The sequence below is a fragment of the Mauremys mutica genome, chromosome 21 (genome assembly GCF_020497125.1).
Source record: "Mauremys mutica isolate MM-2020 ecotype Southern chromosome 21, ASM2049712v1, whole genome shotgun sequence".
Lineage (NCBI taxonomy): Eukaryota > Metazoa > Chordata > Testudines > Geoemydidae > Mauremys > Mauremys mutica.
This window is the reverse complement of record NC_059092.1, coordinates 22,392,015-22,674,478: the sequence shown is the minus strand read 5'-3', so window position 1 is coordinate 22,674,478 and position 282,464 is coordinate 22,392,015. Positions and strand designations below refer to the sequence as shown.

Genomic DNA, 282,464 nt, shown 5'->3' with positions numbered 1-282,464 from the left:
TTAAACCCTCCTTCTGCCACTTCCCATACAGATATAGCCCCTCTTTTCTACCTGACATATGGAAAATACAAATGTGCTTACTATATGAGATTATCAATGGTAGATCTGTTGTTTATATATTAGAAGTGGGCAGTTTACAGATCAGGCTCAAATTGATTGTGAGGCTGGGGAGAGAAATCCAAAGGTGCATCTATAAAGGCAACTGGTGGGAGGCCAGAGCTCAGCACTAGAATCAGCCAATATGCAGGCACAAGTGCACTGGAACAGTATCATCAGAAGCCAAGAGATCTCACAGTAAACATGGGCTAATGTGTCGCACTGAGTAGAGCTAGAAAGAGAGTTTTCCTGCCCCCATCACCAGTAGCACCAGGATACCCAGGATGGGATTTGAAGTGGAGCCCTGACATTTCATGCTGATGTTTTTGTTGCCATTATTTTGTATTGCAGGCAGCAGGTTGTTTTAAAACATTTTGCTGACTCACAAAAGTAACCCCACATCTTTGCACATAGCCCCAGCTCTTTTATATGCATTTTCCACAAACTTCTCAACACCTTCACCCCACCATCAGCCCCCAACACTAAGAAATAGCAGCAAAGTGTGTTGTGAGCCTGACAGGAGATCCCACTCCACAGCAGGCCACGGGACTGCTGCTAATATTGCACCAATAACACCACCTCTTGTTGAGGGCTCAGCTTCTTTACTCTGCCCACCGGTAATGGGCAGTGATCCACTGGAGTCCTAGAAGCCCACAGGGATATCCTGTGAAGCACTGAGTGGGGTAAGACTAGGAGAAATACTGTCTCCCTGCAGAGGGGAGACATCCCAAGACACCGTTACGAGAAGCACAATAGAGACACTAGATCATTCCATCTCTATGGCCATTTTTCTTGGTACATAACAGAGCATCCAGTTGGTTTAGAATCTCACACAGAAGGTGAAATGCTCTAAACTACAGCTGTCTGGACTGAAGTGGGGTTTTCTCTGGCCTGCATTAAGTGTATCTTTCCTTGACACAGAAACACCTCTGTCATGAAGGACAATTGCTGTATCAGTTATTTTCACTTCTGCAGAAGAACAGCTGCTAAAGTTTACACTACACAAAGAAGTCGTCTTGAGCCACTAACTCGGTATGCTATAGTCGAAGAGATCACATGACTTAGAGAGAGGAAAGACTGGTTTTACTGATGTTTTTATGTCTTTATGGTTTCTCAAACATCACCACATGCAAAGCTAGTCATTCTGGTGTAGTAGTTTCTGGACGTGGAGTCTAATTTGTGTATGTGAAGCCCATTATCTAATCAAAAACTTAAACTGAGCTGACTTGTCTTCTGGATTCACTCAGCATGGCTTCTTTCACAACTATGAAGTATTTAGTACTACAGGAATGTTTCCGTGCCTCCTTAACTTTGCCTCTGCAATACAACTAATGGTAGATGAGATCCATTTGCCTAAGTATTTGAACAAGATTATTCAATTTAAGCTGCGGCCTCTGATATTAATTTGGGAATGGTGAATAGTCAACAATCAGAAAATCAATTTGGACTGCGCTTAAGTGTTTACACGTATAGTGCTCCTTACTAGAGGAATCTGTACTATTGTTCTGCTACAGTTTAAATATCCTGAGACCCACGTGAAACGTGTTTTTTTTTTTTACTCTACTACTAAAATAAAGCCAGTAGGAAAGTTATCTATTGATCCTGCCATCAAACTGTCAACTCTCCGCTTTATGGCACATTCAACTCACAGGAAAAAAAAGTTTCAAACTGTGGAATTCTCAGAAATGCTAGAACAAGAAGATACAAATTTTACAGAAGATACCTGAACCAATTAATGTAAAAAATGCTTTATGCAATACATTAAAATACGAGAAGATAGACCATGTGTATGCACTTTAATAAGGCTTCAACAGCTCAAATGACAATTTTAGTCCAATATGTTTGCAAATACAGACAAAACGGTTAATGTGCCTTTGAACACATCTTGTACCTGTTTCCCCTGCACAGCTGTAAGATACAGCAATACCAAGGCCATTAGGTACATCTATACATTACCTCTGTAATTGTGTCTACTTATACATCATGGTTTACAGTTCTTCCCTGTGAAGTTTAAGAGACTTAGTTTTGGAACATTATAATCTCAAGGAAGAGACTCTAGTAACAAAAAAACAAAATTAAAAAACAAAATGACCCCCCACCCTCCCAAAAAACCAGCAAATTGAAAAAAATATCAAATTTCCAGGGGCTATGTACATGAGTGAGTGCTTCAGTCTAAAAAGAATAAAATCTCTTTCAGGCAAACAAGCCTGTTTTCAAGGGAAGTAGAGTTGCTTAATCAAGCACTAACAATAGCATATTGAACTTTTACTGAAGTCTTTACCTTGGGAAAGAATAAATTGCTCAGCTGCACTGTTTCATCTCTCTAAGATCCAGCCCTTTTATTGGATCCAAACCCTGTATCTTGAAGTAGAAAATCAAGATACATTAGAAATAATCTCAGTTTTAAGTCCCCTTTTCTGAATCATTTCCAAGCCATTATTTATGGCTTTACAACTGCTCCAAATAGGATACTTTATATCAATTGTTTTGCCACTCTCACTGGTCCAGACCTGCTGCCTGAATTCCCTACCACCTTCCCTAAATGGTTTCGGAGGGAGGGAGGAAAAAGATGGATTAAAACAGTACAGAGAAAAAGAACAAAGGTTAATCATTGTCTGAAGGAGCGCTATAACTAGTCTGATAAAAGGTAAATGTTAAAAAGAACACTATCCAGGTTACCGGGCCCAGGTTTTTAATATACCCTCCACGCCCGACCCCTTAAATCTGCCTGCAATGCTCATGGGATTGTTAAATACAGTAGTTTTGCTCTAAACAGCCAATTTAAAAACAGTAATAAAACACTGCCAAATCCCAAACTCAGCAAGAGGCTATTTTGCTAAGGGAGCACAGTTGAGCATGAAACTACCAGGAAATGTTTAACTTTATTATTAAAGATACCTTGACAGCGTCCTTTTAAATATTTGAGTGGTAAGCTATTTCCAGCTAATATTTAATAGGGTCAGGAAGAGATCCTTTCTGGGAATTACAGATGGTAAAAAAAAAAAATTAGCACATTCCTGAAAGCAAAAGGAAAATCTCTTCACATGAAAAATGTGCCCCAAGTATGACACCTCACCCCCTTCAGTATCTCTGATTCTGATGTTCTAGTGAAGATTAATTCAACATTCCTGAATTGATCAGTAGAGCGGAAATGGATTTCTGGCTCTTGGCAGTAGCATACTGGAGAAGATGTTATCAAAAGTTGTTAAAATATCCAACATTTCTAAAAACACATTTCACAGAGAAAGACCATGTGATTATTAAAGTTAGGATCATCTTCAAGTTTGAAAGTGAAACTGCAAAAGGATGGGCGTGTGATAGAGCCTCCAGAGACAGCAGAGAAGGCAGTTCCTTATCCCCCTTATCTCTGTGCTGAAGAGCCATTGATGGAAGGCTTTCACAGGCAAGCCACAGTTTACATTTTGGGGTACATATATGAAGTCTGAAAAAGCTAGTCATTCTTCACAATTAACAAATTATTTACTTCCATGCTGTACTGAAAGAGTAAGAGTGGATCAAAGACAGGATATCTGTAAGCAGGTTTATCTCTAAAGAGTTACTTTAGGACAGATCAAGATGTTTTTGATCTACTGTAATACTATTTCTTTATGGACAGATGACTGTGGTATGAAATCAGAGCAAGGAAACAATAGAATGCCTCTCCCTTCCTCAGCTAGAAATTTGTCTGTAAACATGATATATTGTTACTGCTACTATACTTTTACTTCTGTTTTATTAAATAAAATCTGAAACGCTCTCTTGAAGTCAGGATGTCTCTTCAGTGCAATCTGCTTTGACATAAGGCATTTGGGGCAGTCATTTCAGAATGGGTTTCTGCCTTCTGGAAGAGTCAAGCAACTGTTTAGTCCTATATCCACCTTTGCTTTTAATGCCCTACCATGTCAAAATCCTCTTCCTTTCTGGTCATTTCTCTGCTGCCAGAGGTTATAAAAAAACATTAGTGTCCAAGAAGACCAGTCCCTGTAAGTGAGAAAGCAAGAAAGAAGATTACACACATTCAAGATGAAATTAAGGTACGTTCAAATAAATGGAGAAGAAATAAGTCTTACCTTTAAATCCTTCTTCAGGCATACAAACTGAAAAGGAAAGATACCACATCAGAAACCTCTAATGACAACATGACTTCTAAAAGAAGAATCAGGTGTCTGAATTATAGCATATTGCAAGCTTCAACAACTTTCAGGGGCTGGCTACAGGGAAAGAATACTTCTGTCTTTTGCTAATTTCTCCTACCTTTCTACACGGTGACTTCAACTCCACAAATAAGCCTCTCTTATGCTTAACATTTTCTGTCCCAAATGCAGTACTACATGACCATAAATAATTTTTGTCAAAGCAACCAACCAGGAAAGAGTACAGTGGTAATAATGTGTTTTCACAAAGAAGAATGTTTCTAGAGTTACCTTGCATAACATCATCCATTGCTGCATAATCTGCAATTGGTTCATCAGCCTGTAAAACAAACCAAACACAGAACTGTAAAACAACACAAATACTAGAAGTTTAACAGTCCTATTAGCTAAGCAAGAGACTCTGGCAGATGTGCATTTAAACAGACCGGAGAAGAAAATAAATATCTGCTGCCAAAGAAGTTTTTCCAGTGGGGTTGGGGGGACAGTAAAAAGAGGACTGGTAGCACTTCTGAGGCTTTAGGATCCCCAGTTCAGTAATGTCTCTCTGTTTAGGAAGGGCTGTTTAAGCCTGTGCTTTAGTCCCACTGAAGTCAACTAAGCATATCCCAACTGGGGCCATTGTATTTTGTAGTGCTGCATGCTTACGAAGGCATGTACGTGCCCAGATATGGAAGCACCTACTGTCCTTTGCCCAACTGGCACCTGTTAAACTTACAAGTGCACAGGTTACTAGTGACACTAGTTAAGGCATTAGTTAGCCTTCACCATCAACAGCTCTTTATAGAATTTAAGATTTTTCTTCCCTCAAAAAGGAGGACAGGAAATTAAGTATGAAGAACTATACTGAGATTACACAGTTTAGTGCTCAAAAATCTAAGTGTGAAAATTAATTCTGATGGCCTTGTGCTTATGCGCTACAGCAGCTTTCACATTCATTACACACGTATACCTTCAGCTGTAGAAAAAATATTAACTTCTCAGATACCAATTAAAGACAATGCATGCATCCTAGGTGTTTTCAAATTGCAATATTTCCTGACTCAAATGCTTTACTGTGTAATCTCAATATTGTATTAGTGTAATTCTAAATTGATATAATTTCTGTTGCCAGTCAGTATTTCCTTTCAGCAGACCACCACAATTCTCATTACCTTTAATAAAATGACTGACTCTGGAATGACTCCAAGGGCGCCAAGTGTTGCAGTGTCATCATTTAGTATCTTCCCATCGATTGACAAATTCTGGTCAAACGGAGCAACTGAAAATGCATGCATGATCTGTGCCAACACAATAAAACACACCGATTTTGTGCAAAAGCAAAATATATAAGTCCTACACACACCAAATACTGTCCAAAAACATGTGTCTTAGGACATCATACAAAACGGAGTCACTGATTAGTATATCATTGTGGATGCCACTGCCCCACCCCTTCTACGTCGTCACAGAGAACCAATGAGCAGTGCTTTGCAAAAGCCCCCTTGTGCACTGCCGCCATCTGGTGCAGAAATGTGACAGTTCTGTATTTAGAGCCTTCCTCATCCGTGAAGTGGGAAACAAGATTTGGCTGTGAGTTACTATGACAGATCTTGGAGTATTTTTATACCTTCTTACACAGGAAAATCTAAAATAATGGCAACAGCTAGGAGTACAAGACGTCTAGATTTACTTCCTTGTCACCAGTGTGCATGCACACACGACAGCAGAGGAGAACACTATTTTTAGGAACAAAGGAAGTTCCTCACTTGTATTTTCAGCTCTTTCAATGTCTGGTTCGCAGAAACAAGTAGTGCCTTTTCCCCTCTGACTTTTCTGTGTCGCGTGCTCCGTCTGATGCCTTGCTTTTGATAAACAATGTAGTTCTGGTGGGATATCTTCTGTCGTTTTGCACCACCATTAGTCTAGGAACAAGAGTCAGAAACAGGAAGTTTGCTTACTGAATTTATGCATAATGCAAATTTTTCAATCTGCCTCTTGCCCAGGTGGCCTTGTAAATAAGCTATTTAAGCAAGAGACGCCACAAAAAATTAAAGTACATCTGTGATAATCAACTGACGCACACAGGCATCAGAGAGGTTGCAAGTACTGAAGGACTTGCTCAAAGATATCCACATTTCCATTTTTAACTCGAAAACAGAATGGAGTACTGAACCACTTTTCAACGTGTGTTAAATATTTAATGTCGTAGTAACCACTTCTCTCCAAAAAAAGTACAGGAAGGAAGGCTCTGCCAAAGTCAGGGGTTACCACCACTGGAAGGTAATACCTCAGTATTTCTATGGGTACCAGGAAGAGCATGCATCACTGTTAGGACAGATAGACTAGGAAAGTTTAAGAATTCTAAGCCCAAATTTTTATAGGTTCCAAACCTATGAAGTCCTCTAGGTTCTACGTTTCTTTTCAAGAAGGTAAGTTAAGTGAAGTAATATCTTTTATTGGATCAACTTCTGTTGGTTAAAGGTACAAACTTTCAAATTACACAGAATTCTTCTTCACTTACCTCGTGACTGATATACTGGGACAACATGGCTACAATGCTTTTAAAGAAGATGACTTAATATCCACCATTTTTGTGGGGTTCACAAAAACTACATGTTCAGTAATTTAATAAAACCTTGAACTTGGAGAGCACCTTCTAACAGAGCTTTAAAATGTGCTTTACATTTAATGCATTTTCACAATATCCTGTAAGATGTACTAACAAGGAAACTAATCAAAACAATATTAGCTCCACAACCATATTAGACACACAGGAGCAAAGAGCAATTGGTTTGTCAAATGGAACAAAAGGGTACGGAAATTTTAATTTTAAGACGGTATTACAACAATAAGCTTAAAATAAAGAAGCTGATATATTTCTGGTTTCAACTGCTAACAGTAAATATAAGAAGATTCCTGTATTGTCAGAGCTGGACACTTTGCTAGAGGGAAACTCAAAATTGCAGCTTTTTAGATCTTTACCTGGTTAAAATCTGGATCCTGTTCCCCTTCTGGTTTGGCTTCCTCCCTTTCCTCTTCAGCTTCTGAACTGCTCACATTCAGTTCTGGAGCAGCTTCCTTCATTACCTGAAGTTACACAAATCACATACTGCGCAACTCTGTTTCAACAGCACAAACTCAGGTTGTCCCAGGCCTTTTAGCAGGTTGCTTTTAGAGCATTTTTAAGGGTGCTACCTTAATAAAATTAGCTTAAATAGGGCACAAGGTCAAGTGACCATAGTGGATAAAACATCAACGGCGCCGTCAAGCCCTAACCCAGGCAGATATTTGGAGTGCATCAACCTAGGACATAAACTAGAGTTTTGTCTCTTACAGCTTGGTAACACAAATATAGCTTGTAAATGATCTTTTAATGGATTCTGGCTAAAATGGGACAAACTATCTGCTGCTTCCTGTAGCTCTTTCTCTGACCTGACCTCAGTGTGTTGAGAGAGCTGTAACAAAGAGAAACTAATATTCTCCATAAATGACACATACACAACTGACGTGTGGTTGCATTTAGCAGATTGACAGAAGTGCGCATTAGTTATTTATTGGTCTGTCTGCAGTTAATTTGTAAGTAAGCTACAGATAAATAATTTATACATATCCATCCCTACATTACTTCATGATAAATGTACCTACCCTACACTAATGTACGTATTTACACTTGTGCTAGGCTCCTCAAATAGTGTCGGAGGCTGGAATTTTCAAGGGAAAATATGGAAGTTACGCATACTCCCACCTGAATGCCTCAGAGCACGTTAACCCATCTAGGTGTATGCTTCTCCATACATGTATTTTGCAATTAAAGAAACCAGCACATCTTCTAAACCAGGGGTCGGCAACCTTTCAGAAGTGGTGTGCCGAGTCTTCATTTATTCACTCTAATTTAAGGTTTTGCATGCCGGTAATACATTTTAACATTTTTAGAAGGTCTCTTTCTATAAGTCTAAAATATATAACTAAACTATTGTTGTATGTAAAATAAATAAGGTTTTTAAAATGTTTAAGAAACTTCATTTAAAATTAAATTAAAATGCAGAGCCCCCCGGACCGGTGGCCAGAACCTAGGCAGTGTGAGTGCCACTGAAAATCAGCTTGCCTTCGGCATGCATGCCATAGGTTGCCTACCCCTGTTCTAAACATTGAGCATGAATTGCAGCATTCTCAAAGTTATTAGCAGTTTATCAAAGTTCTCACGTTTACAGAATATACAACCGTGGCTGCAAGGTGAAGAGACAAACTGCCCATCTTCCACCCTAAATTTACATATATATCTTAATATACATCTTTAACTAGATTTATACTAGTTACTGCTAAGTACCTATATCTGCCCTGAACTGAAGGCGAGTGTAGTGACAAATAAAGCTTAACTGATTTACGAAGCCAAATAAATTTATGTTGCAGAAAGTTATTAGTTAAAATACCCACTGTTTAGTGAGCAGTCACTCCCAGGAACACCATAAACCTTGGTGCGATGACACCAGATGTTAATGGGCAGTAACAACATTTTGGTACTAATGATTTTTCTCATCAATTTAAAACTTTTTTAAATGCCCTTGTACATGATCACATATACAAAACTTTCTTAAGTAGAGATCCAGTTGATTAAAAATCTCATCTAGAAATAATTTGCAAGGTCCCACCAGTTCTACCTACATGCAGATTCTACGCTAGTACTCAAAATCTGCTCACCTCTGCAGAGACCGAGCAAATTTCTGTGCCTGAAAATATGACTTTCAGCAACTCGAAAGCCATCAGAGCCCTAGCTGCTTCTGTTAACTCATACTCATTATTTAAAGCTAGATTTAAACATGCAAGGACCTGAGCCACTCAACTATTATTGACTTCACTGGGCCCTGAGGGTGCTCAGCACCCTTCAGAAGGCAGAGCCTCTCCCAGGATCTGGCCCTGACCCAAAAAGAAAAACAATTCTTACTGTTCCATTTATTTTCCTCTGAAACTGATAGCAGATGAGATAAAATGAACAACAGCTATTTCAACTTCTTCACCCACACGGGCTAGCTTGTACACTTACAGCTACTAGTGTAACCCCCACACGGCCAGTGGAACAGTGGACTGAGCCTCTCAGTGCTTCTCAATGACCGGTTCGCGGACTGGCGCCAGTCCCTGAGATCTCCCTGACACAGTTTAGGAAGGCAGCAAGCCAGTGCCTGGTATCAAAAAGGTTGAGAAACACTGCTTTAGAGGGTCCTACCCTATGGACTACATACAACAATAATGGCTACCAGAGCCTTATGACACCATTTCCAGCATGCCTGCAGTCAGGCATGGAGACAGAATGCACTAGAAACGCCTACTGAGGCCAAAAGGGAGGCTTCCACGTGGGGTGATCTGGACAGGCAATTTACTGGGGCTGCTCAGGGAGTCTCTGATTAACACCCGCTCCCCGAAGGGAGCCTTTGATCTGCTGTGGGATTCAGTGCATAGGTCAGGCAGTTCCAGCCCTACAGAGACCAGTGTCCAAAGTGGCAGAAATACGACCTGACACCACTGACTGAGGCAACTCCACAGGACTCCAGATCAGGGAGCCAGCAGAGGACCCTGCCCCACAATAAGACGATACAATAAAAGGGCCCACTCTTAAGCTGGCCAAAGCTCACAGCACTTCTCTCTGGACTCATTCCCAGCATACATTCTACCCGGGCAGGTTCCACGGAAGGAGCTGGGGGTTAGGAAGAGTCAAGAGGGTTGGGGGTGGGAAGTGGTTGGTTCTGGTCAGTAATTTTTAATTAACCCTTTCCCTTCCCCAGATCCAATTTTCCTATTCTCAGCGAAGTCCTCTTTGTTATACTGTTATTTTGGGGTTTGTCATTCCTTTACTGGGGGTTTTGTTTATATATTTTATTGTATCGCGTGTACTGGGTTTTATACTCCTTGCAAGCAGGGGTAGAATTATTCATTTTCACAAGGGACAGCACCTCTTGAGTCTCAGGCACAGTGACGAGTCACAAGGCATCACAAAGGCCTGGTCTACACTAGGGGGGGGTTCGAACTAAGGTACGCAAGTTCAGCTACGCGAATAGCATAGCTGAACTCGAAGTACCTTAGTTCGAAGTACTTACCCGTCCTCACAGCGCGGGATCAACGTCCGCGGCTCCCCCGTCAACTCCGCCACCGCCGTTCGCGGTGGAGGAGTTCCGGAGTCGACGGGAGCGCGTTCGGAGTTCGAACTATCGCGTCTAGATGAGACGCGATATATCGAACTCCGAGAAGTCGATCGCTACCCGCCGACCCGGGCGGGTAGTATGGACGTACCCAAAGAAGAGGGGAGATGCCTCTCCACGCTGCTAGCACCGGAGAAGACACTCGAGCCCCACCTTGAGAGAACGGTTACCCTACGTAGGCCTAACATGTTTAGTAGAGACAAACTAGCTAGTAACTCTTACAAAATAGAATAAAATGTCACGAACTGAACATAATGCACTGTGCAGCCACTTCACAAGAGCCTGAGTTCACAGATCTCCTGACAGCTGAAAAGTTAAACGTGTTTCAGGGAGCTGTTGGTAGCCGGTAAAATTAGTAAAATCTGTCCCTCCTATCCACTATGCCCTCTGAAAAACTCCTAGTACAACAAAACCCTGTGACTGTCCCGCACTAAAGTGCCTCTATCGTGCTACCATCAGCTGGTTCTTGCCAGCTTATCTGAAGAGTTTTCCTATAATGAGCCTTGGTTTCTCACCCAGAACTACAGAGCATTAAAACACACCTAAAAGACGACTGGAGGCTTACTGTAAGAACCTTCAGATATTTGTAAAGCAAGTTCTAGGGCCATTAGTTACCCTGTAAAATGCTGTTTAAGTTTTTGGTATAGTAAATTTACAACCTAAACTTGTGTTTGATTTTTAAAAAGCATCTTGACTCACCAGTAGTGAGCACTGGAGAAAAACAAACAAACAAAAAAAACCCCCAAACATCCAAATCTACTGTAATGAAAGTTTAATATTTATGAGGACATTTTGGTTTGGTTTAAACCAGTAGTTTGAAGAGTAACAATAGCATTGGTGCTTTTCTCAAGAGTTTCTAATAAGAGAGCATGCAGATTGCTTCAAACCGGCTCTAGAATCATCAAAAGTCACCTGTGCTGAAGAGGTATCCTCAACATAGCAGCTCCCACTGAGAGCCCATTTGCAGAATGGAGGCACAGAAACAGTGCTGAGTAATTTCTCATGCAGCACAGGAATTCTCTTTTCCAATATATATTTTTATTTGATAACTATTTTTATATCTATCTTGGCTACTACTCAGTACAGTTTACCTTTAACAAAATTCAGCGAAGATTAGCAGTGAGGGATCAGTACCTTTTTATTATCCACCACTTTATGTACATAGATGGTGGCCTGGGTGTACTCACGCAGGTCCCTCTGCTGCTGGCATAACAATCCTTCTCTGCATTCTGGACACAGCTCTAGAAGGATAAACAAGGAAAGCATGGTTAAAATGCCAACAGATATTTTGGTGACACTGACATTACATAAGGTACCACTACAAATATTCACCACCTTCATGATTAAACTGAGAGTAGCTTCCACAATGGGGGTATATTTTCCAAACTCTGTATCTTTTCCACTCCTCCCTTAAATTCTGACCCTGTATGCTAAAATGGCAGCTCCCTCTCCAAACCCCACAAGGGAGCCAGTACCAGCTGGAAAAGCTATTCTACAGACACTGGTGAAGATAAGACTCACTTACTGGGCTCAGAATCGAAAAGCGTGCTCTCAGGGCTCGTCTCAGCAGTTTGCATTCTGATGATTTTGATAACGTGATCCACAACAAATAGTTTTTGTATTGCCTCCCACTCACTGGGCCATATTAGAGCTATACTGTGCAAAGAAACACAACATGCTTCATGACATAGAAAAACCAAACCACAAGTTTTCAATTACAGCTGTGTAGCTTAGTTGTCAATAAAGGAAACTCTGTGCACAAGCCTTACAAGTGCACTGGGCTTTAGGTTTCAGAACCTTTTAAATGTTAACAAGAACAGTCTCTCTACCACCTAAAGCAAAACTATGCAGGGAGGAAGGATTGAGATGGAAGAAAAAGTATTAAAAAGTGGAACATGTGTTACATTTAGCTCTGTGCCCCGAAGAAGCAATCCCACAAAGCATGAAATCCATTGATGGTATCTGATACTTTGAAGGGAAGTCTTGTGGAAATCAGCTTTGAGAAGATCTGTGTCCATTCTGATGGTAAAGGTAAGGAAGTGAGTTTCCAGTGTCAAATAATAGTCTCACTTGAGCTCATTCCTAATAATAAATTCTACTTTACTGATCATATTTCTTTCTTCAATGCCAGCCTTGCTGCTGCAGAGCACATCACTGAACACGTAAGGTACTTTCTGTGTGAAGATTTATCTAAAGGCGTAAAGGGGTCTTCACATCAAGGTAATTCAAAAACAGAGGGAAATGTTACAATTACAGAGATCAACAGTACTGTCCTCATGAGTCATTTGGTTCACATATTCCTGGAGGCCGAGAGAGAAATACCTGACAAAGGAAGACAAGTGAACAGAAGAAACTCACAGTTTAGAGTCTTCTTTGGTCATGGAAGCAAATGTGAACATGAGGCCCCCATGTGGGCAGAGAAGAGCACTGTTTCCTACTGATGATACAGGACTGCATCTTGTAGGCCTCCTGCTCAAACAGGAGAAGGGAAAACAAATGTGTACTTAGCATGGTTAGACAGAGCTAAGTGGATTTTTTTGGCAGCTAAGTAAATTTACCAAAAAATACACATATGGGCATGGGAACTACTCATGAATGTGGGTCAAATATGGCAAATTATTTCAGCTGAAAACAACCTGTGTTTTATTGTAAACAGCTAAATGCTTTGAATTGACATTGTTTTGAAAAGGCTGATTTGTAACAACATTCAATATGTTTTTGTTTGACCCAAGCAATTTTAATTTTGGTTTTTCATTTTGGTGAGAAAAACCGATTCAAAACTAGCATAATTTGGGGGATTTTTCACTGAGCTCTAGTTAGACATCACACAGTTATGCTATCTCCTTAACAAGAAATCAAAAGTCAGCAAATAGCGCTGAGAAGAGAGATAAGCAGAGCATTTAAATTTGTGATTTTGTAGAAAAGTAGCCAAAATTCAGTAGTATTAGACTGTTAGGCTCAGGGAATCATATATGGGTTTTTTTTATTTTGGGATGTTATTCTTGTATCTAGCACTGAAGGGAGATTTTTATCTCCTATTAATGACAGACTAAGAAGCAGGACTGAGTTATGTCCTTTGACCAGGATATAGCTTTAGTCATGAGAAAAAACTAAATCAATCTGGTATCTAACTTGACCTTCTCCTTCAGGCAGAGTAAACATGAACATTCGCTGTTTCTCAGAACCTATAACAACCAATACCAACTTAAAAATCCCAGTGCTTCCTTATTTCCACAAGGTCAGTCACTACACAGCAAGATATTTTAATTTTAGCACAATTCTACACTGCACCATACAAACATCATCCAAAAGTCAAATTACTACATATAAACCTAAAAGGAATAAAAGGAGTTCAGTGAAGATTTAAAATATGAACCAATTTACCTTACAAATTTCCTCCATTCTTCTACAAAAAACTGTGATACAATGTAGAGCTCATCTGTCTCCTGGAAAAACAGACTTCATTTAAATTAACCTAACAATGGAGATAGAAAAAACCTAAGTTTTCACTGTCTTTGTTATACCTGCTCCTTTTCAAGATCCTAATATTCTTTACAATAACTCCGTTCAAGTGTGACTTCTGAAAGCCAACTACAATAATTTAAGATCAAGTACCAAGAACATAGCGCACAGCGAACCCCTGTGTTACTGCTTATATTATATTAGAAAGTTAATTCAGTTTTGTACCCAATTATCTTCAATCCATTGTATAAATTATTTCTACTGAACTCCAGCAAGCCTTATGGCATACACAGCCTGTGATTAACCAGCAGAGCATATTATACTAACTGTAGCAGGGGTCGGCAACCTTTCAGAAGTGGTGTGCCGAGTCTTCATTTATTCACTCTAATTTAAGGTTTTGCGGGCCGTAATACATTTTAATGTTTTTTAGAAGGTCTCTCGCTATAAGTCTATACATTATATAACTAAACTATTGTTGTATTATAATATAAACACGGTTTTCAAAATGTTTAAGAAGTTTTATTTAAAATTAAATTAAAATGTTGATCTTACGCCACTGGCCTGCTCAGCCTGCTGCTGATCTCAGGTTCTGTTCACCTCGGCTGGCAGCGGGCTGTGTGGGGCCTGCGGCCAGGACCCCGGCTGGCAAGGGTCCGGCAGCCGGAACTCCAGACCAGCAGTGGGCTGAGCCGCTCAGCCCACTGCCGCTCAGGGGTTCCATCCACCGGCCACTGCCAACCGGGATCCCGGTTGCCGGACCCGCTCAGCCCGCTGCCAGTCTGGGGTCCCGGCCCTGCCCACATACAGTGGGTACCTACCTTCTCCCTGGTTCTGGCCCATTCTCTTCCTCTCTCTGCACTGAGCTGAGGGTGGGAGTGCACTGAGCACAAGGCTGGGGGAGAAGGGTCTGGCCAGGAGTTAGAATGAGGGAGGGGGCTCAGGGTTGGGGCAGGAGGTTTGGGTGTGGGGCACTTACCTGGGCAGCTCCCATTTCGTGCGAGGAGTGCAGGTGGGAATGTGGATGGGGGCGGAGGAGCTCCCGTTTGGTGCTCAGGGTGGAGGTGGGGATATGGGGGGTGCAAGAGTCAGAATGTGGGGGGTGCATGGGGCTGGGTACGTGGGGGGGTGCAAGAGTCAGGGCAGAGGGCTGGGGGCATGTCAGAGGGGTGCAGGTGTCAGGGCTGGGGTTGTCGGGGGGGCACGCCAGAGTCAGGGCTGGGGTTGTCGGGGGTGTGTGTGAAGGAGTCAAGCAGAGGGCTGGGTGTGCATGAAGGGGGTACAGGGCTCAGGGTACGGGCCTGGGGTGTGTGTGGGGCTGCGGGGCTCAGGGCTGGGTGTGTATGAGGGGGGTACAGGGCTCAGGGTGTGTGTGGGGCTCAGGTGTGGGTGTGTGTAGGGGGGGTATCAGGTCAGGGGGCTGGAGGGCATATGCCCCTATTCCACCCCCCCCCCCCCAAGGCCCTGCGCCTGTGCTTCTTCGCTGACTCTGCTCCTTCCCGACCCCCTCCCTTGCAAGGGCCATCAGCTGATTGGCCAGGCAGGGCGGGAGGGATGGAGAGGCGGAGGAGGGGAAGAGGCTGGGGAGCCAGCAGGACCAAGCTTCCGCCCCTTGCCCCCGCGCGCGCCGAGGGGGGTAGCAGAGAAGAGCGAGCAAGATTTTTAACGGCACGCTCCTGCCTGCCGGCACTCCAGCAGGCAGCAGCATGCCATTAAAAACTGGCTCGCGTGCTGTCTTTGGCACACATGCCATAGGCTGCTGACCCCTGAACTACAGAGTTGCAGACTGCTGCTTCGATGGGCAGATCTCTTTGCACACAAAAGGGGCTACTGGCATTCTTCCATTCCCCACCCCCAAGTTCCCTGTGTGCCAGCCTCCCATTCCCATTATTTCAGGGACTCCCTATAACCCCCGCCCCAACATACATGCCAGAGGCGTTGTCCCCCTTATTGCTCCCCTCTGCCCATACCAGGATCCCCCCGTTCTCTCTGCCCCATGCCACTGTGTATCCCCCATACCATTATCCTTCATTTTCTCCTTCGGGGCTGTATGTCCCCTCATGCCAGAGCCCCCTATTCTCCCTCCATCCCAGGAGCTCTCTGTGCATCCTTATTGCCTCCACCATTCTTAAGTCGTTCAGGGCATCAACATGTTGAACTCTACTGGGGGGAGGGGCAGAGGTGGGATGGGGATGGAGTTATGCAGCAATGTTGTAATGTCAGCCAGGAACTGGTTCTTTGATCTACAGAAAATTACAGAGATGACTGAACTTGCTGGATGTGCTAATCAGAAGCCGGGGCTGTCACCCCCTCATTTCCCCTTTCTGGTTTTCACCAAAATCAACAGGGTTCTGCCCACTGATGTTAGAACATTCCCTGAAATTTTGGAATTGATTTGATGTGGTGTTCAAAAGCTGCATTCAAACAGAGGAATATTAATGTGTATAAAACGCTCCTCTTGCTGCTACCACAATACCCGCCCACACGCTCAGTGAGGTGACAGTGAAAACAGCCTTGCTACTCCTATCATGAGTGGCTCCAAGAATTCACAACCCCTACCCTACCTGTGACTTGTTTGCTGCTTAAAGACACTCCACTCCCTCTCTAGAGTTTTTGCCTGCTGCTGGAAGAGACACACACCAAGTGTATAGCAAGACAAAAACCCTTCCCTCCAGTAGGGTTCAGAATGGAATTCTCCAGCACTGCATCAACAGCTAATGCTCTAAACCCAGTCCTGTGGTGCAGAAAATTAATTAGTACCGCTTCCATGTGAAATTGCTCAAAGGTGCTGCTCTTACTGCTGGCTCAGTACCATGGGAGCGGCAGGTGTAGGTAACACAGCTACTGTCAAGTTACTTTCTTCTACAATGTATTGAGGAGAGCAAGGGCCAAATGCTGCCTTCAGACGAGGGTGTACCTCTCAGGACAGAAAAAAATATATATATTCCAATAAACAAATTAACCAATTAAGTATCACCCTAAGTATCACCAAAGAGCAAACCACTGTGGCACTAATTATATCAGCAATTGGTTGATAAAAAGGAAATTCCTTTCTTTGGTAAATTTAAGACTTGACTTGCAAAACAAGAACAGTGGAAACAGCTTCTCTTTTGAAAGAACAAAAAAGACAAAAAACTTGGATGGTGGGCTGCTATTTCTACTCTCACTTCTTCCCGCTGAGCTGGGCTGTTCTAGCCTGTTCCCACAGATGGCCCCAAAGACCCTTTCAGCATGCAACTTTTCACTACAGCCTTTTCCCATCAAGACATACACAAACATCTCCTCTCTGGAAAGCTAGCACCACACAGGATGCTAGAAGAAAGAAAGATGGATGATTACAGGAGGGAGAAAAGGAGCAGGAGCAGCAGCTAGGTTACTGTGACAAATGATCTGGATGCTTGACAAGACCATCTGGAGAAAGCAGGTGGCGGATGTGGGACCAAAAGGTAGGGGATAAGACCCAGGCCTGGAGACAAATTTAGGGGGGGAGCAGGGGGACACTGAGAAACTAGCTGGGATTCAAGATTAGGCTGAAAGGGAGGTTTACTGATGTTTGAGTGACATTTGGATGGAAGGGGAAAAAACACTAAATTTCTCTCTGATCAAGTATCAACCTCCATGCAATAAGGTCAGGTCCAATGTCAACTTAGGACTCAGGAGATCCAGGTTCAGTTCCCTGCTCTATACCAGACAGCCCCGAGCACATCTCACAGGCACAGAGAGACTCAGTTCCCCATCTGTACAATGGGGATAACGGCCCTGCTCAGCCTCACAGAGGGGTTTCAAGAAGAAATGCATTCACGTTTGTGAAGTACTCAAGACACTGCAGAAACAGGGCCAGGTCAATACTTAGGACACAGACGGAACTGGAGGAAGTTTACTTCAACTAATATTTGCTATTCTTTTTCATTTTAAAGGACATTCTCTTGAAAGATACTCACTTCAAAAGAGCACCCTGGAGTTCTTTATCCAAAGAGAGTATCCAAGTCAGTGCTTAAAGGATTTGTAAGGAACTTTTTTTCAATAAGCTTTACACCATGTTTGCATGGTCTAATATTTTGCTCAAGGATTACACACACAAATTCCCTTCTAATAGATCAGAATTTTACATTCTATTGTCAAATGCAAGAGTCCACCAATAGCCTTTTCCCAGATCTGACAGACAATCAACCTTTCTTAGTCTTTGTACCTGAGGCCAGCTACCAAGACACGGTCTGCATTTGTCTTGGAACAGGTTCTGGAGAGCAGTCTTCTGCTCACTTGCCATCATCTTATGCAGGGCTTCATTTTCCTCTCCTTCTCTTTCCAGAATCTGTGTGAAAATGAAGTGGGTATTCACCCATGAAAGCTTATGCTCCAATACTTCTGTTAGTCTATAACATGGGTCGGCAACCTTTCAGAAGTGCTGTGCCGAGTCTTCATTTATTCACTCTAATTTAAGGTTTCGTGTGCCAGTCATACATTTGAACGTTTTTAGAAGGTCTCTTTCTATAAGTCTATAATATATAACTAAACTATTGTTGTATGTAAAGTAAATAAGGTTTTTTAAATGTTTAAGAAGCTTCATTTAAAATTAAATTAAAATGCAGAGCCCCCCCGGACCGGTGGCCAGGACCCGGTCAGTGAGAGTGCCACTGAAAATCAGCTCACGTGCCGCCTTTGGCTCACGTGCCATAGGTTGCCTACCCCTGGTCTATAAGGTGCCACAGGACCCTTTGTCGCTGTGAAAACAGAGAGTCCTTTTGGCCACTTGTGTTTGTTTTCAAAGGTGCTATTTTTTTTAAAAGCAGATTTTTTTCCTCCCATACATTTTAAGCCAGGTGAATGCCAACATGAAAGCTAGAGCTACCATCATACATGAACTGTGAAAAGACTTACAAAGTCATCAGATATTCAGATACCTTGCACTGGGAACAGCACTCTTTGCTATTTGGAAATTCTGGGGCCTTTGGAAAATACTGCTTGAGCTTTTTCCAGGCTTCTTTAGAAACAACCCTCCTTTCATTTTCTGATATGCATAGGTCACCTGCATGGAGAAATCCAAGAGAGCATTTTTGTTCTGCAAATACTCAGCAAAAGTTTCACAGCACTAAAACAGATTTAAGAGATTACCTGTATGAATACAGAAGTAGATTTTACACCCTTATAATCTGACACCTGTGTCAACACTTGAATAAAAAGAAAAAGAGCAACTTACACAGAAGAGTCACCGTCAGCCTTTATTTCTATCCCATCAATGATTAAGTTTCCTCCTGGAGGTAGGATTTTAGTGCTTACTCACAGCAACAGTATGGTTTAAGAATTATAGCTAATTATTTTAAAAGCTAACCCAATACATTCTTAAAACAGCATTTCTATTTAAAAACAGAAAGATCTTAATCTACCATGATTGCCCTTTGGATTTACAAAACTATGTGCCTGAGCCACAGACACGGGAACTATGGGGGCTGCAGTACCCAGGTTTTACATGGGGCTCCTGGCTACCTTACCCCTGTCTGGGTCCCCCCCCCTCCTGCAGACATGGTCCTGCTCTTGGTCCCAGCTCTGGGAGGAGGGAGCATGGACAGGGTTAGGGGGCTGGCTTTCAGCTCCCCCACTATTAAAAATGTCCCAGCGCCACTGGCCTAAGCAGCAGATTCAAATGCAACAAAAGGAAAGGAAAGAGAGAAATCCATGGAATAGGAAGAGAAATTAAGGGTAAGAACAGAACCAGGATCGAGGATACAAGCACACACACGGGTTAATGTTTTCCCACTCATGGGTGCCTCAAATTATGTACCTAAAAAGTAGTTTGATTTTCAAAGCTGCTGAGCACCCCACAACTTTTAGTGACTTAAAAATGAAGCTGCATGTGCTACATACACCTCTACCCTGATACAATGCTGTCCTCGGGAGCCAAAAAAAAATCTTACCACGTTATAGGTGAAACCGCATTATATCGAACTTGCTTTGATCCACCTGAGCGCGCAGCCCCGCCCCCCCGGAGCGCTGCTTTACTGCGTTATATCCAAATTTGTGTTATATTGGGTCGCGTTATATCGGGGTAGAGGTGTACCTCTGGAAAAATAAGGCTACCATGATTTATTCGCCTAAATATGGCTTTAGGTGCCTAACTTCAGGCACTGAAAATTCTGTCCAACATGTTCTCCCACAACTACCCTTCTGAAAGTGTTATTGCATTTAAAACTCCACATTTCTGTAGCAATCGCTTAGAATGTGAAGCTCCACAGGACACTCAAACACAGTTAGAAACCAGAATTAAACATGGCAGATTCCGCTTTCTATAATGCCCATTTTGAAAAAAGTGAACTGCACAAACCGTGCAGAAAGCTGAATGCCACTCCATCACTTGAATCTTTTGATCAAGAGTGCCTTATTACATCCAGTTGAGTGGAATTAATTCTGTGTGAGAGGAAAATATGAAGTGAGGTGTACCAAATATTATTAAAAAATGATGCCAATTACATATCATTTATCTTGAACTATTTTTCAGGAAACTGACAAAGAAAAAAACTGACAATCAGTAAGATAACGAATTAATAGAAAGTATTTACGAGTTATCCTGGTAACAACTATGCCAAAAAGGTCACTGTGCCGCAATACAGGCATCAAATTTATGTGTAAGATTCAAGATGGTGGGAAAACATGGTATTTCATATATGAGAAACTATGCTACTTCATTGCTGACAGCCATAATTTTTGCCTGACTTATAGTTGTAAAGGTGAGAGGTACAACACAACTGAGCCCTCACTATTTAACTGCTGCTGCTGCGTCAAAAGCCCAGTGGTATTACAAGGTGTGGTAACAATGCTGATGCACAACAAAATGAGAAAAATATTAGTTTCAGTACAGAGGGTAGAGTAGTGAACGGCAAACAGCAAACAACCAAACACTGCTATGGGAAAGAATGATGCTCAACCTTTAAAGTGGGAATTAACCAACAGTGGGAAGAAAAAACACTTGAAAAGTTGCTGTAGTTGAGGGAGTAGAGGCTAGCTAAGAACTATTTAACAGTTTCTTCTCTTTCTATAGTCTACCCCAGCATGAAATGGGTGTGTTAGCCAAAAGATACAGAAAAACACACCGAGGAAACTCCTTGGCTCTATTTCTTTAGTATTAGAACAAGTCTTCAATGCCATTGACCTGTCATCTTCTCTCACTGTGACAAAGTCTGAACAACTGCCAATTTCCCAAAGAAAAAAATAGCAACACTCCATTCCTGGATTTATTACAATAAATGAAGGTCAGACTTGATTGTTTTAAAATAGCAGTTGCTAAATTTGACCAATTATTAACCTAGGCTCACCATATGGCGAAAACAGGACTGGAATGATTTCCAGAAACCATCAGGGACATGAAAATAAGATTGTGCAAGTAATTGCTCTGACATCATAAGATTTATGAAACCAGACTAATAAGCTATAGTGATAGGTGGAAAATCTGACCAGAATGTACAAATGCTATACCATCTGGAAGGCAAAGACCCTGACCATTTACTCCTGGGAGAACTGTGCACCACTGCGCGTGCATAGAATTCATGTCCCCCGCAGATTTCTTTGCTTCTCTGCAGAAAAATGACTTTCTGGCAGGGAAGCGGCAAGAGCAGTCAAGCGCCACTCCCTAGCTGCACAGGTACATTGTTTCAGGCACCTGGAGGAGAGGTAAATCACCGCAGGGCTGAGGACACCCCAGCCAGTGGCTCCTACCCTGAGCCAGGATCAGCTGCTAGTCCCAGCCAGGCTGGAGAGGATCCGACTTCCTGTTCTCCTGCAAGGACTGGCTGGGGCTGTGTCAGACCCACCCCCAGAAACCTCTCCCAACTGCAGGAAACTCAGCATCCTCCCCGCCTTCCTGCCCCTATTGCTCATCAGCTGTGCAGGGGAGGAGTCGTTGCACAGGGAGCTGCTCTCTCATCTGCTCAACCCCCGTGCATCTGGACCACCTATGCCCAGACACCCATACCAAGCCTCACCCTATACACCCAGAGCCTCCCTAGCCCTCCACACTTGAACCCCACCCCACTGAACCTCAACCCCTGCATCTGGAGCCCCCTTGCACCCATACCACCCCCCGCTGAGCTCCACACTGAACTCCCCCAGACTGACAACCCACACCAACCTGCACCACCCTGAGCTCCCACATCCAGACCCCCATGCCACTGTCCCCCAACTAGCTGCACCCAGACCCCCACCCCACCAAGCCCCACTCCCCCAGACCCCTCCGCTGAGCCCCAACCACTTTCACCTGGAAGCCCCTGCAGAGTCCCATTGCCCCTGCACCTGGAATTCCCCATCCAGATCCCCCCATACCTAGATCCCCCACTGAGCTGTCTGCACACCCAGATTGTCCCACACAGAATCCTCTCACCTCACACTTGGATCCCCCCCACACTGAGGACGTCCACACTTGGATCCTGCCTGCCCACACCAGGTACGCCTGGCACTGAGGTGCAGGGCCCCAGGGTGTATCTGGGGCAGGCCCAGGCCTTGTGCTGTGTTAGGGTCAGGTGCAGCCTCACCACTGAGTCCGTGTACCAGGGGTGGGGAGGTTGTAGGGCAGGGGTGGGCAAACTTTTTGGCCTGAAGGCCACATTGGGGAATAGAAATTGTATATTGGGCCATGAATGCTCACAAAATTGGGGTTGGGGTGCAGAAGAGGGCGAGAGCTCTGGTTGGGGGTGCAGGCACTAGGGTGGAGCTGGGGATGAGGAGTTTGGGGTGCAGGAGGGTGCTCTGGGCTGGGACCAAGGGGTTCGGGGGGGGTCAGGGCTAGGGCAGGGATGCAGGAAGGACTGCAGATTCCAGATGGGGGTGCAGGCACTAGGGTGGGGCTGGGGATGAGGAGTTTGGGGTGTAGGAGGGTGCTCTGGGCTGGGACCGAGGGGTTCGGGGGGGGTCAGGGCTAGGGCAGGGATGCAGGAAGGAGTGCAGATTCCAGATGGGGGTGCAGGCACTAGGGTGGGGCTGGGGATGAGGAGTTTGGGGTGTAGGAGGGTGCTCTGGGCTGGGACCGAGGGGTTCAGGGGGGGTCAGGGCTAGGGCAGGGATGCAGGAAGGAGTGCAGATTCCGGATGGGGGTGCAGGCTCTGGGGTGGGGCTGGGGATGAGGAGTTTGGGGTGTAGGAGGGTGCTCTGGGCTGGGACCGAGGAGTTCAGGGGGGGTCAGGGCTAGGGCAGGGATGCAGGAAGGAGTGCAGATTCCGGATGGGGGTACAGGCTCTGGGGTGGGGCTGGGGATGAGGAGTTTGGGGTGTAGGAGGGTGCTCTGGGCTGGGACCGAGGAGTTCATGGGGGGTCAGGGCTAGGGCAGGGATGCAGGAAGGAGTGCAGATTCCGGATGGGGGTGCAGGCTCTGGGGTGGGGCTGGGGATGAGGAGTTTGGGGTGCAGGAGGGTGCTCTGGGCTGGGACCGAGAGGTTCGGGGGGGGGTCAGGGCTAGGGCAGGGGTGCAGGAAGGAGTGCAGATTCCGGATGGGGGTGCAGGCACTAGGGTGGAGCTGGGGATGAGGAGTTTGGGGTGTAGGAGGGTGCTCTGGGCTGGGACCGAGGGGTTCGGGGGGGGTCAGGGCTAGGGCAGGGGTGCAGGAAGGAGTGCAGATTCCGGATGGGGGTGCAGGCGCTGGGGTGGAGCTGGGGATGAGGAGTTTGGGGTGCAGGAGGGTGCCGCCCTGTGCTAGGATCGAGGGATTTGGAAAGCAGGAGGGGGATCAGGGCTGGGGTAGGGGGTTAGGGAATGGGGAGAGGCTCGGGGTGCAGGCTCCAGGCAGCACTTACCTCAAGTGGCTCCCAGAAGCAGTGGCATGTCCCTTCTCCAGCTCCTAGGCGTGGAGCGGCCCCTGACCCTTGGAGAGGGGCCATGCCACGGCTTCCGGGAGCCGTGTGGTGCAGCCCCCGACCCAGCTCCCCAGCAGGAGCTCATAGGTCAGCTTAAAATGGCTCAGGGGCCAGATCCAGCCCGTGGGCCTTAGTTTGCCATCCCCTGCTGTAGGGTGATCTCCCACCTTGGTACAGCCAGTGGACTGTGCTCCCACTGCCATGCTGGAGCCTCTGCATTGATTTATTGACAAATAAAACTTGCAGAATTTTAAAATACTGTGCACAGAATTTTTATTTTTTTGGCACAGAATGCCCTCAGGAGTAACCACTGTCCCCTCTCATCATCTCTCTCTTTTCAGAGTAGATTCTGGGCATGAACATCAAAATGGCCTAACCTGGTAATCAGACAAAAATTATTCAAGGAGGTCAGGAAACTACCAGAGAGAAAGAAATAACAATCCTCTGGAATTAGAGATGAAAAAGGTTCCTGACATATGCATATAAGATGATGGTAGTGGGAATTCAGAAGGGAAAAACCTTTCTGATATTTTTGGATGGAAGCCAGACCTAACAGATCAAGCCCTGGACTCTGCAGAAAGCACCATGAAGGAAGTAGTTTCCGCCTCTGCAAAATTAACTGTCTATTACAGAGAAAACAGATTAGCTGATACACTTAATTCAATGGAAAATTTTGAACGCATAAGGTGAAAAGAGCATTTTACAAGAACAATCTGATGTTAGCTCAGGATAATGAAACCTGAACTTTTGATGGCCCCAATATTTAATGTCATTTATTTTTTATGTGGACCAAAGTCACAGATCAATTTATAATGAAACTAGTCATTTTTTAGAGAAATATTTTCAAAATGCTTATTTTTATGGCGTTTCATCATTCTGCTCTGCAGTTTTATATTAGCCTTGTGGGACTGTCAATTACAATGCACAACAACAATGAAAAAGGGTTAAAAAGACATTTTAAACATTCTATTTGAGAATACAGCTTTACTAATCCCAAAGCGAGCATCTCATTAGTTTGAGTGGTGGAGACTGCATTGTTAATTCATATCGCATACATGCTTGTCACACCCATTAATCGTCCCACACAGACCTGAAGGCCTAACTGCTACGATTACAGTATGATAATGCCTCCAAAATGGAGCAGTTATAGTCCATTAAAAGTGCCAATATTCTGCACAAAAAGGGAGACTTAAAGACATGGATAGTAGAGGATGCAACTAATTATCCATCACTTAATGTTATACAGCATCTCATGTTAGGCTTAAAACATATGGAACAGGTCTCAAAATACCCAGCAATTTGATTACAATCCTGATGTCGAGGATACCAAAATATTTACTGAAAGTATTTTTTATTCCACACATCCACAGTCTCTCACTTTAGAGAGTTTTTATTTTCTTAATGTACAAGAAGGAAGGGAACGGATACCATGCCACAAATAATCATGAGTAAGGGTGCGAGTTTGTCACGGAGGTCACGGATTCCATGACTTTCTGGGACCTCTGGGACTTCTGCAGTGGCCAGTGCAGCTGGCCCAGGGGTCACCTGAGCAGCTCAGGCAGCCCGTGGGCCAGCTGCACTGGTTGCTGCTAGGGCAATCTTGGGCCACTGTGCCCCCCCATCCCAGCAGCAGCAGGAATTCGGATGTGGGAGGGGGCTATGGGCTGGGGCGTGGAAGGGGGTGAGGGCTCTGGGCGGTGCTTACCTCACAGGCGGGTTGGGAGGCTCCCGGAAGAGCGACATCCCTTGGCTTCTATGCGGAGGCGCCGCCAGGGAGCTCCGCGCACAGCCTCCGCCTGTAACCACCACCCCCACAGCTCCCATTGGCTGCAGTTCCCAGCCAATGGGAGCTGTGGAGACGGCGCTCGGAACAGAGGCAGCGTGCAGAGCTGCCGGGCCACGCCTCCACCTAGGAGCTGAGGGATTTTGCTGCTTCTGGGGAGGTGCGGAGCCAGATAAGGAGCCTGCCAGCCCCACCAAACCCTCCCCTCACGGAGCCCTCTCCAAGTGCCTCCAGGCTGCTGCCCCCCCCCCGACCCCTAAGCACCCATGGTGCCCCTCTGCCCCCCCCCCCAAATATTTAAGTCAGGGTTATATTGTATAAGACATGGACATATGATTTTTTGTTTTCTGCCTGTGACCTGTCCACGACTTTTACTAAAAATACCCTTGACTAAAACGTAGCCTTAATCATGACTGATTGCACAGTATATTTCATCCAAAACCTCAAAGTACTTTCACAGCTTTCATAAGCTTTAAATGGCCACAGACCATGCACTTTTGTCTTATCCAAAAAACAGCTCCCTGCCACAGAACAGAATCCCTCTACTTCATATTGAGGCAGCAGTTTAGCACCGAAAGATCAGAGGGAAGAGCAACACCAGCTGAATTGCTAATAACTTTCTGCAACATCTAGGTCTGTGATTCTCAATAGGTGGCCCGCAGCCCAAATGTGGCCCACCCAGGCTCTCTCTGTGGCCCACCAGCACACCTGAAAAAAATGTTTATAATTAAATTAATAAACAGCAATGCGCCGCGTATCATTTGCCTAGGACTTCCTTAGTAAGTAACTTACTGGCAGGGCTTCATTTGTAAAGAAAGAGGTGTCGGGGGTCAGTGCCAGCAAGCCCCTCTACAAATGAACCACTGACTGGGCGACCACACAGTAGTAGCTGCCAGCTGGGTGCCCAGCTCTGAAGGCAGCACAACCACCACCAGCAGCGCCACCTTCAGAGTTGGACGGCCGGAGAGTGGTGGCTGCTGGCCTGGAGCCCAGAGGTGCCGGGGCCAAATTAAGCCCTGCTTACTGGATCTTAAGTTCTTACAATAGCATCGGCTACGATTTAGTTAGGATGCCATTCGTTTTTCATTAGTGATGGAAATGGAGCCAAAAATGAATGAGTGTGAGTAAACGTATGTCACAAATCCCCCACTTCGTCACAACGTTGCAAACTCGACAGCGAAAACCGAGCTTTTAACCCAAACTGGCCAGCAGATTTTCTTATTATGCCACCTCATTTAAATGAAAAACCTTTGCGTTTAATATGCCAAACCACTGTTTCTATCTGTACGGTCATCAACTTAAGGCACCACTTTGAATCAAAGAACAGAAACTTCAATGTAGCCTATCCTCCTGGCAGTGTTGCAAGATGTGACAAAATTGAAAATATGAAGTTTTTGTATCACACTTCAAATATTCTCACAATATCAACGACTATATATGAAAAGCAACAGCTGTTTCTTTTTGGATAATGTTGGTACTAGCTAAAAAGAAAAAGCCTTTCCTGGATGCCAAGCTTGTGAAGGAGTGCACGCTGGAAACGCTGGAGGAGCTTTTTGACGGAGATAGAAATAAGGATGACATTGTGAAGCAAGTTCCCTTGCCTGATCCATAGCAGTGCGAAGATTGGAGGTAATTTATGAGACCTGTTTGTCAGCACTGCCTTCCAATTTAAAAGAGATGTCTCTTGAAGTGGACGAATCTGTCAGATTTTATGACAGTGAAGTTTTCAAGGAAGACTTTTTGTGCTTAATACCATTAGAAATCTACACTACAGGAGAGATCATTTTTGAAAAGGTAAAAAGCTTTTTTGAAAAAAAAAAAAAAGTTTAGCTCTGCAGAAAGTAAACTTGCTGGTTACAGATGGAGGTCCCTCCACGACAGGGAAAGAGAAGGTCTTTGCTCTACAGTTTGGCAATGATATATCCCTCATTAAATACACTTCACTGCATCATTTACCAGACTGTCCTGTGCAGTAAGTTGTCTGGGGACTTGAAAAAAAAACCCAATAGATATTGTGATGAGATTGGTGAACTGCATACATTCAATTTCCAGCTTGCCAACACTGTCTTTTAAATGTTCTTTTACAGGACATTTCAGCCAAATACAGTGACCTGTTCCAGCACAACCAGAGAACATCATTATGTAGGGGGTGAGTGTTAGAGAGGTTTTGTGCAATTCAAAAATAAATAGAATTTCTTTCAAACCACAAGACCAACAAAGCTTGTGAGTTCATGGAATTTAGGAATGATGATGTTCCCTCTGTCACAGGTAGCTTTTCTGTGCAATATTACTGGTCACTTGAATTCCCTCAAATTGCAGCTCCAAGGCCATGCAAGCAGCATTGGGAATCTCTTTGAAAAAATGTATGCCTTTCAGAAGAATCTTGAAATCTTTCAGACAGACTTAACAGAAAAGATGATGTACTTTCCCACATTACATGTTATTGCTATAGATGAAACTTCAATGAAAACAAAATGGAAGAATTCCTAAAAAAAAATCTCATCGAAAATTTTAAAATTCGATTTGAGAGTTTTAAAATTCCAAAGGATTTGCTTTTATTTGTTCGTGATCCATTTGTTGTCTCTGCTGAAGCAAAGAACACTCTTGATTCAGGTGATGAAGGTGCCTTTGAATTAGAAATTGTAAGGCTCCAGAGCTCAGATGTTCTTGAAGGAAAAATTCAGAGAAGTAGGACTTTGTGATTTCTGGACTCAATATGCTGACCAGTTTCAGAATAGCCAGAATCTAGCCATCTTTTAACAATGTTTGGATCAACATACCTCTGCGAATATGGGTTTTCTACCATGAACATTATAAAAAAACAACACCACAATCACCTTACAGATGAGCATCTTCACCAGTGCATATGCCTTGCCCTTATCTCCTACAAACCACTTTTCACAAAACTTGCCAGATATCATTGATGCCACCTCTTCCACTAGATTGCCACAAACACAGGTAATAATGTTGATTTATAAACTTTGTTAAAGGAGTTCTGCCCCCTACATACACACTTACCATGTGGGCAAACAAGGTCTTCATTAAAATTTAATTCCTCTTCCTCCTCCCTCTTTTCTTCAGTTGACTCATCTGACCAAAACAAAAAGTAGATTGCACAAAAGCTCTCTGTAGTAGAATTTGATTTTTTGGAGGAACTGTAACAATTTGCTTCCTTTTCAAATTGCTGCAAAATTCTAACACTGAGGAAACTTCAACAATATGCCTTTAAGTTTATTGGCCCATTCCTCCAGTACCAGGGCAGGATTGTGCATTACAATATATTGTGAGTGCTCTGAAGTTCATGGAGCGCAAGACTATCTTCTATATGAGACTACAAAAGGTAGCATTCATTATAGCTAGAACACCTGGGCTCTTTGCGGCTCAGATCAGAATTAATAGAAAAGTTACCACCAGATCAGAGTGGAGGGAACACAAATCTTACAGGCAAAATATTAGTCAGCTCTCTGCTTTGAGGAGTCTGATCCAAACCAGATGTCCCCATTGCTGCTCCACAACGGCTTCAAATGAGGCCAAGAACCACTCCGCCTGGAAGGCTTCAATGTGAGTAACTTGCAGATAGGATTGTGCCTTTTCTGTTTTGGAAAGTGCCTACAACACTGTGGGCAATATCAGAAGTAATAAAAAGTAACATGTGCTTACTTTGACAAGGAAAGTTTTTACTAGTCATTCCCATTAGCTCTGCAGGGGAAAATAAAATGGATTGCACCTAAACAGTTGACAACTGAGGCCTGTTTTACACTTGAAAGTTGTTTTACATCACAGCTACAGCACTCAGAGGGTGTGAAAAATTCACATCCCTACGTGCCATAGCTATGCCAACCTAAGCTCCAGTGTAGATACAACTAGGCCGATGGAAGAATGCTTCCATCAACTTAGCTACCATACGTGGAGTTCCTACAGTCGCAGAAAAAACCCTTCTATCGCTAAAGGAACCATCTACATTACGGTGCCACAGTGGCATAGCTACAGTGCCGTAGCTGTACTGTTATAGCACCCATAGTGTAGACATGGCCTAGAGTTCCAACTGCAGGGCCAGATTCTACCTTCAGTTTTAACTGGGAGTTAGGGATGTACAATGTTAACCAGTTAACTGATAAGCATCAGTCTTACTGGTAATGTATTGAGTTAACATTTAAATGCCTAATGTGCTGTGCCTGGGATTTTGCCTGCCGGCCCTGCGCCTGCCCCCAGCCTTGGCCCCTTTCCCATCTCAGTTTGGACATGAGGCAGCAGCTAGGACCCCATGTAAAAAGTGGGGGTGCTGCTGGCTCCCCCTTCCCCTGCCCCTCCGCATCCCTAGTTCCCGCACCTATGTTGTGAACTCATTAACAGTTAAATGTTTAACCAATACAATTTTAATGAACAGTTACTTTTTTAAAAACACTATTTACATGCCTAGTGGGATTACATAGGTGTAGTGAGGGCAGAGTTTGACCTGCTGAAAACTTTTTTTCTTCAAAAGTATATATTGCTTTTGAAATTGCTCAAAATATGGATCTAATATATGCTACTTTGTACTATAGTAGAACCGCAGAGTTACAAACACCTCGGAAATGGAGGCTGTTAGTAACTCTGAACAAAACATTATGGTTGTTCTTTCAAAAGTTTACAACTGAACATTGACTTAATACAGCTTTGATCTTTAAAAGGGAGAAGAAAAATGTTGCTATCCCTTTATTATTTAGTAGTTTATGTTTAAAAGTACTGTATTTGCTTATCTTGGGTGGGGGTAGGGGGAGAACTCTGCCGCTGCCTGATTGTAGACTTCCAGTTCTAAATGGGATGTGCGGTTGCCTGCTCAGTTCGTAACTTTGAGGTTCTACTGTATATCATTCAGACCTGCTCAAAACAATCCCTACAACTAAACAGAACAGCTAGAATGCTTAATCAATACTATAGGAACATCCAATCTATTTATCAGGTAGTGGGAGAAATTGGGTTGCTTGGTTTTAAACAGCTACCTTTGTTCTGTGCATCTCCATTCATTTTTCCATTATTCTGGTCTGCATCATCATCTTGTTCATTTAACTGTTCCAGAGCCAACTGACGCCAACTCCGCAAGGATGACTTTCCAACCCAAAATCCATCATTACTGTATAGAAAAAAAGACTAGCATTTACAATACAAACCATAACTTAGATTTACAGCTATTGGCTCAGAATGAATCAATTCCTGTTGGTGAAAGACAGCTCTTCATGTCCTGAAGCTTATGTGTAAGCTCAAAAGCTTCTCTCTCTCACCAACAGGAGTTGGTCCAATAAAAGATATTACCTCTCCCACCTTGTCTCTCTCATATCCTGGGACCAACATGGCTACAATGCTGCAAACAGTAATTTAATTTTTTTTAAATGAGATTTTAACATCACTGACAATAGACTTGTGCAATGCAAACATTGGAAGGTGTCAGCACCACATACCCCTTTACTGTAATTTTCAGCAAGTTTGTGACAGTTTTATAGTCTTCGTTTAATTGGTTTTTCAGTCGTAGTATTCGACACCTCTCTACCACACAGTCCTTGCAAAGTGCTTTAACTAGAGAAACAAAAAAGACACCACCATGTTACAAGAATACTACTGCTATACTTAAAAACAAAACTAAGATTTTTGCAAGAGCAGGCATCACCATTTGAAGGTGCTGTCAATCAAGTAGGCTTAATGTAGTTGCTGACAGTGGCATTTTCTACTACCTATGATTTAGATGGAAATGCATGGTAACAGCTGAACTGGACCAAATTTAGATATAATTGTAGTAAGTTTTTATAAGGGTGGGTTTGTTCCTTTAGCATCAACATTTCTCATCACCTAAGGCCTGGTCTACACTAAAAAGGGGGTTCGAATTAGGGTACGCAAATTCAGCTACGTGAATAGCGTAGCTGAATTCGAAGTACCCTAATTCGAACTACTCACCCGTCCAGACGCGGCGGGGTCGAACTCCGCAGCTCCAAGGTCGACTCCGCCACCGCCGTTTGCAGTGGTGGAGTACCGGAGTCGACCGCGGCGCTTCCAGAGTTTGAACTATCGCGTCTAGATCAGACGCGATAGTTTGAACTCCGAGAAGTCGAACTCACCGCGTCGACCCGGACGGTAAGTGTAGACTAGCCCTCAGTTTCACAAGTCTGCATTTCTGATATTAACAGTTTATATTTACTACAACAAGCTTGAAAACAGCAATATGTGTAGACCTAGGTAAACCGTGGGTTTAAAAAGGACAGTTCAGAAATTTGCAACGGCAGTTTTACCATTCACAAAAAACCTGCCACAGTATGTAAACATGCAGTGTATACACACTATAAACATACTTCCTAGGCACTGGGCTGCTTGAGGGAATCTACAAGTGAAAGAAGACAGACAGTTTCTCTCCTTCGTTAGCACACCCTCACTTCTTCATTGCTCTGAGAATAGGGTTCCAAAATACTGGCTCTTCTCATCAGAGAATGATACAATACATGAGTCACTGCCTATACAGCAGCTGTAGAAATAATGGGCCCAGGAGCTTCACCACTCCCCAATTTTAGGATCTTTATACAAGTTTTGCTATTTTACAGAAAGTTTATTTTAATGAAACTTTTTAAAATACTAACGTTTCAAGTTGTTTCTACCTAAATTTACTTTTTTTTTTTTTTTTTTTTTTTAAGTGACTGAACAAAACTGCTTCAAGGCACAAAGCAGAATCAAGATCTGAAATATATCCACCATTCATGTTCCCTAGTCAGCCTATCTGCTTGACCATAACTAAGCAGTGCTCTCAAAAGCAGCCATCTGGAAAAATACAAGCAGGACAGCTATTCTGGCCAAAGATGAAGCTACATTATATTGACAAAGGATGCAAAACAAAATTTCAATATACAAAAATTTAAATCCCCCAAAAAGCTTGCCATGTGAGAGTGCTTTATATCCAGATACTATAGTTTAATCTTACCATTTAGCCTGGGCCCCCCTCCGTATCTCCTGTAGAAGTAGTCAGCAACATACTCAGATATTCTCTTCATAATTGATATTTTATCAGGGTGCAATTTGCCATGTGAACACAAGCATGCAGTGTTATCTATGGGTTTGGGAGGGGCAGATTCATCCAACCATTTCTGTAACCATTCAAGAGAGACAAACTCATACGGGCACCCTGGAAAAAAGTGAACAGAAACAAACCTGTACATTTCCACAAGTACATGATACAAGAGATGACATTTTAAAAGTACTCTACTGTTCAACAGTACCTTTTTTAAATTAAAAAGTTTGTGGGGGAATCTTCACCCAAAAAAGTTAGATTCCCATTATACAATATTTTCAAACATTTAATTCTGTTTCCATGCCAATTCTGATGTTAACTATGTAGTTTTATATCATGGTGTCCCTTCCAGAAGTTAACAGCTGTGTGAAAATACATCTGAGACAAGTATCATTTTAAATTCAAATAGGAAACTGGCTAGTGAAGCCAGAGAACATTTTCAAACTGCAACACCTTTTGGCTACAGTAGCCTATTTTATTTCAGAACATTACAGGAAAAATCTACCTACTGTTAAATTAGGAGAGAATGCAATATATTACTTTGAGAAGTTAAATGCTCCATTCAGAAGTCTGTTTTCCTTAATTATGAGGTAAATATGTAAATTAGAAGTTTAAAGTAATAATGTAGGAGTGTAATAAAGGTTAGTGTATCTGATATATATATTAACTATTAATGACAAGGTGGGTGAGATAATATCTTTTATTGGACCAACTTCTGTTGGTGAGAGAGACAAGCTTTCAAGGTTATACCGAGCTCTTCTTCAGGCCTGGGAAAGGCACTTCGAGGGTCGCCCACCTTGCCTCTCTAATATTCTGGGACTGACACGGCTATACACAGCACAGATACGCTATCTAGGATAGTCACAAGGGGACAGGATACAATTTATACAATTATAAAGAATTAGATCTGTCTTGAAACAACACGTAAACCCCTATGTGCTTAAAGTACATTAAAAGAAATCAGGGGAATCTAGATGATGAATGCTAGCAGTTAACCCTAACTAGAACTACAGTGAGTAAGTTTATCTACTGCCTATATAACAGACGAATAGAAGCTTGCATGTCATATGCTGCCAATTTTTCAAATACAGATTGTTGGTGTGTGTTGCTTCCAAAACAGAACCTTGTATGTTCATGTTACTGTTGAAGCACTGAACCTCTCACTCTTCTGAACAGCTCTGACATCGAACTTCTGATGATACATGTTCCCCAGAACAAGTTTTTGTTAAATATCATAAGCTATCAACAGTATCAGTCAAGTTAACCTGGATTTACAGGTTGCTTTTTACAGCATGTATTCATCAGGCAGAATGCTATTTCTTTAGATCAGATTGTAAAGTCTTGAGACAAGGGACTGTCTGTGTTCTGTGTCTGTACAACACCCAGCACAATGGGGGCCTGGCCCATGACTAGGGCTCCTAGGTGCTGTAGCAGGGGTCGGCAACCATTCAGAAGCAGTGTGCCGAGTCTTCACTTATTCACTAACTTAAAGTTTCACGTGCCGGTAATACATTTTAATGTTTTTTAGAAGGTCTCTCTCTATAAGTCTATATTACGTAACTAAACTGTTGTATGTAAAGTAAACACGATTTTCAAAATGTTTAAGAAGCTTAATTTAAAATGCTGATCTTACGCCACCGGCCCACTCAGCCCGCTGTCAGCCTGGGGTTCTATTCACCTAGTTCCGCAGCGGGCTGAGTGGGGCCTGCAGGACCCCAGCTGGCAAGGGGCCAGAAGCCGGGACCCCAGACTGGCAGCAGGCTGAGCGGGGCCGGGACCCCAGACTGGGGGTGCAAGTGGGATGGGGGGGCAGGGGGGCAGGTGCAGGAACTCCTGTTTGGTGCTCAGGGTGGGGGTGGGGATGTGGGGGGGGGGGTACAAGAGTCAGGGCATGGGGGCGTCGGTATGTGTGGGGGGTGCAGGAGTCAGAATGGGGGCTGGAGGTGTGTGGGGGTGCAGGAGTCAGTGTGGGAGGGCTGGGTATGTGTGGGGGGTGCAGGGGTCAGGTCAGAGGGGTGGGGTGCTCGGCTCGTGGGGGTGCTCCCAGCCCCCTGCCAGGGGCGGCTCATGGCAGGGGGCTCGAGGGGATATGCCCGATTCCACCCTTTTCCCCAGGGCCCCGTCCGTCCCCACCTCTTCTCTGCCTCCTCCCCGGAGCAGTGAGCGCACTGCAGCTCCACTCCCCCTCCCCTTGGCAAGGGCCATCAGCTGACTGGTGCAAGGAAGGAGAAGAGGTAGCGCAGGAAGGCAGCACGCTGGGGGGAAGAAGCAGGGGAGAGGGGAGCTTGGCTGCCAACAGGACCAAGCTTCTGCCTCCTGCCCCCACAGGAGAGAGGTGGGTGGGGAGGCTGAGTGGGGCCGGGACCCCAGCAGGCAGCGGCGTGCCATTAAAAATTGTCTCGCATACCGCCTTTGGCCCGCGTGCCGCAGGTTGCCAACCCCTGTGCTATAGTAATACAAATTAAATAATAAATCGGAACTACTTCACCAAATTTGCTTCATCTATCAGATTTAAAATAATGCTCAATTTCTGCATTTTGGTTGGAAAAATATTTTTTATATTTGAATTCTTAACCCATACTGCCCAAGTAGACAACAAACTATCAAAACAGACTCGAGAGCAACAGGATGTCACAGTAACGATGCAAGATTTGGCTGTAAGGAGGAAACCATGAAAATATCAAGCAATTTTTTTTTTTTTTTAAGTCTAGGAAATTTGTCAAAAATTAGCATTCAGAAAAAGCACAGACCCCACATTAAAAACTTATACTGAAGGAGAAGCTGACTCAAAATGTCATAATACTAACAATTTAAGATTGTAGCAATTTCTGTTTTGTTTTTTAAACAAGAAATGCTTTTCTATGCATTTACAAAATACACAGGTGCAATTTCTGGAGGATCAGACATACCAGCACAGACACTAGAAGGAATGAATGGCTTTATATAAAATACTTGAGTCAAATATCTGGATACAAAGTCACACTAATGACACATGTAACCCAAAACAGTGTGGCTATACTTGTAAAACCAGGAATTTTACAGAAAAAGCAACTGGAAATGTAATTAACAAATTGCTATGAAATGCCACAATGGCAAAACACTGATCTCAAATAATGCTTTTTCTTATTTTCCATTACTGCCAATCATCTTTGGGTTCTAAGATAGATTTAATTACATATTGAGCAACATGTTTTACTTCTGCACACCAAATCTAGTCAATACTGAAAAGATAATCACTGGCATTTCTAAAAGAATATTGGGAAATTAACAGGGTAGGGGGATGAAGAAAGGAGGGAGGGAGAGGTCAGGAAATTAAATACACCTGGCTGATGCATCAACAACACTTCTGAAATTTCCACTGCCAGTTGCATTTATAAAGTGAACATGGGGAAACAATCCTTCACATTTCGTATAGAGAGGCACAGCAAAGCTGTAACCAAATACTTTATGTACTGTAATGAACACTGGACGTTTCATAATCTTAGGCCTCAAACTGTTCCTCAGCACAATCTGCAGCTTCTACATCTCAGGAAATGATTCTACATAAATATGGTTTATCTGAAAAAGTGTAAGCTTCACTATGGCTATATTGTATTCACTCTACATAAAACATGGCCACAATCTCTGGAGGATTCAGTTAAACCATTTCTAATGGAACATCTTGGGACAAAAAAAATCCCAATTCATGCAACTGAAAGAGAAACTTGGACCACCAACTTGATTTCCAAAATGTAAGCAGCATGAGTGCGCACTGTCTGGAAACCTGTCAAAGTGAGATATGAACATTTATATAAGGAATAAATATCACCAATAGCAAACTATTCTAATTCTGTTTAGAAAGCCAAAGTGACAGGAAATTACTTGTAATTCTTGTTCTCCAAAAGTGACCCATATCTGTGAAGAGAATGCACCAGCATCCTCGATTTAGCAATGGCACTTCAAAAATACACCGCTACCTTGATATAACACAAATTTGGATATAACGCGGTAAAGCAGTGCTCCGGGGGGGAGGGGCTGCACACGCCGGTGGATCAAAACAAGTTCAATATAACACAGTTTCACCTATAATGCGGTAAGATTTTTTGGCTCCCAAGGACAGCATTATATCGAGGTAGAGGTGTACACTCAGAGCATGGATCCAACAGTAGGGAATCCAGGGTGAACACCTGCCTTCACTTCACAGCTTTTCATTAGTTTTAAGCATAAATGCCATAATTTTCAAACCTGGATATTTAAAGTTAAGAATCTGAACAGAAGTGACTGGATATTTAGAGGTGTCGAGCTCTAGATGCAGCTCTCACTGACCTAAAGTTGTTGGTGCTCAATATCTCTGGAAGAAAAGTCAGGCCTTGTACTTAGGTGCCTTAATTTGGAATCAAGTGTAAATTTTGGGAATCCAATCTTGAAAATTTTGGCCAAAGTATTTTATGAACTAAACTGAAATATCACAGTCTGCTTGCGCTTTTTATAAAAAGGAGTTGCAATCTTAATTAAAAACTACTGAAAAAGTTTCTAGGAGACGTGTTTTGGATAATACTGTCTATATAAAGCAACCATAGCACATATCTGTACCCTCACCCCATGGAAAACTGAAGAGAGAAAGGAATAAATCAAACTTTTAGTATTTAAAGACATGAAAAAGGCAGTAAGTTAAAAGTGGAAAGGAGAGAAGAATCAGTCAGTGACAACTTATTCATGGGACACACAAAGCTCTGGACAGAGTGACTCCTGGAAGAGAGCTGGTTGGAAATTTCCTGATTAAACTTAGTTTCACCAGAAAATGCCAATTATCAGAAGGGAAATGTTTTGCTGAATCTATTACAGGGGCTCTCAGGGCTGGTAGGCTCCCCATTCTGAAGCAGTACCACTGGGAGCCCCAGCTGGGGCTAGGACTCTTGGGGTTGCTAACCTCCCTGCTCTGTGACAGCAGCCTTTGGAGCCCAGGCTGAAACTGATATTCTTGTCAGCTTCACCTCAACTATGCAGTGGTGGCAATGGGTAAACTCACAAGAATGTCAATTTCCCATATTTCTATTCTGGAACACCCTATTTTCGGTGTTTTTATTAAATGAAATTTTCAGAGTGACTTCAGTTTGCAAAAAAATTCAGTAAAACCTGCTTCCATTCCAAAATACTAAAATTTTCTTGCAAACCAAAACCTCACATTTTGGCCACCCCATCATGGAATTCTCATAGATAAAAACTTGCCGACATGGAGTTTCCAAGTGTCTGTAAGAATTAAATTTATGACTTTCTGGCAAAAGGTTGAGTGAAAGTGTGACCTATTACCTGCTGATTCATTTGGATCAGCAGCACCAAAGCATGCAAGTGAGCTGGAGATGCAGGATTACCTAAGTTACTTCCTTGTCAGTGCTATCAATCAACAGTGAGCTAAGCTGTTCATAGGGCAGCAGAAAACGGGACTGGTGGTACAAGGAAAAAGCACAGGAGGGTGACTGACAAGGGCATCATTGAGGGTGAGGGAGTAAATCAAGAAAGAGAAAGACAGGGAGAGACGGCACTGATGGCAGTTATAATGAGAGACAGGAAAAACGAGTAAGAAGAAGAAAGTAGGTTGTGGCAGAAAGCATTATGGGGAAAGGCAACACTGATCATGCATCCTCTCCTGTAGTCTTAAGTGTTGGTCAACATGCCCTTCTCTCCTAAGGGGAAAAAAACAATAGCATCTAAAAGCTTCTAATGATATGCTCTGATCATGAACTCATGTGCTAGCATGTATTAATGTGGCACTAATGATCCAGAAACAAACAGCATATCTGAAGAAAAAAGGAATGAATTTTTGGGGAAAGGCTCCTGCAGAAAATTAAACACTTGTAAATTTATATTAATATTTTCAAACTCACACCTTCCAAATCTTGTTTAGGTACTTTAAAATCTACAGCAGCAGGAAGTCTGAGTGAGGTAGAGAATGAGTGGATGTCAGTGTCGTTCTCCACTGCCCAAAGTCTTGCAGTAGCTACCACAAATACCAGATCACAAAAGGCTACGAGGAAAAGGGGAGTAACATCCACTATATGAACTTATACATAAATGGGAAATAGGATTAATTTAGTGATTTATTTACAGTGCTAATCTTAACAATGGTCTACTATAAAATACTACCAGAATATCTTACAGACCAGCTTCAGCAGGCAACCTTTGGTAGAGCTCCTTCACCTCTTCATGTTTGATTTTGCCTCTGACCACGCTTTGTTTACGCATATCTGCCATTTCGTTACACCACTCTTCAAACTTGCAGTTATCCCGTTCGACGAGCTCCTGCAGAAAAGCTATGGAGAAAGAAAGAAAGAAAGCAGAAGTACTAGCTACCACTAATCCTACTCTGTCTTAAAAAAAAAAAAAAAAGATGGCCAAAATTAAAGTCAATTATGCCAATTTTCCCAGTGAGCAGTAATATACAATGGTAACAACCACTGAGCTTAAAGGTTTCCTCACACAAATAATGAAATACAGAGTCTTTCTAGAAGTCAAGTGCCTGGATATTCCTTCTCGACAATATTTACATTTCAGTATTTGTGCCCATATGGGTAATTCAATGTAAAAGAGACGTGGGATGCAAATGATTTAATACTGCCCAACAGAGTTTACTATGGAGGACGTGATACCTGCAGTGGTTTAGAAAAACCTTTGGTGCGTGACAAATACTTTTCACGTTTGAAAGGATTACCAATAATGTACTATAATATGTTGTTTTAAACACTAAGGAAAAAAGCAGCAAGAGTTTTTGTACAGCTGTAATGGTGAAGGGCTGCAGACTGTGAGCCCACCAGGCTGTTTCAGTGATGTTCCTACTACTCTTTGAGGCCCCTGGTTCTATTTCTTGCCTCCCACTCATCTCAGCAACCCACAGGTCCTCTCTATTTCTTTGGAGCAATCATTCTTCCTATTGAGATGCAGAAAACCTGGGTCTTCAGTCTCAGCAGCACACCAGAATCCTTAATACCACCTACCAGAGGGCCAGCAAGAAGGATTTGGGGGCACATATGAAATCCTAGTGATCCAGGTTCTACATGGTTTAGTGATAAGCACAGAAAACTGTTAAGAACTCCTGTGAATTAAAGGGAACAGGCAGGGAAACTGAAAGGCTGCTGATTCAAGTGAAAGGGGAGGGTGACTGGAAGTTTTAGTGTCACCAGTGAAATAAAATAGGATACTTCAGATGAAGAAATGGAAACTGTGGGAATGATGGGAATTCACACAAAGGGGGAAGGAAAGGGAGGAAAAATAAGCGAAGGTGTGCAATAACAGGCCTAACACAAAACAGAGGTAGCAGTCAATTAATAGTGAAAAGAGGACAAAGGGGAAAGGACAGAAGACTGCCTACATCCTTACAGTAATGGTACAAAGAAGGTGCAAAATATTTCCTGTGAAATTTTCTTCTACATTTAGAATTTAAGAACTAAGCTGTTTGGGAAATGTTAACTCAGATGTATTTTTCATTTTACCATCATGACAGGTGCTACACAAATCTCACAGAATGTTCTTAATATTATTTAACCTTGATGCTAAAAAATTTATGTTTCTGGGACAATGTATTTAGTTCAATACATTCAGGTTGATCCTTTCACTTTTACAGTTAACTTAGCAGTCAGCATGGCATGGCAGCTAGGGCAAGAGGCCATGACTCAGGTGACCCCAGGTGTATTCCTGCCATCAGTAGGACCTGCTGTGTGGCTTGCGGCAAGTCAATTCACTCCAACACCTTACTTCCCCCACCCGCTAAAACAGGACTAACACCTCCATGCCTAGTGCCCCAGGAAGATTAATTACAATTCATATATAGTGCTTTGTTAGGTATTATTATTAAATCCATTCACCAATTGGATTCCCACCTCCTCGAAGCTCTAAGATAGGCCATGAATACTTAAATGAAAAATCCGTGAATGGCCTGCACTCTTATATTCCTTAGGGCAGGTCTATACTTACCTGCCGGGTCGACGCGTAGCGTTCGACTTCTCGGAGTTTGAACTATCGCGTCTAATCTAGACGCGATAGTTCGAACTCCAAACGCGCTCCCGTCAACTCCGGAACTCCACCACCGCGAACGGCAGTGGCGGAGTCGACGGGGGAGCCGCGGACTTCGATCCCGCGGCGTCTGGACGGGTGAGTACTTCGAACTAAGGTAGTTCGACATCAGCTACGCTATTTGCGTAGCTGAAGTCGCATACCTTAGTTCGACCCCCCACCCTACTGTAGACCAGGCCTTATACCCTTTGTTCACATTAAGAGAAGTAACAAGCACTTGCGAGGTGTAGCAGGCCATTCGGACAGAAACAAGAGAACTGAGCCACTGTCAAACACCAGGACTGCCCACACTCGCTACAGTATATACACCACTGACATCTTTTAGCCATCATTATTTAGCTTTATGCTTAACTTTTGGACATAATTAGTTTAAAAATTAAAATGAGAATCTGGCTGTGGGCACTAATTATTCAAAGCCACTTTGATTGACCAGCTGAGCATTTTGTGATGATGTGCACTGACTCTGCTGTTAACAACTGGGTCTACTTCAACACACATGATAAAGCCTCACACCTATTATGTTACAGGAGTTCAGGTGGTAACATCGATAGGACAAGGACCCGGAGTGGTTATGGGCATGAAATTTTAAACTTACCCTCCTTCATACAGAGTGTCAAACTGTCATTTGAACTGCAAAGGGATATCCTTTCAGACACTCCACTCTTTTTAGTGAAAAGCTAACTGGGGTAACTTGCCAGTATTCTAAATAATTTTGTGAAAGAAAATGAGAGAAGACTGGCTGATGGGCCACAAACTGCTGCTGAAAAGACAGCTTGGCTTTTAGAGGGAGAGAGAGAGAGAGAGAGAGAGAGAGAGGAGCACAGTAGGGGTGGAAGACAAACTGTGAAGACACAACACAAATATATGAAATATAGAGATAAAAAGGTATGTAGGGTCTTTTTGCTCTTATTCTTTCCACTTTCCTAGGAACTATTTTTCATAGTGGAAGAATACATTGCAAAACTTAATTCTTTTAAAAAATTATGTATATACTTAGCAAGTCAAATAGTAACAAATATCAGTAAGCCGCTGCTGGTGCATTTATCAAGACCAGTAGACTACTCAATAAGTATCAGTTATAATTACCAGTGTACTATAGAGAGTGCTTATTGCTGGAATAATTGTTGGATCATTTAAAGTAAGCTTTTATTCTACTGGACTCAGTGCTGCAAAAAGTATTTAAGAGAAGTGCTAATTTCCCTCTGGGAAACTGGCCCAAACAGACGTACGAGGCCTTGCTGCATCTGACAGGAATAGGTTTGAAGAGTCCAAGTTCACTTACTTGGGACTTCTGCTGTTAGAGATTTTTCCCGTGTTTGCAGTCGATACACCAACATGTAAGCATTTCGAGAGCAGTGAGTTCCTTTCCCACACTTGGGTTTACGAGTCTGAGATTTAGAAGGCTCTGCTGAGGTACAGAAGCCAAAAAATAATAAACATGTATTCCAGCATATTTATTCTCCTTTAAATGGGGAGTATCGCACATCTCATTTCAATTCCTCCCTAACACATACACATTATCTCCAACCTCACCAGAACTTTCCTCCAACATAATACGGACAGTTTGGCCTGCGTACTGTGTACAAGTCAAATCAATGCAGATTTCCTTATACCAAATACCACTGTCTAATGCAGGGGTCGGCAACCTTTCAGAAGCGGTGTGCCGAGTCTTCATTTATTCACTCTAATTTAAGGTTTCACGTGCCGGTAATACATTTTAATGTTTTTAGACGGTCTCTCTCTACAAGTCTATATATAACATAACAAACTAGTGTTGTATTGTAAAATAAACAAGGTTTTCAAAATGTTTAAGAAGCTTCATTTAAAATTAAATTAAAATGTTGATCTTACGCCACCGGCCCGCTCTCCCTGGTTCTGGCCCATTCTCTTCCTCTCTCTGCACTGAGCTGAGGGTGGGAGTGCACTGAGCACAGGGCTGGGGGTGAAGGGTCTGGCCAGGAGCTAAAATGAGGGAGGGGGATCAGGGTTGGGGCAGGAGGTTTGGGTGTGGGGGCACTTCCCTGGGCAGCTCCCATTTGGTGTGAGGGGTGCAGGCGGGAATGTGACTCCCGTTTGGTGCTCAGGGTGGGGGTGGGGATGTGCGGGGTGCAAGAGTCAGGGCAGAGGGCTGGGGGCATGTGAGGGGGTGCAGGTGTCAGGGTAGGGGGGCTGGGTATGTGTGGGGGTGCCAGAGTCAGGGCTGGGGTCATGGGGGGGGGGGTGAAGGAGTCAGAGGGCTGGGTGGTACAGGGCTCAGGGCAGGGGCCTGGGGGGGCGTGGAGGTGCAGGGCTCAGGGCAGAGAACTGGGTGTGTGTGTGGGGAAGGGGGTCAGGGCTCAGGGCAGAGCGCTGGGTGACTGCCCCCCCCAGAACCCCCAACCCTCCACCGCTCCTTGTCCCGACTACCCCCTCCTGGGACCCCACCCCCTATCTAAGCCTCCCTGCCCCTTGTCCCCTGACTGCCTCCCTAGGACACTACCCTCTACCTGTCCCTTGACTGCCCCAACACTTATCCACACCCCCGCACCCAGACAGACCCCCTGGACTCCCATGCCTATCTAACCGCTCCCCGCCCCCTGACAGGACCCCCAGAACTCTGGACCCATACAACCCCCCACCCCGCTCCCTGCCTGCCCCAACCCCTCTCCACACCCCTGCCTCCTGACAGCCCCCCCCAGAACTCCCGACTCATCCAACCCCCTCAGCTCCTTGTCCCCTGACCACCCCCTCCAGAGACCCCCCCCACCCTAACTGCTCCCCCAGGACCCTCCTTGCTCCCTGTCCCCTATCCACCCCACAAACAGACCCCGGGACTCCCATGCCCCATCCAACCCTCCCCGCTCCCTGACTGCCCCCTCCAGAGACCCCCGCCTCTAACCACCCCCCGGGATCCCACCCCCCCATCCAACCCACCCTGCTCCCTGTCCCTTGACTGCCCCCACCCCTTACCCAACCCCCCGGCCCCCTTACCATGAGGCTCCCCGCTGCCGCCGCCGTGCGCTGCCCAGCCCCACCCCGCCTCACGGAGCGATGTGCGCGCAACAGCAGGGCTCTGGATGAGCGGGGAGCGACTTTACCTCTCCACGGAGCCAAACGCTGCCCCGCGGGAGCGCGCAGCCCCAGCCCCCAGAGCGCTGCACGCGCGTCGGCAGGGCTCTGGGGGAAGGCGGGGGAGGGGCTGGCGGCTTGCTGCGCTTGGCCGGCGCTCTGGCCCGGGACCGCAGACCCCGCGGCTTGCCGCATTGGCAGGACTTTTAATGGCACGCGGAGTCCCAGCAGGCAGCCGCGTGCCATTAAAAATTGGCTTGCGTGCCATCTTTGGCACACGTGCCATAGGTTGCCGACCCCTGGTCTAATGCTTACTCAGACTGGGTTGCAGAGAATTTAAACATTGCTTTATACACATAACATAAAACATTTTATGCACATAACAGAAACGTATCCTTTCCCACTGCATGACACCTATAAATCTCAAAGTGCAGTGCAGGAAATAAAGAGTTATTCCAGGGTGGCTGGTTCAATTTCCACCTTTAACTGGACTTAAGAGATGGAAAGAATTTGGCTATATAATGCCAACCAATATTTCTGAACCTGTAATTCTATCTTAATCTCCAGCCTGCCAGAAAAAGAAAGTTTACAAAAATATGTATGTATATTTGCAATTTTAAAAGCAAAGTTTTTTTTTTTTTAAATTGAAGGAAAAACCTGCTTATGATCAAACCTTTAATACAACACATGGAAAATACTGTAGGCATATATTGTTATTTCTTGGGAAACTCCAGCACTACATTGATAGGGTCCACAAACGCTTAACCCTCCAGCATAACTATCTACACTTATTTGTAAATCTGCCCCCCCTGCAGGGCCAGAGTTTAAGAGTGTTTCCCTGCAGCAGATAAGCAGACCTCCAATACCTGAAGCAGAACTCCTTCCACTGCTGTATATGTTTGGGATGGCATCTGCTCTTACTGGAGAAAGAACCTGAACTCAGGTCTTGGGTGGAGCTAGGAAAATCACTAACACACACTGAACAAAGTTTATATTTATAACTCTTTGCACATGAAAGCTCCAATACCACAAATATTAATCAACATACTTAACTTTAAAAACATGAGCAGCCCTATTGACTTCAGTGGGACTACATCTGTGCTTAAAGTTCCTCATACGGATGAAACTTTGTGGGACCCTGGCCCAATACTGTTTGTGATCTGAATGTTTTAACCTACTGTTACAAGTAAACCAAGGAGTAACCCGTGAGGCTAACAGAACAAAGATTAAAGAAAACCATTTTTCAGTGTTTTGGGATTTGACAGCACTGTGTATAAACGGCTTCATGATTTTGTTGAGGGTCAATTTAATCACTCATGCACTAAGCATGACAACATCACAGCTCTAGTGGGAGTTCACATACATGCTCTTCATGACTAACTTTACCAGCAACAATCAGCAAAGCTGAAAATGAAGAGACATCAGATAGGTGTGTGCATGGAGGAAGTCAGGGAGGAGGGAGGCACGAAGACAGGAGAGGTCTGAGCATGTTTGGTGTTGTTCTCAGGATTCCCCAGAAAAAAATTATAAAACAAATGGTGGCTCAGGTAAAAAATAGATTTAAAAAATCCTAAAGGCCATATTTATGGTGCTCTGTCAGAAAACTGAGGGCCTTTTAAGTTAGTCAGCTTGCTTTTTATATGAGAAAAATCTGGTCTTACACTTCCCTGCTTTTGTTAAAGCACTAGAATGGAGATTCTTAAATGCCTCTTGCAGTACTCTGCCCAAGTCTACAAACCCATCTTCAGAGATACCGAGCACTGACTCACTGAAGTTACTCACAGGCATAGGACTTTGCAGATTCAGGCACGCAGACTGTTAGTTTAGAACTTAATATCTCCTCCACATCAGCTGCAAGCAGAGCAAGCTGAAGTTCTTCAGCAAACTCAGAGAAGTCAAGACCAACAGTGCCAATGTAAGCAGATATGGGGGGAGGGGGTTAGCAGGGAAAGGGGACAGAAAGAAGAGGAAAAGTGACAAAAGATAAAAACATTGTTCTGTAGTTTTTGCTCCAAAAATGTTTTCGTTTTAAGATTTATGAAAACTTTTCAGGTCCACTTCAAAAAGATAAAGAATAAACTCCTCAGTGGAAGTAAATATACAAAAGGTAACTAAAAATAATCTTACTGTCTAATAATAAAGCCCCATTCTGTGTGCTGGTTTGGGACGAAACAGCTTTGCATACATTTTACCGATTTGCAAGTTACCTAGACAAGGATTTGTTTAAAAAATGGTTGATGTGCACACTACTTGCCATATTACAATCTATAAGAGAACTGAAGTAAAGTCAGTCATCACCAGACCCGTAAGACATTCAACAATCAGATGGGGTTGGGGTGAGGGTTAAAAATTAGCTTCAACTAATTAAGTTGCAATTTCATTAGTTACCCTCAAAAAAATGTAAAAGTTATGACTGCAAAGCACTCAATACATGTATCAGGGCAATTGATTTAGCCTCCATGTTTTTGGTGAAAAGAGTTATTTTAAAAGGGCACTCACAACTTAAAGGTTTTACCTAGATCTTCCTCAATCCCTAGTTGCAATTTCTTCCCCTCCATCTTTTCTATGTCTTCATCATTAAACTTGTACCATTCACCAGTCTGTGGGTCTTTCACATGAGCAATGTAGTGACCAGAGTATGCACTCACTCCTCTGTGTATAAGAACCGCACTAAGTTCATATATATAGACACCATCTGAAAGAGAACAGGCAGTTTTTTTAATCCACCAGGAAATACAAAGAACACAAGGTTTGATCATCTGATACTTCTAAGGTGAAAAATAAGCAGCAAAAAAGTTCTTTTAAGAACTGTACCAAGACTTGTGGATAGGTCTTATATAAAGGAAAACAGTGTAATTTTTTTCCCTATTATTTCCCAAAGAGACCAGTACCACAAACACTGTGCTGTATGCATTCTTAACTGCCCAATCTGGTAGCCAGAGCTCCAAACACCAGTTTGAAATTTAGGAATTTTTATTAAAGTACCTAATCTCAACTGCTGGTTTATCAAATGAGGACAAGCACTGCGTAAGCTTCCATTTTAAATAAAGAGGTTAAGAGCCAGAAATGACATTTATTAGCAGAACTATTTTAGTTGTTTTCAGCTAGACGACAGGTTCAGGCAAGATCTTGGCAGCTAATGGCTGTATTGGTACAATTAGTAAATTAATACTTTGTGTATAACTGACCTTTTTGTTCCATAAAAGGTTCCATATCAAGCAATTCAGAAAAGCCAATGTAAGTGTTCAACTTTTTCTTATGGCCAGTTTGTCTATTCAAAAACAAATTATGAGACTTTCATGTACAAGTATTCAATGCAGCAAGGAGAGTAAACATCTTTTTGCGTATTTAATCTAAAATTTTAATTTGCAAATCACTACTGTATTTTAACAGATGAGACTACTGAATAGTTAAATGAACTTCACAAAAAATTAAGTGCACAAATGCTCAAATTCATATAATTTAACTCAATTCAGACTTGCTGAATAGAACCAAGTTGTATGAAGTAAAAGCCAAAGCAGAGAAAGTAACTACAAGCATTTGAATGACCCATATCCTTCCTATGTTTACAACACATACAGGTTAGGTCACTTACCTGTCAAACACAAAACGCATCAGCTGCAAGTTGAGTGTACATGGAAGACTAAGCAGCCTTATCTTCCTTGTTGCATTTTGTTTACTCTGACAAGTTTCACAAAAGTAACGATTGTCGCCTTCTAACTTTTCTTCCTGACCAAGAGAAAAAGAAAGGTCATGAGTACATGTTAAGAGAGTGCAATGTTAATTCTATGCTCTAGCCTGAGATTCAAAACTATACACAGGAACCAAGTTAAAATGTGAGAATTCTAACTATATCATTCAAGCTGTATTCCAAAATATTGTGCAGTGATAGTACAAGACAGTATATAAGATACTGAAAGCTCTGGGTTCACCACCCAGTAAAATTATCAGAGTTGTTAATAGGCAGCTGTCAGTCTGAGGAAACCACGTCTTCCAGACTGAAGTCAGAAGCCCTAGTTGCAGTATCAGGCATATTATCAAAACTGCCCTCCACAGTACAGAGATGTGTGCAAATTTAGCTTCTACCAGAAAGATGGCGGAAAATTCTATTTTAATGAGGTCACATAGGTAGTGTGGCATGGCCATATGGCCAGAATTAATAGAAAGCCATATTTTATCAATGAACATGCAATGAGACCCATATAGATGGATCCTTTTCCCCATGCTGAGCCAAATTAACCCAATGTGGATCAACAAGGGCCAAATGTAAGCGAGAAGGCTTGCCTTTTAATTGTAAGGCAAACCTTCAAGCCCAAGTTCATTGTTGCAAGGTGAAGAGACTGTAGTTTTGGGGTGTGGTAGCCTCCTAATGCATCTATTAGATTTGCAGATATTAATTTGTTTGCTTTTTATTGTAGAAGGCCTTTCACAAGCAGACCAACAAGTTGCTTCACCAAACTATCTGACTATTTACAGGGCAAAAGACTAAACTTTTAATTAACTCTGCCCTTAATATTTTTAATGACCTTCATAACTCAAACCTTAAACACCCTTGAGTTCTAGCTAAATTTTAAACATGCATTAAAAGCAGATATAGGTGCTGATGCTGCTTCTCCAGAGCCACCTGCCAATATTTTAGTTTTTTTAAAAAAGCTCTCCAGTTGACAAATCAGGGAAGCAAGGAAAATGACTTTATATACAGTGCTATGAACTAAAAAGTAAACAAACAGAAATATTCTCTAATCTTTCAGTTCTAATAATTTTAGGTGGACTATTTTCAGACAGGTGTGATATTTTTAGATGTCTCTTTAATTGCCATTACCACACACCTTGTTCTCTGAACTCATTAGAAGTTTTATTTGAATTGGGAGCATAGGACTGAGCCCACATTTAGGATAGAAAACTAAAATTGTTACTCTAGTCAATCCACTGAGTAGATTCACAGCTCTGACCACTAACTTTGCTGTGATGCCAGGTTGAAAATTAAAGCACTTCTTGAACAAAAGGGGGAAAAACTTAAACACTCTCTCAACAGGCAAGGAGACTAATGCTTTGTGAGTGCTACAGAAACAGTAGGATTCCATAGGAGTTGGTACCTTAAGAAATTCTGTGATACAGTCTGTCAACTGCTTGTGCCCTTGGATATTTAACTCCAGTTCATAAAATTTCGATATGAGTTTGGACTCCCTGCCACACTGGTTACAGCTAGAATTAAAAATAAATTAAAATAGATCAGTATGTGGCTTAAAGTGTCAGTAATTTAACCATCATAAAATTTTACTGTTTGTTAAACCAGGAGAGAGACTGTATTAAATGATCTCCAACACACTCTTTCCAAGACTGCATGGGTTACAGAAGAGGACCTTGTACAGAGAGAAGACAGCATCTAGCAGGAAGTGCAGAAATGCCCATTTACAACTGATCTTTATGCTATGTTTCAAATATAATTTACAATTCCACTACCGGGAAACAAAACAGGCATTGGGACAACTTAAAATCACATATTCTCGATATGGGGAATTAATCTACATACTTTAATTCAGGTGAATATTTATTTATGAGTTACTTTCCTTTACTAAAGGATGAATTACAGAAAAATAGGCAAACTGTAGAATGTTAATTATGCCATCTTATTTTTAAGAAACTCAAGACTTTAAAAAAACTGAAAACATGTGTTAAATTTTTAAACTAGGAAGTCACCTTCCCTTCTGCTACAGATTTTAAAAGGCTCCTTCATGCTTTCCTCTCTCTCCCGAAAAAAGCCTTCAATATTTGTAGAAAGGTGACCAAAAGAATAGGCAAACACTGAGCAAGAAAGCACCACTAGAGAATTAAATCAACTACTTACACAGTGACATATGCATACTCTCCACAAAACTGCTTTTGAACAATGTTCCGTACATCTGGATTTTTTTGTTTAGACAAAGTATCCTCTAGTAGTGACATGAATAGCTTTGAAAATTCCTGGGCATCCTAGAACAAAACACCAATACTTGGTAATATTTACTGCAACTCAAAAGTGGAGTCAGAACCTACCTCTCCAATTTACTTGAAATGTCAGTGATGGAGACCCACATACCAAATTACAAGAAAGCTTACTATGGAGCATGATGAATAGAAAAATACAAATCAAGAGGGCTAAGAAAAAATTGAACTTGACTAACGGGAGACTAAGACACAGCATGAGAATAGCAGCATGAATTAAATTGGTACAGTGCTGGTAGCTAAGAAGTGTTTGATTTCTGCATTGCAATTTGCAGGATTCTGAACAATAGGAGTGGCTTATATACTCTATAAATCCCATTATTCTCACTTTATAACTCCACATTGTAAGCCAATCTTTTCCCCAGAAGAATACTGAAACAAATATTTGACTGAGAGGTTTTTTCAGAGCATCGCTTGTGTTGTAAAAACATCACACAGTAGTTTAAAGTGTATTAATCTTCCTTTGTTAGGGAATGGAGTATCCTTTGATAAGGATATGGAACAACTTCTGTGTGAGGAGAGATTAAAAAGACTGGGACTTTTCAGCTTAGAAAAGAGGATATGATGGAGGTGTATAAAATCTTGACTGGTGTGGAGAAAATAAATAACACTTTTATTTACACCTTCTCATAACATGAACTAGGGGGTCACCAAATGAAATTAATAGGCAGCAGGTTTAAAACAAACAAAAGGAAGTTCTTCTTCACACAACACACAGGCAACCTGTGGAACTAGCTGCCAGGGGATGTTGTGAAGGCCAAAATTATCACAGGGTTCAAAAAAGAAATAGATACATTCATGGAGGATAGGTCCATCAATGGCTATTAGCCAGGATGGGCAGGAATGCAACACCATGCTGAGTGTCCCTAGCATCTGTTTGCCAGAAGCTGGAAGTGGATGACAGGGGATGGATCACTTGATAATTACCTGTTCTATTCATTTAATCTGAAACACCTGGCCTTGGCCACTGTTGGAAAACAGGATATTGAACTAGATGGGCCATTGGTCTGACAGTATGGCAGTTCTTATATTTTTATTTAACAATTTGTGACAATACTCAATCACTGTTCCATGCCATCATTTCTTATCTTCTCAAATTAATGTTTTATGGCATTTCTTTTAAAAAGGCCAGAATACACTTGCCATACTGAATATTAAAATCATAGAATCATAGAAGATTAGGGCTGGAAGAGACCTCAGGAGGTCATCTAGTCCAACCCCAATGAAATCATCCCAGTTAGGGCTTTGTCAAGCCAGGCCTTAAAAACCTCTAAGGAAGGAGATTCCACCACCTCCCTAGGAAACCCATTCCAGTGCTTCACCACACTCCTAGTGAAATAGATTTTCCTAATATCCAACCTAGACCTCCCTCACTGCAACTTGAGACCATTGCTCCTTGTTCTGTCATTTGCCACCACTGAGAACAGCCAAGCTCCAGCCTCTTTGGAATCCCCCCTTTAGGTAGTTGAAAGCTGCTATCAAATCCCGCCCCTCGCTCTTCTCTTCTGCAGACTAAATAAACCCAGTTCCCTCAGCCTCTCCTCATAAGTCATGTGCTCCAGCCCCCTAATCATTTTCATTACCCTCCGCTGGCCTCTCCAATTTGTCCACATCCTTTCAGCAGTGAGAGGCCCAAAACTGGACATAATACTCCAGATGTGACCTAACCAGTGCTGAATAGAGGGGAATAATCACTTCCCTCAATCTGCCAGCAATGCTCCTACTAATGCAGCCCAATATGCCGTTAGCCTTCTTGGCAATAAGGGCACACTGTTGACTCATATCCATCTTCTCGTCCACTGTAATCCCAAAGTCCTTTTCTGCAGAACTGCTGCTTAGCCAGTCGGTCTCCAGCCTGTAGCAGTACATGAGATTCTTCCGTCCTAAGTGCAGGATTCTGCACTTGTCCTTGCTGAACCTCATCAGATTTATTTTGGCCCAATCCGCCAATTTGTCTAGCTCACTCTGGACCCTATCCCTACCCTCCAATGTATCTACCATTCCTCTCAGTTTAGTGTCATCTGCAAACTTGCTGAGGGTGCAGTCCACGCCATCCTTCAGATCATTAATGAAGATGTTGAACAAAACAGGCCCCAGCACCGACCCTTGGGGCACTCCGTTTGATACTGGCTGCCAACTAGACACGGAACCATTGATCACTACTCGTTGAGTCCGATGATCTAGCCAGCTTTCTATCCACCTTACAGTCCATTCATCCAATCCAGACTTTTTTAATTTGCTGGGAAGAATACTGTGGGAGACAGTGTCAAAAGCTTTGCTAAAGTCAAGATACATGATGTCCACCGCTTTCCCCATATCCACAGAGCCAGTTATCTCATCATAGAAGGCATTCAGGTTGGTCAGGCATGACTTGCCCTGGTGAATCCATGTTGACTGTTCCTGATCACTTTCCTCTCCTCTAAGTGCTTCAAAATGGATTTCCATGTTTTTTCCAGGGACTGAGCTGAGGCTGACTAGTCTGTAGGTTCCTCCGATTCTCCTTCTTCCCTTTTTAAAAGATGGGCACTATATATTTGCCTTTTTCCAATCGTCCGGGACCTCCCCTGATCGCCACAAGTTTTCAAAGATAATGGCCAATGGCTCTGCAATCAAATCAGCCAACTTCCTCATCACCCTCGGATGCATTAGATGACCTCTAGAAAAAACAAATCACCCAAGTGTGGCTCCATTATCCTTCTGGGTTTCTAACACCTCTTTGAGACCCATCATGACCGCTTTGCAGTGTCTCAGCACACAAATACAAATTACTTCTGTTTACATGATAGCTCTAGTCAAGCAACAGGAAAGTAGAAGCACAAGCAAGCAAGACAGTATGATTTTAATCAGTTGTTTCATTTTAAATCTAGGGGAAGCTCCTCAAGGTGTAAATCAGCACAGCTCCAATTAAATCTACCAAACAATGCCAATTTATACCTACTGACAATCCAGTCAACAGGCTTTTATGCTCTGTTACAGGATAAATGTTCCACCATGCCCAATTTGTTCAAAAGGAAAGCTCGTCAAATTTAAAAACCTCGACTACCTGTTGTTGTCCTGTATCCAAACCTAGTGCTTTAACAAACCCGGAGGGATCAATGTATCGTCTATTACTGTTCTGTAACAACGCAAACAAGTACTGAAGATGTTCACAAATTGTCTGGGGTTCATAATCTATTGGGAAAAAAAACATGCCCAAGTTAGTGATCAGAAAGTTACTGTTTTTCTCAAAACAATACAAGAGAAAATTAAAGTCATTCCAATTAGAATAATTTACTTTTTGTTAGTCAATGGATGAAACTATTTTTAATACACATCTTCATAGTCAGAAACAAGCTGTCCTTGTTTACAGCTCAGATTATAAATCGTCATGAGCTCTAAAGTGGTTAAATTAAGAATCAGAAAATCATAGTTCTAAAGATGACAGATTTTCCCATTTTAGACTGTGCTGCCTTTCCCACAGCCAACGCTCAGTAGGAGGAGAAGGCCCTAAGGCTATTAGTTAATAATAAATTCTGTTATGTTGTACACTTGAGGTTTTCCACAGTATTTTGTTGCTTTCAAATACCGTATCTTCTGAGTACCTCCTCCATCAAATGAAATGATGGGCTAAAAATAATATCTCACAAAAAATGGACAAAAATTCATTTTATCTGGTGTGAAATACTAGCTGCAATAGTAAGTTTAAGCAGCATGGTAAAACAGCTATTACAATGCAATAATCCATGGTGTAAAACAGAAACCAGTGTACTGTTAAACCACATTAACTGCAAAGCACACCTATAGCACACTAAACAAAAAACATGGGCCACTGGTCTAAGCTGGTGTGAACAATCAATCTAGTACATTATTCTGGCACCAACCGTGGCCAATGCCAGATTTTTCTACCTAATTTCTTTATGTGGGATTGAAGTTCTCGCATGAAATATGCCTATGGGTAGAATCTTCTTCCTAACCCCAGTCAGCTGATGGTAGAATAATGTCCTGAAACATGAAAATTAATATTTCTTATAATTTTTCCCTCTCTAGTCACTTAATATTGTTTACCATGTTTCACTGTATAAAGCAGAAAATGACTTCACACCATAAGGTTCACAAAATTTCAGAGTAGCTAATTCGAATACATTAAAACTTCTCTCTCTGTTCAGATAATTAAAGCAATTTTTGCTTATAACAAAACAAAGGCTTCGGAGATGCTAACTAACCTCTGTCTTTTGGGATACCTTGACCAGTCACATATTCACTGCAGGTGCTTGGACACAAGTAAAGTGCTTGCCGAAGTTCCAAGTTAAGAAACCACATCTGCAAGAAAGTGTTCACGTAGCATGTGGCTCCAAGGTTTGTTAGGCCTACAAAGGCGTTCTAACAAAAAAGAGAAAACATTATATGAATTAATTCCTGTTTAAAAGGAACAGATTGATAATACTGACTGTCAGGCTCTTTCTACACTACTGCTTTTAGCTGAGTTAGCACCTAGTTATTGGTGCTGAGACTCTACAGGTTTATGGAGTTGTCCTTCAAACTTCTTAGTCTCCAACAGTATGTGTCCAATCAACATGATGTCATTAAAGAGACAATTGTTCATCTGTAATTCTGCTTATCTGCAGATATCATCTGACTCCATTTATATTAACATACGTCCTTGTCCTGTTTCTTAACTTTGAAGGGAAGCATGTAATATTTTGAACTTCTAAGGGCTTGTCTACATTACCGGCTGGATCAACGGGCAGCGATCGATCCAGCGGGAGTCGATTTATCACGTCGACTCTGGTACTCTACCAGGAAGAGAGGTGCAAGCGGAGTCGATGCGGGAGCATCAACCATCGACTTACCGCAGTGAAGACACCGCAGTAAGTAGATCTAAGTACGTCGACTTCAGCTACATTATTCACGAAACTAAAGTTGTGTAACTTAGATCGATTTCCCCCCTCCCCAGTGTAGTTCTCATCTGGTGATTTCTTTGGATGCCCCCTACCCTTAGACTATAGAGAACTCATTGCATTCTGCTCATCAAGGAAATGAAATTGAATGCTCTAGGGCAGGGGTAGGCAACCTATGGCACACGTGCGAGCTGATTTTCAGTGGCACTCACACTGCCTGGGTCCTGGCCACTGGTCTGGGGGTGGGGGAGGAGAGTGTGTCCTGCATTTTAATTTAAAAGGAAGCTTCTGAAACATTTTAAAATCATTATTTACTTTACATACAACAATAGTTTGGTTATATATTATAGACGTATAGAAAGAGACCTTCTAAAAAGGTCAAAATGTATTACTGGCACACGAAACCTTAAATTAGAATGAATAAATGAAGACTCAGCACCCCACTTCTGAAAGATTGCCGACCCCTGCTCTAGGGCACTGAGGCACTCAGAGTTGGTCTCAGATGGGGAATGAGCAGCTAGTGCCTCAAATCTTTGAAAGCTAAGGGAATTCCAGACTCATGCTAGGGAGCAAAACCCAGTAGTGGGAATCCTGTCAATACGGTATTCTTTGAAGAAGAGGGTTCTTCTATGTAGGGCCTTAACCTACAAATACTTAAGCACATATGTAAGCTTTACTCACATAGGTAGAAAGCATTTGCCAAACTGGAGCTACAGTTTGAAGTGTTTCTTTTACCTTTTTCCTCCGTTCAGAGTTTGGGTCATCGATGTTGTGAAAGCTATTTTCATCAATTTCTCCTAGCCAAACATGTTCACCAATCCCAACCAAACAGTTTGGGTTTCCTCTGCAGTTTCTTCTACAAAAATAGTTAAGAAAACATTAAAATATAGACCACACACTTGCCATTTGTAACTAGTGCATAAACATGCAGCAGACAAGGTGAACCAAATTATTTTTATTTGCAAAACAAAGGGCAACAGAAAACAGAACAAAGAACACTCAGAAGTAACTTGAGAAGTTCTCTTTATTAAGAGTACCTGCTCTTTAATTTATGACCAATAGGCTCTGGTTTTTACTTAACAGGTTTGGAGGTACTGTTAGTGTTAATCTCAGTACAGCTCACCCAAACAAAATCCTTGTTTTAGTTGTTGAAATGAGCAAAAATGCCACTTTCTCCACACAGGGAGAAACTGACTTTCACAAAGACAATCTACAGCTCATGGTGACTCTGCCAAAATGATTGCTCGACAGTGCTCCTGTGCTTTGTCCTGCTATGTACAATTTCATCCTGCTCACCCACACAACATGGTGACAAGTCAGAGATGGTGGAAAGGGCTTGATGTTGTAACCTGTTCAGGGGGCACTTATAACCCATTGGGGAGAAGGGGGGGGAGAACAGTTGTGTTTGTTTGTTTAACGTACTTAAACTAAACTCGATGCATTAATGGTGTCATTTCTACCTAAAGACATTTATTACTGTGGTATGAGAGTTTTCAAAGACATTTCTGTACACAATCTTGGGCACAGAAATAGCTATTCTGCAGTTATGGAAAGTCCCTCTGAAGTTTGAACAGGTTGGTTTCCACCAGGCATAAAGTCCAACGTTAATGCATTAAAGGAACAGAGCCACCCCAAAAATCACCGATGTTTTGTTTTTACTGACTACTCTCCAACGCACAGAAAAGTTAACTGACGAAACATTTCTTCTCTGCTCGGGAGCGCTCGCGCTCTGTGCAGGCCCGGGGCTCCGCTCCGCTCGGCCCGGGCGCTGCCCGGGGAAGGCGCAGGGCCGGCGGATGGGAGGGGCTGAACCCGCAGCCAAGGGGACAGGAGCCGCCCCCCACCCCGTGACAGCGAGGCGCTGAGCTCCGGCTGGCGGGAGGCTGCTTCCCGCTCCGGCCGTCGGCGCCGGGCCCGGGCGCTCCCCGCCAGATTTTAATTTGGTACCCCGGGGCGGCCCGGGGGCCGGGCGGGCGGGGCGGTACCTGCACACGCCGCGCTGGCAGGGCTCCAGCCCGATGCGATAGGCCGCCTCGATGTGCTCCTGCGTCACCTCCTCGGGCGGCACGGTCTGGGTCCAGCGCCAGGCCGCCTTCTCCAGCTGCAGCCGCGGGGCCATCCCGCTCCGCGCCGCGCCGGGCCGGGCGCCGCCTGCGGACTGAGGAAGCGGGTCAGACGCGGCCGGGCCCCCCGCGACACGGACGTTGAGCGCGCGCCCGACGCCTGTACCGCGCGGGCCCGCAGGGAGCCCCCCCCATACCGCGCGCGCGCCCGGTAGCCCCCGCCCGCTCCTCCGCGTGGTACCTGGCCGCCCCCTGGCTGCAGCCCCTCCCCCGCCGGTGCGCGGCCCCGCTCAGCCCGGCCGGGCGGCTCCTTGGCTGCGCGCCTGGCTCCTGGCTCTCGGGCCCAGGTAGGGGCTGCGCCGACGCGGTGACGACATGAAGCGACCGCACGTGAACTGGTGACGTGGAACACACCGCGCGAGCACCGTCCGCGACGTGAGACGCAGGGCCCTGCGGGAGGGGCGTGGCCTGCTGCTGTCCCCGTTGGTGACCCCGGGCTGTCATGGGGCGGGGCCTAGTTAAAGGGCCAGAGGAGAATAAATCTCGCCACCGCCGGCCGGTTTACGGGGTGCAGAGCCCGGCCCGGCCCGGCGGGAAAGCGCTCCCCCCCCGGCAGCGCCCCCGGAGCTGGCCCCCGCTGCCGTTCCCCGGGCTCGGGCCGCTCTGGCTCTGGCCCCGGCCGGGGGCCGGCTCGCTAAGGAGCGGAACGGTGCCGCTGCCCCCAGGCAGGCCGCCCTGGGACAGGCCTTCCCCCGTGCCCGAGCCCTGCACGAGCGGCAGGGGCGGTGCGGAGAGACCGGCCTTGGCTACACTGCCGCTCTCCAGCGCTGCAACCTCTTGGCTCACCCGCGAGCGCTGCAGCTCGCAGCGCTGGAAAGTGGCAGTGTAGCCAGTGCCCCAGCACTGGGAGCTGCGCCCAGCGCAGCGAGTGAAGACACACCCACCGTCTCCCTTGCTTTTTGGCAGGCAGGCGGGCAGGCATGCCCAGCCCCACCCCTGACAGTGACCAACGTCTCCCCGCAGGCATGCAAGCCCTGCCCGCAGTGATTGGCATCTCCGAGGCTGCTCCAGGCATGCTGGAACAGACGCACTGGCTGGGCTGCTGGCTGCCCGCCCATCCCACCACACACACATTTCTTTTGCATTTTTCTGCACAGGGAGCATAGGAATATGTGGGCCGTATGCATTCTGTGTCCCCACAGGAGTGCAGAATTTTGTCGGAAGTGAACAGTTTTGGAGATTTATCAATGCCCATTCCTGCTTCAAGAGAGGGAGACTCTCTCTTGTCTTTGCTGAGCTGATAGCGTCTAGACTAGAGCATATTAATAGTTACTCTGTACCTCATAAGGTTGAACTTCAGTGTGCTGCAAATTAAAATCCAGCATGGTCAAGGAAGCTCAGTATAAGAAAATGTACAGAAAAGGACAGGAATCTGAACCTGTACAAAATAGTTGCTTTGCAAGTACTGTAAGGTGGAAATCTGTGCATATTATTATCTGGGGTGAGATCTGATAACCACAAATGCGGAGAACTGTGTATAAGCCCCTGTGTGGCCAGCAATACATCCACAGATGCTGTCAGTACGATGGCAGAATCCTCAAGGATGAAATTGGATCACTTCAGATGAACCAAAGTATACAGCAGTTATTGATTTGCTTCTAGGCCTGCACTTCAAACAGCAGCTGCTCAATGACCTTGACACATTGCCATTTTCTTTGCTTGTCGATGAATCGACTGACAGTTCACTTCAGATGCTTTTTTATATTTTCATCAAATACTTCAGTGCTTATACACATGTCTCTGGGCATGACTGAACTATATGAACCACACAGGGCATCACAAAAACTATACTGCAGAGTAACAGCTTTAAAACTTCATTGTACTTGCTACAGATGCATGAAAGTTTAGTTGCATTAAAATTGATGCACTGTTTAGTTTTAAGAGCACAACTCTCTAATCTTCAGTTTATATCTAAGGCTAAGATTTTGCATTGTTATTTTTACTAAAAGTCACAGACAGCTCACGGGCAAAAAAACAAAAATTCAAGGAAGCCATGACCTGTCCGTGACTTTTGCTGCTGCAGCTCCATGGTTTTCCCCTGCTGGGAGCTGTGGGGTTCCCCTTCTGCCCACAGCAGCTGGAAGCTGCAGGGGGGCTTCCCTCCACCCACAGTGGCTGGGAGCTGCAGGGTGACCATATTTCCCAAAGAGAAAAGGAGACACCCCCAGCCACTTGCCCTAGGTGCCTCCCCCTTAATGCCCCCGCCCTCAGCTGTTGCCTGTTGCTGGAACCTTGCATTGCTGGGGTTCCACTGGCTGCCACCTCCAGTCCCTCGGCCCCTGGGGCTGAAGCAGAGAATGTCATGGAGGTCTCTGGAAGTCACTTATTCCGTGATTTCCGTGACATAAACGTAGCCGTAGTTATATCCAGTGTTTGTCATTCACTTTTTATTGTGCTCCCAAAGCAATGCAATTGTCTTTCTGGTAATCCTGATATGACTTGAAAGAAACATACCTCTAGTTTGCACAATCTGCAGTGGGAGGGAAAAAGCCAAGCTGATTTCAAGGAACTGCATTAATAAATGGAAACTGCCCAGTAGAGATGATTTCCAGTGCTACTGTGTGGTTAGTTGCTACAAGTGATGTACAATGAATTGCGGGGTAGTATAATGCACTAGTTACACGTCAGCCTGCTTTATCTGCAGAATGCTGCTTTTCCATCCTTTGATGAAGAGGAATGTACAGTAAGACAGAAAATTAAAGGATTTAAAGAAGACTTTTCCATCTTAAATCAGGCACATTAGTAATAGTGACCTAGTGCAGGGGTTCTCACAACAACAATTTTGGTGGCCGCTCTGACAATTTTTCCTAAAATATTTAATTAACTTTAGGAAAAACAAATAAAATGTGCAAATCATTGTAATTTATCTACGTAGGGTTTTTTTGCAGACTCAATAATAAAAATAATGTACAGTTGTCCCTATTCTTTACTAGACCTAAACAAAACAGAAACACAAATAAGGTGCTTTGCCTGTTTTGCTTTTTTTTGGTTGATTTTCTTTTAATTTTTAAGACTTGCTAGCTAGTAAGTCTGCTGTTGTGAAAAGTGATATTTGTATATTTGTTAATATCACTTTTCACAGCAGACTTACTCATCCCTAGAAAGCTGGGGGACAAATTAAATCCTGGATGGGGAAGTGGGTAAGGAGGCAGGAGGGTCAGGGGCAATGGGGGACTGGACAAGGGGGGTGGAGACAGCAGGAGTCAGGGCATGCGGGGGTGAGTTCAGGCCAGGAACCTGGGGTCCTGATGCACTAGGGGGGCTGGAGGAGGCAGTGGGAGCCAGGGCGATGGTGGGGGGTGAACCTGGGGCCAGAGCCTGAAGCCCTGGGGCTGGGAGATAGAGCCTGCTGTCCGCCCACCACCCCAGAGCTGAAGCCCGAAGCCCATGCCCCACCTCCCCCAGGAAGGTGGGGAATTCACACTGGTCACCTAGCTCCTACAGTGTTGTGACTCCAGAAGGGGGGAGGGACCAACCCCTGCTGGTGACCCTGTGGGAGGGACCACTGCTTTGCGCCCCCCAACCACCAACCAGGAGGCTGTGGCCACAAGAAAATCCCGTGATGGCCGCATGCAGCCACAGTGGCCACATTTGAGAAACACTAAGAGAGAGATTGTTTGCATGACAGAGGATCCAGATTGCTCTATAACTGCCTGCTAGGGGAAATCTCTGTTAGCACAGGTGGCAGGGGCCTGTGCTTTCTGCAGCTGGTAGTACAACGCTCTACTTTAGCATCGCCAGATCCATGTGTGAGAGTGATATCAAATAATTATTGCATCTTGGTTCTGAACCCAAATGTTTATAAAGTGAAAGTGTTGAAAACAGGTTGCCGAGCTTGGACTTGCAGGAAGCAATTACTTGTTCAAAGTAGTTGTCAGTCTTGGCAACTTCTTCCAACAAAAACTGGAAACAAGCAAATTGACTATAGTGTTTACCAAAGATGTTGTTCTTAGAAGGATCCTTGAATATATATAGCAGCTGCTGAACAGTTGCCAAATGTGACTTTAGAGATCAATGGATATGCAGAGAAAATGGGTTTTTAGCCCAGAAAAAGACGGTTACTCACCGTAGTAACTGTTGTTCTTCTTCGAGTGATTGCTCCTATGCATTCCATTTTAGGTGTGCGCGCCGTGCGTGCACGGCTCTCCGGAACATTTTTACCCTAGCAACTCCGGCGGGCCGGCTGGGCGCCCCCTGGAGTGGCGCCGCTATGGCGCTGGATATATACCCCAGCCGGCCCGTCCGCTCCTCAGTTCCTTCTTACCGCCCGTAACGGCCAGTTGGAACAGTGGAGTGCTCCCTTACCTCCACAGCCCTAGCGTTTCTCCATCTCTTCTTTTATATATAGTTCATTACTTAGTTAGTATAGTTGTATAGTTAGTCAAGTTTAGTAGTTAATAGTGTAAGTAGGGAATTAGAGGGGTTAGCCCTCTTCTTCCACTCCCGGTGCGGGCTTATGCCCGGGGCACCGGGATTCAAGCCCTGCGCGGCTTGCCAGCGGCACATGCCGGTGAGTGATCCACACGACTCCTGCCTTCGCTGCCTCGGGGAGTCACACAGGACTGACAAGTGCCCGATCTGCGTGGCCTTCAAACCCCGAACGAGGAAGGAGCGGGACTCTCGCCTCAAGCAACTGCTGATGGAGGCTTCGCTCCAGCCTCCGGCGCCAACTCCACCGGCGCCGAAGCCTCCCTCGGCGACCAGCGCACCGGCAGCACCGAGCCGCTCCGGTGCCGAAGCCCCTCGGCACCGCTCCCTCTCCCCAGGAAGGAAGCATAAGGCGCCGAAGACGGCCTCTGCAAAGCGTCCGCAGAGACCGTTAGCCCAGCCGCCTCCGACAAAAACGGTTCAGGCTGAGGCAGTGCACGGGCAGTGCACGGTGCCGTCGACTCCGGTGCCGCAAGGGCCGTCGAGTCCGGCACCACCCAGCTCCCCGGTACCCACCGAGGATGAGCTGCGGATCCCGTCCACGCCTGAGGCGTTTGCGATGGCGAGGGAGCTAATCGAGCTCACGGAAGCTCAAAGCCTCCGGCCCCCGGCTCCGCCGGTGCGGGCCCTTAAGTCAGTGGGCAAACCGCTGATGATGCGGCCTCCTTCCCCTGACGAGCGAGACGGTCGCCGCTCCAGGATTCGGTCTCGATCCCGGTCCCACTCTCGGAGACGGTCGCCGCCACGCCGATCCCGATCCGGAAGACGATCAACCTCGCGACGCCGTTCCCCGTCTCGGCACCGGTCGCAGTCCCGGCACCGCTCTCAATCGCGGTACCGGTCGCACTCCCGGCAACGGTCCCGCTCCCGGTCACCGAGTCACCGGCACCGCAAGAGGTCCGATTCCAAAGACCGCTTTCGGCACCGAGACTCCCGGAGCCGCTCCCGACGCCGCCGCTCGCGGTCGAGGTCGAGCTCCAGGCACCGTCGGTCGACCTCCCGGCACCGTCGGTCGACCTCCCGGCGCCGCCGGTCGAGCTCCCGACGCCGCCGGTCGAGCTCCCGACGCCGCCGGTCGAGCTCCCGGTACCACGCCACACGCAGGTCCCGCTCCCCGATTAGGTCACGCGATGACCGACACCGACCTTCGACACCGGCTAGACACTTGACACCGGCATCGGTCGCACGCTCGGGGATCGCCTCAGCTCCTCCCTGGCCCTCTCGTGAGCCCTCCATCGCTTCCCCTGAGGGCAGTGCAGTGGACTTCAGGGCAGAGTCTCAAGGTCGGGACCATGGACCCCAACACTGGGGATATTGGGTTCCCTGGGCCCAGCACGAACGGGGGCCTCCCCTTCCGCCGAGGCAGGCGGGTACGGAGCGTTCGGTGCCGGAGGCCACAGTCAGCAGGCCCCCCCCGTCTCCAACGGGAAAGACCAACTCGCCTCAAGGCCCGGCGTTGGGGCAGGAGGCCGTGGCGGCTGATCGCCCAAGGGCAGAGCAAACATCTGATGAGGTGCTGCCAGGCCGCTCCTCGTCCTCCTCACCCGACGAGGCGATGGCAGGGGCATCACCATCCGAACCCCCGCCTATTGACCTAAAGGCACACCAGGACCTTCTCCGCCGTGTGGCAAAGGCCATTAACCTGCCCATTGAGGAGGTCCCAGAGGACGATGACCCAGTAACTGATGTCGTGGGAGCGGAAGCCCCCGTGAGAGTGGCACTGCCCTTTATCCGCACGATACAGCGGAATAATGCTACAATCTGGCAGTCGCCTTCCTCAGTCCCCACCACGGCGCGAGGGGTGGAGAGGAAATATTCTGTCCCGCCCAAAGGGTACGAGTACTTGTACGTGCACCCAACCCCGGACTCTCTGGTGGTCCAGTCGGTGAACGACCGGGAGAGGCACGGGCAGCCGGCCGCTGCGCCAAAATCTAAGGAGTCGCGGCGCATAGACCTGTTGGGGCGAAAGATCTATTCAGCGGGTGGCCTTCAGCTCCGCATAGCGAACCAAATGGCGCTCCTTTCCCGGTACACTTTTAACATCTTGGGGTGCCTGGGTAAATTTTCGGAGCTGACCCCGCAAGACTCCCGCCGGGAATTCTCGGCGCTCCTGGACGAGGGCAGGACGGCCTCCCGGACCTTAATTCGAGCAGCCTTGGACTCCGCGGACTCAGGAGCCAGAACTATGGCTTCCGGCATAACCATGCGGCGCATTGCGTGGCTGCAATCCTCCACCTTGCCGCCGGAGGTGCAATACACCCTCCAGGACCTCCCCTTCGATACACAGGGTCTCTTCTCAGAGAAGACGGACTCGAGAATTCAGACCCTGAAGGATGGGAGGATTGCTATTCGAACTTTGGGCATGCACACGCCGGCCACCCAGAGACGGCCGTTCCGACAGCAGCCCTACCGGCCCTTCACCCAGGCCAGGTCTAGGCCATTTAACAATCGCCGGACGGCCCCCTACCGCCGCAGGCCGTCGGGGGGTAGGCGTAACCAGACCCAGGGCCCCTCCAAGGCCCCTCAAGGCCCGAAACCGGCCTTTTGATGGGACGCCCGAAGACGGCCCACCACTCTCCCCCCAGGATCCATCCCTATTATTTTCAAATCGCCTTTCCCGCTTCCTCCAGGCGTGGTGCTCCATAACATCGGACAGCTGGGTCCTCAACACCGTCCAGCACGGCTACCGCCTGCAGTTTGTTTCGTCCCCTCCCTCCCACCCACCTTCCCCGTCCCTCTTCAGGGACCCCTCTCACGAGCAAGTCCTCTTACAGGAGGTCGAGACTCTGTTGAGCGTGGGTGCTATAGAGGAGGTGCCTCGCAGCAGGCGGGGCAGGGGATTCTATTCCAGATACTTTCTCATCCCCAAGGCGAAAGGAGGCCTTCGTCCCATCTTAGACCTCCGGGAGCTCAACAGACACCTGTGCAAGCTCAGGTTTCGTATGGTGACCTTGGGGACCATTATTCCTTCCTTGGATCCAGGAGACTGGTTTGCCGCCCTCGACATGAAGGATGCATACTTTCATGTGGCAATTTACCCCCCCCACAGACGCTACCTGCGCTTTGTGGTCAACGACGCTCACTACCAGTTTGCGGTACTACCCTTCGGCCTCTCCACCGCACCGAGAGTGTTCACCAAGTGTATGGCGGTCGTGGCCGCAGCCCTCCGCCGTCGTCGAATACATGTGTACCCGTATCTCGACGACTGGCTGATTCGCGGTCGGTCCCAAGAACTGGTAGCGGCTCAGGTGACCGAAATACTGTATCTGTTCCGTTCACTAGGCCTGCTTATCAATGCCGAGAAGTCCAGCTTAATTCCAGCACAAAGGGTGGAGTTCATAGGAGCGGTCCTCGACTCCAATTTAGCCAGAGCCTGCCTCCCTCGTCAGAAACATTATAATCTGATGTCAGGTCAGGTGCTATGTGCATGATCCATCAGCTCATTTGTTTTCATGCTTGACTGGAAAGCCAGCAAAGTAATTGAGCCCTTTGTTTTATTTTTGGGAAAAGATCATGATTAGAATTGAAGGTGTATCCTCCAAACTCACATGGCACAGTGCCCCATTAAGATCATGTGCATCACCTAATCCACGTTCTCTGGACTGTTCAGTCAGGATGTTTATAAGGCAGATCCCTGGACTCCTATTTTCCACCCTTTTCTAAGTATTTGAATGATCACCCAACCATGTGTTTTTATACAATTATTTAAAAATTGGATTTTCTGTGTACCGAGAGTATTAACACACATATTATTTCTGAATCAAGTTGCTGAGATTTTTCCCCCTATTAAAACAAAATGAACCTTCATAAGAATGGCCACACTGGGTCAGACCAAAGGTCCATCTAGCCCAGTATCCTGTCTGGTGACAGTGGCCAATGCCAGGTGCCCCACAGGGAATGAACAGAACAGGGAATCATCAAGTGATCCATCCCCTGTCGTTCATTCCCAGCTTCTGGCAAACAGAGGCTAGGGCAGAAGTGGGCAAACTACGGGCCACATCTGGCCCTTCAGACATTTTAATTCCCCCCCATCCGCCATTTACCTCTCTCCATTCTGAAAACTGACCATTTATTCCTATCCTTTGTTTCCTATCTTTTAACCAGTTACCAGTTCATGAGAGGACCTGCCCTTTTATCCCATGACTGCTTAATTTACGTAAGAGCCTTTGGTGAGGGACTTTGTCAAGGGCTTTCTGAAAATCTAAGTACACTATGTCCCCCTGGCCACATGCTTGTTGACCCCCTCAAGGAATTCTAGTAGATTAGTGAGGCATGATTTCCTTTTATAAAAAACATGTTGACTCTTCCCCCAACAAATTATGTTCATCTATGTATCTGACAGTTTTGTTCTTTACTATATCAGAGGGGGAGCCGTGTTAGTCTGGATCTGTAAAAAGCAACAAAGAGCCTTGTGGCACCTTATAGGCTAACAGACGTGACATGCGTCTGACGAAGTGGGGATTCACCCATGAAAGCTCATGCTCCAATACATCTGTTAGTCTATAAGGTGCCACAGGACTCTTTACTATAGTTTCAACCAGTTTGCCTGGTACTGAAGTCAGGTTTACTGGCCTGTAATTGCCGGGATCACCTCTGGACCCCTTTTAAAAAATTGGTGTCACATTAGCTATCCTCCAGTCATCTGGTATGAAGCTGATTTAAATGATAGGTCACAAGCTACAATTAGTAGTTCTGCAATTTCACATTTGAGTTCCTTCAGAATGCTTCGGTGAATCCCATCTGGTCAGGTGACTTATTACTGTTTAATTTATCAATTTGTTCCAAAACCTCCTCTAATGACACCACAATCTGATACAGTTCCTCAGATTTGTCACGTAAAGAGAATAGCTCAGGTATAAAATCTCCCTCACGTCCTCAGCCATGAAGACCGATGCAAATAATTCATTTAGTATCACCGCAATAGCCTTATTGTCCTTGAGTGCTCCTTTAGCATCTCAATCGTCCAGTGGCCCCACTGGTTGTTTAGCAGGCTTCCTGCTTCTGATGTACAATACTAAATATTTTTTTTGCTATTACTCTTTGAGTCTTTGGCTAGGTGTTCTTCAAATTCTTTTTTGGCCTCCTAATTATATTTTTACACTTCATTTGCCAGAGTTTATGCTCCTTTCTATTTTCCTCACTAGGATTTAACTTTCACTTTTTAAAGGATGCTTTTTTATCTCTCACTGCTTCTTGCACTTTGTTGTTTAGCCACAATGCCACTTCTTTGGTTCTCTTACTATACTTTTAATTTGGGATATGCGTTTAAGTTGAGCCTCTGTTATGGTGTCTTTAAAAAGTTTCCATGCAGCTTGCAGGGATTTCACTTTTGGCACCGTACCTCTTAATTTCTGTTGAACTAGCTTCCTCATTTTTGTGTAGTTCCCCTTTCTGAAATTAAATGCTACAGTGCTGGGCTGCTGTGGTGTTTTCCCTGCCACAGGGATGTCAAATCTAATTATATTATGGTCACTATTAGCAAGCGATTCAGTTATATTCACCTCTTGGACCAGATCCTGCACTCCACTTAGGCCTAAATCATGAATTGCCTCTCCTTTTGTGGGTTCCAGAACTAGCTGCTCCAAGAAGCAGTCATTTAAGGTGTCAAGAAACTTTATCTCTGCATCCCGCCCTGAGGTGACATGTCCCCACTCAATATGGGGATAGTTGAAATCCCCCATTATTATTGCGTTTTTTATTTTTATAGCCTCTCTAATCTCCTTAAGCATTTCACAGTCATTTTTTGTCTGGACTGTTTGTATTTGAAAAGTATTCTCACTTACACTAGCTGGCCATGCATCTTAGGTGCACCATGGAAATCAGGTTGTGACAGTCTTGATTGGTTATCAAGTACAAGAACAAACGCAATGAAGAGGGATAAAGGGTTAAGCGATTATGACATTGGGAGGTTGTTGTTAGTTCTTGGGCTAACCATGTTCTTTAATTTCTAGCAAATCACTATTTGGATGAACTTGAATCATATAAATTCAGCCTTTATCAGATTGGGAAACCCCTAGATTTTCCAGATTAATCCCAGTGGATGTGGTGGGAGTGGGTGGAGTTCCTGCCCTAATGCTAGCACTGCAGAAGCCCTGGCCTCTCATGGGAGAGCTAAAGCTTTATGCCAAATCTACCTCCACGAGAACCTAGATAGTGCCACAATAAATCAAGAAAGGATTTTACAAACACCCACACGTACTCTGCAGATGGGAATTTCAAAGCCATAAAGGGGATTTGGACACCCAGTTTTCATTAGCATTAAACCTCCTGCACCGCTCTGCAGACCTCAGCCTCCAGCAGTCGTTCTGTGAGTGCCATAGGCAAGTTCTATGGGCTGAGCAACCTGCAGTGCTCTGGTCCACTGTAAGGCCAAGGATGGGTGAGCAACCAATTGGGGAGGGAGATGAAAAGCAAGGGGGAAGTGGGCCCAAGCAGTAGAAGTGGGGAAATGGGACCAGGACAATAAGGTTTTGAAGGAAGAAAATGGAGATGATTCTGTTTTGTCCAGTTGGGTCTCCTGAAAAACATTGGAGCCTGGATGCCCTTCTCTAAATGGGGCATCTTCTCCCACCTCCCTGGCAAGGTCAGTCTGATAAATAGCTGCCTGGGCCTGTTCTATGATATTCCTCTTTATGGCCTGGATTTAGGCAGGTGCCTCCCTTGAAGCGTGTGTATAGCTCCATTGACTTAGAATCTCAGGGTTGGAAGGGACCTCAGGAGGTATCTAGTCCAACCCCCTGCTCAAAGCAGGACTAGTTTTCAGACAGATTTTTGCCCCAGATCCCTAAATGGTCCCCTCAAGGATTGAACTCACAAGCCTGAGTTTAGCAGGCCAATGCTCAAACCACTGAGCTATCTCTCCCCGCTGTCTTTGATGGGAGTGCTCAAGTGCTCAAGCAACTAACAGAATCAGGGCCTGAGTCGCCTCCATCCGTTCTAAATCAGTCTGGAGCCATCGTTTTCAGCCTGGATCTCCCAATACCTGTCTTGTTAGTGCCATGGCACGTCCATGCCTAGCAGCTGTGCCCTCATCCTCACTGGCTAGACATTGTCCATCTCGGTTTGCTGTCACCATATGATGCCTTTTAGTCTTGTAATGGATTGGAGGATCCTGGGGCAGCATGTTTTATTGTTCCCCTTGGCTCTTCTACTGCTCCATCAAATTCCCATAGTTGCCATGGCTACGCACCAACACAAATCCTGACCGTAAAGAGCAGACTGAAGCAAGGACAAAAGTAAAGCTCTAGGGGTCATTGTGCCCAGACAAGAAAGAGAAAAGTCCTCTGCCTTTTAATCAACAACGGGGCTGCTGCCTTTCGCAATGAGCAGATCAGCTGCTCCCCTTTGTTCCCATGTCACAGCAACCTCCAGCTTGATTTGCTCACTGAAAGCTAGGAGGTCACCACACTCCTCAGTCGACCAGCTGCTGCTGGCCTGGCTGGTACTTCCTCATGTCTCGCTGTAGCTTGGGATTTGGGGCTCCTGAAAAAGGAAACACGAAGATGGGGGGACACTTGCATATGCTATCAAAGTGGCTGGTTCTGCTGAACTTCATGGCATTGGAGGTCTCATCCATAGAAACAGGTATGGTGCTTCTTTTGCTTCCCAGCTGGGCTGATCCAGAACTCGAGCTCTCTCTTTGGTTTACTAGTAGAAACCTGACTTTACACCTGAATCTAAAGTGCATATCTGACATGCGCTGTAGCCACACTCCTTCCTATCTTTGCATAGGTGAGAGCTAAACGGTTTTGCTAGGATGGGGAGAGATATGTGCATGGCCTATACAGAAGCTGCTATTTTTCCTGGTTTAAAAGGCAGCTGCATAATACTGATAATACTGAATGATTCATATGGTCTGAGGGGAGACAGGCACCTGTGGCTAGCAGGTGACCATCAGTAGTTTCCCAAATCATGATTGGCTGTGCCCCGGTGTGTATTTGCCTGTGTGTCCTCAGCGCTAGGTGCGACCTTTCTAAGCATGGAAGACATTCAGCATACTTCAAGGGCCCTGATGTTGTGCTGAACTGTGCAATGACGTTGGCATTCACATACAGCTACTTGACAGACTGTTTGAAATTAATATTTTTCCTAGGGTATTGAGGCCAAACTCTCATTCACCATGCAAGAAGAATCACTGTTACCATCATTCCTGTTTCACTTCTGCAGGTGCAAATCAGGAGTGAGTTCCACCAGTGTGAAACTGGTGGAAATTAGAGGAAAATCAGGCTCAATGAGTCCAACAAGGCAGCATGAGGCCTACATGGCATCTTCTGTCCAGGGAAACATGATTGAGTAGGTAGAACCTATTAACTTGCCTTGGAACAAAATTCTCCCCTCTCTTCTGCGGCATGGGTAAGAGAGTCACAGTGTGGACTGGAGAGCAGCATTTTGACCTTAGTCCTGTGGCTGAATGCAGCCCTCTCTCACCCTTGTGCAGCCCCAGTAAGCTGAACAAGGAGCTTCTACGGGTGTGACCAAGTGCTGCATTTGGCTCTCTATCACATCCAGATCTGGTTAGCCAAGACAGTGACAGGTGCCTTAGCAGCGCCATAGACGGAAAGCTATCTATTGTCCATTGTGTAGCTGTAATGCTAGAATTATCAATACCTGTCTTACCACAGAGAATGTATGCATTCATTGCATGTAATTCACCAGCCCAGGAATCTTACCGGCCTAAGCAAATGTTAGTTTGGAAGGGATGGCTCCCCATCAGGAGGTGGAAACATTAAGAGGGTGTTTCTAGAGTGGAATCCAGGAGTTAAACCCTTTGGGGTAGGAGCGGCAGGTGCTTTCTTGTGTCGGATTTAGTACTTTAATACCCATGAGGAAAAGCAGGGAAGTGTTCAGAGGTGATGGAGGAAATTCCCTGAAACCCAGAGGAAATGGGTTGTGAGGGAAGTTCACTTTGCAGGATTGTCTCCTACCTTCCCTTCCCCTGGGAACTGGAATGAACTGGGGTCAACAGACAGAAAGAGACATTTTTCTCTAGGAAGCGTCTGAGAGGGGCACAGGCTACACTGGGAGGAGAGGACGTAGGTGGGTGCATATGTGCTGGAACTGCCACACCCCCCGGCTGGAAGTGGTTTCCATCATATCCAGGGTTTACAGTTTGGTTCAATGGCTCTCAGCACCCCCACTATACACCTTGTTCCAGCACGCCTGGGTAGGCGGGTGGACGAGGGCACATGGACCCCAGGAGAGTTTGGAGTGCCCTCGTCACCACGTCCTATCCTCTGGGTAACTGTGCATGCTGGCTGCCCCACACCAGGCGCCAGAGCACAGCACAGAATGTTTCGCCCATTCCAGGTTTTCTCTGCTGTAATGGACTTGCTGTAAAAAATAGAAGGGGAATCCTGGCCCCATAGGAAGTTTTGCCATTGATATCAGTGGGCCCAGGATTCACCCAGACATGGATCCGAACTGGCACCTCCAATCCAGTCCCTCCTGTGTTTCAGGTGGGGTTGGATTTCTCTAGTTCCAATTCCCACCCAGCTGAAATCTTATAAGAACAGCTGGTCTTGTGCGAGCTGCACCACTCAAGATGGCTCAGATCTCACCAGGTCAGACAGTTTTACATGTTTGGGGCCAAAATATTAGATCATCCGTTTTTGAGATTTTCCTGAATCAAATCCAGACACAAGTCCTAGTCCTGATTTGGCTTTGACTCTAAACCCTAGCCCAAGACAATCATAGAATATCAGGGTTGGAAGGGACCTCAGGAGGTATCTAGTCCAATCCCCTGCTCAAAGCAGGACCAATCCCCAACTAAATCATCCCAGCCAGGGCTTTGTCAAGCCTGACCTTAAAAACCTCTAAGGAAAGAGATTCCACAACTTCCTAGGTAATGCGAGAGCTAAAAACCTGATCTGCTTCTCTGTACTCAAAATAATCTGGACAATCTAAGCAGCCCCCCTTCACTGCTGGGGAATCACTGCTGAAGGCTTTGAAGGAGCCAAGCCCTCATCCCTCTGCAAAGTAAGCTCCACTGTACAACTTCAACAGCAGGCTGCAGGGCTTAGTTCTCCAAAGGAGCTGTTTCGGCCAATGATTTGAGATGTAATTGGATTGAAATCACCTGCATAGGAAACAAGATGTTTTGTTATCAAGACGACATGGCCCTTTGGCATTGACAAGCAGCAGAGCTAGAATATGCTGACACCATAAAGTGCTGCCCCAGTGCTTCCCAGACGTGTACATTTTTCACTGTGTGGGCTCCCAGAGGCACAGAGCAGCATTGTTCAGGTCTCTGTGTGTAACTGCAATGCCACGGCCAGGGACGTGAGCTGATTCTGTGTGTGCTTGGCCCCAGTGGACTGCTCCCTTGTGATTTCAGGGTAACAGTGAGAAGGGCCATTAAACAAGCTCCTGGTAATTTGATGTGTGTGGGTTGGGGGAGTCTTGGAGTACACTACAGGAGCAAACCTTTTTCTGCTCATCAGCACCAGTGGTGCAGGTTTATGGCTGACCCATCCCCTGGTACAGCAGGGGGCTATTAGGAGGTGGGAACTTTTCTGACCTTCTCCAGGGCCCAGTGTACCTCCCTGAGGTGGGAGAGACTTTGAAAACTGGGATTCTGCTCCCAACAATTTGCCATGAGCTTCTCCTCCCACAGGAGGGAGACCTGCCCTCTGTGTCCCACAGGCAGAGCTGGGAAGGCACCGGCACCAGCAACTGCATTGAGGAGGCAGCGGACACCAACCATTGCGGCTCTTTCTCTCCTTGTGAAGAACCCAAAACAGAGCTGGACATGCCCGCTCGGAAAACGATCTCCAGTTCATGGAGCCAGCTAAGTTTTTAAACTAAGGACTGGGGGAAAGTAAACAGGTGTGGAGGAGCACATGGTTTGGCCAGAGACATCCCTTAGGGGAAGATCTATTAATGGAGATTCTTTATGTCCTAGTAAGGAGGAGAGGATGGAAGATGATAAAATACAGGCAGGATCTGATAAACAGTCAAATGAAAAAAGTCCCATTCAATTACATCACATAATGGCAGACAGCTAAAAAGTGACAATTTAAGTGCTTATATACCAATGCTAGGAGTCTAAATACTAAGATGGGTGTGTGACGGGTTGGATCACAGAACCCCCCTTGGGAGCTGCTACCCAATGTGCCAAGACTACATCTACCCCTGCTTTCTCTGCCAGCTTGGGACTCCAGTACCCTGTCTTGCTGAGCCAGCAACCGTCTGCTCCAGCAAAGACCCAGGGTCTGAATTACTTGCCCCAAAGCTGCAGGTTTACCTGAAAGCAGCTCACAGAAGTGTTCCTGTCTTTAACACTCAGATGCCCAACTTCCAATGGGCAAACCCAAATAAACCTGTTTTACCCTGTATAAAGCTTATACGGGGTAAACTCATCAATTGTTCGCCCTCTATAACACTGATAGCGAGAGATGCACAATCGTTTGCTCCCCCAGGTATTAATACATACTCTGAGTTCAGGAAAAAGTGATTTTATTAAATACAGACAGTAGGATTTAAGTGATTCCAAGTAGTAACAGACAGAAAAAAGTAAGTTACCAAGCAAAATAAAATAAAATGCACAAATCTCTGTCTAATCAAACTGAATACAGATAATCTCACCCTCAGAGATGCTTCAGTAAGTTTTTTCCTCAGACTGGACACCTTCCAGGCCTGGGCCCAATCCTTCCCCCGGTACAGCCCTTGTTCCAGCTCAGGTGGTAGCTAGGGGATTTCTTCTGACTGCCGCCTCCTTTGTTCGGTTCCACCCCCTTAGATAGCTTTGGCACAAGGCGGGAATCCTTTGTCCCTCTCTGGGTTCCCATCCCTCCTTCTAAATGGAAAAGCACCAGGTTAAGGATGAATTCCAGTTCAGGTGACATGGTCACATGTCACTATAAGACTTCATTGCCCACTTGCCAGCACACACGTCTACAGGAAGACTTACAGGTAAAACACATCCATCTGCAGACAATTGTCCTGGTTAATGGGAGTCATCAAGATTCCAAACCACCATTAATGGCCCACACTTTGCATAATTACAATAGGCCTTCAGAGTTATATTTCATATGTCCAGTTTCAGATACAAGAGTGGTACATTTATACAAATAGGATGATCACACTCAGTAGATTATAAGATGAGTAATGATATCTTACAAGAGACCTTTTGCATGAAGCATATTCCAGTGCAACATCACAGGGTGAACTAGAGTGCCTTGTATTAAATGAAGATATTGATATAATAGTCATCACAGAAACTTGGTGGAATGAGGATAATCAGTGGGACACAGTAATACCAGGGCACAAAATATATCGGAAGGACAGAACAGGTCATGCTGGTGGGGGAGTGGCATTATATGTCAAAGAAAGCGTAGAATCAAATAAAGTAAAAATCTTAGATGAACCAAACTGTACCATAGAATCTCTATGGATAGTAATTCCATGCTTGAATAATAAGAATATAGCAGTAGGGATATATTACCGACCACCTGACCAGGATGGTGATAGTGACTGTGACTTCAGTACCAGGCAAACTGACTGAAACTATAATAAAGAACAGAATTGTTGGACACATAGATGAACATAATTTGTTGGGGAAGAGTCACCGTGGCTTTTGTAAAGGGAAATCATGCCTCACCAATCTACTACAATTCTTTGAAGGGGTCAACAAGCATATGGACAAGGGGATCCAGTGGATATAATGTACTTAGATTTTCAGAAAGCCTTTGATAGGGTCCCTCACCAAAGGCTCTTAAGCAAAGAAGCACTTCTAAAAGTGACTGGTTTATAAGGCTTTCTGCATGTCGATGCAGTCCAGAGGCTTGGTGTTTTCCAGCCTTTTCATGTAGGTTGTCATCATTGGCTTTGCTGATTGGTCTGGCAAACCAAGCTCCTCCACTTTTACTATATAAATCCATGGTATGCCCACATCTTGAATACTGTGTGCAGTTCTGGTCACCCCATCTCAAAAAAGATATATTGGAGTTGGAAAAGGTACTGAAAAAGGCAACTAAAATTATTAGGGGTATGGAACAGCTTCCGTATGAGGAGAGATTAATAAGACTGTGACTTTTCAGCTTGGAAAAGAGATGACTAAGAGGGGATATGATAGAGGTCTATCAAATCTTGACAGATGTGGACAAAGTGCATAAGGAAGTGTTATTTACTCCTTCACGTAACACAAGAACTAGGGGTCACCCAATGAAATTAATAGGCAGCAGGTTTAAAACAACCAAAATGAAGTACTTCTTTACACAACCCACAGTCAACCTGTGGAACTTTTTGCCAGGGGTGTTGTGAAGGCCAAAATTATAACAGGGATAAAAAAAGAACTACATAAGCTGTCATGGGATAAGAGGGCAGGTCCTCTCATGGATCAGTAACTGGTTAAAAGATAGGAAACAAAAGGTAGGAATAAATGGTCAGTTTTCAGAATGGAGAGAGGTAAATAGTGGTGTCCCCCAGGGTCCATACTGGGCGCAGTCCTATTCAACATATTCCTAAATGATCTGGAAAAAGGGGTAACAGTGAGGTGGCAAAATTTGCAGAAGGCACAAAAGGCTTTGAGCTGGGGCAACTGCTTCCAGCCAGCAGCCTTATAAAAAAGCAGCCAGTTGCAAACTGAGTGAGCTGCGAACGGAGGAAAAGCAAACAGAGGGAGTTTACCTGGGAACCAGCAAACAGAGGGAGTTTACCTGGGAACCATCCGAGAGGCTCCACGGTGAGTGCTGCATTAGGGGAGCTGTGTGGTGAGTTGGTGGGGTGAATCTCCGAGTGTCTATTTGTTTGACTGGTGCTAGTTGCAGGGACTGTTTGACCATGTGTTTGTTTGAAAAGTGTGAATTGGGAGTGCTTTCTCACAGGTGGGCTGTGAGTGGTTGATTGGAGGGAAGGCTTTGAGCCAGGGAAAATGCTTTGAGACAGCAGCCTTGTAAAAAAAGCAGCCAGTTGTGAACAGAGTGAGCTGCAAATAGAGGAGAAGCAAACAGAGGGATTTTGCCTGGGGAGTTCGCCTGGGGGGCGTTCCCACAGAGTTTTTGCCTTTTGGGCTAGCAGTAAATACATCTGAAGAGGCTCTTAGAAGGAAGATAATATGGATAGTGAGCAATCAGCTGTTGTGACCTGCACAGCCATGTTGGTCTTTCTTGCAGAGGATAGAAGCCACTTCATCTGTACGAAGTGCAAGCTGGTCTCCATATTGGAAGAGAAGGTTAAAGGATTAGAGAGCCAAGTATCAACCCTGCGTTGCATCAGAGAAAATGAAGACTTTCTGGATAGAAGTCAGCGTTTGGTACTGCAGGCACAGCATGCTGAAGGATCAGAGAGGGCAGTGCAGAAGGGGAAGAAAATTGGCAGCATGTGACCTCCAGAAGAACAATGAAGAGAACTCATGTACCCCCAATGCAGATAGAGATAAGAAACCATTTTAAGGCTCTCTGCACAGGTACTACCGCAGAGAATGGTTTGGAACAGTCATCTGAAGGAAGAGATCAGAAGGAGACCCCATCGGCCAGAAGGCATGAGATGCACTGTCCTAGGGATGGGGGTTCCACGACCACCGCTCCCAAGAGGAGGAGACGAGTGGTGGTGGTGGTTGGGGACTCCCTCCTAAGGGGGACGGAGTCATCCATCTGCTGTCCAGACCTGGAAACTTGAGAAGTGTGCTGGAATAACAGAGACTTGATGGGGTAACTCACATGACTGGAGCACTGTCATGGATGGGTATAAACTGTTCAGGAAGGACAGGCTGGGGAGAAAAGGTGGAGGAGTTGCACTGTATGTAAGGGAGCAGTATGATTGCTCAGAGCTCCAGCATGAAACTGGAGAAAAGCCTGTTGAGAGTCTTTGGGTTAAATTTAAAGGCAAGAGCAAAAAGGGTGATGTTGTGGCAGGTGTCTGCTATAGCCCACCAGACCAGGAGGATGAGGTGGACGAGGCTTTCTTTGGACAATTAACAGAAGTTTCCAGATCACAGGCCCTGGTTCTCATGGGAGACTTCAGTCACCCTGATATCTGCTGGGAGAGCAATACAGCAGTGCACAGACAATCCAGGAAGTTTTTGGAGAGTGTTGAGGACAACTTCCTGGTGCAAGTGCTGGAGGAACCAACTAGGGTCCGTGCTCCTCTCGATCTGCTGCTTACAAACAGGGGAAGTAGAAGTGGGTGGCAGCCTAAGCAGCAGTGACCATGAGATGGTCGAGTTCAGGATCCTGACACAAGGAAGAAAGGAGAGCAGCAGAATATAGACCTTGGACTTCAGAAAAGCAGACTTTGACTCCCTTGGGGAACTGATGGGCAGGATCCCCAGGAGGCTAATCTGAGGGGGAAAGGAGTCCAGGAGAGCTGGCTGTATTTAGGGGGGCTAGCTCAGTGGTTTGAGCATTGGCCTGCTACACCCAGGGTTGTGAGTTCAATCCTTGAGGGGACCATTTAGGGATCTGGGGCAAAAATATGTCAGGGGATTGGTCCTGCTTTGAGCAGGGGGTGGGACTAGATGACCTCCTGAGATCCCTTCCAACCCTGATATTCTATGATCTTAAAGAAGCCTTATTGAGGGCAAAGGAACAAACCATCCCAATGTGCAGAAAGAATAGCAAATATGGCAGGCAACCAACTTGACTTAACAGAGAAATCCTCAGTAAGCTTAAACACAAAAAGGAGGCTTACAAGAAATGGAACTTTGGACAGATGACCAAGGAGGAGTATAAAAATATTGCTCAGGCATGCAGGAGTGAAATCAGGAAGCCAAAGCACAATTGGAGTTGCAGCTAGCAAGGGATGTGAGGGGTAACAACAAGGGTTTCTACAGCTGTGCTAGCAACAAGAAGCAAAAGTGTGGGCCCCTTACTGAATGGGGAGGCAACCTAGTGACAGATGATGTGGAAAAAGCTGAAGTACTCAATGCTTTTTTTGCCTTGGTCTTCACAGACAAGGTCAGCTCCCAGACTGCTGCCCTTGGCAGCACAGTGTGGGGAGGAGGTGAGCAGCCCTCAGTGGTGAAAGAACAGGTTAAGGACTATTTAGAAAAGCTGGATATGGGTCCAGATCTAATGCATCCAAGGTGCTGAGGGAGTTGGCGGATGTGATTGCAGAGCCATTGGCCATTATCTTTGAAAACTCATGGCAAATGAATGAGGTCCAGGATGATTGGAAAAAGGCAAATATAGTGCCCATCTTTAAAGAAGGGAGGAAGAAGAAGAATCATCCAGGGAACTACAGATGGGTCAGCCTCACCTTGTCCCCAGAAAAATCATGGAGCAGATCCTCTATATAGATCCATGGTACACTCACATCTTGAATACTGCATGTAGATGTGGTCACCCCATCTCAAAAAGATTTATTGGAATTGGAAAAGCTTCAGAACAGGGTAACAACGATTAGGTATATGGAACAGCTTCCCTATGAGGAGAGATTAACAAGACTGGGACTTTTCAGATTGGAAAAGAGATGACTAAAGGGGGATATGATAGAGGTCTATAAAATCATGACTGGTGTGTAAAAAGTAAGAAGGAACTGTTATTTACTCCTTATAACATAAGAACTAGGGGTCACCAAATGAAATTAATAGGCAGCAGGTTTAAAACAAACAAAAGGAAGTATTTTTTCACACAACGCACAGTCAGCCTGTGGAACTCCTTGCTAGAGGATGTTGTGAAAGCCAAGACTATAATAGGGCTAAAAAAGGAACTAGATAAGTTCATGGAGGACAGGTCCATCAATGGCTATTAGCCAAGATGGGCAGGAATGGTGTCCCTAGCCCAGGAGTCTCAAACTCAAATGACCCCGAGGGCCGCATGAGGACTAGTGCATTGGCCCGAGGGCCGCATCACTGACACGCCCCCTTGCTGCCCCTGGCCCCACCCCCAATCCACCCCTTCCATGAGGCCCCGCCCCTGCCCTGTCTCTTCTCCACCTCCTCCCCTAAGCGCGCGGCTCCCCGCTCCTCCCCCCTCCCTCCTGGAAAGTGCTAAGCGCCACCAACAGCTGTTTGGTGGCTTGGCGGTGGGGCACTTAGGCGGCGGGTCCCGGAACAGAAGGGGCCCCCCACCGCCGAAGACCGGGCTGCGCTTCGGCGGCGGCGGGTCCCTCTTTTCCCCACCCCGGCCGGTCCCGCTTCCCACCCCGGCCCCGGCCGGTCCCGCTTCCCTCCCCCACCCCCTGGCCCGGCCCGGCCCTGGCGGGTCTCGCTTCCCTCCCCCACCCCCTGGCCCGGCCCGGCCCTGGCGGGTCTCGCTTCCCTTCCCCCCCCCCGGCCCGGCCCGGCGGGTCTCGCTTCCCTTCCCCCCCCCCACGGCCCGGCCCGGCGGGTCTCGCTTCCCTTCCCCCCGCCCACGGCCCGGCCCCGGCGGGTCCCGCTTCCCTTCCCCCCCCCCCACGGCCCGGCCCGGCGGGTCTCGCTTCCCTTCCCCCCCCACGGCCCGGCCCCGGCGAGTCTCGCTTCCCTTCCCCCCCCCCACGGCCCGGCCCGGCGGGTCTCGCTTCCCTTCCCGAGCCCCCCCGGCCCGGCCCCGGCGGGTCCCGCTTCCCACCCCGGCCCCGGCCCGGCCCCGGCGGCTCCCGCTTCCCCCCCCCCCTTACCCGAGCGCGTCTCCGGCGAGGCCTGAGCTTCGTCCCGCTCAGAGCCGCGTGGTGAGGGGGCGGGGCTGTGAGCTCCACGCCGAGCGCAGCGCTCAGCCCAGAGCTCCCAGCCCCACCCCCTCCCCACGCGGCTCGGAGCGGGGCGGGGCTCAGGCGCTCGGACGGAGACTCGGCGCTCTATGCGCCGAGGCTCCAGGAGAGGGGCGGAGGCGGGAGCCTCCGCTTTTCTCTTGGGGGCCCCTGCAGAGCCCGGGGCCCGGGCAAATTGCCCCCTTTGCCCCCCCCCTCTGGGCGGCCCTGGGGAGCTCCGCGGGCCGCAGGGAAGAGCTCCGCGGGCCGCATGTTTGAGACCCCTGCCCTAGCCTCTGTTTGCCAGAAGGTGGAAATGGGTGACATGGGATGGATCATTTGATGATTCCCTGTTAGGTTCATTCCCTCTGGGGCACCTGGCATTGGCCACTGTCGGAAGACAGATACTGGGTTAGATGGACCTTTGGTCTGGCCAAGTATGACCGTTCTTATATTCTTAAGTTTGCCTCTCCCCTTTGCTCCTCTCACCCCTGGGAGCTAGACTCCCTTACCAAGAGAGTCTCACCTTTGCATGCCAGCCAGGGTAAATTCTCAAAGATCTGTCCAGTTTTGCTAGAGTCAGAACATCAATGGGACTAGCAGAGGGTCCACTGGGATAGAGTTTGGTGTCTGGTACAGACCCCCAGGATCTGATTTGGATATGGATAGAGACCTCTAATATTTTAATGAAATAAACACTATCAGGAATTGTCTGATCATGGGAGACTTTAACTTCCCAGACAGAGACTGGAGGACAAGTGCTACTAATAGTGGTAGGACCCAGATATTCCTGGATGTGATAGCTGACAGATTTCTTCACCAAACAGTCACCGTACAACAAGAGCTGGTGCTGTTTTAGAGTTAGTATTGGTAAGTAGTCAGGACCTCATAGAAGAACTGGTTGTAGGGGACAACCTTGGTTCGAATGATCATGAATTAATTGAGTTTAAACTAAATGGGAGGATAAATAAAAACAGGTCTGCAACTAGGGTCCTTGATTTCAAAAAGGCAAAATTTAAAAAATGAAGGGAATTGGTCTGGAAATGGACTGGGGACTGAAGAAAAACTGTAGGACTGGTGTTCTTCAAGATGAGTTGCTCATGTCCACTCCAATGCGGCTGTGTGCTCACCCCAAGCACCGCCACTGGAAAGATTTCCCCTCAGTGGTATCCGTCGGGTCGGCTCTGGTGCCCCCTGGAGTCACGCCCTCATGGCATGGTATATAGGGCCCTACTGACCCGCCGCCCCCTCAGTTTCTTCTTGCCAGCTAACTCCGACAGAGGAGCAGGCAGAGGGGTGGGGGTGGGTATGGACATGAGCAACAAATCTCAAAGAACAGTTACAGAAGGTCAGGAACTGTTTTTCCTTCGAGGGGCAACTCATGTCCATTCCAATGGAGGTGACGCCCAAGCAGTTGTACAGCTGGAGGGTTTGGAGTTCATTGGCATGTTGATTGTAGCACCACTCGGCCAAAGCCTGCGTCATCTCTAGCTTGCTGGGTGATGGCATAGTGTGACTTGAATGTATGGATGGATGACCACGTCACCGCTCTACAGATGTCCTGAACTGGAACCTACCCCACGAATGCCACTGCTGATGCTTGAGCCCTTGTAGAATGGGCTGTCAGTGGAGGAACTGGGACCTTTGCCAGGTGGTATCATGTATGGATACAGGAAGTGATCCACGATGAAATTCCCTGGATTGAGACTAGGCGGCCTATAATTCTGTCTGCAATGGCTACTAAAAGCTGAGTGGATTTCTGAAAAGGTTGAATTCTTTTTATGTAAAAGACTAGTGCACACTTAACATCCAGTGAGTGTTCCTCCCTGTTAGCATGTGGCTTCAGATAGAAGACTGGTAGGAAGATAACCTGGTTACAATGGAATTGAGAGACCACCTTTGGTAGGAAGGCCAGTTGCCGCCATAGCTGAAACTTGTCATTGAAGACGACCATGTACGGTGATTCTGAAGTAAGAGCTTTGATCTCTGAGACCCTTCTAGCAGAAGTAATGGTGCCCAGGAAGGCACCTTCCAGGCTAGGTAGAGCAGAGAGCATGTTGAAAGCCGTTCAAATGGAGATCCTCTGGAGTTGTTTTCCTTGGCACCAGGGATGACTTTCGGTGCCAGGAGTCCTGGGACATAGAAGCAGAGTCCTTCCTCAGCACTGGAGAAGCAGAACAGCGCCGCGCCTCCCTTAGAGACGCTGGGGTGCTTGGTGCCAGGTCAGTGTGACTCGGCTCTGAGGGAAGACAAAGCGCTGCCTCCATAAGGAGGAACTTCAGTCTGGTGTCCCTGTCCTTCTTAGTTTGGGGCCTGAAGCCCTTGCAAATCCTGCAGCACTGCTGCACATGGGCCTCCCTCAAACACTTGAGGCAGCTGGAATGTGGGTCACTAACCGGCATTGGCTTATGGCACGCACGTCTCAAACCCCAGGGATTGAGGCATGCCCCAGCACCAGGGATGGGCTAACCCTGCTGTGACCCGAGGTGCCTAGGGCAGCCCACACTGAAAATGCCACGGTCAGGACAGGCTGCAAGAGGACAGCAGATTCCCCCAGAACTGGAGGTTAACACTGTAGTTAGATTCCCCAAACTGTGCTCCTGATTCCCCACATTGGTTATCAAGAAGCTAAAAAATAGAAATCACAGAGCCCCCTTTATTGCATTTCAGTTTTCTGGCTCCCAATCAACAAATAGATCCAGTAAGGTGAGGAGTTATTTAAAAAATTCTGCTCACTATATAAAATGTTCTTCTGATCCCCAAAGGGCCAGCCACATTACCAGGTCAATATTAGTTTGGATCTTAACCGAAATATCATGCTGCCAGTCAATCCTTTAGTAACTAAAACTAAAGGTTTATTAGAAAAGAAAAGAAAAGAACGAGAAGAGAGTTGTTAAATGGTCAAAGCCATCAGATACATATATAAGACTTCAGAGTCCATATATCAGGATCTTCGCAGCATTGGTGTGTTGGCTAGCTTGAAAGACCCTCTGGAACACATCCACAGCTTGGATGGGTCTATCAGTCCTGTGTTCAGAGCTTCAGTTTTTAGAGAAGTTGCTCCAGAGGTAAGAAGCCAGACTGAAGACAAAATGGAGATGGTGCAGCTGCCTTTTCTATCCTTTGCCATGTGGCTTGTACATCCTCTATCCCAAACACAAGCTCACAGCACATGGGCCTGGAAAAACACTTGGAGTCCCCTGTCCACAGGCATGTCCCTAGGTGTCCTGCTGACTCATAGTTGTAGCCCCTGGCTTCTCTCAAGGGGTTTATTGTACAGCTGATTGCCCTTAATAGGCCATCAAAAAGGCTGGATAATGCTGATGCCAATCTGTCTGGGGGTCACCCAGAAACACAGCACAAGTTTGATATACAAATAATACCACATATTTATAACTCACAATCAGGGGTGAAAGTAACTTACAGGACTTACCAGTACTGCTGGAGTCCTGAGGGGGCGTGGCCTCATCCAGAAGAGGCGTGGCCTCAATTGGAAAGGGCGGGGCCTCTCAAGATTTAAAGGCCTTGGGGCACCGGCTGTGGCTGGGAGCCCCAGGGCCTTTAAATCAACTGGGGCTCCCAGCTGCAGAGATGGCTGGGAGCCCCCGGGGCTCAGGGGCAAATTAAAGGGCCCAGGGCTCCAGCCGCCACGGGGAACCCTGAGCCTTGCCGGGCTGGGGCCAGGATTTAAAGGGCCCGGAGCTCCTGCCGCTGTGGGGAGCCCCAAGCCCTTTAAATCCTGGCCCCAGTCCAGCCGCCGGAGCTGCGGGCAGGATTCAAAGGGCTCTGGGCTGCCCGCAGCCGCAGGAGCTCTGAGCCCTTTAAATCCCGGCCCCAGCTCAGCCGCCAGAGCTGTGGGCGGGATTTAAAGGGAGCCCTTTAAATCCCCACTGCGGAAGCCAGTGCGGTCTGGCACGGTGTACTGGCTCTTGCCGTACACTGTACTGGCTTACTTTCACCTCTGCTCACAATACAAAGATGATACAAACCTGATGATCATATTTAGCCCATTATAACTTTCCCACGAATACCTTACATGGCATATATTGTAAGATTCAATGCAATTTTGTAATATTGGTATCAATCATATTATAAATGGTCACTCATATGCCATACAGCATCACACCCATTAAGCGGGGTCAGCTAACTAACTAACTAACTAACTGAAACTTAAACACTACAAAAAGAATTATGTACAGTAAATAAGCAAAGTTCACTAAGAAATACTTGTGGAAAAACTCAGGGACAACAGCAGTTCCAGTGACCATCACAGGCAGTAAGAAGTAACTGACAGGGTGGCAAGATGGCAGGGCCCATTATACCAACACCATGAGGGCGTGACTCCTGGGGGCACCGGAGCCAACCCAACGGATACCGCTGAGGGAAAAACTTTCCAGTGGTGGTGCTCCGGGCAAACACACACTGACATTGGAATGGACATGAGCAACACATCTTCAAGAAGAACTCAAGGATCTGAATGTGGAGGAGGCTTGGAATTTCTTTATGTCCAACTATCTGAAGCCCACAGCCCAAGCAAGGAGGAAAAATTCCTAAGGAAAGTTTGCAGCCCAAACTGGATGAGCAAGCATCTCAAACAGGTGATTAGGAGAAAGCCTGAAAGGAATGGAACATGGGATGGATCAGCAAGGAAACCTACCCCTTGGAGGTCAGAGAGTGTAGGGATAAAGTGAGACCTGCCAAAAGCTAAGCAGAGTTGGACCTTGCAATGGAAATTCAAACCAATAGTAAAAAGTTCTACAGTCATATCAATAACATGAAAACAAGGACAGAAGAAGTGGGACCACTAAGCACTGAGGATGGGGTGGAGATTAAAGATAATCTAGGCCTGGCCCAATGCCTAAACAAATATTTTGCCTCAGTTTACAATAAGGCTAATGAGGAGCTTGGGGGCATTGGATGGGTGGCTAATGGGAATGAGCATATGGAAGTAGAAATTACACATCCAAGGGGGAAGTCAAACTCAAACAGTTTAATGGGACTAAATCGGGGGCCCAGATAATCCCCATCAAAGAACATTAACGAAACTGGCACATGAAATTGCAAGCCCAATAGCAAGGATTTTTAATAAATCCATAAACTTGGGACTCATCCTCTCTGGCTGGATGTGGTGGGGTGTGCATACCCAGCACTAGACAGGAAAGGCTTAATCCAAAACTATGGGCAGACCCTGCTGCGCATGCTGCAGCTGCTGTGCTAGTATAAAGGAGAGCAGCCCAGATCAGTCTGGGCTGACTGCCAAGAAGGAAGGATGCTTGGTGGAGGCTCCAGCCTAGAAGTCATTACAGCCCTTGCCTGAGGGAGCTGGAGATCCCGAGACCCAAACTGGAGACCTGTTGCCTACAGTTAACTGGCTGGAGTCAGAGTCTCAGGGAGTCATATGCGCTGAGGAGCCCAGAGACCCTGATGCCATCTGGACTGAGGTTTCAGAAAGCCTGGTAGGAAGTGACCCAGGGAGGTGGAGTGAGTGGTATCTCCCACCTGTGTAAGGTCAGCATGTTGCGGGTGGATTCCCCACTGACCCAGTGGCGGACCACTCTGCCACTGTTAGGGCCCTGGGTCAGGACCCGGTGGAGTTGGGTGGGCCTGGTCCCCCTACCCCAATGCTACCCCCCCTTTAGTGGTAGCCCCTGGATTTTGCCATTAGGCCATGCTGCCCTGCACTCAAGAGCCATTGTGTTGACTCCAGCCACTAGGCCACACAGCCCTGCACTCAGTGGCCGCTATATTGACTCTGGCAACTAGGACATGCAGCCCTACACTTGAGGGTCAATATATTGACTCCAGCCAGTAGGCCACATGGCCCTGTGCTTGTGGGCGGCCATATTGTCTTGGGCCATTAGGCCACATAGCCCAAACCCAAGAGCTGCCGCTTTGACTCTGGCCATTGGGCAACACTGTTGTGAGGCCCAGAACAGTCCAGTAGACTGTAACCATGGTGTCAGGACAACCACGACTCACTGGAGAAGTGCAAATTTAGTAATTATATTTAAGAGAAGGAAAAAAAGTGACCCGTTAGTTTGACCTCAGTTGTATGCAAAGTCTTGGAACAAAGTCTGAAAGAGAGAGTAGTTAAGGACATAGATGTAAATGGTAACAGAGATAAACTACAACATGGTTTTATGATAGGTAGATCATGCCAGACCAGCCTGACCTCTTTCTTTGAGACGATAACTGATTTTGTAGACAAAGAAAAACATCTGATATAGTTCCACATGGGAAATTACTAGTGAAATTGAAGAAGATGGGGTGGTTTGTTATTGTAGGGTTGCTGCTGCTGAGTTCCAGGCTGTGCATGCTCCTTTGTTATCACTGAGCTGGTCTCTAAGGATAGAACAAGAAGCAATGGGCTTAAACTGCAGCAAGGGAGGTTTAGGTTGGACATTAGGAAAAAGTTCCTAACTGTCAGGGTGGTTAAACACTGGAATAAATTGCCTAGGGAGGTTGTGGAATCTCCATCTCTGGAGATATTTAAGAGTAGGTTAGATAAATGTCTATCCAGGATGGTCTAGAGAGTATTTGGTCCTGCCATGAGGGCAGGGGACTGAACTCAATGACCTCTCGAGGTCCCTTCCAGTCCTAGAATCTATGAAACTATGAGCACTGGAAGGTGCATGCTGATTTGGGTTGATCATATATGAACAAGTTAAAAATATTTTAAAATGATGAAAAATAATCCCTCAACAGCATGTGGCGCAGAGCCTGCCTGCTCCTGGGGAGCAGAGTTTGACTAATGCTGGGATGGAATTAAAATAAGTCCCCTTTGGAAATAATTGGCAAAGCTCTACTGCTTTTACTCAGAAAGGAAAGTGACACCATTGTTATTTTTTTAATTTGCTTGCTGGGAAAACATGACTGGAGAAGTGAGGCCCTCTGCAGAGTCTGGGAACAATGTAAATACACAAGTTGTGTGTGCACTCAGATTCCAGCCTTGTGGGCCTCCTAGGAGCTCCTGTGTTAAATGCCTGTGAGCTTTCTAGGTCTCCATGGGGAGGGGCAGTGGGGGAGGAGGGTCAAAGGCTTGCAGAGATGCACAATGGGAGAGAGGTTGCTCAGAACCAGACAGACGTAACTCATTGTGGGCAAGTGAAGCCAGATCTCCAGCAAAGGTAATGAGCGAGATGCAGAAGTCACTGGGTGAGGTTCTTTGAAAAATCCATGGCTCTGTGAAGTGGCAGGGGAGGGATCACTAAAGCTACTCTAATTCAAGCCATTGAGATACCCCTTATGTTCTTCTGAACCAGATGTGGGCTGGGCACAGAGCATGCTGCAGAGATGAAAGTAAGCCGGTATGGTCCAATACGGCGTACCAGCAAGAGCCAGTATGCCATGCCGGACCGCATTAACTTCCACTCTCGGCAGCCCAGAGCCCTTTAAATTCCGGACGTGGCTCTGGCAGCAGGGCTGGGGCCGGGATTTAAAGGGATCAGAGCTCCCCGTGGCTGCGGGCAGCCCAGAGCCCTTTGAATCCCGTCCACGGCTCTGGTGGCCGGGCTGAGGCCAGGATTTAAAGGGCTCTGGGCTTCCCTCAGCGGCAGGAGCTCTGGGCCCTTTAAATCCCTGCCCCAGCCCCGCAAAGCTCGGGGCTCCCCACAGCAGCCAGAGCCCTGGGCCCTTTAATTTGCCTCTGAGCCCCGGGGGGCTCCCAGCCACCTCTGCAGCTGGGAGGCCCTGGTTGATTTAAAGGCTCTGGGTCTCCCAGCCACAGCCGGTTCCCCAGGGCCTTTAAATCTTGAGAGGCCCCGCCCCTTCCTATTGAGGCCACGCCTCTTCCGGACGAGGCCACGCCCCCTCAGGACTCCGGCAGTACCGGTAAATCCTGAAAGTTACTTTCACCCCCGCCCAGCTGTGTTCATCGTTAGAGCCTTTAACACTCCCCAGGTACAGCTAAGGTTAGCTTAATTACAGTATCAGAGGGGTAGCCGTGTTAGTCTGGTTCTGTAGAAGCAGCAAAGAATCCTGTGGCACCTTATAGACTAACAGACGTTTTGCAGCATGAGCTTTCGTGGGTGGCCACTGCTTGCATCCGAAGAAGTGGGTATTCACCCACGAAAGCTCATGCTGCAAAACGTCAGTTAGTCTATAAGGTGCCACAGGATTCTTTGCTGCTTAATTACAGTGTGTCACACACAGTGCCACCTAGTGGCTGAATAGTGTGATACAGTTTAGCATCCGATCACATTTCCCCCTTTAAGTTCTTCGTTCCTGCCAGCTACAGTATTTACACAGCCGCGCTGTCTTTGATGTTCAGTACGGATCAGTCTGTTCAGTGTCTCTGAATTGTACTGGTTTCTAATTACACAACCAGAATGCATAACGACTTGGTCATCTGGCTGTCCATTAGTTCCAATGACTGGCTACGTTGGAATCCTTGAGTCCTCGTCTACTTGTTCAGCATCTGCCAGCAGCAGAGTTTGCTCTGTTGATTGTTCTGTGAGGAACAAACTACAGATGTTGATGATTTATGTTGAACTCTACACTGTCAGCTCGATCACTTATGATCTGAGTGCTGAATTATTTTTCTTCACGACAGCTGGAGTTGTCCATTCTTTTTCTGCATCCAATTTGATATGAACATGGTCACCACATTCTAGACCTGGCAGTTCTCTGAGTGATATCTGTTGTAAAAATGTTCAGTAGCTCTTTTGTCCTATTTGGCTCCTCTCTTCATGTCTGGCCACTTTGGAGCGAGATTCTTTTCCAAAGTTGGAACAGTAGCTCGGAGTTGTCTTCCCCTCAGGAGTCATGCTGGATTAGATCCAGTAGCCGCTCTTGGCATTGATCTGTAACTCAGAGGAGCAAGGATTGGCTCTCACTGCTGTCGGTACATCTCTCTCAGCCTCTCCATTCGCTTGTGGGTACTCTGGGCAGCTAGTAATATGATCAAAATCATATTTCATTTGGAATGACAAATTCTGCTGCTGTGAATTGTGGTCCATTGTCCATCACTAGTTGTTCTGGAATCCCAAAGTGATCAAAAGTGCACTTCAGGTTCTCCATGACATTGTTATGTCTTTCAAGTACATTATTTCATATTCCTGGAAAAACAGTCTACAATGACCAGATAGTGATGTCCTCTGAATGTGCATAAGTCTGCAGCTAGTTTCTTTTCTGACATTGGTCTATATGCGCCTTTACGTCATTTTCAAGTTCAGGGGAGTTGAGAACAATGCTGGGCTTCTGACAGAGTGTCTGCTACCACCAGATTTTTTCCTGGAATGTATTGTGATAAAGTTCCTCCTCTACCTTGGTGGGTCCTGCACTTATTGGCGGATTTTGCTAGCCTCAGAGATCTTCCTGTGATGGATCAGGAGTTGGGAGGTTTTGGGGGGAACCCGGGCCCGCCCTCTACCCCGGGTTCCAGCCCAGGGCCCTGTGGACTGCAGCTGTCTATAGTGCCTCCTGTAACAGCTGCGCGACAGCTACAACTCCCTGGGCTACTTTCCCATGGCCTCCTCTCAACACCTTCTTTGTCCTCACCACAGGACCTTCCTCGTGGTGTCTGTTAATGCTTGTACTCCTCAGTCCTCCAGCAGCATAACCTCTCACTCCCAGCTCCTTACGCACCCCTCACTAACTGGAGTGAGAGCCTTTTTATACCAGGTGTCCTGATTAGCCTTAATTAATTCCAGTAACTTCCCAATTGGCTGCAGGTGTCCTAATTAGCCTGCCTGCCTTAATTAGTTCTAGAAGGTTCCTGAGTGTTCTGGAATCGTCCCTGTTATCTTACCCAGGGAAAAGGGGCCTGCTTAACCTGGAGCTAATATATCTACCTTCGACCACTCTCTTGTAGCCATCTGGCCTGACCCTGTCACATACCAAACACCCCCCTCCCCCCCGCTCCGCTCAACACCACAGGTTTGGGCAACTTGGGACATCAGGTAGTGTACTCGCGATAAGGCGTCTGCGTTGCCATGGTGGCTTCCGGCCTGGTGTTGTATAGTGAATTGGAAAGGTTGTAAAGACAGGAACCATCTGGTCACCCTTGCATTCTTCTCTTTATTTTGCTGCATCCAAAATAAAGTGCCTGATTGGTCACGGTAAACCGTCGTCCCAGTAGGTAATAACGAAGCGTTTCCATGGCCCATTTCACAGCAAGGCACTCTCTCTCAACCACTACATACATCTGCTCTCTCGGGAGTGTCCTGCTGAGGTAGAGGATTGGGTGTTCTTCATCTCCGACCATCTGCGAGAGGACAGCTCCCAATCCTACTTCAGATGCATCTGTTTGTAAAAGGAACTCTTTGTTGAAGTCTGGGGCTATAAGCACGGGGTTACTGCAGAGGGCTGTTCGGAGATCCGTGAATGCGTTCTCTGCAGCGTCAGTCCACTTCACCATATCCGGACCCCGGGCTTTTATCAGGTCTGTCAGGGGACTTGCTCTGGTATCAAAATGGGGAATAAATTGCCAGTAGTAGCCCACCACCCCCAAGAATGCCCAGATTTGCTTTTTCCAATTTGGCCGGGGCCAATTTGTTCAGTTGGGGCTTGACCATGTCTCTTCCTACAATGTAGCCAAGGTATTTAGCCTCAGCTAGCCGCATAGCACACTTGGCTGGGTTGGCTGTGAGGCCAGCCCGTCTTAGCATGTCCAGAACCGCTTCCACCTTTTCCAAGTGGGTCTCCCAGCCGGGGGTATGGATAATTACATCATCCAGGTACGTAGCTGCATAACTGGTATGGGGCCACAGGAGCTTGTCCATAAGACGCTGGAAGGTGGCAGGTGCCCCATGCAGTCCAAGAGGAAGAACAGTATATTGAAACAGCCCCTCTGGGGTAGAGAATGCTGTCTTCTTTTGCATCTTTGGCAAGGGGAATCTGCCAGTATCCCTTTGTTAAATCAAGGGTGGTCAAAAATCGGGCATTGCCCAGGCGATCAACTAACTCATTGATGCAGGGTATGGGGTATGCATCAAATTTGGATCTCGTTCAGCCGGAAGTCATTACAAAATCTAGTGGTGCCATCGGGTTTGGGCACCAACACAATTGGGCTCGACCATTGACTGTGTGATTCTTCAATGACTCTTAGTTCCAACATCCTTTTCACCTCTGCCTTGATCTCCTCCCTTTTTGTTGCTGGGACCCAGTAGGGCCCTAAAGTTACTTTTGCCCCAGGGTCTGTGATAATGTGGTGATATGCTTCGGTGGTCCGGCCTGGTTTGGTTGAAAAATACGCCCTGGTACCGGTTGATCATCTCAGTTACCTCCTTCTTCTGGTTTGGTGTCAGATCAGGGGATATCCTGATCTGCTCATGTAGGTTCTCCCCCTGGATTGGGGCCTCTTGGGCCAGCACACATGCCTCATGCTGGTTCCAAGGTTTCAGGAGGTTAAGGTGATAAATTTGTTCTTGTTTCCATTGTCCTGGTTGCTGCACCTTGTAGGTTACTTCCCCCACAGGTTCAGTCACCTCATAGGGCCCCTGCCATTGGGCCAGAAGCTTGCTTTCTGCAGTGGGTACCAACACCATCACCCGATCCCCTGGTTGGAACTGTCGGACTTTTGTCTGGCAATTGTAGTGGGTTTACTGGGCCTCCTGCGCCTTTTCAAAATGTTCCTATACGATAGGGGTGACCAGGGCAATCCGGTCTCGCATCTTCAATACATGTTCAATTATGCTTCTCCCCTCATTGGGTTCCTCTTCCCAGATCTTTTTGGTGATATCTAATATGCCACGGGGATGGCACCCATATCATAATTCAAAGGGTGAAAACCCAGGTGAGGCCTGAGGTACCTCCTGGATGGCGAACATAAGGTAAGGTAATAGGGTGTCCCCAGTGATGAGCTGCCAAAATCTTAACAACGGGTTCCCTATAAAAAGTTCTGATTTAACAACGGGTTCCCTATAAAAAGTTTTGATTTAAGGGATGTGCGACAGCATGTATTTTTTGTACCAATAGGGTTACCATACGTCCATATTTTCCCAGGAGGTGATTAAGAACCGAAAAGCCTGACATGTCCCGGAAAATACAGATGTATTTTAACCCTACCTAAAGTTTTTTTTTAAAAAAGATGGGGCTGAACTAGAAATGAGCTCCGTTTCACATGTGTAGGTGGTGATCAGGGACAGTCTCAATTTTTGGGTCTTTTTCTTATATAGGCTCCTATTACCCCTCACCCCCGTCCCGATTTTTCACACTTGCTGTCTGGTCACTCTAGGGTGTGCACATGTGTGGGTCCCAGCTGCTCCCTGCCCCCCCCCCTCATTAAAGCACGTGTGCAGGGTTACTGCCCTGGGAACTGCAGGGCACCAGTGGATGTGGGGCTGGCTGCAGATAGGGGCATGGGGCAGGGCTAGCTGGAGGCAGGGAGTGACACGGGCTGGCTGTGAGCAGGTGATGCAGACGGGCAGGCTGCGGGTGGCTGTGGGCAGGGGGTGACTGCGGGCGGCTGTGGGCAGAGGCTGGCTGCAGGCAGGGGGTGGCTGTGGCAGGGGCTGCGGGCAGAGGCTGGCTGGGGGCAGAGGCTGGCTGGGGGCAGGGGGCTGGCTGGGGGCAGGGGGCTGGCGGGGGGTGGCTGGGGGCAGGGGCTGGCGGGGGGCAGAGGCTGGCGGGGGCAGGGGGTGGGGGTGGCAGGGGGTGGCTGGGGGCAGGGGCTGGGGGTGGCTGGGGGCGGCTGGGGGCAGGGGGCTGGCTGCGGGCAGGGGGCTGGCTGGGGGCAGGGGGCTGGCTGGGGGCAGGGGGTGGCTGGGGCAGGGGGTGGCTGCAGGGGCTGTGGCAGGGGGTGGCTGCGGGCAGGCAAGGCGGGGGAGGGGCGCAGATACTCACACGGTGGGAGCAGCAGGACGCAGCCGGAGCCCCAGGGCCAGAGGTCCAAAGAGCAGGAGCAGCAACAGGGCCAGGAGGCAGCTCACATGGCTCTCGCAGCACAGCGCAGCGCCCCCCGGCGGCCGGGAGGAGGAATTACAGGCTTCCCAGGCAGAGCCCATCAAAGCTTCCCTCGCAGGGAAGCTAGTTAACAAGCGGTTCTAAAACCGCTTCTAAATTTAACAACGGGTTCGCGCGAACCCGTGCGAACCGGCTCCAGCTCACCCCTGGGTGTCCCAATCCTTCCCATCCCGACTTACCACCTTCCTTATCATAGCCTTGAGGGTTCAGTTAAACCTTTCTACCAACCCATCAGTCTGCGGATGGTAGACTGAAGTTCTCAGGGTATGTATATGGAGCAGTGTACCGAGGTCCTTCATTAGCTTTGACATAAATGGGGTTCCTTGGTCTGTTAATATCTCCTTTGGTAACCCCACTCGGGCAAAGATCCCCACCAACTCTTTGGCTATCGTTTTAGAGGCCGTGTTCCGCAGGGGGACGGCTTCTGGGTAGCGAGTAGCATAGTCCAAAACAACAAGTATATATTGGTGGCCCCGAGCCATCTTCTCCAGGGGTCCCACTAGGTCCATTGCTATTCACTCAAAGGGGACTTCTATGATGGGAAGGGGTACTAAAGGTGCCCTCAAGTGAGGATGGGGACTGTGCAGCTGACACTCCGGGCAGGAGGCACAATACCTCTGCACTTCTTCATGTACCCCAGGCCAGAAGAACCATCGTAGGGCTTTACCCCTAAATGCCCCCCAAAAAGATGACTATGGGCAAGGCTTAATACGGGGTTCTGGTGTTTTTGAGGTACTAGGAGCTGCTGTACCTCCTGCCCCTGTACTGGTACAAGAGATCCTTCTTCATTATGAAGTAGGGTCCTGGTCCCTGGGTTTTTCCTTCCACAGGGACCCCATCTATTTCACCTCCTTCCTAATGTTGTCATACCTTGGATCTTCAGCCTGGTCCCATCCAAAATTTTCTCTCACAGGGCTGGTCTGTCCAAGTTCTAGGGGGCCAGTCTCTGTTGCCTCTCCTGGTTCAGAGATATCAGGGTGTGGGTCAGACTCATGTGCTTCTCTCTCCTGGGTGGCCTCCTTTTCAGCTGCTTGGGTCCACCTACCTATGAGAGCGACCCTCTGGCTTTGGGTCAGTATTTGGGTTCTCAAGTCCTTTCTTTCCTTTTTTGTCTTTCTACCCTGTCTTTCTACCCCTGTCTACCCAGTGGAGAACAAATCTGGGGCTATTTCAGAGAAGCCTGGGGGTTGACAGTCTACTGTGGATGCCTCACTAACTTCAGGGTTCCCCTCTTTCTCCAATCCTCCTACTGGGAGTAAGTCTCCAAACCCTGAGAAGTCCCTCCCTATGAGCACCGGGTATGGGAGTTAGGGACTACACCTGCTGCTACCTCAGTAGTGTTCCCTTGGATCTTGATTTTTACTGGGATGGTGGGGTAGTAACTAACTGTTCTATGGACACATGTTATCCCTGTACGTTTAGCCTGCAGCAGTTGACTACGCTTCACGAAATTCCCTGAGATAAGCGTGATAGCACTCCCCAAATCAACCAGTGCCATGGTCTCTACCTCATTTAGTTTCACTGGTCTGGTGTAGATATGTGGGGTTAGTGAGACCCCCACAAGGTGGATTAGGGAGCATGGGTCTGCCCAGTTCCCCAGGTTACACTGCATAGGCTCCTCGGCATTGGGACACTGTGCAGCTATATGTCCCCAGTCCCCGCAGGCATAACATCTGTATGGGGTGTGGCAAAGTCCCGTCTCAGTCTCCCCAGCCTCTGCTGTTTTTAGCTCTGGTGAGACCGGCTAGGGTAATGCAGTCCCCCTTAGGACTCAGGGGAAGTCTGTTCCCTGTCTTCTCACCAGTCTTAATTAAAGTATTTTTTACCCTGCCTTGTAGGAGAGCGTCCTGCCGCTCTGTCTGGGGAGGCTTGCTGCTTCAACACTCCTGGTAGCCAGGCTCCTTCTCTCTCTCTGCTTTCCCCCCCCCCCTTCCTTCCTCCCAGGAAGGGGTTTAAAAAGGTCTCAGGCAGCTCCAAGTTGGAACCAGCTGATCCTAATTACCCTCAGGTAGCTCCCCTCAGCTGATTCTAATTTGCTACCTTGGTAACCCTTTCTCTGCTGAACCTGCTTGACCTGTAGTTGCCTCTCAGTTGATAAGGAGGAGGGCCTTTTAACCCTCTGGGACTGACTCCTCCCCCCCCCCCCCCCGCAACTGTCTGCCCTGAGTTTATCACACATCCCCCCCCCCCCGCTCAACACTACAGGGTTGGGCTACTTGGGTCGGCAAAACAGTGTACCCTTGAAAGGCCATCCGCGTTGCCATGCTTGATTCCAGACCTATGTTGTACTCTGAAGTGGAAGGGTTGTAGCGACAGGAACCACCTGGTCACTCTCGCATTTTTCTCTTTGTTTTGGTGCATCCACTTCAGGGGAGCATGGTCCGTGACAAGGGTAAACTGCCGTCCGAGTAGGTAATAGCGAAGACTTTCAATGGCCCACTTTACGGCCAGGCATTCCTTTTCAACTACGGCATATTTCCGTTCCCTGGGCAGGAGTTTCCTACTGAAGAACAGGACGGGGTGTTCTTCCGCTCCAACCAGTTGTGAAAGCACCGCTCCCAACCCAACTTCTGAGGCATCCGTTTGCAAGATAAACTCCTTCTCCCAGTCTGGAGCTACCAGCACTGGATCAGTGCAGAGCGCGGTCCGCAGATCTGCAAATGCCTCCTCAGCCGCGCTAGACCATTTCACTATATCTGGGCCACGGGCTTTCGTTAGGTCAGTTAGCGGGCATGCCCTGGTGGCGAAGTGGGGGATGAACCGCCTGTAGTACCCCACCAGCCTCAGGAATGCTCTGACCTGTTTCTTCCGGACAGGTCGGGGCCAATTCTGTATTGCCTCTAACTTGTTGAGTTGGGGCTTTACCACACCTCTCCCCACTATATATCCAAGGTATTTGGCTTCTGCTAGCCCAATTGCGCATTTGGAGGGATTTGCAGTCAGCCCTGCCTTCCTCAAGGTGTCCAGGACTGCTTCCACCTTCCCCAAGTGCGTCTCCCAATCCGGACTATGTATAATGACGTCATCAAGATAGGCGGCCGCATACCTGCCATGTGGGCGCAACAGTTTGTCCATGAGCCGTTGGAAGGTGGCAGGAGCCCCATGTAAACCAAAAGGGAGGACAGTGTATTGATACAGTCCCTCTGGAGTTGAAAAGGCCGTCTTCTCTTTGTCGGCCCTAGCCAAGGGAATTTGCCAATAACCCTTAGTCAGGTCAAGGGTGGACAAAAATCGTGCTTTCCCCAGTCGGTCAATTAGCTCATCTATCCGGGGTATAGGGTACGCATCAAATTGGGACACCTCATTCAGTTTCCGGAAGTCATTGCAAAACCTCATACTGCCATCCGGCTTAGGTACTAGGACCACTGGGCTTGACCATTGGCTATGAGACTCTTCAATGACCCCTAACTTCAACATTTTCCTGACTTCTGACTTGATCTCTTCTCTTTTCGCCTCCGGGATCCGGTATGGCTTTACATTCACCTTCACTCCAGGCTCGGTGAGGATGTGATGGTGAACCTCAGTAGTCCTGCCTGGCTTTTCTGAGAACACGTCCTGGTTGCGTTCAATCATGTGGATCACCTCCGCTCGTTGGTCAGAGGTCAATTCTGGGGATATTCCCACTTGGCCAGGCAGGTTGCTCTCGGGAGGGGGTGACCCTATAGTGACCACATGCGCTTCTCTGTCTTGCCAAGGTTTCAACAGGTTCACATGATAGATTTGTTCCAGCTTCCGGCGTCCGGGCTGTCGGACTTTGTAATCGACCTCTCCAACGGCTTCTATTACCTCGTATGGCCCCTGCCATCTGGCCAGGAGCTTGCTCTCTGCTGTGGGTACGAGTACCATCACCCGATCTCCCACCTGGAATTTTCGGGTCGTCGCCTGGCGATTGTAATATGTTTGTTGGGCCCCTTGTGCTCTCTCCATGTGTTCCCGCACTATGGGAGTGACTTGGGCTATCCTGTCTTTCATCTGCAACACGTGCTCGATGACGTTTCTCCCTGGGTTCGGCTGTTCTTCCCAACTTTCTTTGGCAATGTCCAGTATGCCGCGGGGGTGGCGACCATATAACAGTTCGAACGGGGAAAACCCAGTCGAAGTCTGAGGCACCTCCCTGATCGCAAACATTAGGTACGGTAGCAGGGTGTCCCAGTTCCTCCCATCCCGGCTCACCACCTTTCGTATCATGTTCTTCAACGTCCTATTAAAACGCTCGACGAGGCCATCAGTCTGCGGATGATAGACTGATGTCCTTAGGGTCCGTATGTGGAGCATTGCACATAGATCCTTCATTAATTTAGACACAAAGGGAGTTCCTTGATCTGTCAGGATCTCTTTGGGTATTCCCACTCTAGCGAAAATTTGGATTAATTCTTTAGCTATGGTCTTGGACGTAGTGTTCCGTAGGGGAATGGCCTCGGGGTATCGGGTGGCGTAATCTAGCACCACCAGTATGTGCTGATGGCCCCGGGCTGATCTTTCTAACGGCCCTACTAGGTCCATAGCTATCCGCTCAAAGGGGACTTCAATAATCGGGAGAAGTACCAAAGGTGCCCTTAAGCGGGGTCGGGGCCCGTGTAACTGGCATTCTGGGCAGGAGGCACAATATCGTCGGACCGCTGCATATATTCCAGGCCAAAAAAACCTCTGTAGAATTCGGTCCAGGGTTTTATCTACCCCTAGATGTCCCCCGAACAAATGGCTGTGAGCTAGCTCCATCACGCCCCGCTGATGTTTCTGTGGTACTAGGAGCTGTTCCACGACTTGCTCTTGGATACGGACAACACGGTACAGCAGATCCTTCTTGATCATATAATACGGCCCTGGGCCCTTGGCTCTCCCTTCCACAGGGACCCCATTCACCTCCACTACTTCTTTGCGAATGTTCTGGTATACTGGATCATTGGCCTGATCCTGTCCAAAATTCTCTAGTGAAGTTCCAAGTTGCCCCAACTCAGAGGGTTCTATCTCCCCCTCCCCTTCAAGGGAGGTCCCTGGGGAACTGGGCCCGGCTACTGGCTCCCCAACCTCCTGCCTAGTCCCCTCGTCCGTTGGGCCAACTCTCTCCCCTACGAGTATAGGCTTCTGATTCTGGGCCAAGATGCTCGCTCCCCTCCTCTTATCTGCCCTCCTTTCTCGCCGAGTCTTCCTGGTTTTCCCAGGGGGCGAGAATAAGTCCTGGGCAAATTCTTGGAAGGCTGGGGGGTTGCTAACTACTGAGGCCACCCCATTGCTCTCTGGGGTGTTATCTTCTTCTGACTCCTCTCCAGGAAGTAGACTGCCAAACCCTGGGAAGTCTCGTCCTATGAGGACTGGGTAGGGGAGTTTCGGGACCACCCCCGCCATCACCTTAGTGGGGTTTCCTTGGACCTCTATCTTCACTCGGATGGTCGGATAGTAATTTACATCCCCGTGGACACAGGATATCCCTGTGCGCTTGGCCCGGGATAGTTGATCATACCCGACCAGCTTTCCTGAGACCAGCGTGACTGCACTTCTTGAGTCTACTAACGCGGTGGTCTTTATACCATTCATTTTAACTTGCCTAGTATATCTATGAGGGACCATCGCTACTCCCACTAGGCTTATCAGGTCACATGACTCTTCTAGATTTCCCAGGTCGCATTGCATGGGCTCCTCTAGGTTTGGGCATTGGGCAGCTATATGCCCTATCTCTCCACATGCATAGCATCGGTACCCTCCTCGGGGCAACCCCTTAATTTTTGGGCTGTGGGGCCTTACCCCCCGAGTCTCTCTCTCCCAGTCCCCAGGTCCCTCCGAGTACTTTGGCTGCTCTTCGTCCTCCTCTTCCCTGCCATAGTTCGGCCTGGAGCTATGGCAACTCGGGCCCTTGGTACGTAGCCTTGCCTCCTATCCTGGCGCCTCCCTTCCCCAGTGGTCCGAGAGAGTTCCTGTGCTGCTAGACGTCTCTCTACAAGGGCATCTATCTCATCATAGGAGGAGGGATCATTTTGACTGACCCATCCTCGTATGTCCGGCGGTAGCCCTCTCATGTACCTGTCCACAACTATGGTTTCCACGACTTCCTCCGGCCGGCGGGTCTCGGGGCACAGCCACTTCCGGGCCAGATGGATCAGGTCAAACAGCTGGGACCTCGGGGCTTTGTTGGCTCGGTATTTCCACTCATGGAACCTCTGCACCCTTATAGCTGTCGTCACGCCAGACCTTGCCAGGATCTCCGCCTTTAGCTGGGAGTAATCGGAAGCTGCTTCTGTTGCCATATCAAAATACGCTTTCTGTGCCTCCCCACACAGAAAAGGTGCCAGGATACTGGCCCACTGGTCTTGGGGCCAGGCCTCCCGCCAGGCCGTCCTCTCAAACGCAAGGAGATACGCCTCCACGTCATCATCCACTGTCATCTTCTGTAAGTAGCGGCTGGCGTGCAGGGGCCGAGTCCCATGGGGGCCGTGCGTGAGGATGGTCAGGGCCTTTAGCTGGTTCACAACCTCATGCAAGGTGGCTCGATCCTGAGCCGCCTGGCTCATCAGGAGTTGATTTGTCTCCTGCTGCATTCGTACCGCCTCCTGCTGGGCAGCCATCTGCACCCTGGTAGCTTCTTGCTGGGCCACAGTGGCCTGCACCAATGCCTTCACTACATCTTCCTTTTTTTTTTCTCTTTTTTTTTTTTTTGGGGTGCTTTTACCCTGCCCCGAGACGGTTTGCCGCAAAGTCTCACTCACATCCCACCCCTGACACCACGTGTGGCAAAGTCCCGTCTCAGTCTCCCCAGCCTCTGCTGTTTTTAGCTCTGGTGAGACCGGCTAGGGTAATGCAGTCCCCCTTAGGACTCAGGGGAAGTCTGTTCCCTGTCTTCTCACCAGTCTTAATTAAAGTATTTTTTACCCTGCCTTGTAGGAGAGCGTCCTGCCGCTCTGCCTGGGGAGGCTTGCTGCTTCAACAGTCCTGGTAGCCAGGCTCCTTCTCTCTCTCTGCTTTCCCCCGCCCCCTTCCTTCCTCCCAGGAAGGGGTTTAAAAAGGTCTCAGGCAGCTCCAAGTTGGAATCACCTGGTCCTAATTACCTTCAGGTAGCTCCCCCTCAGCTGATTCTAATTTGCTACCTTGGTAACCTTTTCTCAGCTGAACCTGATTGACCTGTAGTTGTCTCTCAGTTGATAAGGAGGAGGGCCTTTTAACCCTCTGGGACTGACTCCTCCCCCCCCCCCTCTGGCAACTGTCTGTCCTGAGTTTATCACAGGGGCCCTAGGCATTCCCCGGTCTCTTGGTTTGGGCAGTCTAACATCACAATCCTCTTCTCCCTCAGTGCTCCGACTCATTGTGGCTTCTGGTGGGCCTTCAGCCCCTCTCTTTTTCCACCTGGGACCTCCTGGTGGCCCAGTCACCCAAGCTTTAGGGCTTGGGGCTGCTAGTTTAACCCGGGGTGCCTCTTCCTTAACTGGTCAGGTAAGCCAATTGGCTACAGGTGTCCTAATTAGCCTGCCTGCCTTAATTAGTTCTAGAAGGTTCCTGAGTGTTCTGGAATAGTTCCTGTTATCTTACCCAGGGAAAAGGGACCTACTTAACCTGGAGCTAATGTATCTACCTTCGACCACTCTCTTGTAGCCATCTGGCCTGACCCTGTCACAGTATTTAGCAATTTGGGTTAAATCGCATTAACCTTAGCAATATAGGTTGACAGAGGTGCCAACTTTCTAATGTGCTGGGGCGTGCTTGACTCTCCTCCCCTGCCCCAGGTCATGCCCCCACTCCACCTCTTCCCCCAAGCACCAACCTGCCTCTTCCCACCCCATTCCACCCCCTCCCCCAAGTGCACCTAGCACTCGCTCCTCGCCCATCCCTCCCAGCACCTCCCGCATGCTACAGAACAACTATTCCATGGCAGGCAGGAGGGGCTGGGAGGGAGCGGAGTGGGCACCTATGCAGGTTGGCATCTCATTGGTGCTTGATCCACATCTCTTCCATTTATGAGGGTCACGGGTGGTTTATGTTATCAGTGTAAATGAATCCAGTCCACACAGCTATCTGTAAAAATTCTCACATGCCCATATGCTTGCCAGGCACTCCTTGGTCATACAGTTTTTCTGCTTCCGTAAGTGTGCGAGAGCAAAATGCACTAGTTTCCACTCAGAGCCTTGTTGTTAAAACAATCATAGAATCTCAGGGTTGGGAGGGACCTCAGGAGGTATCTAGTCCAACCCCCTGCTCAAAGCAGGACCAAACCCAACTAAATCATCCCAGCCAGGGCTTTGTCAAGCCTGACCTTAAAAACCTACACAACTAGGCCACAGGTGCTTGCATCAGGGCCACCCGGGGGGGACGGAGGGACAAGAGGGGCAATTTGCCCCAGGCCCGGGGTCCCGCAGGGGCCCCCACAAGAGTTTTTTGGGGCCCCTGGAGCGGAGTCCTTCACTCGCTCCGGGGGGCCCGGGAAACTCTTGCGGGGCCCGGGCCCCTGGAGCTTCTTCTGCTCCCAGTCTTCGGCGGTAATTTGGCGGCGGGGGGGCCCTTCCATTCTGGAACCCGCCGCCGAAGTGCCCCGAAGACCGGCGGGGGCCCCCCCCACCGAATTACCGCTGAAGACCCAGCTGCACTTTGGCGGTGAGTCTTGCTTCGGCAGCAATTCGGCAGTGGGGGGTCCCCGCCGCGGGTCTTCGGGGCACTTCGGCGGCGGGTCCCAGAACGGAAGGACCCCCCCCACCGAATTACCGCCAAAGCGGGAGCCCCCCGCCGCTGAACACCCCAGGCCCCCGGAATCCTCTGGGCGGCCCTGGCTTGCATCGGCACTGACCAGGGTGGGTTTGTTCACATTGTAGTTCTTGAGAACTAGAGCTGTTGAGATTATTTCTTTTCCCTTTTTGAAGGCAATTTCTTGGTTTGGCCCCATAGCCAAAATGTCTTGGACTTGAACAGTTCGTTCAGTGATTTTGTCTTATAGATATTTGGCCAAGATACTGTACCATCCCCAATATACATCTCAGTTTTGGTACATTCAATTCTAGAATTGCTTTTACTTTCTCAGGGCTAGGACTGATTCCATCTTTTATTGTTTATTCCTGTAACAGAGTTGGGACTCACCACCCGGTGCCTCCTGCTGGTTATCTCTGGGAATTAGCTCTGTCCAGTGGAGCGCCCCCTCTTGGCGGTGTCCCGTCCATCTTCCCCCCCTCGGTTGGCGTGTGGACCCACGTTCCTCCCAACTCGTGGCGTCCTTTTCAGGACCACTGCCTCCAGCAGTGCCCCTTAGTCCCTCCACACCCCCTTCCGGTGGTGGTGGGGAGTTTGATCAGCAGTCTCTCTGTGCCCCAGCCACCACGTACAACCACACACCCTCTGAGTCTAATCCCTCTTGTCAGGGATCTGGCATAGTCTATGATGGCCACTCCCTACGGCCGATGGCTGGGTGTACTGCAAGGGGGGAAGGAGGGGACCCAGGCCTGCCCTCTGCTCTGGGTCCCAGCCCAGGGACCCTCTGGCGGCAGCCCGGCTGTCCTCCTTCTCTCCCCTCATCTGTCTGCTTCCCTGGGCCGCTTCCCCTACGGCCCCTTGCGCCCGCTAGGCCCTTCCTTTCAGGGCCTGCAGGCTACAGGCTAGAGCTCCCTTTTGCTCCCCGAGCCTGGCCAGCGCTGCGCTGTCTGCGGTGCTAGTCTCCCACCTTTGGAGACAGACCTTCCCCTTTCAAAGGCCTGGGACAGACTGACTGCTCCCTTCCTGGGCAGCCTTCTTATAGGGCTGAGCCTGGCCCTGATTGGCTGTCTCCAAACTGGGCCCCAATTGGCTCCCAATAAGCCCTTCTTTAATTGGCTCCCTGTCCGCACAGGCGCCCTGGCCTGTGGCAGCCCACACTCTTAGGGAGTGAGGCAGTCCGCTCCAGTACAGTTCCAAAAACTCCTTTGGGTTAGGTGGAAGATGCATTTTTCCTTCTTAGCTTCAGTCCAGACTGCCTGATAAGGCGTCACTGAGGGTTTTGGTGTGTCTCCCATGGAAGTTCCACTTATCAGAGTCTTATGGATTCTCTCGTTGCTTCGCTAGGTGAGTGTTCAGTTAGTGGTGACCTAAGTTCTTGGTTTATTTGTTTTTATGACATCTCACATGAAAAGCGAGTCCAATCCTGGATTTGCAAATGCATTCTCATGTCTTGGAAGTGCAGTTGTTGTTGAGGGGAAGTTTTGAGGTGTTGGCTTTATGACGTGTTCTCTTCCCCTGCCAAGACCTCACACACCACTCCTCAAATGTGAACACAGCCTCATGGCACAGACCTCTCCCTCTGGGTCTGTCCAGTGCAACAAGTTTCCAGGTTTTAATGTCTATCTTGCATGCTTTGAGATTGGCCTGCTTTGTATTAGAGCAGGTTCCTGTCTCAGCTGGCTGGAGTGCACTGCTTTCGGTATATGGGAAACCTCCATGCACACCTCTTCTCCAACCCAGCAAAGCATTCTCTTGATGGCAGGGATTTGGCACCTCTCAGTGACCTCTCTGCTGAGATCCTGTCCTACCCCTTGATGTTGCAGATGGATCTTAGGCAGCGTAGTGGAAGCTCTTCAGCTGTTTGATGTGGTGGCGTGTGTTGTCCCCATGGAGGAGTGAGGTGAGTACAACAGAGTGGTAGGTTTTTTTATCTTGGTTCTGAGGCAGACTCCACACTTCCTTTGGAGTTCATGGGTGAGCCTGCCAAATGCCAAGCTGGCCTTTGCCAGGTGCTGAGTGTTCTCATCATCCAACATGGCGTTGCTGGAAAGCATGCTACCCAGGAAGCAGAATTGCCTGATTGAGTTGAGGGGTTTGTTGTCAGTTGTGATGATGGGATCGTGGTGTAGGTGGTCTGGTGCTGGCTGGTACATGACCTCTGTCTTTGTCAGGCTGATTGTGAAACCGAAGCATTTTGAGGCATAGGCAGAGTGGTTCACAATAAGCTGAATGTCCTTGAGTGTGTGTGCAGTGAGAGCACAGTTGTCAGCAAACAGGAGATCTCTTAGTAGCTGTTCAATTACCTTGGTGCAGGCCCTGAGTCGTTGTAGATTGACTATACCCCCATCCAATATAAACCAGATATCTAAGCCTCTGTCGAAGTCCTGGAATGTGATCAAGAGCATGGCTGAAAAGACAGCGGCAAAGAGGGCTGGAGCCATTACACATCCTTGTTTGGTGCCATTGGTCAGTGATTCTCAATCAGGGGTATGCAGAGGCCTTCTGTGGGTACATCAACTCATCTAGATATTTGCCTAGTTTTACAACAAGCTACATAAAAAGCACTAGTGAAGTCAGTACAAACTATAATTTCATACAGACAATGACTTGTTTATACTGCTCTATAGACTATACACTGAAATGTAAGTACAATATTTATATTCCAGTAGATGTATTTTATAATTACATGGTAGAAATGAGAAAGGAAGCCATTGTCAGTAACAGCGGCTGGGACACTTGTATTGTTATGTCTGGTTTTGTAAGCAAGTCATTTTTAAGTGAGGTGAAATGTGATGTAGGCAAGACAAATCAGACTCCTGAAGGGGTCCAGTTGTCTGGAAAGGTTGAGAGCCATTGCTGTGGGTGACAGGGAAGGCTTCTGATGAGTCTCCGTAACCCTGCCCATTATGCCATCATGAAGTGAGCGGATGACAGCAATCATCTTCTCTGGGCAGCCAAAATGATGAAGGCGTTTCCACAGGGCCTCGCAATTCGCTGTGCCAAAGGCCTTGGTCAGGCCAACAAACACCACGTACAGTTCCTTGTTCTGTTCACCAGCCTTCTCTGCAAAACTCATGTCCATGGTGCTATGGCCAGGACGAACGCCAGACTGTGACTCTGGATACACCGAGTCCACTAAGTGAGAGATGAGCCTGCTGAGGACTGCAAGGATCTTCCCTGCTATAGACAGTCATATGATTCCACGATGGTTCTCACAGCAAGGTATGCTTCCCTTCCTTTGTATAGCTGGACTATGAAGGCATCCGTGTACTCCTGAGGCACGGTGTCCTGTTCCCATATAGTCTTGAAAAAGCTGGTGAGTTTTCTGACCAGGTGAACACCTCCACACTTGTACACATTAAGTGGAATGCAACCGGGGCAGAGACTTGGCCCTGGACAGCTGCTTGATGGCTTTAGTAACCTTGTCTAAAGAAGGGTCCACGGACAGCCCCTCCAGGACAGGACACTGCAGGAGTGAGTCGATGGCTCCGTTGGACATAGTGGATTGACGGATCAGGAGACTAGTAGAGTGCTCTGCCCAGCTTTTGTCTGTGAGGAGACAGTTACCATCTGCTGTGAGGACAGGATATCAGAATATCGTCCATGGGAACTACAACTCCATTTGTGTTAGTTAGCAATTCTGCCATTGTTTTGGGGAAAATTTCAGGTGCACTGGCAATTTCAAAAGGTGATCTTTGAAAGCAAAATCTCCCAAAGGGTCTGATAAATGTAGTCAGTTGAGCACTTTCTTTGGCTAACGGAATTTGCCTGAATCCACTCGAGGCATCCAGCTTGGCGAATAGTGCAGCTCCTTTCGCTTTGGGGAGGAAGTCAGTGTCACGGAGTGTGGGGAAGTCAGGGCCCTGCACCCCTCTTCCTGACATTCACCGTGACTCTCAGCCAGCCAGTAAAACAGAAGGTTTATTAGACGACAGGAACACAGTCCCAAGCAGGGCTTGTAGGTACAACCAGGACCCCTCAGTCAAGTCCTTCTGGGGGTTCAGAGAGCTTAGACCCCAGCTTGGGGTTCCGTGCGTTGCACCCCCGAGCCCAAGACTGAAAACAAAAACTCCTCCAGCAGCTTTCTTCCCCCTCCCCCTGCTCCTCCTCTCCTCTGTTCAGTCTCCCAGGCAGAAGGTGTCACTTCTCCCCACCCCGCTCCTGGCTCAGGTTACAGCTCAGGGAGCGTCCTTCAAGGGAAGTCCCCCATCCCCAATGTAACTCCCCTGCAACACCTTCTGCACCCCACATGGGTGCTTGGCTGTTCCAAGCCTCGTGAGAAGTAGGGAGAACTGCCCTGGACTTGTTAGTGTGGTGCCTTTCCTGGGGTTTGTGTCCAGCATTCACGCTGGCTGCAGCAGCATTAGATCTGACTCACAACTGCCTATGCCCTGGCCTCCAATGTCAGTTTATTTCAATGGTAAATATATCTTCACCTCAAAAAAAAAACAAAAAAAAAACCATTCCCAGGTCAAATCCACCCTACTTCCTGCTCCGTCACAGCCAGTGTGGAAGGGTAGATTTTTGTCTCACAGCTGCTTCATTGAGTCTGTTAAGATCCATAGGGATTTGTATTTTTCCATTTTTCTTTATATTTGGTACCATTGGGGCACACCATGCAGTTGGCTTTAACTCAGTTTCCACTTTATCAAGTAATAGGCCAGGAATCCTGCCCAGGGTATGTGCCCTGTGTGCAGGGGTGAAAGTGAGCTGGTGCGGGCTAGTACGGCGTGTCGGGAAGAACCCGCACCGGCCCGTACGCACCCTGCCCTTCTTGCCTCCCCATCAGCAGCCCTGCTGGTAGGATCCGTACTGGCAGGGCCACCAACAGGGAGGAATTTGGGGAGCGCAGCAAGGTTAAAGCGCTGCCGCAGCAAAGGACCCTGCAGCGCTTTAATGTTCCTGCCCCCTTTGCCCCCCCTCGGCCACCGACGGGCATGGGGAGGCAACGGGAGCAGCTGCCCCAGGGCCGGCGATTTAAAAGGGCCTGGGCTGCGGACGCTGCTGCTGCTACTGCGGCAGCAGCGTCTGGAGCCCCGGGCCCTTTAAATCAGGGCTTTGGAGCTGTGCTCTGGCTCCGCTCTGGCTCTGCTCCAGCTCCAGGCAAAAACCTGCAGCTCCACTGCTCTGGAGCTGCTCCGGGCTCTACTCCAAAGCCCTGCTTTAAATCACCACTGGAGCCCCGGGCGGTGCGGGCCAGGCAGCCTGGAAGGGCTGACTAGGGGATGCTTCCCCTTCCACTGAGGCCCTGCCCCTTCTAGGGGCTGGAACTGGCCCCGCCCCGTACCGGTAAGTGTCCGAAGTTACTTTCACCCCTGACTGTATGGTTCAGCATTGGTTCTTAAGGTCATTTGCACTGGTTCTTCTTTCAGAAGTCCCATATCACCAAATATTCCATCGAGTTCGTCCACCTTTCTCACTAGGCCCATCATGGCTGCCCCGCTGCGGCTGGGGAGGCTGTTGGTCTGTGTCCTTGGATCACATGCACTCTGAACACAAAGCTCTTGTCTTTGTAAGTTGTTCTGTGGTGAGCTGGCCCATGCGGCTCAGAATCCCTCCAGGGCTAGTCAGAGCTGCCTCTTCTGAGATGAGATGATGTCAGCTCTGAGTCAGTTTTAAAGTCAATAGTCTCACCATGAATAGTCCGTTTCACTCTCCAGGCACGTTCTGAACAACGGCTTGTCTTGATGGTCTGTCATATGAGTCAACTCCCTGATTGCTTTGGTGCAGCAAACAGCCACAAAATGTCCATGTTTCATGCACATATTACACCATGCGCCTCTGGCTGGACATGAATCATCTCTTGGGACATGACTTTTTCCTCACCTTGGGCACTAGGCTGGAATTTGTCCCTCTTAGCCTGTGAGTTCTCTCTCCTGGCCTCAGGGGTTTATGATAACACCCAAGTGTCTGTTTGCAGCTTCTAAGCTAGTTTCAGGTTTGTCAAGTTGCTCCCACCATTTGGCCTGACTATTTCTGACAGCTTTGCTCTCTCTATAGCTGTGGCTGGGGTTAAATCTCTTCAGCTGTAGCAGCTGTGAAAGGTTTTTATCTGTTAACCCAGTAACCAGCCTGACTCTGATGTTTTCCTGTTTTGCATTCCCCAGATCTCAGGTTTCAGCCAGTGTATTCAGAGCTCTTATAACACAGTCAACGTTTCCCCTGGTTTGTGAATTCGCTGGTGAAAACATGCTCTTTCATAAACTACATGTCTCTGAGGTATAAAATATGCATCAAACATAGTCAAAACCTGTTCATAATCATCTTTTGTGACTTCTTCAGTAAAGTCAATAGATTTAAAGATATCCTTTGCCTGTTTCCCCATAGCATAAATTAGAGATGATACCTGAATATCTCCAGTTTCTTTGTGGAGTTTTTTTTGCAGTTCAAAATATTGCAAATTACTCTTGGGAAGGTTTGTCAAAGTTGTCGTTCTCTGGGGTCTCCTGCCTGCCACCCCTTCTCCCTGACTGGAGGTTTGGGCTGCAGCAGCCATGACTGATGCAGGTGGTTGTGGACAACAGCTTCCACAGCGCCCCAGCGCCTCAAGCCTGGTGCCCTCCGGACGGAGCATGGCCAGGGTCTCAGCTGGCAGTGAAATCACTGCCCGAGCCCCAGTGCCAAGAACACTGCCTGAGATTTACGGCCTGCCAGTCCCCTGTACTCAGCTGGCCCAGCCCCCCAGCAGCCCTGGGATTATCCCCCCCAGACAGACTTCATCCTGGGAGCCATGGTGACCTTGGGGGGCTGTTACCCCTCTGCAGGGGTCTGCCTTGCAAGCTGAAATGCTGCCATGTGGCTGGGGCGGTGTCGCAGGGTATTGCCTCTCGTAGCCCCTGTGACCAGCTGTCCCATCCCCCCATGGCCTCCAGCCAGGCTACGGTTATGCTCAGCCCTTTTGGATGAACCAGAGCTTACTCAGCAGCGCCATGACACTGCCCCAGGTCCAGCCCCTTAGTCCTTCTGGCTCCTGTGTCTGGGGCCTCCATGCAGCCGCCTTGGTGATCCTGTAGGGACCCAGTCCCTGCCCCACCCTGGATCCAGCCCAGGGACCCTGCAGCAAGTGGGTTTTCTGCCTCATCAACCCACTTTCTTCTTCCCTCAGCTACTGCCTGCACCAGCCCAGCTTGGGTGCAGGGGCTCACCCTGGGGCCGGGCTCATGGTCCCAGCCGCCGCCACAGCCAGGGGTGCTGGAAGTTTTTATATTGGGGGTGCTGAGAGACTTTGAACCAAACTGTAAATGATGGAAATCACTTAGAATCTCAGGGTTGGAAGGGACCTCAGGAGGTATCTAGTCCAACCCCCTGCTCAAAGCAGGACCAATCCCCAAACTTCCTCCCCCCCACTTCAAGCCAGGGGGTAGGGCAGCCTCACCAGTGCGCCCCACCGCCCAGTTCCAGCACCTATGGCCACAGCAAAGCATGAAAAGCAAACAAACAGCAATAGAGCCCAGCACCACCAGGGACCCGGCCATCATACTGCACCCACTGTGTGCAGGAGCCTGACAGCACCTAGGCTCCCAGCTGGGAGCTGAGGGGTAGAGGCCTGATGCTCTCCCAGAGCTGGGGGGCCTCTGAACTGGGCTTCTCCCTGGTAAAGCACCTCCTCCAAACCTGGCATCAGTCATAGGTGCATGGGGCAGGGCTGCCTGAGTCCACGGCTGCTCTTTAACCCCTTCCTGCCTGCTGTGGGGTTTGTGGATCCTGGCCCTTGGGGTCAGAGGCACAACCCTGGAAGGCGGCATCTGTGTGTCCCCAGAGCAGGCTGCAGCTGTGCGAGCTGGTGCGCGTTGTTAGAGCAGCTGGGCGCTAGGCGGGATGAGCCTGTGGCCGTTTGCGTTCTTAGCCGTCTCCCAGGGCAGGGGCAGGGGCAGTGGCAGTGGGATTCAGGGGCTGCACGTCCTGCCGGGGCTCGGATGGCGACTCTCTTTCTCTCTCCCCCCACCCCAGTTAACCTGGTGGATTTTTGTGGGCAGACCATCAGAGACGACGGGCTGATTATCAATTCGCACAGGGACTCCCGGCGCTACTACTTCGTGGCCACGGGGACGGACTGCTCCCTCACCATGCAGGCCGCGGCGCCCCGAGACAAAGTCCAGTTCCAGTTCCGCTTCTTCTTGGTGTACAGCCTGCTGCGCCTGGCCCCCAGCGGCGGGCCCCCGCCCAACGCCACCCGAGCGCCTCTGCCTCCAGAGCCGGCCCGGCCCAGCCAGCGGGGGCCTGGGCAGCCCTCAGCCGGCGGAGACGGGGCGCGTCAGGACCCCTGCAATGCTGGATCGTATGTGCAGTTCTACGATGGCCGAGATCGCGCCGCCGAGCCCCTGGGGTTCCCGCTGTGTGGGAAGAGCATCCCCAGGCCCATCCTGTCCACCGGGAACTACCTGACCCTGCGCTTGGTGACACGGGGGCAGCAGCCGCGGGTGGATTTCGTGGGCGATTTTACATCCTTCCGGCTGGGTGAGGGGCAACGCGTGCAGGGGGCACAAGCCAAAGGACCTTGCCAGACTGCCCAGCTCCAACCAGTGTTCAGCCCAAAGATCAGCTGCCCAGCCCCCCCCACCTGCACAGGGGCCCTCGCCAGCTGGGGCCTGGGGCCTGGTCACTGGCCAGCACAGGGACAGGGCACGTGTGGCAAAAGGCTTCAGTGGCGGAAATAAACTGAGTATTTGTGCCACCTGCTGAATCTCCGCCAGGCTCCACAGGAGCCTTGTCCTTGGGTGACTGGATCAGGGCAGGCGGGGGGCAGAGGCAGGGCTGGCACGTGAATGCCCAGGGGTGCAGATTCAAAAGGCCACATGACAGGCGGTGGGGGTGGATCAGGCATGACATGGACTTGGCCGCAAGCGCGTGTGATAGCGCATCACCCCGAACACTTATCAGAGCCCGGGGACAATGCACCTATTTGCCAGGGACTCCACAGTCACCTGGAACACACACCGACATGTGCCTATGTCCCACGCGCACAGCTGCACATGTATTCCTGGACATACACCGGCTCACACAGGCTGTACACATACCTATATACACACACACAAGGCTGCACACACGCATACCACATCTCACAGATGGCTGCACACATGCTTACACACACAGTCTCACACAAGGCTGCACATGAACAGCTGCATACACACACTCCTGTACACACACACACGTGCACACACACAATCTCACACAAGGTTGCACATCCTCGCACATGAACCCTCACGCGCTCTCTTTTTCTCTCAGCTGCGCACCCGCCCCACCTCGCGCAGAGCCGAGCCCACTGTGGCCAGCGTAGTTCAGGGCGTGCCGGCTGTCTGGGGCTCTGAGACACAGGGTTCCTGGCCCTGCAAAGAGCCCTTTAGCCAGGGTGCCCTCGTGGCCCTGCTGAGATCAGTGGCGACCTGTCCCTGACACCAGTGAGCTGGGTGTGGGTGGTGTGATTGCCTGGCTCCACTCTCAGTGGTCACCGCCAGGCCCCAGAGCCAGTGGGTCCCAAGAGAAACCAAAGGCCGTTCTTCCTGGTCAGACCCCCGCACTGCTCTGGTGCCTCCCGCCACGACTGGAGAGGCCATCTCCTCCCCAGAGCAGTGGGTGCTGCCATATCCTTTCGCCTCTTGCAGGCCTGGCCCTGCTGGCTCACCTGTGGCTAGTGGGGTGTTAATTCCTGCTTGCAGTGCCCCAGGCAGGGCCCCAGCTTGCAGAGATCCTGGGTCTGAAACGCTGCGGCGTGGCTAAGGTTGCCAGGCTTTCGACCGGAACGCCCTGTTGGAAAGGGACCCTGGCGGCTCCGGTCAGCACCACTGACCAGGCCGCTAAAAGGCCAGTCGGTGGTGCAGCGGGGCTAAGGCCGGCGCCAGGCCTGACCTGGCTCCGCGCGGCTCTCGGAAGCTGCTGGCATATCCGGCTCCTAGGCACTGGGGCGGCCAGCGGGCTCCGTGTGCTGCCCCTGCCCCGAGTGCTGGCTCTGCAGCTCCCATTGGCCAGTGGGAGCTGCAGGGGAGGTGCCTGCAGGCGCAGGCAGTACACAGAGCCCCCTGGCCCCTCTGCCTAGGAGCCGGACAGGCTGACTTCTTCTGAGAGCCGCCTGAGGTACGTGCCGTCCAGCCACCCGACCCCCAAACCTCCCTCCGTGCCTCCCCCCCGCCCCAGCTCAGAACCCGCCTCCTGCACCCAAACTCCCTCCCAGAGCCCACAGCCCCTCCTGCACCCCAACCCCCTGCCCCAGCTCAGAACCCCCCCTCCTGCACCCAAACTCCCTCCCAGAGCCCACAGCCCAATCTCTTGCCCCAGCCCTGAGCCATCTCCTGTACCCTAAACTCCTCATCCCCGGGAGCCTGGACGCTTGATCTCTGCTACTGAGTCACGTACCCACGCCAGTGCGTGCTAGTAGCTGCCCCCAGGGGTGTGTGACGCACCAGGAGCTGCCAGGCTGTCAGCGCTGGCCATGTCCATTTCAGGCTTCAGCATGTCCGAGTGCAGCGAGGAGCCGTACTTCCAGTGCCGGAACAGCAAGTGCATCCCCATGAGCCTGGTGTGTGACCGGACGGGAATCGATAACTGCGGGGATGGCTCGGACCAGGCAGCCCACCCCCCTGCCAAGTGCAGAGGTCAGTGTGGGTGGGGAGAACCCAGGGGAGGGCAGGCAGGGGCGGGGTAGCGGGAGCGCCCCAGAGAGCAGATAATGGATAGGGCCTGATCCTGCCTGGTGCACTCGGGAGTGCAGGGGAGGACGGGGGAGCAAGCAGATCGGGGCTGGGGGGGGCGGGGCGCTATGGGGCCTTAGGTGAGGCAGTAGCCAGGAGTGGGAGGGGGCAGCAGGAGCTCAGGGCTGCTCCACTCCAAGAGTTTTCCTGGCCTGGGGGCTCTTTGCTGGGCTGACGCCTGCACCGGCAGCTGGTGCAATTACACCCCTTCCCCTCCCCCATGCAGGCCGCCCTCTCACATCAGCATTTCTCCAGCCTGCGAGCAGCCCTGCAGCCCACATCACCCCCTGCCTGGCGGCCTGCGGGGGGGCAGAGAAGAGCCAGCCCTTGGCCCCAGACACCGCGCCCCAGGACGAGCCTGCAGCAGGTACCTAAGGCCACGTGCAACGTCCTGGGCCTGGCCTAGAAATGTGCTCAGCACCTGGCCTTGTTCTCAGCATGCCCTGGGGACAGGGCTGGGCTGTTCCCCATGGTACAGACGGGGACTGGGGCACGGCCAGGGGCTGGGACCCACCCCCACACAGGCACTGACATCTTTTTGCCAGTGGGTGCTCCGCTCTGCCCCTCCCCCCCCACGAGCGGGGGGCAGGACCTCGGGGGGGGGGAGGCCAAGCGGGGGCAGGAGCACGGTTCAAGCACCGTAGCCCACAAAAGGTCCTGTGGGTGCTGAGCACCCCCTATTTATTTTCGGTGGGTGCTTGAGCCCCAGAGCACCCACGGAGTTGGCACCTATGCACCCAAGGTCACATGGGGCTAGGGTGACCAGATGTCCTGATTTTATTGGGGCTTTTTCTTATATAGGCACCTATTACCCCCCACCCCCGTCCCGACTATTTACACTTGCTCTCTGGTCACCTATACAGGAAGGCTGTGGTAGAGCAGGGACTTGAACCAGGTCCCAGCTCAGTACCCGAACCACTGGACCAGCCTTCCCTGCGACATGCCCTGGGGGGAGCCCAACCCTGTGGGCATCCCGGGCCCCTTCTGATCGCGTTCCTGGGAGGCCAAAGCCCAGGATTCCCTCAGCACTTTGCAAAAGGATTGACAGATGTGTGGGTACGTGCGTGTGTGCAATGAGAGCTATGTGTGTGTCATGACAGACATGGGTGTAATGGCAGGTGGCTGTGCATGTGTGCAATGAGAGACGTGTGAGCGTCTTATGACACATGCACATGTGTAATGATGGATGTGTGCATCCATGTGCAATGACAGATGTGTGTGCAGGTGCGATGACATGTGTGCAATGACAAATGTGTGCATGTGCAATGAGACTGTCATGACACGTGTGTGTGCAATGAGGTGTCTGTAATGACAGATGTGTGTGCTCGTGTGTGACGTGCATGTGTACAATGACAGGCAGGTGGGTGTATATGTGTGCAATGATGCATGTGTGTGCATCTATAATGACAGGTGTGACGAACAGGGAATGTGCTTAATGTTTTCTCTGAATACTGTGTTGGTGCCTCAGTGTCCCCTAGGCAGTTCTTAAGTATCTAGGTGGTGGGATAAGGGGGTGTGATTGCTGCAAGGGGCCAGTGCACATAAATGCCTGACACCCTGTCTCCTAGCAACTGATGGCCTGGGCCCCTCCTCTGCAAAGGTGCCAACTGAAGGTGTTGGAGACAAAAACGTCAGGAGATCTCCTGGCCCGGGAAAGGGGCTGAGCAGAGGAGGAGGGGCTGGAGGGGGTGTCAGTCTGGAGCTGGCTGGGGACGAGGAGTGAGGGCAGACGTGGGGGTCTGGCTCACTGCCCCCCAGAATGGACCCGGCCGAGGGGTCCGGTTCGCTGTACCTACAAGCTCTGTTTTAGACCCTGTTCCTGTCATCGAATAAACCTCTGTGTTACTGGCTGGCTGAGAGTCACGTCTGACTGCGCAGTGGGGCTGCAGGACCCTGTGGCTTCCCCAGGACCCGCCTGGGTGGACTTGCTGTGGGAAGCGCACGGAGGGGCAGAGGATGCTGAATGCTCCAAGAAGAGATCCAGGAGGTGAAGCCGTGTGAGCTTCTTGCCCTGAACAAGTCTCCTCCAAGGGAGAGGAGGCTCCCCAAAGGCCTGACTGGCTTGGTGGGGAGCAGTTCCAGAGCATCGCCCGGTGACTCCGTGACAACTGGTGGCAGCGGTGGGATGTACTGCACCCTGTGAATGGCGCTTCTTGCAGTAAGTGACTGGGGAGCAGTAAAACAAAGGAGGGATAATGAGGACCAGGCGTGCTGAAGGCTCAGAGAGGGACGGTTTCAGGGGGCGGTTAACCTCTGGGAGTGTGTGACCAGTGAAAAGGACTGTTGGAGTAACGGGGTCCCCCTGAGGGCTGCAGCGAGCAGTCTCAGGGGCGGAGGCGCTGGCCGCTCGACCCTGGGGGAGAGAAGGACTTTTGTAGTAGCAGGGTTCCCCTGGGGATTGCAGGAGCAGTCCCAGGGGCGGGGGAGTCTGCAGCTCGACCCTGGCAAAGAGATGGTGCCCACGAGAGGGGCTGGCACACCAGGGGTTCTTCCTGGAGCCACGGGGGAGCCAAGAGCACACAGGCCTGTGAGTCCAGAGCCGCTTGGGAGCGGTGCAGTGATGGCCTGTCACCATCTCCTTAAGAAGGACATTGTGATCCTGTGCACACAGAGAGGGTGACGCATGGGGAAGTTCACCAAGGCCCAGTTAATCGTGCAGCTGGAGGAGGAGGATCACTGTGAGGAGCAGATTCCTGACCCAGATGGGGCTACAAGAGGATCTGGGAGCAGCTGGAGCAGCAGCCAGGCATCCCCGAGAGTCTGGTCCCCAACCAGATGAGGGTCTTCACAATCGGGTTCCCCATCAGGGGATCGGAGACGGATGGGATGGGAGCAGAGCCCGAGAAAGCGAGAGGACCGTGAGAGAGAGCAAGAGCCCGAGGAAAAGCTGCAGGAGAAGCAACAGCAGCCTGGACTGGCGATGGTGGAGCGGAGAGACATAGGGGACACTGAGGCACCAACACAGTATTCAGAGAAAACATTAAGAACCTTCCTAGTTCGTCACAACAGGTGTGTGTGTGTGTGTGTGTGTGTGTGTGTGGATGTGTGCGAGTGTAATGACAGGTGTTTGTGTGTGCGTGTGTGAAGGTGGTTGTGTGTAATGACAAGTGGGTGCACGTGTGTGGTGACATGTGCGTGCACTTGTGCAATGACAGGTGTGTACATGTACGATGTGTATGTGCAATAACAGGCGTGTATGTACATGTGCAATAACAATGTGAGTGCATGTGCAATGACATCAGTATGTGTTTGTGATGACACGTGTGCTTATAGGTAATGACAGATGGGTGCATGTCCAATGATAGTTGGATGTGTGTGTGATGACACATGCGTGGGTGCATGCACAGACAGGTGGGTGCATGTGCATATGTGTATAATGACAGGTGTATGCACATGTATAATGACAGATGTGTGTCCATATGCAATGATGTGTATGTAATGACAGATATGTGCACATGTGCAATGACATGCATGTGTGTGCAATGACAGATGTGTGTACTTGTGTAATGACAAACGTATGATGACGTGTAATGACAGCCACGTGTATGTGCATGTGTGCAATGACACGTGTATGGGTGTCTAATGGCACGTAGTTGCATGTTTACCTGTGTGCATATGCAATAACAGCTGTGTGTGTACATGTGCAATGATACCTGTGCAATGACACGTGTGTGTGCAATGACAGCTGTGTGTGTAATGACAGGTGGGTGTATGATTTGTGTGCATGCATTGACACATATGCAGGAATGTGCAATGACAGGTAGGTGCAGGTGTATGCAATAGGGGAGGTGCATGTGTACTTGTGCCATGAGACATGCAATGAGAGGTGGCTGCATTTGTAACAACAGGTTGGTGCATGTGGGTGCAATGACACATGTACATGTGCTATGACAGCTGGTGTGTGTGTGATGACACGTGTGTGATGACAGGCATGTGTACGTGTGCGTTCCTCCTCCCCCTGCTCTGAGCTCAGGCTCGAGGAGCAGCCCCTCGGCAGCAGAGTGGGAGCTCAGTTGCTGTCTCACACTGACCCCGCCGAGGCTCTGGGCCCTGCAAGGGGCACCTGCGCCATTCCGCTCCCTACAGCGACCCTGCCTGGGCCAGCGCCTGGGAGCCTGCTGCAGCATTGCCGCCTCTGTCCACCCTGTCCCTGGGGTCGCGCGCCCCGTGCACCCTGCAGCTGGCTTAGCAGCACATTGCAGGAGCAGGGTGGCAGCAGCTCAGGCCCTGTGGCCCCATGGCCGTGGCCCTGAGGGCACGGCAGCCCCTGGGGCTCTGCCCACCCGGTGGCAGGGCAGGCTTGCCAGAGTGGGCTGCTTTTGGCTCCAGCACGTCGAGGGCAGAGCGGTGCTGGGGAGCTGAAGGGAGGCACCCGGCACTCGCTGTCCCCAGCCCTTTTCCTTCCTCTCCAGGTGAGAGGAGCTTGTGCTCCCTGCTGGCCCTCTACATCCTCCTGGGGCTGGGCGTGGGCTCAGCCCTCCTGCTCTGGTGCTGCTGGTCCCCTGGCTGGTTTGTCTGGAGACTCGGGGCCTGCCGGTTCCTGCCCGGCTGCAACTCCATGTGGGCCTCGTGCCAACTCTGCCCCCGCAGCTGTGCCCACAGGAACCACAGCTGTTCCAGCAAAGTCACGCCGCAGCACAGCGCCGACCGGCCCAGCTGATGTCAGCCCTGCCGTCCCGCCCTGGCCGGAGGAGCAGCGATCCGACCTTTCCTGTCTGGGCTGCAGGGATTCTCTCCGCTGGCTTGGCTCATAGCAGGACGGGCTGTGATACCAGCTGGGTGCAGGGTGGGGAGAGATGCGAGAGGACAGGGCAGCTCCCAGTACCTCCTCTGCTCACTCCCATAGACACAGGCCAGGCTCCATGTGCCTCCTCCCATGGACAGGCTCAGCTGCTTGCCTCCCCCCCCCCCACCCCCAGAAACACAAGGGCCCAGAGGGCTGCTAGGGAGCCCTGGAGTTGCCCCAGTGAGCAATGCAGGTGGCGGAAGGAGCGACTGATTCACCGGCGGCTTGTGTGGGGATTTGCCCCCCGCCGCCGAGCACGTGCTGCTGGGGGCAGGCCGGGCCCCCGTCAGGCTCTGCCCGGGACTGTTGTTGTGACGCCTGCCGCCCCGAACGCATTGTCCCACCCTGTGATGTGAGCCCAGCAGGTTCTCCGCAGCTAATAAAACAAGCAGGCCCTTTGCTTTGGAGCGTGTGCCCAGCCCTGAGCTGGCCCTGCAAGCGGGCAGGCTGGGTGGGCATCGCTAGTGCTGCCCGCGCTGCCAGGGGCATGCTACTGCAAGAGCTTTGGGGGTGACCAGGCCTGGCCCCTTCCTGGGGCGCTGCACCTGCCTGCCTGTCTGTGCCGAGGCCCGAATTTGGCAGCAGCTCCAAGCCCCCAAACTCCTCTGCAACCCCATGAGCTGCCAGCATTCAGCCCCTCTGGAAACCAAGCCCAGGCGGCTCCCAACCTCAGGACAGCCGACCCCAATGGCCACTACTGCCCTCTGCGGCCTGCGGGACCCGGCTGAGGCTGGGAAGCCAGGCACGGCGGGGGCACTCCCCCAGCCCCATCCCTGAGATGGTTCAGGCTGAGCGGAGCAGGCTCGGGGCCTTTTCAGGGAGAATCCACCGCCAGCTTTGGGCTGGTTAGAGCCTGGCCTGCAATGCCTGGGCCCCTCAGCCTGCCCAGGGGCAGTTCTGCCCCCGGCGGGGCGAGGCAGAGCAATGGGCCCCAGACAAACGGGGCTCTGGCGCTTCCCCCAGCTCCTGGACAACCACCGCCAGCTCTGTCTCTGGGACAGGGGCAAGCAGGGCTGGCAGGGCCAGCATCCCATCCCCCAGGCCAGGCAGGTGCAGCCCCAGGAGGGGTTGGCTGCTTGTGGGCCCTGCCTGGGCCTGGCTCACAGACAGGTCCCCCTGCTAGGGGCCTTCGCTGGCCAGGAGAGCAGAGCGCAGTGCGGCAGCAGCCAGGCCCTCCAGGCTGGGGAAACACCCCCACAGGTCAGGCCCAGACTCCTGCCGGGGGGCCTGGGAGCTGGGCAGGGGCTGCAGGTGCCTGGGGGCTGCCAGGAGGGCAGGCCAGATCCTCCTGATCCCAAGGGCTGGGAGCCCCCCCAGTGAGATAGTAGCTGCTCCCCCCCCTTCCCCAGAGCACCCTGGGGTGCCAGAGCCACTGACCTGCCCTCTGCTCCGGGCACTATAGGGCTACGCCTGCCCTTACAGGGGCATGAGGGGTCTGACCCCACCAGGCCCACAGCGCCAGTGCTGGGCAGTACTTCGCCATAGGGGGCAGCTGGGTTGATCCCTGCAGGCTTGCGCCCTTTGAGCAGGGTCTGACCCTCCCAGGGGGGCTGCAGAGGCCATGGAACAGGTCAGTGGGGCCAGATCTGCAGCAGGTCGCAATCAGCTAGGCTCCTCGTTAGCGTCATGGGGCCCGATGCTGGTGTCACCTGGCCCCAGCTCCACTAGAGCCAATGGGCAGAGCCCCACCTGGTGTAAACGGGCTGCAGCTCCTCTCCTCTAGAGCTGAGCTGCTTTTCAGCACTCGTGGCCCTAGCGCAAACGCTGCTCCCCAGCCAGAGGAAGAGGAGTGTGGGCTTCGCCCTGGCTCCCATCCCACCATGGGCCCATAGGACTGGTGGGGCCCTGCCAGACCCTGCATCCAGCCCCCGGCTAGTGCAGGCACCTGCAGCTGTTTGGATTCATTAACAAAGAGGACCCATGGGAGAACTGCTAACACCCCCGCGCTGTGACTCCCAGCCCGGCTGGCAGGCGCCTGAGACAGACACGGGCCGAGGCGCAGCTCACCCTCCGACAGACAGCTCAGGCGTTATTTGTCGTTTAATAGGAATCCAGTGAAACAGCACAAGTCGGACGTGGTCTGGGGTCGGGTGCGTTAACAGGGCGCCATCTGAACGGCAGGAACACAAGCAGCCTGGCTCCCTGCTGTTCTCTGGGGTGGCAGCCGCCCTGGGCAGACGGGCAATGCAAGGCAGCGGGAGCCGTGCCCTGTGCTGGCGCCTCGCCCTGGGTGGGACGTCACCCCAGGCAGAGAGGTGACATTTGCTGGGCTCTGTTCGAACAGGTGCCCTTGGAGCTCTCGGTTCTGCTCAGGGAGCCGGGGTGGGCTGGGGCGAAGGGCTCTTTGCAGTGGGCTGTTCTGCCCGGCCTGCCACTGCCTAGGCCGAGTCATCTCTGTCCCACCAAGTGACGCTGGGGGTGAAAAAGGAGCCGTGATGCTGGGCAGGCTCCAGCCAGTGCAGTTGGTGGTGCGATTCGAAGGGCCTGGCGCTGGGTAAGTGCTTAGATCTGGACCTGGCAGAGCAGTGAGCGAAGATTGTCCTGCGAGCAGATGGCTCCAGAGCAGGAAACGCCCCCCGCCAGGCAGGGCAGGGCAGGGCAGGGAATGGGTGGGCAGCTTTTAAGGGTCTGCCCAATGGTTGTTGGGTGAATAGGGGCAGCCCGGCCCCCAGAGGGTCCTGCTGCTAGTAAGGCACTTGCATCTGTCCGCCCGTCTGACTGGGGAGGAATGATCTTTTTTGGGGGGGGGGGTGTCTGCTGGCTGCCCACAGGAACACGTAACAGCCTCTGGCCATGGGATGCCCCTGCCACCAGCACCTGGAGCAAGCCGTGGGGCTGTCCTTATGCCTGGGCCCCCAGCCGTGCATGCAGGATGCCGGCCAGGGTACCCTGCAGCATGAGCTGTGGTCGCTCCCGGGGCCTGCCCCTGCCCTCCTGCTCTGCATCACGACCCTCCCGGTGAGGCTCTAGGGAGACAGCCCCAGCTAGGGGCTTGGGGCAGCCATGGTGCGGGGGCTGGAGTGTGGCTGAGGCAACGGGGATGGCCACAGTGTAAACAGACAGATCCTGGTGGGAACCCCTGCCCCAGCCTGCTGGCCCCTGTAGTGCTGCCCAGGGCATGGAGCGGGAGGGGTGACCAGGCTGGGAGCCCCTCACTGCTCCTGGAGAGAGGGGGCAGGCTCTCACCGAGCGGGGTGAGGCGTGCCACCTGCAAGGCAGGCGGTGACTTTGAGCTCACTCTCCTAGCTTTGGAGGATGAATGTGGATCCTGTCCCTCCCCAGAGAAAAGATGCCCCATCTGCCCCTCTCCCCAGCCCAGCCCCCCGTCCTGTAGCGGGCATGGGGCGCAGCAGAGCCAGCTGGCACCCTCCTTCCCGCCCAGCTCGGGGGCACATGATCTGAGCACTGAAGCCGGAAGGCAGAGGGGGGAGCTCCCCATCTTGTGGGGCAGGACGTGGCGAGGGCCGGCACTGGGTTGGGCTCCCGGCTCTCTATGGCCCTGGGCCCAGTGCGCTTGGGTCGAATCCACCGTCTCAGTTCCGAAGGGTCTGCGTTCCCATGGGGCTGGCAGGAGGCGTGGCTGCCCCCCTGCTGCCACGCACCAATCACAAACAAACCCATCCCCCACTGGTCTGGGGTAGCAGCGAAGCACCATTTTCCTCTGGGTTTCTTTAAAAAAGTGAATCATGGTAATAATAAAACAGCCAACGTCCCACGATTGGCCTGCGGACGCGGGGCCGGCGGCAGCCGGCCTATGAGGGGCACTCCTGCATGTTAACTCCCGCCTCCGAGTGATGCTGCAAGTCAATGGGCTGCCGGGGCGGCTGGCCTGGCTCGCTGCTCAGCACCAGGTTTTTAATGCACCCTGTGATTCCTGAGCGGAACTTGCCGGCAGTCAGGGCTTGGATGGCAGGAGCGCCTCCTGGGGGCAAGAGGAGAAACAGTCAGCTCCCAAAGACACCGCGGGGGCAGCCCCATGCTCCGGTGGCCCTCGCGCTCCAGCAGCCACAGCCGGGGCTGGATCACTCCCCAGGCCCATTGCCCCGGGGCACCGGGCACTGCCAGAGAGCGGGCTGGGCAGCTCCTACGGCCCCTTCACATGGAGACGTAGGGAAACCGAGCCATGGAGCGAGCTAAGGTCACACGCAGGGCGTGATGGGCACAGCTGGGGACGGACCCCCCTCCCCTCCCAGCTCTAATCACTAGAACCTTCCCTCCCTTCTTGGGTGGGGGGTTTATGGGAATTCCCCAAGTGACCATGAGCCTCTCAGCTCATCCCCAAACCGGGAATGTTGCTTCCTTTGCTCCCCAGTGCAGAATCGCACCAGGGTCCCATCCCGTGCAATGCAGCTGGGCCCCGCAGAGCCTGGGAGCCGGCCCCACCCGCCACGGGTAGTGCCCGGCCCTGGGCCCCGCAGAGCCTGGGAGCCGGCCCCACCCGCCACGGGTAGTGCCCGGCCCTGGGCCCCGCAGAGCCTGGGAGCCGGCCCCACCCGCCATGGTTAGTGCCCGGCCCTGGGCCCCGCAGAGCCTGGGAGCCGGCCCCACCCGCCACGGGTAGTGCCCGGCCCTGGGCCCCGCAGAGCCTGGGAGCCGGCCCCACCCGCCACGGGTAGTGCCCGGCCCTGGGCCCCGCAGAGCCTGGGAGCCGGCCCCACCCGCCACGGGTAGTGCCCGGCCCTGGGCCCCGCAGAGCCTGGGAGCCGGCCCCACCCACCACGGGTAGTGCCCGGCCCTGGGCCCCGCAGAGCCTGGGAGCTGGGCCCATCCTGCCATGGGAAGTGCTGGGCCCTGGGCCCCGCAGAGCCTGGGAGCCGGCCGCACCCGCCACGGGTAGTGCCCGGCCCTGGGCCCAGCAGAGCCTGGGAGCCGGCCCCACCCGCCACGGGTAGTGCCCGGCCCTGGGCCCAGCAGAGCCTGGGAGCCGGCCCCACCCGCCACGGGTAGTGCCCGGCCCTGGGCCCCGCAGAGCCTGGGAGCCGGCCCCACCCGCCACGGGTAGTGCCCGGCCCTGGGCCCCGCAGAGCCTGGGAGCCGGCCCCACCCGCCACGGGTAGTGCCCGGCCCTGGGCCCAGCAGAGCCTGGGAGCTGGGCCCATCCTGCCATGGGAAGTGCTGGGCCCTGGGCCAGGCCAGCCCCCATCGCTCCTAGGTCTGTCCCAGAAGTGGCGGTGCCGGCTCAGACAGGGCTCCTGGGCATTAGGTTCCTGGAGAGGAGGGTCCAGCTGAGCAGGCAGGGGAGAGCCCCAGTTCCCACCCTGTACTCCCAGGTCTCCCAAGTCCCGCAGGTCCCCAGGGTGCCAGTCCAGCCTCACCTATGTACACGCTGCCTTGGGTGTTCACTATGACGTTGCTGCCTGGCGACTCCCCACTCACCAGCTCCTCGCCGTCCACCTGAATGGAGCCCCGCCTGCCTTCCCTGCAGGGCACAGAGCCAGGCGTGAGCCGGGTTCGTCCAAGGCCGGCCCCCATCCCAGTCGGGAGCAAGGGGGCAGGACGATCGACCACGGGGGAGCTGCACCCACTGACACCAGTGACACCTCTGCCCCCTGGGCTCCCTGGCTCCAGCCCGGCTCAGCCCCTCTGCAGGGGGAGCCTGGGGCTAAGGACCCTGGCAGAACACTTGGAGGGCTGCCTTGCAGTGGGATGGCTCCCTCCCCATCCCTTCCCAGGGGCTGTGTGGCTGCAGGTCGGTGATGAGCTAAGCCCCGGGCCCCTCACCGAACAGCTGTCACTCTGTGCCACTCTCCATCGTTGATGGGGTCCTCAGAGACGATGCTGGCTTCGCCGCTGCCCAGCTGGTAACTGCGGGGAGAATGGCTGGCATTAGCACCCACTCCTGGGGGGCAGCGTCCGCATTACCCAGCGCTCGGGGGAGGGGGCAGCACCGGCATTAGTCAGCTCTCGGTGGTGGGTGCATCTGCATTACCCAGCGCTTGGGGGGAATGGGGTCTGGGGGAGACTGGGGAAAGATGGTTCTGGGACCCTGGGGGTGGGGCTCAGGGTGTGTCTAGGGTCCCAGAGGCAGGAGAGTGGATCTGAAGTGAAGAAGTGGGGAGAGAAGGTGGGTCCCGGCTCCCAGGCAGGGGGAATGAGGATCCAGGGTGCAGGTGGGTCCGGGGTTCCAGGTGTAGGGGAGGGTGGGTCCTGGGGGCAGGTGGGTCCGGGGTTCCAGGTGTAGGGGAAGGTGGGTCCTGGGGGCAGGTGGGTCCGGGGTTCCAGGTGTAGGGGAGGGTGGGTCCTGGGGGCAGGTGGGTCCGGGTTACCAGGTGTAGGGGAGGGTGGGTCCTGGGGCCAGGTGGGTCCGGGGTTCCAGGTGTAGGGGAAGGTGGGTCCTGGGGGCAGGTTGGTCCGGGGTCCCAGGTGTAGGGGAGGGTGGGTCCTGGGGGCAGGTGGGTCCGGGGTCCCAGGTGTAGGGGAGGGTGGGTCCTGGGGGCAGGTGGGTCCGGGGTTCCAGGTGTAGGGGAAGGTGGGTCCTGGGGGCAGGTGGGTCCGGGGTCCCAGGTGTAGGGGAGGGTGAGTCCTGGGGGCAGGTGGGTCCGGGGTCCCAGGTGTAGGGGAGGGTGGGTCCTGGGGGCAGGTGGGTCTGGGGTCCCAGGTGTAGGGGAAGGTGGGTCCGGGGTTCCAGGGAAGGAGAGTCTGAGGTCCTGGGGTGATGGGGAAGGAGAGTCCAGGGGGAGAGGGAAGGTGGATCCAGGGTCCCCGGGTCAGGGGGAAGGTGGTCCAGAGTCCTAGGGATGGTGGAAGGTGGATCTGGGATGCTGGGGGGAGGGGGAAGGTGGATCTGGGAGCAGGGGCAAGGTGGGTTCAGGGCAGGTGGATCTGGGGATTCTAGCCTGTGCCCTGGACATGCTCCCTGGCTGGCAGGAGGGGTGCGTCAGGGGCCACGTGGCCGTTTGCTCCTCAGCTGGCGCCAGGCCATGCTCACCTGAACACCAGGTGTCCATCTCTCAGGCCGAGGCTGATGAAGTCCTTGGCTTTGCCGTTCTGCCCTTCCTCCTGCCAGAGAGACGTTATGAGACTGCTGGCTCCTGTCTGGCTGGGACCCTGCTCAGGAGCCAGCCCTGGAGCCACGGGCCCTGCCTGCCACCCGGGAACAGGTCCAGCTGAGCTGGGAGCCAGTTCCACGGCTGCACCCAGGGCTTGTGCCAGTCAGTGCCACGGGGCCCATGAAGCAGCCAACCAGCAGCGCTTGCTCCCCTGCAGGGCTTCTTGGCAACCCCGGGCTGGAGGCTCCGACTGACCCTGTACAGGCAGCCAGCTGCACTGCCCGCGGGCCGTGGGAAATGCCCACCCCTGCGCGGCTGGGGCCAAGGGGAGACACGGCTGTCGGGGGCCAAGTTGCAGGGAGTGTTCGCCAGTCAGGGCTCCACGTGTGTCCCTGGCTGCGGTGCATGCTGGTGCCCGTGCACCAGGCACAGCCCGGTGATCCTGGAGGCTGTAAGCCCCACTGCTGCTCCCCACGTGGTGCCAGGCCCAGCACCCAAGGGCCCTGCAGTAAATACCTCGTTAGTAGCATGTGGCTTGAGAGCAGGCTGCCCGGTCACCTGGAGGAGAAACGTGCAACAGGGCGGTGAAATGCCCATGGACAGCGAAGCAGCCTGCGCCAGGGGGGTGATGGGGAGCCTGGCAGCCATGGCACGGCTCAGGGAGCGGTACGCTAGGGCAATGCCAGCCCCGCATGGCATGGAATGAACAGGTGAGCATGGCAGATTAGTATGGGCCTGGCGCTCTGGCCTGAGCCAGGTGGCACAGGCTGGTTTCATGCATGCGCAGGCAGGTCAGACAATGGGGGTGCGATGGGATGTGAGTCCAGAGTGGAGCTGGGTTCCAGTCCATGCCATAGCGGGGCAGGGAGCAGCCCAGCATGCTGGCCGGCGTGCCATGCTGGTGGATGGGTGTCCTGATCACACTCAGCAGCCAATTCCCCAACTGACAGCAGGGGGCACTGCTGGTCAGGCCCGCCTGGCACCCCCTTCCCTGGAAGGGAGGCCCCTCTCCCTCCTCTCCAGAGGGCAGCCAGGAGCCTGGCTGCTCTGCCCTTCCTGGGGGCCCATGCACCTAGCCCTGCCCTCCATCCTGGCTCCCCCTGAGGGGCTCACTGTGCCCCTATGTGCTGGTAACTCCAGTGCCCTCTCAGCCCTGGCCCTCTCCCCAGTGGGGTGCCCAGCTCTGTCCTGCCTCATGCGCTGGCCCCTCTTCCCCCCTTGCTGGCTGCTCTCAACCCACCGCTGCAGAACTCCAGGCCAGCAAGGGCTGGAGATGGAGTCGCCCTGGCTGGGGATGAGGCTGCAGCCTGTCCCTGGTGCCACCCTCAGCCCTGGAACCCAGCCCCACGAGACACGCCCAGGCCGCCCTCATCTCCGACCTGCCCCCGCCCACCTCTCCCTCTGGATCCCACCCGTGGCACCCTCGCCCGGAATGCCAGGGAGCCCGGACAGCCCCTCCCCGTCACCCAGCCACCCATGCTGGCCTGGCTCCCACCTGCCCCGGCCCAGGTCCTCTCCCAGCCCCCAGCGGGACTCACCACGCCCTGCCACAGGAGGAGGCCGTTCGGGGAGCGCGTGCGCACTTCCAGCTCAATGGTCTCTGGAGACTTGGGGTGACTGCAAGGAGAAGACAGCGGCTGTCAGCCCTGGGCCCCAGTGTATACAGTGGGGGGTAGGGACCAGACCATGGTGTGCCCTGGGAGCCCTGCCCCCACCAGCCCCCAGTCCCCCCACCCAGGGCCCAGCTCTGCCATTCCTCTGGCCCCCGGCTCCTGGGGGGACTCAGCCAGAGGGCTGCTCACACTCCAGGCTCCCTCCCCGGCTATGCAGAACATGGCGGGGCTGGCACTGGGAGCCGGAGCCGGTGCTCGCCCCGATGGTGCATGCTGGGAGCTCCGGGCCTTCCCGAACACAGACGGCAGGGGGCCCTGGGGCGATGCCCCTTCTCCCCGTCACAGCATAGGGGGCCCACTCACCTGCGGGGCAGCACGTGCCGGGGAAGCGCGAGGTAGCCGCCATCCTGGAAGTAGGCTCCGTACTGGCCTGGGGCATCTGCAGGGCGAGAGCTGGGATCAGACAGCAGGGGGCGCTGGGAGCCACCCCGTCCCACACCTGGGCTTGGGCGTAACCCGGCTGCACCCAGGGAAGCCAGTGCTGCTTCCTGACGCCTCCCCCCTGCAGGTCATTAGAGCCCCCCCCCGCTCCCCGGGGTGAGCTGCCCCACCCCACCCTTGGCCACCGCCCGCAGGGAGCCGCAGGGCAGCCTGGGAGCTGCTGGGCCAGGGTGGCTCGTACAAGGAGGGGGGACGAGAGAGGCAGTGGGCGAGACGCCCAGCGAAGTGGGCACCGTACCGTTTCCCCCGCTGCCCTCCAGGGCCCACGCACGCTCCAGCGCCGCCAGGGCCGGGCCTGCACGGAGACAGACACACGGGTTACAGGGAACGCACGGCCCAGCGCGGCAGCACGCGGCACGAGCGCTGCCCCATGCCAGGGGGAGGCAGAGGGTGTCGCTCTGCCAGCTCGGGCCCTGGCGCTGGCTCCCTGCTGGGCCCTGCGCTGCACAGCGCTGCCGATACCAAGTGCTGTGCCCCCAGCCCCCGGCCCGAGCACACGCTGCCCCCCGCCCCCCGCCCCGAGCACACGCTGCCCCCGCCCCCAGCCCCCGGCCCGAGCACACGCTGCCCCCCGCCCCCAGCCCCCGCCCCGAGCACACGCTGCCCCCCGCCCCCAGCCCCCGCCCCCAGCACACGCTGCCCCCGCCCCGTCGCACACGCTGCCCCCGCCCCCAGCCCCCGCCCCGAGCACACGCTGCCCCCCGCCCCCGCCCCGCCCCGAGCACACGCTGCCCCCCGCCCCCAGCCCCCGCCCCGAGCACACGCTGCCCCCCGCCCCCAGCCCCCCCGCCCGAGCACACGCTGCCCCCCACCCCGAGCACACGCTGCCCCCCGGCCCCCCCCCCCCGCCCCCAGCACACGCTGCCCCCCACCCCCAGCCCCGAGCACACGCTGCCCCCGCCCCCAGCCCCCGCCCCGAGCACACGCTGCCCCCCACCCCGAGCCCACGCTTCGCCCCGCCCCCATCCCCAGCCCCGAGCACACGCTGCCCCCCGCCCCCAGCCCCGAGCTCTCGCGGCCCCCGGCCCCCAGCCCCCGCCCCGAGCACACGCTGCCCCCCGCCCCCAGCCCCGAGCACACGCTGCCCCCGGCCCCCAGCCCCCGCCCCGCTCACACGCTGCCCCCCGCCCCCAGCCCCGAGCACACGCTGCCCCCCGCCCCCAGCCCCCGCCCCGAGCACACGCTGCCCCCCCCCCCGAGCACATGCTGCCCCCAGCCCCCGCCCCGAGCACACGCTGCCCCCCGCCCCCAGCCCCGAGCACACGCTGCCCCCGCCCCCCAGCCCGAGCACACGCTGCCCCCGGCCCCCCGCCCCCAGCCCCGAGCACACGCTGCCCCCGCCCCCCAGCCCCCGGCCCGAGCACACGCTGCCCCCCGCCCCCAGCCCCGAGCACACGCTGCCCCCAGCCCCCAGCCCCGAGCACACGCTGCCCCCGGCCCCCCGCCCCCAGCCCCGCGCCCACGCTGCCCCCCGCCCCCAGCCCCGAGCACACGCTGCCCCCGCCCCCCAGCCCCCGCCCCGAGCACACGCTGCCCCCCGCCCCGAGCACACGCTGCCCCCCGCCCCGAGCACACGCTGCCCCCTGCCCCGAGCACACGCTGCCCCCGGCCCCGAGCACACGGTGCCCCCGGCCCCGAGCACACGCTGCCCCCCGCCCCGAGCACACGCTGCCCCCGGCCCCGAGCACACGCTGCCCCCTGCCCCGAGCACACGCTGCCCCCTGCCCCCTCCCCGAGCACACGCTGCCCCCGGCCCCGAGCACACGCTGTCCCCGGCCCCCAGCCCCCGCCCCGAGCACACGCTGCCCCCGGCCCCAGCCCCGCCCGAGCACACGCTGCCCCCCACCCGAGCACACGCTGCCCCCAGCCCCGAGCACACGCTGCCCCCAGCCCCGCCCCGAGCACACGCTGCCCCGGCCCCGAGCACACGCTGCCCCCGGCCCCACCCCCCAGCACACGCTGCCCCCCGCCCCCCGCCCCGAGCACACGCTGCCCCCGGCCCCCTGCCCCCGCCCCGAGCACACGCTGCCCCCCACCCTGAGCACACGCTGCCCCCAGCCCCGAGCACACGCTGCCCCCAGCCCCCGCCCCGAGCACACGCTGCCCCCCGCCCCCAGCCCCGAGCACACGCTGCCCCCGGCCCCCAGCCCCCGCCCCGAGCACACGCTGCCCCCGGCCCCCAGCCCCGAGCACACGCTGCCCCCGGCCCCCAGCCCCCGCCCCGAGCACATGCTGCCCCCTGCCCCGAGCACACGCTGCCCCCGGCCCCCAGCCCCGAGCACACGCTGCCCCCGGCCCCCAGCCCCAGCCCCGAGCACATGCTGCCCCCTGCCCCGAGCACACGCTGCCCCCGGCCCCCAGCCCCGAGCACACGCTGCCCCCGGCCCCCAGCCCCCGCCCCGAGCACACGCTGCCCCCCGCCCCCAGCCCCGAGCACACGCTGCCCCCGGCCCCCAGCCCCCGCCCCGAGCACACGCTGCCCCCTGCCCCCAGCCCCGAGCACACGCTGCCCCCGGCCCCCAGCCCCTGCCCCGAGCACACGCTGCCCCCAGCCCCCGCCCCGAGCACACGCTGCCCCCAGCCCCGAGCACACGCTGCCCCGGCCCCCAGCCCCCGCCCCGAGCACACGCTGCCCCCAGCCCCCGCACCGATTTCATGCTGCCCCCTGCCCCGAGCACACGCTGCCCCCAGCCCCCAGCCCCCAGCCCCGAGCACACGCTGCCCCCAGCCCCCGCCCCGAGTACATGCTGCCCCCTGCCCCGAGCACACGCTGCCCCCAGCCCCCGCCCCGAGCACACGCTGCCCCCGGCCCCCAGCCCCGAGCACACGCTGCCCCCAGCCCCCTCCCCGAGCACACGCTGCCCCCCGCTCTGAGCACATGCTGCCCCCGGCCCCCGGCCCGAGCACACGCTGCCCCCAGCCCCCAGCCCCCGCCCCGAGCACACGCTGCCCCCAGCCCCCGCCCCGAGCACACGCTGCCCCCGGCCCCGAGCACACGCTGCCCCCGGCCCCGAGCACACGCTGCCCCCAGCCCCCGCCCCGAGCACACGCTGCCCCTAGATTCCCAAGCCATGGCACACTGCTTCCTCCAAGACCCCCAGCCCCCGATGCGCTGCTGCCTGAGCCCTCCCAGCTCCAGATACTCTGACTCACCATCCCCCCAAGCCCACCCCCAGGCATGCTGCTGCCCACCCCCGTCCCCCTGGACACTCAGCTTTGGTTCCCTCCCTTGCTCCCTACAGACCCCTGACCCCCACTATGACTCCTCCTCTCCCCCTGCACCCACAGCACCCAGCGGCCCTTCTGCCGCCCTGCTCCAGCTCCTGCCTCTCTCTAAGGGCCTGGCTAGAGCCCTGGCAGGTCCTTGGGGGCTGTGCTCCCCGCCCGCCAGCCCCAGGCTGCATACCCTGCTCGCAGTACGTCCCCGAGAAGCCGGCCGGGCACAGGCACTGGTTTGCCTTGCACTTCCCACCGTTCAGGCAAGGGTTCCTGAGCAGGCACTGATCCTCAGAGAGCTCGCAGCGCTCGCCTGTGGGGAGACAGCCGGGGGTTGTGGGCACAGCCTTCCCACAAGGGGGCACGCACACACGGGTGAGCACAAACACATGTACACGCATGCACACTCGCCCTGCCCCATGTCACGGATCCCCAGGGAGAAGGGACCCCAGCTATGGAGGACCCACCCTGGGCACATCCCTGAGTGGCACCCTATGAGTGGGGATGCCCAGCTCAGGGCCCCTCCTCACTCTAGCGGTGGGGCTGCAATCTGCTGCGAGAACGACCCTGGCAGCACAGGTGGCAGTGCCCTGGTGCACAGAGATGTTGCTAGCCCTGCCCATGCTCCAACCGCGGGGACGAAGCGTGCCCACCTCGGAAGCCATCCTGGCACAGGCACTGGAACTCGTACTCGCCGGTGGGCATGCAGGTGGCGCCGTGCAGGCAGGGCCTGCGGTCGCAGGGTGAGCTGTCGTAGCACTGGGTGACGCCCCGGCTCTCCAGGAAGCTGTAGGAGATGTCCACCTTCTTCCCATTGATCGACATCTGGGGGAGGGAAAAGGAGACGCCATGTCAGCCTCAGTGCCTCTCTGGGTTCAGCCAGGGGCTCTGAGGCCTGCACTGCCCCAAACTGGGCAGGCTGAGCGGGCACAGAAGGGCACTTTCAGAGCTGGGTAGAGAACACAGTATATGTGATCCAGGCTGCCCAGGAGCCACTCAGAGCATGCTGCCCCAAGCTGAGCCCCAGCCCCCATGCTGCTAAATAGGAAGGGGTTCACCTGCCCCCTATGGGGCTGTCGTATGTAAACCACTTCCAGAGTTAATGGCACCACTAGGAATAGAACCCAGGAGTCCTGGTTCCCCTGCTCACCCCACTAGGCCCCACTCCCTTTCCAGTGCTGGGGCTTGAACCCAGGAGTCCTGGCTCCCAGCCCGCCATCTCCTCTGACTCCACTCCTTACAGGGCTCAGGAGTGACTCCAGAAGGGTGCGACTCACCTCCCCAATGCAGCCACGGAAGCTGGAGCTGATGCTGGCGGCTGCAGGCACAGTGACGGATTTGTCCACCCCGCCCAGGTACATGGGCGTGCGGAGGTTGAGCCCCTGGCTTTTCCCCGGGGAGGACCTCTTCACCGGCTTGCTGCTGTCCACCTGCAGGGTGCCATCCTTGTTGATCCGTTCTGCCGAGACTTTGTGCCACTGGCCCAGGGCGAGTGGCTCTGTGCTCCGGAGCACAGCCATGCCTGCGGGAGAGAGTGGTGAGACGGGCACCGAGCTCAAGGCACGCCCCAGGGATCTCTCCTTCGCCTGGAGTGGCTGGGTAGCCGCAATCTCCCCTGCCAGGGCATGCCAGGGCCTCTCAGGATGGCGGGTGCTTTCAAAGCCCTATGCCCTGCCAAGGGGCATCGCAGGGGCCACGCACAGGAGCCAGTGACAAGGTAGATGGCTGCGAGGTCCTGGACCCCGGGCTACAAAGGTGTGTGTGCTGGGAGGAAAGGGAGCCAGTGCGGTGTGGGCGTCGGGGGGCTGAGGGAATCGGCCACAGCCCAAATGCAGCCCAGGGCAGCAGCAACTGACCAGCCTTCCCGGGGATGAACTGTGCATGGTGGGGCAGCGTCCCTCACCCACCGGGCACCCCCCAGAACAGCGCCCCCCGCAGCTGGCACCAGCAGCCTCCATGCAGATAGCCACAGCAGAGGCCACAGAATCTGGATCCTCCCGGTCAAGAGCTGGCCTGGCCTGCAGCCAGGGGGAGGTGGGGGGAGCGCCAGTGGGTGGGCTGTGGGACAGATGCCAACACCCAGCCCTGCCATGGCCCCAGCAGGCAGCTTCGCTCAGGGGCAGGCGCTAGTGCCAGCTGCACCCTTACCTGAGCCCAGCTCGTAGCGGAACTCCAGGTGCCCACTGGCCATGGCCAGGGAGACGAAATCCTCCACGGGGGCGCCTGTGCCCCCGCTGAACAGGATGAGGCCGTTGGGGGAGAGCGGCTTGAACTCCGCGTCGAGGCGCAGCTCATAGTGGATGTTGGTGAGGGGCGGGTAGGAGATGAACGAGTCGCTGCCATTGAAGGAAGGGGTGGTCGCCATGACGCCTGTGGAGTGGGGGGTTACTGAGGATCGCCACTGGCCCCGTCCGCCCTTTGACCGGCAGGGTCCTTCCGACTGGGGCAGGACTGTCCCAGCCAGACCCCCCCGCCCCACTCACCTTCCATGCACGTCTCCCCAGACTTGCCCAGGTGGCAGCGGCAGCGGTAGCCCTGCCCGTCTGCACGGTTAATGCAGGTGGCATCCGGTCCGCAGGCCTCTGGGGGAGACAGGTCCAACAGGGCTCAGCGCCCGGGCAGCACCAGGGCTCTGGCTGCAGCGGGGGGCCCTTGCTCCGCATAGGTGGGGGGGACATGGAGCAGCCCATGCGGCGCAGTCAGGCTGTGGCCAGCACCTGTTCCCAGCGCGGCCCCCATGGCTCCTAGCGCAGTTACCGGGGCAGGCCCGGCTCACGTGGACGGGGCAGCGGGGACTTGTGTCACACCCTGGCCCCTGGCAAAGCTCCTGCTGGGCCAGTGATGGTGACAGCATCCCCTTGCTGCGCTGTCGTGGGCAGTGCTGGAGCTATGGGGCAGCGGTGCCGGGGGGCAGTGCTGGAGCTATGGGGCAGAGGTGCCGAGGGACAGTGCTGGAGCTATGGGGCAGAGGTGCCAGGGGGCAGTGCTGGAGCTATGGGGCAGAGGTGCCGAGGGACAGTGCTGGAGCTATGGGGCAGAGGTGCTGAGGGACAGTGCTGGAGCTATGGGGCAGCGGTGCCGGGGGGCAGTGCTGGAGCTATGGGGCAGCAGTGCGGGGGGCGCAGTGCTGTAGTTATGGGGCAGCGGTGCCGGGGGCAGTGCTGGAGCTATGAGGCAGCGGTGCCGGGGGGCAGTGCTGGAGCTATGGGGCAGCGGTGCCGGGGGGCAGTGCTGGAGCTATGGGGCAGTGCCGGAGCTATGGGGCAGCGGTGCCGGGGGACAGTGCTGGAGCTATGGGGCAGCAGTGCGGGGGGGGCAGTGCCAGAGCTATGGGGCAGCGGTGCCGGGGGGCAGTGCTGGAGCTATGGGGCAGAGGTGCCGAGGGACAGTGCTGGAGCTATGGGGCAGTGCCGGAGCTATGGGGCAGTGGTGCTGGGGGGCAGTGCTGGAGCTATGGGGCAGTGCTGGAGCTATGGGGCAGCAGTGCCGGGGGGCAGTGCTGGAGCTATGAGGCAGCGGTGCCGGGGGGCAGTGCTGGAGCTATGGGGCAGTGGTGCCGGGGGGCAGTGCTGGAGCTATGGGGCAGAGGTGCCGAGGGACAGTGCTGGAGCTATGGGGCAGTGCCGGAGCTATGGGGCAGTGGTGCTGGGGGGCAGTGCTGGAGCTATGGGGCAGTGCCGGAGCTATGGGGCAGCGGTGCCGGGGGGCAGTGCTGGAGCTATGGGGCAGCGGTGCCAGGGGGCAGTGCTGGAGCTATGAGGCAGCGGTGCCGGGGGGCAATGCTGGAGCTATGGGGCAGTGGTGCTGGGGGGCAGTGCCGGAGCTATGGGGCAGTGCTGGAGCTATGGGGCAGCGGTGCCGGGGGGCAGTGCTGGAGCTATTTGGCAGCGGTGCCGGGGGGCAGTGCTGGAGCTATGGGGCAGCAGTGCCGGGGGGCAGTGCTGGAGCTATGGGGCAGCGGTGCCGGGGGGGCAGTGCCGGAGCTATGGGGCAGTGCTGGAGCTATGGGGCAGTGGTGCCAGGGGGCAGTGCCGGAGCTATGGGGCAGTGCTGGAGCTATGGGGCAGCGGTGCCGGGGGCAGTACCTGGGTGGCAATGCAGTGCCTGCGAATGTTCACAGTTGCTCCCCGTGAATTCCTGTGGACAGTGGCACACGTAGCTGCTGCTCTCCGAGTCCCTGCAGACACCTCCATTCTGGGGAGCAGCAATCCGAGGGTTAGAACTGCAGAGGGGACAGAGCCTTGCCCCAGCTGCTGCTGACATCCCATGACACAAGGAGCAGTGCCGGAGCTATGGGGCAGTGGTGCCATGGGGCAGTGCCAGCCCTGGGGCCAGCAACAGCACGTGCCACGGGGGAAAGCAGAGCCCCCTAGGGCCAAAGCACCTGTTATACCGGTGCAACCCCAGGGAAGCAGGGGCCCAGCATGTGTCTGAACCGCGCATAAGCTCTGCCCCACGGGGCCGGGGTGAGGGAGCGAGTTACCTGACATGGCCGGTCCCGGCACGTGGGGCAGTTGGAAACACCATGAGCTTTCAAGTCCAGATCCTTAAAGATCACCTCCTCGCCCTGGACCAGCAGCTGGCGCACACAGCCTGGGGGGACCAAGAGACAGGGGCAGTCAGAACAGGCCGGGCAATGGGGCAGGCGGAGCGCCTGGGGAGCCAGGAAGGAACCCTGCTGGGCAAGGGGCTCAGAATCCCTCCATCACCATCTCCGGGCACTCGGTGTTCTCCACCCACACGCAGGGCGCCCCGGGGTGGGTGTCTGAGGCTCGTGGGGAGCGGGAGCCAGGCCGCCTGCACTCACCCACAAAGCCGCTGCTGAGGCCGGATTTGGCGACGGCGATGTAGTCGGGATAGCCGCCGAGGTACAGCTCCTCGTTCAGATCCAGCCCTTGGAATTTACCCTGGGGGGCACAGAATGATGGGCACAGCAGCTCAGGGCTACCCTCTGTGCCCTCCTCAGTTCCTAGGAGAGCCCCATGCATTGTGGAGGCACAGCCCCTGCCAACCAGCCTCCCCATGTCTTCCCCCGCTAAGCTGCCCCAGGCATAGTGCCACTCCAGGGGGCCAGCGCCAGCATGGCACGGCCGGGGCCATAGCCCTGTTGGCAATACTCCCAGGCTGCAGCAGTCCACCTTGTTGGCCCCACACCATGCGGCCTCCTGAGCCTTCTCTTACCTGGGATGTGCCGTTGACAGGAGGGTGGCTGTCCAGCACCAGGGAGCCCTGGGTGAGGTTCCGGTATAGCCGGACCATGTGAAACTCCCCAAGTCGGATTGGCACCGGGTGCCGAATCGTGGCCATGCCTGAGCCGGCGTCAAACCTGCAACATCAAGCATGTTGGAGACAGAGAAGGGAGCAGAGCCGCCTCCCACCCTCCCCGGCCCCTGGCACTTCTCAGTGCTCTGCTGCAGCCTGGAGCCTGCCTTCCACACACACAGCCCCTGGGCCACCCATTTCCTGAGCCATGAGAGGCACTTCATGTGGCTCCACATCGCCAGTGTCTGCCACACTGCAGGTCCTGGGGTGGGAGGCACCACTGGGGCAGCTGGGATTTCAGAGCCACCGAGTGGATCTGGGCGGCCAGTTCACAACCATCTGAATGAGAATTAGGCACCGACTCCATTCGACAGCTCTGCCTATTGGGGCCCCGTTCGCTCTGCAGCCTGGCTTCAGGAAGGGCTCGGAGCTGGTCGGGTTGCTGCAGGCTATGGCTGCTCCCGGCAGAAGGGCCTGGCTCTGGGGAGGGGCTGGCATCGCCAGGTCTCACCTGAATTCCGGGCGGCCTCCCACCAGACCAAAGGACACGAAGTCAGCGCCAGTGCTCTTCTTCTGCCCATTGTACAGCAGCATCCCTGCCAAAAGCACAGAGGGGCTGAGCTGGGCGGGACGTGAGTGCCACACCCAAGCCAACGAACACCAGGAGCGGGGAGGGTCCAGATCACAGCCAGAAGCACCCACTGCTCAGCCCCCATCCCCAGCTCACCACAAGCTACAGGAGGCTCAGGCCCCGATCACAGCACTGAGCAGCTGGAGAGGGGGCAACCAGACACAGCTGAGCAGAGGGGACCTGGCCGGAACAGCCCTGGCCTCCTGCCCCTGAGTGGGAATGGAGACTGCTGGGCATTGTGTGTGCCCCTTGGCAGCCCCCCTGCAGGAGCACAGCCGGGGCCCTACTGAGCCCCTGGGACCCACCAAGCTGCTATGCTGGGTGAAGGAGAGGTCCCTGCCCTCTGCTCGTGGCTTAGCTGATGGTGAGTGTGCCTGGTGGGGCCAAAGTCTGGAGGGAGCCTGAGCCTGCAAGCCAGGAGAGGGGATGATGCTTCGTGGGCCCATGGGGTCAGTCCATGTGGGCAGCACTGGGAGGGCAGGGGCAGGGGCTGGACTCTAGCTCCCTCTAGTGGCAGGGCCTTTATTCTGCAATCTTGGAGGCGGTGGCTCCCTGAGGCCGGTGGAGGAGAGGGGGATGCCGGGAAAGGGGGGAAGTCCCTGGGTTTTCAGGCCCAGCCCATGAGCAAGGGAACGTCCAGCCTCAGGGCAGCCTGGGGCCCCACCAACATCAGTCACACCCATCCCCCGCAGCCAGGGCCCTTTGGAGCCACGCCCACCGGGCAGCGTTGGTGGGGATGGAGCCAGCAACACAGGGCTCTGCCCCTTACGCCAATGGCCTTCATTCACTGGCAGCACTAGTGGGCTTTTATCCAGTAACTGTGCAGGCCCCGAGGGGAGACCTGGCAATCCGTGGAAACAGACTCAGCCCATCAGTTCTGCCGACTCCCCAAAGGGCCCCCCAGCCGGGGCGGGCATGGAGCTGGCAGCACGGATTAGCACAGTAACTCAATGCCAGTAGGAGTCGCTTGGGTACCTAGGGTTTTGGGATGACGTCACTTCCTGGAGAGTGACATCTCTGGGACAGGCAGGAAGATGCGCTGGAGGTTAAGTGGCAGCTGTGGCTAGTAGGAGTTAGACACACGGGGGAGCCTGGCTGACTCCCAGCCTGCCCGTCACTCAGTTAGTCTGTGCAGGGTTTGCAGGTTTAAGGCACCCTTGGGGTGCATGGGTCCCGTGCCCAGAGGGCCAGCGCTCCTGGCCCCGGGCTGGAGAGGGTTAAGAGCTAATCCCACGAGGCTGTAAAAGAGCATCAGGCAGCAGGGTGCAGACTTACCTGAGTAGAGAATGAGAGCTAGAGGGGGAGAGGAGAGATGGAAAAGGAGACACATGAGGCAAGAGAGGAACAAGGCGGAGCGAGAAGGGAGGAGGAGAACAGGTAAGTGAAATGAGCCCGGCTCACTCAGACTGCCTGGGAGAGAAGAGGCAGGAGCAGGCGAAAGAAGAAAGTGACCCGTGTGCTACAGGGGCCATTGGGCTACAATCGAAGGCAGGGGTTTGCCGATGCAGTTAGCAGTGGAGAAGCCCCTCACCTCCCCACTACCCCCACCAGCCCTGTCCTGGCTCAGGGCCCCACCCCTTGCCCCTGCGGGAAGATGGCGTCCCTGGGTGGGCAGGCGTGGCTGCTTCTCAGACGGACTTGGCTCACCATCAGCAGCGTCTGGCCGGAAGCTGATCTGGATTTCAAACTTCTTGTAGGCGTCCTTGATGGTGGGCAAGGCAAGGAAGGTCTGAGGATTCTGGGTAAAATATGGCACCACCCGCTCTGGAATGGTGGAAGGAGGGAGAGTGGGTCAGTGTGTGACGGAACAGACCCACGTGCAGGGCTGTTATGAAGAGGAGGCAGGGCCCCAGCAGTGCAGACTGACCCTGGGCCTCGGGCCACTCTAGACACGAGAGTTAGATCTATAGGGAGGGAGCTGGGAGCCAGCACTCAGGTCTGGAATCCTCTCCTGCCAGACCTGAGGGACCTGCGGCTATCACCGGCCTCATGGGAAGAGCTGGGCCACACGGCACCCAGCTGTTGTGGGTGTGCATGGGAGGGGGGATGAGCAGCCATGCCGCTGCCGCCCCCACTCTGACGGATCACGGGAGCAGAGATGGAGAGATGCCAGAGAGCCTGTTCCCCCTGCCATTGAGAGCTGAGCCCCCAGCTTGAGAAACCCGGACCCCCGAGGAGCAGCTGGACAGGACAGTGCAGCCTGGCTGGAGGCCTGGGGTTAAGCAGCACTCAGGTTCAGTGACCACGGCCCGGCGGGGCTCGGGACACCATGGGGAAAGTGAGTGCCTCAGCCTGCTCAGCAGTGCCCCCGCTGGCTGCACACATGGGCCCCAGGGTAGATCTTCCCAGGGCTGCACGTCTAGGGCTCAGCCTGGTGCCTCCATCCGATGGGAAGTTCAGTCCCCCGTCGCTCTTGGGTCAGGGTGGGGACTGTGCTGTGCATGCCGCAGCAGGATGGGGAGGTTACTAAGGTGCCAACCAGTTCTGAAGGGGATCCCGTCACCTTGCCCTCAGCTGGAAGGACACCCTCTGTAACATGGCGCCTCCGGGGTGGAGAGGAAGGACAACGGCGGTAATGTGAAGACACCAATGGGGGACACGAGGGACATGTCCCTCCCAGCTGCACGGGTCACATCCTGCAGGCGCCAGTGCAGCATGAATGCTCACCTCGGACTTTGAGCATGGAGAAGGCCGTCACCTTCCCTTGCCTGTTGGATGCCGTGCAGACGTAGATCCCAGCATCTTCTGGCTTCACAGATGGAATGGTCAAGACGTTGTTCTCCAGACAAATGTCTTTTGGGAGGTCTCCTTCCAGCTGCAACCAGATGTCAGACCAGGGCATCAGCCACCATCACCCACCCTACCATCACCTATCCACCCATCTGTCCCCCATCCACAGACCCATCCACCCCCCACCTATCCACTCATCCATCCGCCCATCATCCATCCCACCCACCTATCCACCCATTCGTCCCCCATCCACTGACCAAACCATCCCCCATCATCCACCCCCACACCTAACCACCCATCTGTCCCCCATCCATCCGTCCCCCATCCACAGACCCATCCATCTCCCATCCGCCCATCATCTACCCCCCCACCTAACCACCCATCTGTACCCCATCCATCCGTCCCTCATCCATTGACCCACCCATCCGACCATCACCCCCCCCCACCTATCCACCCATCGGTACCCCATCTGTCCCCTATCTGCCCATCATCCACCCCCCACCCATCCACTCATCCATCCCCCATCCGCCCATCATCCACCCCCCCACCCATCCACTCATCCATACCCCATCCGCCCATCATCCACCCCCCCACCCATCCACTCATCCATCCCCCAAGCATCCAACATCCACCCCCCACCTATCCACTCCCACACCTATCCACCCATCTGTCCCCCATCCACAGACCCATCCACCCCCCACCTATCCACTCATCCATCCGCCCATCATCCATCCCACCCACCTATCCACCCATTCGTCCCCCATCCACTGACCAAACCATCCCCCATCATCCACCCCCACACCTAACCACCCATCTGTCCCCCATCCATCCGTCCCCCATCCACAGACCCATCCATCTCCCATCCGCCCATCATCCACCCCCCAACCCATCCACTCATCCATCCCCCAATCATCCAATATCCACCCCCCACCTATCCATTCCCCCACCTATCCACCCATCTGTCATAGAATCATAGAATCTCAGGGTTGGAAGGGACCTCAGGAAGTCATCTAGTCCAACCCCCTGCTCAAAGCAGGACCAAACCCAACTAAATCATCCCAGCCAGGGCTTTGTCAAACCTGACCTTAAAAACCTCTAAGGAAGGAGATTCCACCACCTCCCTAGGTAACCCATTCCAGTTCTTCACCACCCTACTAGTGAAAAAGTTTTTCCTAATGTCCAACCTAAACCTCCCGCTCTGCAACTTGAGACCATTACTCCTTGTTCTGTCATCTTCTACCACTGAGAACAGTCTAGATCCATCCTCTTTGGAACCCCCTTTCAGGTAGTTGAAAGCAGCTATCAAATCCCCCCTCATTCTTCTCTTCTGCAGGCTAAACAATCCCAGTTCCCTCAGCCTCTCCTCATAAGTCATGTGCTCCAGCCCCCTAATCATTTTTGTTGCCCTCCGCTGGACTCTCTCTCCAATTTATCCACATCCTTCTTGTAGTGTGGGGCCCAAAACTGGACACAGTACTCCAAATGAGGCCTCACCAGTGCTGAGTAGAGGGGAATGATCACATCCCTCGATCTGCTGGAAATGCCCCTACTTATACAACCCAAAATGCCATTAGCCTTCTTGGCAACAAGGGCACACTGTTGACTCATATTCAGCTTTTCGTCCACCGTAACCCCTAGGTCCTTTTCTGCAGAACTGCTGCCCAGCCATTCAGTCCCTAGTCTGTAGCAGTGCATGGGATTCTTCCGTCCTAAGTGCAGGACTCTGCACTTGTCCTTGTTGAACCTCATCATATTTCTTTTGGCCCAATCCTCTAATTTGTCTAGGTCCCTCTGTATCCTAGCCCTACCCTCCAGCGTATCAACCACTCCTCCCAGTTTAGTGTCATCTGCAAACTTGCTAAGGGTGCAGTCCACACCATCCTTCAGATCGTTAATGAAGATATTGAACAAAACCGGCCCCAGCACCGACCCTTGGGGCACTCCACTTGATACCGGCTGCCAACTAGACATGGAACCATTGATCACTACCCGTTGAGCCCGACCATCTAGCCAGTTTTCTATCCACCTTACCATCCATTCATCCAGCCCAGACTTCTTTAACTTGCTGGCAAGAATACTGTGGGAGACTGTATCAAAAGCTTTGCTAAAGTCCAGAAATAGCACATCCACTGCTTTCCCCTCATCCACAGAGCCGGTTATCTCATCATAGAAGGCAATTAGGTTAGTCAGGCATGATTTGCCCTTGGTGAATCCATGCTGACTGTTCCTGATCACTTTCCCCTCCTTTAAGTGGTTCAGAATTGATTCCTTGAGGACCTGTTCCATGATTTTTCCAGGGACTGAGGTGAGACTGACTGGCCTGTAGTTCCCTGGATCTTCCTTCTTCCCTTTTTTAAAGATGGGCACTACATTAGCTTTTTTCCAGTCATCCGGGACCTCCCCCGATCGCCATGATTTTTCAAAGATAATGGCCAATGGCTCTGCAATCTCATCAGCCAACTCCTTTAGCACCCTCGGATGCAGCGCATCCTGCCCCATGGACTTGTGCTCGTCCAGCTTTCCTAAATAGTCTTGAACTACTTCTTTCTCCACAGAGAGCTGGTCACCTCCTCCCCATACCGTGCTGCAGAGTGCAGCTGTCTGGGAGCTGACCTTGTCTGTGAAGACAGAGGCAAAAAAAGCATTGAGTACACTAGCTTTCTCCACATCCTCTGTCACTAGGTTCCCTCCCTCATTCAGCAAGGGGCCCACACTTTCCTTGACTTTCTTCCTGTTGCTAACATACCTGAAGAAACCCTTCTTGTTACTCCTAACATCTCCGGCTAGCTGCAACTCCAAGTGTGATTTGGCCTTCCTGATTTCACTCCTGCATGCCTGAGCAATACTTTTATACTCCTCCCTGGTTATTTGTCCAATCTTCCACTTCTTGTAAGCTGTTCTTTTGTGTTTAAGACGAGCAAGGATTTCACTGTTAAGCCAAGCTGGTCGCCTGCCATATTTACTTTTCTTCCTACACATCGGGATGGTTTGTTCCTGCAACCTCAATAAGGTTTCTTTAAAATACAGCCAGCTTTCCTCGACTCCTTTCCCCGTCCATCTGTCCCCCATCCACTGACCCATCCATCTCCCATCCGCCCAGCATCCACTCCCCCACCTAACCACCCATCTGTACCCCATCCATCCGTCCCCCATCCATTGACCCACCCATCCGCCCATCATCCCCTCCGCACCTATCCACCCATCGGTACCCCATCCATCCATCCCCTATCTGCCCATCCTCCACCCTCCCACCTATCCACTCATCCATCCCCCATCCGCCCATCATCCACCCATCTATCCCCCAAGCATCCAACATCCACTCCCCACCTATCCACTCCCCCACCTATCCACCCATCTGTCCCCATCCACTGACCCATCCATCTCCCATCCGCCCATCATCCCCCCCTCACCTATCCACCCATCGGTACCCCATCCATCCGTCCCCTATCTGCCCATCCTCCACACCCCCCACCTATCCACTCATCCATCCCCCATCCGCCCATCATCCACCCCCCCACCCATCCACTCATCCATCCCCCATGCGTCCAACATTCACCCCCCATTCACTCCCCCACCTATCCACCCATCTGTCCCCCACCCACTGACCCACCCATTCCCCATCCGCCCATCATCCAGCCTACTCACCAATCCATCCATCCGCCATCCACCCCAACCTATCCACCCATCCACCCCCATCCACTGATCCATCTGTCCATCATCCACCCCCCGACCTATCCACCCATCTGTCTGCCATGCACTGACCCACCCATCCCCCATCAGCCCATCATCCATCCCCCCACCAATCACCCGTCTGTCCCCCATCCATCCAAGATCGCCGCCCGCACTTATCCACCCATCCGTCCCCCATCCACTGACCCATCTGTCCATCATCCACACACCCCACCTATCTACCCATGCATCCCCCATCCACTGACCCATCTACCCATCCTCCACCCTTCAATCTATCCACCCATCTGTCCCTCATCTACCTGTCCCCCATCTACTGACCCACCTATCCACCCATCCATCCCCCATCCATCTGTCCCTCATCCATGCCCCCACCTATCCAGTCCCACCCATCCCTCCCCCATCCACCCATTATTAACCCCCCCACCTATCTACCCATCCATCCACCATCTATCCATCCCTCATCCACCCCCCACCTATCCACCCATCCATCCCCCATGCACCTATCTGTCCACCATCTGCCCACTCATCCATCCATTCACTCATCTGTCATCTACCCTTCCACTCATTACCTACTGTTCACCCACCTCTCCATCTATGCATCCACACATCTGTGACGTTATTGATATAATCTGGGACCATATAGAACATGGTTGCAACCAAGGTCCGGTAGTGGCACCAAATCTTTTGTAAAGGGGGTCATATAAGGTGTCTAAGACCAGGTTATGGGTTGCTGGTTATAATTATGGTGTCTATATGTATGTATCGTTTTGTAGTTGAAGTTATAAGTATTGGCTCTATACTGTCTGTATTTCAAATTTGTGCTGTGCTTCCGGGAAACATCCCAGACAAGTTGGTGTTAGCTCTGCCTAGCCTGCTTGATGGCCCATTAAGGACCATCAGCTACACAATTGACCCATGGAGAGAAGGCAGATACGCCTTGTAACTCAGCAGGGTGTGCAGGGTCTTGCCCATGTGACTCCAGACTCCATTTTGCTGTAATTTTCCACAGTAAGAACAAAGAGGTTCTTACACCTGGAAAAGCCTATATAAGGCTAATGCCTCAACTCCATCTGGTCTTCAATCCTGCTTCTTACCTCTGGAGGGACTTTGCTACAAGCTGAAGCTCTGAACAAAGGACTGAATGACCCATCCCAGCGGGGGATGTATTCCAGAGACTTGATTTGAACCTGCAGTTTACTCCATCACTGCTACAAGCCTGAACTAAGAACTTTGCCATCACTGTATATAATTGATTCCATTTAACCAATTCTAGCTCTCATCTCTATCTTTTTCCTTTTATGAATAAACCTTTAGATTTTAGATTCTAAAGGATTGGCAACAGTGTGATTTGTGGGTAAGATCTGATGTGTATATTGACCTGGGTCTGGGGCTTGATTCTTTGGGATCGAGAGAACCGTTTTCTTTTATTGGGGTGTTGGTTTTCATAACCATTCATCCCCAGGACGAGTGGCACTGGTGGTGATACTGGGAGACTGGAGTGTCTAAGGGAATTGCTTGTGTGACTTGGGGTTAGTCAGTGCGGTGAAACCGAAGTCCTCTTTGGCTGGTTTGGTTTGCCTTAGAGGTGGAAAACCCTCAGCCTTGGGCTGTAACTGCCCTGTTTAAGCAATTGGTCCTGAATTGGCACCTCAGTTGGGTCCCGCCAGAACCGCATCGTCACAACATCTGATCTACCCACTCCTCCATTCCCCCTCGGTCCCTCATGCCCACCCCTCTGGGGTGAGCAGTGGATCACTACCACCAGTGGCCCCTGACACTCAAACTCCACTGACACCAGAGAATTCTCACAACGGGCTCACCCTGCTGCCATCCCCACTGCAGATTTCCCCATCTTGCTGGTGAAGCCGAGAGCGGTTGTCGCTGGCAAGCCCAGGCTGCCCTCCTCTCTCCTTGCTCATTGCGAGAGTGCCAGGGGAGTAAGTGCCCAGGGCTGGAGGGCGGGGGGCATTCCCTAGAGATCAGTGATTTACCTTGGTCCACTTGATCTCTGGGACGGGGAAGCCAGACGCCAGGCATGGGAATACTGCCCTCGACCCTGTGGTGACCTCCTTGACCTCCGGCTGAGCTGCGATCTGGGGGATGGCTGCAGTGAAGGAACACATCCGTCAGCGCAGGGCACTGGCATTCCTGCCCAGGGCCCAGCTGCCAACCCACCCACAGCCCTTTGCTCTGCAGGCCGCTCACTTCATTCAGCACAGGGCCCCGTGACCCTCAGTGATGGGCACTGGTGTAGTGCGTGTGCCACAGAGCGTCACAGGCCAAGAGACCCCGCCCCCCGTGGTGCAAGGGGAGGTGCCGTGGGACGGGGCACCCCCCGCAGGGGAGCAGGCACTTACACTGCACGTGCAGGATGACGTTGGACTGCACGGTGCCCACGTCGTTGGTGGCGGTGCAGCGGTACTGCCCCGCGTCCGACTGCTCCACCCGCTCGATCTTCACCATCCCACCGCTGACGACCACCTCGGGGCGAATGCGGCTGCCCACCTTGCTCCAGGTGATGTGTGCCTTGGGGTCCCCGATGGCCAGGCACTCGAACTCCACCGCCGCACCCACCAGCACTGACTGCACTGAGGTGCGCACGTTGATCATCACCTTGGGCAGAGCTGGGTGGGGCAGATGGCAGAGGTGAGCGAGCAGGCACCCTCCCAAGTGGCCACAGAGGGCACGAACATGGGAGCAGCGTTAAACTCTAGGGTCGGCCCCACACACAGCAGCTGTGCCAAGGGGAGGGCAGGGAGGAACACCCGGCAGGGCCACCGGAGGGGGTGGGGGGCGGGAAGTGGGGCAATTTGCCCCAGGCCCCACAGGGGCCCCCATGAGATTTTTCAGGGGCCCCCATGAGAGTTTTCGGTGGGTCTTCAGTGGCAGGTCCTCCAGTGCCACCAAACACACCCGGAACGAGTGAAGGACCCACTGCCGAAGACCCGGAGCTCCTTCTGCTCTGGGTCGTCGGTAGCAGTTCGGCGGCGAGGGCTCCTTCCGCTCTGGGTCTTCGGTGGCAGTTCGGCGGCGAGGGCTCCTTCCGCTCTGGGTCTTCGGTGGCAGTTCGGCGGCGAGGGCTCCTTCCGCTCTGGGTCTTCGGTGGCAGTTCGGTGGCGAGGGCTCCTTCCGCTCTGGGTCGTCGGTAGCAGTTCGGTGGCGAGGGCTCCTTCCGCTCTGGGTCTTTGGCGGCAGATCAGTGGCGGTTCCTTCACTCGCTCTGGGACCTACCGCTGAAGTGCCCCGAAGACCCAGAGCAGAAAGACCCCCGCCACCGAAGACCCCAGGCCCCGTGACTCCTCTGGGTGGCCCTGACACCCGGCTTCTCTTCCGGAGCAGCAGTGGCTAGTGTGGAGGCTGCGCGGCCAGCTCAGTCCCACTCAGCTGGCAGCATCTGTGTTCTCCCCCTCCCTGTGCCAGGGCCCCTGCTTACCCTGGATCACCAGCCTCGCGCTGTCCTGGGCCTGCCCGGAGGGGCTGCTAACTCGGCAGGTGTAAACCCCGTGGCAACCACGATCCAAGTTCTGGATTCTGCAGTGAAACAGCAAAGAGATGGACTGGCTCCCACATACCCTGAGGCCCCTTTGCCCCCCAGCGGTGCCACTCTGCCAGGCCTCCAAGCCACAGAGGGTTAGACCTCCCGCCGGGCAGGGCGGGGACGGGCATTCCCACCTGAAGGAGAAGAGTCTTGAACTCTGCTGTTAGGGAGGGCGGGCAGGGGGTCGAACCCCACAAACGCCATCCCCAAGAGCACTAGCTGCCCCCGTCTCAGCAGAGAGGCCCTGGGCTGATGGGGGCAGCCCCTCTGCAGGGCATGGGGGTGAATCCCACTGGTTACGTTCCTGGGCACTCCCCAGAGAGGGCGCAGGCCCCGTGCCCCTGCTCCTCCTTACCGCAGCACCCCGTTCTGCACGCTGTGGCTGGCGGGCAGCTCCCCACCCTCCCTGAACCACTCGATCCGCGCCCGGGCGTCTCCGGTGACGGAGCAGGTGAACTCGGCCGTGCCGCCCACGCCCTTCACGTCCGTCTGGGGTGTGACTCGCACGGTCGGGGAGGCGCTGGGGGCTGATCCTGTGGGGGGCAGAGGCACAGAGGTATCAGCTACAGCCACCCAACCCCCATCCCCGGGGGAGCTGCACATGCTGGAGCCAACAGGGTGAGCTCAAGGGGACTCGCCGAGCCACTGCCCCACGGCCCACCCCCTCCAGCCTGCGCCCCTGGCACCTCAGGCAGCCCCCACAGCTCTTGGCTGCTGGAATCCACCAGGACTCCCCGCCGCCTACGCAGGCAGTGTCACCCCTCCCCCTGCCAGCAGGATCAGCTCCGCCCCTTCCCCTGCCCAGCCACAACAGGGCTGGCATCATTCATCTGGGATTGTTTAGTCTGCAGAAGAGAAGGATGAGGGGGGATTTGATAGCTGCTTTCAACTACCTGAAAGGGGATTCCAAAGAGGATGGATCTAGACTGTTCTCAGTGGTAGAAGATGACAGAACAAGGAGTAATGGTCTCAAGTTGCAGAGGGGGAGGTTTAGGTTGGACATTAGGAAAAAACTTTTTCACTAGTAGGGTGGTGAAGCACTGGAATGGGTTCCCTAGGGAGGTGGTGGAATCTCCTTCCTTAGAGGTTTTTAAGGTCAGGCTTGACAAAGCCCTGGCTGGGATGATTTAGTTGGGTTTGGTCCTGCTTTGAGCAGGGGGTTGGACTAGATACCTCCTGAGGTCCCTTCCAACCCTGAGATTCTATGATTCTATGATTCTATGATCTCTCCTGCCAGCTGGGCCAGCAGCACCCCCTCCTCTGCCCCGCCTGACCGCTAGCAGGGCCGGCAGCATCCCTCGCACACAACCCCCAATGGGGCGGGTGTCACCCCGACCTTCAATGGAGCCAGAGCAGCATTGCCACCGCCTTCTTCAGCCTCCCCGGGGAAAAGCCCTCTCTGATCACCCCCCCGAGTACCCTGCCTGGGCAGGGGCAGGGGCAGGGGCAGGGGCAGAAAAGCCCCCGGCTGCAGGAGGGGCTGAGCTGAGGTGGGGCTGGGGAGAGTTCAGGAGACGCTGGGCATGGGCAGAAGCTGGAGGCTCTGTGGGTCCGGCAGCTGCAGAGCCCATACAGTGGGGACAGCTGGCCCTGGCGCTGTGCCCGGGGACTGGCAACACTGTGCCTGCCCCGCACTGTGCCAATTGGAGCAAAGCCACAACGTGCCCTTGTTCACCCGCTCCGAAGTCTGTGACCAACCTAGGGACTTGCCACCCCCCCAGGGCCGCCACGCCACCCGCTGGGGGCTGCCCCTCCCCCACTCCGCCGCCCCCCTCCCCCACCATGCTGGGGCTGCCCTGCCTCCACCCCGCTGTTCCCTCCCTGGGGCCGCCACCCCCTCCACGCCGGGGCTGCCCCACCTCACCCCATCCCCGGGGCTGCACCCCCTCCCCCTTGCCACCTCCTCTCTGCTGGGGCCGTCCTGCCCCCACTCTGCCATGTCCTCCCCAAGGCCACACCATCATCCCCTCCCCGCTGGGACCGCACCGCCCCCACCCTGCACCACCCCCTCCCCAGGGTCACTCCACCCCCGCCCCACTGGCCCCCACCAGGGACCACCCCACTGCAACCCTTGTTGGAGCATCACTGTGGCCCCATCCCCACTCTCTCTCCAGGGCTGGCTCCCCCAGTGCTGGGCCCTGCCTGGGCCCTCTGCCCCGATACTCACCCTGGACGCTGACCTGGGCGAAGGTCTCTGCCGAGCCCACCCGGTTGCTGACAAGGCAGCGGTAGGTCCCCGAGTCCTCGGGCGCCGTCGGGCTGATGTGCAGGGCACTCTCCCGCAGGACGGCCTTGCTGGAGAGGCTGCCATTGGCCTTGCTCCACTGGTAGTGCAGGGGTGGCGTGCCGTGGGCCAGGCACTGCAGCCGCACCGCCTCGCCCGCCGCCACCGAGACCTCCTCGGGCAGGCTGGTGGCGTAGGGGGGTGCTGGGGGCAGAGAGGTGCAGGGGGCATTAGGGGATCAGCTCAGCGCTGCCTGCAACAGGCCCCCCTGGCGGTGGCTGCTCTGCCCTGCTCCCACGGTGACCCCCTGGCGCCCCCTCCCCCAGGGTCACCGCAGCCGTGAATCCGTCGTGCCCCTGCCCCGCCTAGGGACGGAAAGGCCTGAGCTGGAGCCCATGGCCCTGCCACCATCTCCCCTGGGGACGAGGGCCCCATGGCTTGGGCCATTGAACGCTGCCAGCAGGAGGGATGGGGGCCGAGCAGGTCTCTATCCCCAGCACCCCCGGTTCAGAGTCTCCCAATTTTGGGCCCCACTTTGCCCAACCAGGGCGGCTGCCCACAGCTATCGCATGGGGCACTGCCCCCTGCTGGCAGCCCTGTGTCACTCCACGAGACCCTGCAGGGAAATGGGGAGGGAATGGCAGGGTGGAGGGGCCTGTCCCCCAGTCCCTGCATTTACCAGGCTTGACTGGGCAGTGATCAGTGCTCGCTCTGAGCGAGAGCCTGGTGCCCCAAGGGAACACCCGCTCCACCCCACGCCTGGGGCAGGGAGCCCCAGAGCACAAAGGGGCTGCACACATCTCAGCCACTAGAGCCCCATCTTTCACCCTGCCCCTTCCCCCGTGGCATGCGCCGGCGAGCCAGCCCCCCCCAGACTCTCCCACCGGCTGACATGGCACAGAAATACGGGGCCTGAGGTCAGAGGTGAAGTGCCAGCTGCCCGGGCGTGCGGTGGGAGCTCCTTACTCTCCACGTCCAGTGTGACGAAGGCCTCGGTGAAGCCGGCAGCATTGCTGGCATTGCAGATGTACTGGCCTGAGTCCTGCTGGGCCACGCGGGGGATGAGCAGAGTGTTATTCAGCACCCGATGCTGCCAGGGCAGCGGGGCCCTCAGCTTGGACCACTGGATGCTGGGAGGGGGGTCGCCTGCGGGGACAAAGAGACAGTGAAGTGCTGGCTAGACAGGCCCAGGGCCGGGCCGGGCGAGCCGTCCACACTGCTCCTGAGGGATGCCCGCCTGGTCCAGACTGGAGGGTGGCTAGAGGGGTGTGAGGGGATCGCTAGCTAGCTAGGGCCTGGGCACTGGGCAGATGCCCCTAACTTAACTCCTACATACAATGCTAATGGATGGCTCCCTTCATCTGCCTCCGATGGCTGCTGGGGAGAGATCTCCTTTGCCCTCCCCACATCACGGGGCTGCCACAAGGACGCTCCTCCCCTTGCTGATCTGGGGCCCACCCCATGGACCTGGGTGGCACTGCACAGCCATGGAGCTGCAGGGACTGCTCCCAGCTAGGCTTCCCTCCTGGCCAGTGCGAAAAGTCGGTGAGTGAGAGGAGCGTAGGGCTGGGCAACAAAGTATTGCTGAAAATGTCCGTGGCTGGGCGGAATGCAACGCTGTACAGTTTCGATGGATATCAGCGGTGGGCACAGCAGCCAGCAAAAAGAGCTGTAAACAGGGGAGTTTCACTGGGAGTTTACAGGGGGAGTTTTCGGGGGAGACTTAGACCTAGGCAGAAGAACTGACAGGCTAGTGATGGGAGTGGGTGGTGGTCTGCCAGTGTTCTGGTACCTGTTGGGGGTTTGTTTTGGTTTGCTCCTTCTCCTGTGACTTGGGTTAGGGTTAGGATGAGGGTTGGGGTTGGGGTTGGGGTTAGGAAAGCTGGACGAGCACAAGTCCATGGGGCCGGATGCGCTGCATCCGAGGGTGCTAAAGGAGTTGGCCGATGAGATTGCAGAGCCATTGGCCATTATCTTTGAAAACTCATAGTGATTGGGGGAGGTCCCAGACAATTGGAAAAAGGCTAATGTAGTGCCCATCTTTTAAAAAGGGAAGAAGGAAGACCCAGGGAACTACAGGCCAGTCAGTCTCACCTCAGTCCCTGGAAAAATCATGGAACAGGTCCTCAAGGAATCAATTCTGAACCACTTAAAGGAGGGGAAAGTGATCAGGAACAGTCAGCATGGATTCACCAAGGGCAAGTCATGCCTGACTAACCTAATTGCCTTCTATGACGAGATAACCGGCTCTGTGGATGAGGGGAAAGCAGTGGATGTGCTATTTCTGGACTTTAGCAAAGCTTTTGATACAGTCTCCCACAGTATTCTTGCCAGCAAGTTAAAGAAGTCTGGGCTGGATGAATGGACAGTAAGGTGGATAGAAAACTGGCTAGATGGTCGGGCTCAACGGGTAGTAATCAATGGTTCCATGTCTAGTTGGCAGCCGGTATCAAGTGGAGTGCCCCAAGGGTCGGTGCTGGGGCCGGTTTTGTTCAATATCTTCATTAACGATCTGGAGGATGGTGTGGACTGCACCCTTAGCAAGTTTGCAGATGACACTAAACTGGGAGGAGTGGTTGATACACTGGAGGGTAGGGATAGGATACAGAGGGACCTAGACAAATTAGAGGATTGGGCCAAAAGAAATATGATGAGGTTCAACAAGGACAAGTGCAGAGTCCTGCACTTAGGATGGAAGAATCCCATGCACTGCTACAGACTAGGGACCGAATGGCTGGGCAGCAGTTCTGCAGAAAAGGACCTAGGGGTTACGGTGGACGAAAAGCTGAATATGAGTCAACAGTGTGCCCTTGTTGCCAAGAAGGCTAATGGCATTTTGAGTTGTATAAGTAGGGGCATTTCCAGCAGATCGAGGGATGTGATCATTCCCCTCTACTCAGCACTGGTGAGGCCTCATCTGGAGTACTGTGTCCAGTTTTGGGCCCCACACTACAAGACGGATGTGGATAAATTGGAGAGAGTCCAGCGGAGGGCAACAAAAATGATTAGGGGGCTGGAGCACATGACTTATGAGGAGAGGCTGAGGGAACTGGGATTGTTTAGTCTGCAGAAGAGAAGAATGAGGGGGGATTTGATAGCTGCTTTCAACTACCTGAAAGGGGGTTCCAAAGAGGATGGATCTAGACTGTTCTCAGTGGTAGAAGATGACAGAACAAGGAGTAATGGTCTCAAGTTGCAGAGGGGGAGGTTTAGGTTGGATATTAGGAAAAACTTTTTCACTAGTAGGGTGGTGAAGCACTGGAATGGGTTACCTAGGGAGGTAGTGGAATCTCCTTCCTTAGAGGTTTTTAAGGTCAGGCTTGACAAAGCCCTGGCTGGGATGATTTAGTTGGGTTTGGTCCTGCTTTAAGCAGGGGGTTGGACTAGATGACCTCCTGAGGTCCCTTCCAACCCTGAGATTCTATGATTCTATGACTAACAGGTGTTAGGTGGGAAGGCTATGACCGATACAGAGGCAGCAGTGAAAGACACAATGAGGATGACCGGATGTGGAAGCTGCGGCATGTACATGATCCTGGAGGGGGTACCTGAAAAGAGTTTTGTCTGCATGAAGTGCCGCCTAATAGAGCTGATGGAAGAAAAGATCCGAGGACTGGAGAGGCAGGTGGAAACCCTGGCTGAGTTTAGAAGGGGGTTCAAGCAGATGATGGAGCAAAGACATGAGGCGGCTGAAGGGATAATCTCAGACTCGCAGATGGAAGCAGGACCAAAGAATTCTGAGGGGAGACTGCTGGGTGAGGAAAGTGGACAGTGGAAGCAAGTGACTAAGAGAACCAGGCAGAGGAAAAGACAGGCCAGTGAAGGAGAAATAGAGCTCAGGGACAGGTTTGCAGAGTTGGAAAATGAAGAAGGGGCACAGCAGGTGGTCGCTGAAGGTGAGAGGACAAGGAAGACAAGAAGAGCAGCTAGTCCTATAAGGAGAGGGGCAGAGTCAATGGAGATGACACCAAACATGAGCCCCAGGAGGATAAGGGATGGGTTGCGGAGGATTGCAAGGGTGAATAGGAATCAAGAGGACTTGTGGGTGCAGGGGATAGACCGGAGATCACACTGTCACCAGGAAAAGGCAGGTCTATGTGATTGGGGACTCCTTACTGAGAAGAATAGACAGGCCTGTAACTAGAGCTGATCCGGAGAACAGAAGGGTGTGCTGTCTGCCGGGTGCTAAGATACGGGATGTGGACCTGAGGCTGAAAAGGATCTTAATGGGAGCGGGAAAGAATCTGTTGATTGTCCTTCATGTGGGAACGAATGATACGGCTAGATTCTCGCTGGAACGTATCAAGGGAGACTATGCCAGGCTGGGGAAGACGCTTAAGGAAATCGAGGCTCAGGTGATCTTCAGTGGGATTCTGCCTGTTCCTAGAGAAGGGCAACAAAGGTGTGACAAGATTATGGCGATCAACAGATGGCTCAGGCAGTGGTGCTCTAAGGAGGGCTTTGGGATGTACGGCCACTGGGAGGCATTCATGGACAGAGGACTGTTCTCTCGGGATGGACTTCACCTGAGTAAGGAGGGAAATAGACTTCTAGGATGGAGGCTCGCCCAACTGATTAAGAGAGCTTTAAACTAGGAATTTGGGGGAGATGGTTGGGAGATGTCCAGGTAATCTCCACGCTGGAATTTAGCACCGAGAGGGAAGAAAACAAAGTAAGAGAGGATACAGTCATGAGCAGAAGAATGGACATAAGGAGGAAGGGTTGTGTAGATACCAGTCTAATCGGTGATACTGGTGGTAGAATGTCTGTGCCTAACCAGATAAAGAATGTCAGTGAAGCCAAACGGCAAAAATTAAGCTGTCTGTACACTAATGCGAGGAGCCTAGGAAACAAAATGGAGAAACTAGAGCTACTGGTGCAGGAAGTGAAACCAGATATTATAGGGATAACAGAAACATGGTGGAATAGTAGTCATGACTGGAGTACAGGTATTGAAGGCTATATGCTGTTTAGGAAAGACAGAAACTTATTTAAAGGTGGTGGAGTAGCATTGTATATCAATGATGAGGTTAACTGTAAAGAAATAAGAAGCGATGGAATGGATAAGACAGAGTCTGTCTGGGCAAAAACCACATTGGGAAAGAACGCTACTAGAGCCTCCCCTGAGACAGTGCTTGGGGTGTGCTCCAGACCGCCGGGATCTGATTTGGAGATGGATAGAGACCTCTTTAATGTTTTTAATGAAGTAAACACTAATGGGAATTGTGTGATCATGGGAGACTTTAACTTCCCAGATATAGACTGGAGGACAAGTGCTAGTAGTAGTAATAGGGCTCAGATTTTTCTGGATGTGATAGCTGATGGATTTCTTCACCAAGTAGTTGAAGAGCCAACAAGAGGGGATGCCATTTTAGATTTGGTTTTGGTGAGTAGTGAGGACCTTATAGAAGAAATGGTTGTAGGGGACAACCTTGGTTCGAGTGAGCATGAGCTAATTCAGTTCAAACTAGATGGAAGGATAAACAAAAATACATCTGGGACTAGGGTTTTTTATTTCAAAAGAGCTAACTTTAAAGAATTAAGGAAATTAGTTAGGCAAGTGGATTGGACTGAAGAACTTGTGGATTTAAAGGCAGAGGAGGCCTGGAATTACTTCAAGTCAAAGTTGCAGAAACTATCAGAAGCCTGCATCCCAAGAAAGGGGAAAAAAATCATAGGCAGGAGTTGTAGACCAAGCTGGATGAGCAAGCATCTCAGAGAGGTGATTAAGAAAAAGCAGAAAGCCTACAGGGAGTGGAAGATGGGCGGGATTAGCAAGGAAAGCTACCTTATTGAGGTCAGAACATGTAGGGATGAAGTGAGAAAGGCTAAAAGCCATGTAGAGTTGGACCTTGCAAAGGGAATTAAAACCAATAGTAAAAGGTTCTATAGCCATATAAATAAGGAGAAAACAAAGAAAGAAGAAGTGGGACCACTAAACACTGAGGATGGAATGGAGGTTAAGGATAATCTAGGCATGGCCCAATATCTAAATAAATACTTTGCCTCGGTCTTTAATAAGGCTAATGAGGAGCTTAGGGATAATGGAATGATGACAATTGGGAATGAGGATATGGAGGTAGATATTACCACACACATCCGAGGTAGAAGCCAAACTCGAACAGCTTAATGGGACTAAATCGGAGGGCCCAGATAATCTTCATCCAAGAATATTAAAGGAACTGGCACATGAAATTGCAAGCCCATTAGCAAGAATTTTTAATGAATCGGTAAACTCAGGGGTTGTACCGTACGACTGGAGAATTGCTAACATAGTTCCTATTTTTAAGAAAGGGAAAAAAAGTGATCCGAGTAACTATAGGCCTGTTAGTTTGACATCTATAGTATGTAAGGTCTTGGAAAAAATTTTGAAGGAGAGGTTAGTTAAGGACATTGAGGTCAATGGTAATTGGGACAAAATACAATATGGCTTCACAAAAGGTAGATCGTGCCAAACCAACCTGATCTCCTTCTTTGAGAAAGTAACAGATTTTTTAGACAAAGGAAACGCAGTGGATCTAATTTACCTCGATTTCAGTAAGGCATTTGACACGGTTCCACATGGGGAATTGTTAGTTAAATTGGAAAAGATGGGGATCAATATGAAAATTGAAAGGTAGATAAGGAACTGGTTAAAGGGGAGACTACAACGGGTCATACTGAAAGGTGAGCTGTCAGGCTGGAAGGAGGTTACTAGTGGAGTTCCTCAGGGATCAGTTTTGGGACCAATCTTATTTAACCTTTTTATTACTGACCTTGGCACAAAAAGCGGGAATGTGCTAATAAAGTTTGCGGATGACACAAAGCTGGGAGGTATTGCTAACTCAGAGAAGGACCGGGATATCATACAGGAAGATCTGGATGACCTTGTAAACTGGAGTAATAGTAATAGAATGAAATTTAATAGTGAAAAGTGCAAGGTCATGCATTTAGGGATTAATAACAAGAATTTTAGTTATAAATCGGGGACGCATCAATTGGAAGTAACAGAGGAGGAGAAGGACCTCGGAGTATTGGTTGATCACAGGATGACTATGAGTCGCCAATGTGATATGGCCGTTAAAAAAGCTAATGCGGTTTTAGGATGCATCAGGCGAGGTATTTCCAGCAAAGATAAGGAGGTGTTAGTACTGTTATATAAGGAACTGGTGAGACCTCATCTGGAATACTGTGTGCAGTTCTGGTCTCCCATGTTTAAGAAGGATGAATTCAAACTGGAACAGGTTCAGAGACGGGCTACTAGGATGATCCGAGGAATGGAAAACCTGTCTTATGAAAAGAGACTCAAAGAGCTTGGCTTGTTTAGCCTAACCAAAAGAAGGTTGAGGGGGGATATGATTGCTCTTTATAAATATATCAGAGGGATAAATATCAGGGAGGGAGAGGAATTATTTAAGCTTAGTACCAATGTGGACACAAGAACAAATGGATATAAACTGGACACTAGGAAGTTTAGACTTGAAATTAGACGAAGGTTTCTAACCATTAGAGGAGTGAAGTTCTGGAACAGCCTTCCAAGGGGAGTAGTGGGGGCAAAAGACATATCTGGCTTTAAGACTAAGCTTGATAAGTTTATGGAGGGGATGGTATGATGAGGTAGCCTAATTTTGGCAATTAATTTGGCAATTGATCTTTGATTATCAGCAGGTATGCCCAGTGGTCTGTGATGGGATGTTAGATGGATTGGGATCTGAGTTACTGCAGAGAATTCTTTCCTGGGTGCTGGCTGGTGAGTCTTGCTCACATGCTCAGGGTTTAACTGATCGCCATATTTGGGGTCGGGAAGGAATTTTCCTCCAGGGCAGATTGGCAGAGGCCCTGGAGGTTTTTTGCCTTCCTCTGCAGCATGGGGCAGGGGTCACTGGCTGGAGGATTCTCTGCAGCTTGAGGTCTTCAAATCATGACCTGAGGACTTCAGTAACTCAGACATAGGTTAGGGGTTTGTTACAGGAGTGGGTGGGTGAGATTCTGTGGCCTGCGTTGTGCAGGAGGTCAGACTAGATGATCATAATGGTCCCTTCTGACCTTAAAGTCTATGAGTCTATGAGAGCACTGGTTTCAGTTTGTATCCATACACAGTTTCACAGTTGTGGAGAATATGGGGGGGGGGCAGTCAGACAATGGAGGGGGTCAGATAATAACTATTTAATGACAGTCGATGCTGAGACTCAAAAAGTTAATGCTTTGTAACTGTTAAAACACAAATTGTCAACGTCATGTGGCAAAACAAAGTGCACAGCCTGAAATCAAACTCTAGTTCTCAAGCAGCATTTTTCTCACTTTGCCTAGCTGTGAATTTCAATTATTATTGATGGAAATATTTGTGTGTGTACGTTTGTGTGTGTGTGTGTCTCTCTGTTTGTGTGTGTGTGTGTGTGTGTGTGTCTCCGTATGTATGTATATTGTGAAATTGACATTTACTGACATTTACTGATAAAAATCTACTCCTTCCAAGCCTAAATATACCAAAATTACTAGCAGATAAAGTAACTGCTGCTGAAGTGAATGAACGTAATCCTTCTGTAACCTGTCTTGGCAGCTGGCTTGAGCTTTGGCTTGGACTACTAAACTCACAAGTTATACTGTAGTAATAAAACCACAACAAGGGATAAAGTAAAACGAATTGTTGCAGACAAAATACTGTTAATTTAATAGCAAAGAAATGTATCACTGGAGACATAAATCATCTTGTGGAAACCGTTCCATTTCAAATGCACTCAGCCACACAGAGCAAATGGAATGACTTGGTTAAGACACTTGGTTAAACCCCAGTTAAGCTCTTTTAAGTAGGTCAAATGTGTTGTGATTCTTTGTAGAGGGGAACGTGAAGGAGGATGGAAAAGTAACAGTCAGAACAATTGGCCGCACGGTAAACGTGCCGTGGGAAGTGGACTAACCACAAATTGTCCTGTGAGATAAACAGGAACCATAAAAACCCTGCAGACTGTAAAGAAGTCGGCCCTGTGCATGCAGACAGGTCCGGTACCTGCCTTGGGCAGCTCTGCCTTTCCGTACCCACCCTGTCAGATCTGTAGTTCAGGAAACTTGATTGAACAGCCCGAATGGAGCTGCCTATTCCATTCTTCTCATTCAGTGGCATAACCCACCTTCCACAATGCAGGGAGAATTCAGCACTCTCGCCTCTCTGCTGGATGCCAGGGTCTGGCTTTCCCCCGGAAGCCCACCCAGCTCAGCCAGCTCCCGCCGGGATTGCTAGCAGTGATTCCAGCAGGTGTTCAATGGTGCTGGGCTCACACGGGATTTGTGGTGGCTCCCAAGTGCCCTGAGATGTGTGATGGGTGGAGAGGTGCCAACCGCAGAGCGGCGCCCACGGAGCATTGCCTCAAAGAGATGAGGGTCCCCCAACCCCGCCCTCTGGCCGCCCTTCGTGATCTCCCACCTGCAGACAGAGCAGGCCTGACCCCGTTTAGCTGCCAGGTCTGAGACTCAGACCAGGGAGGAGGAATGGGAAGGCCAAGCAGAGGCTGGCAGAACAGGAGGCATGGATATGTGCCCCCAATCAGGTGGGCCCCACCCCAGCCTTCCCATGGAGCCTCTCCCAAACTCCCATCCCTTCTCGGGGCTCTGGCTGCAGGCTGCTCCCCAGCTCTGCCCTAGGAGCAGGCAGCGCCAGGGAAGCCAGCGGCCCTGCCCGGCACACACATACCTGTAGCAGAGCACTGGAGGGTTGCGGTTTCTCCAGCTACCACTGTCAGTGTTGGCTTCACTGTGATCTCAGGGGCGCCAGGCTTTCTGTTGGCAGCTTCCACGCTCACCTCCACTTGGACCTGTGCGGAGCCGATGGAGTTCTGGGCCATGCAGATGTAGGTGCCAGCATCTTCAGGCTTGGCTGCCAAGATCTGGGGGCAGAGACACAGCATGGGGCAGCCTAAGGCCTGTGGGGTGTGACACCCCAAGGCTGAGCGACAGGAGTGATGTTGGGTAGCACTAGGTCCTGCTGGAGGGGGCGCAGCCAGGTCTGTTGCCGCTCTGCCAGGCGAGCTGGCCAGGGGTGCAGCACTGTGCACTGCAGACAGCAAGACAGGGCCCCAGAGCGCAGAAGGCACCAGCCCCTTTCGCATCCGCCAAAGCCAGGGCAGGATTTAGGGGACCCAGCTGTGGGAGCCAGAGAGAAACCCAGGGTCTGTCTGTGCCCAGCAGCCGCGAGGAAGGACAAGCCAGGTCCCTGTCCCAGTGCGATCCAGGCAGACAGCTCAGTCACAACGGGGAGGCCAGGCTGGCTGCCCCCCGGCTCAGAGCGGGCACTGAACTGCCCCATGCCCCATCAGGGACTGGCAGGGGTGGTTCCTTTGCTCAGCTCCTGCTATGGCTGGCTGAGAAAGGGACTTCTGCTCCCTGGCAGGGCAGGACTGGACTGTGGTGCAGCCATGGGTGGATCCACGTGGACAGGATAAAGGCCAAGTTGCCTGTGCCATGGTGCAGGGCTCCCTCCCCACAGCCCCAGAGCCCAGCTTACCTGCAGCACTGCTTGGCTCTCCAGGGGCAACAGCTTCTGGTGCTCGAGTTTCTGCCTCATGCCCAAGCGGCTCCAGCGAACAAGAGGGCGCGGGTCACCCATGCCAAGGCAATCCAGGCTGATGGACTTGCCTGCCTTCACCGTCACGGGGCCCTTGGGCATCACAGATACTGTAGGAGAGCCTGGGAGGGTGCGGGGGGGGGAAGTAAGGGCACAGCCTGCCAGCCAGAGCCGCTAGAAATCCCCCTGGAGCAGCTGGGAGCTGGCCACGGCAGACTGCAGGGGGCAGCCCGGAGATGGCCCCAAGGGCGTGTGCTCAGGCAGTCCGGGGGCTTTCAGGCCAGCCCTGCACAAGCGGATTCAAGCCCTGAGCACTGAGGGGCGTCTGGGGGTGGGCCCGACAAGGACAAGCAATCCAGGCTGGGAGGCTGGGTGGGGGGTTAAACCTGCCCCTCCCCAAAGGCCCCCCCATCCCTGCTCATGGGCTCCCCAGCTCGAGGAATATCCCCAGGCTCCACTGGCTCCAGGGCAAGAGACCAGGGACAGCCCGAGTGCACCTGCGCCCCCCCCATTGCCAGAGCAAGGCAGCCTATGCAGGGTTCGTCCTGGAGCAGCAGCTCCGGTTGGCCCCGCCACCGAGACCCTCAGCGCCCACCCTGATGTGATCCAGTGACAATGCTGGGGGGCCAGCCAGTGAGCTAGGAACCCAGGCTGGGTATCCCCACTCCTGGACTCAGAGCCTCTCACCTTGCACCATTAAGTTAACCACACTGTTGGCTACTCCGTAGCGGTTGGAGGCCACACAGCGATAGGCTCCCTGGTTGCTGGGGCGAGCCCTGGAGATGGTGATCACTGAGCCATTGGGGCTGATCTTCACATTGTCTGCAGGGGGACAGACACAGGTGAGCAAACAGCTGATCTCGCCCCTGGGGCTGGGAGCTCTTGCTGAAAACCCAGATTCCTAACACCTGAAACACTGACAGCGCCCCCTGCTGGGAGAGGCCAGGACTGGAGTAGCTGGGAGCTCCCCCCCGCCACGCCCCGAACACCCAGGCTCCTGCGCTATCCCACCGCGCCTCCTGTTGGCACAGGCTGGGCCTGGAGGAGCTGAGCTTCCCTGAAGCCAGCACTGCTGCCTGGCAGCCCCCTGTGCCCCAGGCTGTTTGCTCTCACTCCAGCGCGAGCCTAGGGAGCCGGACCCATGGCTGGAGCAGGGGCCCATGTGTCCCTGGCCCAGGGGAAGGGTGGGCTGTTTTCGCTCACAGCCCGGATCTGCAGAGCCTAACGGGCGTCCAGGCCCCATGGCCCCACACAGGAAGGCAGCATGACACAGGCTCTGCAGACGGCTGCTGCAGTGGAGAGGGACAACGCCCACGGCCGCCCAGCATCCTGGCCAGGGGATGGGAGTGCCCCCACCGGAGACTAGGGGCTGTGGGTCTGGGGGAGCAGGGCTAGCGCTTATGAGATCTCGGAGAGAAGTGGGGGCAGCGAGAGGACCACAAGGTGTGGGGGAAGGGACGCTGGTGGAGGGGGGCTATCAGGCCCTGTCTGGCGGGAGGTGGGGGTACTGTACCCAGGGCACTGGGAGGGGACATCGGCAGCAGTGGACCATTGCTCAGTTCCAGGGAAGCCGGCTGGAGCTGGCGTGAGAAGGGGCCGCTCTGTACCTTGCAGATGCTGCTTCGGGGCCATCTTCCAGGTGATATTGATGGGCCGGGCACCACCGTGGATGCGGCACTTGAAGGTAGCATCCTCGCTCTGGCGCACAGTAGTGCTGTGCGGCTCGATGGAGATGATGGGGCTCTGCAGACCTGCCAGGCAGAGAAGGCAAATGGGGTTAGAGCCGTGACACCCAGACCTCAGGGGTTCAGGAGCCAAATTAGCCATTAGCGTTACCCCAAAAGCCCCAGTCATGTGACGCCATCAGTTCATTTCCTAGAGCATTAGAGAGTCTGACTGAAACAGTCTGATGGGAAATTATCTCGATCTCATTCTCGCAGCAAAATGACTAACCGAGTGTTATTATTTTATCAACTGCAATTGGTTAGTAACAGAGTGAGAGCACCCTGCTTGCTTACTAATGGCATCAGTGTTCTAATATGTGCTGCGAAGAGCCACAGGAAACACCTTCAGCCGCTTGTCTGAGTGTCACTGGTTAGCCTATCCCTGGGGAGCCCTGAGCCACGGCCCTGGGACCACCCACCTACCAGCAGGCCAGACAGACTTACGGTAGGAGGAGCTGGTGCCAGAGGGGACGCTCACAGTGATGGAGGCCTCGCGGGGGCCGGCGCTGGTGCTGACACGGCAGACGTATTCTCCTGAGTCGGCTGCAGAGACCTGGACCAGCCGCAGGCGGGAGCCGGAGACCTGGCGGGGACAGCCCAGGAATCGGAGAGAAAGGGCTGAAGCGTCTGTCTGCAGCCAACCCCTGGGAAAGTCTGATCCCACTTCCGACAGCTGCCGTGGGGCCAGACCCACGGCTACCCCCAGCCCATGGGGTGGCCCAGTCAGGGAGTGCTCCCCCATTCACTGGCAACTGTCTATCGTACCTGGATTCCCCAACCTCAGCTGGCAGCCGGGCCACCGACGGAGCCCTGCTGGGTAGTGAGCCAGGCACATCCCCGGCCACGGCTCTGTGGAGACTGAAGAAGCAGCTCCCTCTGTCCCCGAGGACAAATCAGTCCAGGGAAGATCTCCCCACACTCCCCAGGAAAAAGAAAGAAAGTGCCGCAAGGCACTGGGCTGCTTCCTACCTGGTGACTGGCCGGCAGGGAGCCCTCCCGCTTGTACCACGTGACTGTGGCTGGCGCCTGGCCCGCGACGAGGCAGTGCAGGTCCAGGGTCTGTCCCTCAGCGATGGAGGACGAGGAAGACTCGATCCGGATGGGGGGTGCCATGCCCGAGGCTGGAGGAGCCGTGGGAGATGGGGGTTAATGCTGGGGGAGAGGTCCCCTCACACAGATAGAAACCACCTGCCAAAGCAGCTAGTCCACCCCCAGCCCCCGCGGCCGTAGCAGGAGCCCCTCAGCCCAGACGGCCTGGTGCAGGCAGCTTTGAAAAGACCCAGGCAAGGGGCTCCCAGCCCTTCCACAGGAACTGTGCTGCAGCCTTGATCCTGCTGGCAGGTTACATGTTCGGCTACAGCCCCTCTCAGCAGGAGCTCAGAGCGCTTTGCAGACGAAGGTTCACAATCCCTTGGGGCTGGTCAGGATCATCACCCCCTTCAGCAGGTGGGGAAACTGAGGCAGGGAGAGGGGAAGGCCATGGCCATGCAGCTAATCTATGGCAGAGTCAGGATTCGAACCCAGGACAGCCTGGCTCCTAGTACTCCAAGAGTCAGACACTGCTGCTTGTAGGCAGGGAGCTGTGCGGGAGTCGGCCTGGGAGCAGATCACTCATCTCCCATCTCAGGCACCAGCCCCGAGTTAGGACATGTCCAGTCCTGGCTCCCCGAAGCCCTCCTACCTGTAGAGAGGCTGGCGGGGTTTGGTGCTAGAGGACTGGCTACCTGCCAGAGAGGCCATGGCCCCCTGGGGCAGCGACAGCAGGGGCACAGCCCTGCCTCTCCTGGGACGCAGGCAGCACCTCAGCGCAGGCTGGGCAGACTTACAGTAAGATGGGCCGGTGCTGTCCTCGATGGTGATGACAAGAGCTGCCTCCTGGGTGACGGCGCCTGTGCTGACGCGGCAGACGTACTCGCCCGAGTCGGCCGCCGAAACCTGGGGGATGCGCAGGTGGGAGCCGGAGACCTGGCAGGGAGAGGGTCCGTGACAGACCAGGACAAACATAGATTCCAAGGCCATTGTGCTCACTTAGCCGGTCCCCTTGGGTAGCCCAGGCCATGAGACCTGCCCCCAATAAATCCTAGAGCAGAGCGTCTAGAGACATCCCATCTGGCTTTACAAATGGCCAGTGCTGGAGAATCACCACGCCCCTGGTCAATTGTTCTAGTGGTTAATTGCTCTCGCTGTCCACCTTATTTCCAGCTTCAACTCCCCGCCATTGGATCATGGCAGACCTCCCGCTGCTAGACTGAAGAGCCCAGATTCAATGCTTGTTCTCCGTGTAAATACCTGCAGACTGATCGAGTCGCCCCTTAACCTTCTCGTTGTTAAGCAAAATAAATAGAGCTTCTTGAATCTATCACTATAAATTGTGTTTTCTAACCCTTTAATCCTTCTTGTGGCTCTTCTCTGAACCCTCGCCAATGTATCACCATCCTTCTGGCACTGTGGGCACCGGAACTGGACCCAGGATGCCAGCAGGGGTCACACCAGTGCCAAGCACCGAGGTAAAATAACCTCTCGACTCCTACTTGAGATTCCCCTGTTCATGCATCCCAGGATTGCTTCAGCTCTTGTGGCCACAGCGTGGCACTGGGAGCTCATGTTCAGCTGCCTATCCACCATGGTCCCCAAATCTTTTCAAAGTCCCTGCTCCCCAGGATAGAGTCCCCCCATCCTGTGAGTGTGGCCAGCGTTCATTGTTCCTAGATGAATACATTTACATTGAACCATATCAACATGCATGTTGTTTGCTTGCGCCCAGTTTACCAAGCGATCCAGACTGCTCTGTGTCAGTGACCTGGCCTCCTCTTATTTCCCACTCCTCCCATATTTGTGTCAGCTGCAAACAAGTAGCAGCCTGGCCTGATTCCCAGAGTCCGCAGCCACAGTCAGTCCTGAGGCCCCCTGCTCCCAGGGGGCGGGGGGGGGGCATGGTGGTAGGACGAGCTGGCATCTGCTGCCATTGCTGCTTCCCTAAGCATCCCACTGCTGCTTTGACTCCCTCGGCCGGAGCGACTCAGTCACCTGTCTCCTTGCTCTTGGCAAAGCCCAGAAGCCCGTCTCCCTGCCTGGGGCAGCTCCTCTGTCTGGGAGCCCTCCCAGGAGCAGGGCCCAAGGAAACCGACCTGGAGCTCAGCCCAGCCCCCTGCTTGCTGCTGTACCTGGTGGCTGGCTGGCAGGGAGCCCCCCCGCTTGTACCACGTGACTCTGGGCTGTGCCTGGCCCGCGACGAGGCAGTTCAGGTCCAAGGTCTGTCCCTCGGCGATGGAGGATGAGGAAGACTCAATCCGGACAGGGGGCGCCATGCCCGAGGCTGGAAGAGCCGAGAAGGAGGGTTACGCCGGGTGCAACATCACATCATGGTGCCAAGGAGCAAAGGCAGCATCGTCCCTCTCCCCAGGCAGGGGCCAAGCCATGGCAGGAAGGTTCCCAGGGCAACATCCGGCTCCAAAGGACTCCACGCTAGGCCCCCCGGTGATGGGACCCCCGCCATGCGGCCAGCATGCCCTTGTTCTTTCCTTGGTCCTATCGCCCCCGGGTCCCTGCCTTGTGCAGTCTCAAGCAAGCCCTCCCCAGCACTCAGAGCCCCGGGGAGCATCCCTCATGGACCCTGCCCCACATGGCTAACCCAGCACTGGGGCAGGGTCTCTGCCCTCCCACAATGCACTGGGGTTAGCCAAAGTGGATTCCAATACCTGCCCACCTGGGCCCATCCCTCAGCCCACAGTGCCCACCTCACCACACAGGGGGTCTCCGATCCCTATGGGCTCCTGGCCTGTGTACCCCCATAGAATATCAGGGTTGGAAGGGACCTCAAGAGATCATCTAGTCCAATCCCCTGCTCAAAGGGGGACCAATCCCCAAATGGCCCCCTCAAGGATTGAACTCAAAACCCTGGGTTTAGCAGGCCAATGCTCAAACCACTGAGCTATCCCTCCCCAATGTGAAGCCCCTGCTATGCCTGAAGCCAGGCCAGGGCCCTGAGCCAATCTCAACAGACATCTCCATGGAGATGGGCAGGATACAATCTGGGAGGTGGTACTGGGCCGCCACGGGTCTCTAGCACTGGGTCCATGCCCCTTGCCTGTGTGGGCCCCTGGCACTGAGTCCCATTCCCATTGGCCCCCTCCATATGTGGGCCCCACCCCGCCCAGACGTACGGTACGAGGAGCCAGCACTGTGGGGGATGGTGACGATGACGGAGGCCTCCAGGGGGCCAGCACCATTGCTGACACGGCAGATGTACTCGCCCGAGTCGGCAGCTGAGACCTGGGGGATGCGCAGGCGGGAGCCGGAGACCTGGCGGGGAGAGAGGGCAGGGGCTCATGGGGAGCTGGGCTCCTTGGGAAAGCCAGCCCTGCCTGTGGGACAAGCCCTTACAAGGCTGGCACGGACTGTCTCCGACCCCCACCGTCTCCCAGCCCCATGCAGCCCTTGTGCCTCCTCCTGGGGTAGGACTGGAGACACCATGGACTTTTCCAGGCATTTGGATTCCAAAGCATTTGCTGCCTATTGTGAGTTTCATTGTCCAAGGATATCAACCTTCTCCCCATCGCCGCCCCAGCCAGGAAATCCCATGGGTCTGCTGCTCCTAGGAGCATGGGGGAATTTATGGGCCACGGCCATCAATTCCCAGCCACCACGAGCCCCTGTACCTGGCTACTGGCTGGCAGGGAGCCCTCCCGCCTGTACCACGTGATTCTGAGCTGCGCCTGCCCTGCGACCATGCAGTTCAGGTCCAAGGTCTGTCCCTCGGCGATGGACGCGGAAGAGGTCTCGATCCTCACCCGGGGGGTGACGCCCAGAGCTGGAAGGGGAGCAGAGGTTCAGCACAGAGAGCTCAGAGATGACGAAGGACACATTGTGCCCTGCCAAGCTTTGATCACCCCGCAGGGCGCATGAGGCTACAGCCCAGGCTGGGACATGAGCCAGCTCCCTCCTGCTTCCCGGCCCAGGCCAGACTCACAGTAGGAGGAGCCGGCACCGCCCTGGATGGTGACGATGAGCGAGGTCTCCTGGGTGATGGCGCCGGTGCTGACGCGGCAGACGTACTCGCCCGAGTCGGCCGCCGAGACCTGGGGGATGCGCAAGCGCGAGCCGGAGACCTGGCGGGCAGCGAATGACATGGAGAAAGGGTCCGTGAGAAGAGGGAGTGCATGGGGAGCTGGGGAGGCCAGTGATCCCCCCACTCCCTTACCCCCCTTTGGCCCCGGGCTCTCCGCTGTGGGGTGGGGCTGGCTGCTCCTGCTGGGGCTCCTGAGCAGGACTGCTCAGCCCTGCTCCCTTGAGCTCTCCTGGCCCAGGGGGTCCCTCCTCCTCTCACTGTATCTCCGCTTCCCGAGAGACCGGAGCCGAGCCTCACTGCCCGGCCGGGAGGAGACAGTATCCCAAGAAACTCCAGGACGAGACCCCCTCCTGGGAGGGCAAAGGGAGTCCAAGGCCCAGGAAACACCCTCTGGAAACACTGCCAGGCCCCCCATGTCTCCTACCTGGTGGCTGGCTGGCAGGGAGCCCCCCCGCTTGTGCCATGTGACTCTGGGCTGCACCTGGCCTGCGACGAGGCAGTTCAGGTCCAAGGTCTGTCCCTTGGCGATGGAGGACGAGGAAGATTCGATCCTCACTGGTGGGGTGACTCCTGAGGCTGGAGGGACCAAGGGCAGAGGGTTGGAGCTGTGGGATCTGGCTCCCTCCCATGGAGAAGACATGGAGCAGAGCTGTGGGGGCAGGTCTCCCAGGGCTGGGGCCGGATCAGCACCAGCAGCGAGCTCCTGAATGCCCTGTCTGGTCTAGTTCAGGGCTCCAGCTGCTTCCCCAGGGGCCTGTCCCACAACCCACAGACCTCGCCCTTTGGGAGCTCAGAGCCACCCCATCAGTTCTAGTCACCCCGTTGGGGGGCTGAGATCTCCCCTTGGGTGGCAGCACCTGCGGGTGGTCAGGGTTGTCACTAGAGGCGCCTCCCCAGAGGGCACCGAGCTTCCTCCGCCCTGGGGAAGAGGAGACCACGGTGGCCACACACAACTCACGATAGGAGATACTGCTGCTCTGCTGGATGGTGACGAGGACAGAGGCCTCCTTGGTGCCGGCGCGGCAGACATACTCGCCCGAGTCAGCCGCCGAGACCTGGACCAGCCGCAGGTGTGAGCCAGAGAGCTGGAGGGCGGGTCACGGAGAGCCCGGAGTCAGAGAGGGAAAGGCAGGTCGCTGTCCTCTGACCCCTGCATCACACAGCACGGGGCTGCCTGCCTGGCCTCCACCAGGCTCAGGCTTGCGCCTGCTGCTCAGCTGGCAGAGTAGGACTCACCCTCCCATCCAGCCCCCAACTCCTCTGCCGCCAGGGATGAGAATGCTGCTCCCGGCTCTGCCCTTTCGACTAGGGGTCCTGCCACTGCACTGGGACCCCCGTGGAGCCAGCCCGCAGCAGGACAGAGCCCAGCTCATTCCCAGAGCTGCCATTTTCACCCAATAGCCACATCCTTCGGACCCAGGGGAACCTGGACAGAACCTCTCCGCTAGCCCAGCCTCGCTCTCCTACCTGGTGGTCCGCCGGCAGGGAGCCCCCCCGCTTGTACCACGTGACTGTGGCTGGTGCCTGGCCCGCAACGAGGCAGTGCAGGTCCAGGGTCTGTCCCTCGGTGATGGAGGAGGATGATTGCTCTATCCAAATTGGGGGGCGCATGCCCGAGGCTGGAAGAGCCCAGAGAAGGGGGTGAGCACGGCTGACAGCAAATTCTCTGGCATGTCAAACCCCCACAGCAAGTGGAGATGGAAATGACTCCAGGGTCCCACGGTCCCAGCCCAGCCCAGCTGTAAACAGCCCAGTGATGGGGCTTCCCCCCAGAGCTGAACCCCTCCTCTCTCCCTCTGAAATCTAAAGGGGACGGCCCCCAATCTGATCCCTGCAGGATGCCCCTATACTGTACAAGCAGGACGCTGCCCAGGGGATTGGATTCCCCACATGTAGGGCTTCAGGCATGCGCATATACAGGGGAGGCTGCCTCTAAGGCCAATGCCCATGGGACAGGCTACGCCGGGGAAACCGGAGCAGAGTCGGCAACGTGCCCCCATCCCCCCTTGAAATAGGGTCTCTGGTGGCACCTGATCCTGTCTCTGCCCTGAGCGAAGCGTCTGCTCAATACCCCAGTACGCTCCATGGGGAGGGCAGCCCACAGTGGGGGAGGGGGCTCTTCCCCACAAAGGAGCCTCAGCAGCCATCACCCCACAGGCCTTCAGCAGTGAGGGATGCGCTCATCATCATTACTGTCTATAGCAGGAGCTACCCGAGGCCCCAGCTGAGATCAGGGCCCATTGTGCTGGGCGCTGCACAGACACAGAGTGAGAGACAGGCCCTGCCCCGAAGAGCTACACAGAAAAAGGGAGGGGAAGCTGAGGCACAGAGAAATTTAGCAGGTCAGTAGCAGAGGGAGCATAGAACCCAGATCCTCAGTCCAGTGCTCTGTCCACTAGGCCAGGCTGCCTGCCACCCTTTGTGGGACACTGGAAGAACGGCTGTCGCTGTCTGTTGCCTGGACTCACAGTAGGAAGACCCGGCGCTGCTGATGGTGACAATGATGGAGGCTTCTTGGACCATGGTGCCAGTGCGGACGCGGCAGACGTACTCGCCGGAGTCGGCTGCCAAGACTTGGGAGATGCGCAGGTAGGAGCCGGAGACCTGGCGGGCAAGGAGCCGGGAGCGCGAGAGACAAACCCCACATCTAACATCAAGGCTCTGATAACATCTCCTCAGGGCAGGGGAGGGCACCCTCCCCCCACAAGGGCCTATCGTACCAGGGCTGCCACGATCCCAGCCTGTTAGCCAGGGCTCTGCCGGTCGCCATTCCTAGGAGAGCAACCCAAGTCCCACTGCCCTGCCACCCTGGGAGCAGCAGTGCATTGTGGGTAGCGCAGGCGGGGTGACCGGAGCTATGTATGTGACAGAGTGGGAGTTTTTCAAAGTATTTTGTATAAGAACATAAGAACGGCCACACTGGGTCAGATCAAAGGTCCATCTAGCCCAGTATCCTGTCTGGCGACAGTGGCCAGTGCCAGGTGCCCCAGAGGGAATGAACAGAACAGGGAATCATCAAGTGATCCATCCCCTGTCTAGTGTATGGGCCTCAGTGAGTGCGTGTGACCCTACAGGGGCTGACATGTTGAAGGGGGCCACCCCAGGGACTGTTCCCGAGTCATGTGAGAGCACCAGCCTGTGGACCCGTGACAGGTTGTTCCCACACCACTGCAGCACTGGGCTATGGCAGACTTGGGCAGTTTCCCCATGGAGCTGCCAAGCACTAACCAGGGTACCAAGGTGAGAAACCAGATAACTCTGGAGGGAGATGGACGTCCTCCAGAGATGGGCCCATCTGCAGCAAACAACCCCTCCAGACCCACTCTCCCTGCCCAAGGAACCCCCAATCATGTCTGGCGTGTGTATCTCCTACCTGGTGACTGGCCGGCAGGGAGCCCCCCCGCTTGTACCACGTGACTGTGGCTGGTGCCTGGCCTGCGACGAGGCAGTGCAGGTCCAGGGTCTGTCCCTCAGAGATGGAGGATGAGGAAGACTCGATGCGGACAGGGGGTTCGACGCCTGAGGCTGGAGGAACCAGGGGGAAGGGGGGTTAGAGCTGGGGGAGAGGTCCCCTCTCATAGCAGAGGAATTGGGAGATAGAAACAGCCTGCCAAAGCAGCTAGTCCACCCCCAGTCCCCGCTGCCGGAGCAGGAGCTCTGTCAGCAGAGCCTAAAGAGCTGAGTGTCTGGCTTTCAGGAGAGACCAAGGTGGCTGACAGTCTGCGCCTCCTGCTTGGCACGTGGGAGCTCTGTGCTCTGAAGTTCTGGTCTCATGGCCAGTAGCCTCTGCTCCCAGGCTCTAGGCCGTGAAGCTCCTTCCAGCTGCAAATGTCGAAGGACAGGGAAAAGCACTGGCCAAATGGGGGAACCCAAGGCAGATTCCCCAGGGAGGTGAAGTAACTTGCTTCAGTCACGCAGCAAGCTAGGGCAGAGGTGGGGCTAGAACCCAGGTCTCCTGAGCCCCCTCCATGCCCAGGCCATGCAGCCTCTCCCTCCAGCAGCACAAACGAGCCTCCCTTTCCCTCTGGGGCGCGAAGGGAGATCAGCACCGCAGCTCACTTGCTCCTCAGCGTCTGCTGAGCCTGCTGCCCCAGGGGCAGGGGTGCCAATCAGGATGGCGGTCTCCATGATCTGGGCACCTCCCTACTAGATGCTAGCCGGAGCCCCCCTGGCCCAGTGGTGGTTGGCCTGTTTCATGGCCACAGCCAGCCCGGAAGGAGATTCCTTCCGCTCCTCACTGCTCTTCTCATCTCCTGGGAAACAAGAGATACCTTGGCCTAACCCTCCTCTCCCCCCCAGGGCTGCCCCAAAGGGCTCCCTGCAGGACCTCCTCAGTCCTGCTTCCTCCCGCCCCATGCACCCCTGCTGGGCCCAGCTGCCAGCAAGGCAGAGGAGCAGCTGCCCTGAACCCTAAGGCCTGAGGTCACGCCTGAGCCAGGGTTTCCAGGCCAGCCCAGGCTGCACCATGCCAGGCACTGCCTTCACTTACGGTAGGGTGAGTCGGTGGCGTGGTAGATGGTGACGATGATGGAGGCCTCTTGGATACCAGCGCTGGTGCTGACGCGGCAGACGTACTCACCCGAGTCGGCCACCGAGACCCGGACCAGTCGCAGGTGGGAGCCGGAGACCTGGCGGGGAACGGGGCAGGAAAGCAATGGGGCTTTGTGAGAGGAGAGAATGGAACTGGCAAGCGGAATGGAGCCGCGGGGGGAGCTAACCCCACGCCTGCGTCCCTCAGCCAAAGCAGCCTCCCCCAGCGTGTGGGGCAAAGGACTAGCCGGGTTGGGGGCGTGGCCCCACCTCACAGTGGTTCTCCAGAGTTCAGCTAAAAGAGTCAGTCTCTTGCTGTGAAGGTTGCACAGAAAATCGTGAACGCATGACCTGAGTGCCACCGAGGCAGGGTCAGCCTGAGTCTGCAGGGAGCCTGAGCCGCGTCAGAGGCCAGGCTGCGCTGCCCCACTAGCTCCAGGACAGCATGGAGATCTGGGCCGGCCTTTCCCAGGGCGTGTCACCCTCCACCCACACATGGCCGGGGAGTGGGGCTGGGGGTGCCAGTGGGGCGCTAAGGAAGGGCTGCCCAGGGACACGGGTGTGACACTGCACCCCATATTCTTCACAGGGATATTATGATACGATTATGGCATCATTGTGATGTCTTTTCTGTAAGGTAAGTCATGTGAGATATCATTGGAAAGGTCATGAGTCCCTGACTATGAAGATCCTGTTTGTGCGCATGTATAATTTTTGTGTCTGAAGTTAGGAATATTGACTGTGTATCTGGGTTTACACCTGGGGAACACCCACTAGACAAGATGCTTCATTCTGAAAAGCTCGGTGGGGAAGGGCCATTAGAGAAACCAAGAGGCCTTAGAAGAAGCTGATTTCCCACCTGGGGAGCCTTGCTGAGGAGGCTGCTGTGCCACTACAGGGACATGTGACCAGGTCACCTGATGCTGGACTCCATCTTGGGACATCAGTATTTTTCTACTGACTTGCACAGGAACCAAGCTTTGAAACAAAGGGGTCCCACCCTATGCAAAAGCTATAAAAGGCAGGGGAGTGACATCATCATGGTTCTTCACAGACTCCCCACCCAAAGAGACTCCTGGAAACACCTGAGGAAGTGCTGGACCCAGGCTAAAGGGACTGGAACCCCGGGGGATTCCAAGCTGTAAGTTAGTGCCGTTTGCCCCTTGGGAATCTGCAGCTGCTTGTATCATCACTTGGGGGAGGAGCTGCTGTTCATAGCCAATCTTGTTAGTATATTAAGCTCAGTTTGTGGTTTTTGTTTATTTGCTAGGTAACCTGCTTTGATCTGTTTGCTATCCCTTTAAAATGTATCTTTTTGTAGTTAATAAACTTGAATCATAGAATCTCAGGGTTGGAAGGGACCTCAGGAGGTCATCTAGTCCAACCCCCTGCTCAAAGCAGGATCAAACCCAACTAAATCATCCCAGCCAGGGCTTTGTCAAGCCTGACCTTAAAAACCTCTAAGGATGGAGATTCCACTACCTCCCTAGGGAACCCATTCCAGTGCTTCACCACCCTACTAGTGAAAAAGTTTTTCCTAATGTCCAACCTAAACCTCCCCCTCTGCAACTTGAGACCATTACTCCTTGTTCTGTCATCTTCTACCACTGAGAACAGTCTAGATCCATCCTCTTTGGAACCCCCTTTCAGGTAGTTGAAAGCAGCTATCAAATCCCCCCTCATTCTTCTCTTCTGCAGGCTAAACAATCCCAGTTCCCTCAGCCTCTCCTCATAAGTCATGTGCTCCAGACCCCTAATCATTTTTGTTGCCCTCCGCTGGACTCTCTCCAATTTATCCACATCCTTCTTGTAGTGTGGGGCCCAAAACTGGACACAGTACTCCAAATGAAGCCTCACCAGTGCTGAGTAGAGGGGAATGATCACATCCCTCGATCTGCTGGAAATGCCCCTACTTATACAACCCAAAATGCCATTAGCCTTCTTGGCAACAAGGGCACACTGTTGACTCATATTCAGCTTTTCGTCCACCGTAACCCCTAGGTCCTTTTCTGCAGAACTGCTGCCCAGCCATTCGGTCCCTAGTCTGTAGCAGTGCATGGGATTCTTCCGTCCTAAGTGCAGGACTCTGCACTTGTCCTTGTTGAACCTCATCATATTTCTTTTGGCCCAATCCTCTAATTTGTCTAGGTCCCTCTGTATCCTAGCCCTACCCTCCAGCGTATCAACCACTCCTCCAAAAAAACAAAAAACTTGGTTTTGCTTTGTTTAAAACCAGTGTGTGGGATTCATAACTCGGGGCAGGAAGCTGTTGTACATTCCTCTCCACAGCGCGGAGGGGGGAATTTCATGATGGTCTCCTTGTGGGTTGACGCTCTAGAAGGAGTGCGTGCCTAAGTAGCTGGGAAGTTCCCTAGCTGGACTCTTCCCATCTGCATGTAACTGCCTGTATATGGGCTGGGAGCCTTGTCACAGCCGTACAGTATAAAGGGAGCCTGGGCTGGGGGCCTGGGGGGCTCAGTGGTACCCCAGTTCGAGGTGGCACCCTGGGAGGAACCCGTCACAATGGTAACCTCCCCCTCTTGGGGCAGGGCTCTGGAGAGACAATCCCAGAAGCATGAGGAGCAAGGTATTGTGGGTAAGCTGGACAATGGTGCGGGGTGCCAGGTGCTACATTACTGGGAGGCAGCGCTGTGGACTTACTGGTTCCCCAAGGAATCCCCAAGCAGCTACTGCTGAGTCCTTGGCATTCCAGCTCCCCACGAGCTGGCACAGGCCCCAGCACCAGCCCCAGACCCCGTGGTCCCACATGGCCCCTTACCTGGTGGCCTTCCGGCAGGGAGCCCCCCCGCTTGTACCACGTGACTGTGGCTGGCGACTGGCCTGTGACGAGGCACTTCAGGTCCAGGGTCTGTCCCTCAGTGACGGCGGAGGAGGAGGACTCAATGTGGATGGGGGGGGCTGGAAGAACAGAGAGGGAGGGGTAGAGCCAAGAGCGGAGCCCCCCCAAAAGCCAGGCTGAGCAGTGCTGGCTGGGGGAGTGGAAATGACCTGCCCGGCCCGCAGCCCCACAGGGTCAGAGTGCGGCTCTCCCGGGACTGGCAAGGCAGCTGCACGGACCACAGGGCAACACCCAGGGGAAGAAGGCAGCCCACGGCTCGCCCTTCGCCCTCCAGGGCAGATCCATTGTGGGGGGCTCCTGCTCCCAGAGATCAGCAGAAACTTCCACACACACACCCCATCCCCCCACCCCCAACAGCAACCCCTGTGCTGCCTGGTCGTGCCACTGCCAGGCTGGTTCCCCTGGAGAAAGCACCCAGGGCCACTGTCCCTGAGAGCTGATCCCTGTGGCACACTCCCAGCAGCCTGCACCCACCTGCACAGACTCCTCCACTCACCTGTGGAAGGGGAATGGTGGCCCTGAAACCTGTCCTGTGCAGGGGGCAGGAACTGCAAGGGGAAGGCAGGGTCTGGAAAGCACATCCCTGGGGACGCAGCAGGTGAGAGCCATCCCTTACCCAGTGGATGCCAGTGCATCGTCCACAGGGACCCCTGGTACCAGTGGAACAAGCGCAGGGAGCTCCTGCCCCCAGGCCAGCCAGCTCACACAGCTCAGACTTACCGTGTGGGGAGCCGGCGCTGTGCTGCACAGTAACTGGGATGGAGGCCTCGCGGGAGCTGGCACCGATGCTCACGCGGCAGACGTACTCACCCGAGTCGGCCGCCGAGACCTGCGAGATGCGGAGGTGGGAGCCGGAGACCTGGCAGGGAGATGGGTGGGAGAGAGGGAATTCAAGGGGGAAGAGAAGAAAACAGCCCTGAGCTTAACCCTCAGCCCCATTGTGTCTCCTGCCCAGCCCCCTCAGAGATCCCAGGGACTCGCTGGGCCTCAGCCTGAGAACTACTGGCCTCTCATTTCTGCATCCTCCCGTCTCCCTGTTCTCAGAGACTGACACAGCTGCCCGCCTGACCTGGGATAAGGAAAAGCCTCCTTGGGATCCATGAGCATCTGTACCAGGACCCGAGGGAGTCCATACAGGGGCTCTGCAGTGCCACGGGCTGCCTCCCCAGCTGGCGTGAACTGGTGCAGCTCCACAGCTGTCCATGGAGTCACACTGATTTCCTACAGCTGTACCTGGTGTCTGGCCGGCAGAGAGCCCCCCCGCTTGTACCACGTCACTGTGGCTGGCGCCTGGCCTGTGACGAGGCAGTGCAGGTCCAGGGTCTGTCCTTCAGCGATGGAAGACGATAAGGCCTCGATCCGGATGGGGGGCACCACGCCCGAGTCTGGAAGAAACAGAACAGGGTAAATCAGCTTAGCACGGATCAATGGCTGAGTTTGTGTAAAGCCTGGCAGCTTGTCACACAATGCAGCCCGCACCTCCTCATGCCCAGCTACTGCAGCCTAGCCTGGAATTATTCATCGCTAGCGTTATCTGCAGGTGCCCAGTCAGGGACAGGTGCTGCACAGCCACAGAGCAGAAAGGTGGCCTTGGCAGTTGAAATGCATTAGCAATGGCTCATTTTCCTGCACTCCCGGAGGGGGCTGGCTGTGCTGGGGTCCTGTAGGCCAACTGCTGGAGATGCTTGGCCTTTTCCGGCTGATCTCATCTATTTACTCACCCAGGCTGACCTCCCACTTGGTCACTTACTTCAAATGCCACAGTGCCCTGGTGGCAGCCCCAGGAACCTCCCTGGTGAAGAGGCTGAGGGGTGGGATCATGGCAGCCCAAGCTGGAAGCCACGCTCTGAGATCAGTGCTGGGCCAGGCGCCAGCACCCCTTCCCCTGGCATGCTGCCAGCTCCGCGTGGGCCTGCTCACGCCCACCCCCTTTCACACCAGCAGCTGTGCCACGGGGTTTTACCGGCACAAGCTCAAACATCCACCCAGCCACTCGCAGGGGGGGACTGAGCTGGGTTCCTTCACGCATTTGCCCCCAGAGCTCAGCCATGCAGCCTCAGTCCCACCAGCTGGGACACCACCACATGACCTATCAGGCCCAGCACGACAGCTCGCCAGTCTCACTTCTGAGCCTGCCAGCCACATGCTGTGCTCAGCAGCCCGAGTGACTCAAGCCTCCACCAGCTGCCACCCCACAGCAGGAGTCCACGGACAAGCTGGGCTACTGGGACAATGCTCCTGAATGGGTCCCCGCAGGGACTGAGCTGGGCTCTTGGGACAGCCCAGCCAGCCAATCAACGCTTGAGCTAATAACCCAGCTCCGGCAGCCTGCGGGGGAACAGTGCACCTGGAAAGCTCTTCACTGCTCTGGCTACTCAGGGCTACATGCCTGGGCTCCACTCTCCATGTGCTGAGCACAGGCTGGTTGCAGAGCCCTTTCTTGGGGGCAGACCCTCCTCTTAGCCCAGGCTAAGGGGGATTTTCTGTGGGAGCCTCTTGTTAAAGTCCTGGCAGCACCAACAGCTGGAGAGAAGCTGCTGGAGCTGAAAGGCAGGGGCCTTGCCCCCCTCCCTGAGCCCTGCCCTGGGCTGGGGAGGGACACCCCCTCCAGCTGGATGGCACATGGGTGATGCCCAATGCTGCACTGCACAGCATGTGGCAGGGCAGCCCTGCAGGTGGCCGGCACATCCCTAGTGGTTAGCAGTGAAAGCCCGTCCTTGGGCCCCTACCTCGTAGCACCACCACCTCGATCCTGGCACTGCCGACACCGGCTGGGCTGGTCCCGATGCACAGGTAGACCCCACTGTCAGCGGCCGTGATGGAGGGGATCACCAGAGTGGCGATGTCGGTGCGCTCCGAGCGGGACTGCAAACACAGCAAGGGAGCGGTCAGGGCTGGGGTCCCAGAGGCACACGTCGGACACAAGCTCCAAGTGTGCAGGAAGAGGTGAGGGCACCTGGGACCCCGTCCCCATTGTGTGGGGTCAGCAGCAGGCCCCGCTGAGGAGACCGTTGATCAGTGCCCAGCTGAGTGGGAAAGGGGCTGCTGGGTAGCCAGCTTGGTTACTGGCGGTTTGTCTGGGTGGTACAGGGCCTGTGGGGGAGCTGGGCCGCTGGGGGGTAGCACTCTGTCCCTCAAAGTAGCACCCTGGAACCCCCATATTCACCCCTGTCAAATAATTATGCTCTATTTCATACAAGCATGCTGTGATGGTTCACTCCATAGTCGTTACGAAAATATGCTTATGATATGACTATGACGTAACAGATATACTTTATGCAAGATGGCTCATGTGAGATATCATTGGAAAGGTTCTGATTTACTGACTGCGATTATCCCATTTGTACGTCTGCATCATTTCTGTATCTGAAGTTAGGGATATTGACTCTGTATCTCTATTTCAGTTATGCTACTTTGGGTGACGCCCTCTGCCAACACTTCAGGTAGAACAAGGGAAAAGCCAGGCAGGGCGAATGGCCCATCAGTGAGGAGGATGAGCTGTGAAAAGCTTGGCCTTCCTGGGCACACCCCATACTGCCCCTGATATTACAGTCACCTCCGACTAAACATTACCTGGGACTTCTTGTAACTTTCCTCTGTGAGGGAAGTGGGGTCAAGTTTGGAAACAAAGGATTGTGGCCTTATGTAAATCCTAGTGACGGGTGGGGAGGAATGGGCCTGTCCGCCCCAGAAGAGAGACTGCGGAAGCCACCTGAAGGGAAGGCAGCGGGGGAGTCCAGACTGAGACAGGGCTCCAGTCTGAAAAGCAACAGAACCGGAACTCGGAACCACAGACACTTTGCAACCTGCCTAACAGAACATTTAGGGTAAGAAATTCCATTGTGTAACCTGTTGCTTAAGTCTATTGAGCTTAGCTTGCGTACTGTGGTTTATTTGCTCAGTAATCTGCTTTGTTCTGTCAGTTATCTTATAGTCACTTAAAATTCACCTTTTGTAGTTAATAAACTGATTTCCTGTTTATAATATAACCCAGTGTGTGTAATTTCTAACTGGGGTGAAGGGGGAGGCGAGAAGTTGTGCAGATCTCCCCCACGTTGAGGACGGGGGCGGGTTTCATAAAACCTTAAAGGGAGTGGGCACCAGAGTGTTGGGGGAGCCCCTAAGTCTGAATCTTCCCCGAGCCGATCTTGGTCTCTGTGCAGCTGGCCGTGGCCCTGCCTGGGTGCTTGGCTGGAAGAGGCTTGGGAGCCCAGTCCATCCATGCCAGGTAAAGGGGACCCAGGCTGGCAGAATAGGCTGACTCAGTGGCATAAGGTGACACCCCGAAGCACCCCAACCCAACACACAGGCCATGTAAAATATCACATGAAAGCTCATGATCTGCTGAAACCCACTGTTCTGTCCAAATCTGCATATCGTTAGTGTGTAGGAAGTGATGAGATTTTGCTGTATGGTTGTTACTGAACTATGTTGTAAGTTTTGAGTCTCTCCTGCTAGGTGGTGACCCACTCCCTGGGGAGTGTTATGTGACCATTAATCAGCAGGGGAGTTGTAAACAAGGGATGTACAATGCTGTAAGAGGGCTGCACAAGCATCACACAATGGGGGATTGCTCAATTCTGTGACTCAGCAATGCCCACCAGGATGTGTCGGGGCTAGTGTTTTCCAGGCACATGGACTGAGGATATAAAATAGGGGACAGTGGCATCATTCTTTGGCCTTTCTCCTCCCCCACTGTGATGAAGTGGGGGGGGGGGTGTCTTGTTTTTTCTATGGCTTGTTGTTACAAAGGACCGGCAACGGAACTTGGGACCCCAGCCAATGGCCTAGAGAATGGATACCCCAGTGCCCTCTCGAAGCGGGGCACTGCAGCACCGAGGGTAGGGTTTGACAGAGCTGGGCTGGAGCCTCCGTCCCAAGGTGGGGAAACTGTATCCTCAAGCCCAACAGCTGAATTCCAGAAGGAGCTGCAGGAGGATCCCTCCTTGAAGAAGCTGAGGGCCTCGCTGGCCACAGCGGTGCAGGAGCAATCATGTCAACATGATGAAATGGAGAAGTTGGTGCTGGCTGTGTATGGGCAGTGGGAGGAGTAGGGAGAGCTTCCCTGAGGCTGGGGCTGACCCCTCACTGGAATCAATTCCACTCAGACCAGCTAACCCCTGCCCAGCAGGCAGAGGTCAGAGCAGTGCTGCATTCATACCGGCAGCTGTTCTCCAACCGGCCTGGGCTCTCTAACCTGGCTGTCCACCGGGTGGAGACAGGAACCAACCCTCCCATCAGGTGTTCTCCATTCAGGGTCACTGGGAAAACAGCCCAGCACCTGGAGAGAGAGGTCGGGGACATGCTGGCTTTAGGGGTGATCCAGCCGTCTGCCAGCCCCTGGGCCTCACCCATGGTGCTGGTCCCCAAGAAGGACGGATCAATCTGGTTCTGTGTGGACTATTGGAAGCTCAATGCCATCACCGTGCCTGATTCCAACCCCATGCCTGGGACCAATGAGATCCTAGACAAGTTGGGAGTACCTGACTACCAAAGGCTACTGGCAGGTGCCTTTCGACCCAGAGGCCAGGGCAAAGTCTGCCTTCACCACCCCAATAGGGCTCTTTGAGTGCCTGGTCCTGCCTTTCGGCCTCAAGGGGGCACCTGCCACCTTCCAGCGCCTGGTGGATCAGTTGCTAAGGGGGCTGGAGGACTTTGCTCTAATGAATATTGACAATATCTGTGTCTTTAGCCAGACCTGACGTGGCTGCACCAAATAAAAGGAGCTAATGCCAAGCTGCTGAGATGGAGCCTGCTCCTCCAGGGTTATGACATGGAGGGGGAGGCCAATGTTATAGTCGATGCTTTATCATGGGGTGGGGGCCCTGAACTTCCCCAGGTCACTGGCTAAGTGACCCCACTCAGTTCAGACTTGAAGAGGGGAGAGATGTGACAAAGTGAGGGTCTGTCTTGGTTTTTTCCTTGCTTTTTCAATGGTTTGTATGCAGAGGGGGCGGGACTCGGTTTCCCTGGGTGTTACTGGCTTAATGAGGTGATGGGAGAGGGAGTTTGTTGTTACAAAGGACCGGCAATGGAACTTGGGACTCCAGCCAATGGCCTGGAGAATGGAGACCCCAGCGACTGGTGACCTGGAGACCCAGCTCAGGAGTCACAGCCTGTTCCGGCCAGTGGGCGAACAACGGACTGTAAAGAGAGGGTCCTGGTGACCTGACCAGCTGGTTCCAGACAGAGGGGGCCAGAGGACAGAAGAGAGGAGAGGAGGCCCAGATGACCTGGTGTACATGGAGAGAAGACAATGGACAGAGGGGGCTTGGGGCCGGGGATATCGGAGGCCCAGCTGGGAAGCAGGGGGGCTCTGGGCTGGAGAGGGGAAGCAGGCAGAGCCCCCCTGGATGCAGGGAGACTGGGATATGCTGTGTTGAGGGAGGCCTGGCCTGAGAGGTTCCTGTGCTGGGTTCAACTCTCAATAAACCCCCGTTTTACGCTGGCTGAGAGTCACTCCGGGCTACAGAACAGGGCTGCATTATTCCCTCTGGGAGTGGAGGCCCCGGGAGTCCAGAGCGCGTCGACTCCCTGAGGGGCCCACGGCAGAGACAGACGTGCTAAGGCTCAGAGAGGTGCGGCTCCAGGAGGTGGAGGGGCCTGACCCCCGAGAGAGAGGACCCCCGAGAAGGGCTGTCGCACTGAAGGGGGTTCCCCCCCAGGGACCGCACAGAGCCAAGAGTGGGCCCGATCTGTGAGTCTGTAACACCCACCTACGCTGGAAGCAACAAGAGCGCTGGGAAGACCAAGACTTCAGCTGAGGAGACTGGTCCCAGGCTCAAGGGAGAAGCCAGCGTGTTAAGAGTTGTAACATCCAGTGGGGTGAGAGAACTGCTTGATCCAAATAAGATTTCAGATCTAGACTGTGTGATGATCTTTTACTTTCTTTGGTAACTAGCTGTGACCTTTCGTGCCTAACACTTATAATCACTTAAAATCGATCTTTCTGGAGTTAATTGATCTGTTTTATATTGACCTAAAACAGTGTGTTTTGGTTGAAGTGCTTGGGAAATCTCAGCTCAGTTTACAAAGGCTGGTGTGTCCCCTCTCCTCATCAAGGGAGGGGTGGACTGGGTAATAAACATACCCTGGTCAGGTCCAGCTCTGGGGTGCAAGGCTGGGAGGATCTGGCTGGTGCCTGCTCAGGGAGCATTCATGCGATAGAGCTGGGGGTGGGGCTCCACACGCCGTTGTGCTGAGTGATCACAGCGCCTGGAGGAGTTTGCTGCTTGGCACTAGCAAAGCATTGACAGGCTGGAGAGTAAAGGGGGCACAGTGGTACCCAAGTTCAGGGCCGTCCCTAGCCATTTGGGTGCCCTACGCAGTCTCCCCCCCATCCCCCCACGGGGGGGCTGTGTGGGGCACCTGGCGTTTCCCCCATGGCCTTGGAGGCACAAGCTGTGGGGGGCCGCTTTTGGGGGCCCCATAGGCCCAGAGTGGCCCAGGGGATTAACGGTAATAATTGGAGATATACCAATCTCCTAGAACTGGAGGAGACCTCGAAAGGTCATCAAGTCCAGCCCCCTGCCTTCACTGGCAGGACCAATTTTTGCCCCAGATCCCTAAGTGGCCCCCTCAAGGATTGAACTCACAACCCTGGGTTTAGCAGGCCAGTGCTCAAACCACTGAGCTATAACCACTGGGGCCAGGAGCAGCCCGCTCTGCTTCCCTCCCCCTGGCCCCAGCCGTGTTGCTTGGGGAAGCGGGTTTGGGGGAAGGGATCCCCCACTCACTGGCAGTGGCGGGAAGCAGAGCAGCCCGGCCCCAGCCCACTCTACTCTGCCAGCTCCCAGCCACAGCGCTCTGCTTCCTGCCGCCGGTCCTTTCCCCAACCCGAGCGACATGGCTGGGGCCGGGGCAAGGGAAGGGGAGAGGGCTGGGGCCGCGTCTCTCCACTTCCTGATGCTGGTGAGTGCGGGGGGCGAGCCTTTCCCCACGTTCACCGGCGGCGGGAAGCGGAGCGCCGTGGCTGGGATTCGGCGGAGTAGAGCAGGCTGGGGCCAGGTTGCTCCATTTCCCGCCGCTGCTGGTGAGTGCGGGGGGCGAGCCTTTCCCCACGTTCACCGGCGGCGGGAAGCGGAGCGCCGTGGCTGGGATTCGGCGGAGTAGAGCGGGCTGGGGCCAGGTTGCTCCACTTCCCGCCGCTGCTGGTGAGTGCGGGGTTGCGGGGGGCAAAGGTGGAATGGGGGTGGGCCGGGGACGGAGCAGGGGAGAAGGGTAAGAGGCAGGGCGGAGGGCATTGTCTGGGGCCCCACACCCCACTAGGGACGGCCCTGCCCCTTGCAGGGGGGGCCAGCCGAGGGATAGGGCTGCCATGTATGCAGCACGCCGCTGCCTAGGGCACCATGAAATTTGGGGCAATTTGGTGCCCCAAATTTCACGGTGCCCTGCGCAGCTGCGTATGCCTAAGGACGGCCCGGCCCAAGTTCCAGGGTGTACCCCGGTGATCCCGCAGGGTTGCCAGGCATCCGGTTTTCGACTGGAATGCCCAGTCGAAAAGGGACCCTGTAGGCTCCAGCCAGCACCGGTGACTGGGCTGCTAAAAGTTTGGTCGGCGGCGCAGCAGGGCTAAGGCAGGCTTGCACCCTGCCCTGGCTCCACGCGGCTCCCGTAAGCGGCCGGCATATCCGGCTCCTAGGCACAGGAGCAGTCAGGGGGCTCCGCACGCTGCCCCCACCCTGAGCGCCAGCTCCACAGTTCCCATTGGCCGGGAACCACAGCCAATGGGACCTGTGGGGGTGCCACCTGCAGGCGCAGGCAGCACGTGGAGTCCCCTGGCCGCCCCTCCACCTAGGAGCTGGACATGCCGTCTGCTTCTAGGAGCTGCCTGAGGTAAGCGCCGCCTGGCCAGAGCCCACACCCTGAACCCCCTGCCCCAGGTTGGAACCCCCTCCTGCCCCCTAACTTCCTCCCAGAGCCCACACCCCACACCACCGCCTGCACCCCAACCCCCTCATCCCCGACCCCACCTCAGAGCCTGCACCCCCAGCCGGAGCCCTCACTCCCTCCTGCACCTCAACCCCCTCATCCCTGACCCCACCTCAGAGCCTGCACCCCCAGCCGGAGCCCTCACTCCCTCCTGCACCCCAATCCCCTCATCCCCGACCCCACCTCAGAACCTGCACCCCCAGCCGGAGCCCTCACTCCCTCCTGCACCCCAATCCCCTCATCCCCGACCCCACCTCAGAACCTGCACCCCCAGCCGGAGCCCTCACTCCCTCCTGCACCCCAACCCCCTCATCCCCGACCCCACCTCAGAGCCTGCACCCCCAGCCGGAGCCCTCACTCCCTCCTGCACCTCAACCCCCTCATCCCCGACCCCACCTCAGAGCCTGCACCCCCAGCCGGAGCCCTCACTCCCTCCTGCACCCCAGCCCCCTCATCCCCGACCCCACCTCAGAGCCAGCACCCCCAGCCGGAGCCCTCACTCCCTCCTGCACCCCAGTCCCCTCATCCCCGACCCCACCTCAGAGCCTGCACCCCCAGCCGGAGCCCTCAGCCCCTCCTGCACCTCAACCCCCTCATCCCCGACCCCACCTCAGAGCCTGCACCCCCAGCCGGAGCCCTCAGCCCCTCCTGCACCTCAACCCCTCATCCCCGACCTCACCTCAGAACCTGCACCCCCAGCCGGAGCCCTCACTCCCTCCTGCACCCCAATCCCCTCATCCCCGACCCCACCTCAGAGCCTGCACCCCCAGCCGGAGCCCTCAGCCCCTCCTGCACCTCAACCCCCTCATCCCCGACCCCACCTCAGAGCCTGCACCCCCAGCCGGAGCCCTCAGCCCCTCCTGCACCTCAACCCCTCATCCCTCAGAACCTGCACCCCCAGCCGGAGCCCTCAGCCCCTCCTGCACCCCAATCCCCTCATCCCCGACCCCACCTCAGAGCCTGCACCCCCAGCCGGAGAGCCACGGTGAGCTGCATCCTGCTTGTGCTGGGGCTCGGGCCTCTGCTGCGAGTGCCAGCGGGCTCTCCTGACAGCCTGGGCTAGGTGGTACCAGGACAGGGGCCAAACCACCCCCCTCCTCCGGAAACAGCTGTGCCCACAAACTCATGGCCGAGGCACTTTGTGCTGGAGCTCACAGAGCGGCTCCCGGAGCCTGGGCTGCCCACATGCTGTGAGCCCCAGCGCCCCGGGCCAGCGAGGGAGGAAGAGCCATCAGGGGAAAGCAGGAAGCCGGTGCCCAGCCCAGCCAGCCATGCCAAGCACAAGAGCAAGCGAGCTCCCTGCCAGAGCTCCTGGACCCGCTGCTGTATCTCCTGCAGGCTGGTGCCTTGGAAGTGAAGGAAACCGTAGGCAGAGAGAGGGCGGCCAAGTGACAGAGCGACAGCAGCTGGGGGGGGTGCGTGTGCCCGCGTGCGTGACCGGGGCCGGGTGTGAGAGTCTGCAAGGCCCCTCCTGTGACCAGCCTGTCCAGTGGAAAGCGGCTCCCTCATGGGAACAGGCCTGGGACCTGGCCCCATCAACGGAGCCCTGAGACCCTGGGCCCTAGGTCCGGCCCAAAGGCGCTGAGACACAGCCCGAGCCCCTGCCCATGGGGCCAGTCCCTGCTGCCTGCGCTCCTGCCCCATAGCCATGGGGCGGGTGCCCGGGGGCGGGGCTGGACTGGGCTCTGGCCCTGGCCCAGTGGGGGAGGCCCCTGCCCATCAGGTCCCAACCCAGAGGCTGGGAGAACCAATGGGCTGCCTGCAGCTGGCCTTGTTGGGGTGGGGGCTGCAGCCCCATTGCCTGCTATCCAGCCACCCCCCTCCCCCAGGGACGGCACCTGCCGGGTTCCCCAGGCCTGAGAAACCGACAAGAGGCAGCTTCTGCAGAGACACAAAACGAGCCCCATGGAGAGTTCCCCGCCGACGTCTCCGGCTGGACCCACGGCAGCCCCCAGCCGGCCGGGCCCTGGCCCCACCCCGAACCGGCCGGGCCCCACGTCCCGGCCCCCACCCACAACCGGCCGGGCCCCACGCCCCGGCCCCCCCCCGAACCGGCCGGGCCCCACGCCCCGGCCCCCCGCCCCGAACCGGCCGGGCCCCCCGCCCCGGCCCCCCCCCCGAACCGGCCGGGCCCCACGCCCCGGCCCCCCCCCCCGGAACCTGCCGGGCCCCACGCCCGGCCCCCCCCCCCAAACCTGCCGGGCCCCACGCCCCGGGCCCCCCCCCGACCCGGCCGGGCCCCACGCCCCGGCCCCCACCCCGAACCTGCCGGGCCCCATGCCCCAACTCTGAGCATTCTGAACCCTGGCGCTCTCCAACTGCAAGGCCCCACAGTGCAATCCCCATGCCCCTCCTCCCCAAAGTGGCTATGCCCCGAACACACTCCGCCCCACAGCCCTGCCCCAAGCCCAGAAGGTCTGTAGGCCTGGGGACGTTACCTGGGGCGGGAGGCTGCCCCCTTGCTTCTCCCAGGTGATGGTGGCGGTGGGGGAGCCGGCAGCCCTGCAGTACAGTCTCACCGTGCTGCCCTCCTGCACCTCTGTCCGCTCCGGGCTCACCTGCACCTGCGGCACGCTGGCACCTGCAAACAGCCAGCGGGTTACAGCTGCGGGAGGTCCCGGGAGAGCCCTGGCTGGGTCACAGCAGGGCCAGCCTGGCCAGTGTGATGCCACCCATCTCCCACCCCCCCTGCCCTCCCCCATGGCACCTCTCCACCCTTCGCAGCCAGCCGGGGAGGCCCAGAGTGAGACCGGGACACTCGGTGACCTGCCAGCCCGGCACAAGGGAACAGGGGACACGGCGTCCCACCCTGCAATTCTTCCACCACTCCGCCCGCCCCTGAGCCTCACTGCCCGCTGGCCATGGCACACGCTGCCCACCTGTCCCTGCCCCCGCCGCCCGCTGGCCATGGCACCCGCTGCCCACCTGTCCCTGCCCCCGCCGCCCGCTGGCCATGGCACCCGCTGCCCACCTGTCCCTGTCCCCGCCGCCCGCTGGCCACCCGTCCCTGCCCCCGCCGCCCGCTGGCCATGGCACACGCTGACCGCCCGTCCCTCCCCCGCCGCCCGCTGGCCATGGCGCACGCTGACCGCCCCTTACCAGAAGGTTCAAATATCCCTGCTCTAACCACTAGCCCATCCTGCACCCCTGCTCCCACTGCTGCTGCTCTTGCTCATGCTAAGAGGCTAAAAAGCTGGAGCCTGCGCAGTGCTTGGTGTGTGGAGCCAGCATCCGGTGGGGTCCCCAGCCAGCGAGAACAAGGGTTGCTTCTGGGGTCCTGCTGCAGCTGCTTTGGTCTAGGGGTGCAGAGCTGGGGCAGGCGAGGTGAGATCTCTGGGCCGCCGCAGTGTACGTACTGTGAACTTGCAGGAAGGCCCGGGCCACGTGCTGCCCAGCGCTGCTGCGCACACGGCACAGATACTCCGCCTCGTCCGAGGGCTCCACAGCGGGGAAGCGCAGGGTCCCTCCCTGGATCACAGCCTTGCGGGACATGACACCAGCCTGCCCTCCTGCAGTGAGCCAGGCCAGGAGAGATCCAGCACTTAATGCCCTGTCTCTCAGCACCCCAGCCTGCCTCACCCCTACCCGGGGCCGGGGGCCCAGAGAGCAGCCGGGCTCGCAGTCCATGGCCGGCCTGGCACAGCACAGCCTGGCCACGCATCCCCCGGGGCCAGGGGCCCAGAGAATAGCCCCTAGCAGCCCATGCTGGGTGGCTGGAGCCCATCACTGCAACACAAGGGGGTGCACGTGAGCCTGCGTCTACGCAAAGCTGATGGAGAGACTCTGGCTCGAGTGGGAGGGGCTGGGGATCCCCCTCCCATGTCTCCTGCTGACGCAGCCACAGGCATGGGCAGCAGGTGAACCCCCCTTCAGGGAGGCTAGCCCACAGCCCCGTCCCAGCCCTGAGCCCCCCATCCCCACCTCCCCCGTGGTTGGAGGATCCCTGGCCGCCAGCTGGAGCAGAGCCCCCTGCAGCTTCCAGGAGAGGGGGAGCGAGGGCGGGGCCACAGCCTGGGTTACGGGCGGCTTAGCATCTCCTGGTCTTCGATACCTGCCACCCATGGCCACAGGCCACTGTCAATGGGATCTAGTCTAGCGGTTTGCAGAGCGTCGCTCGTCTCCTCCATCTGCCTCATCCCAGCCCTGGGTCTCCGAGTGGCCAGGTGAACCCAGAACCCCGGCAGGCAGGTATGGCCGGGATGGGGAAGTGCTGACTGCCCCGTCCCCACTGTGCTCCCCGCCCGGCTGCACCTACCGATCCACTCCACAGTGGGCGGGGGGCTCCCGCTGGCAATGCAGTGGAACTCAGCCGGCTGGCCTGGCTGGACCGTCAGCTGTGCTGGCTCGATGGTGGCCGTGGGCAGGACGGCGGTGGCAGCTGCGGCAAGATGGATAGCGGGTTAATCACTTTGTACTTGCAGGAAACCTCGAGAGCCCTGTGGCAGGGGCTTCAGGGGGCTCCCGTCTCCTAGACCTGCTGCCTACCCAGGGCGCTTCAGGGCTGTATGGGCCCCAGGCCTGGCCTACCTGTGGCCTCCCCGCTCTCATCGACAGTAACACCAGCCCCAGAAGACAGAGCAGAGGCCATGTCCCGGCCGGGCAGCCTCTGTTCTGCCCTGGAGCACAGTGTATGGTCCATAATGGACCACAGCCAAGTGGGCAGTTAGAGCAGGCCCTGGGTTGCTGTAACCAGCACCTCAGGGCTGAGTACAGCTGAGAGCCTGGCTCTTGGCACCTGCAATGACTCGGCTGGGATCCCCCAGTTTGTGACCAAATTGCTGCCCCTGGGGCCAGTGTGGGGAGCAGCTTGTGGGATGTTAAGGAAACAATCCTGAAGCCCCCCATGCAGGCAAAGGACAAGGCAGGAGGGGTCTCTCCCTGGAGCCCAATGCAGGTGGGCCCAGGACAGCGAACCCTGACTGATGTATCACCTCCCCTGCACTGTGCAGCGGGCGGGTTTTCAGAGAGACGAGGGGCCAGGAAGCCTGACATCAGGCAGGTTCCAGAGCCCCAAACGCTCAACCCGCTCCGACACCTGCCCCTGCTGGCATTGTGCCAGCTCCCGCCCAGCGCCACTCACAGGAGAAGAGGGACCTGCCCCCCGTGACACATCACTGACCTCTGGGGTCTAACCCCGCCTCCAGCCCTGGCTACTGAGGCCAGAGGAACTGGGCTGCCCCGGGCGTCGTACCCTGGCCCCGTGCTCCACCCCGAGACCCCCCCCTGCGCTGCCCCTCCTCAGCCTCTTCCCCCGGAGGCCCCATGGGGCACTCGCATGGGGGGGATGGGGGGAGAGGCACGAAGAGCAGCAGGGGGAGAACGAGCGAGCGCGCGCGCGCAGGCCCCGCCCTGCGTGGGAAGCCACGGCACAGCGCTGGGCGTGCAGCACCAGGCCAACTTACAGGGTCTGTGGCCTTCCATGACTTCGATGGGTCCATAAAACATCTGGGTCTTAGGAGGGGCTGCAAACAAATCACAGTTTTCAGTTTCAACCCCCATGAAAACTGAGTGCTGCCTGTGCGCCTCCATGCGGGGACCTGCCGGAGCATGGCAGCCCCCAGCACCGGGCCTGTTCTCAGCCTGGGGCACCAGCCAGCATGTCAGCTTTCTGAGCCCGGGGGTCTCGAATGGCTGCGCCAGGGAGGAGCCCTGGGCCAGCTGACAGAAGAGGCTGCTCTGTGCCCGGTGCAGGCAGCTGGATCCTGAGCCCATGGGCCGCTGAGAGAGAAGCTGGAGAACTCGACACAACATGCCAACCATGTGGCCACAAGAAAGGAAAACGGCCCAGCACCATTTCCCCTTGCTTGGCAAGCAGTTTGGAAAGCAAAGAACGATGTCCCCATGTCCGTGAGGGCAGCGGGAACAAGGTCACTTCCTCCCGAGATTCTGCAGAAGGAAAGTCCCAGGGACAGCAAGAAAGAGATGTAAAAAAAAAATTCATTCCACCCTTGCCCCCAACACACTGCTTCTTCTTCCGCAGGGCCCCTGGATGGAGAAAAACCGAGGCGGTGTTTCTCTACCCCCACCCTTGCTGTGCCCGAGCACCTCCCAGATGTGGATGAATTTAGCTCCTCTGGGATGTAAGGAAGGATCATTTTCCTGATTGTCCCAAAAAGGGAAACTGAGGCACAAAGCTTCCATGACTTGCACAGGGTCACACACACCCTGTGGCAGAGTCAGGAAAAGAATGCAGATCTGCTGAGTCCCAGCCAGGTGCCCTAGCTACAAACCATCTTTCCTTGCAGTTCAGCCCTCCTGCAGTGATACTAAAGGGGCAGGGTCCGAAATCAGACTGAACACAGACAAGCCCTCGCTTCCGACCCTGTGTTGCTTGGCCCAGACAGGACACAGTAGGGATTTTACACCTAGCTTCTCTTGCCCCGTATTTCTCTCAGCTTGACGAAGAAACTGGCTTTCTTGATTTCTGGTTCCTACGCAGCAGTGGCAAAGAGCGGGATGTCAGTGCTTAAGCCCAAAGTGGAGCAGCTTCCCTTCGACCCTCGCCCCCCAGCCCTGTTTGATTAGGGATCCACTTTGCTTTCACAGCACCCTAAGCTGGCCCTAAACCCTGACACTGCTTCCGTCAGAGATCCTGCGGGGGCGGCGGGTCCTGCTGAATGGCACCGCTCTGAATTCATCCATTAGCACGAGTTTGAGGAGGAAATCGTGGGGAGGGGCATTAGCCTAAGTCAGGTGCCACTTTTCAATGGTCATGTGCCCCCATGCAGCTCTCCCCTCCACCCAGAAGGAAGCTGCCTTTGTACAGGCCAATGGCGGGCACCCGGACGGTGGGGAACGTTCCCATTAAAAACCCACCCAGCGAGGGCAGCGTCAGCACATCCTGCCGACCATGGAACCAGAGGACGGAATGGGGACTGACCGTGGGCACCACTCGTGTCAGGGAAAGTGCCATAGGGTGGGGGTGGGAGCCACAGAGCAATGCTAGCACCCCCAGGGCAGAGGCGGGAGCCTGGCTAGCAGAAGGTTACAGCAGGGGGCACTGTCCTGGGCAGAAGGTGGCCTCAGGACTACAGGGGTGGCTCCTGGGAACTGGTGAGCACTGGGCACCAGCAGCCAGGCTCTCCCTAACCGCCTCCCCCTGACTAACCCAGCCCAGGCTCTCCCCGAGGGCGCAATGGGGCATGCAGGGGGGTCCCAGGGCTTCCCGCACCTTGCACATGCAGTGTGGCCGTGCCCTCAGCCATGTCCAGCATGTTGGAGCCGGTGCAGACATAGATGCCGGTGTCCTCAGGCTGCACGTTGCGGATGGTGAGGATGCCGTTGAAGTCCATGGCGCGGCGTGGCAGCTTGCCGTGGTTCTGGCGCGTCCAGACCAGTGTGTAGGCCGGAGACTGCGGGAGCAGAGGGGACACGGCCATGAGGCCCCAGGGAGACGGCTCTAGGTGAGCTCCTTGGGGGGGCAACGTGGGGTCGATCCCCACCTAGCCAATAAACCTGCTCCCCTCCTTACGCCCCCACCAGAGCTAGGGCCACTGCAGGGGATGGCACCCAGATACCATGGTGATGGGCACATCACTGACGATGGGCAGAGGCAGGGAAGGCTGCGTCCCCTGGGCTGCGCTTGGCAGCATTGGGAGGGTGGCTCCCTGCCTGGCTGCTCAGGGACTGTCAGACCCCAGGCCCAGGTCAGCAAGTCACTCTGCTCCCTCCTGGGATGTAGCAGCTGGGAGGCTCCAATGGGAGGGGAAAGCGCAGGGCGAGCAGGTGTCAGCTCCTCCCGCCGTGGGGAACCTGGGCTCTGTCCTGCTGGCACCGCCTGGGAATCGCGCCCTCGTCAGACTCTAAGCTGGGGTGAACGGGCCTTGTTTCACTGACTTCCCTGGCAGCTGGGCACGTGGGCTCCAGCGGATGTGCCATGCCAGCTGCCCGTTATCCCAAACGTGGGCACAGTGCTTTGGCTGTGTTACCACCCGGCAGCTGTCAGCTGGCTGTGCACTCTGCTCTAAACTGCACAGGCATCTGCGCTGCCCTCAGAGCCCGCGTCTGCGCCGTGCCCGCCCTCGGCTTCACCCCACATTAAACAATGCCAAGCGCCACGCAGACCAAGCAGTCACACGACTGCCAGCCGCTCGCTCGGCTCCCGTTGACTTTCCAGCACAAGCTCTCTGGGGCACAGGTTCTTTGCTAGCTGTGCACACAGCGCCTGGCACAACCGGCCCAATCCCGGCCAGGGCCTCGCAGCGCCACTCCAGAAAAAAAAAAAAAAAAGAGCGTGCGGCTGCTGTGGGCTTGTGTCTGTGCAGGGTCTGGGTGTCCAGGCGCCTGCAGGAGGCGCCTGGGTTCCTTGCCCAGGCCTATGCTGTGTCTGGAGCAGCAGTTCTCGTTCCCCCACCCCCGTCCAGCCCATCTCGCTGCCCCCACAGCCCCAGGCAGCTGCCCTGCCCTCACCTGGCTCTTGGCCGTACAGATGAAGGTGACGTCAGCTCCAGGCTTCACACTCTGGACCCTCTTTTCCTCCACGGTCACCGTGATGGGTTTGCTGGGGGCCTCTGCACCGACAGGGAGACATCAGACTCCTGCCCAGCACACCCTGCAGGCCATGGACAGCAGGACGGCAGCTCCAGGGCCCAGCCACCAGGGGCTAATGATGCCTCGGGGCCGGGGCCGGGGCCAGGCAGGGGAAGGAGGGCAACGGGGAGCAGAACTTGGGGTGGGAGGGTTGAGTTCAGGTTTTCGTGTTGGCTCTTCCTCTCTGAGGCCTCCTCATCCCAACCCTGGCCCTGCCCCCCCCCCCCGGCCCCCATGCAGACCCTGCCCTGCCCTCCCCCGGCCCCCATGCAGATCCTGCCCAGCCTCAGGGCCCCGTGCCCTGCCCCCCTCCTGGGTCCTGTCCGCTCCCAGACCCCAGGCCCTGCCCTCCCCTAGGCCCTGCCCCCCCCCGGCCCCCATGCAGATCCTGCCCAGCCTCAGGGCCCCGTGCCCTGCCCCCCTCCTGGGTCCTGTCCACTCCCAGACCCCAGGCCCTGCCCCCCCCCGGCCCCCATGCAGATCCTGCCCAGCCTCAGGGCCCCGTGCCCTGCCCCCCTCCTGGGTCCTGTCCGCTCCCAGCCCCCAGGCCCTGCCCTCCCCTGGCCCCCATGCAGATCCTGCCCAGCCTCAGACAGACCTGCTCATTCCCCTGAGCCCAGGCAGACCCTGCTCACCCTCAGGCCCCTGGGACTTGCCCATAGGAGCCCATCTTGTTGCCCAGGCTCTGACCTCGACCCTGCCCTGGCTGCCTGGGTGGAGCAGTGCCACTCGCTCTGCCTCTATCCCACCCCCGCTGAGGGCCTGGCCACGTGCCAACGGCTCTGCCAGGGAAGGAGGGGGTCAGCTCCCAGCTGGGGCCCCGCAGAGTGCACAGGCCCACCTGGGCTCAGCAGCGTCCCCTCCCCTGCCCCGCAGCCTCTCACCGGTGACAATGACCTCCGCCCGGCTGGCATTGCTGTGCTGCAGGCTGCGGCAGGTGCAGACGTAAACCCCAGCCTCGGAGGGCTGGATGCTGGCGAAGTGGAGCTCTTCACCTGGGGCCGGGAGAAATGACGTGTGAGAACCAGCCATGGCCCACCACGGGCTGAGCGTGTGCAGAGGGGCCCCCTGACAGCCAGGGAGAACATCCCCAGGCCTGAGGAGCTTGCAGGGAGATCCCATCTCTGCCACCCCACTGCCTATAGCCCCTGGGCACAGCTCCCCAGCTAGGCAGGGCTGGCCTGGGGCCGCGTCTGGCCGGAGAGCTCTGAAGAACACCCGAGATGCTCAGGCTGGTGATTCAGGAGGTGAGCCCGAGTCACCATAGACCCCCGCATGGTGCTAGGTCATTCCGTGGGGGGCGCTCTCCCCTGTGGCTGTGCAGCTGGAGGAGCATCGATCCGAGCTCCTGACCTGCTCAGGCCTCGAGGGGCTGCATTTGCACCAGACTGGGGTGTCCTGATCTAACCCTTCCTGAACTCCCTGTTGTTCAGCCTGCCCAAAGGCGAGGAGACGCCAGAATGGCTGGCCCCAACCAAGTGACCCCTGTCCTGCCCCCGTTTCCCTGCTGATTCAAACCTTCTCCCATTGGTCTGGGCGTCTGCCAGCACCAGAGTAAACCCGCCATCAAGCCCGCTCCCCACGGCCACCAGGATGACCCTGCAGTGGCATGTGGGTACTGGATTCTCCTTCCCTTGCGCTGTGACTGTATAAATAGCTTCCATGTCCCACCCCAGAGACAGCGGGATCCCAGCGCTAGGAGAGGGATCTCTGTATAAATGGATATATTGCCCCGCCCCAGAAGCAGCTGCATTTAGGGCTGGTCTACACTTATAACGTGGGTCGACACAGCTACAGTGCTCGGGGGTGTGAAAATCCACACCTCTGAGCGCTGTACTATGCCAACCCAACCCTGGTAGACACAGCCTCTGTCAGCTGTCGCTCCGGGAGTTCCCAAAGCCATGGACAAACCCTTCCAGCTGTATGACGGAGCTACGCAGGCACAGCCAGTCACCACAGCGAGGCCGCCATAGCCTCCCAGTGCAGACACGGCCTCAGTGGAGGGGAAGTGCCTGGTTCCGAACGTTCGTTATTCTCTCCACGCCTGGCCACACGGTTACCTTGCCGTCTGCTCTGGGCAGTGCTGGGCACGGGGCGCCCATCCTCCCGCGACCAGGAGTAGTAGTAGGGCGAGCTGCCGCTGGCCTGGCAGCGCAGGGTCACCTCTCCACCCTGCGACACTGTGGTCTTTGGGGGGTGGACTCGTACCACGAAAGGGGCTCGGTCTGTGGGGAGAGGAGAGCAGGAGCCAGTCATTCTGGGGGATTCTGGGGAGATGCATCAGACTCATAGGGGTGGGATCAGCAATGGTGCTGCAGCCAGCTGCTCCCCCACATGGGAATTCTCTTAGTGTGAGAGCAAAGGGACCCACCCTGCTCTGCACCCACCAACGGGGCCCCCCAGGGCTGTGGGGCGAGGGGCCGTATCCGCCCGCGCCCTGCTCTGCACCCACCAACGGGGCCCCCCAGGGCTGTGGGGCGAGGGGCCGTATCCGCCCGCACCCTGCTCTGCACCCACCAACGGGGCCCCCCAGGGCTGTGGGGCTCTGGGCCGTATCCGCCCGCGCCCTGCTCTGCACCCACCAACGGGGCCCCCCCAGGGCTGTGGGGCTCTGGGCCGTATCCGCCCGCGCCCTGCTCTGCACCCACCAACGGGGCCCCCCAGGGCTGTGGGGCGAGGGGCCGTATCCCTGCTCTGCACCCACCAACGGGGCCCCCCCAAGCTCTGGGGGGAGGGGCTGTATCCACCCGCGCCCTGCTCTGCACCCACCAACGGGGCCCCCCCAGGGCTGTGGGGCTCTGGGCCGTATCCGCCCGCGCCCTGCTCTGCACCCACCAACGGGGCCCCCCCAGGGCTGTGGGGCTCTGGGCCGTATCCGCCCGCGCCCTGCTCTGCACCCACCAACGGGGCCCCCCGAGGGCTGTGGGGCTCTGGGCCGTATCCGCCCGCGCCCTGCTCTGCACCCACCAATGGGGCCCCCCAGGGCTGTGGGGCTCTGGGCCGTATCCGCCCGCGCCCTGCTCTGCACCCACCAACGGGGCCCCCCCAGGGCTGTGGGGCTCTGGGCCGTATCCGCCCGCGCCCTGCTCTGCACCCACCAACGGGGCCCCCCCAGGGCTGTGGGGCGAGGGGCCGTATCCGCCCGCGCCCTGCTCTGCACCCACCAACGGGGCCCCCCAGGGCTCTGGGGCTCTGGGCCGTATCCGCCCGCGCCCTGCTCTGCACCCACCAACGGGGCCCCCCCAGGGCTGTGGGGCGAGGGGCCGTATCCGCCCGCGCCCTGCTCTGCACCCACCAACGGGGCCCCCCAGGGCTGTGGGGCGAGGGGCCGTATCCGCCCGCGCCCTGCTCTGCACCCACCAACGGGGCCCCCCAGGGCTGTGGGGCGAGGGGCCGTATCCGCCCGCGCCCTGCTCTGCACCCACCAACGGGGCCCCCCAGGGCTGTGGGGCGAGGGGCCGTATCCGCCCGCGCCCTGAGGGGTTCATCCCTCGACCAGCTCCTGGCTGGATCCCATCTGTCTGCTCACTCCTGCTGGCGGGGCAGAGGCAGGGATGAGGGATTCTGGCCTGTGAGCTGTAGCAGCATCAAGCAGTTGCCTGCTCCCCTTGCAGCCACCTGAGCCCAGAGTCTCAGCGCTCCAGGAAGGGGTGCGCCAAGTGCCCTGTAGTCACACTCCCCCCATCACCGCAATGTGCCTTGGGAGGAATCATTAAAGACCCCCCCCGGTTAACGTCCTTGGGACAAAGCGCGTAGGAAGAGTAACCCGGCTTCTCCGACACAGGACGGGCCGGCGCCTCTGGCCTGGCCTGGGGCCGCTCCTTGGCAGCGATGGGGGTAGGAACAAATCAATCTGCAAACAGCAGCATGGAGCCTCTTTCCCCATGGGACTTCCCATCCCGGCCTCACCGCTGGAGTGAACTTTCTCCAGGGGGACCCTCAGCACAGAGCATCTCAAAAGGGGTCTGGACTGCGACAGTGAGCGGCAAAATCACCCCAAGCCACCTGTCTCTCACCTGCAGGGCTCTGACTACGGGGGAGCCGGCCCTGAGAACTGCGCCAGGCATGCTGCTGGGAGCATGGCGCAGGCTTGACCTCCAGCCAAGCCGCGCTCGCTCAGCTGGCGCTGATAGAAAGGGGTTTGTATGTATGTTTCTTGGACCCATTTCTGACGGATGCCTCACACTAGTGCTCACTTCAGATCCACCAGGCTGTAGTTAAATAAACTGGCTTGGTTTTTAATCTAACCCAGTGCAGCACCGTGTTCAAACTGAGCTCTTGGTAACTCCAGTGAATAGAGCCAACTGCTGGCTACTGAGCCTGGATGGGGCAAAGGACCTCCAACCTCTCAGGCTACTAGCCCTTGTCCTTCTGCTGGCCCAAAGACCAGGGCAGTGGGGACCCACTGGGAATGCGCCCTGGCCCTGCACTTACCCACAGGCACACACTTCTGCCCCCGCACGCTGGGGTTCCCCACATAGCCTGGCGCACATCTGTGGGGAGCAGGAGAGACAGGTGAAGGGGGCACTGGTCTCCCAGGGGAGCATGATTATCGGGGGGCTTGCACACAAAGCCTAAGGTTGCCAACTTTCTATTGGCACAAAACTGAAGTGGCCACATCCAGCAGCTCCCATTGGCCCGGAGCAGCGATCCGTGGCCAGTGGGAGCCATGATGGGCCAGACGGGGCAGGTAAACACACCGGCCCGGCCTGCCAGGGGCTTTCCCAACACAAGCAGCGACCCCTGTTTGAGAAACCCTGCCCTAGCCCCTCCCTTCCCTGAGGCCCCGACCCCCATCCTGCCCCTTCCCCGAGGCCCATTACAATCCCCCTCCCTCGGTGGCACACTCTCCCCCACCCTCACTCACTTTCACTGGGCTGGGGGTTGGGGTGCTGGAGGGGGTGAGGGCTCCAGGCTGGGGCAGGGAGTTGGAGTGCAGGTGGGGGTGAGGGCTCTGGCTGGGGTTGCAGTCTTTGGGGTGGGGCTGGAGATAAGGGGTTTGGGGTGCAAGAGGGAGCTCCAGTCTGGGGCTGAGGGATTCAGAATGTGGGAGGGGGCAGTGGGTTGGGGTGCGGGGGAGTCAGGGTTCTGGGCTGGGGGTGCGGGCTCTGGGGTGGGGCCGGGGATGAGGGTTTTGGGGTGCAGGAAGGGGCTCTGGGTTTGGGGAGCTCAGGGCTGGGGGTGCAGGAAGGGGTACAGGCTCAGGGCTGGGGGGGCGGGCCCTGGGATGGGGCTGGGGATGAGGGTTTTGGGGTGCAGGAAGGGGCTCTGGGTTTGGGGAGCTCAGGGCTGGGGGTGCAGGAAGGGGTACAGGCTCAGGGCTGGGGGGGCAGGCCCTGGGATGGGGCTGGGGATGAGGGTTTTGGGGTGCAGGAAGGGGCTCTGGGTTTGGGGAGCTCAGGGCTGGGGGTGCAGGAAGGGGTACAGGCTCAGGGCTGGGGGTGTGGGCTCTGGGGTGGGGCCAGGGATGAGGGTTTTGGGGTGCAGGAAGGGGCTCAGGGTTTGGGGAGCTCAGGGCTGGGGGTGCAGGAAGGGGTACAGGCTCAGGGCTGGGGGGGCGGGCCCTGGGATGGGGCTGGGGATGAGGGGTTAGGGGGGCAGGAAGGGGCTCAGGGCTAGGGCTTGGGGCTTACCTCGAGCGGCTCCCAGTCAATGGCGCAGTGGGGCTAAGGCAGGCTGCCTGCCGCTCCTGGCTCCGTGCTGCGCCCCGGAAGCGGCCAGGGGTCTGGCTCCTAAGTGGGAGGCGCTTGGGGCAGGGGCAGCGCGCAGAGCCCCATGCCGCCCCCTCCCAGAGCCGTAGCTGCTGGCCGCTTCCAAAAGCAGCGTGGTGCCCCAGGACAGGTAGGGACTAGCCTGCCTTAGGCTGCAGCACCACCAACCAGACTCTTAACAGGGTCCAAAACCGGACACCGGGTCACCCTAAGAAAGCCTGGTGCCCGCGGTGCCTCAGAGCCGCAGGTGGGGACTGAGGAGCAAACAGCCCCCCCGGGGCCAGGCTCCATGGGCTGAGCCCCGACCCAGGGCAGCTGGGAGCTTAGGGGACAACAGCTGCCATTTTTCTAATGGCTGGAAACCAAACCCCCAAGGCCCTGCCCCGCCTCTTCCTTTGCAGCCCTGCCCCCTACTCCGCCTCTTCCCCAAGCCCCGCCCCTACTCCGCCTCTTCCCCAAGCCCCGCCCCTTCTCCGCCTCTTCCCCAAGCCCCGCCCTTTCCCCACCTCTTCCCCCAAACCCCGCCCCTGCTCTGCCTCTTCCCCCCAAACCCCGCCCCTTCTTCGCCTCTTCCCCAAGCCCCGCCCCTTCTCCGCCTCTTCCCCCAAACCCCACCCCTTCCCCACCTCCTCTGCCAAGCCCCGCCCCTTCTCTGCCTCTTCCCCAAGCCCCGCCCCTTCTCCGCCTCTTCCCCAAACCCCGCCCTTCTCCGCCTCTTCCCCCAAACCCCGCCCCTTCTCCGCCTCCTCCCCCAAGCCCCGCCCCTTCTCCGCCTCTTCCCCCAAACCCCGCCCTTCTCCGCCTCTTCCCCCAAACCCCGCCCCTTCTTCACCTCTTCCCCCAAACCCCGCCCCTTCCCCACCTCCTCTGCCAAGCCCCGCCCCTTCTCTGCCTCTTCCCCAAGCCCCGCCCCTTCTCCGCCTCTTCCCCAAACCCTGGCCTTTCTTCGCCTCTTCCCCCAAACCCCGCCCCTTCTCCGCCTCTTCCCCCAAACCCCGCCCCTTCCCCACCTCCTCTGCCAAGCCCCGCCCCTTCTCTGCCTCTTCCCCAAGCCCCGCCCCTTCTCCGCCTCTTCCCCAAACCCCGATCTTTCTTCGCCTCTTCCCCCAAACCCCGCCCTTCTCCGCCTCCCCCCAACCCCGCCCCTTCTTCACCTCTTCCCCCAAACCCCGCCCCTTCCCCCCCTCCTCGGCCAAGCCCCGCCCCTTTTCTGCCTCTTCCACCAAGCCCCGCCCCTTCCCCACGTCCTCTGCAAAGCCCCACCCCTTCTCCGCCTCTTCCCAAGCCCCGCCCCTTCTCCGCCTCTTCCCCCAAGCCCAGCGCCTTCTCCACGCCTCCCACAAGCCCCGCCCCTTCTCCACCTCTTCCCAAGCCCCGCCCCTTTTCTGCCTCTTCCCCCAAACCCCGCCCCTTCTCCACCTCTTCCCCCAAGCCCCGCCCCTTTTCCGCCTCTTCCCCCAAACCCCGCCCCTTCTCCACCTCTTCCCCAAGCCCCGCCCCTTCTCCACCTCTTCCCCCAAACCCCGCCCCTTCTCCGCCTCTTCCCTCAAACCCTGCCCCTTCTCCGCTTCCTCTGCCAAGCCCCCACCCCTTCTCCACCAAGCTCCTCCCCTTCTCCACCAAGCCCCGCCCCTTCTCCATCTCCTCCCCCAAGCCCCGACCCTTCTCCGCCTCCTTCCCCAAGGCCCCGCCCCTGCTCTGCCTCTTCCCCCCCACCCCAGATTTTAAAAAATGGATGGTTGGGGGGGGGAGCTTGTCAAAGGGCACCGGGATACACAAGCCAAAACCCAGACTGGGGGAAAACGGGGTGGGTGGCCCCCCTAGGGGAAAGACTTACTGCTCACAGTACTGGCCGGTGTAGCCGGGCTCGCAGGCCGAGCACCGATAGCCGCCTGCCCCCAGGCTCTCACACGTCCGCGAGAACCTGCAGGGAGAGAGAGACCTGAGTGCCCGCCAGGAACAGCGCCCCCACCCACCCCAGGAACAGCGCCCCCTGCCTCCACCACACCGGAACCTCCATAGAAACAGCGCCCCACCCCCGCTGTCACCCCGGGAACAGCGCCCCCACCCCAGCGCCCCCTGCCTCCGCCACACCGGAACCTCCGTAGAAACAGCGCCCCACCGCCAGTCAGGCACCCCAGGAACAGCGCCCCACCCCCGCTCAGTCACCCCGGGAACAGCGCCCCCACCCACCCCAGGAACAGCGCCCCCTGCCTCCACCACACCGGAACCTCCGTAGAAACAGCGCCCCACCCCCGCTGTCACCCCGGGAACAGCGCCCCCACCCACCCCAGGAACAGCGCCCCCTGCCTCCACCACACCGGAACCTCCGTAGAAACAGCGCCCCACCGCCAGTCACCCCAGGAACAGCGCCCCACCCCCGCTCAGTCACCCCGGGAACAGCGCCCCACCTCCGCTGTCACCCTGGGAACAACACCCCCTGCCTCCACCACACCGGAACCCCTGTAGAAACAGCGCCCCACCCCCGCTCAGTCACCCCGGGAACAGCGCCCCACCTCCGCTGTCACCCCGGGAACAGCGCCCCCTGCCTCCACCACACCGGAACCCCTGTAGAAACAGCGCCCCACCCCCGGTCAGTCACCCCGGGAACAGCACCCCCACCCACCCCAGGAACTGCGCCCCCTGCCTCCACCACACCGGAACCACCGTAGAAACAGCACCCCACCCCCGCTCAGTCACCCCGGGAACAGCGCCCCCACCCACCCCAGGAACTGCGCCCCCTGCCTCCGCCACACCGGAACCCCTGTAGAAACAGCGCCCCACCCCCGCTCAGTCACCCCGGGAACAGCGCCCCACCTCCGCTGTCACCCCGGGAACAACACCCCCTGCCTCCACCACACCGGAACCCCTGTAGAAACAGCGCCCCACCCCCGCTCAGTCACCCCGGGAACAGCGCCCCACCCCCGCTCAGCCACCCCGGGAGCAGCACCCCCTCCCCACCCACGCTCAGTCACCCTGGGAACAGCGCCCCCTGCCCCCGCTCAGCCATTCCGGGAACAGTACCCCCTCCCCACCCCCGCTCAGCCACCCTGGGGGCAGCGCCCCCTGCCCCCTGCCCTAGGAAGAGTGGCCCTGGCCCCACTGTATACCCCCCGAGCTGTCAGACACACAAGGCTGAGTGAACCACAGAGCCCTCGGGATCACCCCCATTCCGGATCTTGGGGGATCTGCCAGGAAACATTGGCTGGCAGCAGCAGTAGGGCTGGTGCTGAGACGCCGACAGACCTGGCTGGCAATAGGGCAGCCTGTGCCTGGCACCTCCTCTATACATCCTCGCTCCACCTCCACCTCCGCCCTGCCCAGGCCAGGCCTGGCCCCTTGCTGGCAGGGGCTGAGCCCCAGCGTTAACACCCAGAGATGGAGATGCCAAATGGGGGGGGGGTGACCTCAGTCGTGTTAACCCCACGTGTGCCATGGGCTGCTACACTCTAACCCCCAACCCCATCCGCTGGCGTCAGCTACTCACTGGTTCTCAGGCTCCGAGCGTGGGCAGGCGCAAGGCTGGCAGTCCTCGGGGGTCCCGGCGGTGGCATCGCCGTAGTAGCCAGGGGCACACTGCTCGCAGAACTCCCCGGCCGCGTTGTGTAAGCAGTTCTGGGGAGAGGGACGGAGCTCACCGTGCTGTGCGCACCAGGGCTAGCTACACACCCACCCGCTGGGGGAGGAGGGGTCGCAGCAAGGGGCTTGCCTCCTCTAGGGTGGGGCAGGAGGCAGGGGGTAGATGGGGACCCTCCCCAAGTCACAGAGTGCAGGCCCAGGAAGCCAGGGGCTCTGGCTCAGCGCAGGCAGGTCCAGGGGGACCAGAGGCAGTCTCAGCCCTTCTCTCAGCCCACGTTGCGGCATCCACCTGGCTGCGACAGTGGCAAGGGGGACTCCAGAAGGAATAGGAGTGGCTGCTTCCACGAGGTGGGGTGGAAAGGCTGCTCCAGCCGGCGGGCAGGCCCCGTGCGCACCACACTGGTCACTCACCGAGCAGGCCCCCGTCTCCGGGTGGCAGGAGTCCGAGTGGCCATTGCACTCACACAGCTCGCAGTGCCCGAGGTACAGGCCACCCCCCGTGCGAGTGTAGCCAGCAGCACAGTCCTGCAGGGGAGAGACACAGCATCACCCTGCAGTACAGCCGGCCGGGGCCTCGCCTCCAGAGCAGGCACAGCTGCCAGGCCCCAAGCCCGGGGACGTGGGTTGGCAAGGGGCCCCCTCACCTGGCAGGAGAGGCCTTGGTACCCAGGTGGGCAGCGGCACTCCTCCACCTCAGGCGCCAGCGGCAGGCTGCTGTAGGTGGGCACGGCGGTCTCCATGCTGACGCCAGCAATGCTGGCCGACACCATGTCGGAGGAGTAGGTGGCACGGATGAGGATCTCATCCAGGTCGGCCAGTGCCATCATCAGGTGCTCCCGGGTGGCATGCTGCCCGTCGGGCCGCTTCCAGTATTGCTGTGGGGGAGAGGGGCAGAGTCACGCCTGGCCAGAAGCCCACCGAGCTCTGAGGCAAGGGCAGCGGGGCCACCCAGCAGGGAAGCCCATGTGCTGGCACCACAGACCTTGGCTCAGCCAGGCTTCCCTGGATTCATGCAGCAGGGGGTGGAGAGAGCTCTGGGCAGAGACTCTGCCATGGCACGAATGGAGACTGAACCCAGCTCAGACGAGAGCCTGACCCCGTGGAGCCGGAGGGCAGCCCAGCCCAGCCCCTCGGGACATGCCCCCTCCTGGCACAGGGTGGGCTTGACATAGGGGTGCCAGTGGCTTCAGTCCAGGGGAGCCCAGGAGCCCCACTAGCCCCAGGGACCGGTCAGTGTGTCGCTGACGCCAGTGCCCCTAGGGCGGGGGGCTCAGACCGGAGCAGGGGTGCACTGGGACAGGGGGAAGGGGGACAATGTTAGGAGGCGGGGGTGTGAGGTGGTACGTTCCAGAGGGGCAAGGTCGAGGGTGGTGTGATGCTCGTGAGGAGAAGGCGGGAGTGGGGGCAAGGCAAGGGTTGGGGTGAGGCGAGGTGGGGGCCAGCGCAGTACAATGCCCGGGAGGCAGGGTCGGGTTGGAGATGAGGCAGGGGTGGCCCATGCTGGCGAGGCGGGGGCGAGGGCAAGGCAGGGGTGGGGGCAGGGCTGAGGCAGGTGCTGGATGGGGGCAGTAGCATGCCAGAGAGGTGAGGGCAGGGGCAGGACCAGTACCATGCTGGCAGGTGGGGCTGGATGGGGGTGGAGGCAAGTACCATGCTGGAGGCGGTGGGGCGGGGATGATACCATGCCAGTGAGGTAGGTGCGGTACCACCCTGGCAAGGTGGGGACTGGGGGGCAGGGGCAGTACAACCCTGGCAAGGTGGGAGGGGGCTGGGGCGGTACCACGCTGGCAAGGCAGGGCGGGGGGGGAGGGGCTAGGGCGGTACCATGCTGGGAAGGCAGGGCGGGGGGGGGGCTAGGGCGGTACCATGCTGGGAAGGCAGGGCCTGGGGGGGGGCAGGGTGCGGTACCGCGCTGGCAAGGCAGGGCCTGGGGGGGGGCAGGGTGCGGTACCGCGCTGGCAAGGCAGGCCTGGGGGGGCAGGGCACGGTACCGCGCTGGCAAGGCAGGCCTGGGGGGGGCAGGGTGCGGTACCGCGCTGGCAAGGCAGGGCCTGGGGGGGGCAGGGCACGGTACCGCGCTGGCAAGGCAGGCCTGGGGGGGCAGGGCAAGGTACCGCGCTGGCAAGGCAGGCTGGGGGGGGCAGGGTGCAGTACCGCGCTGGCAAGGCAGGCCTGGGGGGGGCGGTACCGCGCTGGCAAGGCAGGCCTGGGGGGGGCAGGGTGCGGTACCGCGCTGGCAAGGCAGGGCCGGGGGGGTTGTACACCCTGCTAGCCATGCCCTCACCTCCCGGAGGATGATCTCGAAGCTCCGACGGTCGCGCGGCAGCAGCTCAGGCTGGTACGCCACCAGCGTGATGTCGTTGCCCTGCATAGACAGCAAGGGGAGGAGGCTGGTCAGATCCCCAGGCTGGGCTCTGCACCCCCTCTCCTCCAGGTTGGCAGGGCACTCCCTGCACACGCCGTGCCAGTCCATCCCAGACCTGTTCTGATACTCTTCCTCCATCAGATGCCACCCCCCTTCCACTCACCTACCGGGCCCTTGTGCTGTGAGCGCCCCCCGCAGGTGCTGGCCTCTCCTCACCCAGCCTGCTTGGACACCTCCCCCCATGTAGCCCCCTCCCTGTGGGGGCAGATTCAAGGGCCCGTCTTTGTGCCAGGGGCACCACTGCCCCTTTCTAAAGCACTCACCTTAGAGTAGTTTCCTCTAGCTCCTTTCCCTAGTTTGCTTATGAGACTGGCATGTGAAATTGCACCCTGCCCTGCCTTTCCCTTAGCGAACTCGAGACATGCCACACCTACAGCTCCCCCAGCCACTAGGCCAGTGCCCTCTCAGAGAAGGAAATTAGGCTGCTTTGCCATGATTTGTTCTTGATAGATCAATGCTGGCTGTTCCTTATCGAGGTGCTCACAGATTGGTTCTGAATCATTTGTTCCAGTATCTCTCTGGGTACTGAAGTCAGGCTGCCTGGGCTGTAATTCCCCAGGTCCTTTCTGTTCCCCTTTCCAAAGGTAGGTACCAGGCTGCGCCTCTCCAGTCCTCGGGGACCTCACCTGTCCTCGGGCACTTCTCCAAGATAGCCACTAACGGTTCCCAGCTGGCTTCAGCTAGCTCCCTCCATGCCCCAGGCTGCATGTCACCAGGCCCTGCTCACTTCAACACATCGAACCCATCTGTGACGTTATTGACATAAACCCTGACTGTAGAGATCATTGTTGCAACCACTGTTATATATTTGCAACAAGTATTGTACAGAGGTTGTCATGTGAGCTGTCTAGGGAACGGTTATGATTTGCTGGTTAAGATTATGCTGTCTGTATGTGTGTGTCATTTTGTAGTTGTATTTGATTCCAAGTAGCCTCAGCAAAGCATTTGTTCAGTTTCTTGAGAAAGGACTATGCTCAAATAAATTTGTTAGTCTCTAAGGTGCCACAAGTACTCCTATTCTCAGTAAGTGCCCAATCAAGAAACACTTAACTGACAATGCACTTTGGGAGACGACAATCCAAATCTGACTTTTCCTGTGAACTTTCAAACTAACTTGTAAATAATGGCATAGGCCTGCACACTGAGTCATGCATGGACATGTGATTTGCCCATGTGACTCCAGACTCCATCTTGCTGCTGGGATTTTCCACAGTAAGAACAGAGGGGTGTCCTTCCACAGGCAGAGAATACAAAAGGCCCTGAAAACTGCTCCATTTTGTCTTCAATCCTTCTTCTTGCCTCTGGAGGAACCTTGCTACAAACTGAAGCTCTGAACAAAGGACTGGATGACCCATCCCAGCGGGGGATGTACTCCAGAGACTTGATTTGAACCTGCAGTTTATTCCATCACTGCTACAAGCCTGAACCAAGAACTTTGCCATTATTGTATGTAATTGATTCCATTTAACCAATTCTAGCTCTGCTCTACATCTTTCTTTTTATGAATAAACCTTTAGATTTTAGATTCTAAAGGATTGGCAACAGCGTGATTTGTGGGCAAGATCTGATTTGTATATTGACCTGGGTCTGGGGCTTGTTTCTTTGGGATCGAGAGAACCTTTTTCATTTTACTGGGGTGTTGGTTTTCATAACCATTCATCCCCAGGACGAGTGGCACTGGTGGTGATACTGAGAAACTGGAGTGTCTAAGGGAATTGCTTGTGTGATTTGTGGTTAGCCAGTGGGGTAAAACCAAAGTCCCCTCTGGCTGGCTGGTTCGGTGATGCCTTAGGGTAGGTTTACACTTACCTTCCGGGTCGACGCGGTGAGTTTGACTTCTCGGAGTTCGAACTATCGCGTCTGATCTAGACGCGATAGTTCGAACTCCGGAAGCGCTGCGGTCGACTCCGGTACTCCACCACTGCAAACGGCGGTGGCGGAGTCGACGGGGGAGCCGCGGAGTGCGACCCCGCCGCGTCTGGACGGGTGAGTAGGTCGAACTAGGGTACTTCGAATTCAGCTACGCTATTCACGTAGCTGACTTTGCGTACCCTAGTTCGACCTCCCTTCTTAGTGTAGACCAGGCCTTAGAAGTGGAGAAACCCCAGCCTTGGGCTGTGACTGCCCTGCTCTAAGTAATTTGTCCTGAACTGATACTCTCAGGAGTGTCCCACCAAAGGCAGCATCGTTACCTTGACCTTTCCCTGTTCTGGCTTGTGTTCCCTGCCCTCTATCCCAGCCTCCCTTCCCCCAGCTCTCCGCATGCCCCTCAATCGCAGACCCCTGCTCTTCCAGCCCTGCCCCCAGACAGCCCCCCCGCCCTCCCACTGTCCCTGGCAGCTCCCTTCCCATCCCAGACAGCCCTGGTGCCCCACAGGCCCCTCACTGTCCTGTTCCAGGAAGGCCCCCCCCATCTCAGGCAGCCCCCTTACCGTGATCTGCACGTCGGCATCAGGCAGCGGGGCACTCCTCCCCCCAGAGCTGTAGGAGAGGGTGTAGCGCAGCCGCCCACCGTAGGAGCCAACCTGAGAAAGCAAAGGAACAGCGCAGGCTGCAGCACCTTAGCTCTGACTGTGGTGCCCTGGCCTGGCCATGCAGGGTGGGGCTTTGTGCCACCGGCCAGGCCAAGGGTCCCTCAAGTGAGTCCACCCTGGGGCTGGTTTGGTCAGTCCAGGAGGGGGGCACTAGGGACGAGGAGAGGGGCAGGGCAGGGGGAAGGATCAAAAACCTGCCCGATAGCGATCGACCCAGGGAGCTCCATCTCCTTAGCCTGACAAAGAGACGGCTCCGAGGGCCTCGACCGCAGGCTGTAGGGACTTGCATGGGGAACAAAGATTTACCAACAGGCTCCTCAGTCCAGCAGTGGGAGCACATGTGTGAGGGTAATTAACCCTCGGAACCATTTCCTGGTGGATTCTCCAGCTCTGACCGTCTGAAATCCAGCCTGGCTCTTTCTCTAACAGACAATTGCTGTGGGGCAGGTCTTTGGCCTGTCTATCCAGGGGTCAGGCTAGATCATGGCTTCCCAAACGGAGAGATGCACCCCAAGGGTGGGCTACGCCACTGATGCAACCACAGGCAGAGGCTGGGGGCATCCCCCCCCAATGTGTATGTTGGTAGTGGGGGCACAACGTAAAGGTTCAGCTGCCCCCTGAACAGCTCGAGTCACCCCCCCGAGCAGCTCCTCTCTCACCAACAGGGCACCCATGTCTGACTGGGAAGTGGACAGCAATGAGGAGTCGTGCACCTGGAGTTGGCCGCCAGCCCCCCCGCTGGCAGAGTGGTGCCCAGAGATGGCCTTGCCCAGGGCCAGCGGGGCCTCCGGCAGGTGGCAGACAGAGAAGTGGAGCTGCTAAGCAGAGGGCGAGGAGAAGGCGCTGGCCCCAAGAGGTGGCAGCTCCCGGGGCAGCTGGAGGAGGCTGGAGGGTTCCCGGCCAGTCCCACCCCGCAATCCAAGGCAATCAGGCCCCCTGGAGTATCGGCCCCCCAGGGATTGGGCTGGGCAGTGCTGCTCCGTTTCTGCCTTGACAAGGTGTGAGCGGGACCATCATGTGGTTTATTTACAGGGTTGGAGTTTATAGGTCTGTAATCATTCAGGTAACGAATTTTCCTCACGTGCTAACAGTGGCTGCAGCGTCAAATGCCACCGCATGGGGAGGCCTCAGGGCAGAGTTTGGGACCCTCTGGGCTGGATGATCACAATGGTCCCTCCTGGCCTTGGAGCCGATGAAATGAAGGGGACTTCTTGGTGATCTACAGCTCTGGAGGGTGCGACGCTCCTCCTTGGAGCCCTCAAGGCAAAGCCCAGAGCTCCCAGAGCCACTTCCTCCCCAGAGGAGGCCAGGCCCTCCCGCAGGACTGCAGGCTCCGACAAGCAGGGCCTGTGCAGAACAGACCCAGCGAAGGCACACAACCCGGGTGGCGAATAGCACGGGGTATCAAGGCAGGGGGCTCCCCAGGGCCACTCTGCCGTAGGCTTCGGAGCAGGCTGCAACAGGAACTCTGCTCAGCCACACAACCCAGCGCTCGAGGACAAGGGATTAGCCAGACCCCAGATCCCAGCACCCCCATTCTGGATCTAGATCAAAGTGGCTGCTGCCAGTGGTGCTTCCCCTCCCCAGCACAGAGTGCAGTTACCTTGTCCCCTAGGAAGGCGCCGGGGAGCTGCCAGTAGAAAACACTTTCAGGAAGCAGAGAGAAACCCTTGTAGACGAGAGAATACTGGGAGAGGAGAGAGATGGGCACATGGCACCGTGTCACAAAGGGGGCACAGCTGAGCGTCCCCACCTGGCCGGCTGCAGGAGAGCAGAGGGGGAGCCACACAAAGCACGAGCATGGCACTGAGATGGCACCACAAGCTGTGCCCCGTGGGAAAGGCCATGGGTGAGGCAGGAGCGGTGTGCTACTTCCCAGGCGTCCTGGGGGTGGCAGCCCTCGCTCCTGCTCTGCATCACTCCTTCTAATCCACGCCCAGGCTGTGAGGCAGTGGTACCCACGGGCAAGGGCACAACCTTTGCAGTGCAGCCCTGCTGATGCCCTTCCACCCCACCTGCAGCGCCCCCTGCTGGCTTCCCGCGTGCAGACTAACAATGGGGGAGAAAAAACCAGGAGTCCTTGTGGCAACTTAGAGACTAACAAATGTATTTGGCCACAAGCTTTCGTGGGCTAGAACTCACTTCATCAGATGCATGGAGTGGAAAATACATGAGCAGGTATAAATACATGAAATGGTGGGGGTTGCTTTACCGAGTGTGAGGTCAGCCTAACACAGGGGTAGGCAACTTATGGCATGGGTGCCGAAGGCGGCACGCGAGCTGATTTTCAGTGGCACTCTCACCCGGGTCCTGGCCACCAGTCCGGGGGGACTCTGCATTTTATTTAATTTTAAATGAAGCTTCTTAAACATTTTAAAAACCTTATTTACTTTACATACAACAATAGTTTAGTTATATATTATAGACTTATAGAAAGAGACCTTCTAAGAACATTAAAATGTATGACTGGCACACGAAACCTTAAATTAGACTGAATGAATGAAGACTTGGTGCAGCGCTTCTGAAAGGTTGCCGACCCCAGGTCTAACAAGATAAATCAATTAACAGCGGTGGCAATTCTTCCACAAAAAAACTTCAAAAACAGACTCCAACGTGAAGCTGCAGAACTGGAATTAATTTGCAAACTAGATACCATCAGATTAAGCCTGAATAAAGACTGGGAGTGGTTGGGTCATTACAAAACCTAAACTTAATTTCCCCAGTACTAATTTCTCCCTACTGTTACTCACACCTTCTTGTCAACTGTCTGTAATGGGCCACTCTCGTACCACTTCAAAAGTTATTTTGCCTCCCTTGGTATCCTGCTGTTAATTGATTTATCTTGTTAGACTGACCTTACACTTGGTAAAGCAACCCCCATCCTTTCATGTATTTATACCTGCTCCTGTATTTTCCACTCCATGCATCTGATGAAGTGGGTTCTAGCCCACGAAAGCTTGTGCCCAAATAAATGTGTTAGTCTCTAAGGTGCCACAAGGACTCCTCACTGTTTTTGCTGATACAGACTAACCCGGCGACCACTGAAACCTATCACCATGCAATGAAGGAGAAGGGGCCTCTAGGGCCAAGGACGAGACCCCGTAGAGTTATCACACTTGTGAGCCAAGCTAAGATTGTACCCAAGGCTCCAGCAGTGCCAGGCTAGAGCACACCCATGCCCCTGCTTTCCGGAGCTCCCCCGGCCATGCTGGAGACTGCGCCTGCCATGAAGCGGGACCTAGAGGCGTGGCAGGAAAGCTGGAGCCAGCAGAGGCCTGTTGCAAGGGGCTGTTTTCCCAGATGGGTGGAATTTTCTATTCACCAGGAAAAATGCGGCCTGATTGGGCATTGCAGCCTGGAGCTGTGCTCAGCTGGGGGCGCAGGGGCAGCCTCACCACAGGAGACATGCCTGGCAGCCTGCGCGGGAGAGCTCCTCTTGGTCACTGTCGGGGCAGGTGACCCTGGGTAAGATGCTGGGGGGCTGAAGTCTCCCCAGGGGTCTCCCTGGAGAGGGTCTAACCCATCCCCTCCAGGAGCAGGATCACCTAGGGAACACAGCTAGGAAACCCCCGTCCCCCATTGTCCGTCTGCGGTTGACCAACGGGGAGCGCCGGCTGTTCCTGGCCGCAGGGAGCCAGAACAGACTCATTAGGGACGACTGTGCTGCTGCAGCCACCTGCACACACACACAGACAGAGTTCAAGGACTTCACCAGCAAACCACACAATTCCCGACAGCACCTCCACCGCCCCGAGCCAGGCCAGGCTCCGTCACCCCCAAGCAGGACAGAATCCCAGGGCACGGCAATGGGCAGGAAGGCCCATGCACGGGCTGGGTCAGTGGGGTGAAAGTGCTGGGCTTTCACCATCTACATCAGCTCTGAATCCGGCTCTCAGGCTCCACTGCAGTGGTGCTCCAGCCCAGGCCTCGGCATGCTACTATGCAAGGTCTGCTTAGCTGGGAAGGGCTGGCCAGGGGAGCTGCTGTGCTGTAGTATCCAGTTGGCAAACGAAGCCAGAATCTGCTCTCGTTCCCAAGTGCTTTCACCCTGGCAGAGCCCCACCGGGGGAGCGAGATCGGCGTCTGGCCCGCAGTACCCTGGACAGACAGCTGCCCTCCGAACAGGGGCCAGGGAGCGCTACTGCAGGTATCAGATGCAATCCCTCAGGACATGCAGTGCCACCCCCGGGGACAGCGGGGCCATTTTGTTCCCTGCCACGGAGCCAATCCCCTCCCGCCCAGGCCATGCAGGTGGGCACGCCCTGGCCTCCGGTACCATCTCAGCCGCAGCAGCAAGCCTGTGGCCCTGGGAGAGGAGGTTGCTGGACTCCTGGAAGCGAGGTCTGGGCAATGCTTCCCACTGGGGCTTTAGCAACACAAGAGACCAAGGGAGGGCTCAGTCAGTGTGTGCGGGGGCAAAGCATGGGCCCGGGACAGCACTGCAGAGCACAGACACTACAGACCCCGGAGATGGCTGGGGTGGGGTTAGACCGCTGGTCTGCTGGAGGGGCCTCGCACAGGGGCAGCAGAGCCAAGGACTGAGGCCATTCGCAGACACTGTTTAAACAGCTTCACGGCCCAACCCGGGGCCACTCCATGCATGTGGCATCCCCTTGGGCACCAGTGCTGCCTTGCCCGGCCCAGGGCTGCCCTGGGAGGGGTTTGGAAAGCCAGCGGCTCTGCCATGGCTTCTCAGCAGGGTGGCAAAGGTGGGGGGATGGCAGCAAGAGGGTGCAGGGAGGGTAGTGAGGACAGGGGGAGGGCAGCAAAGGCAGAGGGAGGGTGGCGAAGGCAGGGGGAGGGTGGGGGGAGGGCAGAGGGAGGACAGTGAAGGTGGGGAGAGGGTGGGGGAGGGCAGCAAAGGCAGGGGGAGGGTGGCGAAGGCAGGGGGAGGGTGGGGGGAGGGCAAGGGGAGGACAGTGAAGGTGGGGGGAGGGCAAGGGGAGGACAGTGAAGGTGGGGGGAGGGCAGAGGGAGGACAGTGAAGGTGGGGGGAGGGCAGAGGGAGGACAGTGAAGGTGGGGGGAGGGCAGGGGGAGGACAGTCACGGTGGGGGGAGGGCAAGGGGAGGACAGTGAAGGTGGGGGGGAGGGCAGAGGGAGGACAGTGAAGGTGGGGGGAGGGCAGAGGGAGGACAGTGAAGGTGGGGGGAGGGCAAGGGGAGGACAGTGAAGGTGGGGGGAGGGCAGAGGGAGGACAGGGAAGGTGGGGAGAGGGTGGGGGAGGGCAGCAAAGGCAGGGGGAGGGTGGCGAAGGCAGGGGGAGGGTGGGGGGAGGGCAAGGGGAGGACAGTGAAGGTGGGGGAAGGGAAGAGGGAGGACAGTGAAGGTGGGGGGAGGGCAGAGGGAGGACAGTGAAGGTGGGGGGAGGGCAAGGGGAGGACAGTGAAGGTGGGGGGAGGGCAGAGGGAGGACAGTGAAGGTGGGGGGAGGGCAGAGGGAGGACAGTGAAGGTGGGGGGAGGGCAGGGGGAGGACAGTGAAGGTGGGGGGAGGGCAAGGGGAGGACAGTGAAGGTGGGGGGGAGGGCAGAGGGAGGACAGTGAAGGTGGGGGGAGGCAGAGGGAGGACAGTGAAGGTGGGGGGGAGGGCAAGGGGAGGACAGTGAAGGTGGGGGGAGGGCAGAGGGAGGACAGTGAAGGTGGGGAGAGGGTGGGGGAGGGCAGCAAAGGCTGGGGGAGGGTGGCGAAGGCAGGGGGAGGGTGGGGGAGGGCAAGGGGAGGACAGTGAAGGTGGGGGAGGGCAAGGGGAGGACAGTGAAGGTGGGGGGAGGGCAGAGGGAGGACAGTGAAGGTGGGGGGAGGGCAAGGGGAGGACAGTGAAGGTGGGGGGAGGGCAGAGGGAGGACAGTGAAGGTGGGGGGAGGGCAGAGGGAGGACAGTGAAAGTGGGGGGAGGGCAAGGGGAGGACAGTGAAGGTGGGGGGAGGGCAGAGGGAGGACAGTGAAGGTGGGGGGAGGGCAAGGGGAGGACAGTGAAGGTGGGGGGAGGGCAAGGGGAGGACAGTGAAGGTGGGGGGAGGGCAGGGGGAGGACAGTGAAGGTGGGGGGAGGGTGGGGGAGGGCAGCAAAGGCAGGGGGAGGGTGGCAGGAGGGCGGGAGGGAGTCCCCACGCCAGGGAGAACGGCTGAGGCGCACACTAACGGGGGGGGGGGGGGGAGCCAGGGAGCCAGGGCTTGGGAAGAGTCAGGGGAGGGGCATCCAGGGCCCGGGAGCAGCGTCACACACAGCCGTGGCTGTACCTGCAGGGCCCGTGGTGCCAGGGGCGAACCCGGCGCAGCCAGGGAAGCAGGGGCTGAAGACGCTTTCGAGGAGGAGGAGGAGGAGGAGGACTGGGGCGATGCGGCCAGGACAGGGCGAGCAGGGCGGCTGGGAGCCAGCCGGGCAGTGGGGGGGCCTTGCAGGCCTGCTGGCTGGGGCCAGGGCCTTGGGGCGGCCCTACCCATGGGGGCCGCAGTGCTGTGTGGAGAGGCCACCTGCCCCATGGCAATGCCAGAGAGCAGCTCCCAGATCTCAGCATCCACCCTCCACTGCACTTCGTCAGCCTGAGGGCGGGGAGGGGATGGACAGGGAGAGCCAGGGAGTGACCACGCCGGGTGGTGCCATCCCCACACACCATGCTGGGCACACTGCCAACCCCACAAATCACGCCAGGCACAGCACCAACCCCACATACCACACTGGGCATGCTGCCAATCCCACACACCATGCCAGGCATGGTGCCAACCCCACACACACCAAGCACAGCACCAACCCCACACACCCCGCTGGGCGCAGTACCAACCCCACACACCACACCAGGCACGGTGCCAGCCCCACACACCCTGCTGGGCACAGTACCAACCCCACACACCACACCAGGCATTGTGCCAGCCCCACACACCCTGCTGGGCGCAGTACCAACCCCACACACCACACCAAGCACAGCACCAACCCCACACACCACACCAGGCACGGTGCCAGCCCCACACACCCCGCTGGGCGCAGTACCAACCCCACACACCACACCAGGCATTGTGCCAGCCCCACACACCATGCTGGGCGCAGTACCAACCCCACACACCACACCAAGCACAGCACCAACCCCACACACCACACCAGGCACGGTGCCAGCCCCACACACCCCGCTGGGCGCAGTACCAACCCCACACACCACACCAGGCACGGTGCCAGCCCCACACACCCCGCTGGGCGCAGTACCAACCCCACACACCACACCAGGCACAGCACCAAACCCACACACCACACCAGGCACGGTGCCAGCCCCACACACCCTGCTGGGCGCAGTACCAACTCCACACACCACACCAGGCATTGTGCCAGCCCCACACACCCCGCTGGGCGCAGTACCAACCCCACACACCACACCAGGCACAGCACCAAACCCACACACCACACCAGGCACGGTGCCAGCCCCACACACCCTGCTGGGCGCAGTACCAACTCCACACACCACACCAGGCACGGTGCCAGCCCCACACACCCTGCTGGGCGCAGTACCAACTCCACACACCACACCAGGCATTGTGCCAGCCCCACACACCCTGCTGGGCGCAGTACCAACCCCACACACCACACCAGGCATTGTGCCAGCCCCACACACCCTGCTGGGCGCAGTACCAACCCCACACACCACACCAAGCACAGCACCAACCCCACACACCACACCAGGCACAGTGCCAGCCCCACCACCACTCCACAGCAGGATGGGGAAGTGCTGCCCATGCACAATGCCGGGACGGAGCAGCGCTGATCCCACACACACTATGCCAGGACAGCACTGACCCCACTCACCCACGCCCCAGCCTGGGGTAGCGCGGTACCGAAACCACATGCCAGGGATGCTGGGCCTTCTCCAAACAGCGCCCCCTGGAGGCAGCCAGCAGCGGGCACCTCAGGGGCAGGGCCCCGCTCGGGTGGCCTGCAGCAGCCGCTGGCAGGACGTCTCCTCGGAGCACAGCCAGGCACCTGGCAGTCTAGGGGCGACCTCCATGCCACAGGGCAATAGCCAGCCTGGGACACCTGGCCTCAGTAGGGCAGGGCCATGGCCTGGCTGCCTTTGCCCTGTTGTTCCCACTACTGAGCTGGGGAGAAGCCCAAGGCTCCGGTTGTGGGGGCAGCATCATCTCCGCACGGCCCCCATGCACTGGGGCTGCCGCGCCCTGCTGCCGTGCAACAGTTAGATTCTGCGGAACCAGCAAATGGCACCAGGGCACCTCCCATCACGATGCCAAAGGGGGGTGCAGAGTAGGCCTTGGCCAGCTGGACCCCAAACCAGCGCATGGGTCACAGAGAGAGTCACCAGCATGGGGCCAAACACACAGCACATGGCAGGGAGCCGAGTAGGGCTGGGTGCTTGCTTGCAATGGGCTGGGCGCTGGCTGCCATGGAGGGCAGCAGGGTAGGCTAGGCATTGGCTGGCATGGGGGTGGGGCAGGGCACTGGCGGCTGGCCTGGATCAGGGAGTGGGGCAGGGTTGGCAGATTGGTGGGCACAGGCAGCACAGAAAAATGCTGCATGAGAGCATAATGCAAAGCCTCCTAGATCCTTCCCTAGTCCCAGCCCCTCTGAGTTCTAGCCCCCCAGAGTCCAAGCAGGGATTCTGACCTGCCAATCACTGCAGAGCATGCCCATGCCAATGCCCCCCATTACCTTAGCCACTCGTTTGGCCCTGTGGCTGCCCCCTCCAGAGCCCAGGATCCTACCCGAGGCCACCGCCTTCCGCAGCTGCTCCTCCGTAAGGGATGTGCCATTCTGATGGGAGGCACAAGAGGGCCGTGAACCCACTGGCCCTCCCAGCCAGGGGGCGTGAGCAGCCCTCACACCCTTCACCCACCCAGTGCCACAGGCCAGGGTCACCACACACTGCATGCTCCACAGGGCCGGCTCCAGAGCCCAGCGGGGCAAGCACCCGCCTGGGGCGGCCCTTTCCCGGGGGGGCGGCAGGCTGGGCTGGCGGACCTGCCGTAGTCATGCCTGCGGGAGGTCCACCGGAGCCGCGGGAGCAGCGGACCTGCCGCAGGCATGACTGCGGAGGGGACGCTCGGCCGGCGGCTCCGGTGGACCACCCGCAGGCATGACTGCGGACGGTTCGCGGGTCCCGCGGCTCGGCTGGACCTCCCGCAGGCATGCCTGCGGCAGCTCAACCGGAGCCGCCGGACCAGCGAACCGCCCGCAGCTGCGGGAGGTCCAGCCGAGCCGCGCGACCAGCGGACCCTCCGCAGTCATGCCCGTGGGAGGTCCGCTGCTCCCGAGGCTCGGGGGCGCCTCCCGGGCATGACTGCTTGGGGCGGCCAAATTTGTAGAGCCGCCCCTGATGCTCCAGCTCCATGAGCAGCTACGTGGGTGAGTCCCTGTGGCACTGCCCCTGCGCACTGGCCTGGGGAGAGGAGGGGAGTTTCCACTCAGAGCCACACTGTCATCGCTATAAGCTACCAGGTTCTCAAAAATGCCACCCAGAACCCGTTACCCTGGGCATGTCCCCCCCATGAACACTGGGGACCCAGTGCCAGGCTCAACCATGCCCAGGCCAGGAGAGGGCATTGGCGGGGGCCACTCAGAGGGGAAAGGGACATGCTGACTCCCTTGCCCACGGTGGTGAGCAGGGCACAGTGCCATGAGGGTCCTAATGGGCACCGCTTGGGGGGCTCCCATGACTGTGGGTGCCGGGCAGAGTATTCATGGGGTGTTAGAGACCCCAGGTGCTACTCTGCCAAGCACCAGGCAAAGGCATGGGCACAGTCCACCCTGGCCTGGCTATCCTGGCCACAACAGAACCTGCCATGCCCCTTCCCCTCCCATTGGCAAGGCCTCCTGACAGGACAATCCAGCACTGGGGTTGGCCGAATGCCCCCAGGGGCTTAGTAACATGCAAATTCCATGTCATTAGCTCTGTCCCAAAGATGGGGGAGAGGGGCTGAGATAAGCCACACCCCTTCCCCAGCAGGCAGGTAAGCCATGCCCCCTTCCCATAAAGGTGAGTAAGCCACGCCCCCCACAGGCGAGCCCCTCCCCTGGCAGGTAGGTAAGTCAAACCCCTTCCCCCAGCAAGTGGATGACCATTTGCCAGGTTATCCAGGAGGGCCATATGCTCCAGGCCAATGGACTCCAGGACCCTTGGGAGCCAAGAGCTTGGCTGCCCCAGGCCCGTGCCTGCGGGTTAGATTGGCAGCCCCACAGTGCACTCCATGCTCACGCCCCCGCCGTGCGGTGCCCGTGCCTAGTACCTTGTGCGCACGGCGCATCCGAGCAAAGTAGGTTTCTCTCTGTTTAACGGAGGAAGCAGGCGGGAGGGAGAGGAGAGAGCGGGGTTACTGAGGACAAGTGAGCAGTGCCAGGAGCCCACCTGCACCTAGCGCGGCCCAGCCAAACCGCCCACGCGCAGGAAATCCCTTCCAGATGGCTGAATAACCGAGCCGCCCCCGCCCGCCCAGCAGCTGTTGGCCTGGTACTGACCGCGAGCCGGGCTGGGAGTGAGGCAGCAGAGCCTCGTGGGCGTGGTTTGCCATGGACACTCCACTGCAGGGCTGAGCAAACCCCCAGGCAAGGCAGCCTGCCCCAGCATGGGGCCAACAGACAGGAAGGGTCAGGACAGAGCACTCCCCACTCCTGGGGCCCAGGAACTGGGGACAGACGGTCGGCACGCTATCTGCCCCCCTCCCCGTCTGGCTCAGCTGGACAGCTGCTCCTCAAAGCCGTTGCAGAGTGTGAACCTGGCTCCTCCTGTCCCACGGCTCTTCCACAGCCCTCTCCAGCTTCTCCTCTCACTGCCAAGCCCCCAGCCTTCCTGCCATTCCTTCTTCTCACCCTGCCTGTGCACTCGCCTCCCGCTCTCATCCGCACCCTCCAACTCGCGAACCAGACGCCCTCCTCCCAGCAATCCCCTGCGTGCCCTGTCTGCATGCGGCACAATCTGTGCTGAATGTGCCTGTGAGCCCGGGGCAGGGACAGGACCCATGTGGGACTGTGCTCCAGGCACACGGCGGGCACTGCCGGCACACAGGTGCACTCCTGGCACACGGCGGGCACTCCTGACAAATGGCTGGTGCTCCTGGCACACAGCGGGCACTCCTGACAAATGGCTGGCGCTCCTGGCACACGGCGGGCACTGCCAGCACACAGGTGCACTCCTGGCAGACAGCGGGCACTGCCGGCACACAGGTGCACTCCTGGCACACAGCAGGCACTGCCGGCACACAGGTGCACTCCTGGCACACGGCAGGCACTCCTGACAAATGGCTGGTGCTCCTGGCACACGGCGGGCACGCCTGACAAATGGCTGGCGCTCCTGGCTAGCACTCCCGGCACACAGCTGGCGCCCAGAGAAGGAACAAATTCCCCTGGTCACAGACAGTGAATTGGGCCCTTTCCCCCCGTAAGGGCAGAGTCATCCTCTCCTTCCACCTGCTGGGGCTCAAGGGAAGGGGGGGGCAGAGCTGATCTAGAACAAACGCCCAGCCAGGGGGAGCAGTGGGTGTGGAATGCAGCCCCTAGCTCTGCCCCCCTTGCCATGGCCCAGTGCTGCCCCCCATGGGGAAGGGGTGTCTGGAGTAAGTACAGTCCATTCCAGACACGACGCTGTCCTGTGATCCTGGGACATCACCGCACGGCGAGCACATCTACTGAGTGCCGGTGCCGATTTGCCTGCTTGGGCACCAGGCCACGGGGTGTCTCCACTGCATGGAAACCCACGCCTGGGACCTGTGCTTGTGGACTCGTTGGAAAGCTGGGCTTATGATGGCTGGCCCCGTGCAAACACGTCCCTGCCTCAGGGCTGCAGCTCGAGTTGTGAGCACACTTGGAGCCAAGTCGCGGCTGGACCCAGGCTCTGACCAAATGCCCAGCAGGGTCCTAGGAGCCAGGGTTTGTGGGCTTGCACATCTGAATCTGCCTGATTCCTATGTGGATGGAGGAGGGGCTTGGGCTCAAATCTGAGTCAGCGCCTGGGGTTAGTGCACAGTGTAGACAGACCCACGGAGGCCACCAGGGAGCCGGGACTTTGCTCGTATCGACGCCCTAGAGTGGGCTCCTGCTGGGAGTAGGTGGCACAGCCCCAGGCTGCAGAGAGCAAAGCCACAGAGCTGGTAAGTGACTTGCCCAAGGTCACACAAGAGGCCAGAGAAACTGAGCCTCAGTCTCCTGAGACCCACCTCAGCCCCTATCCACTAGGCAACCCTGCCTTCATGGGGCAGATCCCCTTCCCAGAGACAGAGCCACAGCCCCGCAGGCTCCTGACAGAGCTCATGCCCCCTTCAGCTGCAATCTCCAGGGGATGGGTCACCTTCCCTGGGCTGTCGGCGCAGCTGGGTCTGTTCCAGCAGGATCCAGCTGCAGGGATCAGTGTGAGGTGGAGGCCTAGGGGGTCTCCAAGGGGCGATGGCACTGCTCACCTCAGGGCTGCCTGAGGAACAGGGCCCGTTAGAGCCAGTGCTATCCCCTGCCTGGGCTTGGCCCTGCTGGGCCCGGCAAGATGGGGCTCTGGCCTCCACATGGGGCTGAGGGGGAAGCTCATAGGTTCAGGGATCACACGCTGATGACAGTGGCCCAGGAGACACAACAGCGCAGGCCTGTGCCTCGGTTTCCCCATCTGCAACACAGGGCTGACAGTACTGCCCTCTGTAAAGCCCTATGAGACCCACTGCTCGGCACAGCTGGAGAAAAGCCAGGTGCATCACTGGTCCAGTGCAGGAGCCCAGGGCCTCAGGAGCTGCCGGGCACGATGGCATTCAGAGTGCCAGCCCCGGGCATGCAGAGCTCTCGCACAGACACACGCCATGTGGCCTGGCCCCAGAGGGCCCCTCAACCATTCTCCAGCCATGGTGGGGCAGGGAGACGGGCAGGGCCATACCTTGTCTCCTTGGTAGGGCTCTGGCAGCTGCCAGTAGTAGGACTCCTGGCCCAGTTGGCCGAAGCGCCCGAAGGAGAGCTGCGGCCCCTCGGCTGACAGCTCCACGGCGAAGCCGGTCACGATGCGGGTGCTGTGCTGGCGGTTCACCAGGGCGAAGTTCTGGAAGTTGCCCGGGAGGAAGGGGCTAGTGACCTGCCGGGAACAGACACCGGGGGACGTGAATCCAACTAGGGACCCCTATGAACCAGGCACCCCGTGGGACTGGACCAGGAGGCTGGGGGAGATGGGCTCTTACCAGGCCCCGGTAGTAGGAGGAGCTGGTGCACTGCTGGGTCACACCCATGCAGAAGCAGGGCAGACAACCCTCGCGGTTCTCGGCGCTCAGGTGGAAATGGTTGGCACGGCAGCTGCTGCAGGAGGGACCCTCCACGTGGGGCTGCAAGGGAATGGGACAGATGAGGGGCTGAGGAGACGGCCCAACAGCCAGGGAGATGGTTGAGTGACCCCAACTGCTGGGGGTCCAACCAACCCCATCCTGTTCCCCAGGGCTGGAATTCCCCAAGCAATGAACTGGGCCAGGAGCACGGGAATGAAACGGTAAGTGGAGCAGAATCCTGGGGCAGCTGCAGAGGAATCCTCTCCCCCAGGGACCCTGCTCCCCTCCCCCGTGTCAGGGACAGGCAGGAAGTTCCCACGTTCAGGCACAAAGTGGTGAAGATCGGGGCCAGGCAGAGGGTGCAGGCTCAATGCACGTGGGCATAGGCCAGCTACCCAACAGCTGGGGCAGCCCAGTGACAGCTGTCAGCAGCACGGGGCAGGCACAGGCCAGAGCTCGGAGTGAGGTGCAAAGAACAAGTCAGTTCGGGAATTTGGTTCCCAGCGCGGCTCTGGGGAACTGAGGGCAGCTCAGCGTCAGACACAGGAGAGCCAGTTACACTTAGCACAGGATGTTAACAAGAACAGGGAGTAGGTGTGACAAAGTGAGACTTTTCTGTAAGATTTGTATGGCGCCTATGCGTGCCTCAGTTTCCCCTGTATTTCCCAGAGGGGAGGAAGGGCTCTCAGGGCAGGCTGGAACACAGGTAGGAGCATCGCTAGGCTGACTGAGCTGGGCCTGGTCATTAAAAAGGATTGGCCAAGGCCGATTCTACATCAATGGAGTATGTGAGAAGCCAACGGCCAACCCAGTCCCAGAACATTGACCCCGAGGAACCAATGGTCCAGAGGGAGATGGATTTCCCACCTCTCTGCAGAGGAGCTAAGCAACAGCTGGAGAACAAAGGACTGGAGAGGGGTGAGGTGGTGACCAGAGGCGCCTGCTGGAAGGAGTCGGGGCTCTCATCTAGAACTGACCAAGGAGGAGGTCAGGCAGAGAGACAGATGGAGCCTGAACATGGGTTCACTGTTCCCCTGGCTGGGCCCTGGGCTGGGCTGACCAGCATGGGCTGTGCTTTCACCTTCAGGTCTCTGGGCTAACCTGGGGCTTCCTATGCTGGGCTCCAGCTGCTGAATAAACCCGACTGATGTGACAGCGCTGGCTGAGGGGTGTTAATCCCTGCACAGCGCACAAGTCTCCACGGGAGTCTGGCTCAGTGGGACTCGCGGCACAGAGCTCCCAGTGTGAGGCAGGGGGGCTGCAGCCCCAGAAGTCCAGTCTAGGAGGTGGTCAGGCAGCGGGCCCTGCCCTGGAGGAAGAGTGAGACCCCTGGGGGGGGGTCTAGCCCACCGAACGGTTCCTCCTAGAGACTGTTCCAAAGCTGGGTCTGTAGCACCGATCCTCTGGATCCATGACAGTGGGGTCTAGTGGTTAGAGCAGTGAGGATTCCTGGATCTAGGAGGGGAGTGGGGAAGAGATTAGAGCAGGGGGCTTGGCCCAAGACTCCTGGGTTCTTGTCCCAGCTCCACCAGCATTGTGTGTCCCTGGCTCAGTTCACCTTGTGTTAGAGCAGCAGCTGGGAGCGTCAGCCTGTGGCATCCTGAGAGCCCTCCCTGCCCCCAGGGAGACGCGCCAGGGGTGGCGACTGCGGAGGAATGGAGCTAGGTTCCCCGGCGGGTCCCTGGCAGGCCTGTGGGTGAGCCCCACACATGGCAGAGGAACTTGCTAGCAGGGAGCTATTCTCTCACCTTACACTGGCACTGCCCGCTGGCATCACACTGCCTGCTCACGCTGCCTTGTGGGTCACAGCTGCAGTTTCTGTTGAGCTCTAGAGCAAGGAGGCAGAAGAGAAGAGCTGTTACTCCTGAGCCTGGTCGCCTGGGGGCCAAGCAATGGAGAGGCTCTGAGCCCAGCACCCTCTTGCTCCATGGGTAACTGCCAGCTCTGCCTTGCCCCCAGGGTGGGGCACCAGAATCCATGATGAGCTCCCCCAGGCTGGGGTTCCTTCCATCTCCCCCACAATCGGACCCCCCAGGGGAGCCCATCCCCAGGCACCGGGCCCCATAACCCCGAGGGAACTGCATGGGGTTGGATTTTGGGTGCTGGGGATTTTGCACGACTTCCTTCCCGACAGCCCTGGTGCTGGGCCCCGAACCCCAGTCTCGCCCCAGGGACCCACGCCCCCAGACCCAGCTGCCACTCGCTTCCATGGCACTCACCTCTACAGGGCTGCCCCAGGCTGGGGTTCCCCACATAGCCAGGAGCGCACCTGGGGGCAAAGGGAAGAGACCTCCTGGTCACATGGGGAGCTGGCTGTGCCAGCCTTCAGCCCACCAAACCCCGGCTGCTCCTTGCCCTCACAGCCCCCCATGCCCCCAGTCCCACCCCTCACCCACAGCCCTGCACCTCCACACCCCCCACCCCCATACCTCACAGCCCCCTCGCCCACAACCCCACCCCCTCACACAGCCGCACCCCCCCACACCCATACCCTTCAGCCCCCCATGCCCCCAGTCCCACCCCTCACCCACAGCCCTGCACCTCCACACCCCCCACCCCCATACCTCACAGCCCCCTCGCCCACAACCCCACCCCCTCACACAGCCGCACCCCCCCACACCCATACCCTACAGCCCCCTCGCCCACAACCCCACCCCCATCCTCCCACACAGTCGCAGCCTCCACCCCACATACTGCCCCTCCCCCACAACCCCTCCCCCCATACCCTCCCTCACAGCCCCCCATACCCCCCAGTCCCACCCCTCACCCACAGCCCTGCACCTCCACACCCCCCACCCCCATACCTCACAGCCCCCTCGCCCACAACCCCACCCCCTCACACAGCCGCACCCCCCCACACCCATACCCTACAGCCCCCTCACCCCCAGTCCCACCCCTCACCCACAGCCCTGCACCTCCACACCCCCCACCCCCATACCTCACAGCCCCCTCGCCCACAACCCCTCCCCCCATACCCTCCCTCACAGCCCCCCATACCCCCCAGTCCCACCCCTCACCCACAGCCCTGCACCTCCACACCCCCCACCCCCATACCTCACAGCCCCCTCGCCCACAACCCCACCCCCATCCTCCCACACAGCCGCAGCCTCCACCCCACAAACTGTCCCCACACCCACAACCCCTCCCCCATACCCTCCCTCACAGCCCCCCATCCCCCCAGTCCCACCCCTCACCCACAGCCCTGCACCTCCACACCCCCCACACCCATACCTCACAGCCCCCTCGCCCACAACCCCACCCCCATCCTCCCACACAGCCGCAGCCTCCACCCCACATACTGCCCCCACACCCCCTCCCTCACAGCCCCCCATCCCCCCAGTCCCACCCCTCACCCACAGCCCTGCACCTCCACACCCCCCACCCCCATACCTCACAGCCCCCTCGCCCACCCCCATCCTCCCACACAGCCGCAGCCTCCACCCCACACACTGCCCAACCCCACCCCCATCCTCCCACACAGCCGCAGCCTCCACCCCACATACTGCCCCCACACCCACAACCCCTCCCCCCATACCCTCCCTCACAGCCCCCCATCCCCCCAGTCCCACCCCTCACCCACAGCCCTGCACCTCCACACCCCCACCCCCATACCTCACAGCCCCCTCGCCCACCCCCATCCTCCCACACAGCCGCAGCCTCCACCCCACATACTGCCCCCACACCCACAACCCCTCCCCCCATACCCTCCCTCACAGCCCCCCATGCCCCCAGTCCCACCCCTCACCCACAGCCCTGCACCTCCACACCCCCACCCCCATACCTCACAGCCCCCTCGCCCACAACAACCCCACCCCTCACACAGCCGCACCCCCCCACACCCATACCCTACAGCCCCCTCACCCCAGTCCCACCCCTCACCCACAGCCCTGCACCTCCACACCCCCCACCCCCATACCTCACAGCCCCCTCGCCCACAACCCCACCCCCATCCTCCCACACAGCCGCAGCCCCCCACACCCATACCCTACAGCCCCCTCACCCACAGCCCTGCACCTCCACACCCCCCACCCCCATACCTCACAGCCCCCTCGCCCACAGTCCCACCCCCTCACACAGCCGCACCCCCCCACACCCCTAGCCTACAGCCCCCTCACCCACAGTCCCACCCCTCACCCACAGCCCTGCACCTCCACACCCCCCACCCCCATACCTCACAGCCCCCTCGCCCACAACCCCACCCCCTCACACAGCCACACCCCCCCACCCCCCCTCGCCCACAACCCCACCCCCTCACACAGCCACACCCCCCCACACCCATACCCTACAGCCCCCTCACCCACAGCCCTGCACCCCCACACCCCCATACCTCACAGCCCCCTCGCCCACAACCCCACCCCCATCCTCCCACACAGCCGCAGCCTCCACCCCACATACTGCCCCCACACCCACAACCCCTCCCCCATACCCTCCCTCACAGCCCCCCATTCCCCCAGTCCCACCCCTCACCCACAGCCCTGCACCTCCACACACCCCACACCCATACCTCACAGCCCCCTCGCCCACAACCCCACCCCCATCCTCCCACACAGCCGCAGCCTCCACCCCACATACTGCCCCCACACCCACAACCCCTCCCCCCATACCCTCCCTCACAGCCCCCCATTCCCCCAGTCCCACCCCTCACCCACAGCCCTGCACCTCCACACCCCCCACACCCATACCTCACAGCCCCCTCGCCCACAACCCCACCCCCATCCTCCCACACAGCCACAGCCTCCACCCCACATACTGCCCCCACACCCACAGCCCCTCCCCCATACCCTCCCTCACAGCCCCCCATTCCCCCAGTCCCACCCCTCACCCACAGGCCTGCACCTCCACACCCCCCACACCCATACCTCACAGCCCCCTCGCCCACAACCCCACCCCCATCCTCCCACACAGCCACAGCCTCCACCCCACATACTGCCCCCACACCCACAGCCCCTCCCCCATACCCTCCCTCACAGCCCCCCATTCCCCAGTCCCACCCCTCACCCACAGGCCTGCACCTCCACACCCCCCACACCCATACCTCACAGCCCCCTCGCCCACAACCCCACCCCCATCCTCCCACCCCGCCACCGCCTCCACCCCACATACTGCCCCCACACCCACAACCCCTCCCCCATACCCTCCCTCACAGCCCATTCCCCCAGTCCCACCCCTCATCCAGTCCTGCATCTCCACCTCCCACACAGCCACCCCCCTCCACACCCATACCCCACAGCCCCCTCACGCACAGCCCCTCAGCCCCCACCCTCCCAGCCCCCCCAACTCTGGTTTAGTTCTTTGTATCTCTGCTGCCCTCATGCTGCTTCCAGCCTGGAGTTGGGCGCCCTGAGCTCTGCATCTGGCCCTCTTCCCCCCCAACACGAGTGGCTCTTGCTGCCCCGACGGGGGTTACTCGCCCCCCTGGGGGAAGAATTGGGCCCCCAGAGCATTCAGGGGCTGGTTGCCGGGCAGGAGCATGGGGAGCCCTGGCCTCAGCACTAGGGCTGGAGGAGCTTCCTTCCCAACTGAGCCCCCTGCCCGAGCCCTACAGTCCTTAACCAACCCCAGAGCCCTGGCACCCCACACCCGGGCAGCAGCCACAGGCAGCCCCACGGCCAGGTTCCGAGACCCTTCGACTCCGCAGGAGACAGGCTGTGCTGGGCGAGCTGGGCCTAGAGGGGTTCCCTCCTCCAAGTGCCAGTGCCAGGAGCCTTGCTGGGGCTCCCAGAGCAGTGACCTACACTGGCATTGGGGGCACCCCTGGCACCATGCAGTCAGTGCCGATTCCACTGCCCCAGACCACCACAGACTGACACTCAGGTGAGCCAAGCAGGGTGCATGGGGCAGTCCCTGAGTGGTGTCTGGGCAGGGACAGACTGGCACCCCCCGTACCTCTGGCACTGGCGTCCCACGTAGCCCGTGGGGCAGGCATCACACGTGGGCTGTCCGTCCATGTCCAAGAAGCAGGTTTTCGTGGCCCTGAGAAGAGGATGAAGAAGAGTCATGCCCAGCTCAGCCCTGCCCCCGGCCCACCCCATGGACCAACAGACAGACAGGACGACACAAGACATGGAGTGAGCAGAAGCCCTGTGAGGTGGGACTTCCCCAGGCTGTCGGGACGTACTGGCTGGTGGCGTATGGCCCGTAGCATGGGCAGGGCTGGCAGTCTGTTGGGGTCCCTCGTCGGGCGTCACCATAGTAACCTGGCTGGCAGCGTTCGCACCTGGTGCCCTCGGTGTTGTCCTGGCAGTTCTGAGAAGGAAAGAGAAGGAATCTGTACATTTAAAATGATGGGGTGTAAATTAGCTGTTACCACTCAAGAAAGAGATCTTGGAGTCACTGTGGATAGTTCTCTGAATGTGCAGTGGCAGACAAAAAAGCAAACAGAATGTTGGGCATCATTAAGAAAGGGATAGATAATAAGACAGAAAATATCATATTGCCTCTGTATAAATCCATGGTACGCCCACTTCTTGAATAGTGTGTGCAGATGTGGTCGCCCCATGTCAAAAAAGATAGATTGGAATTGGAAAAGGTTCAGAAAAGGGCAACAAAAATGATTAGGGGTATGGAACAGCTTCCATGTGAGGTGAGATTAATAAGACCGAGGGGTGTTTTCAGCTTGGAAAAGAGACGACTAAGGGGGGATAGGATTGAGGTCTATAAAATCATGGCTGGTGTGGAGAAAGTAAATAAGGAAGTGTTATTTACTCCTTCACATAACACAAGAACTGGGGGTCACCCAGTGAAATTACTAGGCAGAAGGTTTAAAACAAACAAAAGGAAGTATATTTTCACACAACGCACAGTCAGCCTATGGGACTTCTTGCCAGAGGATGTTGTGAAGGCCAAGACTATAACAGGGTTCAAAAAAGAACTAGAGAAGTTCATGGAGGACAGGTTCATCAGTGGCTATCAGACAGGCTGGGCAGGGATGGTGTCCCTAGCCTCTGTTTGTCAGAAGCTGGGAACGGGCAATGGGATGGATCACTTGATGATCACCTGTTCTGTGCATTCCCCCTGGGGCACCTGGCATTGGCCATTGTCACCAGACAGGATACTGGGCTAGATGGACCTTTGGTCTGACCCACTCTGGCTGTTCTTATGTTCTTATCTCTTATAGCCAGGCCCTGCCAGCTCCACTCTGACGCCCCCTCACTCTCACTGCAGCCTGGCACCTGCCCAGGAACCTGGAGCCCCAGATACCCCACAAGGTGCTGCATAGGTCACTGGCACCCACTGTCTGTCCCAGGCCAGCCTCATCCCCCGGAGCCAGGGAGCTCACCAAGGGGTCCCTGAGGGGAGCTGGCTGGCCTGGCTCTGGGCACAGGCCCTCTGCTCAGGCCCCACAGGAAGCCCTGGGAGCAGGCCAGGGCAGAGTGCAGGATGTCACATGGCAGGGGACATCCCTGCTGAGTCACACAACCGCCCTCACAGACCCACCCCAGATAGGGCAGCTCACAGGGGCAGGGCTCACCTGGCAGTCTCCCGTCTCAGCATCACACTCGCCCGAGTGCCCGCTGCAGTCGCAGCGCTCACAGGTACCCAGGTAGAGGCCGCTGGAGGTGCGAGCATAGCCCATGTCGCAGTCCTTCGGGGAGAGAACAGAGCCAGTGGGTTCCTAAATCCACCCTCCCCCGGCGCCAGGCAGGGCTGGGACCCTCCCCCGGCGCCAGGCACGGCTCGGGCCCTCCCCCGGAGCCAGGCAGGACTGGGACTCTCCCCCGCGCCAGGCAGGGCTGGGACCCTCCCCCGGCGCCAGGCACGGCTGGGACTCTCCCCCGGCGCCAGGCACGGCTCGGGCCCTCCCCCACAGCCAGGCACGGCTCGGGCCCTCCCCCACAGCCAGGCACAGCTGGGACCCTCCCCTGGCGCCAGGCAGGGCTGGGACTTTCCCCCGGGGCCTGGCAGGCTTGGGACCCTCCCCCGGCGCCAGACAGGGCTGGGACTCTCCCCTGGAGCCAGGCACAGCTGGGACCCTGCCCCAGGCACCAGGCAGGGCTGGGACCTTCCCCCGGGGTCTGGCAGGCTTGGGACCCTCCCCCGGCGCCAGGCAGGGCTGGGAGTCTCCCCCGGAGCCAGGCACAGCTGGGACCCTCCCCCGGCGCCAGGCACGGCTGGGACCCTCCCCCGGCACCTGGGAGGCTTGGGAACCTCCCCCAGGCACCAGGCATGGCTGGGACCCTCCCCTGGCACCAGGCAGGGCTGGGACCCTGCCCCAGGCACCAGGCAGGGCTGGGACCCTCCCCCAGGCACCAGGCAGGCTTGGGACCCTGCCCCAGGCGCCAGGCCCGGCTGGGACCCTGCCCTGGTGCCAGGCAAGATATGCCACCCCCAGACCCCTCCCTCCAGCTCAGGCCAAGGGAGGGTCTCCCAGGGAGCTTTGTCCTTTGGACTCCGTGCTCAGAGGCCTCCGGGAGGCTGCGGCCTTTCTTGCTGCAACCCCGCCCTCCACGCGCCCTCCCGCTGCCCCTCCTGGAGTCAGTGCCACACACAGCAGCAATGAGGTCGGCCTGGCACACGGATCAGACTCACTCAGCAAGGGCCCCCTGGCCCTCCGATTCCAAATAGGCCATGCAGCTATCATGCTGGCATGGGGCACACTGCCCAGCCCCCATGATACGGCTCAGACCCTGCCCCCAGGTGACACAATTAGAGCCTCCCCAACACTGGGACTGCTCCCTGACTCCCTGTATGCCAGTGAGGGCCCCATTGCCACCCAGGCCTGGCACCGGCAAGACACCAGCCCCTCCAGAAGGGCTGCCCAGCAGCTGGAGGGAGGAGCAGAGGGCTTACGCCCCACAGCTGTCTCTGGACCTGGGAGGTGCCCCTGCTGCATGGCTCTCAATGACATGGAGGAGGCTGCCCCCCAGCCAGAGGGGGCGCTGCTGCCCTGTGTGCCTACTCCAGGGCCAGACTCACCTGGCAGGAAGGGCCATGGTAGCCAGGGGGACAGGTGCACTCCTCCACCTCCACTGCCCGCTCCAGGCCAGTGGCGTGGGGCACGGCCACGTCCATGTGGATGTTGGAGAGCCTGGGAGACAAGAGACCAGGAGGGAGCTCAGCATCCGCAGAGAGACCGGCCTGGGCCAGGCTGCCTGGGCACAGCCGGTCCCTGGCCCCGGCCAGGGTCTCCCAAGGGTCACAGCCAGACTCCACAGGATCCCAGGTGAGACGGCGAGATCGAGGCTCACCCTCCATCCTGGAGCCTCTGTGCGTGGGCAGCTGTGTCCCAGCCCTCCATGCCCACCTGTCCCCCCTGCTTTTCAGAGCGGGACAGAGCAGCTTGAGAAGGGGCTCCCTGGAGCAAGGCAGAGGCAGCTACCGCGGCTGAACTTAGAGCAGCCTCTCTCCTGCTGTCCCATTGCACGGCCCTCTGGCACGCTGGACCCAGGAACAGCCTCTGACCCCCCAGATCAGCTGGGCCCCACGCCACTGCCAGGGAGGGCCTTCTCCGAGGCTCTGCCAGGGTCAAGGGCAGGAAGGCTTCAGGGGGCAAGAAGAGGAGGAGCCCAAAACTTGCAGCCTCTGGCTCCCCAGCAGGGAGCTGCCCTGGTACTGGCAGGAGAGTTTCGGGTCTGGTGTGGAGGGTGTGTGTGTGGCATGTCCATATGCACAGGTGTGGTACACGTGTGGGGTGTGTATGGTGCATGCGTGTGGGGTGTGCACAAGGCCGGGGAGCAGTCGTAGCTGGCACCGTCTCTCAGCCTGGCAGACTGGCCCTTTCCCACAGAATGGGCACAGCTGGGACACCAGCAAAGACGGCTTCTCCCCTGCTCCGAGCCTCCCGCTGCCTCTTGCCAGGCTGGAGCCTGAGGCCAGGCCAGTCCCCGGCGCCCACGTTACCTGCTCTCCGCCGGCCTGTCCGTGTACGATGCCCGGATCATGAAATGGTCGATATCGGCCAGCGCCATCAACAGGTGCTCCCGCGTGGCGTCCTGCCCGTCAGCTCGGCGCCAAGCACGCTAGGGAGGGCACAGCAAACGCCAGGGTGACCGGCCACATGCGCCACCCGCGCCAGCCCGCGCCCCACACACAGGCTACAGCAGGTTGGAGGCCAGGGCGCTCTAGCAGTCGCTGCCGCTGGTGGAGCAGGGGATTCTGGGTACTTTATAGTGTGGCGTGTCCCCAAGCAGCAGGCATACGCGCTCCCACCCGCGGGGCGATGGGCCAGTCCCTGGCAGTGAGGGCAGGGCACCCTGGCAGGGTACCATGGGTTAGCCCTGGGCCACCCAGGGGCTGATGGGTGAGGGGCGCTAGGGTCCCATCCCACTCCCTGGGGGCGGAGCTCTCACCTCTCGGAAGGGGACTGTGAAGCGGGTGGGGGTCCCCGGCAGGGGGCCGGCCTTGGCGAAGTGCTGCAGGAAGATGCCGTTGCCACGCAGAAGCACGTCGGGTTTGCGGGGCAGGGGCTGGGCGCCGGGCGCCGCGCTGTGCATAACGGTGTAGTGCAGCTCCCCACCATAGGAGGTCACCTGCGTGGGGCAGCGCCACTCAGCCGGAGTGACGGACATGGCCTGGCCGCCCAGCCCCGCCCACAGCCCCCCCTGCTCCCACTGCCTGGCCCCGCCCACTGCCCAGCCCACTGTTCACAGCCTGCCCCGCCCCCAGCCCCCAGCCCCTCCCCTGCTCCCACTGCCTGGCCCCGCCCACTGCCCAGCCCACTGTTCACAGCCTGCCCCGCCCCCAGCCCCCAGCCCCCGGCCCCCAGGGCCTCCCCTGTCCCACCGCCCTGCCCTGCCCACAGCATCCCCTGCCCCCAGCCCAGCCCCCTGCCCAGACCCTCCTCCATCCCACCGCCCTGCCCTGCCCACAGCATCCCCCATCCCACTATCTGGCCCCACCCATAGCCTCCCCCACTCCATCCCTTTGCTCACCCCCGGAGCACCAGCCCTCCCTCAGTGCCCACCCTTCCCCTGCACTATGATGCTGCCAGCCCAGCCTGCCCGGAGGGAGGCCGAGTCAGCCCCAGGCACCGTGGAGTGGAGGGGGCACCTTGTCTCCCTTGAAGCGGTCAGGCAGCACCCAGTAGTAGACATCGCGGGGCAGGGCGTGGAAGGTGGAAAAGGCCAACTCAGCATGGCTGGGGGAGCGGATGCCCTCGCTGACCGTGCGGGTGTTGGCCAGGTTGGCCAGGCTGAAGTGCGCCCGCTCACCATCCAGGGCCCGCACCTGCAACACAAACACTGTCAGCTGGTGGCCCTGCGCCCGGAGCAGGACACCTGGGTTCACTGCGCCTCACGGTCCTCTTGCGGGCTCTGTGTCTGGCGCGACGTGAGCACCCGTCTGCATCGGGGACGTGGGGGGCAGGCCAGTGAACGTGGTGCCTGACATGGGCAGATCTACTGGCCCCACTGAAGGTGCTGATGGGGCCGTGCCCCTGCCCTGCGAGGCTCTCTGGGTGGGGAGGTACCTGCTCTGAGGGGCTCTCGGGGGGGGGAGGTGATGCCCGCAGGGGGTTCCTGCTCTGAGGGGGTCTCTGGGTGAGGAGATGCTGCCCGCGGGGGGTACCTGCCTGGTGGGGCTCTCAGCGGGGGGAGGGGAGGTGCTGCCTCGGGGGGGAACCTGCTCTGAGGAGGTGTCGGGGGGGGGAGTTGATGCCCGCGGGGGGTACCTGCCTGGTGGGGCTCTCGGGGGGTGGGGGGAGGTGCTGCCCATGGGGGGTACCTGCCTGGTGGGGCTCTCGGGGGGGGGAGGTGCTGCCCATAGGGGGTACCTGCCTGGTGGGGCTCTCGGGGGGGGAGGTGCTGCCCACGGGGGGTACCTGCCTGGTGGGGCTCTCGGGGGGTGGGGGGAGGTGCTGCCCATGGGGGGTACCTGCTTGGTGGGGCTCTCGGGGGGGGGGGTGCTGCCCGCGGGGGATACCTGCTCTGAGGGGGTCTCTGGGTGGGGAGGTACTGCCCGTAGGGGGTACCTGCCTGGTGGGGCTGTCAGGGGGGAGGTGCTGCCTGCGGGGGGTACCTGCCTGGTGGGGCTCTCGGGGGGGGAGGTGCTGCCTGCGGGGGGTACCTGCCTGGTGGGGCTTTCGGGGGGTGTGCTGCCTGTGGGGGGTACCTGCCTGGTGGGGCTCTTGGGGGGGGGGTGCTGCCCGTGGGGGGTACCTGCCTGGTGGGGCTCTCGGGGGGGGAGGTGCTGCCCGTGGGGGATACCTGCCTGGTGGGGCTCTCGGGGGGGGAGGTGCTGCCTGCGGGGGGTACCTGCCTGGTGGGGCTCTCGGGGGGGGAGGTGCTGCCTGCGGGGGGTACCTGCCTGGTGGGGCTCTCGGGGGAGGGTGCTGCCTGCGGGGGGTACCTGCCTGGTGGGGCTCTCGGGGGGGGAGGGTGCTGCCCATGGGGGGTACCTGCCTGGTGGGGCTCTCAGGGGGGGGGTGCTGCCCGTGGGGGATACCTGCCTGGTGGGGCTCTCGGGGGGGGAGGTGCTGCCTGCGGGGGGTACCTGCCTGGTGGGGCTCTCGGGGGGGAGGTGCAGCCTGAGGGGGGTACCTGCCTGGTGGGGCTCTCGGGGGGGGGTGGTGCCGGCGGGGGGTGGCTGCCTGGTGGGGCTCTCGGGGGAGGGTGCTGCCTGCGGGGGGTACCTGCCTGGTGGGGCTCTCGGGGGTGGGGGGTGCTGCCCATGGGGGGTACCTGCCTGGTGGGGCTCTCGGGGGGGGGTGTGCTGCCTGCGGGGGGTACCTGCCTGGTGGGGCTCTCGGGGGGGGAGGTGCTGCCTGCGGGGGGTACCTGCCTGGTGGGGCTCTCGGGGGGGGAGGTGCTGCCTGCGGGGGGTACCTGCCTGGTGGGGCTCTCGGGGGGGGAGGTGCTGCCCGCGGGGGGTACCTGCTCTCTGTTCCAGGAGGAGCTGGCGCACTGCTGGGACACCCCCATGCAGAAGCACTTCAGGCAGCCGTCGGGGTTCTGCTCGCTCAGGTGGAAGGCTCCAGACGTGCACTCGTTGCAGAGACGTCCCGCCACGTTGGGCTGCAGAAGAGACGGAGGGATGGCACTGAGCAACACGGCGCAGGCTGGGCATGCAGCAGGGCTGCTCCCACTGCCCCAGCCTGGCAGGGCCCCAGGGCTCCTCCAGGGATCCGACCCATCTCGTGTTGGCCCGGGCCTCTGGCCCGCTCTCAGGTGGGCATGGCACCAAGTCCTGGCGCTGGGGACCCCGGGGGAGGGGGAGTTCCCTGGGTCCTGCACGCACAGGGGCATGCTGGTGGCACTAGCGGGTGCAGCTCCAGGCAAAGGGCTGCAGGGCACAGCTGCCGCGGTTGAAGGTGAGCCGCGGAGATGGCAGAGCAGCTGCCCAGCACAATGGCTGGGGAGGGTCACTGTACTCAGGCTGGGCTGAGGGTCCCCTCCTCTCCCCTCCTGACCCCGGGGAACAGAGCCGCCCCTGCAGCACCCCCAGAACGGATGACGCCCCTGGCATGGAGCCAGTCCAGGGCACGCGGGCGTGCCGGGGCCGAGGGCCTGAGCCCTAGGGGAGGGGGTGGTGCAGGAGCCCTGGGACCTCCGAATGCAGCTGTCTACCCCAAACCTCTCCGTGCGTCCCCCAGCCCCAGGGCAGGCTCTGACCCCCAGTCCGGAAGGCAGCACCCAATTACTCGCTTCTGCTTCCCACTGCTGCTGTTCAAATACCTGTCACCACAATGTGCTCCCCAGGCCAGTGGGGTCACACCGCACTGCAACGCACAGCACCACACCATGCGGCATTGCACCGCACTGCAACACACTGCACAGCCCCATGTTGTGCCACACCGCACCATGCAATAGTGTGCCGCACTGAAATGCACCGTACAGCACCGCACTGCGCCACACTGCACCATGCAGCACGGCAACGCACCACATGGCACTGCATAGGGCTAAGCTGCATTGTAACACACCGTGCTGCAACGCACTGCTCAGCACCTCACTGTACAGCACAGCACAGCACCATGCTGCAACACACCACACAGCACCATACTGCAGTGCAACACACCGTGCAACACCAAACCACACAGCCCCGTATTGCACTGTACCACACTGCCCCATACCATACCATATTAAACTGTACCATGCAACGCCGCACCTCACCACATCATACTGCACTGCACCACACCATAGAGTATCACACCGTACTGCACCGTATCGCACCGCACAGCACTGTGCCACACCACAGCACACTGCACATCACTGCACTGTGCCGCACTGCACTGAAACACACCGCGCACCACCAAACTGCACAGCCTTGCACTGCACTGTACCACACCGCACTGTACTGTACCATACTAAACCATACCGCACTGCGCCTCACCACACCATACTGCACTGCACCAGACCATCGAGTATCACACCGTACCATGCCGTACTGCATCATATCACACCACACAGCATTGTACCACACCGCATCGCACAGCACTGCGCAGCATTGTGCTGTGCTGTGCAGCACTGTGCCGCACCAGAGCACCACACCATGCCGCACAGCACCGTGCAGCACTGCATCACACCACAGAGCACCGCGCAGCACCGCACCATGCCGCACAGCACCGTGCAGCACTGCATCACACCAGAGCACCGCGCAGCACCGCACCATGCCGCACAGCACCATGCAGCATTGTACCATCCCGCGCATCGCCGCGCAGCACAGCAGAACCACAGCAGAGCACAGCACCGGAGCGCACCGTACCTTACAGCGGCAGGCACCTCCTGTGGAGTCACTGCTCCCCCGCTTGTCACACTTTATGAACTCCTGGCCTGGGGAAGCAGAGGGGTTTGCAGCCAGTCAGACACTCACCCACCCTCCAAACCACGCCCTGGGGCAGCCCTGGCTGCTTGGCACTGGCTGGTGTCTGTGCAGCCAGGGGCGCCGGAGCGGGAGGGGGCACGACACTACTCAGCAGCTGCAGCACCGACTGTGCCCTGGGGCGTTCTGGGTCCGGATGAGATCATGAGGGGCTGGGAGTCGCTGGGGGAGCTCCCTCAAGGGTCACAGTGATTCTGTCCTGCCCCACTGATGGCTCCCAAACACAAGGCTCAAGGCTACGGTGTAGGGGTCTCGGTGCGCACGGCTCAGGGGCCAGGCACGGCAGGGCCCAGCGTGATGTTTGAGGAGGCCCTGCCCAGGGAATAGATCCAGACTGTCAGTCTCCTCATTGAGGGGCTGGGCACGACCCTAGGGATAGCTGTGAGTCCCCAGCAGAGCCCACAGCAGCCCCAGGATGGCTGCCTGGGGCGCGGGGCGAGGCTGAGGTCTCTCTCCCAGGAAGCCGATGAGCAGCGCAGTGCCGAGGGCCGGGGGAACTGACGGGCAGAGGGCATGTGGGGGTACTCACTGGTTTGCACGCAACTCCCGCCGGGCTGCATGGGGTTCCCTTCGTAGCCAGGGGCACAGCTACAGGGGAATCGAGCGAGACGCCGGGTCAGACGGGCCGTCCTGGAGCAAGGCCATGGGTGTCCCCTCTATGGGGCAGCTTCCCTGACCCCCCACTTCCCCGCGGGCACCCATCCATCTCCCACTGTGGGAGAGCTCAGAGTGTCCCCGGTCCATGCCCTTCTCCCTCCCGTGGAGCCAGTGCCATCCCTGCTGCCCATCCCCACACAAACACCAGGCCCAGCTGCCCCCTCAGCTTACCTCTCCCCGCAGCCTTCCCCAGCTAGGAGAACCCCCCAGCGCCCTGGGCTAACATCCCCTCTGCTCCACCAGCGCCCCGGAGACCCACCTCTCACAGCGTCGCCCCGTGTATCCCTGGGCGCAGGCGTCGCATGTGGCCTGGCCGTCTGTGTCCAGGAAGCACGTGGTGGAGAACCTGCAGGCAGCAAAGCAGAGACAGTTAGCACCCTGCGAGCCCCCGGGGAGCATGGAGCCAGGCACGGAGCAGCCCAGCAATGGGGCCCCCACACCCTGCGAGCCCCCGGGGAGCACGGAGCCAGGCACGGAGCAGCCCAGCAATGGGGCGCCCACACCCTGCGAGCCCCCGGGGAGCATGGAGCCAGGCACGGAGCAGCCCAGCAATGGGGAGCCCACACCCTGCGAGCCCCCGGGGAGCATGGAGCCAGGCACGGAGCAGCCCAGCAATGGGGCCCCCACACCCTGCGAGCCCCCGAGGAGCATGGAGCCAGGCACGGAGCAGCCCAGCAATGGGGCACCCACACCCTGCGAGCCGTGGGGGGAGCAGGGAGCCAGGCACAGAGCAGCCCAGCAATGGGGAGCCCACACCCTGCGAGCCCCCGGGGAGCACGGAGCCAGGCACGGAGCAGCCCAGCAATGGGGCGCCCACACCCTGCGAGCCCCCGGGGAGCACGGAGCCAGGCACGGAGCAGCCCAGCAATGGGGCACCCACACCCTGCGAGCCGTGCGGGGAGCACGGAGCCAGGCACGGAGCAGCCCAGCAATGGGGCGCCCACACCCTGCGAGCCCCCGGGGAGCATGGAGCCAGGCACGGAGCAGCCCAGCAATGGGGCGCCCACACCCTGCGAGCCCCCGGGGAGCATGGAGCCAGGCACGGAGCAGCCCAGCAATGGGGCGCCCACACCCTGCGAGCCGTGCGGGGAGCCCTCCCAGCACTCACCTGCGCGCGGAGTCGGTGTAGGGGCAGGGGCAGGGCCGACAGGCTGCGGCGTTGCCTCTCGTGGCATCTCCAAAGAAGCCAGGTTTGCACTTGTTACACTGAGGCCCCTCTGTGTTGTGCTGGCAGTTCTGGGGGAGGGAGGAGATGGGTCATTGAGGCTCCAGGAAACTGCGAGGGGCACAGTGCCCCTGGCAGGCAATGCCACCCGCCCTGCGCAGCACCACACCGTGAACCAGGGAGCACAGGCCTGCCCCTCACAGTGACTCCCCTCTGCGCTCAGATGTCCCAGCATGCACTGGACTGGGCACCTCACGAGCGGCACTGCTCATCCACGGTCTACCTGGCATTGCCTGGGTGGTGCATAGAGTCCCGCTCCAGCCCGCCTGGCGTCTGCCCCACCCCTCCCGTTGCTGGCGGGGCCAGGTGGTAGCCAGGAGGTAGCCAGGCCCTGTCCCTTACCAGACAGTAGCCGTAGACCCGGTCACAGGAGCTGGAGTGCCCGTGGCAGTTGCAGCCGGAGCAGGTGCCGAGGAAGGGGCCCTCGCGTACCCGCTCGAACCGGGCATCGCACCTCTCGCAGGACAGGCCCGAGTAGCCGATGGGGCACCTGGAAGGGCGTAGGAGGAGCTGGACGCAGGGAGTGGGACAGTCCCAGGCTACGGAAAGCCAAGGGCTTGGCTGACATTCCCCCTGGTGATCCCACGGGCTCAGGGTGCTTCCTCCCACCCTGGTTCCAGCGGGGATGGAGCCTGAGCAGCGGCAACGGCCTGGTCTCCACAGTGGGGGAGGGGAGCCAGCCGGAGTGGTCCCCTCCCCACTCACCAGGGGCTGGGGAGAGCAGGTTGGTCCCTTGGGTCATGCCCTGAGGCAGGTGCCCTTCCTTGGTTTGGGACTGGGGTGCTCCAGCGCTGAGGGTACTGCACAGTCCCCAGTACTTCCCCGCAGCGCCCCCCTGCCGCGCCCCCCTGCCTCCCCGCAGCGCCCCCCTGCCGCGCCCCCCTGCCTCCCCGCAGCGCCCCCCTGCCACGTCCCCCTGCTTCCCCGCAGCGCCCCCCTGCCGCGCCCCCCTGCTTCCCCGCAGCGCCCCCCTGCCACGTCCCCCTGCCTCCCCGCCGCGCCCCCCTGCCACGTCCCCCTGCTTCCCCGCAGCGCCCCCCTGCCACGTCCCCCTGCCTCCCCGCCGCGCCCCCCTGCCACGTCCCCCTGCTTCCCCGCAGCGCCCCCCTGCCACGTCCCCCTGCCTCCCCGCCGCGCCCCCCCTGCCACGTCCCCCTGCTTCCCCGCAGCGCCCCCCTGCCACGTCCCCCTGCTTCCCCGCAGCGCCCCCCTGCCGCGCCCCCCTGCCTCCCCGCAGCGCCCCCCTGCCGCGCCCCCCTGCCTCCCCGCAGCGCCCCCCTGCCGCGCCCCCCTGCCGCCCCGCCGCGCCCCCCTGCCCCGCCCCCCTGCCTCCCCGCCGCGCCCCCCTGCGTCCCTGCAGCGCCCCAGTGCTTACCCGCAGCGCCCCCCTGCCTCCCAGCAGCGCCCCCCTGCCATGCCCCCCTGCCTCCCCGCAGCGCCCCCCTGCCGCGTCCCCCTGCCTCCCCGCCGCGCCCCCCTGCCGCGCCCCCCTGCCTCCCCGCAGCGCCCCCCTGCCTCCCCGCAGCGCCCCCCTGCCGCGCCCCCCTGCTTCCCCGCAGTGCCCCCCTGCCGCGCCCCCCTGCCTCCCCGCAGCGCCCCCCTACCGCGCCCCCCAGCCTCCCCCCAGCGCCCCCCTGCCGCGTCCCCCTGCCTCCCCGCAGCGCCCCCCTGCTTCCCCGCAGCGCCCCCCGACCGCGCCCCCGTGCCTCCCCGCAGCGCCCCCCTGCCCCGCCCCCCGGCCTCCCCGCAGCGCCCCAGGGCTTCCCCGCAGCGCCCCCCTGCCTCGCCCCCCGGCCTCCCGGCAGCGCCCCCCCGCCTCCCCGCCGCGCCCCCCCGCCGCCCCGCCGCGCCCCCCCGCCGCGCCCCCCTGCCTCCCCGCAGCGCCCCCCTGCTTCCCCGCAGCGCCCCCCTGCCGCGCCCCCCTGCTTCCCCGCAGCGCCCCCCTGCCTCGTCCCCCTGCCTCCCCGCAGCGCCCCCCTGCTTCCCCGCAGCGCCCCCCTGCCGCGCCCCCCTGCCTCCCCGTAGCGCCCCCCTGCCTCCCTGCAGCGCCCCCCTGCTTCCCCGCAGCGCCCCCCTGCCACGCCCCCCTGCCTCCCCGCAGCGCCCCCCTGCCTCCCCGCAGCGCCCCCCTGCCGCGCCCCCCTGCCTCCCCGCAGCGCCCCCCTGCCTCCCCGCAGCGCCCCCCTGCCGCGCCCCCCTGCCTCCCCGCAGCGCCCCCCTGCTTCCCCACAGCGCCCCCCTGCTTCCCCGCAGCGCCCCCCTGCCGCGCCCCCCTGCCTCCCCGCAGCGCCCCCCTGCTTCCCTGCAGTGCCCCCCTGCCGCGCCCCCCTGCCTCCCCGCAGCGCCCCCCTGCGTCCCCGCAGCGCCCCCCTGCTGCACCCCCCTGCCTCCCCGTAGCGCCCCCCTGCCTCCCTGCAGCGCCCCCCTGCTTCCCCGCAGCGCCCCCCTACCCGCGCCCCCCTGCCTCCCCGTAGCGCCCCCCTGCCTCCCTGCAGCGCCCCCCTGCTTCCCCGCAGCGCCCCCCTACCGCGCCCCCCTGCCCCCCCGCAGCGCCCCCCTGCCTACCTCCAGCGCCCACCCGCAGCGCCCCCCTGCCTCCCCGCAGCGCCCCCCTGCTTCGCGACAGCGCCCCCCTGCCTCCCCGCAGCGCCCCCCTGCCTCCCCGCAGCGCCCCCCTGCCACGTCCCCCTGCCTCCCCGCAGCGCCCCCCTGCCTCCCCGCAGCGCCCCCCTGCCGCGCCCCCCTGCCTCCCCGTAGCGCCCCCCTGCCTCCCTGCAGCGCCCCCCTGCTTCCCCGCAGCGCCCCCCTACCGCGCCCCCCTGCCTCCCCGCAGCGCCCCCCTGCCTCCCCGCAGCGCCCCCCTGCCGCGCCCCCCTGCCTCCCCGCAGCGCCCCCCTGCCTCCCCGCAGCGCCCCCCTGCCGCGCCCCCCTGCCTCCCCGTTGCGCCCCCTGCCTGCCCGTAGCGCCCCCCTGCCTCCCTGCAGCGCACCCCTGCTTCCCCGCAGCGCCCCCCTTCCGCGCCCCCCTGCCTCCCCGTAGCGCCCCCCTGCCTCCCCGCAGCGCCCCCCTGCCGCGCCCCCCTGCCTCCCCGCAGCGCCCCCCTGCCTCCCCGCAGCACCCCCCTGCTTACCCGCAGCGCCCCCTGCCTCCCTGCAGCGCCCCCCTGCCTCCCCGTAGCGCCCCCCTGCTTCCCCGCAGTGCCCCCCTGCCGCGCCCCCCTGCCTCCCCGCAGCGCCCCCCTGCCGCGCCCCCCTGCCTCCCCGCAGCGCCCCCCTGCGTCCCTGCAGCGCCCCCCTGCCGCGCCCCCCTGCCTCCCCGCAGCGCCCCCCTGCTTCCCCGCAGTGCTCCCTGCCTCCCTGCCGCGCCCCCCTGCCTCCCCGCAGCGCAGGCACTGGGGAGTCCATGGCAGGAACTGGGGTGGGGCCCGCATCAGGCACTGGGGGACCTGCGGCACACGGGGGGACCCATGGCAGGCACTGGGGGACCCACAGCACACAGGGGGGCCCGCAGCACAGCAGCAGGGGCACAGCCCTGTCACAGGGGACCAAGCCGAGACTGGGCCCCTGCCTTGCTGCAGCAACGGTGCGTCCTGGCTACACGGTGCCCACAGGGAAGAGAGGCACCAGCCAGCCCACGGCTCCTTGGGCCCAGACCGATGGGGCCCTGAGCTCCCTGGGAAGCAGGAGACTCCCCCTGCCCAAGCCAGGCAGTTTCCTGATGGCACCTGCACTCCTCGACGCCCTGCGCCACGCCCTGGCTGGTGAGCTCCACGGTGGTGGTGTCCATGGCGATGTCACTCAGCCCCACGCTCGCCATCTTGTTGTCGTAGACCGTCTGCACCAGGATGGTCTCCAGGTTCTGCAGGGCCAGGAGCAGCGTCTCCCGGCTCACCGGGGCGCCCGACTCCTGCTGCCAGTTCTCCTGGGAAAGGCCCAGGGGAGGGACAATGTTGCATTCGCCCCCCGAGTGCGTGCCAGGAACACAGGGCGATACGGACCGGGGGGCATCCCAGCACTGCACCCAGAGGGCCAGGCACACAGCAGCTGCAGAAGCCCATTCATAGTGCTGACAACCGCACTGGATGCGACATCCCTCTGCCCCGGTGACTGGAGAGCAGGGGAATCCCCTGGCCATGTGCTCCTGGCAATCGGGGCCAGGGAGGAGCTGGCAGAGAAAGTCAAGGCAGCCTTTGTTTCCCCTGAGGGCATCGCGCCCAGTGCGGGACACCCTTGCTAAGGAGCGGAGGATGAGCGGCGGGTCTCAGCATCTCGTCTCCTTCACCCCAGCTTCCCGTTGCCTTTGCCTGCCCTGGAGCTGCCCACAGGCATCCGGGGGCACTTGGTGAGCCACAGAACGAGTCTCGGTTGCCCGGCTGGGCCTGCCTCCCGCCTCTGCAAGGGGCCAGCTGGGCACGGCAGTGCCAGCCGGCATGAGCTGCAGAACAGCACCCCCCGCACGGTGCGAGAGCCCTACTGGAAGCCAAGTGAGTAGGTCATTGGCACAGGCGGCTGAGAGAGCGTGCCACAGGGGACAGGCGCCCCCAGCCCTCCCTGGGCACGTGGGGCCCGCTGCCTCTCCAGCAGCACCCACCTCTGTGAAGTGAATCTGGCGCTGGTTGACGACCGACGGCTGGGTGGGCACCTGCACCCGGTAGATGAGCTTCTGCCCATTCCCCACAATCACCACGTTGGACTTCTGCACGGGCTCTGACTGGCCACGCGCCAGCCCATAGCGCACCTTGAAGCTGAGGTACCCGCCGTAGGAGTCCACCTGCAACCAGCGGCAGAGCTCAGGTCAGCGGGCAGTCGGGAGCTGGCAGCCCCGGGGGCAGCCCTGCGAGCACTGCAAAGAACCCAGCCCCTCCCTCGCCCTCCACAGGGCCTCAGGCCAGCACGGTGCCCCCTTGGCTCTTCGCTGACAGGGCCTCACCAGACCAGCCAGCAGGGGGCGCTCCTGGGGCGTGGGCAGGGTACAGCCAGCGCCTTCGCCCCGCTCTAACCCCACGTGAGGCTGCGTGTCTGGAGGGGCCCCTCTGCTCTGCAGCACCAGCCGGGCTGCAGTCACCAGGCCCCTGGGGACGTGGCACTGGGCTGCCATGCGCGGTGGCACAGTTCCTGCCCCAGAGTCCCCCAGCAGACGGACACTTCCCTGTGCCACGGAAGGTGCCAGCGGAGGGATGGGGGACTCCACTTGCCACCTTCCCTCCCAGGCTGCTGTCCCCTCTCTGCCCTGGGGTGAGCCCGGTCCCGGCCCTTCACCTTGTTGCCCAGGAACTGGCTGGGCAATGCCCAGAAGGAGTCGTGTGCCAGGAACCTCCTGGACAGGTCTACGAGCTGGAACTCCTGCAGGGCGGGGTCGATCTGGAGCTGTGTGGCAGAGAGGGGCAGCGTCCCCGGCTGCGCTGGTGTCGTCACGTTCACACCTGGCCAGGAGGAGGAAAGGCTCAGCGCCCCCCTGCTCCCAGTACAGCACTGTGAGGGTGCTGCCCGTGGGAGCCAGCTGAGGTCACTCAAGTATCATCATAACTGTTACTATTCCTTTTTTGATCTCTGGATTAAAACTCTAGCAATAGACAAGACAAGACCTGAGCAAAGACCTTCTACCTCTAACAATGCCGACTTGCATTTCAAAGCCTAGTCATTTACAGATCTTCCTAACCAGTCCTTAAGGTTCACCCATGGGTCAGGTCAGTCGGTGAGGTGAGTTAATTAACTCTTTCTGGCCCTGTCATCTTTCCTTGAGACGTTATATTATACTCATAACGTCACAAGCACTCAGCCACATGGAGAGGGGCAGGGCTGCATGGGGAGATGGCTGCTGCGAGGGGCCCCCCACAAGACCCACTGCCCTCCCTCGAGCCCCCGCCTGCCCCCAGAGCTGAGCTGCGGCTGATGAGACCCTTCTGGTCTAGCTGCCAGAGTGAGTCTGTGGAATAGCTCTGTACGGGTCCTCGGCCCATCATGAGGGCACCTGCTGCACAAGCCAGGAACCAGAGTGGGGCCTGATTGGCCAGGAGCCAGCTTAGAGAAAACTGTCCAGCCATGAGGGCCCTACAAACCCCTCCCCGCTTACTCTGTCTGCAGCCAGCCACTCTGGAGGCCGTTCCTCTAACTCAGGGGTCTCAAACTCAAATGACCCCGAGGGCCGCATGAGGACTAGTGCATTGGCCCGAGGGCCGCATCACTGACACGCCCCCTTGCTGCCCCTGGCCCCGCTCCTGCCCTGTCTCTTCTCCACCTCCTCCCCTAAGCGCGCGCAGTTTTAATAAATATATACACTCAGTAATGCACCTCACTCAAAGGACAAAACACGCACTTAGATTTACTGCCTAAGGCTCTGGGAGGGAGTTTGGGTGGGGGAGGGGGTCTGGATGCAGGCTCTGTGCTCGATGCAGGCTCCAGGCTGCGGCAGGGGGTGGGGGTGCAGGCTTTGGGACGGAGTTTGGGGATAGGAGGGGGTGCAGGAGTGAGGGCTGTGGGGCTGAGGGTGAGGGGTTTGAGGCATTGGAGAGGCTCGGGGCATTGGAGAGTCTCAGGACTAGGGCAGAAGGGCAGGGGAAGGGCAGCGTGCCCTGGCCCTAGTGCAGGGGGGGCGCTAGGACCCTGCGGCAGCAGGTGATGCCGGAAGCCGGCATAGCGGAGGAGTGGAGTCAGCGTGAGCTCCCGGGCAGGCTACCGGGCGGTGAGGGGGCAGCAAGTGGGGGCTGGGAGACACTGGGGGGAGGTGCGTGGGGGCGGCAGGTGGGGCCAGGGGAGAGACCCGGCCCCAAACATTGGGGAGCAGCGCGCGGGGAGCTTAGGCACAGAAAATAACTCGGGGAGGGGGACGGGGGTGAGGGGAGTTTGGCGGCGACAGGAAGTAACTGGGGGAGCTCCGCGGGCCGCAGGGAAGAGCTCCGAGGGCCGCATGCGGCCCGCGGGCCGCATGTTTGAGACCCCTGCTCTAACTGCTAGTTAATCTGCTTTCCAAGCTGGGCAACCAACCTGAGCCACCCTTCCATGGCCCGCACCAGCCCTCCCAGGCCAGCCTGTGCAGCAGCAGGGGGCCGAGGCCTGAGGCTAGGCCACGTCGGTGGGCTCACACCCCTGCTGGGGGGCATTCCTCCCAGGGAGATGTGCTGCTCAGCTGGGAAACTACAGCCAGATTCTCGCCCTGGCAAAGCCACAGGGCAGTGCCCATGGCCCAGGGAGGAACAGGGCGTGTTGCACGACAGGGCCCGGATAGTACTGGCAGCTGCCCCTCACCCTTGAAGTCATCAGGCGTGTCGAAGCGCAGGCGGATCTGGTCCCGGTAGCGGCTGGTGCCATGGCAAGCCGTGGTGACGCCGAAGCAGAAGCAGGCCAGGCACTTGGAGGTACCTTCAACATGGAAGTGTCCTTCGGGGCAGGGGCCTGCCAGGAGAGGAGAGAGACCACGATAGCCCCTGGAGCCCTGGGGGCACGTCATGGACCTGGCTCCATGTCTCCGCCGGTGCCACAAGCCCCCCACAGGAATGGGGTGGGGCAGGGAGGTGCCATGGAGCCCACGGCAGTGGTGACGGGACCGTCACTGACCAGGAACCTCCGGGAAATTTCCCACCCAGGTGAGCCCCAGACACCAGTCGGTCGCCCGTTCCCGCCCGCCCTGCTTCCCTGTCCAGGCTCAACTCCCCCGTCCCCAGGGACTGCAAGGCCACAGCTGGGGAGGTCACCCACCCCTCGGGCCCTGCGCTCACTGGCCAGGTCTGAGAGGAGCGGAGGATGAGCGGTGGGTCTCAGCATCTCGTCTCCTTCACCCCAGCTTCCCGCTGCCTTTGCCTGCCCTGGAGCTGCCCACAGGCATCCGGGGGCACTTGGTGAGCCACAGAACGAGTCTCGGTTGCCAGACCGAGAGGGGCCAGACCGAGAGGGGCCAGACTCACCACGCCGGGGCGTGAGGCTCAGCACGCCATCAGGGATCCCAAATACCATGCCCCGGGCATTGATGGCTTCACAGGTGTAGGCCCCCTGGTCGGCCTCCTTCACGTCCCGGATGGTCAGCGTCCCGTGGCCATTCTCGCTGCTTATGGACACTCTGGGGAGGGGAGGACGGGCAGTGCCCGCAAGTCCCAATGGAGGGAGCCCTGGCAAGAGGGTCCGATGCGCTGCAGAGCCCCTCACACCAACCCCCCAGTGCAATCCCACTGGAACAGCCCTCTCCCACTGCAATGCCCCCCTCACGCCAACACTGCACCGAACCTCCACTGCAACGCCCCTCCCCCGCTGCGATGCCCCACCCCCACTGCAATGCCCACACACTGCAGAGCCCCTCGCGCCAACCCACCGCTCCCCATGCACTGCAGAGCCCCTCACGCCAACCCCCACTGCACTCCCAGTGCAACGCCCCTCCCCCGCTGCAGAGCCTCGACACACGCGGCAGAGCCCCCCCACGCCAATCCCCACTGCGCTCCCACTGCAACGCCCCTCCCCCGCTGCGATGCCCACACACTGCAGAGCCCCTCACGCCAACCCACCGCTCCCCATGCACTGCAGATCCCCTCACGCCAACCCCCACTGCACTCCCACTGCAACGCCCCTCCCCCACTGCAGAGCCCCGACACACGCGGCAGAGCCCCCACACGCCAATCCCCACTGCACTCCCACTGCAACACCCCTCCCCCGCTGCAATGCCCCACCCCCACTGCAATGCCCACACACTGCAGAGCCCCTCACGCCAACCCACCGCTCCCCATGCACTGCAGATCCCCTCACGCCAACCCCCACTGCACTCCCACTGCAATGCCCCTCCCCCGCTGCAGAGCCCCAACACACGCGGCAGAGCCCCCACACGCCAATCCCCACTGCACTCCCACTGCAACGCCCCTCCCCTGCTGCAGAGCCCCGACACACGCGGCAGAGCCCCCACACGCCGATCCCCACTGCACTCCCACTGCAACACCCCTCCCCCACTGCTAAGCCCCTCCTCCACTGCAGAGCCCCCACACACACACTGCAAAGCCCCCTTCTGAAAGCACCTCCCCCACTCCGTGGGGTGTCCCAGGCCACCCCCAGCCTACCTCCTGTTGGCAGGTATGTGGCCCCAGTTGAGTCTCCAGGTGATGATGGGGGTGGGCACGCCGACGGCCACGCAGCGGAAGCGCACTGTCTGCCCGGGGGTGGCCTGCACGGACTCCTCGGGGGGCGTGATGACTTGCGGCGGTGCTAGGGGGAGGAACCAGGTGAGGCAGGCGGGGGACCCCCACCCCAGGCCTAGGCTGCCCCACAGCAGCTCCAAGGGGAGGGCACCCTGGGACCACAGCTCTCCCACCCCTCCTTGGAGGGCAGAGACCCCACTGCCAAGCCAGCTGGCTGATCCCAACCCTCTCCACAGCCCACCCCATGCCCGCACTCACTGCAGCCGACCTCGTCGGAGCGGTCGGGGCAGTCGGCCTCCTCGTCGCACTGGTAGCTGGCCGGGATGCAGGTGTGGCTGGACACGCAGGTGAACTGGTAGGGGCTGCAGGCGTCATAGGGGCCCTTGGTGGCTGCGGGGGCGTGAGACGAGGGGGTTAGCGGGCATCAGCCTGCAATGCCTGGCCATGCCCCCTGCCTGCCCAGCACAGCCCCCTGCCCAGCACTGCCCCCTGCCCAGCTGGCATCACCCCCCGCCAGACCAGCACTGCCCCCTGCCCAGCACTGCCCCCCGCCTGACCAGAACTGCCCCCTGCCCAGCTGGCATCACCCCCCGCCTGACCCGCACTGCCCCCCGCCCAGCACTGCCCCCTGCCTGCCCAGCACTGCCCCCCGCCCAGCACTGCCCCCTGCCTGCCCAGCACTGCCCCCTGCCCAGCACTGCCCCCTGCCTGCCCAGCACTGCCCTCTGCCCAGCTGGCATCACCCCCCGCCTGATCCGCACCGCCCCTGCCCAGCACTGCCCCCTGCCCAGCACTGCCCCCTGCCTGCCCAGCACTGCCCTCTGCCCAGCTGGCATCACCCCCCGCCTGATCCGCACTGCCCCTGCCCAGCACTGCCCCCTGCCCAGCACTGCCCCTGCCCAGCTGGCGTCACCCCCCCGCCTGCCCAGCACTGCCCCCTGCCCCGCACTGCCCCTGACCAGGCCTGGCCCCGGCCCAGCTGGGCGCACCCCCCCCGCCTGCCCAGCACTGCCCCCTGCCCAGCTGGCATCACCCCCCCCTGCCCAGCACTGCCCCCTGCCCAGCACTGCCCCTGACCAGCACTGCCCCCGGCCCAGCTGGCATCACCCCCCCCGCCTGACCAGCACTGCCCCCTGACCAGCTGGCGTCACCCCCCCTGCCTGACCAGCACTGCCTCCGGCCCAGCTGGCGTCACCCCCGCCCACCTGACCAGCACTGCCTCCGGCCCAGCTGGCGTCACCCCCCCGCCTGACCCGCACTGCCCCCTGCCCAGCTGGCGTCACCCCCCCCCCCCGCCTGACCAGCACTGCCCCCGGCCCAGCTGGCGTCACCCCCCGCGCCTGACCAGCACTGCCCCCTGCCCAGCTGGCGTCACCCCCCCGCCTGACCAGCACTGCCCCCTGCCCAGCTGGCGTCACCCCCCCCGCCTGACCCGCACTGCCCCCTGCCCAGCTGGCGTCACCCCCCCCCGCCTGACCTGCACTGCCCCCTGCCCAGCTGGCGTCACCCCCCCCCGCCTGACCAGCACTGCCTCCGGCCCAGCTGGCGTCACCCCCCCGCCTGACCCACATCGCCCTCTGCCCAGCTGGTGACACCCCCCCAGCCTGACCCACATCGCCCCCTGCCCACCTGGCGTCACCCCCCCAGCCTGACCCGCATCGTCCTCTGCCCAGCTGGCGACACCCCCCCAGCCTGACCCGCATCGTCCTCTGCCCAGCTGGCATCATGTGTGGGTGATGGCAGCTCCTGTGACCCCAGGACACAAGACGCCAGCTGGGTGAGAGACACCAAGGGACAAGCCGTGACCTTCTACGCATCATCCTCCACCGCAGCCCCACCCTGCCGCCAGCCAGAGCCCCCACCCCGAGGGTCCCTGGGGAGTCAGGAGACGGCTCTCTTCGGCCTCCCTGCTCGGCCTCCTTTGCACCCTGGAGGTCAGAGCAACAGCCTGGTCCATGTCCAGGGGCACCGGGCAGCAGCCCGGAGCTGGCCTGGGGGCCTGCACACTCTCGGCTGGAAAGGGCTGGTGCCCTGGCGGCTCCACGGAGCCAGGAGGGGCGAGCGGGGCAGGGCCCGGGAAGGCTGGGTGCTCTCTGGCACAGCCCGAGGCGGCTGGGTGCTCTCTGGCACAGCCCGAGGCGGCTGGGTGCTCTCTGGCACAGCCCGAGGAGGCTGGGTGCTCTCTCGCCGGCACACTTACGACAGTCCACCTCATCGGAGCCGTCCACACAGTCGTTGTCCCCGTCGCAGCGCCACAGCTTGAGGGCGCAGTGCCCGTTCCGGCACTTGAACTCGTTGGGCTCGCACGGGGTAGGGGTGCCTGTCGGGTGGGGGAATCCATCAGTGTCCTGCCTGGGCCCCTACAGCATGAGCGCTGCCTGCACCCAGACACAGCCCCTCCCCAGCGCTGCGCCTGTGCCCCCCGCACCGTGCCACGTGACAGCCCCACCCCGGCGCTGCGCCTGTGCCCCCCGCACCGTGCCACGTGACAGCCCCACCCCGGCGCTGCGCCTGTGCCCCCCGCACCGTGCCACGTGACAGCCCCACCCCGGCGCTGCGCCTGTGCCCCCCGCACCGTGCCACGTGACAGCCCCTCCCCGGCGCTGCGCCTGTACCCCCCGCACCGTGCCACGTGACAGCCCCACCCCGGCGCTGCGCCTGTACCCCTGCACCGTGCCACGTGACAGCCCCTCCCCGGCGCTGCGCCTGTACCCCCCCACCGTGCCACGTGACAGCCCCTCCCCGGCGCTGCGCCTGTACCCCCCCACCGTGCCACGTGACAGCCCCTCCCCGGCGCTGCGCCTGTACCCCCCCACTGTGCCACGTGACAGCCCCACCCCGGCGCTGCGCCTGTACCCCCCCACCGTGCCACGTGACAGCCCCTCCCCGGCGCTGCGCCTGTACCCCCCCACCGTGCCACGTGACAGCCCCTCCCTGGCGCTGCGCCTGTACCCCCCGCACCGTGCCACGTGACAGCCCCACCCCGGCGCTGCGCCTGTACCCCCCCACCATGCCACGTGACAGCCCCTCCCCGGCGCTGCGCCTGTACCCCCGCACTGTGTCATGCAACAGCCCCTCCCCAGCGCTGCACAGGGACCCGATTCCCCAGTAGTGATCCGTCAGCCAATTGCAGGAGCCAGCCAAGCGAGGGCCATGTCCTGGGCTAGTGCTGCAGCCGCTAGCCTGGCCGCTCTTTTGTTGGCCCAACCCAACCCCCGCATGCCCCCTACCGCAGCTGAGCTCGTCGCTCCCATCCAGGCAGTCCCGCTCGCCGTCGCACAGGTAGTCCCGGGGGATGCACTGCTTGTTGGAGCAGACGGCCTCATCCCGGCGGCAGGGGTGCAGCTCCAAGGGGTGCCTGGAGGTGATGAGCCGGGGGGGCGTGGTGGACGGCACCCTCCTGGTAGTGACCATGGGCGTCAAGGGGGTGGTTGTGGGTGTCCGGGTGGTGGCCAGCTGAGCGGTGGTGATGGGTGGGGGTGGGGTGCTCACCACTTCCTGTGGATCTGGGGCCAGACAAGAGAACATTAGCGACCGGAGAGAAACGGGCTGCGAGCCAGAGCCGGGAGCAGGGGATGCAGCCCTGGGATCTGGGCCAGGTCGGGCCGGGCAGGGCAGGGCCACCAAGGAAGGGATCAGGAGAGCGAGGCTGGCTACAGGGGGTTCAGCTGGCAGGCGGGGCAGCGACCGGGCGGGTGGCCAGGGCATGCAGCATCGGCAGGAGTGGGATCCAGCCTCAGGGAATGAGGACTCCATGGCCGGGGGGCACAGGACATTCCTTGTTCCCTCCCATCCAATCTCAGGTGCCTGGCAGCATGCAGGTCCCGCGGCAAGGCCTGGCGCTGCTGGGCCCTGGGCTCCTTGCTAGCAGTCTGAGGGTGTCCCTGGCACATAGCTGCTGGGTGGGCCTGTGGGCAGAGCATGCCCATGGGAAGACACGTGCCCCCTCCCCAGCCCACTGGCATTCCAGCTGGTGCCCAGGCAAGGGGCAGCGCCTGGCTGTGCCTTGGGCTGTCCTGACAGCTGGCCCTCTGGGAGCCTGGGAAAAGGGTGCCCAGCCCCTCCCCGAATGGCAGCAGGTGGCAAGGGAAAGTCCTGGGGCCCCCGGGCTCCCTACCACAGCTGTGCTCCTCGGAGCCGTCCCTGCAGTCAGGGCTGTGGTCGCAGGCAAGGGGGAGAGATCAGTTAGTTCCTGAGGCAGCCCTGGCTCTAGGACCACAGGCGCCCGGGAACTCCTGGCCCCTGCAGCCGGAGGCCTCCGGTTCCCAGGGCTCAAGGCAGTGCCCCTCTCAGCTGGGCCAGCCCCGCGCTCCTGGGGACAGAGGGTCTCACTCATAGTTCCAGGGGATATTCTGGGTGTGCCACAGCAGGGACTCAGGCAGGGAACTGAGCCGGGGAGAGACCAGCACTCGGGGAGCTCACTCAGGCTGCGCAATCCGCTCCCAGGAGCATCGCATGGGACCAGCTGAGCCCGGGAGAGCAGCTTGCAGTGAGCAATCCCTGCCCCGCCGCCCCACTGCAGCTCTGGCTAGAGAAGGGCGGACAGAGGGCACGGCCTGGGCAGCAGCGCCACTGAGGCCCTAGCCCCAACTCTCCGCTTGGCTGCTCCGAGCCTCAGGCTCCCCTCTGCAAAGCACCTTAGGGAGCACGGGGCACAATCCCTCCCCAGGGACGGGCAGGGGGCTCCTCGGGGCTCCACTGCCCGTGGCTCTGTGGTCACAGGCAGGGAGGGAGCTGGAAGCTGCTGGGAGGCATTTAACCCCACCAGAGATCCCGTGGGAGCTGAGTGGGGCTCGTGCCAGGATTCCCGGCCAGCTCTGTGCTGGGGGGGCTGGATCTGTGCTGTGAGAGGTTCAGAGGGAGGAGCTGGTTAGAGGAAGGACAGACGCAGGGGGACCTCACAGTCAATGGCCCCGCCCCCACCCATTCCCGGCCCCTACCGCAGTTCAGCTCGTCCGACATGTCGCGGCAGTCGGGGCGGCGGTCGCAGCGGAACTCCTGGTCGATGCACTCCCCGCTGCCGCAGGCGAACTCCTCCCCGGTGCAGGCACGCACATCCGGGGGCACTGCAACAGGGCAGGAGTCAGAGCCACGGGACGCCCAGGCCAGCCTGGGGGGGGCAGCGCCCTGGGGGCGAGGGGAGGTGCCACTAGGGCCCCAGAACCAGCCCAGTTCGACCTTGGCCCAGCTAGCTCCTGGGATGTCAAATCCCAGCCAGATGGCTAGAGCTTGACCGCAGCCCCTTCTCCGCAGGCTCACAGGGGGCCCTCCGAGCTCCCCTCACTGCCACCCTGCCCCCAGGGACACCCTACTCTGCCTCCTCCCGCCTCCCCAGACTTGCGCAGCTGCATGGAAATCCCCTCGCTGCCCCCTGCAAACCCCTGCCCAGCTGGAAACTCCAGAAACCCTGCACCAGAAACCCCACGAGCTGCATGTTCAGGAAGCAAAACAAGCACTGCACACGGTTAGAGGCAGGCGGCAGGTACACACACCACGGGGCATGTGCCATGTGACACATGCAACGCATGGCAGATGCCATGTGCACACGCCACGCGACACGCCCTGGAGCACACTCACCATGCAGCAGACATGCCATGGCACAGGGCCCACCTGCCCATGGCACCAAGAGAATCCGGTGGATTGTCCCTGCACTAACCACCCGCTCTGACCTTGGTTGAGTCTGCTGGGCTCAGGTAGGGGTGGGATTGCTTGGGCCTGGGGCTGCGCAAAATGCAGCCAGCAGGGGGCAGTGCAGTGGAGGCTGCCGGCTCACCCCCATTGGAGGTAGTGCCAGTGCTCTGCAGCGCCCCCTCTGGTCAATCCCAGGAGCAGCACAGACAGGCCCAGAGCTCACCTGGTCCAGGAGCGAGGGGAAGGGGGCACTTGTGATTCTCCCCAGAACCCCAGGTCTCAGCAGGCCTGTGCCCATGGCCAGGGCCGGCTCCAGGCACCAGCGCAGCAAGCAGGGACTTGGGGCGGCCCATGGAAGGGGGCGGCAGGTCCCTCTCGGAGGGAAGGAGCTGCCGTCGAAGTGCCAAAGAAAGCGGCGCGGTGGAGCTGCCGTCGAAGTGCCAAAGAAAGCGGCGCGGTGGAGCTGCCGCCGAAGTGCCGCCGATCGCAATCATGGCTTTTTTTTTTCCCCCGACGTTTGGGGCAGCAGAAACCCTGGAGCCGGCCCTGCCCATGGCCCCTGGTTCCCAGCCCAAAAGCAGGCACCCTAGCACAGCCCTGTGTTTCCTGGTGTGGCGGCATTGGGCTGAAAGCCAGTTCCATGCGCCTGCACAAAGGCGCCGAGCCACAGGACAGCATCTGCGCCAACTGCAGGGGGATGTCACCTGCCAGGGCGCCAGCTGCAGGGCCAACAGCCAGGCAGCATCAGCCAGCGGCACCAGAGCCACGCGCACGGCAGGCCGCCCACAAACACACCTGGCACGGCACAGCACAGCAGGGCGCGGCGCAGCGCAGGGGACCCTGGAGCCTGCTGCGGGAGCTGATGGGGGGACCGGCATTGCTCTGCGCTCGTAACACCAGCCGAAGGCAGGAGGGCAGCGCCCCCCACACACTGCGCCCAGAGCCCTCCCGGGGGCTGGCAGCTGGCGTGGGAGGGGAATGGAGCTGCCTGCGCCCTCTCCCACAGTCCACAGCTCACCCACAGGCTGGGCTTCTGGGACTGGACTCTCTACTGCCAACTGCTGGGGCAGGAACTGGGCCAGCCAGTGCTCGGGGAAGGGCCTGGCACTGGGTGCAGCAGTGGAAGTCTCTTCAGGCCGAAGGAGCCCGTTGCATCCAGTCAGCAGAGGGCCCTCTCGGGTGCAAGGGGCTACGGGGAGAACAAGGGCTGCCCCTCCCCCCCCCCCGCCAATCGCACTGCCAAGGCCTCTGGGTACCCCTGCACCTGCCACCTCGCCCAACTCACCTGGCGACTCCCTGGCAATGTGGGGAGGCGGGGTCTGGGCTGCAAGTGAATAGAAGGTTAGAGCTGGGGAGGACGGGGCCCCCCCAGGCCTAAGCACAGGCTGCCTGGGGAGCAGGAGTCCCTGGCTCGGGGCCGCCCGGCCCAGCCCTGGCCAGACAGCAGCTCAGTGGACCAGCCAACACTGCCCTCCCTCCCACCTGCCCCGTCTGGCCCCATGGGTGGCAGGGCCACTGCCGCAGCCTCGCAGAGGGAGCACTGCCCCTCACCTGTCATCTGGGCTGCCAGCGGAACGGCCCCTGCTGTGCCGGGCGCCAGGTTCCAGCGGGGTTTGCTGGGGAACAGACAGGCTAGGCAGTCCAGAGTGAGACCGCAGTGACTGCAGACAGATGGACGGACACAGCCCAGGCACGCCCAGGGAGCAGTCTGGTTCTATAGCAGAGTGACCGGAACCAGTCCGGCGCTGTCCATGCAGGCCAGGCCAGTCTGTGCCAGCCCCTGTGAGGCAGTGCCAGGTGACCCACACAGGCAGACTGGCCCTGGGACCGTACCATGCCCATCGTGGGCACAGGCCCCACCCCTCACTTAGTCTGTCTATCGCCAGGGCTCAACTGCAGGGGAGGGGGCCTCCCTCCCGCCCAGTATCTGTTCTAAACACACTGGCAGGCTGCTCCCCCCTTCCCCAGGCCCCCTTGGCACATGCCAGCAGAGCCCAGGGCAGTGAGCCCAGCCGGGCAGGCTCACTCACCCGCCCCGAGGCGCCGGAACTGGAAGCCCTGCGTGGAGGTGATGTAGGAGGCAATGGAGCCGCTCTCGACGACAGAGTAGAGCACCTCGCGGATCTCCCCCTCGTCCAGGTTCCCCTCTGAGCCCACATCCAGCTCCACAAAGGCATAGCCGTCGATTTCCCTGGGGAGAGCGGGGGCAGGGCTCAATGGGGGAGGTGTGCGCGTGGGCATGCGTGTGCTCCAGCCACGGCGCCGTACTGGATGGAAGCAGATTCACACATGTGGGTGGGTCTCCCAATTGGGATCCGCCCGTCTTGTGTGTTCCCAGTTACCTCCTCCTCAACAGATGATAAAAGCCCTACTACTGCTGTGCTAATGGGGCAGCTCCTTTAGCTCCCACGCTCAGGCCTGTTTGAAACAGCTGCAGTCTATGGGGGACTCTGAGCCGTGACCCCCACCCGTTCCCCGCAATGTCTCCAGCGGTGGAGGGCGGGGTGTCTCTTTTTGGGCATGGTGTGCGACTCCCCATGCGCACTCTAGGTAATAATTGGAGATATACCAATCTCCTAGAACTGGAAGGGACCTCTAAAGGTCATTGAGTCCAGCCCCCTGCCTTCACTAGCAGGACCAATTTTTGCCCCAGATCCCTAAGTGGCCCCCTCAAGGATTGAACTCACAACCCTGGGTTTAGCAGGCCAATGCTCAAACCACTGAGCTGTCCCTCCCCCTCTGAACCCTGGTGCAGGGTGCTTGGGGCACAGCTGGGCAGGGGCATGGTGCTGACAGCAGGGAAAACACCGGCTCTCAGAGATAAATGCACCATGCCCAGGAGAACAGGGGGCAGAGGGGCCTCCATTGCCCTCTCCATGCCATGGCACTGCCAGGGGCACCTCACTCACTTGATGAACACCACGCTGACCACCTGCTCCCCACCAATCTTGTAGTACTCGGACTCCAGCTGTGGAGAGAGGTAGAGAGAGCATCAGCAAACGGTACCCCACGGCCAGGGGCCTGGGGAAATCCTGTGGGCAGCATGGCCTAATGGTGAGCGCAGGGCACCATGAGCCAAGCCACTGGGGTTCTTCACCTGACCCAGCCACCGGCCCCAGGCCCTTCCCCCACCCCAGACCCTGCCTGGAAAGGGCCTTAGGGCCCAGTGGGCTATGCCCTCTAGAGACTGACCCCCCCGGCGCTGACAGGCCTCTGGGGTGCCGAGCAGGGGACAGGGTTACTGCTGAGTCTGGGAGGAGCAGGGGCCAGCTGCCAGGAAGCTCTCTCGGCAGGACCAGGTGGCAGGGCCAGGGCTCACCGTATCCACCACGGCCTCCGAAACCTCCCGGAACTCCTCCGAATTGGCGTCGTCCAGCTGCGGGCTGTAGTCAATGGACTGGGTGAAATTCACCAGAGCGCGGAAGTAGACTGGGCATGCGGAGAGGAGAGACGGCCAGTGTGAGAGCAGGGCGAGCTGAGCAGGGAGAACCAGCTTTACTGGCTACCTCCAGGGATCACCTTGCCTAGCCCTGAGATGCAGCCGCCTCTGGGATGGGTTGCTGCAGCCGCATAACAACACAGCGCAACAGTTCTAGGGTGGCCAGATGTCCCGGTTTTATAGGGACAGTTCCGCTATCTGGGGCTGTATCTTATATAGGCTCCTATTACCCCCCACCCCCATCCCGATTTTTCACACTTGCTGTCTGGTCACCCTAAGCAGGACAGGAAGTGAGGAAGACCAGGGTATCCAGCTGAAACCTGCAGGACCCTGGGACACCAGAAGGCCGCCCGCTGGGTTAGGACCTGGCCAAGCCAATGGAGCCAACACCCTTATTCTGACAAAAAGAGCCGAGGGCTCGTTAATGACCAGAAGGGGTCAGGACCCTGGCTGTGCACCTTGTACAGCGCAGCGCCCCCTAGTGCTGTGCTGAGGCACTGGCGCTAGCACTGACTGTGGTGGGAGAGCGCCCCCAGCAGCACAGCACCTAGACCAGCCGGGACCACAGCAGGGCAGGGGATGGTGCTGGGGACTTGGCCGCCCATTCAGGCAGAGGGAGCAGAGCCCTGACATTCTCACCAGGGCCATAGGGTGGAGGGGACAGGCCCAGCTGGCTCCCGGGCTGGGAAAATCCTCAGCCCCCATTGCAATTCCAGCTGCACCCTCCAGTGAGAGCCAGCCCTGAAGGGGGCCATGCTGCAGGGGCCAGGCCCAGGTGGGGGCTCTGGGCCGGGGGCAGGGGTTTGTGGAGTCCTGCTAACTGCATCCCCAAGCTTCACACCCCCGAGCTTCACACACATGCCGTGCCAGGAGCAGCCCCTGGCTCCCTGCATTAGGCGGCGGCTGCCAAAGCTCATCCCCCACTCGCAGCTGCCCTGCGCTGGGAGCCACACTGCCTGCATCCAGCCGGGGCCCCTCCCAGCACCAGCTGCTCCGCTCCTTGCAGTGAGTAAACAGCAGCCCCGCTCCCCACCTCCCCCAGCCCTTGCAGACAGGCCAGACACCACACAGCTCCCCCACTGGAGCCTGCTCCCAGGCCAAGGAGTCCCTGCAGCCTGCCCCCCAGCAGAGCCCCCCATTGGCAGGGGCAAGGCCCATGGAGCCCCTCAGGACCGGAGTCCCGGGGCAGGGTGGGAGCTCCTCCAGCGTGTGGCTGCGCTCTGACTGGGCCCCTGGGCTCTCCCCGCTGGGAGCCCCCCGCTGAGAGCAGCAAACGCCCTAGGATGTGGGGCCAAGGGGGCACACGGCTCGGCCTTGTCCGAGAGGAGAGAGCGGCTGTGCCAGGGAAGTTACTATGCACTGCCCTGCACGCACGCTCCGCAGTACCTCGTCAGGTATCAGTAACACAGCCCCATCCCCCACCCCATGCAATGGCGATGCACCCACAGGCACCAGGGAGAAACTGGCCTCTGCCTGCTTCAGATGCCCCAGTGTGGGGTCTGACACCTGGGCACGTGGCAGAGCTGGACAATCTACCTGCTCTTCTCCAAGGAGAAAAAGGCCTGGAATGGGAGACTGGATTCCTGGGTTCTGTTTTCTGTTTGGGGAGGGGAGTAGGGACTAGTGGGTTACAGCTGGGGGGCTGGGAGCCAGGGCTCCTGAGTTCTTTATCCTGATTTGGGAGGACTGTGCTTCTGCTGGAATTCTGCGCCATTGCACAATGCAGAATTTGTGCAGAATTAATGTTCCCCACAGACTTTTTTTTCACGCAGAATTTGTGATTTCAACCAAAATGCTTCCTTTTTCCTCCCTGTCTGACCCTAGCTGTGCTGGCCTCCCTCTTACATTTAGGGGTCTACCAAATTCGCAGCCATGAAAATCACATTCCAGACTGTGAAATGTGATCTCCCCAGTGAAATCTGGTCTCCAGCCTCCCAGCTCTGAAGGCAGCACCTCTACTAGCAACAGCACAAAAGTAAGCCAATACCAGGCCACCCTTACTTTTGTGCTGCTGCTAGCAGAGGTGCTGCCTTCAGAGCTGGGCACCTGGCCAGCAGCCACCTCCCTGCCTTCATCGTTCCTGTAGCTCTATTGTTACAGACAGACTTGCTGACAGGTAGTTTGATAAATTACCAAAATAATTGAAACTGGCCTGATTATTTTGTTTTATTTTGATAAATAAAATATGCAGAATTTTAAAATATTGTGCATATAATTTTTATTTTTTTGGCGCAGAATTCCCCCGGAGTAGAGAGTGGGGGTGGGCCGGGGGATCAGTGCTCCTGGGATCTCTATGCAGCTTGAGGAGGGAAGTAGGATCTAGTGGATTAGAGCCAGGGAGGCTTGGAGTCAGAGTCAGATTCCTGGGTTTTATTTGCAGTCCTACAACTGGGTGAACTCCTTCCCCCAAGGTGCCTCACTTTGCCCTCTATGAAGTGGGGAGAAGGATCCTGACCTGTTGGGGAGGTTGTGCAGAGCTCTGAGATCCTGGTAGGGATGGGGCAGGCTTGTCGCCATGCCCACTGGCGCTGCCTGCCCCTAGCTTGGCTCACCCCATGGAAGTGGGCGGCCTGTCTGCAAGGAGAGTCTGTTTCCTGCCCTATAGCATGGGGGCTGGGGTGCCAGCAGGACAGCTGCAGGGTACTGGAACCAGCTGGGGGCAGGGCAGGGGGGCCAGGCGAGGCTTCTCGCTATCTCAGGAGCTGGGAAGGATGGAGATGGGCCCTATGTTTCAGAATGCAGAAGCTCCCCTGCTGCTGCCCAGCCAGCCCCCCGCCACACACCCGCCCTTCACAGGCACCCCCCAGCCGGGAGAGCCAGAGTCTCCTGCAGGCTGGACGGAGCTGCTCCAGGGCTGCTCCCTGGGGTGGTGCCTTCAACACTGGCTCACAGGCCCGCACACAGAGCCAGCGCTCTCCCCACATTCCAGGGCTGCTTCTGCTCCCAGCCAGGCCCTTCCCAGGCATGGGAGAGGCCGTGCCACCAGCACCAGAGAGGGCGGTGCCAGAGAGCGCTTGGAGCTGGGGGTGGCGGGCCCTGCCTGAAGACAGGGGCTTCCCCCCATTTCACAGCGAGGCGCTGCCAATCCCTGCCTAGGTGCCCCTCCCGCAGCCCAGGGAAGACAGGGGCGCTTGTCAGGCACACAAAGAGCCCATTGAAAGTGCCCTGTGACCTCGGGGATGGCGGGCAGCCAGGGGGTGGGGTCACCCCACTCACCCTGCCCTCCAGCACAGCTCACCCCAAAGAGCGCAGCCAGGCGGCTGCCAGGAAACAGCCCTTCCTCAGCTCAGGGAGAGGCAGCGTGCAGCTCACGCTACAAAGCCCCTTTTCTTGCAGAGTTGGGACGGGGGTTCAGCCTGAAGCAGGCAACACATCCCCGCTGGTCCTGGCTAACTCCCACCAGCCCAGAGCCCAGCTCTCTGCTCAGCCACTGCTCTGCTTCTGCCAGCCACTCAGCCTGGCCTCAGGCAGGGCGACGCCCCAGCCCTCCCGCCAGGGAGCTGGGACCGCTTCACAGGAGAAATTCAATTCCTGCAGACGCCCTGGGGCTGGCACTGGCTGATCACTCTCTAAGGGTATGGCGACACTGGCGAGTTGCAGCGCTGGAAAGCCTCCACCAGCGCTGCAATTAGTAAGTGGCCACACCTGCAGGGCACTTCCAGCGCTGCAACTCCCTGGCTGCAGCGCTGGCCGTACACCTCACTCAGCATGGGGAATAAGGATTCCAGCGCTGGTGCTGCAGCGCTGGTCATCAAGTGTGGCCACACACCAGCGCTGTGATTGGCCTCCAGGGTATAAGGTGTATCCCAGAATGCTTTTAACTAAATTACTCTCTTTGTTTTGTTATGCAGCCTCTCTTTGTTTTGTTGTGAACGAGCTCCGCGGAGCTCCGTTGCTTATCTAAAAAACAAACAGAGCTCCTGTTTGCTGTGATCATCTGTACCTGGCTGTAAACAATCAAATGAGAGGCAGGCAGGGAGTGAAACAGCGGGTGGGGGGGAGTCGTGTTGGCTGCAGGCTGTTTGCAATTAAGAGTTAAGACTAAGGGGTCGGAAACATGTTCTGATTTTTCAAGGCAGGAAGCTAAACACACAGTGTTGGCTCCAAAAATCCCCTCTCTCTTTCCCCCCGCTCCCTGTCACACTAGACCCCACCCCACCCCCCTCTTTTGAAAAGCACGTTGCGGCCACTTGAATGCTGGGATAGCTGCCCATAATGCATCACTCCCAACAGCGCTGCAAATACTGCAAATGTGGCCACACACCAGCGCTGGTAGCTGTGAGTGTGGCCACACACCAGCGCTGGCCCTGCACAGCTGGATGACCAGTGCTGCAAACTACCAGTGCTGCAAACCGTAAGTGTAGCCATACCCTAAGGTCCCTGTGGTGGGAAGAACATCTCATCAGGCCAACACTGTGGCATTTAATTTCAAAAGGGGGAACCATGCAAAAATGAGGGGGTTAGTTAAACAGAAGTTAAAAAGTACAGTGACTAAAGTGAAATCCCTGCAAGCTGCATGGGTGCTTTTTAAAGACACCATAATAGTATACCCCAAATTAAGAAACACAGTAAAAGAACTAAAAAAGAGCCACCGTGGCTTAACAACCATGTAAAAGATGCAGTGAGAGATAAAAAGACTTCCTTTAAAAAGTGGAAGTCAAATCCTAGTGAGGCAAATAGAAAGGAGCACAAACACTGCCAACTTAAGTGCAAGAGTGTAATAAGAAAAGCCAAAGAGGAGTTTGAAGAACGGCTAGCCAAAAACTCCAAAGGTAATAACAAAATGTTTTTAAAGTACATCAGAAGCAGGAAGCCTGTTAAATAACCAGTGGGGCCCCTTGATGATCGAGATACAAAAGGAGCGCTTAAAGATGATCAAGTCATTGCGGAGAAACTAAATGGATTCTTTGCTTCAGTCTTCACGGCTGAGGATGTTAGGGAGATTCCCGAACCTGAGCTGGCTTTTGTAGGTGACAAATCTGAGGAACTGTCACAGATTGAAGTATCACTAGAGGAGGTTTTGGAATTAATTGATAAACTCAACATTAACAAGTCACCGGGACCAGATGCCATTCACCCAAGAGTTCTGAAAGAACTCAAATGTGAAGTTGCGGAACTATTAACTAAGGTTAGTAACCTGTCCTTTAAATTGGCTTCTGTACCCAATGACTGGAAGTTAGCTAATGTAACGCCAATATTTTAAAAGGGATCTAGAGGTGATCCCAGCAACGTCGGTACCGGGCAAATTAGTCGAAACAATAGTTAAGAATAAAATTGTCAGACACATAGAAGAACATAACTTGTTGAGCAATAGTCAACAGGGTTTCTGTAAAGGGAAATCGTGTCTTACTAATCTATTAGAGTTCTTTAAAGGGGTCAACAAACATGTGGACAAGGGGGATCCAGTGGACATAGTGTACTTAGATTTCCAGAAAGCCTTTGACAAGGTCCCTCACCAAAGGCTCTTACGTAAATTAAGCTGTCATGGGATGAAAGGGAAGGTCCTTTCATGGATTGAGAACTGGTTAAAAGACAAGGAACAAAGGGTAGGAATTAATGGTAAATTCTCAGAATGGAGAAGAGTAACTAGTGGTGTTCCCCAAGGGTCAGTCCTAGGACCAATCCTATTCAACTTATTCGTAAATGATCTGGAGAAAGGGGTAAACAGTGAGGTGGCAAAGTTTGCAGATGATACTAAACTGCTCAAGATAGTTAAGACCAAAGCAGACTGTGAAGAACTTCAAAAAGATCTCACAAAACTAAGTGATTGGGCAACAAAATGGCAAATGAAATTTAATGTGGATAAATGTAAAGTAATGCTGTGACGAAATGAGAATGTTCTTAATGTTTTCTCTGAATACAGTGTTGGTGCCTCAGTGTCCCCTAGGCAGTTCTTAAGTATCTAGGTGGTGGGGTCAGGGGGTGTGATTGCTGCAGAGCAAAGGGCCAGTGCACATAAATGCCTGACACCCTGTCTCCTAGCAACTGATGGCCTGGGCCCCTCCTCTGCAAAGGTGCCAACTGAAGGTGTTGGAGACAAAGAGGTCAGGTGACCTCCTGGCCCAGGAAAGGAGCTGAGCAGAGGAGGGGCTGGAGGGGGTTGTTAGTCTGGAGCTGGCTGGGGATGAGGAGTGAGGGCAGACGTGGGGGTCTGGCTCACTGCCCCCCCAGAATGGACCCAGCTGAAGGATCCCGTTCACTGTACCTACAAACTCTGTTTTAGACCCTGTTCCTGTCATCGAATAAACCTCTGTGTTACTGGCTGGCTGAGAGTCACGTCTGACTGCAAAGTGGGGGTGCAGGACCCTGTGGCCCCCCCAGGACCCCGCCTGGGCGGACTCGCTGTGGGAAGCGCACGGAGGGGCAGAGGATGCTGAATGCTCCAAGGAGAAACCCAGGAGGTGAAGCCGTGTGAGCTTCTTGCCCTGCAGACAGTCTGCTCTGAGGGAGAGGAGGCTCCCCAAAGGCCTGACTGGCTTGGTGGGGAGCAGTTCCAGAGCATCGCCCGGGAACTCCGTGACAAATGCACATTGGAAAAAATAACCCCAACTATACATACAATATGATGGGGGCTAATTTAGCTACAAGAAGTCAGGAAAAAGATCTTAGAGTCATCGTGGATAGTTCTCTGAAGATGTCCACGCAGTGTGCAGAGGCGGTCAAAAAAGCAAACAGGATGTTAGGAATCATTAAAAAGGGGATAGAGAATAAGACTGAGAATATATTATTGCCCTTATATAAATCGATGGTATGCCCACATCTCGAATATTGTGTACAGATGTGGTCTCCTCACCTCAAAAAAGATATACTGGCATCAGAAAAGGTTCAGAAAAGGGCAACTAAAATGATTAGGGGTTTGGAGAGGGTCCCATATGAGGAAAGATTAAAGAGGCTAGGACTCTTCAGCTTGGAAAAGAGAAGACTATGGGGGGATATGATAGAGGTATATAAAATCATGAGTGATGTGGAGAAAGTGGATAAGGAAAAGTTATTTACTTATTCCCATAATACAAGAACTAGGGGTCACCAAATGAAATTAATGGGCAGCAGGTTTAAAACAAATAAAAGGAAGTTCTTCATGCAGCGCACAGTCAACTTGTGGAACTCCTTGCCTGAGGAGGTTGTGAAGGCTAGGACTATAACAGCGTTTAAAAGAGAACTGGATAAATTCATGGTGGTTAAGTCCATAAATGGCTATTAGCCAGGATGGGTAAGAATGGTGTCCCTAGCCTCTGTTCGTCAGAGGATGGAGATGGATGGCAGGAGAGAGATCACTTGATCATTGCCTGTTAGGTTCACTCCCTCTGGGGCACCTGGCATTGGCCACTGTCGGTACACAGGATACTGGACTAGATGGACCTTTGGTCTGACCCGGTACGGCCGTTCTTATGTTCTTATGTAGGTGGGTCCCAGACCCCACAGCTGGCGCCAGGGCCCCAGGGGGAGCCTAGGGTGTGGCTGGCTCCGGCCTGCATGGCTTCTAGAAGGCCAGATGCTGACGCTGCTCAGGGGCCTGCGGGGATGGGGATTTCACTTGGGTGCCTCGTGGGGAGGTGGCCCCCTCCTCCCAACCAGTGCCAGGCCAGGCACTGAGCTGGGCCTGTTGCCCAGCTCCGCAGGCTCCAGCATGAGATTCTGGCCTGGAGCCCCCTACCACTCGCAGGACGGGTGCAGCACAATCAGGGGCAGAGCGAGCTGCCCTCCCACATTGCCCTGCCAATGTGCTCCAGGGTGCCCCTCCGGGGTCCACTGCCCAGGGGAGGGACCAAATGTCTTTTCCAGCCCAGGAACCCGAGAAAGCAGTGCCAGGGCCAGATGCTTTCTAGTAAAACCCACCCTGCCCTGGGTCCCTCACAGCAGGCACAGCCCTGGCCCCTAGCCTTGAAGCTCACTGCGCCTGGGCCACAGGCTCAGGAGGGCAGCTTCAGCCCTGCCCTAGCTGGGTATGTGCCCTTGTCACCTCCCACTGGCACCCATGGGCACCTGGGCACAAGGGCGAGAATTCAAGGGCTTTCACGTCAGACTGTGTTGCTCTCTGGCTGTACAAAAGCTGGAGTGGGCACCCGGGGGTAAAATGGGAGTGGGCAAGCAGAGGTTGCCCGTGGGAAGCCTTGCGCCAGCAACACTGCCCTACAGACATGCCCAGTGGCCCCAGGCAAAGCACAAAGAATCATGCCCACAACACCCAGTGCCAGGCCTCGGCAGGTGCAGCCATGTGCCCACGGCTGGCAGCTGCGTCCGTACCCGGGCACGGGGAGTGGCATGTTGGGGGGCCCTGGGCCTGCTGCAGGAAGCCCAGCCGGCTCCCTGGCTTCCCCAGAAGCCACTTTCCCTCCTTTTAAGGAGCCCTCGTTCCCGGCTGTGCTTTGTTTGCACTTGGCTGGGGAGGGAGATGGAAAAAATGCTTCAGGCTGCAGAGCCCTTGGCTTCCTGCTGCTGCGTCCGGCTCCGGTGAGTCAGCCCCTCCCGGCGCCCGCTCTGTGCTGCAAGGAGCTGGGTCAGACCTGGCTCCCAGTGACCCAATGGAAGGCAGAGTCTGCCCTGGAAATCGCTCCCCTCCCTCCTGGGCACTCCCTCACCGCATGGTGCCTGGGACCTCTGGAGCTGTGGCAGGCTCCTCTAGTGGGGCAGGGCACGCGGGGGGGTGACACACCCAGCCAGGCGCTCACGCTCAGCACGGACCCTGGGACTCTCCACTGCTCCAAGCTCACTGCCCCGGGGAGATCTCTCAGCTCATGAGCCCAGCGAATGCCCCTGGCAGAGGGCAGGGGGGCCCTGGTATTACCCAGCTCACACACAGGGGTGTGTCCCAGAATCAGGATGAGGTCTGGGGCCACAGTGCCCTGATCCCGGCCAGCCCCGTGCAGGTGGGGGCTGGGGCCACAGTGCCCTGATCCCGGCCAGCCCCGTGCAGGTGGGGGCTGGGGCCACAGTGCCCTGGTCCCGGCCAGCCCCGTGCAGGTGGGGGCTGGGGGCACAGTGCCCTGATCCCGGCCAGCCCCGTGCAGGTGGGGGCTGGGGCCACAGTGCCCTGGTCCCGGCCAGCCCCGTGCAGGTGGGGGCTGGGGCCACAGTGCCCTGGTCCCGGCCAGCCCCGTGCAGGTGGGGGCTGGGGCCACAGTGCCCTGGTCCCGGCCAGCCCCGTGCAGGTGGGGGCTGGGGCCACAGTGCCCTGATCCCGGCCAGCCCCGTGCAGGTGGGGGCTGGGGCCACAGTGCCCTGGTCCCGGCCAGCCCCGTGCAGGTGGGGGCTGGGGGCACAGTGCCCTGATCCCGGCCAGCCCCGTGCAGGTGGGGGCTGGGGCCACAGTGCCCTGGTCCCGGCCAGCCCCGTGCAGGTGGGGGCTGGGGCCACAGTGCCCTGGTCCCGGCCAGCCCCGTGCAGGTGGGGGCTGGGGCCACAGTGCCCTGGTCCCGGCCAGCCCCGTGCAGGTGGGGGCTGGGGCCACAGTGCCCTGATCCCGGCCAGCCCCGTGCAGGTGGGGGCTGGGGGCACAGTGCCCTGGTCCCGGCCAGCCCCGTGCAGGTGGGGGCTGGGGCCACAGTGCCCTGGTCCCGGCCAGCCCCGTGCAGGTGGGGGCTGGGGGCACAGTGCCCTGGTCCCGGCCAGCCCCGTGCAGGTGGGGGCTGGGGCCACAGTGCCCTGATCCCCTGCAGCACTGAGCTGTGCGGTGATGGTTTCTACTCTCCCCTCTCCTGGCTGCCGTCCGAGCGCCTGACAGCTCTGACTGCTCCCCACATTCTCTGCCCCTCGCCCTAGCAGCCGGTTGAGCACCAAGCCTCTCCCCTTTTACCCAGCAGCCAATGGGGCCGTCCTACAAGGGCACTTCAGGCAGAGCTGAGACTGGATCTTAACATGACACCCAAGCTCCCCTCCAGAGCCGAACCCAGGAGTCCTGATCACCACCTTCCACATGCAGCCCCCTGGCCAAGAGTTACAGCCTGGCTAGCAGCTGAGCCCCGGAGCGGGCAGCTACTCCTGTAGCTCGAGGACTGGGGAAGGCTTCCAGCCTACCAGCAACCCACAGTGGAGAGATCTGCCAACTGGGGTAAGGACTAAACTGTTTTATTTGTAACAAACACGCAGGCCTGCAGCAAGGGAACCGGCTCTGCTGCTAACAGCCATGGGAGCCTGTCCCTGATGGGGCGGCCCCGGTGCCCCACACTGAGACCCTGCTCCCGCAGGCAGGATGCTGCTGCCCCACGATGCCAGCTGCAAAGGAACCACAGGGCTGGGGTGGTTCCATCTCAGCTGCTTCTCAACAGAAAAAGGGTTTCAACTAAATGAAATTTTTCACAAATAGCATCAGCTTCGTGCAGAACAGGATTTTTTGTCCAAAATCCCCCAAACCCACAACAGTTCAATTTGGAGAGGCCGACGTGGTGCCGCCTGAGGATTGTAGTTCGGATGCCTCGTTGTCCCCATTCTCCTCTATGGGCCAGCTCCCTAGCTGGACTATAGCTCCCATGATGCACCATGGCTAGGGACTTCCATGTTGCACAGTCTCTCTGCACCAAGAGGGGAGATCACAGTGCATCATGGGAGATGTAGTCCGACCAGGATACTTGGCCTACAGAGGAGAACTGGAGCTTGATAGAGCCCAACCACAACTCCCATGAGGCACTGCGACAGCAATTCTGAATTCAAATATTTTGGCATTCACATTTTTATCAACATGCTGAACTTTTCCATTGACCCCCCTCCCCAGCTAGCCAGCCTGCGCCCCCCCCCAAACACAGCCTGGGCCCCCAAGCCCTTCACTTACTGAGCGGGGCCTCATCGTCCGGGTCAGCCACAGTCATACCCGCCAGATGGGGCTGCCCTGCTGCACCCGGTTGGGCTGCGTCCCAGGAGCAGGAGGAGGAAGAAGATGGAGCACGGAGAGGGACAGGACAGGGAAGAAGAGAGAAAGATGGGCAGTTACTGAGCGAGAAGAAAGAGCTACAGCCGAGGTCATGCAGGGCCAGAGCCAGCAACCCAAGAGACAGGCCCGATGCTACTACTAAGCAGAAGAGGAGAGCCCCAGCCACGATCTGAGCCAGGCCATCGCCGCCACACGGTGCCACGCTGCCTCCTACCGTCACCGCCACACGGTGCCACGCTGCCTCCTGCCACCACCGCCACACGGTGCCACGCCACCGCCACACAGTGTCACGCTGCCTCCTGCCACCACTGCCACACAGTGTCACGCTGCCTCCTGCCACCACTGCCACACGGTGCCACGCTGCCTCCTACTGTCACCGCCACACGGTGCCACTCTGCCTCCTGCCACCACTGCCACACGGTGCGATGCTGCCTCCTGCCACCACTGCCACACAGTGTCACGCTGCCTCCTGCCACCACTGCCACATGGTGCCACGCTGCCTCCTACCGTCACCACCACATGGTGCCACGCTGCCTCCTGCCACCACCGCCACACGGTGCGATGCTGCCTCCTGCCATTACTGCCACACGGTGCCATGCTGCCTCCTGCCACCACCGCCACACGGTGCCACGCCACCGCCACACAGTGCCATGCTCCCTCCTACCATCATTGTCACATGGTGCCACGCTGCCTCCTGCCACCACCGCCACACGGTGCCATGCTGCATCCTGCCACCACCGCCACACGGTGCCACACTGCCTCCTACTGTCACCGCCACACAGTGCCACGCCACCGCCACATGGTGCCTCCTGCCACCACCACCACACAGTGCCACGCTGCCTCCTGCCACCACCGCCACATGGTGCCATGCTGCCTCCTACCACCACCATCACACGGTGCCATGCTGCCTCCTACCACCACCATCACACAGTGCCACGCTGCCTCCAACCGCCACCGCCACACAGTGCCAGACTGCCTCCAACCGCCACCGCCACACAGTGCCGCACTGCTTCCAATGGTCACCACCACATACTGCCACGCTGCCTCCCATCACCGCCACACGGTGCCACGCTGCCTCCTGCCGTCACCGCCACACGGTGCCACGCTGCCTCCTGCCGTCACCGCCACACGGTGCCACGCTGCCTCCTACCGTCACCGCCACATGGTGCCACGCTGCCTCCTACCATCACCACCACACAGTGCCACCGCCACATGGTGCCACGCTGCCTCCTGCCACCACCACCACATGGTGTCATCAGGGGCGGCTCTACAAATTTGGCCGCCCCAAGCAGTCATGCCCGGGAGGCGCCCCCGAGCCGCGGGAGCAGCGGACCTCCCGCGGGCATGACTGCGGAGGGTCCGCTGGTCGCGCGGCTCGGCTGGACCTCCCGCAGCTGCGGGCGGTTCGCTGGTCCGGTGGCTCCGGTTGAGCTGCCGCAGGCATGCCCGCGGGAGGTCCAGCCGAGCCGCGGGACCAGCGAACCGTCCGCAGTCATGCCTGCGGGAGGTCCACTGCAGCCGGCGGCCGAGCGTCCCCTCCGCAGGCATGACTGCGGCAGGTCCGCCAGCCCAGCCTGCCGCCCCCCCGGGAAAGGGCCGCCCCAGGCAGGTGCTTGCCCCGCTGGGCTCTGGAGCCGGCCCTGGGTGTCATGCTGCCTCCAACCGTCACCAAACCAGGGCCTTCACAGCCCCAGTGGCCAACCCTGCCCCCCGTCACCATGCTTGCACCCCTGCCCCTCTCCCTTGCTTGTGCCACCCATGAATGGAGGCCATGCCCCAGGCAAGGCACAGAGCTATGCCCACTCACACCCATCCCGGGTAACTCCCCTGGCGTCAGAGTGGATGCAGGCCCCATGATGCCCCCCACCTCCCTCCATGCTCAGTTCAGACTCTCCTACAGGCCCCAGGCAAACAGGCAGCGTTGTCAGACCTGTTACAAGCTGCCCTGCCCACCCCAGCCCAGCCAGGCGAGTGAGCGCTATGTGTGATGCACAGCATGCTGCCATCCGGGCATCTCAGCCCTGTTGCCTGAGCACACCCATGACGTGCCAGCCCACTGGTGCCCCCCAGCAGGAAGCCGGGCTGCTCTGTTGCTGCTCTTTGACTGCAGTTTCAGCCCCGCCCACTAGCACCCACCAGCTCCACCCCTTACCCATTGACAAGAGTGTGACGCTCGGCGTCCGGCTGGTGGACAGCAGCATGTCGGGCAGTGCGATCCCACTGCCGTTCTCCCCGCTGCCGTTGCCATCTGGAATGGAAGCAGACCGAACAGGGGCCGTGAGCTGCAGCCGCGGCGTAGGGCTCCTGGCAGCACCGGCTCCCGAGGGCCGGCGGGGGTCAGGGCCAGCCCTGGGCAGTCACGCCAGCGAGGAAAGGACCAAGCCCCATGCAGGGTTCCAGGCCATCTCCCTGGCACTGAATACCCACCTCTCTTGTGAGGGACGGCCCAGGGAGGGCCCCCGCTCAGGACTGACCGTTATTGCACCGGGCATGGTGCCGGTTCAAAGTGCCCGCTGGGGGGGCCTGCACGGGGGCATCCGAGCCTGTCCTGCCTACGGCCGGAGGGGATGTCCCTGCTGTCTGACCCTGCCGGCTCATGGAGCCCCAGGGCCACCCGGGTGGGGGCTGGAAGGACAAGAGTCCTGCAGGGCCCCAGAGCCGTTACACAGCACCTTCAGGACTTGGCAGCAGGGGGCGCTAGATGCCGCTTTAACACATTTCTGCACATTCACATCTGTACACGCTTGCACACACACTCACACACACACGCATGCCCGTGCATGTAAGCACAAATGCACATGCATGCCCACGTGACCCCTCGGTTTACTCTCCTGCTTACATCACTAGATCCTGAAATGCAAGCATGCGGGTTACACACTCGCACACAGGGTCCACACACACTCAGCCCTGCTCTCCACTGCGAAATCTCTCTGTATTACAGCCGCAGTTACACTGAGCTAAGCGCCGGGGCAGGCAGTGCTGGCTCGTGGAGGTGGATTAACTAGGTCTCTCTGGTCGGCTTAGAGCGTCTTCATTAAAGGGCTCCCGTGGCGCAGCTGCACCTGCACCAATGCAGCGTTTTAAGCACAGACCCACCCGTGCTCATGCACCAGCCACCCCCAGGGCTCTCTCTAAGGTCTGGATTTGGGGCTCTCTGGCCCAAAGGGGCGTCAGGGTCTAGCTCTGTCGGGCAGACAGGGTTAACAAGCCTGCTCTGAAGGGGAGTTTGATGCCTGCTCCCAGGACGGAGCCCAGCACTGCAGGCTGCCGAGGACGGATGGCAGCACTCAGGAAAGGTTGGGCTGCCCCTGTATCCACTGACCCCTCTCCGAAGTGGCACTTCCCCCCAGCACATCGGGGCTGCAAAACCCCTGCCTGGGTGGGAGCGTTCGCCCCATGTCCCCAGGGCGCTGGGGCACAGGGGACATGAGAGCAGCCGTGCATTTGGGGGCCACAGGAACTGGCCCTGTCCCACTCTCAGCAGGAGCAGGGGCTGTCAGCGGGACGGGAAGCACAGATCTCGGAGCCCAGGCCAGGGAGGGCACGCTGGAGCCTTGCAGCCCTTACCTCCTGAGGCTTCATCTGCCAGCATGTCTTCGTCATCGGAGAGATCGGCGTCACTCCACCAGGGTGTGCCCGCTGGGTCAGACTCTGTGTCCTCAGGGAAGGAGGCTTCGTTCAGCCCCTGGGCAGCATGGGAGACCTGCCGGAGAGAAGCCCAGACAGCATCAGTCAGTGGCCAGCCCTACCTCTTGGCAAATCAGAACCCGGGCTGGATCAGCGCCCAGAGCACCCCTCATGCATAGGAGTTTGAGGGTGAGGCAGGGTTTGAGGGTGCCCCTGGCACCCTGCCCTAGTGCCCCCAGTGCTCCCTTGAGCAGGGGAAACTTCAGGGCTCTCTCTCTGTAACAATGCTCCAGAGGCCAAGCAGCGCTGGCAGGAACGCAGTCACTCCCTTGGCACTCAGTGCAGCCACACGGGCTGGGTGGCACTGTGCAGCTGCCTGGGTGCAAGCACACCCCAGGCCAGACAAGGCTGCCCTGGCCACTTGGCTTTGCTCCACCCGGCGTTGAGCGCAGGAGGCGACACCAGATAGCGCCCGTGCCCCTCTGTTGGGCTGCTCTGCGATTTACAACTGTGCTGCATTCTGCCCTGTGTCTGACCCACACTCCCTCTTTGGCCGCGTGCAGTAGGGGATTAGCAGCCTGCCATGGAGGGAGGGCACTCCCCGAGAAGCTCCAGGGACCAGGTGAAAGAGACAAGCACCCTTCTGAGCCATTCAAATGCAGGGAACCCCCTGGGACTGGCTCAGAGATCGGCAGGTTAAACATTCCCAGTGGGAGCCACCAAGGTCCAGGCAGCAGCAGAGCCCAGCGAGTGATGGCTGCCTGAGGGGCAAAGGGGGCAGTAGCAAGCCAGGTGCAATGGGACCTGAATAACGGAGTGCAGGAACGGATGCCCCCCAGACGCCAAACCAGACACCAAACTCCCTTTAAATCAATTGTACAAAGGAAAAATGGGTTGGACCATTATAATGCCATGTGGAGAAACCTGGTTCCAATTAGTCTCAAGAACATAAGAATGGCGATACTAGGTGAGATCAATGGTCCATCTAGCCCAGTCTCCTGCCCTCTGACAGTGGCCAATGTCAGGTGCCTCAAAGAGCAATTATTGAGTGATCCGTCTCCTGTCTACCACTCCCAGCTTCTGGCAAACACAGACTTAAGGACACCCAGAGCAGGGGGTGGCATCCCTGCCCAACCTGCCTAATCGCCATTGTTGGACCTGTCCTCCATGAACTTATCTCATTCTTTTTTCAACCCAGTTTTACTTTTGGCTTTTGCAACATCCCCCAGCAAGGAGTTCCACAGGTTAACTGTGCATTGTGTAAAGAAATACTTCCTTCTCTTTATTTTAAACCTGCTGCCTATTAATTTCATTTGGTGACCCCTAATTCTTGTGTTATGAGGAGTAAATAACATTTCCTTATTTACTTTCTCCACACCAGTCATTTTATAGACTTCACTCATATCCCACCTTAGTGTTCTCTTTTCCAAGCTGAAAAGTCCCTGTCTTGTTAATCTCTCCTCATATAGCAGCTGTTCCATATCCATAATCATGTTTGTTGCCCTTTTCTGAACCTTTTCCAGTTCTGCTATATCTTTTTTTGAGATGGGGTGACCAGAGCTGCACACAGTATTCTAGATGGATTTATAAAGAAGCAATAATTCCCATGGATTTATACAGAGGCAATATGATATTTCTGTCTTATTATCTCTCCCTTTCTTAATGATTCCCAACATTCTGTTTGCTTTTTTGGCTGCCGCTGCACATTGAGTGGATGTTTCCAGCGAACTATCCACAGTGACGCCATGATCTCTTTCTTGAGTGGTAACAGCTAATTTAGACCCCATCATTAAATATATAGAATTGGGATTCTGTTTTCCAATGTGCATCACTTTGCATTTATTAACATAGAATTTTATCTGTCATTTTGTTGCCCACTCACCCAGTTTTGTGAGATCCCTTGTAAGTCTTCAGTCAGCTTTTGACTTAACTATCTTGAGTAGTTTTGTATCATTTGCAAATTTTTACACCTCTGTTACCCCTTTTTCCAGATCATTTAGGAATATGTTGAATAGGACTGGGCCCAGTACAGACCCCTGGGGGACACCACTATTTACCTCTCTCCATTCTGAAAACTGACCATTTATTCCTACCCTTTGTTTCCTGTTTTTAATTCATTACTGATCCATGAGAGAACCGTCCCTCTTACCCCATGACTGCTTACTTTGCCTAAGGAGTCCCCGGGGCCCCTCAGCCCCAGGACATCGGGGATGGTCAATGGTCTCACCCCTGCTGTGGAGCCAGGTGCCAGCACCCCACACGGAGCAGGCTGGGGGCTGGGGCCAGGGCAGTCAGCTGAGGACTGCTGCAATGACGGGCTGCCAGAGGAGGAACAGGCTCTGCCAGAGGGCCTGCAAGGCCTGGCCTGTGTTCTGACCAGCTCTGCGGGGGCCTGAGCAGAGGCGCAGGCAGCCCCAATTCAGTACCAGGCAAATTGGTAGTAAAGAGCAGAATGATCAGACCCCCAGATAAACACGATACGTCCATGTCCAGGGTGCAAGCAGCAGCACAGACACAGACCAGCAGGGGAAGTTCCTTGGGCGGTGTGGGGGGGCCTTTGCCCCTCCCTCTGCTGGGGACTCTGACCACCAGCGTAAGCACAGCAGTGGCCAGTGCCCGCCCTGCAGGGCGAGTCCTGCCCGGGCCCACACCTCTCCATCTCTAGCCTCCATGAGAAGCCAGCTCTGCAGCCAGGGCAGTGCTACCCGAGGAGAGTGCTGAGCTGGGGATGGGCCTGTGGGAAGCAGATCTGGGAGCTCGCGCATCGCTGCTGCATCCCACTGACCTAGGCTTTGGCTACACTTGCATTTCAAAGCGCTGCTGCGGCAGCGCTTTGAAGCGCTAAGTGTAGTCAAAGCGCCAGCGCTGGGAGAAAACTCTCCAAGCGCTGTCCATACTTCACCTCCCTGTGCGGAATAACGGACAGCGCTGGGAGCGCGGCTCCCAGCGCTGGGGCTTTGACTACACTGGCGCTTTGTGGCGCCGCAATTTGCAGCCCTGCAGAGGGTGTGTTTTCACACCCTGCTGCAGCGCTGCAAATTTGTAAGTGTAGCCAAGCCCTGAGTTCCCACCAGCTCAGCACCGGCCAACACGCGGGCGCTGGCTCCTTACGGATGCTGCAGCCAGCTGGACCCACCCACCTGGCAGCCGGTTCACTGCAGGCTCCTGGCATGGGCTCACCGACATTGCTCAGCAGTAAAGTCATGCTGGCCTTTGGGGGAGGGGAAGGGGCGGTGAGCTCATCTCCGCCACCCACCCGCATTCCTGGGATGCTCGGAGGAGCCCACCAGCCGCCACCGCTGTGTTCCCACAGCCCCCCAGGGTCATGTGCTCGCAGCTGACCTGTGCTGTGGCCATGATCTCAGCCCATGGAATTCCGGGGGTTGGTGCGGAGCGGAGCGGGGGATCCCCAGACAGCTCCTCAGCTGGGCTCAGCATGCGCCTCCCCTCCCCGTGGGGTCGGAGCGTCCCCCGCCACTGGCTGCTCCCAGGGGGTCTCTTCTCAGCTCGGGCTCTGTCCCCCTGCATGGCCAGCCCCCCAGGAGTGACCTTGGGGAGCGGCCACGGCACAGATGGCACGGGCTGAACGGAGCTCAGAAGGGGAGGCCACTGGGCCCCAGGCCTGAGGGCTCGCTCCAGAGACGTGCCCACAGTGCGGGGCCCGGCTCCCCCCACCGGAGCTGCCTCCGCCCCCCGGGCGCGGGGCCCGGCTCCCCCCGCCGGAGCTGCCTCCCCCCCGGGCGCGGGGCCCGGCTCCCCCCGCCGGAGCTGCCTCCCCGCCCCGGGCGCGGGGCCCGGCTCCCCCCGCCGGAGCTGCCTCCCCGCCCCGGGCGCGGGGCCCGGCTCCCCCCGCCGGAGCTGCCTCCCCGCCCCGGGCGCGGGGCCCGGCTCCCCCCACCGGAGCTGCCTCCGCCCCCCGGGCGCGGGGCCCGGCTCCCCCCCCCGGCGCGGCCACCCCCCCCGCGCGGGGCCCGGCTCCCCCCGCCGGAGCTGCCTCCCCGCCCCGGGCGCGGGGCCCGGCTCCCCCCGCCGGAGCTGCCTGCCTCCCCCCCCCCGGCGCGGGGCCCGGCTCTCCCCGCCGGAGCTGCCTCCCCCCCCGGGGCGCGGGGCCTGGCTCTCCCCGCCGGAGCTGCCTCCCCCCCCGGCGCGGGGCCCGGCTCCCCCCACCGGAGCTGCCTCCCCCCCCCCGGGCGCGGGGCCGGGCTCCCCCCGCCGGAGCTGCCTCCCTCCCCCCGGGCATAGGGCCCGGCTCACCCCGCCGGAGCTGCCTCCCCCCCGGGCGCGGGGCCCGGCTCAGCCCACCAGAGCCGCACTCCCTTCCAATTGGCCCCACATCATTTTGGGGGCTTCCACCGCTAGCTGCCGTCACCCCCAGCCCCGCTGCCAGGCCTGCTCACAGGGGAGACACGTCTTTGGCACTGAGGTGCCCGTGCAGACCGGAGAAGGCGTTTGTCCATGGGGTTGTCATCCTGCCGGGTTTTTCCTTACAGATCTCACGTGGCGGGGACCCAGGACTGGATGCTGGGCGCTCCTCCCCGGACACATCCTTCCTACCTCTGCTCATTCAGTGCCAACGTGAAACTGGCACCGCTGGCTCAGAAACCTCTCCCCTCCCCCACCGCGCGGTGGCTGCAGCTTCCAGTCCCCAGCTCCCAGATGTCCACAGAGACTCCTGGGGCAGACAAGACCTGGCTCAAAGCAGCCTCTTTTCATTTTGCAGGGCACCTTGAACCTCCCAATGTCAGTGGGCCCCGCACACCAATGCATCAGGACTGTCATCGCTGGGCACCGCACCATGGCAGGGGGGACTGATCCCTGGCCCATGAACCTGGAGTGACTCCCCTGCCGCCTCAGATTTGCACCAGCGAAAACAGCAGAGTTTGGCCCATGCACTGTCCAGCCCTTTGGGATCCTTCAGGCGGGAAGGCGCGAGGGGACGGCCCCCAGCAGCAAACTCAGCTCCAGTGGGAACGAGTTCAGTGCAGCTCAGAGCAGGGCTGGGGCTAGCACTTTGCATGTCATGCAAGAGGCCAGGGCAGATGGCCCTGTGCCCCCTGCTCCCAGGGGCACCAGGGAGTGGGCATGCTGGCAGCAACACCCCTGCAGCCTCCTTCTGTAGCACGGATGGGTGCTGGCATGCCACTACCTAGGCGTGAACTGTGGCACGTGCTCCTGCCCCCGAGCTGAGGGCTGATGGAAATCCAGGAACCCACCTCAGACTGGAGGAAACAAGATCTGGCCTCTGGCGCTGGCCCTGGGGTGGCAGGGCCAGCCAAGTGGGCTGCATTGTCTCTGCTCCATGTCTCTCACCCTGGGGTGCAGCTGAAAGGGATCCACATGCACAGGCCATGTGCCCCCTGGCCAGAGCTGAACCCCCAAGCCAGCTCCCTGCACTGCCTCATCGCTCTGGCAGGAAGCAGGACGCTGACTTCCACCCGGGACTCTTCTTACCATGATTAAAGCAAAGCAACATCCCCAAGCTGACCAGGCCGTCAGCAGGAAACACAGGGGGCAGGGGGCTGCACTCCTCCGCTTGGCCCTGGGCCTGTGGTGCGAAGGACAGGGGCTCTCACCCCACGAGAGCCTCCTGCCCACAAGCAATGCAGAAACTGCTTCAGCTCACAGAAATGCAGCCAGCTCTGGGTGGGAGGCAGCAGGTGTTGAACAGTGCACAGCAATGCTGCATGCTGCTTTGGGATGTGAAGTGGAGAAGAATCTGTATGACAGTGCAGGGAGATTCGGGGAGCAGGATTCACTTCCCTCCTGTGTCCAAAGCAGGGCACAAGCCCCTACGGGCAAATGGGCACAGGCCCCTTTTCACGTGGTGTCTGAAAGACACCCCCTACGGCAGCAAAACCCCCTCCTGAGACACCCACGCTGCTCCCTGCAGCACAGCGCCACCTGGCTCAGAGGGGAGAGCGCCCCCGCTGGGTCACCTGCCCGCTCCCTGCAGCACAGCGCCACCTGGCTCAGAGGGGAGAGCGCCCCCGCTGGGGCACCTGCCCGCTCCCTGCAGCACAGCGCCACCTGGCTCAGAGGGGAGAGCGCCCCCGCTGGGTCACCTGCCCGCTCCCTGCAGCACAGCGCCACCTGGCTCAGAGGGGAGAGCGCCCCCGCTGGGTCACCTGCCCGCTCCCTGCAGCACAGCGCCACCTGGCTCAGAGGGGAGAGCGCCCCCGCTGGGTCACCTGCCTGCTCCCTGCAGCACAGCGCCACCTGGCTCAGAGGGGAGAGCGCCCCCGCTGGGGCACCTGCCCGCTCCCTGCAGCACCATGCCCCAGTGCCACGCTGGGCATTGGCTCAGCACAGACTGCGAGGGAAGAGCCACCCACCCTGCTCCCTGCAGCAGCGTCTCTCCACTTCCTACTCTGGGCAGGTGCAAAGGGGACGGACGCCCCCACTGGATCCCTCGCAGCCCCGCACTGGCCTGCCCAGGACTGCAGCCCCCGTGAAATAAGCTAGAAGTGGGAGCTCTTGGCAGGGGCTTGGGTGGGGCAGGGAGCGACATGACTCTGGCAGAGCACCTAGCACCAGCTGAGCCCACGTGCCCACCCTGAGCGCATCCAGCCCCAGCCCACCGTGTGCCCCGCCCAGAAGAGCTGCAATCCAGCCCACGGGGGAAGGGGCCTCACCCACCCCAGCAGGCAAGGGAAGGGGGAGGGGCCCCACAAGGGGCAGGGAGAGAAGATGCATTGGGGTGGCAGAGCGGGCACCTCCCAGGGCACAGAATGGCCTGAGGGCCAAACCCCCCATTCCTCCTGCCCTTCTCCCCAGAAGTCAGCAACCCCCTCCCCTGCTGCACCCCCAGGGCCAGCGCTCCCAGTCTCCTTCCCTGAGCCCATCACATTACAGGGGGCGCGTCCCAGCACAGAGATCGCGCCCACAGCCAGCCGCTGGCCCTGGTGGGGTCCCCTCCTGGGGCAGCTTGGGCGCCGGCTCCCCTGCCTCGCTGGCAGCGAGTGGCCTGGGGCATCAGACCGCGACGAGGCAGGAATTCGTCACAGCAGCATTTTCCTGTGCAAACACACCGGGTCATTATTCCCGGGTGATCGGCGCGGGGACAAAGGCCTGATGAAAACAGAAAAGGTATTTAATCAGCCCCGGCTGTCTGAATGGGCATGAAAAGGCCAAGGGGAAACAGGAGCTGGCGATCCATGCAGTCTGCAAATGCCAGCATGGCACCATGCCAGGCTCCACACACACAGCCCCCACGAGCCCAGCACTGCTGTGCTCCCAACCTGGATGGCACCAGGTGTCCCTATTTATCCCCCATGCCACGCTCTGCCAGCTTAGCATCTCTCCCAGAATTCGCTGGGATCAATGAGATCTCCTACAACCAGGTGCCAACAGGGTGCAGGTAGAGGGACTCCGTGGCACTGATGCCACACACACTGATGGAGACGAGGGCATGATCTCCCAGCCCGGGGTGCAGCCTGGCACGGGGGCCCTGCGGGAAGTGCAGTGAAGACATGATGCCCAGCTGGAGATCAGCTCCAGCCTGGCACGGCCACATGTCCCAGCTGCCCATGGACCTGCCCAGCCCCTGGGCACACAAGCCTCGGTGAGTGGCAGTCACTGACCCAAGGAGCAGGCACGAGTGCAGCCCCTCTAGCACAGCAAGGAAGCGGGCAGAGGTCACTTCAAAGGGACCAGCTGCTATGCCCAGGCCTGTGCCAGGCTTGGGGCACACCAGCCACAGCGCTGTGGCTTGGAGTTTGCAGGCAGGTCACTGCAGTGTCTGCCAGCCAGCACCCAGGCACCCAATCAGCGAGCACATGGCATGGCACTGCGGCAGCCAGCCAGGGGCCGCAGCTGGCACCACCTGAACTGGTCTGTGCCCCAGCCCCAGCCCACATGGGGTGGGCATGCTGAGGGGCTCTCCCCCTGGCAGTGCCCCCCTGTCTTGCCCCAGCAGCCCCTTTGGAGGGCTCTGATCTGCTGCAGCCAGAGGGTGCTGGGCCCAGGCTGCATGGATGGTCTAAGGCTCACAGGCCACCGGACGCACCCCCGAGGCACCAGCGGCTCTGGGCTGAGGGCTGAGACTGGCACACGCTGCCCCCTGCTCTGCTCAGGGCAGGAAGGAAGCTGAGGCCAAACCCTGTCCTGGGGCTTGGCCCAGCCCCTGGGAGGAGGCTGCCCCCAGCCTGATGTGATGTCTGGCCCGGTCCGTTCTCAGGATCCTCCCTGCTCCTGGGGGCTCCCCCGAGCAGAAGCGCCCTGGCCCCAACCCACATAACCCAGCCAAAGAGCCCTGGAGGGGCTGCCCCGAGCGCCAGGCCTGGCAGGGCCAGCAGGGAGGGGAGCTGTGCAGACCCAGCCATGGCACAAAGGAGCAGCGCAGGCAAACTGGCGCTGCCTGGGCCCACGCTCCAGGCACAAGCCGATGCCACCCCCAGTGTGGTCAGCCTGTGGAACTCACCGACACAAGGCGCCTCTGAGGCCAAGAGTCCAGCAGCGTTTCACACAGGCCTGGGCACCTGCAAGGAGCCCTGACAAGAGATGGCAGGAGTCTAAACCCTCCCATCCCCAGCCATGGGCCAGGCGAGTAATTCCACCGTCCCCATGGGCTCTCGGCCCTCCCACTGCAGCAACTGCCAGGAGTCAGGGCTCATCCCCATGGCAGTGCCAGAGCAGCACAAGGACACGGGTCCCACAGGCTTCCACAGGGCAACGGACCCAGCTCAGCATGTCACGGCGTGGCTGGGCCTGTCATTGTGGGACAGCAGAAATTGTGACTAGCGCTGCTCCCTTGTGCCTGGCCCCCACACCCGCCCCAATCACTGCCAGAGTCCCACACTGAGCCCCTGCACCCCCCGCCCATCACCACCATCGGCCCAGGCCCGCCTCCGTCACTGCCAGAGTCCCACACTGAGCCCCTGCACCCCCTGCCCATCACCACCATCGGCCCAGGCCCGCCTCCGTCACTGCCAGAGTCCCACACTGAGCCCCTGCCCCCCCCGCCCATCACCACCATCGGCCCACGCCCACCTCCGTCACTGCCAGAGTCCCACACTGAGCCCCTGCACCCTCCCCCCATCACCACCATCGGCCCACGCCCGCCTCCGTCACTGCCAGAGTCCCACACTGAGCCCCTGCACCCCCCCCCGCCCATCACCACCATCGGCCCACGCCCACCTCCGTCACTGCCAGAGTCCCACACTGAGCCCCTGCACCCTCCCCCATCACCACCATCGGCCCACGCCCGCCTCCGTCACTGCCAGAGTCCCACACTGAGCCCCTGCCCCCCCCGCCCATCACCACCATCGGCCCAGGCCCACCTCCGTCACTGCCAGAGTCTCACACTGAGCCCCTGCCCCCCCGCCCATCACCACCATCGGCCCAGGCCCGCCTCCGTCACTGCCAGAGTCCCACACTGAGCCCCTGCACCCCCCGCCCATCACCACCATCGGCCCACGCCCACCTCCGTCACTGCCAGAGTCCCACACTGAGCCCCTGCCCCCCCCGCCCATCACCACAATCGGCCCAGGCCCGCCTCCGTCACTGCCAGAGTCCCACACTGAGCCCCTGCCCCCCCCGCCCATCACCACCATCGGCCCAGGCCCGCCTCCGTCACTGCCAGAGTCCCACACTGAGCCCCTGCACCCCCCGCCCATCACCACCATCGGCCCAGGCCCGCCTCCGTCACTGCCAGAGTCCCACACTGAGCCCCTGCCCCCTCCCCCATCACCACCATCGGCCCAGGCCCGCCTCCGTCACTGCCAGGGTCCCACACTGAGCCCCTGCACCCCCCGCCCATCACCACCATCGGCCCACGCCCACCTCCGTCACTGCCAGAGTCCCACACTGAGCCCCTGCACCCCCCGCCCATCACCACCATCGGCCCACGCCCGCCTCCGTCACTGCCAGAGTCCCACACTGAGCCCCTGCACCCCCCCCCATCACCACCATCGGCCCAGGCCCGCCTCCGTCACTGCCAGAGTCCCACACTGAGCCCCTGCACCCCCCGCCCATCACCACCATCGGCCCACGCCCGCCTCCGTCACTGCCAGAGTCCCACACTGAGCCCCTGCACCCCCCCCCCATCACCACCATCGGCCCAGGCCCGCCTCCGTCACTGCCAGAGTCCCACACTGAGCCCCTGCACCCCCCGCCCATCACCACCATCGGCCCAGGCCCGCCTCCGTCACTGCCAGAGTCCCACACTGAGCCCCTGCCCCCTCCCCCATCACCACCATCGGCCCAGGCCCGCCTCCGTCACTGCCAGCCGAGGGCCGGCAGCAGAAGCAGGGGGGCTCGCCCAGGCCAGGAGGGCGGGGCTCCAACCCCCAGAAAAATGCACTGGCCTCCAGCCCTCTCCCCCAGCCCAGCCCCAGGCTACCCTGTAGCAGCACCTCCCCCAGTCGGGACACCACCTTTCCTCCTCCCCTCCCCCATCGGGGAGCGTTGCTGGCTCCCCCTCCCTCGCACTTTCCAGGGCCCCCTTTCAACTGAGCGGGGGAGGGGGCGCGGGGCACCAGTCTGGGAAGCGAGATTGGAGCTGAGCCCTGGTGCCCCCCCCCAAAGACACCCCACTGTAACGCTGCTCCTGGACAGGGCTCCAGACCTGCCCTGAGAACCCAGAGGCAGGGAGCCAAGGGCCCTGCCCGGTCCCCCAGGGCTGGGGGACGCAGCCGTGCCCGGCTGTGCCTGGGGTAACAGCCCTGCCCGGTCCCCCGGGGCTGGGGAACAGAGCCGTGCCTGGCTGTGCCGGGGGTAACAGCCTCAACCACCGCCCGCCCGGCCCTGAGCTCCCCACACCCAGCTCTGCCGGTGTCCCCCATTCCTCACCCACCGCCCGCCCGGCCCTGAGCTCCCCACACCCAGCTCTGCCGGTGCCCCCCATTCCTCACCCACTGCCCCCCGGCCCTGGGCTCCCCACACCCAGCTCTGCCGGTGCCCCCCATTCCTCACCCACCGCCCCCCGGCCCTGGGCTCCCCACACCCAGCTCTGCTGGTGCCCCCCATTCCTCACCCACCACCCGCCCGCCCGGCCCTGAGCTCCCCACACCCAGCTCTGCCGGTGCCCCCCATTCCTCACCCACCGCCCCCCGGCCCTGAGGTCCCCACACCCAGCTCTGCCGGTGCCCCCCATTCCTCACCCACCGCCCGCCCCGGCCCTGAGCTCCCCACACCCAGCTCTGCCGGTGCCCCCCATTCCTCACCCACCGCCCGCCCGGCCCTGGGCTCCCCACACCCAGCTCTGCCGGTGCCCCCCATTCCTCACCCACCGCCCGCCCGGCCCTGAGCTCCCCACACCCAGCTCTGCCGGTGCCCCCCATTCCTCACCCACTGCCCCCCGGCCCTGGGCTCCCCACACCCAGCTCTGCCGGTGCCCCCCATTCCTCACCCACCGCCCGCCCGTCCCTGAGCTCCCCACACCCAGCTCTGCCGGTGCCCCCCATTCCTCACCCACCGCCCGCACCAGCCTGAGCTCCCCACACCCAGCTCTGCCGGTGCCCCCCATTCCTCACCCACCGCCCGCCCGACCCTGAGCTCCCCACACCCAGCTCTGCCGGTGCCCCCCATTCCTCACCCACCGCCCGCCCGACCCTGAGCTCCCCACACCCAGCTCTGCCGGTGCCCCCCATTCCTCACCCACCGCCCGCCCGGCCCTGAGCTCCCCACACCCAGCTCTGCCGGTGCCCCCCATTCCTCACCCACCGCCCGCCCGGCCCTGAGCTCCCCACACCCAGCTCTGCCGGTGCCCCCCATTCCTCACCCACCACCCGCCCGCCCGGCCCTGAGCTCCCCACACCCAGCTCTGCCGGTGCCCCTCAACCCCGACTCGCAGCCCCAGTCCCCCCAGAGGAAGCAACGTGTGTCCTTTGGGCAGCACTGGGACATCTCCCCGATGAGGCCCTGGCCTGGACACCCCTCCTCCCCCAGGCCAGGGAGTGAGACTCCCCCACCCCCGCAGCCTGGCTCTCCCAGGGGCAGCCTGGCCGCAGAGCAGAGAGCAGCAGGTAGAAGCCGGCTGCGCCCTGCAGCCCTAGGGACCCCTGGGGCTCGTCTGCACCCAGGGACGTGAAGGGGAATCAGCTCAAGGTGCTGCATCGCCAGCATCAAGTGCATTTCCCTCAGGAGTCAAGTGGTTTCGTGGCCCCATGCGGGGGAACCCTCAGCGTGCTGGGAGCTAGGGGGCACGGCTCCTCCCAGGAGGCCCCTACAATCAGGCCCTGTGACTCAGACCTTCCCTCCAGGCAGGCGGGGTTCAGGGTTCACAGGGGCTCCGGGATCGCAGGCAGCAGCCAAGGGCCACAGATTCACTCAGTCGGCCTGGCGGATGGATGGACTCTAGCCCCATATCCTCCTCTAGCGGCCGGGTGCCAGCACCATCTCCCCGCAGGTTCAGCCTCCCACACAGACCAAAGAAAGGCCCCGGTTCTTAGAGTCCCATGCTGAGCTCACAGTCTCAGCTCTCACTTCCAGATCTATTTGTTCCTACTCCCCAGAGGCAAAGAAAAGCTTGAAGCCAAGGCCTGAGTATGAGCATTACCTGCCTGAGTCTGCAAGCAGCCTGAACCAGTAGCTCTGAGAGTTACTGAAACCTGCTGCCATTCCAGTGAGGGACAGGCCCATGCCAGGGGGAATCTCATGTGAATCATAGATAGAATCATAGAATCTCAGGGTTGGAAGGGACCTCAGGAGGTCATCTAGTCCAACCCCCTGCTCAAAGCAGGACCAAACCCAACTAAATCATGCCAGCCAGGGCTTTGTCAAGCCTGACCTTAAAAACCTCTAAGGAAGGAGATTCCACCACCTCCCTAGGTAACCCATTCCAGTGCTTCACCATCCTACTAGTGAAAAAGTTTTTCCTAATATCGAACCTAAACCTCCCCCTCTGCAACTTGAGACCATTACTCCTTGTTCTTTCATCTTCTACCGCTGAGAACAGTCTAGATCCATCCTCTTGGGAACCCCCTTTCAGGTAGTTGAAAGCAGCTATCAAATCCCCCCTCATTCTTCTCTTCTGCAGACTAAACAATCCCAGTTCCCTCAGCCTCTCCTCATAAGTCATGTGCTCCAGCCCCCTAATCATTTTTGTTGCCCTCTGCTGGACTCTCTCCAATTTATCCACATCCTTCTTGTAGTGTGGGGCCCAAAACTGGACACAGTACTCCAAATGAGGCCTCACCAGTGCTGAGTAGAGGGGAATGATCACATCCCTCGATCTGCTGGAAATGCCCCTACTTATACAACCCAAAATGCCATTAGCCTTCTTGGCAACAAGGGCACACTGTTGACTCATATTCAGCTTTTCGTCCACTGTAACCCCTAGATCCTTTTCTGCAGAACTGCTGCCCAGCCATTCGGTCCCTAGTCTGTGGCAGTGCATGGGATTCTTCCGTCCTAAGTGCAGGACTCTGCACTTGTCCTTGTTGAACCTCATCGTATTTCTTTTGGCCCAATCCTCTAATTTGTCTAGGTCCCTCTGTATCCTGTCCCTACCCTCCAGCGTATCAACCACTCCTCCCAGTTTAGTGTCACCTGCAAACTTGCTAAGGGTGCAGTCCACACCATCCTCCAGATCGTTAATGAAGATATTGAATAAAACCGGCCCCAGCACCGACCCTTGGGGCACTCCACTTGATACCGGCTGCCAACTAGACATGGAACCATTGATCACTACCCGTTGAGCCCGACCATCTAGCCAGTTTTCTATCCACCTTACCGTCCATTCATCCAGCCCATACTTCTTTAACTTGCTGGCAAGAATACTGTGGGAAACTGTATCAAAAGCTTTGCTAAAGTCCAGAAATAGCACATCCACTGCTTTCCCCTCATCCACAGAGCCGGTTATCTCATCATAGAAGGCAATTAGGTTAGTCAGGCATGACTTGCCCTTGGTGAATCCATGCTGACTGTTCCTGATCACTTTCCCCTCCTTTAAGTGGTTCAGGATTGATTCCTTGAGGACCTGTTCCATGATTTTTCCAGGGACTGAGGTGAGACTGACTGGCCTGTAGTTCCCTGGATCTTCCTTCTTCCCTTTTTTAAAGATGGGCACTACATTAGCTTTTTTCCAGTCATCCGGGACCTCCCCCGATTGCCATGATTTTTCAAAGATAATGGCCAATGGCTCTGCAATCTCATCGGCCAACTCCTTTAGCACCCTCGGATGCAGCGCATCCGGCCCCATGGACTTGTGCTCGTCCAGCTTTTCTAAATAGTCCCGAACTACTTCTTTCTCCACAGAGAGCTGGTCACCTCCTCCCCATACCGTGCTGCAGAGTGCAGCTGTCTGGGAGCTGACCTTGTCTGTGAAGACAGAGGCAAAAAAAGCAGAGTACACTAGCTTTCTCCACATCCTCTGTCACTAGGTTCCCTCCCTCATTCAGCAAGGGGCCCATACTTTCCTTGACTTTCTTCCTGTTGCTAACATACCTAAAGAAACCCTTTAGGTGTGCCTATTGCCCTGGGCAGCTTTAATTTAGGCCTGTCCCCAGAGGGGACCTGGCAGTTCAGCTGAGCAAGGGGCAGCATTTCTGCAGTGGGGTAATGCTGCAGGGCCACTGGGTTGGAATCCTGGGGTACTGGAGATGGTTGGTGGTTCAGTGTCCGTTCAGCTCCTGCCCAAAATACACCCATGCCCCAGGCACCACCACCCCATAGTTGAGGGGAACTCCACTGTCTAGGGGCTGCCAATTTGAAAACTGCCCCCCTCCCCGAAATTCACTAGGATACGTTAAGAAAGAAAGAAAGAAAGAAAGAAAGAAAGAAAGAAAGAAAGAAAGAAAGAAAGAAAGAAAAGCCTCAGTTTCCCTTCCCAGCCTGTCTCTGTCATGTCTGTTGAGACTGTCAGCTCTGGGGGGCTGGGACTGGCCTACTCTGTGTCTGTGCAGCACCAGCACAGTGGGCCCTGAACTCACCCCTACAAGGGCTCCGGCTGTATAGCTAATAAAGAAGAAAAAGAAATGAACCCAGGAAGCTGCTGGAAATGCCTCGGTAGCGCTAGGCTGCAAATCCCTGCCCTGGGGCTGTGAGACGCTGCAGCCCAGACACCAGCCCACTGCTAGCACAGGCTACAAAGGAGCTCTAATGACAGAGCCAGGGCGCCCGAGCACGGGCCGCAGCCGCCTGCAAAGGCAGTGGTGGGCAGAAGTGCACAGGTACGGCACGCCCACAGACGGGCGGGCGCCCACGTAGCCGGCAGCATGCACACGCGCACACACGCACCACTGTCTCGCTCGCGCCTGCCCTGCAGCCAGGAAATACTGACATCACGGCTGACTTCTGGGCTATGTTTAACATCTGGGGGGGTCATCGCCCAGAGCAGGCGTGGAGCAAAGCCCTGGGCCTGAACGCAGGGCTCTGGAATCCCACCAGGCACTGTGTTCCACCAGTTCAGGAGGGGAAAATATTTTCCCCCAAGCTTCCCTCCCCACAGCCTGGTCACCATCCAGCCAAGCTGATGGACATGGAGGTGTAACGGAGTGTAACTGACACGCCAGAGAGGCAGCAGGGTGTTAAACCCCCAGGAGAGGGGAAAGGAAACCAGGACCTGCTGTCCATACCCCGACCCTCACCCCCAGAGTGTGAGTCACACCCATGAACCCCAATGCACCATGTGCCATGCACAGCACCCCCACGCCCCTTGGATCCCACTCGCCGGCCCTGCAGGAAAGTCGCCCCGAGGAAAGGATGGGGATGGGGGTTCCCCCAGGAGAGATCAGCCCCTGACAGCATGGCCCCATGTGGGAGCCAGGGCCCCTCCTCCACCAGAACAATGGCAGCTATTCCCAAGCCTCAGAGCCGGCCCAGGGGTTATTTAAAGCTCCTGCCCCCACCCCAGGCCTCGGCAGGAATGAGACACTTCCTGAAATTGTGCTCGGAACAGAGCGCAGCAGCCAGCAGGCAGTTCAGCAGGGACTAGCAGAGGGCCCCCACCCCAAACACAGACATCCAACCCCCCTGCATGTCCCTGCTCGCCACTCATCTCCAAGCACTGCGCCCCTGCCAGACGGGCAGGAGGGCCCAGGCCAGGGGTTGGAGGAATTGCCCCAAGGCAGCCTGAAGCCCGACCCAGGCCAGGCGGAGGAAGACGTGGGGCGGCCCCAGCTACTGCCACGGAGCCCTGCTCAGCCGGGAGCATCCATGGCAGAGGATGGTCGTGGTGCTCAGTCCAGCTCGTGCCAAACCCAGGCCCACTGCCATGGGACCCTGGAACTGCCAGAGGGGGTCAGGCCAGCCTGCCCCAACAGCAGCCGTACCAGCGCTGCTGAGGCAGGGCCAGGAACCCACCCAGAGGGCGACTGGATTAACCCGCCTGCATCCTCCCATCAGCCAGCACCACAATCCTTGGCAAAGCCGCAGAGCTCCCCGCTAAAAGCACACAGGAGCTGCCCTGTTAGCGCCCTGCCTGGGGCAGCCCATGCCACGCCCCAGCATGGGTTGCCCTCCTAGCAGCTGTGTGGGTTTCACTCTCAGCTCATGGCCATCAGGGTGCCTGAGCAGGTCCCAGGCAGTGTACCCAGTACACCCACGAGTCCCAGCGAACTGCAATCCCGCCAGCTCCCGTAGGGCCCGCATGGGTTGGGTAGCAGCAGGGCCGGCTCTAGACCCCAGCGGGGCAAGCACGCACGTGGGGCGGCCCTTTCCCAGGGGGGCGGCAGGCTGGGCCGGCGGACCTGCCGCAGTCATGCCTGCGGAGGGGGCGCTCGTCCCGCGGCTCCAGTGGACCTCCCGCAGGCATGCCTGCGGCAGCTCCAGCAGAGCCGCCGGACCTGCGAACCGTCCGCAGCTGCGGGAGGTCCAGCCCAGCCGCGCGACCAGCGGACCCTCCGCAGTCATGCCCGCGGGAGGTCCGCTGCTCCCGCGGCTCCGGGGCACCTCCCGCGCATGACTGCTTGGGGCGGCCAAAAACCTAGAGCCGCCCCTGGGTAGCAGCTCAGCCACTTCGCTGCCACACCCCGATCTCAGCGACAGCCGCTCAGAACGCTTGGCCAGCATCGCCCCACACCCGTCCCAGCAGCGGCTGGCGATCTGCCACTCTCCAACACACCACACTGTGCCAGCTCCTCTCTTTGGTCGGGGTGGGGGTCCAGGCATCTCCCACCCACACTGTGCTGAAGGCTGGCACAGAGAAATCAGGGAGCTTCCTTGCAGCGTCCTCACCCTCCTTAACTGCTCCCTTTGCCCCTACTGGTGCAGCTCCCACCCCAATTCTAGCCTAGCTGGGAGAGGCTCCTGCCGTTTGACTCTACTCCAGAAATTAAGCCAGAAAACCAACCCCGGCTGCCGCATGTCAGCCCTGTGCCTTGTCCCCATCACTGACAGCCCCCATCCGAGCACCAGGAAACAAAGTGCTCGGGGCCTCGGAAATCCGGCGCTGGCCACTGAACACCTAACTCTTAGCAGGCAGGCAAACTCCTATTTCAGCTCACCAGGGCAGCAGGCCCCTGCGGTAACATGAACTAGGACCAGATCTCCCCACCAAAA

The 282,464-nt window shown here is 57.0% G+C and overlaps 3 protein-coding genes across 8 annotated transcripts; 1 reads left to right on the top strand and 2 right to left on the bottom strand.

Moving 5' to 3' along the window:
• Positions 1-1,873: 1,873 nt before the first annotated feature.
• USP48 (ubiquitin specific peptidase 48) lies at positions 1,874-56,938 on the bottom strand. Of its 2 annotated transcripts, none has more exons than XM_044996128.1 (28): positions 56,784-56,938; positions 56,465-56,637; positions 55,215-55,335; positions 53,805-53,961; positions 52,646-52,773; positions 49,466-49,590; positions 48,714-48,822; positions 47,213-47,346; positions 46,806-46,888; positions 46,133-46,312; positions 41,852-41,977; positions 38,664-38,813; positions 32,437-32,637; positions 30,935-31,049; positions 30,479-30,609; positions 28,515-28,586; positions 18,781-18,905; positions 18,069-18,191; positions 13,805-13,866; positions 12,779-12,889; positions 11,946-12,076; positions 11,555-11,661; positions 7,212-7,316; positions 5,996-6,151; positions 5,402-5,527; positions 4,521-4,569; positions 4,167-4,193; positions 1,874-4,077 (listed from the first exon to the last, which is right to left on the bottom strand). In XM_044996128.1, exons 2-28 carry the CDS (start codon positions 56,596-56,598, stop codon positions 4,055-4,057), a joined length of 3,111 nt encoding a protein of 1,036 aa, XP_044852063.1. In that variant the 5' UTR covers positions 56,599-56,637; positions 56,784-56,938; the 3' UTR covers positions 1,874-4,054. The 2 variants fall into 2 exon arrangements, with proteins under 2 accessions (XP_044852063.1, XP_044852064.1); XM_044996129.1 differs by having other exon boundaries at positions 41,852-41,974.
• A 10,857-nt stretch (positions 56,939-67,795) lies between these two features.
• LDLRAD2 (low density lipoprotein receptor class A domain containing 2) lies at positions 67,796-116,065 on the top strand. Its single transcript, XM_044996572.1, has 5 exons — positions 67,796-68,614; positions 108,155-108,661; positions 110,644-110,793; positions 111,116-111,256; positions 115,302-116,065. Exons 1-5 carry the CDS (start codon positions 68,482-68,484, stop codon positions 115,547-115,549), a joined length of 1,179 nt encoding a protein of 392 aa, XP_044852507.1. The 5' UTR covers positions 67,796-68,481; the 3' UTR covers positions 115,550-116,065.
• A 1,632-nt stretch (positions 116,066-117,697) lies between these two features.
• HSPG2 (heparan sulfate proteoglycan 2) lies at positions 117,698-265,121 on the bottom strand. Of its 5 annotated transcripts, XM_044996294.1 has the most exons (95): positions 264,966-265,121; positions 263,551-263,646; positions 261,300-261,374; positions 250,415-250,524; positions 250,005-250,063; positions 249,126-249,286; positions 246,405-246,530; positions 244,695-244,970; positions 243,665-243,784; positions 241,723-241,854; positions 241,387-241,531; positions 240,253-240,404; positions 239,597-239,743; positions 237,611-237,774; positions 236,943-237,122; positions 236,077-236,273; positions 232,695-232,842; positions 232,236-232,363; positions 231,387-231,473; positions 231,000-231,058; positions 230,354-230,421; positions 228,526-228,666; positions 226,706-226,882; positions 226,006-226,185; positions 225,557-225,675; positions 224,633-224,744; positions 223,188-223,301; positions 221,835-221,962; positions 221,603-221,689; positions 217,936-217,985; positions 217,465-217,544; positions 215,636-215,776; positions 215,341-215,532; positions 202,396-202,488; positions 199,823-199,903; positions 198,183-198,413; positions 197,950-198,063; positions 197,447-197,574; positions 195,797-195,883; positions 192,683-192,741; positions 190,309-190,473; positions 189,133-189,243; positions 188,129-188,229; positions 186,891-187,071; positions 185,122-185,181; positions 183,975-184,097; positions 183,076-183,228; positions 182,158-182,300; positions 173,518-173,653; positions 172,022-172,173; positions 171,509-171,647; positions 170,708-170,847; positions 167,888-168,026; positions 166,772-166,923; positions 165,867-166,002; positions 164,866-165,017; positions 164,357-164,483; positions 163,823-163,974; positions 163,300-163,438; positions 162,989-163,140; positions 162,494-162,632; positions 161,495-161,646; positions 160,157-160,295; positions 159,300-159,451; positions 158,775-158,913; positions 158,214-158,357; positions 157,294-157,428; positions 156,547-156,728; positions 155,737-155,929; positions 147,036-147,215; positions 146,013-146,273; positions 144,201-144,378; positions 143,741-143,838; positions 142,665-142,931; positions 142,299-142,411; positions 136,555-136,702; positions 135,535-135,651; positions 133,768-133,852; positions 133,176-133,320; positions 132,802-132,901; positions 132,478-132,587; positions 132,080-132,188; positions 130,478-130,576; positions 130,143-130,364; positions 129,272-129,516; positions 128,648-128,819; positions 128,185-128,307; positions 125,017-125,073; positions 124,641-124,716; positions 124,203-124,281; positions 123,181-123,222; positions 122,604-122,674; positions 121,397-121,480; positions 120,991-121,094; positions 117,698-119,597 (listed from the first exon to the last, which is right to left on the bottom strand). In XM_044996294.1, exons 1-95 carry the CDS (start codon positions 264,988-264,990, stop codon positions 119,428-119,430), a joined length of 12,552 nt encoding a protein of 4,183 aa, XP_044852229.1. In that variant the 5' UTR covers positions 264,991-265,121; the 3' UTR covers positions 117,698-119,427. The 5 variants fall into 5 exon arrangements, with proteins under 5 accessions (XP_044852229.1, XP_044852231.1, XP_044852232.1 ...); XM_044996296.1 differs by lacking the exon at positions 123,181-123,222; XM_044996297.1 differs by lacking the exon at positions 261,300-261,374.
• Positions 265,122-282,464: the final 17,343 nt, after the last annotated feature.

Coding starts and splice junctions, on each gene's coding strand:
- USP48 (XM_044996128.1), bottom strand. CDS start 56,598: ATGGCCCCGCGGCTGCAGCTGGAGAAGGCGGCCTGGCGCTGGACCCAG. Junction 46,889..47,212: donor ATGCGTTTTGTGTTTGACAG/GTAAGTGACCTA, acceptor GTTTTTGAATAG/ACAAACTGGCCATAAGAAAA. Junction 41,978..46,132: donor AGGGATTGAGGAAGATCTAG/GTAAAACCTTTA, acceptor TCTGTACCTCAG/CAGAGCCTTCTAAATCTCAG.
- LDLRAD2 (XM_044996572.1), top strand. CDS start 68,482: ATGTCTCGCTGTAGCTTGGGATTTGGGGCTCCTGAAAAAGGAAACACG. Junction 108,662..110,643: donor TTTTACATCCTTCCGGCTGG/GTGAGGGGCAAC, acceptor TGTCCATTTCAG/GCTTCAGCATGTCCGAGTGC. Junction 111,257..115,301: donor CCAGGACGAGCCTGCAGCAG/GTACCTAAGGCC, acceptor CTTCCTCTCCAG/GTGAGAGGAGCTTGTGCTCC.
- HSPG2 (XM_044996294.1), bottom strand. CDS start 264,990: ATGCTGGCAGATGAAGCCTCAGGAG. Junction 173,654..182,157: donor GGGGCAGCCTCCCGCCCCAG/GTAACGTCCCCA, acceptor CTGTGTTTGCAG/TCCCGCTCGGAGCGCACCGA. Junction 164,484..164,865: donor CCCTGCCGGCGGACCACCAG/GTAGGAGAGCGA, acceptor CCCGCCCTCCAG/CTCTCTGGCTCACACCTGCG.